We start from the raw sequence: 288,358 nt of genomic DNA on the forward strand, positions 1-288,358 counted from the left end.
TAGATTTTAGAACATAGCTGCAGATGTTCATGTCCATTCAGACATAAGACCATAAGTGAAATTGGGCACTGATATGGGGCACTAAGGCCTGGGTCAGAGTTGGCATTGTAATACATAATAAAGGTTTCCAGTGGGACTTGGGACAGTGCTCTGTGCAGGACAGTCGTGGCTTGTACAATGGGGGTATTTTCATGATCATACAGGAAATGTGGTGGAAGGCCATCAATCTGACCAAAATAAAGCTGGCTGTATATTCTATCCTACCAAAGGTATTTTGACATCTGACAAGAACTGTGATGGCTTTCTCATGGATGCCTTATGTACAGCTGCATCACTGGTGTATCCAATAGCAGCCAGTCCCTGTCGGACAATGCTGACACTAACTTGGTTTCTACTTGCTTGCATATTCTCAGTAGATAAGGGATTTCTGTGACCGGACCCTCTCAGGTGTCGTTTGTCCTTTTTGGTTAATATTTTGGGTTGTATGGGGTTCTTTGTTTAGGCATGGTACATCCCTCTTTCCTCCACCTTGTGACCACGTAATTCCCATTTGAGCTGGTGTCTGGGTGGTAGTGGAATTGTCACAAACCAATAGTCCACTAATATGACAATCAAGAATGACACCACGTGTAAACTCTGTAAGTTCCTTAGATTGAAGCATGTTCAGCAAAACAAACTATGGCTGACATAAGACACGATCCAAATACTTTTGGTAAAATAGCATAGATAAGAGAGCTGTTGGCCGAATACTCATTTGGCCTACAGGTGTCTCTTGTGGCTCCCACATACGTACGCATGCCAAAATCAGACAATTGTACAAGGTTTTTTTCAGCAAGCAGAATGGGAAAATCCATTCCTAAACAACATCCCTGGCAATGGCTTATCTCCTGGGAGCCAACGGCCGGGCATATTGAAATCCAACAAGCTCAATTCCTTATTACCTGAAGTGCTGATGTTTGGGGACAGGCTGTCCATTAGCATGTAATGCAGATAAAAATCTGCTGTTCTACATCTTCAGACCTCCTCCATATCTTGCATTCCCTGTAAAATAACAAATCTGGAGTTTTTCTTCCTAGAACTTTGTTCTGTTCCTTTGATTCTGTGGGAAAAGTAAGAAGAAATGAAGACAATGGCTGTTACCATTCACTTTGTCAAAGGGGCGTATCCCTACAAAGTGACACTTGTCCAATCAGTGATGAAAGTTGTATATGTGGACACACCCCATTGACAAAAGGAATAGTAACAACCAGTCGACAATTTATTCAGACATGTCCAGGAGGCCTAGCAGAGAATCGCTACAATGTAGAGCTATAAGAAAATATGCTCCAGAATTGTTTTTCCATGGAAAGTGTAATTATTTACTGAAGCAAAAATAATAGTAGTGGTGGTAGGTCCTCTTAAAGGGAACCTGTCACCTTCCTAAAGCACCATAAAGTAACTTATGGTGCTGCTAGGTGAGGTGACAGGAAGCCAGGTCCTGTAAGGTTTTTATATTTAACCATTTCCTGGTTCCCGTCACTAAAGTCTGAGTGGCGGCTGAAAATTTGACTCTTTTCAGAGTCGTGTGGGTGCCCATAGATTTTATAACAGAGCAAGCGCACAGAACTCTAAAAAGCCGGAGTGTAGCCTTCAGCGGCGGGCACCACGGGAACCAGGAAACAAGACCAGTAGAGTATAATAAATACAGCACCGCCCTAACATCACCATAAGTTAGTTTATAGTGCTGAAGGTGGCAGGTTCCCTTTAAAAGTGTAACTTTCTTGTGTAGGGAAATAGTAGTTGTCACAAAGACATGCTGTCGTGGACTACCTCAAGAAGTATAGCTGTATAACTCCATATCAGCACAGTTTTATGAGAGACGGCTTCTGTCCAACCAACCTGATGAGCTTCTATGAGGAGGTAAGTTCTAGACTGGACCCGGGAGTCATTGGATCTTGTGTATCTGGACTTCTCTAAAGAGTTTGATACTGTGCCGCATAAAAGGTTGGTATATAAAGTGAGAATGTTTGGTCTGGGCGAGAATGTGTGTAAGTAAGGGTAGGTAACTGGTCAGTGATAGAGAGCAGAGGCTGGTTATTGATGGTACATTTGGGTCATTGTTGCTAGTGGGGTACCACAGGGGGCAGTATTGGACCCTATTCTTTTCAATAAATGTATTAATGACCTAGTAGAGGATTGCACAGTAAAATAGCAATATTTGCAGATGATACAAAACTATATAAAGGAATTAACACAAGAGAGGATAGAATGTGGTTGCAAATGGATCTGGACAAGGGCAACTAAAGTAATAAACAGAATGGGCAAACTACAATACCCAGCAAGGTCATCAAAATTTGAAGTATTCACTTTAGATAAAAGATGGCTGAGGGGTGACTTAAAAATTATGTATAACTATATCAGGGGACAATACAGAGATCTCTCTCATCATCTACTTATACCCAGGACTGTGACTGTAACAAGGGGGCGCCCTCTACGTCTAGAGGAAAGAAGTTTTTTGCACCAACATAGAAGGGGGTTCTTTGCCTGAGGACGTGGCAATGGCAAATTCATTAAAGGAGTTTAAGAGGGGCCTGGATGCCTTTTTTGAGTGTTACAACATTATATGTTATAGTCACTAATTACATCAGAAGGGCCGGTGATCCAGCGATTATTTTGATTGCCAAACTTGGAGTTTGGAAGGAATTTTTTTCCCCTTAAATAAGAAAAATTGGCTTTTACCTCATTGATGTTTCTTTGCCTTCCTCTGGATCAACAATGGGAAGGGTGGGGGGTAATGGGGTGAATTAGATGGACACAAGCCATTTTTGGGCCTAGCATACTATGTTACCTAATGGTAGACAGCTAATTACTCCAAAGCAAGACTATATTTTCATCATGCTAGTAATGCGCGCTTAGTGTGCATGCTGGGAAAAGCTTTTCAGGCTTATTCAAAGGCTCCATTCACCCAACGAGAATTAGAAGTATTAATTAGAAGTATTATTTTGCTCTCCACTGGGTGCTTAGTATACCACAAAAAATGTAGTAAACTTCACTAACGCATAGAGAGGTATACAGAAAAAAACAAATACTGTGCTGTATACGTGTTATTTTTACAATAGGACCCTATGGGCAAAATATCCAATATGCAAACTTCTACAGTGGGATACGGTGCAATCCTCCTCCAGGGGGGAACGGCCGTAGTGTGATGAGAGTGCCCTTAGTTGTACACATATACACCAGCTAATACTTTCTGCTTTACACTTGGACAATTGATATAAATGCTGTGATATTACGTTTCTGTTTATAATAAATCAGAATTCATCATGTAACCTCTTTTCAGGAATATCCGTTGGAGACATTGGGCCCAAGATGGCTTTTAAGAACCTTGACAACGGATACCTCCTGATGAGCAATATTCAAATCCCAAAGGAAAACGTGCTAAGCAGATACTCTCAGGTACCCCTGTACATGTGATATATATGAGACAGCATATTTAGAAGACCCCTTTTATAATACAGGGGGTTTAGATACAGTGGCTCAGCTCTAGCATGCCAGATCTATACAGTGCAGTTACCTCCATTGATCACAAGTGATGTCTTCTTCAATTGGTCTCCTCTGTAGTTCCTTTTCTTCTCTATCTGGGCCTAGACCACCATTAGCATTCATTCAGCCACAACTAGTTTCTGCACACTATTAATCCTTCCAGGGGCCTCACTAAGTAATAGTGCCCCACAGATTAATAGCACCCATTCTGTGGACTCACAAATTAATAATGTGCCCTCTGAGCCCCTCAAATTTATAAAATGCTTTCTGTGTCCCCCTCCCTACTGGCCACAGCAGCAGAACAACTTTATCACTACTGCCAGACATCATTCAACTCCAGAAGTCCGTAGCCCCACACTGCCTACATGTCTTGCTCTAAGTATGGACGGGGAAAAGACTCAGGCTAAACACTGCACGGAGGCATGCATTGTCCAGCAGCAGTGTGACTTAAGGGGGCCGGTATGTCATCGGGTGGCACAGGGGGCCAGGCCATTTATCCCCATACCCCAATCATAAGGGGTCGTACAGTAACTGCGTGGTATGCTGGCATTATTGGTATGCCATTAGTCATGTGGTTCTTTGTATCAGAAATATGGATGAATAATCAACAACAGTTTTATCTGCAACAGGTACAAAGCAAAATGTGAAGTAAATAACAAGTATGTAATTCCATAATCTCAGAGCACACACTTAAAAACAGGAAATTTTTTTTAGCAATGGGTTAAAAATGGGTCCTACTACCTTTATGGGGTGCGGCGTCTGAACCTGAGGCATGCCGTTGCGGAGGAGAACACGGGTATGTTCTCAAGATGGTTATCACAGGTGGCTCTATGCTCTCCCCCTGGCAATGGTGACAAGGGCCTAGCTCGGTCGCATGCAGGTGCAAAAAACAGAACAGGCAAAAAATGTATAAATGATGGTAATCAATTTTAACAGTGTTGTCACGTGATGCCAGTACCTCTTTTCCCATAGAAAGTTACTCGTCAGCAAATAACAGAGTCCACAAAGTTAATCTTCAAAACCAGAGGTAAATGTTTCCTTTACACACGGAATCCAACCTTGATTTTCCAAGAGTACAGCAAGATGACAGTTCAGACACAACACTTTTAGCAGGCTTCCTTTGTACTTATCTTCTTGGTTCCTAGGTGTTTTTAATCCAAGTTATCTGATTAGACGATCCTCAGGGATACTTTCCCGATGCAGTGAGGTCCTCAACACTGCTGTTTCTTTCTCTTGATGTTCAGCTACACTTCTCAGCTGACACTTCTACATGCTATTGCTTAAAGATTTAGTCCCATTTTTGTATGTCTCAAGGAGTTTGAGAGAAGCCCACGGTTCTGTGGAGGCAGAAGCATACGTCAGCTTCAGCTTCACACTGACACGTCCTCCTCCACCGACTACATCTCGACTTTGTTCTGTCCTTTTCTCTTACTCTGCCTCCTCCTAACTCCTCCCTCCTTGCAAGACTAACTGCAACTCACAGATTAAGGAAGGGGGGAAAGGGTCAACAGCTTATTAGCACACGCATAAGACGCATATACACAAAACAGTTTACGCAAGACAGACATACATCTACACTAAAAACACCCCAACTCTGGGCCCCCACAGCTCCCCCTACTTAAAAGAAGCCAACCCCGATGTCCTCTGAAAATAGAGCGAATGCAGGTCCGGAGCAGGGATTCACAAGTGTACTACCCCATTACCTTAGACTTCTAGCTACCTAGTAAAATGAGTGTCTACTAACTCCTATGAAGACTAAGCTGAAGACTAGAGACAACTCTAACCTAGACATGATGTCAGCATGGCAGAAGAACAATGAACTTCCCCCTCCAGCTAACCCGGTAACCCTTCCTGGTTTGATTTCCCAGGATCCCACTTCCAGTGTCAGACGTTATCTATGACAGCACATATTGAAATGAGGACTGGCCAGTCTTTTTTTTCTTTTTTTGTGCTGAACCGAGATACCGGGATACTTCAGCATTCGCTATGGGGCCCATACATTGTTCTTCTCCCCAAAGCCCAAAACATTATTCCACACTGGCTCTAACACTAAGACAGAAAAGGGTGCAAAATTTTATCTTTACATGAAATTAAATTTCTAGAGTCCCAGCAAAGAACAAGTGAAATATATATTTCTATACTAGGATTATTTATTTCTTATTAGTTTAAGAAGAAAAAAAAATCCCTTTTCTACCCAAATGTTTTGTAGCAGTGCCAACCAAAAAGAAACAAAATGTCCACAAGTTCTCTTTCCTTTTTAGTACTCTACTCCTTGAGGTCTCCATGGCAGTGTAGGCTCCTCCACTTTCGAGTCAGTAGAAAGTCCAGTGAGAGTCTGGTTACTTCCCCATGACCCTATTTCTAGAACACACAGACGGCCCAGGACTCCACCAACCTCCACCGACTGCATCTCGACTCTCTTCTCTCCCTCTCCCCCCCCCTGCTTTCCTCTAACTCCTCCCTCCTTGCAAGACTAACTACAACTCACAGATTAAGGGGGGGAATGGGGCGACAAGACATAAGACAGTTTATTAGCACGTGCATAAGACACATGTACACAAAACAGTTTATGCAAGACAGACATACACCTACCCCAACTCTGGGCCACTACATGGGGCATAAAGGGATCACTATTACCTTATGGGTCAAAAAAGGGAGCACTATTACATTATGGGGGCACAAAGGAACACTTTTACTTTGTAGGGGAACTATTACATTATAAGGACACAAGGAGGCATTATTGCTTTATGGTTGCACTGTTACATTATGGGGGGCACAAAGGTGGCGATATTACCTACTAGTATACAATGGTGTCACCAATACCTTATGGGGGTACTATTAGCTTTGTTGGGGCGAAAGGGAGGTACTATTGCTATGTAGATGTCATTGAGAGGAGCAGGAGGAGTAGCAGGATGGTTAGAGGGTGTAGAAATGAATTACAGCTAGAAAAAAATTGCCATGGCAGTCTTGGGCCCAAATAGAGAAGAAAGGCAAAAGTGAACACCACTAGTCAGAGGAATATGAGTCACTGGAGGTAACTGCACGGTACTCACTATGACTGTATAGAACTGGTATCTATTATTTTGTGACCACATTATTTAGATGTGTGCTAGTGTTGATACACTGTATCTAAGCCTACCATGTTATAAAGACTTATGTAAATGCTCCCCGCTGTCTCCAAGCTGAAAATCTGCCACAGGGCCAATGAGCCTTTAACTACACCAGCCAGGATAATGTCTGTGTACCTCTTTTGACATTTCTTGACTGCATTGAAGTCCACTCCAGTCCCTTTGTGTTGATGAGCCTCAGTCTATGTAGCACCATTATGGATTTTCTGTGGGTGCCTCCCACTACTCATTGCCTAGCCCACGAAGCTGCTCATTCAGCCTCCTCCAGAATCATGTGTTCACTCAGGTAATGGGCGCGTTACCTGATCTTTTTTCCTCAGCATTCTTGAGTCCCGATGACGCGCTCGACCACGTTAGGTCCTCTTGACTCAGAAGGACCAGGGTTACCAAACGCATCATTGCTGAGCTACCAGTAGCTCAGCTTTCTGATTGACAAAGGAAGAACTATATGTTTATAGGCTGACTTGGTTCTACTATAGGAGGGCATATTTTAGCACAGAGTTGAACACATCTGCCAGCGTTAACAAGATTGTAAGTGACGTTAAGACTGATAAGGGGAATTTCCGGCGCAGACGATGTGACACCAGCCCACGTGGTGTATGTGCTGTTCCAAATCTTGCATTATTGATGAATGTGGCACACTGTACAACAGGGGGAGTATATGATCTAATGTGTGATATTTTCATAAATACTGTATATTTGATGTTGATTTCCTCCTTGGTACAAGGTTCTTCCTGATGGCTTCTATGCTAAAAGGAGATCTGACAAGATAACCTATTTCTCCATGATTGCTGTGAGAGTCAGCATGCTCCGTGATGAGGTACTGGAGGCACTGATGAAGGCCTGCACCATCTCTGTCCCATACTCGGCTGTGAGACGACAATCAGAGTTAAAACCGGGGTATGTTTGCCAATGTTGGCTTACCATATAGACCTCAAAGAACCTTTGTGCTTCAGAATAAGTTTTAGTTGATCTTTTGTGTCATTATGAAATGGCTGAATAGAACTTTAAAAACAAATTTGACACCTACTTTTGTAAGATTAGAAGATACGAGTGACAACTAATATGGCTTCCATAATACCTACAATAATGTTTGTCACCCACCTTCCTCAAAGACCTAAAATGTACCTACTTATGAAAGAGAAGTACAGCATACATTGATCAACCATAACACTAAAACCACTGACAGTGAATAACATTGATGATCACCTGACAATGGCCACTGTGAACAGCTGAGAAATGCATTTGGAAAGCATTCAGACCCTTTCACCATTATTACATTTTGTTATGTTGTTGCCTTGCGCAAAGTAAAAGACACCCCCTGTCTATATAAGGTCTCACAGCTCATGATGCATATCAGAGCCAATACGAGGCTCTGATATGCATCGTATAAGCCATGAGTAGAAAATAACTGCTTGTAGAACTCAGAGACAGGATTGTGTGGACACAGGTCTGGAGAAGGCCACTAAAAAAAAATCTGCACTGAACGTTCCCAATAGCACAGCGGCTGCCATAATTCTTAAATGGAAAACGTTTGGAACAACCAGGACTCTTCTTAGAGCTGCCAATTCACCAAACTAAGTAATCGGGGGAGAAGGGTCCTGGTAAGAGGTGATCAAGAATCCTATGCTCACTTTGGCTGAGCTCCAAAGATCCGATGTGCAAATGGGGAAAACTTCCAGAAAGTCAACCATCACTGCAGCACTCCACCAATCTGGGCTTTATGGCAGAGTAGACAGAAAGAAATCTCTCCTCATTAAAAGACAAATGAAAGCCACCTGGAGTTTACCAAAAAGCATCTGAAGGACTCTTGGACTGTGAGAAACAAGATTCCCTGGTCTGATGAAACCAAGATGGAATTTTTTTCCTCAATTCTAAGGGTTCCCACCCACCGACGTTTTTTTCTCCACTGTGCTACGAGAGTAAGTGAAAACTCTCACAGAGCAGTGCGAGAGACAGTCTTTTTAATGGTAAGATGAAAAAAGTTGAAAAAAGTCTTTTTAATGGGGCCAGTGGCAGCAGCGGTAGCCCCATTGAAAAGATATGGAGAATGTCGCGGACTTCTGCCACAGCTGTGACAGCTGCGGCAGAAGTCCGCGGCATGCTATCCCAATGCTATCGGCACTGCTGCCGATCCCATTGAAAGCAGTGGTTTCTGACAAGCCCTGCAGAATGATTATCGGAGAAGGGCTTGAAATATAAGCCCTTCCCCGATAATCATAAAAAAGTGGTTAAAAAAATAATAAGAAAGTTACTCACCTCTCCTGCTGTCAGCCGCGTCCTCCGGCTGGCTCCCCGGCACTGCTACTGAACTCTTTCAGCAGACAGGGATTTAAAAATCCCCGCCTCCTGAAAGGGCTGTGCAGATTGGCTGAGGGCTTCAGCCAATAGCAGCTACTGCTTAGATATTGGCGGAGCGCTCAGCCAATGGCAGATAGCTCTTAGCTATTCATTCATGAATAGAATGTCCCAGAATGTCACAGAATGTCCAAAATGGCAGGCCCAGTGGGGTGTTCCCAGTATGTAATGCCTAGTACCTATCAAAAATGGTCTAAAGAAGGACAGCTAATGAATCTCCAACAGGATCATGAATGGCAAAGGCCTCCTGATGCAGGTTGCGAGTGAAGGCTTGCCTATATAGTCTGATCTACAGAGCAGCTACTGTAGGTAAAATTGCTGAAAAATATTGGGTCTGATAGAAAGGTGTCAGAGAACACAGGACATTGCAGCTTGCTGTTTATTGGCTGTGCAGCCATAGGTTTATTTATTTATAAATCTAGAGGAAGGAGGGCTGTACCCGGGAGCTTTGGGATACTAGTTTCTGAAAATGTATTTATCGTGGAGAATAAAAGATGAAGATGAAATTAGCGGGCATGACCAGAATATATGCAAAAGGTATCCCTCTTGTCCACAGCCTCTCCAACATAGGGCGTCTGGAATGAAGCGTCTATTTCTTACTCGTAAGGGTGTAAAATACCATCTTGTTAAAACTATTAAGTGAGTTTCTAATATTTTAGCACAATTAGTAGCTTGTTTTGCTTGTCTGAAAGAGAACAAGCATCTTTCTATTGGAACAGTTATTCTCAGATCCTTTTCCCTATTTAGGAGGTGACATTTTTTACCCGGTCTCAAGTCTCCTACTATGTTGTCATAGAAAAACTTGGTGTTTGAATTATTTAATTATTATTATTATTAAATTTAAATACCGGATTTTGTTTTTCCATATTGTTTATCTCTATATATTTTATTTAGCATTTATTCGTTCTTTTTATCATATTCAATTCATTCCAGTCTATTTCATCACATGACCAGCTCTAGCTGCAATGAATTTCATGGGTCTTTCAAAGAATATTTAATTTCATGTAAAAATTGGACGAATTTAAAAAATATACCATATATACCGGCGTATAAGGCGACGGGGCGTATAAGACGACCCCCCAACTGTCACCTTATACGCCGGTATACAGTGGAGAAAAAAAAATAAATTCATTACTCACCTCCCACGGCGTTCTGTCGCGCTCCGGCAGGATGTCGCTCGCTCCGGCAGGCTGTCGCTCGCTCCTCGTCCCCGACGCAGCATAGCTTTCTGAATGCGGGGCTTGAAATCCCCGCTTCCAGAAAGCTAATACACACGCCGGCAGCCATGACAGCATTGAATGGCTGTGATTGGCTGAAGGCGCACGTGTTAGCAATCACACCCATTCAATGATGTCATTGAATAGTGTGATTGGCTGAAGCCACGTGTGCTTTAGCCAATCACAGCCATTCAATGATGTCATGGCTGCCGGCGTGTGTATTAGCTTTCTGGAAGCGGGGATTTCAAGCCCCGCATTCAGAAAGCTATGCTGCGGCGGGGACGAGGAGCGAGCGACAGCCTGCCGGAGCGAGCGACATCCTGCCGGAGCGCGACAGAACGCCGTGGGAGGTGAGTAAGAAATTTTTTTTTTTTACACTTTTTTTTTTTTTGTATTACCGGCGCATAAGACGACCCCCGACTGCAGAGCAGATTTTTCGGGGTTCAAAAGTCGTCTTATACGCCGGTATATACGGTATATGAAATCTGTCTTTGTATTCATTCCTGCTGGGAATCTGGTGCTCAGTGTTAGAATCCAATAGGCTTCTCTATTAGGGACCATCTCTTTACTTATTCTGCACTTTCTGGGACTATTAACCTTTTCAATGCCAAAAAAAATGCCAAACTCTCCATGTTACCTGAGTGTACCTCCAAGAAATGTCCGGCCGCTCCTGAGCCACTCGGGTTGGAATTTTTCATCTGTCTCCCATGTTTTGCAATGCGTGTCCTGATCTTTCTCGTAATGCATCCCACATAGTATATCCCACACGTAGTACATGTAATGACAAATACTATATTTTCACAACTACAGTTTATGAAGCTATTAATTTTAGACTCTTTATCCCTTCACTATTGGGAAATCTCTCCTTTCTCAAACCCAAATGCCACACACTGCAACAAGAGTTCCCACATCTAAACAAACCCTTAAATGTCAACCAGTGAGATGTTTTCTATATTTGATACATATAACCTGGGTGATAGAATGTTACCTACATTTTGATTTCTCTTCGCCACAAACATTGATTATCATTTATAATCTCATCTTGTTTTAAGATTAGCAAGAACCTATATAAAAAAAGCTTTTTTGATGTTATAAAATCACGGTTGTATGTAGGCTGTTGGGAACACTGAGCCCTTTCTCTTTTTCCAAGACAGAATTCCTTTCTTATTCTCCAGTAGTTGTTCCCTTTCCATCATATCTACTTTTTTTACCAGTTCTGTTAAAGATAGATTATTTGTATCCTCGGTCTTGCAACCTACGGTATATTTCTTTTTTTTCTTCTGCGTCATAACTTACTGGGTCACTACAAGCTCTTTTTGCCCTTATAAATTCCCTTGTGGGTATCACTTTAAGGGCGACTTCAGGGGTGGGGGCGGAGCTAAGTTCCAGGTCTCAGCTCTGCCTGCGTCCTGCCCCCTCCCATTGCAAATAGCGTCAAGAAGCAGAGAAGGGGCGTGAGCTCAGTGCACTGCTCCCGGCTCTTCTAGCCTCCTTCCCCTGCAGAGAGGGACACCGTATATCGGCCGGGCATGAAAACCTGGCCGATATACCGTAGTCTGAATAAGCCCTTACTGTGTTATTAGGATGCCCACTAGTGGCATGTAGAATCGTGTTACCAGACGTTGGTTTTCTATATAATTCCATTTCAATTCTCTCTGTTTCATTATTACCTTTCAACATCAGATCTAAGAATGGAACCATCATTTTATAATTCCATGTAATTTAAGGTATGCACTGTGTACAGTGTTTCCATATTTTTGTCCAACCCCTTGGATATTGCAAATGTGAATCTTCATATCCAAGCTACAGGGGGTACAGAGTTTGCACTTGGACTTGGAAACATGAGGGGAACCAAATGATCCCTTTATGCCACATGAGACCACTGTCATAAATGACATAGCTGGGAGCCTTGTCACAGAGTTTGCATTGGGGCTTAAGAAGCTTCACAGTAGGCATGTAGGGTGACCAGATTTTCTCAGGGTCAAAGGGGTGTGATCAGGGGCGTGGCTTATCACAACGTATGATTTTTTTCTTTTTTTTTTTACCTCCTTTGTTGTAAAAAGTACAAAGCCATTTAAAAAAAGATGGGGAGCAAATTCTGCAGCATTTCTTCATGCAAAAGGCAGTCAAAATCTAGAAATTAGCCTCGTACTTGCAGCTGATTTTTCACTATGCGGCACTCCCCCTTATCTGCTCCCAAGGCTTCCAGTGTTAGCACTCCCTGGAAGTTAGGGGAGTAGCGGAAGAGGATCCCAGATGCACACACTGCCATCAGTGTTTATATCTGGCAGCGGTGCCAGTCAGTGATTACCAGCTGTGTAGCTGCAGCACCCTGGCTGCTAATCACTTTAATGGGGATCCCACGTCTTGAAATGGTGACCCCATGTCCCGACCCTGGGAAAGCTGAACAAAAGGTCACAAAGCGGGACTGTCTGACCTAAATGAAGATGTATGGTCTCCTTATATAAGGGCTTAAACAGATGAGTGTGATACGTGGAGAATGGAACCCATTGATTTCAATGGGCTTTTTACCCCCTTTCTTTTCTTTTTTTGCTCCTGTTTTTCTGTGGGTGCAAAATAATAGGACCTGCCTTATCTTGTGCATGTTTGCGAACCAAAAAGCCCCACAGAGGTCTATGGGAGGTGTGGAAGCACGCATATCTGCCCGCACGGAAATGCACTTAGTGCAGCGCATACCTGCAATCACAGCCACCATGTTAGGCAATGTATCCTTTTATATCAGGTGCGGTGATTCCTCCGGCTTGTGCGAACGAGTTGTGCCTGCGCAAATACGCTCCATTTCTGAACAGGCGCAAGTGTTAAATACACTCATTCACTGTGCAGAAGTGAGCGTATTACGCTACACGCTCTTCTTTCGAGGCCCAAAACCTGGCGATATCTTGTACACAACCTCTCCTTCTCCCAGACTTCAGATTGGACTCACAAACTTGTCTAATATAGTAGTCTTTATTGGCTCAATCTAAATAAAGTCTTATAATGCCGTATGCACATTACTGTGCCAATTTACAGCCCCCAACAGTAATTCTCACCACCTCTGCTTGTTTATAAGACCCTCCTAACATTTCTATATGACCCCTTTCTAACATTTCATACCTCACTATAAACCCCCATTGTGGATGAATCCCTCTGTGACCTCCATAGAAGCATCTCCACTCGCTACACCCAGATCTGCGCTGGCGAGGGCGCTGCCCATTGTAACCTATGGAAATACACATCATGTATCTGGATGATGAACACTTATTGAATAGAGCAGAAAATGACCCTCACAGGCATTATTATCCCTCTCAGTAGTACAATTTATGGGTTATTTCTCCACCCTGTTCATTTAAATTTCCACACAACTACAAGTTTTCTAAAACTCCAGAAGTTCTGATGAACTATGGGCACCGCTGCCAACCCTGAAATGAAGTGCCATCCCTACCCCATCTATTAATAATGTGGCACTAGAAGAACCAGCTATGAATTTCCCTGTTTCATTGGGCACTAGACCATCACTCATGGTGCCCACATCACTGTGTATATGGCAGAGCAGGGTACTGGCAAGCAAAGTACTGGCAGCTTCCCTGACCTTTGACCTTCACTCGGCCAACTGCCATTTCCTTTCAACTGACGACGGCAGTGGTTGGATTGAAGAGTATAAGACTGTGAATAATGGCGTCCAATGGACACGGAGGAGTTGGAGAAAAGAGAGAAGATGACAGCGTGAGTGGACTCACGGAAATAAAGAAGAGGAGGAGCGGAGAGGATGAGCCTGAGGATGAGGGGCCAAGACCGGGCACCAGCCAGGACCTCGTACCACCACACCACAGCTATGATATCAGTCGCTTCACCGCCCTACAGATCTTGGGCAGAGGAAGCTTCAGCAAGGTAAGTTCCAGAACTTTGTATTTTCGGGTTGGGGCGCAGCGAGGGCTCCTTCACACGGGGGGATTTTACATTAGTATTTTTAAGCCAAAATGTAAATCTTCCCATTCTACTTCCTTTGGACTTTCCATTTTTGCCTCACAAAATACTGATGAAAGACTCTGATGTGTGAACGACGGTCACCCATAATCGCTGCTTTAACCCCTTAAGGATACGGCCAATTTTGGGCATAAGAACGCAATGATTTGGGGGGACTTTTATCTCCACTTTTCAAAAGCCATAACTTTTTATTGTTCTGTCGACATGGCCGCTTGAGGGGTTGTTTTTTGCAAAGCGAACTGTAGTTTTCATTGGTGCCATTTTTGGGTAAATATACTATATTGTACAACTTTAGAAATGTTTTTTGATAGCAGGGAGAGAAAACCCATCAATTCTGTCATTGCTCGTTTTATGTGTTTTTTACAGCGCTAATCATGCAGCATAAATAACATGATACATTTTCTCTGCAGGTCGGTACGATTACAATTATACCAAAAGTCTTATGATTGTTTTGGGTTTTTCTACTTTTCCACAGTAAAAACTCTTTTTTGGAAATTTTTTTCCCACATCGCTGCATTGAAAGTCCTATAACTTTTTTATTTTTCTGTGGACGGAGCTCTGTGAGGGTTTTTTGTGTGACAAGCTGTAGTCTTTATTGGTACCATTTTGGGGTACATACGGCTTTTTTGATCACTTTTATTGTGATTTTTGGGAGGCAAAATGTTGAAAATAAGCATTATGCCTCTGTTTTGTAGTTTTTTTTATTGTTTTTTGCTGTGCAGGATAAATAATGTGTTCAAATTAATTGTACGGGTTGTTACAGATATGATGATAACAAATATGTGGGGTTTTACGTTTTTTTAAAATTTATACAAATAAGGTAAAGAACACAAAAAAGAGGGTTTTTTTTGTTTTACATGATTTGTTAGTTTTTCACATTATTTTTATATTTTCTTTTTTACACTTTTTATATCCCTGTAGGGGTCTTGTACTATAGCAGCTATGATAATAAAGCCTTGCAGGACTTGTTTGTATTTCACATGCCGTCGTTTAGCAATGACCCATATATCCGCAGCTCATATGGTGACCCTAGGTTACCGATCTGGCATCTTCTCTTTCGCTGCCAATGTCCCCGGTGGCACATCCGCAGTACATGGAACACTGCGCCATCGCTAGGGCAATGACGCGGCCTTCTCTGCTGCGAATGTACCGCCCGGAGCATGCGCAGTTGAGAGGATGCCACACTGTCGCTATGGCGATGACACGGCTCCTGTGGCCATTCCGCAATGATGATTGCGGAATGGCTCGCATGATGGATGACTTTTTTCATTAACTTCAATGGAAGCCGGCCGTGCGTAGCCTGCAGCAATTCGCAGAAAGCTGTGATTTCTTTCCTGCGAAAATCGCAATTAATTTCCTCTCATGGGCAGGAAATCGCGTTTTGCCATAACATGCTATGGGCTGGATTTGCTGTGAAATCCGTAGGTGGAATCCCGCTCTGGATTTCGCAATGTAAGTCGGCCCGCTGCAGGAGGCCTTATGCTCACGGAAAAAACTCTATTGTGTAAATTGACTTATGGTGCGGATTGTAACTCTGCTTCATGTCAACTTATGTTGTTTCAGCATGATTTTCATCTCTTTTCATGTAGATGCTGCTATGTGTGGAACTAGCCTTAGGCTACCTACACATAACCAAGCGCGATATCGGAATGTGAAACGTGGCCCAATATCATGCTCGCTAATGTGCGATTTACCCATTTTTTCTTTAAAAACACACAAATCTTGCACAATTTGAAAGCGGCCTATTGATAAATCCCTCATGCAATAAATGTATATGATTTTCCCCTCTGGTCGCTGTCAGTGATTATTTCCTATTTGTTTTCTTGAGGTGGTCCTGGCATCATTCCCCGAAAGAAACACTTTCATGGCCATCAAGGTTGTCAACAAAACAAGGAGCGAACCACACATCTTAATGAGAGAGCAGCGGATACTACTGAAGGCCCAAGACTGCCCTTTCATCTGTCACCTGTATGCCGCACAGCAGTCTGCAGACCGAGTCTACTTTATCACAGAGTATCTGCTTGGAGGAAGCCTAGGAGCGCTGATCAAAATGTGCGGCAGCTTGGACATCAACCATGTGAGGTGAGTAAATGACTAACCAGGGGTTGGGGGGACTGAGGGTGACATGACAAATATAGAAGAGTGGAGGGCATACAGGCTGCCTCTTCTCTTCTGGTGGTGACGGACACTTTGATGGTGACATGATGTCAGCGGACTGATTTCATGTCATTGATACTACACTCTTCTCTCAGATTCTACACAGCGGAGATAGCATGCGGCCTCCAGTTCCTGCATCAACGCAGCATCGTCCATCGGTAAGCAGAACTTTTCCACATTTCTCTTTTTCCTTGCAATGGGTTCCAGACTTTCCCAGAATCCTCAATTAGGACTTTTTTCTGTGGTACATACCTAAGACCTCTGTATCAATGAACAGATTAACATGTCTCTTTTTTTCATTGCAGTGACATAAAGCCAGACAACATCATGCTGGACAGATCTGGACACATCCGCCTGATTGACCTGGGGCTGGCCCAAGACGGTGTCACCTCGTCTAACAAGATCAGTGGAGTGACGGGCACACTTCAATTCATGGCCCCAGAAGTGCTTCTTGAAGAAGACTACGACACAGCAGTCGACTGGTGGAGCCTGGGAATTGTCGTATCCTGGATGGCGGCAGGACAGTCCCCTTTCTATTACGGCTCCATCAGGAGAAAGGTCATCAAAGCCATCACCAGAAAGGAGCCAAAATTCCCACCTTGGCTTGATGCTGATGTGAAGCATCTTCTGGAGAGACTGCTACGTAAGAAGCCTGAGGAGAGGCTGGGTGTCTACAGGAACATCCGAGGTCACCAGTTCTTCGACACCATAGATTGGGAGGTGCTGGAACTTAAAAGAGCACGGCCACCATTCAAACCATTCAGGGAAGTTTTGGAGAATCGGGACCTGCTGTGGCTGGAGGATAAGACACCCCTTCACCCGATAGACGGATTCTCGTACACTTCACCAAGTTGGACCCGGTAAGATCTTCCTCCTCTAGGGATAATGTTCTTCATTTTGACCTCTGTGTTCATCATTATTGTTCCTCTTGTGTCAGACAGCACAGGTGGTCATATAATAACCCTGCTTCGTGTCACCATGCCTGGTCCGCAGTCTTTTCCCTCCTCAGCTACATTTTTATTTCTTTTCCAATAATTATGTTTCTGCTTCTTCCTAGGATGATGAGAAGAATCCGATTGTGAAGGAAGCCACAACCATCTGGTAAGTTATATCTGTACACCTACACATACCTATCTGTACAACAATACATTCCTATACACAAAGGACACCTACCATTAATACACTGCAACAGAACAGACGGGCTTCTGCCAAATGATTTGACCTTTTATGCCAGAATCTGGCATAAAATGCCCTGTAATTTTCCCCCTTTGAGTCATTCCCTTCTGAGATTTTGATATATCTGGTTGGCAAGCAATATGGCCTCCATTATGGCTTCCACAATCACAAAACTGCTAATAACTCATAGTAGAGTCACAGTTGCAGAAAATAACTTTTTTTGTATATCAAATATAAATCAGCTCCTGATACAAATTGTCATATTGCAGTAGTTCACTTGTTTGTATCCACAACTGGTAAAACTAACAATTTTCTCTCTTATTTCTTATAGACTAAGCCCGCGTCAACTGTCTCCTGAACCTGCGACTCTGCTGCTGTAGAAGAGCTCCGCTTACCAACAACATCCTCTCTCCACCATCTGTATCCTGCATGCTAACATCAGCTACCTTGACCTCCTCCGGCTGACTTGAACATCATCCTCTCCTGAAGACCTTCTACACCACCAGGAGCGGCCTGTGCTTGATTTGTAGCTGGCGAGTTCAGGAAAAATAGCCCGAGTGACTATTATCCCTGAACTCCTGGTTACTAGTAAGACCTCGGCACAGGCCGGGTAAGTAGCCTACACCACACCAGATTAAACACAAGTATAAATACAAACACATACATAGACACGAGTACGCACACACAGATAGGTGTAGTTGTCGGCTTTGATCTTGGGACTTGCTCTGATCGCCATATTTGGGATCAGGAAGGAATTTTTCCAACTTGAGGACAATTGGCTCATACCTCAAGGTGGTTTTTGCCTTCCTCTGGATCAACTCACAGCCTTAAATAGGGTTAGGTTTTATTTATAAGGAAACAGCCACATAAATAATATAATACAAACATAAAAATGAAACACAAACTTTAGCTGACATCACATACATTAGGGAGGTGAGCTGCTGGCGTTTGATTCTGAGATTTATTCTGGTTGCCATATTTGGGATCAGGAAGGAATTTTCCCCCCTTGAAACAGGATGATTGGCTCTTTCCTAAAGGGGGTTTTCGCCTTCCTCTGGATCAACACAGTCTATAAATAGGTTTAGTTCTACACTTTATATTTCACACTAACAGATGGTAATAGATTTATGAAAACAATAACACATTTTAAAAAGTCAGATAGATCAGATGTCGGCTTCGATCCTGGGATTTGTTCCGATCGCCATATTTGGGGTCAGGAAGGAATTTTTTCCCTTTATACAAGGATAATTGGCTTTTTCCTTAAAGGGTTTTCGCCTTCCTCTGGATCAACTCAGCCTCCAAATTCCCCATAATAAAATTTATTATCTCCTATAACTAGAAATAAAATGTTCTTTCTCCATAAATCTTTGTGTCTGTGTCTTTATTTCCATTGAATGTCTTACATAATGTTCTTCCAATGCCACTGGGGATTGTATTTGCAAGAACCATAGTGATGAGTGGGGGCCCATGTAGTTACGCCCCTGCCTTTAACCTTCCTTCACAGAAATTCCAGAGACAATATTGAGAACTTATTAGTCTGCCTGTCCTTGGGCGTTGCGGTAACCCGCTGCAGAGAGCTTTCACTGCGTTCCCCGTGGCTGGATTATCACCGCAGGGAATGCAATTCAAACCTGCCCATGGACAGACAGCCTTACCGTCAGAGACCCAAAGGGTCTCAACTAACTTATCAGATCAAATCTGAGAGACTAGCTGCAAAGGATCCAATATCGCAAAAGTATAGACGTAGGAGATTGCTCAATCGTCTAGTTCCTCAGATGTAATACACTGGACCCAGACGGTTAAGGATAGAAGCTCTATCTGTAATTTCTGAAGCCATAGCAATTTTCGGGCTCACTGCATAGAACCTTTCTGCCTAAGGCTAGGGTCATAGACAGGAGCAGCATTCAGCCAGAGGACCTAACATATAGTGTAGTGGCCTGATTTACTCAAACCCTATGCTGGAGTGCTTTGGAGGATGAGGTTAATTAATGCCCATTAACTCATTATTATCTTGTTTTGCATGTAAAAGGACCCCCGGAGTTGTTTGCCGAGCAATTTTCTCTGCATTAGAGTTTTTAGAAAGACCTGTAAAAGGCCTCTGTTACTGGAGTTAGGGCCCTTTTACACAGGACAACTGTCATCCCAGTGATGATCATTCCTGTTCTCTTACATAGGAACGATCATCACTTATAAATATCTAATAAGTTAGTATATACGAGGTATAGGGTTGTATTTTGGCCAGAATATGTAAGCCCACAAACCCATGTCATCTTTCGAGTCCCTACTCTAACAAGACAACTAAAACCCCAAAAAGGGAACCCCGCCTACAAGTGGGGTGATCAATGATCATCCTAATAGGGATGCCCCAACACTGTAACCTAAGGGGTTGGCTAGCCCAAGATGGAAACAGGCAGGAACATTAGACAAGGGAAAAACAACGGGACAGTTCACACTTAATGTCTGAACACATCACTGTTCACACTAACAAACAGACAAGGGAATCCCACCCAGAACCTCATGCATGCAGCTTACACCGAAGCAGAACATGAATGACTCCAAGCACCAGCGCTCTTAGAGGCAATGAGATAAATGACAAATGGATAAATGACCAGAACCCTTCAGCAAGAGGGGCTGTTATCTATTTGCAGCAGACCGACGGGGATTGGTTGGCTGGAGAACTCTACACCAAGCCAGCTCAATCATCCCACACCTGTGGCAGTGTGCTGCTGTAAACCCATAGAACTACAGGTCCCAGGAGCACAACATTTCACACGCATGTTGGTGTCAGTGTATGTAATTCCTGGACTTCAGTATAGTAGTACATTAGAAAGCCTATGAGGTCAGCCAGAGGCTGTGCCTCATCGGCCACCATGGCCAGCATACCCGAAGGGTATATCCAAGCTTCTGGGTGCCATAGCAACTGATTGGGACCCCGCAATCACATTGCAAGGATGTGATAGGTGACAGAAGTAGCCCCTTCCTTTGTCTGCCTCTTAATTTGGAACAACAAGAATATACATATAGCGCTATGTTGTGCTAACACTGGTACTTAAAGCAGAGGCATGGTGGCTCAGTAGTTAGCACTGCTGCTGTTGTAGGTTCAAATCTGACCAAGGGTGATGGCTGTATGGAGTTTTTAAAAGTTGATGTCTTTGATGAGATTTAAACCTAGGACCCCAGCACTGCAAGCCAACAGTGCTAACCACTGAGCCACCACCACAAGAAAAAAGCCAAAGCGGGAAATGGAAAACAGGTTGTCATCAAGTTCCATCCGCCTCCCATTGAGTACAATGCAATAAAAAAAAGGACCCTTCTGTATTCCGTTTCAGAAAATGGAAACAAAAGTGTAGCAGTCTGCGCTTGTGATCCAGTATAAAAACCGGAATGGAGATGGATTGAAAATGAAATCCTTCCCCTCCAATACATTTCTGTGGACTTGAAAACGGAAGCCTTTTCTTTCCATTTTGCTGTTCGCACGACAAAATAGCAAAAAACAGGACTGAAAGCACTAGTGTGAATGAGCCCTTATTCCTGCATCCATTTATAACACAACAAAGCAATGCCTTTGAGTTCGTTCAGACAAATGTGTTTTTTCCGCGCAAAATTTTCATCCGTGACAAGACAGGTCTTGCTCCATCTTTGTCCGTGTTATGCAGGAAGCTACCATAGACTGTATGGCAGCTGAAAAAAGGGAGGGGAGGGTGAGGAAGTTACTCTGCATATAACGCTGGGGAAAGAAGACAGCTGGCACTAATTTGGCATTTACTTGCCATTCTATTCCACAGGAAGGTGTTACATGCAAGCGGGTGAAGTAACGGTGACGTATCAGCCTGTTGCTTGCCCTCTCCCAGCCTCGTGCATATTAAAATACGTTCTGTACGCGAACGCTTGCTGGTATCCGCCCATATAAATGCAGTAAAAAAACTGCATATTTCAAGTACTGAAATTTCATACACCCATATGAATGAGCCCCAAGGCTGCACATTGATTGGAGTTAGCTGTAAGCCCAGAGCTTGATCACCCTATAGCTGTATCGCTCATCATCACCCCTCATACACAGGCACATACGTAGGGGGACTACCCACTAAAGTTTTTTTTCACTGCGAAATTCGCAGCGTTTTTTTTCTGCAGGGGTCTATGGGAATTGTAATGTTAAAATCGCAATTTCGTGGTAAATTGCGATTTTGCGCGATCGCAATTTTAACATTACAAGTCCCATAGACCCCTGCAGCAAAAAAAAAAGGCTGTGAATTTCACAGTGAAAAAGAACTGTAGTGGGTAGTCACCCTAAGTGTGCATTCAGACGACCATATATCGGCCGGGTATTCCCGCTGCCCGATATACGGCGTCTCTCTCTCTCTACAGGGAGAGGAGGCTGGAAGAGCCGGGAGCAGTGCTCTGAGCTCTTGAACCCTCTCTGCCTTCTCTCCACCCCTCTGCACTATTTGCAATGAGAGGAGGCAAGACGGGGCGGGGCTAAGTTTCGGGAATTTGCTCCGCCTCCGTCCCACCTCTCCTCATTGAAAATAGTGCAGGTGGGTGGAGAGGAGGCGAGAGCTCAGCGCACTGCTCCCAGCTCTTCCAGCCTTCTCCCCCTGCAGAGAGAGACGCCGTATATTGGCCGGCGTGAAAACATGGCCGAAATACGGTCGTCTGAATAAGCCCTAAGGATGTTTTGTGCCTGTACAGTTTGCATCTGTTCATGTAAAGGGCTCTTTAAACAAGCACCATTCGACATGTTACAGTATAGCGATAATCAGCGCTCATTTGGGCAACAAATCTGCCCTCGACAAAGGACCTTTACTGTGGAGGACATATGTTTCAGGGCTTATTCAGACGACTGTATATCGGCTGGGTATTCACGCCCGGCTGCAGGGGGAGGAGGCTGGAAGGGACGGGAGCAGTGGTCTGAGCTCCCACCCCCTCTCCGCCTCTCTGCATTATTTGCAATGAGAGGAGGTGGGGTGGGGCGGAGCTAAGTCCAGAGACTGAGACACTGACACGGCACATCAGCTCCCACGAGGCCACAATGATCCTGCCTACAGAATTGTGAATTACTCCCAGCCTGATGCACTGACACACTGACAAGTCACACAAGGCCACAATGATCCTGCCTACCGTATTGTGGAATACTCTCAGTCTGATGAGACCATTTTCTTCCTTCTTGAGTCTGGGGAATACAGTTCTCCTTGAGGAGAGCAACAAGTTGGGGTAGGGAGTCTTATATGGACCATACCATGCACCCTGGGAAAAAAGTATGCAAATAGGAAATGGAAAAGTACCTCCACAGCATCACCTATCCTTATAAGTCAACGTTTGACCATTCAACAGGCCTTGTAACATGATTAAAGGCACATTCACATGGGCATATTTTCTATCTATTGCAATCTTACAGATGTAATACTAACAATATAAACCCCATTGTAAACCCCACATATTTTTTTTTTCTCTTATTCTAAAGACCTCCAAACGTCTTTTGGTCACTACACTTTTATTTAAAGCCGCAATGTTAATTCTACCATCATTATTTATATCATTGTGAAACATCAGCGGCTGTAATATAGATACTTACACACATAACAAGCTCAAAAGGGAGACATCAGTCCTTTATGTTGTTTTAATTAGGAGTTTTATACTCTAGAATTGTGCTTAGTTGACTATCAGTCACGCCTCCTGTGTGACCTCATTTATCTGGCACCACTCCCTCCGTTACGACGGGATTGTCCGTTCGGCCCGGCATCCGTCTAGTCCCTCCTACCCGCCCCGCGGTAAGTCTTCGGTCCTTGACACTCCCCTTTCTTGTTTATGCATGTGCGGGCGTATCCTTCAGGATGCCGCAGTACAGGCAACGACATCAAGTAGTGGGTCTATCCCCACAGAAGAAGCTGTACGTGCGCGCTACGTGCGCAGTGATGTCAGCTACGTGTTGACGTCTGTTCCGTATTCCGTTACCTAGGTAACGGCTTGCGTCCCGGATACCCACAGCTACATTGTCCTTCCGCATAGGCAATCGGTGGATGGATCCAGAAGCTAAAGGCCTGCACCCCAGGATCAGAATCTATCCCTGGGCTGTTCAGGTACAGATTCCTGGATTGGGACTGCTACACCGGATTTTCTTTGCTTCTTAGCCGCAGATAGCCTCTGTTTATGGACTGACATGCCACGATAGGCTGTATCGATTAAGCCGGCCCCCTTGGAGGCGTGTCTATGGATATATAAGCAGCTCCAAATGGGGCATTTTTCATTCCCTAGCCTACCATCAAGGCGATGGGTCATACCTTTTTCTTTGCTCTCTCTTGAGCCCTATATCTGGGGGGTTTGCTGAGGTTGCTTGCCTGAAATCTAACTACTAGGAAACTAGCTTTATGGCTTGTCTATCTTGAGAGCATGCACAGCGTCTAAAAGTGCTTCTACAACTAGGTCAGGAGAGTTTGACTCATACTAATGTCATACCTCCATACTAATGACCTCTATGCGAGCAATTTGGACATCCAAAAGTGCTTCTACAATTAGGTCAGGAGAGTTTGACTTATATTAATGTCATACCTCCACACCAATGACCTCTAATGCGAGCACTTTGGGTTGGAATCTAGCACTTTAGCTATTCTTGTTTGCTTAAGTGCAATTAATTGGGTCAGGAGATCAGGACATAATTTTATGCCTTATCCCCATATTGATGACCTAAATTCTAACTCGATACGCTAACTACTTTGAGTATCCTACTTGTGCATGACAAGCATTATACCATCTCTCTAGCGCTCAGATATTTGAGAGCAGTGCCCCCCCCCATATTTTCGGGGACGCTCTACTCTACCTCTGTGCGTGTATTGACGGGCATACTTTGAAATAAACACCTCTCGTTATGTACCTACATATATCATCCAGCTATTAACCGCTAGCACACAAGACAAGCTTCCTTGCTTAGAGGTACCTTTTGGCAGGCCCCCAACCCTAAGAGTTACCTTAATGCCCTAATTGAGAGTATAGAACTCTCCTATAATAAGGATATTTATTCTGATCACTACACAAGTTTTGCTGTATTCATATTAGATACAGCTTTTTATATATCAGTTTGATGTTCTCTCGGGGATTTCTCATTCCCTCTACCTCTGAACCTATGACTCAAGTACTGTATCTCCTGATGATCCAACAAATTAATGGTGAAACGCGTAGAGTATAAGTACTGACCAACTCTAGTACTGATCTGAGTATTTGTACTGGCTTACTCAAGTACTGATCATCATAAGTGAATACCTAGATGGTGATCCTGTCTTGTCGACACCCATAACAATTCAGGACGCTCAATTGTTGGAGCCTGAGTCCTGATCACTGATAGTGATAGTGTTCCATCACAAGTGAAAGTCCAAATGGTAACCCTGCCTTGTTTACACATAGAATAAACCAGCTCTTTTGGCTCCTATATTGAATTATCCTTTGCTTTTTTGAATCCATCTTGGGTAGAGTGTTTTTGGTTGTTATCATAAAACATTTTTTTTATCGCTTATCAAGTATCAAATAACTCCAGGTCCTTATCCTCCTATAACGAATCTGTGTCTGGAGGTACCTGGTTGCTGTGTGTTGTCTTTGTAGTGCCCAGTTTATGTCTTTTAATCTATTTAATAAAATACGTTTTTAGTGGTAGTCACGTCTGTGAATTCCACATATATTGTACGTGCATAAAAAAACAAATTGCTGCATGTCCTATTTTGGTCCGTATCAGGGATTGAAATCACCCATTATATTCTATGGGATTGAGTAAAAGCACAGCAAATACGCCGTTGCGTGCGTATTCACTTCATGTTGGCAGGAGACAGTGGGTAAAAAAAAGACATCAATTGGATCTTCTTATTCTTTTTTGCACATGTAGAAAACGCAGTGAATATGAATACAATGTAAAAAATATAGAAAAACAAAGGATCTCAACAGCACACCTTCAGCCACAGAGGCTTATAAATAGGGAGAAAAATGATAGAAGACAGCGTCAAGCTGGTAGATGCACGCTCACCGTGGGATCCGGACTTCAAGGGTCCCAGTCAGGCACAGAGAGAGGATTTGAGGAAAGCAGCATCAATTGAAGCTATTTCAAAAGAACATCCTGGATTCTTCAGGGGATGCAATTCCAATTTCCATCTTTATTTAGCAAAGGACTCCATAAGCAAAAACAAAACTTGCAACGTTTCGTCCTACGCAGAGGACTTTGTCAAGCATGTTCACATAGAGACAGAGACAAGCATATAAATGAACCCCCACCAATCACAAAAGACTCAAAAGACACATCCCCCACCAAAGTGTCAGCACAGGATTGGACAAAAAGAAGGAGGTTCCCACCGCATCAGGTGTGGCAAATTGTAATCTATTGAAGTTGTAATTACCTTAATCTGGAATAGCCAGTGTGCTTCAGGAACGCTATGTCGCATCCGGTGACCAAATAAGTCCGCAAGGTGTCAGCGCTGGAGAGTACTAAAGCATCCGGGTAAAATTGTAAGTAGATGCATGGGGGACCCGTTAGTTTGCGGAACAAGCATGGTAGCCTATAGTTCCGGCATACCATGCCGCGATACGTCACGTCCGGTAGAGACCGGAAGTGACGAGACAGAAATGTGCGCCCGTCCGCATAATGCCACCGGCACCACATAAAGGCCCGGGGGCAACGTGAGGCACTCGGATAGTTAGAGTCAGTACTCAGAGGGCACACAAATCATAGTGGTACCAGGCCGGATGTAAACCAGTTATCGCTGCGGTCCGTCACTTCCGGTGGAAAATGTCTGTGTTATCTCTATACAAGTGTCACCTTTAATTGTAATCCTGCCTGTGATGATAATGAGATGACTACTGAAAAGTTTTCTCTGGAATTGGAAGTGTCAGACTATTATTAGGCTCAGTGGTCAGTGTGAAAACTTCCGGACATTAGGATTTTTTCATTTTTTAACATAGATCGTGAGAAGGACAATTATAAAATAATATGAAATAATAACATAATTTATCACAGATGGGCTTCAATCAAGATGCCGAAAAATCTCAAAGATGATCAAGAGAAATGGGAGGCCTTTAAAATCATATCTTTTGGTGCAGGAAAAAAGATGGATGGCCGAGGCTAGGATGCGGAGGTTGGGGGGCAATCCACTACTAGTGGGAGTATTTTATACTTTGCAGGTTCGCTGTTTGGCACTGCATAGAATGAAGAGGAAATGTGTGAAATATTAATCATTTCATACTTTGCCGTCCCATTTTGGGCATTCTATATAATGACTCATTTCACACATTGCCTACAACATATACATCACTGGGCTCCAAACTGTCATGAAATATGAACGGCCAATATGGCCAAAATAGCTAATTTTCCTATCATCGCACAAAAAAAGAAATAGAAAGTAATCAAAACGATCAACAAAGTACAACTCATCCCACAAAAAATACCCCTTAGGGCTGAGTCACATCGGGTGGCACGGTGTACGGGTGCCGATGCGCCCGTGTGACTGAGCCCTAAGGCTAGCTTCACACTGGCGAGTGCGATAACCGGCTGGGAATCACGGCCGGATATCGCACTTGCTACCATGTGAAAGCCCATGGATGCTCATATGAAAACAGCCTCGCATCGCCACAGAGGATCGCAGAGTTCTCACATTTCTTTCAAAGCCGCGCTGCCCCCTTAAAAACAATGGGTGCGTCTTGCAATGCCCAAATCTTACATGATTTTCACCCTAGTGTGAAGGCAGCCCTACACAGCACTGCTTGCAAAAAAAAACAAAACTGTAAGGGGTCTTTGAATGCAGCGATTAACAAGCGCCAACCATTTATACTTAGCTACCTCGTTTCCCTGAAAATAAGACATTGCCTGAAAATAAGCCCTAGCATGATTTTTTAGGATTTTTGAGGATGCAGCATGATTTTTCAGGATTTTTCAGGATGCTTGAAATATAAGTGCTACTGCAAAAATAATCCCTAGTTATAGAAAGAACAACACTTTTATTTTGGCTCCATCTGTTTTTTTCAGGACAACCATATGGCCAATTATTGAGTATGATGGCCCATAATATTGCTAGATTTAAAAAAGCGGAATGGGGCCAATAGGAAATGATGTGCTGCATTCTGTTCTAGTGATTGGCTGGGATCACACGGGTTGGACTCCACTAATCCACATGTGCAACCAATGTCTATGATGAGACAACCCTTTTATACGGTACTGAGCCATCATGAAAGATATTTTCAGTTAACTCTCATAGAGAACAGTAGTGTGTCTATCACCTACTCCCCTTCCTGGCTTCCATTGGCTGTTTGGAGTAATAATAATAATCTTTATTTATATAGTGCTAATATACTTTTCTGCACTTACACTTTGGGGATAACTTTAAAAAAAATGTCATAACGTCCAGTAATAAACCCATGAACGTCTTGAACTACCGGGGTGAGGGCCCTGCTTACAAGAGCTTGCAGACTATAAGGAAGTATACACATAGACTACTATACATACATAAAGCTGTGTGAGTGGATCCCCAGCTGTGTTTATGAATAATGGATGGATGTGGTGTGTGGGGGATGCAATGGGAAGAAGGGTCAGAGGTTGTCAAGGGAGATTGTAGAGACAGCGTAAAGGCAGAAGAGTTTAGCTTAGGAAATATGGTAGGTGTGTTTTTAGGGCACGCGTAAAGCTGTGGGCATTGGGAATTAGCCTGATTGTCTGGGATAGTGGGTTCCGGAAAACTGGTGCGGCTTGTGAAACATCTTGGAGGCGGGAGTAGGAGGTTTGAATTAGAGAGAAATTTACTCTAAGTTCTTAGCAGAGTGGAGAGCATGGATAGGGTAGTAGACCGAGATGAGGGAGGAGATTTAGGGTGATGCGTCATTGGGAAGGGCTTTATGGTTGAGAGTGATGAGTTTCAATTGTATTCTATATTGGACAGGCAATCAGTACAGTGACCGACACAGGGTGGAGGCGTCAGTATAGCGATGCCTCCAAAATGATACGTCTGGCTACTGCATTCCGGTCGAATTTAGTTTAGTGAATGGAAGACCGATCTTGCAGTAATCAGACCAAGAGTGAATGAGGGCAATAGGAAGAGGTTCTGCAGTGAGGAAACGACGGATTCGGGAGATGTTTCCTTTTTTCCAATCAATTTTTATTGAACATTTTCAAGCCTTACATTCAAAATCTATGAGATGTAGAAAGGTTACAAAACCATTTTAGATTCACAGATAGTGGCTGGTACGATATAACAGTGAACCATACAATTCTATATGTAACACAAAAGACTTAAAAAAGATACTTTAAGAGAGAACAGAGGAGAAGAAAAAATTAGAAACAAAGTTTAAGCAATAAGTCAAATAAAAAACAAAGGCAAATGTATCAGGGAAATAATTGAAACCAAGGATTCCACATTAAAAAAAAGTGTTTATATATTGTATATTATTTCGAAGGGCAAAAAAGTCTCTCAAAGAGTTGACTACATTAATTCTTAGTATTTGTGGTTTATTCAAATGACCATAAATGAGCGATAATTAAGCATCGGGCACTTTTTATCTGAACAATGATTTTCAGGTGAGATTAACATCCACTATTCAGCCAAGAGAGATAAAGTATCTCTTAACAGACCGCATGCTGTGTTTTCCACTGGAGGCAGGAGATTCCATTGTATTCTGCTGACAGCCCAAGGAGAACAATGCAGCTGTATGCAGAGCCCAGCCCGAGCTCTTGCAGGCTCTTTTACATGCAAATAAAGATAATAAAGTGTTAATGGACATTAGTGTCCATTACCACTTTATGCAAAATGATCGCTCAAACTTTCAATCTTTTAATCGTTATGATATCTTTGCCTGTAAATGAGCCTTAAACTCGAGTAGGATATCATACACAGCTGTTAACGATGGTTTGATTATGCTAAAAGCACATCATCTGCAAAATGGCCAATTTTATGATTTCTTAAACCTGTCAGGATGTCCCTCACGCCCTCTTCTGTTCTAATTAGTTCAGCAAGAGGCTCCATTACTAGGGTAAATAATAACAGAGACAAAGGGCACCCTTGACAAGTTCCCATTAGTAATTCGAAGAGGTTTTGAAGATTGACCAATCCGCTAGATCCCTGGCCGAAAAATAACTGTATAGAGCTTGTATTGCTCTGAACATATTGCCTTGTATGCTAAATTTATGTAGTGTTACAAAAGCAAAATGTAGTCCAATATAGTCTGTCAAGTGCCTTCTCTATATCCAAAGCAAGGAGCAGAGAAGACATTCCACTGAGTTCAGCCCTTACAATTAGATTGATCACCCTCCTGGTACCATCCAGGGTCTTTCTCCCTTTCTTAAAGGCTCCTTGGTTATTATGAATTATGTTAGGAAGAACTGAAAGAAGTCTCTGAGCTCGGAGTTTTGAATATATCTTGGTGTCAAATTTAGTAACGAAATTGGCCTGAAATTGGCAGATGTATCTGAAGCTTTTCCTGGTTTGGGAATTGTGACAATAATGGCTTGTAGCATTCCTACTGGGAGACGTCCACAGGAAACTGTTCTATTAAAAGTATAAATTAAGTGTGGGGATAATATGGATGAAAAAAAGTTTCCATTGATTGGTGAAGCCATCAGGGCCTGGGGATTTATTGGGATTAAGATATAATTACATCAGCTTCTTCTGATGGGAGAATAGGAGCAATAAGGCTGTTGAGTTGTACCTCAGATAGTGATGGAAGGTTGATTCTCTGAAGGAAGTTATCAATTACAGTAATAGTTGGTTGTTGTGTCATCTTTTAAGTAATATAACCCTCAAAGTTGATGGATACTTAGGTAGCCATCAACTTTGAGGGTTTATTTTAAGAAGAGACAGCACTCTTGAGATCGCCGCCTTCTGCTAGGACAGGAACACACAGAGAGCTTTAAAGCTCCCCTTCCTTTCCCAACCTCCCTAGTGTTTTTTCTGTCCTGTTGGGAGGCAGGTATCCAGAGAGGTGCTGGGAGCTCTCAGGAGTTCCTAACATGAAGAATACAAGTATACTTATGAAATTAGAGGCAGCAGGCGCTGTTCTCCCTTCTTGAGAATTGTCTCCCGGGTCGCTGTAGGGGCAGTTATCTCAGGCCGGATTACAGGTGAGGGCTGTGTGGCATCTTCTCTTCCTCCTCCAGCGCTGCTGGTCTATGGGGCTTATGGGTCTTGCCATAGGAGCAGACGTGGTGCTGATGTGGCAGAGGGGGCGTAGCTATGGTGGCAAATTTTTAAGAAAAAGCAATCTGAAAGAAGACCAGAAGAGGATATATATAGACCCTATTCTCAGTACAGGATATTGTCCCATGCTAACTGTAGTACTAACAGACATGAGCACTCCAGTGTTGGATGTCTCTGAATCGGCTGCTACTGCTGATGTTTTAAGTAGCCCGTTGGGTACTTCATACAAGCACATAATAATGTAGATTACAAACAAATAATAATACAGATTACGACAGATGCCAGTGTAGTGGCCCAGAGTTAGCGGGGTCTCTCCATAATGTTAAATGTTTGTCTCATGCAATAGTATTATCAGTGTCTTCTATGTGGTATGCATTTGATGTGTATTACACCTCTGCAGCACTGAATGGGTTAACATCTGGGTTATGTCTGGAAAATGTATCACTTTATGTGTCATGTGATTGTGCTAGGTGTTTGCAAAGTGTATGCAAGTCAGTCTATCAGAAGTCTGAGAGTTAGCAGGAGTTCTTGCAAAAGTAGAAGAGAGTTAGAGACTGGGTCTTCTTCTATTCTGTTTGCAAGAGATGACAAGTCTGCAAGTCTGTGCGAGAGCTACACAGACACAGGTCAGTCCATGTGTGGAGAGAATGGAGGAAGCTGAGCGATTCCCTTCTGCTTGGCTTGGGCCTACTCTACCCAGGATGTGCCGGTGCTACCAGAAGTGTGAGTGTTGGCCGGTAGAGAGTTACATAGTAACAAAGTAATATAGTATGTTAGGCTGAATGAAGAAAATGTCCATCTAGTTCAGCCGATTTCCACCCCCTTGTTGGTCCGGAGGATTGCAAAAAATAAATAAAAAAACAACGAGCCACTTTAGCTCATTTGGAGAAAAACATCCCTTCCCAACTACATAATGGCAGTCAGTGTAATCCCTGGATCAAGATTTGAGATAAAAAAAAAAAAACCCACTGTTCACCTTATGTCAATATCCAGTAATATTGTAGTGCTCTAAAAAGATGTCCCCCCTTAAACTCCTCTATCGATTTTGCCATTATCACATACTCAGGCAGAGAGTTCCACGGTCTCACTGCTCTTACAGTAAAGAACCCCTCTATGTGTTCGTGATAAAACCTGCTTTCTTTTAGATGTAGAGGATGCCCTTCTGTTACCGTCGCAGTCCTGGGTATAAACAGATCATGGGAGAGATCCTTGAAGTTATCCGATCCGCAGCCTGTCCGCAGGATGGGCTGCGGCTCGGATTTTATGATATGCGGCATATGATATGCTGTATTTACTTTGCTGTGACATGAAATAAAACTGGCAGGTGCCAAATTTAAAGAGATTTCAAGTCTCGTGAGCCATTTTGTACACGTGTGGTGCCTATTTACTAACAGAGAGGTTGGCGATCCAGTGGCGAGTGAACCCCACTTGCCACACCACATACAAATAAAGTCTTGTCAAAAACCCTGGTTTATGGTAGATGATGACCACTCAAACTCCTGGGAATGTAAAGTCAGGCTATGCAGACTGTTGCATGATGGACTTATTCCTCCCATGGATAGAAGTGTTAATTACTGGTACATACCATGCCTGAGCATGGTAAAAATACTGCTTTGTGAAGGGTACCATTCTTGGCCTGAAGAAGGTCCTCTTATCATTGCGTATATAACTATGATGTCAGATACGGAAAGGCCAAATGCCCTGTCAGACACGGGGTCTATCAGCAGGATATTTGCACCTCAGAAAGAGGGGAGCAAATACGCCGCCTCATACTATGATTCAATGTATGAAGGCAGATTAGCTATAATGCGTCTCCCGCTTTACAGATGACAGCAGATTGTCCACATGGCGGTTAGAACCCTGATGGGTTTCTATATTCCTCCCCCCTCCATTGCAGCCTAAACAGGCCTGGAAGGTTGGGGGGGGGGGGGGGAGAGGCTGGATTTTTGGTGCTGTAAGTGAAACACGCATGGAGAGAAGAAGGTTCCACCCCCTCCCTGCACACCATCCAGAGCCCCAGCTGCATCACTGTCTACCAGGCCTAGAATCCATGGACTCAATCTGAGCCCCATCCAGAGGCAGCACCGCTGTTGGGTCGCGCAGCATCCGGAGCCCCGCCTATGGCACGGCCTAAACAGGCCTAGGAGCCAAGGGTTTGATTTGAGCCCACCCTGCCTGTCTGCCTGGAGGCAAGGCCAGTAGCACTCACAGCTGGGAGCAAGGGCCAGGCCGGATATCTAGAGGATTCACGCAGGGAGGGGGGCAATTTTCACCCAAACACCATTAGTTGGCAGTCCTGCCCCCAGTTGCTGCCTATACCAGCCTACAGCCGGAGGCTCAAGTTAAGCTTAGGCTGGAGGCGGCTCCATCTTCAAGTAGCAGCTTGGGCAGAGGGAGGTCCCTGGTTGCATCCTCTAGGGTTCTAGAGGCCAGGGGCTTGCTAGAGCATAACCCGACTGGAATGAGAGAGTATTGTGAAGGATAGTGCAGGGATGAGGGGTAATTGCACCCCTTCCCTGCATACTAATGGGACCCCAGATATTGCCCCCTGCCCCGAAGGTACATCATCGCTGCACTGATGGGGGAGGGAAGAGCGTGCCAGCAACTACAGTCATCTGCGCAGTGGTGGATGGATCCAAGGGGGAAGGTGAGAAGCGGAAAAGAAGTGGAGGTACGCTGGTGCAATATTCACCTACTCTCGTCTACTCATGTATCGTAATCCTCTTCCCTTCAGCTCCCCCAGCCACCAGCAGGATCACTGCTTCAGTGACATCGCATTGACAGGTAACTGGAATTGGGGGTAGGAGTCCGGAACATTCAGATGACCCCATTATTGCTGGCGGGAAGCAGAGTCATTAGTGATGCTCTGGTCCATTTTGTATTCTTAGAGGAGTGGGTAACAGTGTGTTTGGCAGCACTTTTTGACCCTTCCCCACTTGTTAGCCAATCCCCGATGCCTAGCTAGAAAAAAAATTTAAAAAAAGAAGACCTGCAGAGCAAGAGGTCTGCCTCCTTCAGACACTAAGCTAAAACTGATTTAGCCAATGGATAATGGCGATGGCATAAAAGTAAACAAAAAGGGAAATAAACCACTCACCTCAATCCTCCATGATGTCCCACAATGTTGGGCACATGCGCAGAAGGCCGGAGAGCCAGGGAGAATTAAAATCTCCCTGCTCCCAGCTAGCATGAGTAGCAGAGAGCAAAAATATGTCACTGAGCGCCGTGGTATGCAGTCCCTGGTCACATGATCACTGTTATCCATTAGATATCCATCATGTAAAGTAAAAAAAAAAAAAAAGTTTGTTTCATCTCCCCTCAAGATCATATCCATGAGTGGAGATGAAATTATGTACCTAAGGCCCCCCGATTTATCCACGGACCTTACCGCAGCTTCTGCACATGCGCCTGTCGTCAAACTGTCGGACAGATGTATTAAAGCTGCAGATTGCTGCAGTAGTTTAAAGACTCCTTGCTCTTGGCTACTAAAGGTGACCAAGAACCTGCTGCAGTGACTGATTGCCATGGTGAGTGATCCCTGATCACATTGGATAACGGCGATCACATAAAAGTTTAAAAAAGTTGAAGTTTAAAGGGGTTGTCTCGAGGAAGCAGTGATTTTTTTTTTTTTGCCCAGTCCCCCTAATTAAGCATACATTACTAAGCCTCCCTGTAAATGACTTTTCTAGCTGGTTTCTACTTACAGTTCCAGCGTTTCAGCAACTTATAAAAAGTTTCCCAAGATGGCCGCCGGCTCTTTTCCCATCGCTTGCTGTAGCCCGACGTGCGCGCTCCCGAGACGCTACCAGCTGTGTCTCCCTGACAACCAGACGCCCCGCAGCCGCCGACCGGACCCCTGGATTGAACGCGGCCGACCCATCACAGCGGCAGCCCCCCCGGCACAGCGGCGGCCCCCCCATCACAGCGGCGGCCCCCCCCCTGGCACAGCGGTAGCCCCCCCCTGGCACAGCGGTAGCCCCCCCATCACAGCGGTGGCCCCCCCATCACAGCGGCAGCCCCCCCGGCCCATCATTTACCTGGGCGGCGGGACAGCTGGGCGGCTTCTCGGGACAGCTGGGCGGCTCTGCACCTTCCTCTAACAGAGGATGGTACAGAATGGCCGCTCCAGCGCGCTCCCGAGCAGTGACAGCTCGTCTGAGCATGCGCAGAAGAGCTGTAGCGGGGAGCACACTGAAGCGGCTCGTGCTGAAAGGAGAAGACCGGACTGTGCAAGCGCGTCTAAGAAAGCAAGCTGCCAGCGAATTTAGACGGAACCATGGAGACGAGGACGCTAGCAACGGAGCAGGTAAGTGAATAACTTTTGTATGGCTCATATTTAATGCACGATGTATATTACAAAGTGCATTAATATGGCCATACAGAAGTGTATAACCCCACTTGATTTCACGAGACAACCCCTTTAATTTTTCCTGAATGGTGAGGAGATGAAACGCTTTACCAGAGCCCTCCGCATTTGAACCCTGACGTGATAATCCTTCACGGACCTTTCCCGACTTCTGTGCATGCGCCTGCCAGCAGAATGACTGAAACATGCGCAGGAGCCAACGAGGCTTAGGAAATTTAAAATTCCCGTGCTTCCGACTATCAAAGACAGACCATAGCCTGGAGCAGTGACCGGTGGCCTCGTTGAGCGGTCCCCTGTCACATGATAAAAACTTAGCGATCTACCTTAGACTGGTCTCACACGACCAGATAGAAATTGCGGATTCTGTATGTCTTTGATCTGCGGCAATACGCAGATGAATCAAATGCATTGGCCGGTCGATACTATGTAAAACAGAACGGATATTTGCAACATAGAACCCGTTGTGCTCTATGGTCGTGGATATACCTGCAGCCCATTCGTAATTACATTGTGTACGGGCTGCAGGTACCTATGTGATCGCTAAGTGAGGGCCTGGGAAATATAAACAAAAAAAGGTGTACTGTGCATGGGTTCTGTGTACTGTGAGTATGCAGTTATGTGCAGTATATTACGCTGCCGTACGCAGGGACACAGCTGGCCTCACAACCGGCATCCGCTGCGGACCTCCACAAGCGGATTCCACATACGGCCGTGTGAGCCCGGCATTATTCAGATCACTACCTGTAATGCGTAATCTATAGAGATGAGCGAGCACCAAAATGCTCGGGTGCTCGTTACTCGGGACGAAGTTATCGCGATGCTCGAGGGTTCGTTTCGAGTAACGAACCCCATTGAAGTCAATGGGCGACTCGAGCATTTTTGTATATCGCCGATGCTCGCTAAGGTTTCCATTTGTGAAAATCGGGGCAATTCAAGAAAGTGATGGGAACGACACAGCAACGGATAGGGCAGCAAGGGGCTACATGTTGGGCTGCATCTCAAGTTCACAGGTCCCACTATTAAGCCACAATAGCGGCAAGAGTGCCCCCCCCCCTCCCAACAACTTTTACATCTGAAAAGCCCTCATTAGCAATGCATACCTTAGCTAAGAACCACACTACCTCCAACAAAGCACAATCACTGCCTGCATGACACTCCGCTGCCACTTCTCCTGGGTTACATGCTGCCCAACCCCCCCCCCCCCCCCCCTGCACGACCCAGTGTCCACAGCGCACACGAAATTGTCCCTACGCAGCCTTCAGCTGCCCTCATGCCACGCCACACTCATGTCTATTTATAAGTGCGTCTGCCATAAGGAGGAACCGCAGGCACACACTGCAGAGGGTTGGCACGGCTAGGCAGCGACCCTCTTTAAAAGGGGCGGGGCGATAGCCCACAATGCGGTACAGAAGCAATGAGAAATATAATCCTGTGCCACCGCCATCAGGAGCTGCACACGTGGGCATAGCAATGGGGAACCTATGTACCACACACTATTCATTCTGTCAAGGTGTCTGCATGCCCCAGTCAGACCGCGTTTTTTTATAAATAGTCACAGGCAGGTACAACTCCGCAATGGGAATTCCGTGTGCACCCACAGCATGGGTGGCACCCTGGAACCCACCGGCTGTACATTAATGTATCCCATTGCAGTGCCCAGCACAGCTGAGGTAAGGTCCGATTAAATGCAGGTGGGCTTCGGCCCACACTGCATGCCCCAGTCAGACTGGGGTTCTTTAGAAGTGGACACATGTAGTTACAACTCCGTGTGGACCGAAAGCATGGGTGGGTGCCAGGAAGCCACCGGCGGTACATAAATATATCCCATTGCATTGCCCATCACAGCTGAGGTAATGTCATGTTTAATGCAAATGGGCTTCGGCCCACACTGCATGCCCCAGTCAGACTGGGGCTCTTTAGAAGTGGACACATGTAGTTACAACTCCGTGTGGACCCATGGCATGGGTGGCTCCCTGGAACCCACCGGCGGTACATAAATATATCCCATTGCAGTGCCCAACACAGCTGATGTAACGTCAGCTGTAATGCAGGTGGGCAAAAAATTAATTGGATTACACTGTAGGCGAGGGCCCCCAAAAATTGGTGTACCAACAGTACTAATGTACCTCAGAAAAATTGCCCAACCAAGAGGGCAGGTGAAACCCATTAATCGCTTTGGTTAATGGGGCTTAATTGGTAACTAGGCCTGGAGGCAACCCAGTTAAAATAAAAATTGGTTCTGGTGCAAGTTTCAACGCTTTAATGAGCATTGAAACGTATAAAAATTGTTTAGAAATATTATATGACTGAGCCTTGTGGGCCTAAGAAAAATTGCCTGTTCGGCGTGTTTATGTGAGGTTTCAGGAGGAGGAGGAGGAATATTGTACACAGATTGATGAAGCAAAAATGTCCCCGTTTTTCATGGTGATAGGGAACGATGCTTCCATCCGCGGGTGCAGCCTACGTATTGCTTAGGTATCGCTGCTGTCCGCTGGTGAAGAAGAGAAGTCTGGGGAAATCCAGGCTTTGTTCATCTTGATGAGTGTAAGCCTGTCGGCACTGTCGGTTGACAGGCGGGTACGCTTATCTGTGATGATTCCCCCAGCCGCACTAAACACCCTCTCTGACAAGACGCTAGCTGCAGGACAAGCAAGCACCTCCAGGGCATACAGCGCGCGTTCAGGCCACGTGTCCAGCTTCGACACCCAGTAGTTGTAGGGGGCAGAGGCGTCACCAAGGACGGTCGTGCGATCGGCTACATACTCCCTCACCATCCTTTTACAGTGCTCCCGCCAACTCAGCCTTGACTGGGGAGCCATAAAGCTGGCAAAGGCCTTGGAGAATGTTCCCCTGCCTGCGCTGTACATGCTGCCTGATCTCTGCGCCTCCCCTGCTACCTGGCCCTCGGAACTGCGCCTTCTGCCACTAGCGCTGTTGGATGGGAAGTTTACCATCAGTTTGTCCACCAGCGCCCGGTGGAATAGCATCATTCTGGAACCCCTTTCCTCTTCGGGAATGAGAGTGGAAAGGTTCTCCTTATACCGTGGGTCGAGCAGTGTGTACACCCAGTAATCCGTAGTGGCCAGAATGCGTGTAACGCGAGGGTCACGAGAAAGGCATCCTAACATGAAGTCAGCCATGTGTGCCAGGGTACCTGTACGCAACACATGGCTGTCCTCACTAGGAAGATCACTTTCTGGATCCTCCTCCTCCGGCCATACACGCTGAAAGGATGACAGACAAGCAGCATGTGTACCCTCAGCAGTGGCCCAAGCTGTCTCTTCCCCCTCCTTCTCATGCTCCTCCCCCTCCTCCTCCTCCTCAACGCGCTGAGATATAGACATGAGGGTGCTCTGACTATCCAGCGACATATTGTCTTCCCACGCCTCAGTTTCCGAGTGCAAAGCATCTGCCTTTATGCTTTGCAGGGAACTTCTCAAGAGGCATAGCAGAGGAATGGTGACGCTAATGATTGCAGCATCCCCGCTCACCATCTGGGTAGACTCCTCAAAGTTTCCAAGGACCTGGCAGATGTCTGCCAACCAGGCCCACTCTTCTGTAAAGAATTGAGGAGGCTGACTCCCACTGCGCCGCCCATGTTGGAGTTGGTATTTCACTATAGCTCTACGCTGCTCATAGAGCCTGGCCAACATGTGGAGCGTAGAGTTCCACCATGTGGGCATGTTGCACAGCAGTCAGTGCACTGGCAGATTAAACCGATGTTGCAGGGTCCGCAGGGTGGCAGCGTCCGTCTTGGAGTTGCGGAAATATGCGCTGACCCGGCGCACCTTTCCGAGCAGGTATGAGAAGTGTGGGTAGCTTTTCAGAAAGCGCTGAACCACCAAATTAAAGACATGGGCCAGGCATGGCACGTGCGTGAGGCTGCCGAGCTGCAGAGCCTCCACCAGGTTACGGCCGTTGTCACACACGACCATGCCCGGTTGGAGGCTCAGCGGCGCAAGCCAGCGGTCGGTCTGCTCTGTCAGACCCTGCACCAGTTCGTGGGCCGTGTGCCTCTTCTCTCCTAAGCTGAGTAGTTTCAGCACGGCCTGCTGACGCTTGCCCACCGCTGTGCTGCCACGCCGCGCGACACCGACTACTGGCGACGTCCTGCTGCTGCTGACACATCTTGATTGCGAGACAGAGGTTGCATTGGAGGAGGAGGCTGGTTTAGTGGAGGAAGCATACACCGCCGCAGATACCAGCATGGAGCTGGGGCCCGCAATTCTGGGGGTGGGTAGGACGTGAGCGGTCCCAGACTCTGACTCTGTCCCAGCCTCCACTAAATTCACCCAATGTGCCGTCAGGGAGATATAGTGGCCCTGCCCGCTTGTGCTTGTCCACGTGTCCGTTGTTAATTGGACCTTGGCAGTAACCGCGTTGGTGAGGGTGCGTACAATGTTGCGGGAGCCGTGGTCGTGCAGGGCTGGGACGGCACATCGGGAAAAGTAGTGGCAACTGGGAACCGAGTAGCGTGGGGCCGCCGCCGCCATCATGCTTTTGAAAGCCTCCGTTTCCACAAGCCTATACGGCAGCATCTCCAGGCTGATCACTTTGGCAATGTGCACGTTTAACGCTTGAGCGTGCGGGTGCGTGGTTTGCGCTCAAACAGTGGCGCTAGCGACGTCTGGACGCTGCGCTGAGAGACATTGCTGGATGGGGCCGAGGACAGCGGAGGTGAGGGTGTGGGTGCAGGCCAGGAGACGGTAGTGCCTGTGTCCTCAGAGGGGGGTTGGATCTCAGTGGCAGGTTGGGGCACAGGGTGAGAGGCAGTGGTGCAAACCGGAGGCGGTGAAAGGCCTTTGTCCCACCTTGTGGGGTGCTTGGCCATCATATGCCTGTGCATGCTGGTGGTGGTGGCTCCCCAGCTGATCTTGGCGCGACAAAGGTTGCACACCACTGTTCGTCAGTCGTCAGGCGTCTCTGTAAAATACTGCCACACCGTAGAGCACCTTGACCTCTGCAGGGTGGCATGGCGCGAGGGGGCATTTGGGAAACAGTTGGTGGATTATTCGGTCTGGCCCTGCCTCTACCCCTGGCCACCGCACTGGCTCGGCCTGTGCCCACACCCTGACTTGGGCCTCCGCGTCCTCGCCCGCGTCCACGTCCTCTAGGCCTACCCCTATCCCTCAACATGGTGTATTACCAGTAGTGCAGAAACAGAACGCTGTAATTAAATGTGCCGCTTATTGGCCTGTGGTTGGAGGCTGACTTTGCTTACCGAACGCACAGCAGAGCCAGGAAATAATTTTGTGCAAGCCTGCTGTAACACTTAGCTGGCTGCGTATGAATTAGGAGGACAACTACACCCAGCACAGACCCAGTACACTGAGGACAGTCACAGGCAGCCCAAATAGATTTTTTTCCCCAAATGTTTTTGGAAAGGCCCACTGCCTATATTCAATAAATATATGTCTTCTGTCCCTGCCTCACCACCACTACTGGCCCTGGAGTATGTATAATTACTGCAGGGCGCAATGCTCTGCACGGCCGATATACAAAAAAAAAAAATGTGCAACACTGCAAAAAGCAGCCTCCACACTACTGCACACGGTTAGATGTGGCCCTAAGAAGGACCGTTGGGGTTCTTGAAGCCTAAAATACTCCTAACACTCTCCCTATAGCAGCTCCGGCACCAACAGCACTTTCCCTCCTCTATGTCAGAATAAATCTGTGCCGAGCCGCGGGAGGGGCCGAGTTTTATACTCGGGTGACACCTGATCTCGCCAGCCACTCACTGCAGGGGGGTGGTATAGGGCTTGAACGTGGCAGGGGGAAGTTGTAATGCCTTCCCTGTCTTTCTATTGGCCAGAAAAGCGCGCTAACGTCTCAGAGATGAAAGTGAAAGTAACTCGAACATCGCGTGGTACTCGTCACGAGTAACGAGCATCTCGAACACGCTAATACTCGAACGAGTATTAAGCTCGGACGAGTACGTTCGCTCATCTATAGTAATCTACAAGAAGCCCCGAGAATGCTCGCCTTCCTGCAGTTCCAGGAGCAGCTTGTTGTGCGCCTTCTCTGTGAGACCGCTGCTCCTCAGCAAGCTTACGAAGCCTCACATGGCGCTACTTTTTACATTCTGTCCATGCCACTGAGGTCTAGAGATACACCCCCAAAAGTGTCGGGGTTGCAGCAGGCATGGGAGGAGGCATACCTGGTTTTATTACCCCATGTGCCCATCCCAACTAGGCCTCTATAATTACCCCTGTTTTCAGACATACCACACAGTTATTAATCTGGAACAGTTGCTGTGATCTCGGTGACGGGGCGCTGCCGAATAATCCTAAAACTGCTTTGTTTTTAAATTGGTGTCTTTGTAATTCCAGGTATTTATGTACTGTCTTTATTTTTCAGCTTTGCCCTCCTCCTATTCCTTACCTGACGCTTTCTGTAGAAAATGAAGGAACTAGAGAAGATTCTGAAAAAGGAGGAAGAAGTGAAAGAAGATGTTGATCTCCTCAGACTCCTCTATAGAGATAGAGCGCAAACCTCAGACTAAAATGGAAGATGAAGATGGTGTCAAATTTTACTGGACTCCGACCCTATCATGTTAGTTTATCAGAGACCCCGCCCAAGAGGTGAGGATGGAGTACTTCTACTTTAAGAAATTTGAATTTCTTTTCCATGTTAAATTACATTTTTAACCTTTTAATGACTAGGCTGTTTTCGGATACGGCGACTGTTTAGGTTAACGTGGGCGATGAGTTCTTTTTACATACCGTTCTTGAGAATAAAGAGAATGCAGTGCTGGTTTAGTGCTGCGTCCCCATCTCTGATTTTTTTCTGCCAAAGTACTGTTTTGTACTTTGCCCTGTATACAGTCTTTGAATGAGGAGTGCGTCTGCAAAACTAAGAATTGCATCTCTGCATGATTGAAAGGGTTAGGCCTCCTTCCCACAAACGGATTTACGCCGCGTAAATTCGCGGCAAAAATCCGCTGCGTTGCCCCCTGCTATTAGGTTCTATTAAACCTAATAGCACAATGCTCACGATGCGTAATTCCACCGCGGAATTACGCACCGTGAAATCTCCCGTCCTCACCTGCAGCATGCTCTATTTGCCGCGGGTGTACGCACTGACGGCTTCCATTGCAGTCAATGGAAGCCGTCCGTTCACGCTATCTCCCGATGTAACCAGCGGGAGATAGCGTGCAAAAACGCTTCCCCACCTACCGCCGCCGCGTCATATGACGCGGCAGGCGCGTCACGTGACACGGCCGGCCGCGTCATGTGACGCGGTGGGCGTGTCACATGACGCGACGGCGGTGGGCGGGGAAGCGTCTTCACGCTATCTTCCGCTGGTAAGTATGGGGTCTCTGGGGGGGCGCCGTGACGGGCTTCACTGCGGAATATTCTGCAGCGGAGCCCCTCACGCTCGTGTGAAGCCGGCCTTACTGTCTGGTATGTCCCGTCCTGTCTGAAAATGTATCGTTTTGTGTTGTGAGTTTGGAAGTCATGTGACCATGCTTCATATTAATGTTTGCGGTTTGCAAAAGAGAGTCAGTGTTGGAGATTGCAAGAGGAGCTGGCAGGACCTAGTGTTATTTGAACCCCCATGGTCTGTGAATGGAACAATCATAGAATCAAAGAATGGTAGAGTTGGAAGGGACCGCCAGGGTCATCAAATCCAACCCCATGCTCAGTGCAGGATTTACTGAATCATCCTAGACAGATATTTGTCCAGCCTTTGTTTGAACACTTCCATTGAAGAATATTTCACCACCTCCCGTGGTAACCTGTTCCACTCATTGATCACCCTCACTGTCAGAAAGTTTTTTCTAATATCTAATTTGTGTCTCCTCCCTTTCAGTTTCATCCCATTGCGTCTAGTGGAGAAGGCTGAACCATGGCCTTGACGTTACCCTGGGACTCCTACTGTCAGGAGCTCTACAGAATGAGTGGATGAGAGGAGATCGCCATGCAGCGTTGAGTGCTGCCTTTGAGAGTGAGTGCTGGATAGAGAGTTGGAAGAGAGAGAAAAGGAGTTTGGGCCAGGAGCGGAGTCACACAGATAACTGAGACTTTGGGCCCGATATTCATCCTGTGATTTCCTCCCTGTCGCACCATCAACTGTGTCTGCACCAGTGACTTGTTTTGGCCTATGTACCTGTTGAACTGCTCTGTTTGGATTTATAAGTAAAGTAACACTGCTGTCCATTCCCGACTTTGTTTCAAGCTACTGCCTGTGTGTTTGGACTGTTATTCCATCATCTGGATTCACCAAATAGAAAGGAATGGTGGCGTCACCCGTGACAATTATCTATAAGTTAAAACCACACTGCGGTTTTCTGTTACCTCCCCATAGTAGTAACGTGGACGGGTCCTGTGCTACCCTTACAGGGGAGGAGATGGTAGAACCACTTTGACAAGTGACAACTCTATCCCCACCATTTCCTTGGCTTTGGGCTCTCTCCTCGCACATTGCATCAGTACTCTCCATTAAGTAACCTGAGATGGATCTATGGAGGAATTAGCTTGCACTAAATAGACTGGAACTTGGCAAATTATGACAAGATAAATTCTGTTCCCCCAGACTATTATATATGCAGTATATTCCTATCTGTGTCCATTTGCAGCTGTACATGTCCTTCTTTGTATTAATCACTTTGTATAATTTTGTATAGTATGCAAATATTGATATTTTACTGTGCAGCCCCTCTATCAGGTCGTTGATAAATATATTGAACAGAATGGGTCCTAATACTGAATCCTGTGGCACCCCACTAGCAATGGTGGCCCAATTAGAGTATGATCCATTTATTATCACCCTCTGCTTTCTATCTCAGAGCCAGTTCTTTACCCAACTACACACATTTTTGCCCAGTGTGAGCTGCTTCATTTTATATATCAGTCTTTTATTCAGCAAGGTGTCAAATGCTTTAGAAAGATGCAGATATATGTACAAGATCAATAGAGTCTCCCAGGTCCAGCCTAGAACTTACTTCATTGTAGAAGCTAATCAAATTGGTCTGACATGATCAACTCCTCATGAACCCATGATGATGAGGAGTTATTCTGTTGTTTTCCTTGAGGTGTTCCAGGATGACATCTCTCAGAAATCCCTTGAATATTTTTCCAATTATTGAAGTGAGACTTACTGGCCTGTAGTTACCAGGCTACCTTCTTGACCCCTTTTTGTATATTGGAATCACATTGGCAATACGCCAATCCAGTGGTACAACCATGGTTTCAATAGTGTCCCCAAATATAAGAAATAGCGGTCTGTCTATCATGTTACTTAGTACCCTTAGAACCTTTGGGTGTATTCCATCTGGGCCTGCCGATTTGTCGATTTTAATCTTTTTTAACCATCTCTATTTTGTGGGAGGTTCATTTTATGCCCCTGCATCTCATGTGACATTTCTTTTTCCTTCGTGAATACACTTGAGAAAAACTATTTAATAGCTTTGCCTTTCCCTTCATCTTCTATGATTTCTCCTGCATTATTTGTAAAAGGGCCACTGCTTTCAGTGCAAATCCTTTTCCCATTCATATAATTGAAAAATAGTTTGGAGTTATTTTTGCTCTCTTTGGCAATCAGTCTTTCTGCCTCCTTCATTGCAGTTTTCACCTTTTCCTTACACAATTTGTTTTCTTCCTGTATGTTTTCTCACTGCCTTCTTGTTTTAATAATTTAAATGCTTTCTTTTTTCTGCTTATTTCCTCTCTTACAGTCTTGTCGCACCACATTGGTTTCCTTTTATTTGTATTTTTTTTATTTTTAAAGGGGATGAACTGCTCACATGAGGTATTTAGGATGTTTTTAAACTTCTCCCATTTGTTATCCGTACTATTACTTTTAAGGACAAAGTCCCAATTAATGTTACCGATAGTAGTTCTGAGCTGATCAAATTTTGCTTTACTAAAGTTTAGTTTTTTTGTCGCTCCATAATAAGGCTTCCTATTGAATGAAAACTGGAAATTAACTATATTATGGTCACTATTTCCAAGGGGTCCTTTAACTTGCACCGCCGTGATTCTGTCCGGTTTGTTAGTTAATAATAAATCCAGAGTGTCCCTCCATCTAGCAGGCTCCCATACAAGTTGGGTAAGGTAGTTAGGTTTAATTGTTCTCAAGAACTTATATCACCCTTGTGAGATTCGCAGGTTTTGTCTTTCCATATCATATCTGGCTAATTAACCCCTTAATGACGGAGCCCCTTTTTCTTTTTCCATTTTCGTTCCCCCTCCCCCTTCAAAAAAATCGTAACTCCTTTATTTATCCATCGACGTCGCTTGTTTTTTGCGGGATAAGTTGTATTTTTCAATGGTGATATTTAAAGTACCATATAATGTACTGGAAAACATTTAAAAAATTCTAAGTGGAGTAAAATGAAAAAAGCGACATTTCGCTTTTTTAAGTATGTTTTGTTTCTTTGGTGCACAAACAGCAACGAAAGTGACATGATAACTTTATTCTATGGGTCGGTACGATTACTACGATATCAAACTTGTATAGTTTTTTTTTTTACTATACTCTTTTTTTTTTTTTCAAAGACATTTAATTTTTTTCAATTATTTTCTGCGGTCATTTTGTGCGCGCAATAACTTTTTTATTTTTCCGTCGACGTAGTTGAGCAAGGGCTCATTTTTTTGCGGGATGTTCTGTAGTTTCTGAGAGTACCAATTTGGAATACATCTGACTTTTTGATCCCTTTTTATTGCGTTTATTCTGGGAGATAGAGTAACGAAAAAAGTGCATTTCTGACATTTTTTATTTTTTATTTTTTGGACGATGTTCACCGTGCCGGAAAAATAATGTGCTACTTTGATAGTTTGGACTTCTACGGACGCGGCGATACCAAATACATATTTTTATTGTATGATTTAGATTTTTTAATAATATATATGGCAAAAGGGGGGTGATTTAAACTTTTACAACTTTTTTTTTTTTTTTTTAATTAAAAAAAACCTTATTGATTTTTTTTTACATTACTTTAAAGTCCCCCTGGGAAGCTTTAACATGCGATGCTTTGATCGCTCCTGCAGTATGACGTAATGCTATAGCTAGGCCCTGGCTGCCATTACACCTGCATGGCTCCCCCGATCTCACCGCTTCGGGGAATTTAAATGCCGCTGTCAGAATTGACAGCGGCATTTAAATGGTTAATAGCGCCGATTCGGCCGCGCGGCCGATCGCAGTTATTGCCCGCTGATGTCAGCTGTTATAAACAGCTGACACCCGCACTGTATGAAGAGAGGTTGCCATGCAACCTCTCTTCATACATATCCCGCCGCTCCATGACGTACCGGTACGTCATGTAGCAGGAAGGGGTTAAAGTCTGACCAACCATCAAATGGAAAAACCCACAGAGCAGTACTGTGGTAGCAGGAATGACTTCCTATTTAAAAGGAGCCATTTGCACTGCGCTTTTCCATGCTCGTGAACATTGTGGGTGTTAGTAGTACTCCACAAATTAGATACTTACCTTCAGTTCTGTGGACCGGTGATACATTATTATTTTAATGGGACTGCTCCTGTAATGTTACAAAAGCACTTGTTTTCTGCTGCATAACATAATGGTATAAATTCCCATTTACGTATTTATATATCTGAGCGCGTCTATTCAAGAAGTAAAATAATGAATAAACCAATACGCTCTGGTATTGAGAAGGATACATATATATCCTTGTAGGTAGAAAACACTGGAATATATACATTTATATAGATATAGTTATGTGCCTTTCTTTTTATATATATACTAACTTTATTCTTATATGTACTAACTCTATGAAAAACTTAATACTTCGCCTTATATCAGATATGCCAAGAGGCCTTGCAAGGCGAAGACAAAATGTATCTTGAACACAAGGAATAACCAGACACGAAGGCCGCGTGTACTTGGCTGTTTTTCCAGAGGCGCCGTAGCAAGATAACGACTGTTCAACTACGTACATAACTTTCACTGTCTCAGGCTGGAAATCCGGACTTCCCATATATGGTTATGCTGTGAATTTTAGCCAATGAGCCCATCACCCATTCCTGGTGATGAGACCAAAGGGTATAAGATCTCATGTAATCTGTAATAAAGAGGCGCAGCGCAGTCATGTCCCCGTGTGAGGAACTATACCAGACCTCTGTGTGGTGTTTTCTTCTTTACCGCCGGCAGCAGGGCAAGTGGGGTGGGCCTGATTGGTGATGTACGCAGAAATTACCCTGACAGTATATTATTCATGACTGTCGTCCATACTGGTTGGTGTTAGGCATAACTGTTGTGGATGCGAATAAGTGTCCCTCTCACCTGTGATCACCTCATTACACCATCAGCCCTTGTTCATACACTTCTTGCTGAAGCCAGCGGAAGTAGCAACTCTGAAACTGGCTTTTATTCTGCATCTGGAATATCCAAGAATTTTATTAAAGAAGGATTATAAATAGAGATGAGCGAACGTGTTCTTCCGAGCTTGATATTCGTGCGAATATTAGGGTGTTCGGGATGTTCGTTATTCGTAACGAACACCATGCGGTGTTCTGGTTACTTTCACTTCCTTCCCTGAGACGTTAGCGCGCTTTTCTGGCCAATTGAAAGACAGGGAAGGCATTACAACTTCCCCCTGTGACGTTCAAGCCCTATACCACCCCCCTGCTGTGAGTGGCTGGGAAGATCAGGTGTCACCCGAACATAAAAGTCGGCCCCTCCCGCGGTTCGCCTCAGATGCCGTGTGAGTTAGATGAGGGACAGTGCTGTTTGTACCGGAGCTGCTGTAGGGAAAGAATTGGTAGTTAGTGTAGGCTTCAAGACCCCCCAAAGGTCCTTATTAGGGCCACTGATAGCTGTGTGTTGGCTGCTGTTAGCAGTGGCAATTTTTTTTTTCTCAAAATCGTCTCTGCAGAGCGTTGCACCCGGCATTAGGGACAGAAGTGCTGCATAGGCAGGGAGAGTGTTAGGAGTGAGTGTAGCCTTCAAGAACCTCAACGGTCCTTTCTAGGGCCATATTTAACCGTGTGCAGTACTGTCCAGGCTGCTGTTAGCTGTGCTGCATTTTTTTTTGCTTCTCAAAATCGCCTCTGCAGAGCATTGCACCCTCCATTGATACTGCAGGGAAAGAATTGTATAGGCAGGGCCACAGCACAGTTATTAAACTTCTCATGTTCATTGAATATACGCAGTGCTGCCTTTTGCTTGTAAAACAAGTGAAAATAATTCTATTTGTCCTGCCTCTGTCCGTCCTAAGGGCGGTGGACACGTGTCGGCTGCGTGTGCAACCTTTAAAAATCAGACGCACCCAGCTACGTTTTACTCCTGGCTTTGCCATTTGCTTTCCTTAATTGGGAAAAAAAATACCTGCTCTGCCGCAGTTAATAACTCTGCTACCCTCACGTTCTGTGACACATTAGCAGGGACACAGCACAGTTATTAAACTTCTCATGTTCATTCAATATACGCAGTGCTGCCTTTTGGTGGAAAAAAACGGAAAATAATTCTATTTGTCCTGCCTCTGTCCGTCCTAAGGGCGGTGGACACGTGTCGGCTGCGTGTGCAACCTTTAAAAATCAGACGCACCCAGCTACGTTTTACTCCTGGCTTTGCCATTTGCTTTCCTTAATTGGGAAAAAAAATACCTGCTCTGCCACAGTTAATAACTCTGCTACCCTCACGTTCTGTGACACATTAGCAGGGACACTGCACAGTTATTAAAGGAGATGTCCCGCGCCGAAACGTTTTTTTTTTTTTTTAAACCCCCCCCCCCGTTCGGCGCGAGACAACCCCGATGCAGGGGTTAAAAAACCCACCCGCACAGCGCTTACCTGAATCCCGGCGGTCCGGCGTCTTCATACTCACCTGCTGAAGATGGCCGCCGGGATCCTCTGTCTTCGTGGACCGCAGCTCTTCTGTGCGGTCCACTGCCGATTCCAGCCTCCTGATTGGCTGGAATCGGCACGTGACGGGGCGGAGCTACACGGAGCCGCTCTCTGGCACGAGCGGCTCCATAGAAGACTACAGAAGACCCGGACTGCGCAAGCGCGGCTAATTTGGCCATCGGAGGCCGAAAATTAGTCGGCACCATGGAGACGAGGACGCTAGCAACGGAGCAGGTAAGTATAAAACTTTTTATAACTTCTGTATGGCTCATAATTAATGCACAATGTATATTACAAAGTGCATTATTATGGCCATACAGAAGTGTATAACCCCACTTGCTGCCTCGGGACATCTCCTTTAAACTTAGATAATACATTCACTAGAGGCAGTGGGGCCTTTCGTTTTCAAAAAAGGGAAAAAAATTTATTTGGCCTGCAGTCTTGCGCCAATTTCTTTCCTGCCTGTGAAATCAAATCACTGGTAATACAGCATGCTGAGGGGTAGGGGTAGGCCTAGAGGACGTGGACGCGGCCGAGGACGCGGAGGGCCAAGTCAGGGTGTGGGCACAGGCCGAGCTCCTGATCCAGGTGTGTCGCAGCCGACTGCGACTGAGAGAGGCACGTTTCTGGCGTCCCCACATTCATCGCCCAATTAATGGGTCCACGCGGGAGACGGTTATTAGAAAATGAGCAGTATGAGCAGGTCCTGTCCTGGATGGCAGAAAGTGCTTCGAGCAACCTATCGTCAACACGCAGTTCTGCGCCGTCCACTGCTGCAAATCCGAATCCTCTGTCTGCTGCTCCTCCTTCCTCCCAGCCTCCTCACTCCACTACAATGACACCTGCTCAGGAGCGGGAACACTCCCAGGAACTGTTCTCGGGCCCCTGCTTAGATTGGGCAGCAGCGGTTCCTCTCCCACCAGAGGAGTTTATCGTCACTGATGCCCAACCATTCGAAAGTTCCCGGGGTCCGGGGGAAGAGGCTGGGGACTTCCGCCAACTGTCTCAACAACTTTCTGTGGGTGAGGAGGACGATGACGATCAGACACAGTTGTCTTGCAGTGAGGTAGTAGTAAGGGCAGTAAGTCCGAGGGAGCAGCGCACGGAGGATTCGGAGGAAGAGCAGCAGGACGATGAGGTGACTGACCCCACCTGGTGTGCAACGCTTACTCAGGAGGACAGGTCTTCAGAGGGGGAGTCAAGGGCATCAGCAGGGCAGGTTGCAAGAGGCAGTGCGGTGGCCAGGGGTAGAGGCAGGGCCAGACCGAATAATCCACCAACTGTTTCCCAAAGCGCCCCCTCGCGCCATGCCACCCTGCAGAGGCCGAGGTGCTCTAAGGTCTGGCAGTTTTTCACAGAGACGCCTGACGACCGACGAACAGTGGTGTGCAACCTTTGTCGCGCAAAGCTCAGCCGGGGAGCCAACACCAACAGCCTCACCACCACCACCATGCGCAGACATATGATGGCCAAGCACCCCACAAGGTGGAACGAAGGCCGTTCAGCGCCTCCGGTTTGCACCCCTGCCTCTCCCCCTGTGCCCCAACCTGCCCCTGAGATGCAACCCCCCTCTCAGGACACAGGCACTACCGCCTCCTGGCCTGCACCCACACCCTCACCTCCGCTGTCCTCGGCCCCATCCAGCAGTGTAGTTCAGCGCACCGTCCAGCCGTCGCTTGCGCAACTGTTGGAGCGCAAGCGCAAGTACGCCGCCACGCACCCGCACGCTCAAACGTTAACCGTCCGCATAGCAAAATTCATCAGCCTTGAGATGCTGCCGTATAGGGTTGTGGAAACGGAGTCCTTCAAAAGTATCATGGAGGCGGCGGCCCCGCGCTACTCAGTTCCCAGTCGCCACTACTTTTCCCGATATGCCGTCCCAGCCCTGCACGACCACGTCTCCCGCAACATTGTATGCGCCCTCACCAACGCGGTTACTGCCACGGTCCACTTAACTACGGACACGTGGACAAGCACAGGCGGGCAGGGCCACTACATCTCCCTGACGGCACATTGGGTGAATTTAGTGGAGGCTGGGACAGAGTCAGAGCACGGGACCGCTCACGTCCTACCCACCCCCAGAATTGCGGGCCCCAGCTCGGTGGTGGTATCTGCGGAGGTGTATGCTTCCTCCACTAAAGCACCCTCCTCCTCCTCCTCCTCTGTCTCGCAATCAAGATGTGTTAGCAGCAGCATGTCGCCAGCAGTCGGTGTCGCGCGGTGTGGCAGCACAGCGGTGGGCAAGCGTCAGCAGGCCGTGCTGAAACTACTCAGCTTAGGCGATAAGAGGCACACGGCCCACGAACTGCTGCAGGGTCTGACACAGCAGACCGACCGCTGGCTTGCGCCGCTGAGCCTCCAACCGGGCATGGTCGTGTGTGACAACGGCCGTAACCTGGTGGCGGCTCTGCAGCTCAGCAGCCTCACACACGTGCCATGCCTGGCACACGTCTTTAATTTGGTGGTTCAGCGCTTTCTGAAAAGCTACCCACGCTTGTCAGACCTGCTCGTAAAGGCGCGCCGGCTCTGCGCACATTTCCGCAAGTCCCACACGGACGCTGCCACCCTGCGCACCCTGCAATATCACTTTAAGCTGCCAGTGCACCGACTGCTGTGCGACGTGCCCACACGGTGGAACTCTACGCTCCACATGTTGGCCAGGCTCTATGAACAGCGTAGAGCTATAGTCGAATACCAACTCCAACATGGGCGGCGCAGTGGGAGTCAGCCTCCTCAATTCCTTTCAGAAGAGTGGGCCTGGTTGGCAGACATCTGCCATGTCCTTGGTAATTTTGAGGAGTCTACCCAGGTGGTGAGCGGCGATGCTACAATCATTAGCGTCACCATTCCTCTGCTATGCATCTTGAGAAATTCCCTGCAAACCATAAAGGCAGCTGCTTTGCGCTCGGAAACGGGGGCAGGGGAAGACAGTATGCCGCTGGATAGTCAGGGCACCCTCCTGTCTATTTCTCAGCGCGTACAGGAGGAGGAGGAGCATGAGGAGGATGAGGAGGAGGGGGAAGAGACAGCTTGGCCCGCTGCTGACGGTACACCGGCTGATTGCCTGTCATCCTTTCAGCGTGTATGGCCTGAGGAGGAGGAGGAGGAGGAGGAGGAGGAGGAGGATCCTGAAAGTGATCTTCCTAGTGAAGACAGCCATGTGTTGCGTACAGGTACCCTGGCACACATAGCTGACTTCATGTTAGTATGCCTTTCTCGTGACCCTCGCGTTGCACGCATTCTGGCCACGACGGATTACTGGGTGTACACACTGCTCGATCCACGGTATAAGGAGAACCTGCCCACTCTCATTCCCGAAGAGGAAAGGGGTTCGCGAGTGTTGCTATACCACAGGACCCTTGCGGACAAGCTGATGGTAAAATTCCCAGCCGACAGCGCTAGTGGCAGAAGGCGCAGTACCGAGGGCAAGGTAGCAGGGGATGTGCGTAGATCGAGCAGCATGTACATTCCAGGCAGTGCAACAGTCTTTAAGGGCCTGGACAGCTTTATGGCTCCCCACCAAGACTGTGTCACCGCTCCCCAGTCAAGGCTGAGTCGGCGGGAGCACTGTAAAAGGATGGTGAGGGAGTACGTAGCGGATCGCACGACCGTCCTCCGTGACGCCTCTGCCACCTACAACTACTGGGTGTCGAAGCTGGACACGTGGCCTGAACTAGCGCTGTATGCCCTGGAGGTGCTTGCTTGTCCTGCGGCTAGCGTCTTGTCGGAGAGGGTGTTTAGTGCGGCTGGGGGAATCATCACAGATAAGCGTAGCCGCTTGTCAACCGACAGTGCCGACAGGCTAACACTCATCAAGATGAACAAAGCCTGGATTTCCCCAGACTTCTGTTCTCCACCAGCGGACAGCAGCGATACGTAAGCAATACGTAGGCTGCACCCGCGGATGGAAGCTACGTTCTCTCTCACCATCCAAAACGGGGACATTTCTGCTTCATCAATCTGTGTCTAATATTCCTCCTCCTCCTCCTGCTCCTCCTCCTGAAACCTCACGTAATCACGCTGAACGGGCAATTTTTCTTAGGGCCACAAGGCTCGCTCAAATAATTTTTCTGAACAATTTTTATAAGTTTCAATGCGCTTAAAAGCGTTGGAACTTTAACTTGAACCAATTTTTCGTTACACTGGGCTGCCTCCAGGCCTAGTTACCACTTAAGCCACATTAACCAAAGCGATTCACCTGCCATCTTGGTTGGGCATGGCCAATTTTTACTGAGGTACATTAGTACTGTTGGTACACCAAATTTTTGGGGCCCTCACCTACAGTGTAATCATAGCAATTTGTATGTTCTTCGCCTGCACTCATGGTACAGAAAGGTGTGTGGGGTTGGCCTACACTTTAGCTACATAAATGTAACTTGGGCCTTGGCTATACTAAGGCTACTGACATGGAACGAAGACTGCGCTCCCGCTATACTGCTGCTTCGGAATTGTTACTGGGGCCTGTCTTGAGTGCTACTATTGCTGACATGGAACGAAGACTGCGCTCCCGCTATACTGCTGCTTCGGAATTGTTACTGGGGCCTGTCTTGAGTGCTACTATTGCTGACATGGAACGAAGACTGCGCTCCTCCTATAATGCTGCTAGTGATATGTTAGTGGGGCCTGTCCTAATGCTACGGCTGAAATGTTACGAATTCTGGGCTTGGCCTATACCGCTGCTAATGGTATGTCTCTGGGGTGTGGAAACAGAGGCTTCCCAAAGACATGATGGCGGCGAGGCCATTTCCCACCAACGCGGTTACTGTAAAGGTGCATATAACCACGGACACGTGGAGAGGACACGTAGTGCCTCAAAAACATCCCCCTCCTCCTCCAACAGGGAAAACATTCTTGGCAAATGTCTTTGCATTGGTTCGTCTGGTGGCAGTCCAAGAATTTCACCTTTACCGACACAACAAGAGAGCCCCCACACCATCCCCCCGCCACGGCCCACTTAATCCTGGCCGCATTCCGAAAACCAACAAAATACAACCGTGCTACTAGGTCCGCAGTCACCACCACATTACCACCAACGCGGTTACTGTAAAGGTGCATATTACCAGTCTGACTGGGGCATGCAGAGACACCTTGACAGAATGAATAGTGTGTGGCACATAGGTTCCCCATTGCTATGCCTACGTGTGCAGCTCCTGATGGCGGTGGCACAGGATTCTATTTCTCATTGCTTCTGTACAGCATTGTGGGCTATCGCCCCGTCCCTTTTAAAGAGGGTCGCTGCCTAGCCATGCCAACCCTCTGCAGTGTGTGCCTGCGGTTCCTCCTCATGGCAGACGCACTTCTAAATAGACATGAGTGTGGCGTGGCATGAGGGCAGCTGAAGGCTGCGCAGGGACACTTTGGTGTGCGCTGTGGGGGGGAGGGGGGGCAGTTGGTCAGCATGTAACCCAGGAGAAGTGGCAGCGGAGTGTCATCCAGGCAGTGATTGTGCTTTGTTGTAGGTAGTGTGGTGCTTAGCAAAGGTATGCCATGCTAATGAGGGCTTTTCAGAAGTAAAAGTTGTTGGGAGGGGGGGGGGGCACTCTTGCCGGTATTGTGGCTTAATAGTGGGACCTGTGAACTTGAGATGCAGCCCAACATGTAGCCCCTCGCCTGCCCTATCCGTTTCTGTGTCATTCCCATCACTTTCTTGAATTGCCCAGATTTTCACACATGAAAACCTTAGCGAGCATCGGCGAAATACAAAAATGCTCTGGTCGCCCATTGACTTCAATGGGGTTCGTTGTTCGAAACGAACCCTCGAACATCGCGGGAAGTTCGTTCCGAATAACGAACACCCGAACATTTTGGTGTTCGCTCATCTCTATTTATAAACAATGCAAATGGCTAGCAAACCCAGGTCCATGCATGTGCACTCACGAACCTGGGGTCTACTAGCCATTTTCATTGTTTTTAACCCAACTTGAACAAATATCTTGAACTTTATCCTGGAGTATCCAGTTTCTAACTTGTGTTAAAGGTATACTTTTGGAGTCTTACTGATATGCCAAAAGTCATAGGATAGGAACTATTATTATATAGGACACCCTCTGTCCCGACAAAGTGCAGCGACTTAACGTGGCATTGATTCCACAAGTGGACAGCCGATGTCTAGAAGGATCTTGAGCAATGCCATCTGGATAGCCACCTACAGCTCCACGATATTTGTATGTGCATGATCTCAGGTGTGAATGGATTTATACTTCACATACATGCTCCATTGGGCTCATGATGGGTAAACATGCAGGCCTTTCCATTCATAGGAACTCTCACGAGTGCTCCTCAAACCAATTCTGGACAACTTAAGCCTCATGGCATGATGCATTATCCTGCTGAAATATCCTATCATCGCGGGGCTTCATGAGATCCATAAAGACCTGCAAATAGTCACCAAGCAGTGAAACGTAGCGGGAACTGTTCAATGGATCAGTGGACCCAACCCATGCCATGAGACTACACCCCACACCAGTATGCAACCACTTCTTTTTTTATAAATTCTTTTATTTTTAAGTTTTCTATTTTTCAAAAACAAAGTCAAATCACTGTTAAGTAATACAAAGAAATTGACAACCTGCAACCCAGGAAGTGCTACAAAATTCCCCAAATAAATTCAGACAAAGTGCTAAACCTTGAAGCACATACAATAAACCCCTGGAGGTGGGCCCATTCAGGTACTACCTATGGTATTGCAAGTGCGAACTGCAATTATGCTCGGTCCCGAATTTGGCAACCCCCATAAAGAGGGAAGAAGACCCTCACTAAAGGTCAATCTCCGACCCATCCCACCCTCCATGTACCCTCTCTATTTCTCTAATCTCTTGATAGTGAATGGTAACCCCCTAATATTGCAGCCCTGACTGTGGCGTAACATTAGAACATCATAAGATGGAAAAAACAAGCAATAAAAATTTTTTAAAAAACACAATCTAAAAAGGAAAGGAAAAGAAATGAGGAAGAGTACATCATAATGCATAGTCTTGCATTTGTATTATTTGGCAAGACCTTGGCGTACCGTGGCATCACTTTCTGAACTATTATAAAGGCCTATTTCCACTGTGTAGTGGTCTTATGAGCTGTATATGTTACGGAATTCCAAATATCCTGAAATTTGATTAATAAAATCATGTTTTCTGATATTTATCTTGTGCGCCTTTTACTGAAGCTGTCAAATCCTCCATCTCCATTATCTCTCTAACCATTCTAAACCACATCTTAATTGAGGGAGACATATTCTGCCGCAATAGTCTAGGAATACATGTGCAACCACTTCTTGACAACTGAGGTCCATTGCTTCCAGGGGTCTGTGCCACATACGAACCAGACCATCAGCCTGAAACAAGTGGTAGAGAGAAAATGGTTGAGGAAGTACGAGTGGCTGGGACTTTAGGAGGCAATGATTATGCTATTCTTCAATTTTAGATAAAAAGGGGATGATAATGAAGAAACTTAATCCTTCGCTCTTTTTAGGAACACCCCAATATCTCCTTCAAATGAAGTAAGTCTTCAAAGAAGGGAGGAAGGTCGATCCAGTAAACTACATGCCTGTGAGCCTGACTTCTATACTGGGTAAGATGTTTGAGGAAATTATTAAACAGCATATGTGCAAGTACTTAGATGAGAATGGAGTAATTAAACAAAGCCAGTATGGATTTGTAACAAACAAGTCATGCCAGACAAATCTAATTTCCTTCTATGACAGAATCACCGACTGGGTTGATTGGGGAAATGCGGTGGATATAGTATATCTTGACTTTAGTGATGCATTTGACAAAGTATCTTATATCATCTTTATTGATAACATGACCAAATATATGATTGACAAGGCAACTGTTAGGTGGATTCACCACTGGCTGAGTGATCATACTAAGAGAGTGGTCATAAATAGCTGCACATCCAATTAGATGAATGTGTCAAGTGGGGTACCACTTGGGTACCATAGATTGGAAACATCAAATTTGCAGATGACGCAAAGCTAGGAGGGATAGAAAAGAGTAAGGATTCGAAAAGATCTAGAAAAGCTTGAACAGTGGGAAACTACTAACAGAATGGTATTTAATGAGTAGGAATGCAAGGTCCTACATCTGGGCAAAAAATGAATAAAAGCACCTACAGTTTGGGAGTTAAGAGGGCCCCTCCATGATGCATGCATGCATTTGTCTTGTGCCTATGTGTTGTAAGTGTCTTATATGTTGCATAAATATGATGTGTATTGCATAGCTGCAGCACTGAGTGGGTTGACTATCTGGTATGTGAGATGCCTGGAAAATGTATCTCATTGTTTGGCATGTGATTGTGCTATGTATATATGTTTGCAAGGTGTTTTGCAAGGAGTCTCTTCTAGTCTTGCAAGAGAGAGGAGCGTATGGAGTTCTGCAAGTGAGCCACACAGACACCATCTGTTCTGTGTGGGCCGGAATGGAAGATATCCACCAGCCTTCCCTGGGCCTACTTTACCCGGGAGATGCCAGTGTTACCCCTAATACACTATGAGTGAAGAGAGACAGTGGAACCACCAAGCAGCACTGAGTGAATTTTGTGTCCACTTGTGAGTGCTGACAGGTAGAGAGCTAGAGAGTGAAGAAGAGTGACTGTGATAGACATGAATGACTAGGAACAGAATCCCACAGATAACTTTGGACTGTGGATTTTTCTGTGATCCTGTGATTTCCTCTCTTGTGTTATACACCATTCTCTGCGGGCGTGTGTATCTACTGTTTTTGGACGGTGAATAATGTCTCAAGTAAACGAGCACTGCCGACCATTCCCGAATTTGCTCCTTAAACGTTTCCCTGTATGTAGATCACTTATTTCATCATCTGATATCACCGCGGAGGAAGGAACGGTGGCGTCACAAATGACAGGACTCTTAAAATAATCTACATTTTGGGTTACCCCCATGAAACTTTCCCCAGCGGTAACTTGAACGGGTCTCATGCAACCCCCAAGGGAGGAGATGGTAGAGCTCCTTGACACGGCCTAACTCTACCCCCCCATCTCCTCGCCTGTGGACCGGCTCCTTGAACGCTGCAGGAGGAATTGGACTAAGCAGCACATGTGAAAAAGACTTGGGTATACTAATAGACCATAGTCTGAACATGAGTCAATAGCATAATGCAGCAGCAAAAAAAAGCCAAATACAATTCTGGGATGTATTAAGAGAAGCATAGAGTCTAGATCACGTGAGCTTATTATCCCCCTCTACTCTTCCTTAGTCAGACCTCATCTGGAATACTGTGCCCATTGTGGGCACCCAGAATTTTAAAAAAAAGAAAAACAGGAGCAAGTTCAGAGAAGAGTAACCAAAATGGTGAGTGGTCTGAAAATCATGTCCTATGAGGAACAGTTAAAGGATCTGGGAATGTTTAGCTTGCAAAACAAAAAGCTAAGAGGAGACGTAATAGCTGTCTACAAATATCTGAAGGGCTGTCACAGTGCAGAGGGATCAGCCCTATTCTCATTTGCACAAGGAAAGACTAGAAGCAATGGGATGAAACCGAAAGGGAGGAGACTAGAGATGAGCGAACGTACTCGTCCGAGCTTGATGCTCGGGCGAATATTAGCGTGTTCGGGATGCTCGTTACTCGTAACGAGCACCACGCGGTGTTCTGGTTACTTTCAGTTTCCTCTCTGAGACGTTAGCGCGCTTTTCTGGCCAATTGAAAGACAGGGAAGGCATTACAACTTCCCCCTGTGACGTTCAAGCCCTATACCACCCCCCTGCTGTGAGTGGCTGGGGCGATCAGATGTCACCCGAGTATAAAAGTCGGCCCCTCCCGCGGCTCGCCACACATGCCTTGTGAGTTAGCTGAGGGACAGTGCTGTTCTATTGGAGTTGCTGTAGGGAGAGTGTTTGTAGTGAGTGTAGGCTTCAACAACCCCAACGGTCCTTCTTAGGGCCACATCTACGTGTGTGCAGGCTGCTGTTAGCAGAGGAGAAAAAATTTTTTTTTCTCAAAATCGGCAGTGCAGAGCATTGCACCCAGCATTAGGGACAGAAGTGGTGCTTAGGCGGGGAGAGTGTTAGGAGTGAGTGTAGCCTTCAAGAACCTCAACGGTCCTTTCTAGGGCCACATTTAACCGTCTGCAGTACTATGCTGGCTGCTGTTAGTTGTGTTCCTTTTTTTTTTTTTCTCAAAATCGGCGGTGCAGAGCATTGCACCCTGCATTGATACTACAGGCACAGAATTGTGTAGGCAGGGCCACAACACAGTTATTAGTCATTGAATAGGCACAGTGGGCCTTTCCTTTTAAACAAAAGGGAAAAAATTATATTTGCCCTGCCTCTGTCAGTCCTAAGGGCTCTGTGTACGTGTGTGCTGCGTGGAGAACGTAAAAAAATCAGACGCAACCAGCTACGGTTGAGTGCAGCCTTGCACCAATTTCTTTCCTGCCTGGGAAATACCTGCTTTGCCACAGTTAATAACTCTGCAACAGTAAAGTTCTGTGACACTTTTGCAGGGCCGCAACACAGTTATATTAGTCATTGAATAAGCACAGTGGGCCTTTCCTTTTAAAAAAAAGGGAAAAAATTATATTTGCCCTGCCTCTGACAGCCGTCAGGGCTCTGGATACGTGTGTGCTGCGTGGAGAACGTAAAAAAATCAGACGCAACCAGCTACGGTTGAGTGCAGCCTTGCGCCAATTTCTTTCCGGCCTGGGAAATACCTGCTCTGCCACAGTTAATAACTCTGCAACAGTAAAGTTCTGTGACACTTTTGCAGGGCCGCAACACAGTTATATTAGTCATTGAATAGGCACAGTGGGCCTTTCCTTTTAAAAAAAAGGGAAAAAATTATATTTGCCCTGCCTCTGACAGCCGTCAGGGCTCTGGGTACGTGTGTGCTGCGTGGAGAACGTAAAAAAATCAGACGCAACCAGCTACGGTTGAGTGCAGCCTTGCGCCAATTTCTTTCCTGCCTGGGAAATACCTGCTCTGCCACAGTTAATAACTCTGCAACAGTAAAGTTCTGTGACACTTTTGCAGGGCCGCAACACAGTTATTAAACTTATTATTATTCATTCACTAGAGGCAGTGGGCCTTTCCTTTTAAACAAAAGGGAAAAAATTATATTTGGCCTGTAGGCTTGCGCCAATTTATTTCCTGCCTGTGAAATCAAATCACTGGTAATACAGCATGCTGAGGGGTAGGGGTAGGCCTAGAGGACGTGGACGTGGCCGAGGACGCGGAGGGCCAAGTGAGGGTGTGGGCACAGGCCGAGCTCCTGATCCAGGTGTGTCGCAGCCGACTGCTGCGCGATTAGGAGAGAGGCACGTTTCTGGCGTCCCCACATTCATCGCCCAATTAATGGGTTCACGCGGGAGACGTTTATTAGAAAATGAGCAGTGTGAGCAGGTCCTGTCCTGGATGGCAGAAAGTGCTTCGAGCAACCTATCGTCCAGCCACAGTTCTGCGCCGTCCACTGCTGCAAATCCGAATCCTCTGTCTGCTGCTCCTTCTTCCTCCCAGCCTCCTCACTCCACTACAATGACACATGCTCAGGAGCGGGAAGACTCCCAGGAACTGTTCTCGGGCCCCTGCTCAGATTGGGCAGCAGTGGTTCCTCTCCCACCAGAGGAGTTTATCGTCACTGATGCCCAACCATTCGAAAGTTCCCGGGGTCCAGGGGATGAGGCTGGGGACTTCCGCCAACTGTCTCAAGAACTTTCTGTGGGTGAGGAGGACGATGACGATGAGACACAGTTGTCTTGCAGTGAGGTAGTAGTAAGGGCAGTAAGTCCGAGGGAGGAGCGCACAGAGGATTCGGAGGAAGAGCAGCAGGACGATGAGGTGACTGACCCCACCTGGTGTGCAACGCCTACACAGGACAGGTCTTCAGAGGGGGAGACACGGGCAGCAGCAGGGCAGGTTGCAAGAGGCAGTGCGGTGGCCAGGGGTAGAGGCAGGGCCAGACCGAATAATCCACCAAGTGTTTCCCAAAGCACACCCTCGTGCCATGCCACCCTGCAGAGGTCGAGGTGCTCTAAGGTCTGGCAGTTTTTCACAGAGACGCCTGACGACCGACGAACAGTGGTGTGCAACCTTTGTCGAGCCAAGATCAGCCGGGGAGCCACCACCAACAGCCTCACCACCACCAGCATGCGCAGACATATGATGGCCAAGCAAAGCACCCCACAAGGTGGGACGAAGGCCGTTCACCACCTCCGGTTTGCACCGCTGCCTCTCCCCCTGTGCCCCAACCTGCCACTGAGATCCAACCCCCCTCTCAGGACACAGGCACTACCGTCTCCTGGCCTGCACCCACACCCTCACCTCCGCTGTCCTCGGCCCCATCCAGCAAAGTCTCGCACCGCACAGTCCAGCCGTCGCTAGCGCAAGTGTTGGAGCGCAAGCGCAAGTACGCCGCCACGCAACCGCATGCTCAATCGTTAACCGTCCACATAGCCAAATTTATCAGCCTTGAGATGCTGCCGTATAGGGTTGTGGAAACGGAGGCTTTCAAAGCTATGATGGCGGCGGCGGCCCCGCGCTACTCAGTTCCCAGTCGCCACTACTTTTCTCGATGTGTCGTCCCAGCCCTGCACGACCACGTCTCCCGCAACATTGTACGCGCCCTCACCAATGCGGTTAGTGGCAAGGTCCACTTAACTACGGACACGTGGACAAGCACAGGCGGGCAGGGCCACTACATCTCCCTGACGGCACATTGGGTGAATTTAGTGGAGGCTGGGACAGAGTCAGAGCCTGGGACCGCTCATGTCCTACCCACCCCCAGAATTGCGGGCCCCAGCTCGGTGGTGGTATGTTCGGCGGTGTATGCTTCCTCCACTACAGCACCCTCCTCCTCCTCCTCCTCCTCAACCTCTGTCTCGCAATCTAGATGTGTCAGCAGCAGCAGGACGTCGCCAGCAGTCGGTGTCGCGCGGTGTGGCAGCACAGCGGTGGGCAAGCGTCAGCAGGCCGTGCTGAAACTACTCAGCTTAGGAGATAGGAGGCACACGGCCCACGAACTGCTGCAGGGTCTGACACAGCAGACCGACCGTTGGCTTGCGCCGCTGAGCCTCCAACCGGGCATGGTCGTGTGTGACAACGGCCGTAACCTGGTGGCGGCTCTGCAGCTCGGCAGCCTCACGCACGTGCCATGCCTGGCCCACGTCTTTAATTTGGTGGTTCAGCGCTTTCTGAAAAGCTACCCACGCTTGTCAGACCTGCTCGTAAAGGTGCGCCGGCTCTGCGCACATTTCCGCAAGTCCCACACGGACGCTGCCACCCTGCGCACCCTGCAACATCGCTTTAATCTGCCAGTGCACCGACTGCTGTGCGACGTTGCCACACGGTGGAACTCTACGCTCCACATGTTGGCCAGGCTCTATGAGCAGCGTAGAGCTATAGTGGAATACCAACTCCAACATGGGCGGCGCAGTGGGAGTCAGCCTCCTCAATTCTTTTCAGAAGAGTGGGCCTGGTTGGCAGACATCTGCAAGGTCCTTGGAAACTTTGAGCAGTCGACCCAGGTGGTGAGCGGCGATGCCGCAATCATTAGCGTCACCATTCCTCTGCTCTGCATCTTGAGAAGTTCCCTGCAAAGCATAAAGGCAGATGCTTTGCGCTCGGAAACGGAGGCGGGGGAAGACAGTATGTCGCTGGATAGTCAGAGCACCCTCCTTTCTATATCTCAGCGCGTTCAGGAGGAGGAGGATGAGGAGGATGAGGAGGAGGGGGAAGAGACAGCTTGGCCCACTGCTGACGGTACCCATGCTGCTTGCCTGTCATCCTTTCAGCGTGTATGGCCTGAGGAGGGGGAGGAGGAGGAGGAGGAGGATCCTGAAAGTGATCTTCCTAGTGAAGACAGCCATGTGTTGCATACAGGTACCCTGGCACACATGGCTGACTTCATGTTAGGATGCCTTTCTCGTGACCCTCGCGTTACACGCATTCTGGCCACTACGGATTACTGGGTGTACACACTGCTCGACCCACGCTATAAGGAGAACCTTCCCACTCTCATTCCCGAAGAGGAAAGGGGTTCGAGAGTGATGCTATACCACAGGACCCTGGCGGACAAGCTGATGGTAAAATTCCCATCCGACAGCGCTAGTGGCAGAAGGCGCAGTTCCGAGGGCCAGGTAGCAGGGGAGGTGCGGAGATCGAGCAGCATGTACAGCCCAGGCAGTGCAACAGTCTTTAAGGGCCTGGACAGCTATTTGACTCCCCAGCAAGACTGTGTCACCGCTCCCCAGTCAAGGCTGAGTCGGCGGGAGCACTGTAAAAGGATGGTGAGGGAGTACGTAGCCGATCGCACGACCGTCCTTGGTGACGCCTCTGCCACCTACAACTACTGGGTGTCGAAGCTGGACACGTGGCCTGAACTAGCGCTGTATGCCCTGGAGGTGCTTGCTTGTCCTGCGGCTAGCGTCTTGTCGGAGAGGGTGTTTAGTGCGGCTGGGGGAATCATCACAGATAGGCGTACCCGCCTGTCAACCGACAGTGCCGACAGGCTAACACTGATGAAGATGAACAAAGCCTGGATTTCCCCAGACTTCTCTTCTCCACCAGCGGACAGCAGCGATACCTAAGCAATACGTAGACTGCACCCGCGGATGGAAGCTACGTTCTCTCTCACCATCCAAAACGGGGACATTTCTGCTTCATCAATCTGTGTCTAATATTCCTCCTCCTCCTCCTCCTGCTCCTCCTCCTGAAACCTCACGTAATCACGCTGAACGGGCAATTTTTCTTAGGGCCACAAGGCTCACTCATCTAATTTTTCTAAACAATTTTTATATGTTTCAATGCTCTTAAAAGCGTTGAAACTTTAACTTGAACCAATTTTTCGTTAAACTGGGCTGCCTCCAGGCCTAATTACCACCTAAGCCACATTAACCAAAGCGATTAATGGGTTTCACCTGCCCTCTTGGTTGGGCATGGGCAATTTTTCTGATGTACATTAGTACTGTTGATGCAGCAATTTTTGTGGGCCCTCGCCTACAGTGTAATCAAATAAATTTTTAGCCCACCTGCATTACAGCTGACGTGACGTTACATCAGCTGTGTTGGGCACTGCAATGGGATATTTTTATGTACCACCGGTGGGTTCCAGGGAGCCACCCATGCTGTAGGTGCACACGGAGTTTAACCTACATGTGTCTACTTATAAAGAACCCCAGTCTGACTGGGGCATGCAGTGTGGGCCGAAGCCCACCTGCAATAAACCTGACGTTACCTCAGCTGTGTTGGGCAATGCAATGGGATATTTTTGTGTACCGCCGGTGGGTTCCAAGGAGCCACCCATGCTGTCGGTCGACAGGGACTTCACAATAGGGAGTTGTACCTGCCTGTGTCTATGAATTAAAAAGCCCGGTCTGACTGGGGCATGCAGAGACACCTTGACAGAATGAATAGTGTGTGGCACATAGGTTCCCCATTGCTATGCCCACGTGTGCAGCTCCTGATGGCGGTGGCACAGGATTCTATTTCTCATTGCTTCTGTACGGCATTGTGCGCTATCGCCCCGCCCCTTTTAAAGAGGGTCGCTGCCTAGCCGTGCCAACCTCTGCAGTGTGTGCCTGCGGTTCCTCCTCATGGCAGACGCACTTCTAAATAGACATGAGGGTGGTGTGGCATTAGGGCAGCTGAAGGCTGCGCAGGGACACTTTGGTGTGCGCTGTGGGGGGGAGGGGGGGCGGTTGGGCAGCATGTAACACAGGAGAAGTGGCAGCGGAGTGTCATGCAGGCAGTGATTGTGCTTTGTTGGAGGTAGTGTGGTGCTTAGCTAAGGTATGCCATGCTAATGAGGGCTTTTCAGAAGTAAAAGTTTTTGGGAGGGGGGGGGCCCCACTCTTGCCGCTATTGTGGCTTAATAGTGGGACCTGTGAACTTGAGATGCAGCCCAACATGTTGCCCCTCGCCTGCCCTATCCGTTGCTGTGTCGTTCCCATCACTTTCTTGAATTGCCCAGATTTTCACACAAGGAAACCTTAGCGAGCATCGGCGAAATACAAAAATGCTCGGGTCGCCCATTGACTTCAATGGGGTTCGTTACTCGAAACGAACCCTCGAGCATCGCGATAATTTCGTCCCGAGCACCCGAGCATTTTGGTGCTCGCTCATCTCTAGAGGAGACACATATTAGATATTAGTAAAAGCTTTCTAACAGTGAGGGTGATCAATAAGTGAAACAGGTTACCACGGGAGGTGGTGAGTTCTCCTTCAATGGAAATCTTCAAACAGAGGCTGGACAAATATCTGTCTGGGATGATTTAGTGATCCTGCATTGAGCAGGGGGTTGGATCCAATGACCCTGGAGGTCCTTTCCAACTCTACCATTCCATAATTCTATGACTCATCGGGCCATGACACGTTGCCAGTCTTCTAAGGTTCAGTTAGCAAACTCACAAGCCCAGGTGAGGTGCTGTGTCCAGTGCTTTGTTAAAACAGGCACTCTGATGGGTTTTCGACTTTAGTATTTCTTGGAAGCCAAAGAACACAGCAGTAACCCCCCGCTACCCAGTCAGTGGGTGAAATTTAACAAAAAGAAACTAAGGCCTAGTGCCCAAGGTCGTGACAGGCTCCGCAAAAGGAAATCCGCAGCGGAGTCCGTCACGGCGCCCCCCAGAGACCCCATACTCACCTCCGGATCCCCTGCCCGATGTCCCGCATCCCTTGCCGGCACGCATGCGCAGTGCAGAACATGATGCGCCGGCATTGTCATATGACACGCCCGCAGTGTCACATGATGCGCCTGCAGCGTCACATGACGCGCTGGCCGTGTCATATGACGCAGGCGTCAGTGGGTGGGGAAGCATTTTCAGGCGCTACAGAGGAAGATAGCGTGACGGACAGATTCCATTGACTGCAATGGAAGCAGTCCGCATGTACACCTGTGGCAAATAGAACATGCCGCGGGTGATTACGGGTGATTTCACGGGGCAAAATTCCACGATGAAATTCCGCACCGTGAGCATTGCACTATTAGGGTCAATAGAACCTAATAGCTGCAGGGCAACGTCGCAGATTTCCACCACATGATACGGGGTGGAAATCCACCAGTGGGAATTAGGCCTAATTTGTCAACATATTCTCAAGACTCATTATTCTGTTATCAATGGAGCTGAGTGAGAGATTTTGTTTAAGGGTGGATGAGTTGCTGTTTCCATTGATACCATTTTGGGGTACATACAACTTTTTTGGTCACACATTTTTCCATATTCAGGAAACAAAGTGTCTAAAAAACATCAATTCTGGTATTGTTTTTTTTTTCCCCCCCGCTTCTATGGTATTCACTATGTGGAACAAATAGCCTGAAAATGTTAAAGGGGTTGTCCCGCGAAACAAAGTGGGGGTATACACTTCTGTATGGCCATATTAACGCACTTTGTAATGTACATTGTGCATTAATTATGAGCCATACAGAAGTTATCAGAAGTTATTCACTTACCTGTTCAGTTGCTAGCGTCCTCGTCTCCATGGTGCCGTCTAATTTTCAGCGTCTAATCGCCGGATTAGACGAGCTTGCGCAGTCCGGTCTTCTTCTTTTCTGAATGGGGCCGCTCGTGCCGGAGAGCGGCTCCTTGTAGCTCCGCCCCGTCACGTGCCGATTCCAGCCAATCAGGAGGCTGGAATCGGCAATGGACCGCACAGAAGCCCTGCGGTCCACCGAGGGTGAAGATCCCGGCGGCCATCTTCACCAGGTAAGTAAGAAGTCACCGGAGTGCGGGGATTCAGGTAAACACTCTCCGGTTTTCTTTTTTAACCCCTGCATCGGGTTTGTCTCGCGCCGAATGGGGGGGCTATTGAAAAAAAAAAAAAAACTCGTTTCGGCGCGGGACAACTCCTTTAATGTTTAGGTCATTATAGATGCAGAGTCCAATTCTGTACTTTTTTTTAGTGTATGTTTTAATTGTTTCCACTAATAAACAACTTGATAACGTAAAAAAGATTTTTTTCATCTTGATTTTATTTTTCCTAAAATCTTTGTGTCTTTGCTACTAATAAAGGTTATGGTATTAATTGGAGTTGAGTGTTTTTCTATTCAGTGCCCACCTTTTTTTTTGAAGTGGTTGCGTAGTCCAGGGCTTTAAGGCCATTTAGACTTGATTATCTCTCAAAATACGCTCAAAACACATCTTTTGAGCGATAATCATTGCATGTAAATGTGCCCATCTTTCAGTTTTCTGCCGAAAATCCGTAGTTCAGCAGAACAGCTGATAAGACAGACCGCACGCTGTGCTCTGCAGGTGAGCGCTGATAACAGCTGATTACATTGTCTCAGCTGTTCTCAGCCATTAGCCCCACTGGCAGAACAAAGAGAATTAATTCAGAGAATAAATTCATTTCCCAGAGGTTCACATGTTACTAATTGATACTAATAGGCATTAGTACCAATTAGTAGATTATGCAAAATGATTTCTGAAAAGCCATTTTTTGAGCGGTTGTCTTCATGTCTAAATGCACCTTTACAAAGTAGGTACCTCAGGACATGGCACAAGCTACTGGACCTTGGAAATATTCTTTACATGTAACCACATATTCTCACTAAGGGCTCAGTCACACGGGCACCAATGTGCCCGTGTTCCTCTACGATAAGACAGCTACACTGCAGGTGCGGACGACTCTCCACACCACCGGAAGAAAGAACACATGACTGGCTCCATTGCCGGTCATATGTTCTTTCTTCCGGCGGTGCAGAGAGTCGTCCGCACTTGCAGTGTGGCCGTCTTCTTCATGCAGTAACACTGGCGCATCGGCACCCATGTGACTGAGCCCTAAGGGTAAATGCAGACGGGCGGAAATTCCGCGGTGAGATTTCCCGCAGAATTTCGGCCACTACTCGCTATCATAGTATTGCATGCATGCGCACAATCCTATGCAGACAGCTGTGATTTGACTGCGTTAAAAATCTCACACAGTAAACAAATCGCAGCATTTCCTATTTCTGTGCGAGCCTCACAGAGGCCCGCACAGAAATGTCGCTGGTGATGCGCCGGCTCTGCTCAGAAAACCTTTTTAATGTGTTTTAACACTTATCTTTTATGTTTTGCACTAAAGATTAAAGGGGTTTTCAGGGACTTTGTTATTTGTGCCTTTTACTTAAAATTAGCTAACAATATCAGATTGGTGGAGGTCCGACTCCTGGCATCGATCAGCTGACTCAAGGGGCCATGGCACGCCTCCCCTTCATTGTTTACCAGGCAGAGTGCCTGGTGCATTGTAACACATCTTAGTCCTATTCACTTGAATGGCAGAAGGCCGCAGAGAGCTGCAGTACCTGGCACAGCCAGTACCAGATCTACAGAGCTCTGTCTGTTAAACAATGATGAGGCCATAGAAAACCCCTTTGAACTCTTAATGACCATCCATGTGCATTTTACAGCGAGTATCCCATGCCAGGGAGAGCAGATGTTCAATTGTCACTTGACAGTCTGGCACTTGCTCAAACAGCAGGAACCAGAGAAACCTCCGATCGTCACTGACTAATCCTTTACAAGCGGCGGTCAATATGACTGCAGCATGTTAAAGGCTGAGAGAGGGAGGGGGTTCCCTCTATTACCCACTGGACCCCCAAGATGCGATCAATTGGTTGGATTTGGTTGTCAACCATCCAACTGCTTGAAGATGGCCTCCAGGTCTGCCATGTACGGTGACCTATGAGGTTCAGCCTGTGGCTGAGCTTCATAGACAATTTAATTTAATATACGCCTATACTAAAAGTATAGCGGTGTATTATAAGCAACATAAAAGGTAGAGATATTGATGTCTGATGGTGGAACAAAGATTAAAAAGTAAAAAAAAATGTAAAAAAATATTAAAGAAAGAATGAAAATAAAAGTGTTAAAACTTCACCTTTCCCCCTTCATTATGTACAAAAAATATATATCTATATCATTACGAATATTTTGTTACCGCGTTTGTAATTAGTTGGTAAATTATTTTACCCACACAAAAAACATGGCAAAAAATAGCTAATTTTGTAAATCTCACCTCACAATAAATTAAATAGAAAGCGATCAAAAAGTCATATGGGTCACCTAATGGTACGGATGAAAATTTGAATTTGTCTCGAAAAAATAAGAAACCTCAAACTACACAGTTGACCAAGAAAAATAAATGTTGGGGGTCTATGAATGCAATGATAAAAAAAACAAACATTCTTTAAAAAAAAAAAACGGTGAGAAAAAAAATCAAAATATTTTTTTAAACTTTATAAGTTTGGTATTGCTGGAATCGTACCGACCCGCAGAATTAATTTACATATTGTTTATACTGCATGGTGAACACCGTAAAACAAAAAAAAAAAAGTGTTTTCAGTTTACAAAAGTAGCAAATTATAAAAAAACTGTATAAACTTTGTATCACCAGAATCGTGTTGACCCAAAGAATAATGTCATCACATCATTTATTCTGCACGCTGAATGCCGTGAAAATGAAATTAAAGAAACAATAGTGATTTTTTTTTCTCAACCCCCCCAACATATTATATCTACTCCAAAATGATGTAATAAAACATACAACTTGTCCCGCAAAAAAACAAGCCCTTTGAAAAATTTTAAAGTAATGGCTCTAGGAATGTCTCAATGAAAAAACTGATAAATTGGTTCGTCCTTGGGACATAAAATGGGTCCGTGCGTAAGGGGTTAAGTTACATGACAGCCATGGTGGACGTCTCATGGCTTCTGCACCAATACACTGGAACAGACTCCAGTATAATACATGTGAATGGGGTTTTAGAGCCGCACTTAGATATTGTACAAAAATAAAACAACACAATTTCCGGGTATTGGGGGTTCTGTCAGCAGGTTTTAATATTTGCCTGCAATGAAGGCGCTGCACACAGGTATATTATGTCACCAAACAATGGAAACATTGCAGAAACCTGAAGGGCCGCCATTATAAAACAATGGTGTCTTTGGGTGACTATAAATGAATGCCATGATGGTAAAGGCAGCCTAAGCAGTACATGTATCAGTGCTGTATACGCAGTATGCCCCGATCTGCATGACATCCCTACCATGATGATGTCACAATCCAGACAGCGGTTAACATTCTAGCAGCTGCTTGGCTGGCCACACAGTGTTGTTGGTGGGACGCAGTCGCATCCTGGTGACACTGTGCTCGTACTTTTCAGAGTTTCTCTATAGGATTGAAAACTTTTATTGTGATAAAAGCTCATCTGTTGAAAACTTTCTGAAAGCTCATCAGGTAAGAAGTTTTATTTTTAAGGACCTCAAGCAAAAGGTGGTGTAATTGCTGATACCAAGCTATCAGGTCATTTGTATCATAGTCCAAATATGGGGCGCTGGTAAATGCATTATTTAGGGGGTGGGAATGTACAAGCCAATGTTATAATTGTACCCCTTTCTATAAGGTAACACCATGGTGTCCGTGTAATGAGATAGTTGATTTTGTTCAATTCCTCTGTCAGTGGTTGTAATATGATAGCAGATCGCTGTATGTAATTCACCTCATATTATTAGGTAGCTCAGTGACCGGATATGTACAGATGCAGCAAAGTTCAACTTGACGCTTAGGCCGGGTTTACACGGTCATATTTGCATTATGTATAATGTGTGAAAACCAGCACACATGACAAGCAGTGAACAGAATGCGTTGATTTCAATGGGTTTGTTCACATGTGTGTATTTTGCACACACATGTTGGTCGCACAAACAAATATGTGACATGTCCTATTTTCTGCGCAGTGCAAGAGCGCACTGAAATCAATGGGCTTGCATAAATGCGCCAAACACACTCAGGTAACCTGCAAGTTTGAGGCACATATCCGCACATCAATGTTATGGAGCCTCGCCTTCCGATCATGCGTCATATTGACCCAACACACACGTAGGACATAAATGTACCTCCTGGGGCGCGAAGGGGATAAGGAGCACTGGGGCTACTGGGGCTGATACTGGGGGCTACTGGATGTGTCCGGGGGTCTGTGTTCAGTAAGTGATCCACTTTCTCTCTTCTCTTTCCAGAGCTTTCTTTACCTCCGCTCCCCCTTAGGGGGCGAGGGGACGGATTGTCCTCCTCCTGCTTGGAAGAGACCTAACTGTTCTGCATACTGAGGTAAGACCACCATCATCTTCTATACAATCTGCACTGCTTGCTTGGAAAATTCCCATTTTTTCTATCTTGTAATTAATACCAGTTCCTGAGTGGGCTAGTAATATTTTCATTTGCTGCCACATCAACATTAGCCGGGGACCAGATTTCAGCTCTCTTTTTGTCCATAAGAGACTTATAAGGCCATGCATGCTCCTCTGGGAAATATGCAAATATGCAAGATGGAACAATACCTCTGCATCGCCCCCTATTGAAAGGCAGCATTCCTGCAAGTCAATGTAGACTTTTTAGACAAGCCTTATAATAATGACTGGGAATTGTAAACTAAGCCAGAATACCATACACAGACAGCTGCTTCTGGGTTTTTGACCTACTGCACACTAATTAGGGGCAAAAACTATGAAACAGCTGTCTGGGTGATGGTGAAATCACTGAAGAGTACAAGAGGGTCCGGGGGCCTTTTTTAAAGCAATACAATATTAGATGTTATAGCCACTAATTACTCCAGAAGGGTCAGTGATCCAGGGATTATTCCGATTGCCAGACTAGAGTCAGCAAGAAATTTTTCCACTTAAATGGGGAAAATTGTTTTTTATCTCATTTTTTTACCTTTCTTTGGACAAACCTTAGTGATGTAATGTAATAAGTGGTCAACGTATAGCTGTTATTTGTGCACCAGCCCGTATGCTATAGTTAATTAGGCACTGAATGATATGGTTATATGGACATATTTATATGCCCTATAAGCCAGGACGGGGATTATTGCCTCATTAAAACCCTATGTTTTTTGGGACTAACATGGAAAGAAATCTTTTCTTCTTTAGCAGAAACATGCCTGCCAAGGACGGCAGAAGAAGTGAGCAGCCCGGTCTGCCATACTACCCCCATAAACTGCGTGTGGGCGAGTACTATATTGGCAGAACCATAAACCAAGGTTCTTTTGGAAAGGTTGCTGAAGGCCTGCATTTTCCAACCGGCCACAAGGTAGAGTTTTCATTTATTATAAGGAGAATATTGTAGCATCATTCATCACCTACATTACATTACAACCAACGACACAGACCAATACCCACACCGGTATAGCAGAGCTGAATTGTTTTAATGTAGAAGAGCTGTTAATCATGCGCCAGTGTGCCAGCATGTGCCATCATATTGCTAGATGGTATCTCTGAGGTTCATAGGACGGCATGTAAACCCTCTCAGTTACCTGAGGGATCAAGGTGAAGAACAGAATTGCTATAATGATGAATTCACCTCTGCTATATCTTAGTATAGTGAATATTCAAGGTTTGGGGTCATTTCCGTTTGCTAACTGCACATCATGTATCCTGTCTGTAATATAGGTCGCCGTAAAAATCATAAACAAGGCCAAATCCCTAAAGACTCCCACCTCAATAAAGAACCTGCAGAGGGAAATAAGACTCCAAAAGATGATCAAGCACCAAAACATTGTGCCCTTGTATGAAGCGTATGAGACCGGAAGTTCATACTATCTAGTGATGGAGCTCTGCGAGGGCGGTGACCTATTTGACCAACTTATTGCAAAAAAGAAGATCGAAGAACATCAAGCCAAACCGTACATCAGGCAAATTATAACAGCAGTAGAACATCTACATAAAAAGGGGATTGTGCACAGGTAAACAATCTTCATGCACTGTATATTCCATATATTCACATTCTATATACATTGCATTACTTATTGTGCTCTGATCCTGAATTCTACGATTCTAGCATTACATTTCTGGAGGCTTCAGAGCTGAAACCTCCTGTCATTTTTCACTAAGTCAATGTTCTTACAAAGCTTCTTCCAGTGATTGACATTTTGGAAAGTGGCGTTACTGCAATAATCTGGTGTGTGAGGCATAACCGCCTCACTGCATTATACAGGGGCTCAGCTAAGCTGTTATGGAGGAGTCCGCCACCAAGCTTCTTGGCGGTTTCCAACAAAAACCAGAAGAACTGTGACTGCAGCTCTGGGTTGTAACATTCAGGACCGGGGCCGGATACATAATGCAATGCAGTTACTTCATGGCGGCTCAGAAATGCCATACATATAATAAAGTAATGGTTTCTCCACACGACCATATTTGCGCACGCAAAAACAGAGAATAGAAACCAATGATTTTATTAGGTATGTTCTCAGGAGTGCGTTTTTCACACTTGTTAAAAAGTAGGACCTGCTACTATTTCTATTTTCCTGCGTTTTGCACAACAAAGGTCCTATAGAGGTCTACATGAGGTGCGCAAATACACAAAGGGAAGGGCGAAACACTGCATAAAAGGAAAAGAACACATCTGGAGCTCATTAGGCTAATTAGCCATTTAATCCACAGATAGGGTGTGTCGTGGGTGAAATGGCTCTGCATGCCCAAAAAGTTCAGCACTTGCCTCGTTCATGTGCTGCAGTGAGCGGTTTTGCATACACTCATGTGAAGCCGCCCTAAACATGATTTCCATTACCTTCTACTTAGCTTGTAATTTATTATTACTGAACTGATTGATCATTTCCTTTGTTATTTATAGAGATATCAAATTAGAAAACATCCTACTGGATGAAGATAACAACATAAAACTCGTGGGTAAGTAACTTTCCTGCTGATGCCCCGCACAGCGCCTTCCATGAATGCTTCAGTGATGACTCCTCAGCATAGAAAGAGCAGAAGTGTAAATAAATGAGATACAATTCCTACTAGACTTGTGTAGGATATGAATCCATATAGAAATATGAGTCACTTCTTAGGACTATTTTTTATGATTTTACAGATTTTGGCCTTAGCAACACCATCGGCTATTATGGATCATGCCCCCAGCCATTGAGAACGCAGTGTGGCACAAGAGCCTATGCGGCACCTGAGTTACTTGCGGGCAAGCCGTATGATTCAAAAGTTGACGTCTGGTCAATGTAAGTAGACTTAGCTGGTTTTATAAGGAGTCCTCAGGCCCCGCTGGCTTCTCCCCGCCCAGATCACCCAGACGGACATGTCTCTTTCTATATACAAACAAGGAGAGACCTGTCAGAGTAGACAATCTGGGCAAGAAGAAGCCAGTGCCGTTCGCCGGCAGGAGAAACCAGATGATGGATTCTAGTAAAAGCTTCCATTTAGCACAATTGTACAAATACAACAATATGGATAATTTCTAACTCACCTCTTTGATTTGTACTCTCTATTTCAGTGGAGTCACCATTTATGCTATGCTGACCGGCAACTTCCCTTATACATCAGAGCTGGACAACGGAAGCAACATACTGAACCAACTGAAAGAAAAACCAATAGCATTTCCATCAGACCTTTCTAAAGGTAACACTCAGTGTATGACGGGGGGCTGTTACCATCACACATGGGACATAAAGCATTGCCTCCAGAACTTGTCTCTGTAGTGTCTAGAACAAGAATATATACACAGATTTATTTTGTAAATGTCATTTTAAATTAGGAGCCGTAAACTTCATGAAAAAACTCCTGCAGCCGGACCCCAGAAAAAGACCATCTCTGAAGACGCTCCTCAAAAACAAGTGGTTAAATGATAAGAGCGCCATCTAGCTAAAGGTAATCATTTGTTTCTGTTGCTTTTATATCTTTACCATATTTTGCAGCTATGCAGATATTGTCATCGCTCCCATCTCTCCCTTTCTCTTTTCTCCATCTCAGCGCTTACTCACGCAAACGTATATCGGACGCTTTCCTTGACTGGCCAATACATGCGACCATCTGATGCATTGAATTCCAAGGAATCAGTTCAGATGGACGATTTTCCAGTGCATAAAACGGCCGTCCCGAAAAGATAGCGCAAATGGTGCGCATTCCGGCCGGCCATTTTTATGCCAGGCAAAAAAGATGGTTCTGGAACTATCTTCCAGCCGGAATAAAGCAGCTAGTCCCATAGACTTCTATGGGAGCCTAGGGGAGCTGTCGAAAAAAGGGAGGTGAGAGGGATTTTATCAGAGGCTCTGCTGAATTCCCTCCCCCTTCCCTCCCCCTCTCCGTCCCATGGCGGCATCCAGCAAGGGGAGGGGAAAGGAGATTAGCACACTAGCGCCCGCCCCATCACACCCCCTCCCTTTGCAACAGCCGGCGAGGGGCGGAGAGGGGGCAGGAGTTTAACATACTTGTACAAACTTGAACTTGTGGTTTTCTGTTTTCATTTGGATAACGACTGATAAAATTTTTAAAGTCTTTTAGCAAAAGCAAATCTACTCATGTGCCACATGATTAATTGTGAAGAGCTCTGAATTCACATGGGCGATAGCGTGTTCCACCCTACATTCTCGGACACGAGTCGCATCGCACAACACCCGGACACCCGCGTTGTCTGTGTGCCGAGCAGGAGACGCACATCTGCATGAGAGTAGAACATGCTGTGATTTTTCCGTCTTACACCATCGCTGCGAGAGAAAAGTCGCCCATCTAAATTCACCGCTCACGAATTACGGGTTGTATTTTCAAGGAAGTTTTGTGCATATCACAATGCACAAAACTCGCACGATTTTCTCACTCTGGGAGTACTTTCACGCGGGTATGTCGTTTATAAGGGTGGCTCATTATAATGTTATTGTGATGATATAACAGATCGCTTTGTTACTCGCATCCACTCCGGTATTCTCATGTTTCATTATTCTTCTAGGGCCCAGTCTACACCTGAAACCAGCCTGATGCCCCTGAGAGAAAAACCGAGTCTTCATGAAAAAGAAAACACCTTAAAATTTCATTCTAATTCCTACCTTCCCCTTACCCTTCTTCCTTTTCTTACCCTTTCCCCCTTTTACCATTGATATCAGAGGCATAATTTGAAGCTTCTGGGCCCCAATACAAAATCTGTACCAGGGCCCCCAAATATAATGCTTAATTTATAGTATGGGGCTCCCTATATGGAAAAGAGTGGCCTTATGGGACCCCTAAGGCTCCTGGGCCCAGGAGCAAGCACATCCCCTGCATCCTCTATGGTTACGCCACTGATTGATATCCCTCCATCTCTTTGCTTTTTTACCCCAGCCTTCTTTGTCCTATTGTACTCCTCCTTCCCTATATTTAATTTAAAAAATTGAAAAAGTTATAAAAGAATTTCTCTACTTAAAACAAATCCTTAGTTTGTGTTTCTTCCAATCTTTCTGTTCTCCGTCTGATGAGTTTAGGGTGTCTTTACACAGGACAACTGTCTTTCAAAAAATTTCTCGAAAGAGCGAATGTAAGCGATGATTGCTCCGTGTAAACATGGCCACCAGCAGGATGATGAGAATTGGTTCACTAGTCACTTGGTTTAAGCTCACCTAAAAGTAGTCCCCGATTGGTTAATTATCATCTGGTATAAACAGGTAATCATTTGTCTTCGAACAACGAGCCAATAATTTTGCAGAGACGCGCTTCAGCGCCCGCAAAAATGAACAAATCAAGAACATTGGTTCTGTGTAAAACGCTAAAACAATATTTATTCATATGCTAACAACTCACTCAAGCGACTATTCCAAGTGACTATTAGAATGGCAGTTGACCCATTTAAAGGCATCCTTGGAGTATGATCATTAGCAGGTTGCAGAGCAGGCTAGGGTGGTAGATATGGAGAAGATATAGGGAAGTGCAGCACTGTGGAGAGCATTATGGTTGAGAATGAGGAGTGTATATTGTAATCTACAGTGGACAGCAACCAGTACAATGACTGGCACAGGGTGGAGGAGTCCATACAGTGATTGGCACAGAGTGGAGACATCAGTACAGTGCGTGGCACAGGGTGGAAGCGTCATTACAGTGACTGGCACAGGATGGAGGCATCAGTACATTGACTGGCACAGGTTGAAGCACATTAAATGGGTTTTGGTATTTAAGAAAAAAAAAAAATCAATACTTACCTATTCCTCCCCAGACCATCTTCTTACAGCATCTTCTACAGTCCCCGGGTCACCCCACCGCAAACCATCCAGATTTTCTTCTTCTTGTTATGATGTGTCCATTGCCAGCATTCTTCTTCCTGCCGGCTAATGTTCGCTACATGAGTAGTGACGTAACGTTAACTACCTAGCAGGGAATGCTGAGCTATTGCAGAGACTGTGCATGTGCTCTGTCTCTCTGCAATAGTATATAAACTCTCGCGGCGAGACAGCGAAGAATCGGTTAGACAAGTAGAGAGCAAGCAACACTTAAGCTTGATAAAGACCACGCAAGTTGGTTGAAACGTTGTTTTAGTGGACCGAATAAAGATACATCTACAGATGTGATTTTTTACCAAGAAGTGTCCTGAGTAGTGCTTGCTCTCTACTTGTCTTGACGATTACTTGTGAATTCCTTGGAGTCAGAGCCCGGATGACAAGCATACATCTATCCAGCTTCCTCTCTGACTGTGGATGGATGGTCATGCTGTCGATAATTACATTCATTTAAAAAGAATCGGCTGGCTGGAGGTGAGGTGACCTGGAGGACTGCAAGAGCCAGGAAAAGATCAACAAGGAGAATATGCAGTAAGTAGGCTGCCTGGGGAGGAATGGGTAAGGATTGATTTTTTTCTAGTGACAGATCCTCTTTAACTAAATATTCACAGTGCAGGCAGAAAAAGCAAAGGCCCGTTTACACGCAATACTATCGCTCAAAATTCGTTCAAACAAGTGATAATCGTTACATGTAAGTGCTGCCATCATGCACTTTTTGTCTGAACAATGATTTTAAGTTGAGAGAGATATTGAATCTCTCAACAGACTGCATGCTGTGTTGTCCACAGGAGCCAGGGATTACATTGTATTCTGCTGGCAGCCCTGGAGAGAGCGGTACAGCTCTGTCTACAGCTGGGAGTGTGAGTAATCACATGCTGGGCTTTGCAAACAGCTCCTGGAGGCCCCTTTACATGCAAATGAATATGATAAAGTGTTAATGGACATAAATATCCATTAACACTTTGTGCAAAAAGATCACCAAAACTTCCAATCGTTTGAAAAACTATCTTGCCCTGTAAATGGGCCGTAAGTGAGCCTCTGTGACTTTTTCAAGACCTAATTGGCAAAAAGAGTTTTAATAAAAAGGTTTTCTGTCATTAAAAAGAAAAAATATTTATACTTACCTATTTCTTCTCTGTCAGTCTACTTATAAGATCTTCATCTCCTTGATCTCCTGTCTCCTGCAGTCCAGGGGGGTCATCTCACCTTCAGCTGCCTGATTCCTCTGCTTCCTGTGATGATGCGTACATTCACAGGCAGTCTGGTTCCTGCCAGCCAATGTACGCTACATCACAGGTGGAGTGCCAAGCTTCTGCATAGACTGCTCATGCATGTAATCTCGGCAATAGATCAGGAATCCTTCCTAGCCAGTGAAGCCTATGTCACAGTCACGTGACCTTCACTGAAGAATGTGAGGAATACCGGCTTTATAACAAACCGATCTGGCTGGAGGAGACATGAGCCTGGTGACTGCAGAAGGTAAGCAAGGAGAAGATGCTGTAAAAAGACTGCCTGTGGAGGAATAGGTGAGTATAGATTTTTTAAAATGAGAAAACCCCTTTAAGGAAAGGAGATGGAAGTGTGAGTTAAACAGGTGCCTTGCCCATTAATTAAAAGTGCACAAAGCCTTTTCAAGAAAGACTGGTTAATGCAAACAACTTTCAGAAGATCTCACAATACATAACATAGAGACACAAAAGGTTGGAAAAAGCTGCAAAAATTGTTAAGTAACTTGTTGTACAGCAATCCATGGTTAGAGAAATTATGTACAAAAGAAGAAAATTCATTTCAGTGGGTACAAAAAATGAGACTTCAATGACAGCAATGGAGCATTTTGGATTTGACACAGATTTGATGCAATTTCAATGCCAAATCCACTGCAAATATCTGCAGTGTGAACAGGTTAGAGGTGGGTGTCCTGCTAAGATCTCTCCAAGAGCATAATGGGTAATCCTAAAAGTGGTGACAAAGAAGCCACGGGTAACAGCAAAAGGCGTACAGAAGATTCTAGAAAATGCTAAATAAACTCTGTCCATGTGTCCACTAATAGAAAACCAAGTGAACAAAATTAATATTAATGGAGGGACACCACGAGGGAAGGCGCTGTTATCCAAATAAACACTGTGACCTATCTAGTTTTCCTGAGACACCTGGATGCTCCACAATGGTTCTGGGGAAATGTTCTATGGAAAGAGAAGACAAAACTGGAACTTTGTAATATACATTGTGCATTGTAAATTAGGCAAACAGAAGTTATTCACTTACCTTTAGGGATGCCCCCCCTGTGTTGCTTCTCCTGTTGTCCATGGATACGACAAGTCTTCTCCTCTTCTTGTCGAGCTGGCTCCAGGTCTTGACTGGACTGGGACGCGCTTCTTCTGCTCCACGCATGCTCAGTAGAAGTTCTTCTGCCGGGATCGCGCGCTGCTTCAAAAAGCTCTGGTCTGCCTGTAAGGGATGCACAGCCGCTGGATTATCAGCTGAGGTAAGAATCTGAGGGGAGGAGGGGGAGTGGTCGCAGGGGGTGCGAGCTATCAGTAGTCGTGAAGGGGGGGGGTGCATGGGTGCGAGCTGTTAGTAGTCGCTGGGAGTGTGTGTGTGGGTGCAAGCTGTCAGTAGTCGCTTGGGGGGTGTGCGGGTGCGAGCTGTCAGTAGTCGCTGCGCGGAGAGGGGGTGCGGGTGCAAGCTGTGAGCAGTTGCGCACGGGGGTGGTGCAGGTGCGAGCAGTCAGTAGTCGCAACGGGGCGGGAGTGCGAGCTGCAGTAGCCGTGGGGGAAGGGGGGGGGTGAGTTGCCAGTAGTTGCAGGTGTGACCTGTAAGTAGCTGCCGTGGGGGGGGGGGGGGGGAGGGGTTCGAGCTGTCAGCAGTCGGGGGGCGGGTGCGAGTGCTGAGCTGTCAGTCGGAGGGTGTGGGCGCCGAGCTGTCACTAGTCGGGGCTTGCGGGCGCCAAGCTATCACTAGCCAGGTGGTGCGGGCGCCAAGCTGTCACTAGTTGGGGGGGGGGGGGGCGGGTGCTGTCGCATAGACTTGTCGTGATGGGGTGTGCTGTCACATAGACTTGTCGCGGTGGAGTGTGCTGTCACTTAGACTTGTTGCGGTGGGGTGTGCTGTGACATAGACTTGTCGCTGTGGAGTGTGCTCTCACATAGACTTGTCGCGGCGGGGTGTGCTGTCACATAGACTTGTCGCGGTGGGGTGTGCTGTCACATAGACTTGTCGCGGTGGGGTGTGCTGTCACATAGACTTGTCGCGGTGGGGTGTGCTGTCACATAGACTTTTCGCGGTGGGGTGTACTCTCACATAGATTTTTCATGGTGGGTTGTGCTGTTACATAGACTTGTCGCTGTGGAGTGTGCTGTCACATAGACTTGTCGCGATGTAGTGTGCTGTCACATAGACTTGTCGCGATGTAGTGTGCTGTGACATAGACTTGTCGCGATGGGGTGTGCTGTCACATAGACTTGTCTTGGTGGGGTGCGCTGTCACATTGACTTATCGCGGTGAAGTGTGCTGTCCCATAGAGTAGTCGCGATGTAGTGTGTTGTCACATAGATTTGTCGCTGTGGGATGTGCTGTCACATAGACTTGTCGCTGTGGGATGTGCTGTCACATAGACTTGTCGCTGTGGGATGTGCTGTCACATAGACTTGTCATTGTGGGGTGTGATGTTACATAGACTTGTCGCTGTGGAATGTTCTGTCACAGAGAATTATCGCAGTGGGGTGTTCTTTCACATAGACTTGTCGCGTTGGAGTGTGCTTTCACATAGACTTGTCGCGGTGGGGTGTGCTGTCAGATAGATTTGTCACCGGGGGTCGGGGTGCTGTCACATAGGCTTGTCATAGTGGGGTGTGCTGTTCCATAGACTAGTCGCTGTGGAGTGTCCTGTTGCATAGACTTGTCGCGGGGGTGTCTGCTGCACATAGAATTTTTGCCGGGGGTTGGGGTGCTGTCACATAGACTTTTTATGGTGCGGTGTGCTGTTACATAGACTTGTCGCCGTGGGGGTGTTATGTTACGTAGACTTGTCGCGGTGGGGTGCGCTGTCACATAGACTTGTGGCGGTAAAGTGTGCTGTCACATAGAGTTGTTGCGGTGGGGTGTGCTGTCAGATAAACTGGTCGCTATGGGGTGTGCTGTCAGATAGACTTGTCACCGGGATTCGGGGTGCTGTCACATAGGCTCGTCATAGTGGGGTGTGCTGTTACATAGACTAGTCGCTGGGGAGTGTCCTGTCGCATAGACTTGTTGCGGTGGGGTGTGCTGTGACATAGACTTGTGAGTAAAAGAAATGAAAAAGGAGGGTGGAGCAAGACCCAGTGAGGGTAGTGGAATATTTATGGAGTACAAAGAGTTTTCAATGATTGAGTATTTTGAATGGTGGAGGTGCTGCCAACCAGATGACGCTCCACCAGTGTGGGCGTAAGTGTAGCGAAAAGGATGTGAAAAGAACTGGTATGGAGGCGCAACACTCTAAGCTACTGGAAGATGTAGATCAAAGTCCAATGTGTGATGGTGAAAGCACTTCTTTTTTATTATTTTTTCAGAAATTAAAAACTGCTGGTTTTTAATTTCTGAAAAAATAATAAAAAAGAAGTGCTTTCACCATCACACATTGGACTTTGATCTTCATCTTCCAGTAGCTTAGAGTGTTGCGCCTCCATACCAGTTCTTTTCACATCCTTTTCGTGACATAGACTTGTCGCTGTGGAGTGTGCTCTCACATAGACTTGTCGCGGCGGGGTGTGCTGTCAGATAGACTTGTCACCAGGGGTCGGGGTGCTGTCACATAGGCTTGTCATGGTGGGGTGTGCTTTTTTTACATAGACTTGTCTCTGTGGAGTGTCCTGTCACATAGACTTGTCGTGGTTGGGTATGCTGTCACATAGACTTGTCGCATTGGGGTGTGCGGTAACATGGACTTCTTGGCGGGGTCGGGGTGCTGTTACATAGACTTGTGATGGTGGGGTGTGCTGTTACATAGACTAGTCACTGTGGAGTGTCCTGTCACAGAGATTTGTCGTGGTGGGGTGTGTTGTCACATAGACTTGTCGCGGTGGGGTGTGCTGTCACATAGACTTGTCGCGGTGGGGTGTGCTGTCACATAGACTTGTCGCGGTGGGGTGTGCTGTCACATAGACTTGTCGCGGTGGGGTGTGCTGTCACATAGACTTGTCGCGGTTGGGTGTGCTGTCACATAGACTTTTCGTGGTGGAGTGTGCTGTTACATAGACTTGTCGCCGTGGGGGTGTTATGTTACGTAGACTTGTCGCGGTGGGGTGCGCTGTCACATAGACTTGTGGCGGTAAAGTGTGCTGTCACATAGAGTTGTTGCGGTGGGGTATGCTGTCACATAGACTTGTCGCGGTGGGGTGTGCTGTCAGATAGACTTGTCACCAGGGGTCGGGGTGCTGTCACATAGGCTTGTCATGGTGGAGTGTGCTTTTTTTACATAGACTTGTCGCTGTGGAGTGTCCTGTCACATAGACTTGTCGTGGTGGGGTATGCTGTCACATAAACTTGTCATGGTGGGGTGTGCTGTCAAATAGACTTTTCGCAGTGGGGATTGCTGTCACATAGACTTGTCATGGTGGGGTGTGCTGTCACATAGACTTGTCGCGGTGGGGTGTGCTGTCACATAGACTTGTCGCGGTGGGGTCTGCTGTCACATAGACTTGTCGCGGTGGGGTGTGCTGTCACATAGACTTGTCGCGGTGGGGTGTGCTGTCACATAGACTTGTCGTGGTGGGAGTGTGCTGTCACATAGACTTGCCTTTGTGGGAGTGTGCTGTCACATAGACTTTTCGCAGTGCAGTTTACTGTCACACAGACTCGTCATGGTGCAGTGTGCTGTCACATAGACTTTTCGTGGTGGAATGTGCTGTCACATAGACTTGTCGCGATGGAGTGTGCTGTCACATAGACTTGTCGCGGTGGAGTGTCATGTCGCATAGACTTGTCATGTTGGGGTGTGTTGTTACATAGACTTGTCGCGGTGCATTGTCCCATCACATAGACTTGTCACTGTGGAGTGTGCTGTCACATAGACTTGTCGCGGTGGGGTGTGCTGTCACATAGACTTTTTGCCGGGGTCAGGGTGCTGTCACATAGACTTGTCATGGTGGGGTGTGCTGTTACATAGACTTGTCGTGTTTGAGTGTGCTGTTACATAGACTTGTCGCTGTGGAGTGCGCTGTCACATAGACTTGTCCCGGTGGGTCGTGCTGTCACATAGACTTCTTGGCAGGGGTCGGGGTGCTGTTACATAGGCTTGTCATGGTGGGGTGTGCTGTTACATAGACTTGTTTCTGTGGAGTGTCCCGTCACATATACTTGTTGCGGTGGGGTGTGCTGTCACATAGACTTGTCGCGGTGGGGTGTGCTGTCACATAGACTTGTCGCGGTGGGGTGTGCTGTCACATAGACTTGTCGCGATGGGGTGTGCTGTCACATAGACTTGTCGCGATGGGGTGTGCTGTCACATAGACTTGTCGCGGTGGGGTGTGCTGTCACATAGACTTGTCGCGGTGGGGTATGCTGTCACATAGACTTGTCATGGTGGGGTGTGCTGTTACATAGACTTGTTTCTGTGAAGTGTCCCGTCACATATACTTGTTGCGGTGGGGTGTGCTGTCACATAGACTTGTCACGGTGGGGTGTGCTGTCACATAGACTTGTCGCGGTCGGGTCTGCGGTCACATAGGCTTGTCATGGTGGGGTGTGCTGTTACATAGACTTGTTTCTGTGGAGTGTCCCGTCACATATACTTGTTGCGGTGGGGTGTGCTGTCACATAGACTTGTCGCGGTGGGGTCTGCTGTCACATAGACTTGTCATGGTGTGGTGTGCTGTCACATAGACTTGTCGCGGTGGAATTTGTTGTCACATAGACTTGTCGCGATGGAGTGTGCTGTCACATAGACTTGTCGCGGTGGAGTGTCATGTCACATAGACTTGTCATGGTGGGGTGTGTTGTAATATAGACTTGTCGCGATGGGGTGTGCTGTCAAATAGACTTGTCTTGGTGGGGTGCGCTGTCACATTGACTTGTCGCGGTGGAGTGTGCTGTCACATAGACTTATCGCGGTGAAGTGTGCTGTCCCATAGAGTAGTCACGATGTAGTGTGTTGTCACATAGATTTGTCGCTGTGGGATGTGCTGTCACATAGACTTGTCGCTGTGGAATGTTCTGTCACAGAGAATTATCGCAGTGGGGTGTTCTTTCACATAGACTTGTCGCGTTGGAGTGTGCTTTCACATAGACTTGTTGCGGTGGGGTGTGCTGTCAGATAGATTTGTCACTGGGGGTCGGGGTGCTGTCACATAGGCTTGTCATAGTGGGGTGTGCTGTTCCATAGACTAGTCGCTGTGGAGTGTCCTGTTGCATAGACTTGTCGCGGGGGTGTGTGCTGCACATAGAATTTTTGCCGGGGCTTGGGGTGCTGTCACATAGACTTTTTATGGTGCGGTGTGCTGTTACATAGACTTGTCGCCGTGGGGGTGTTATGTTACGTAGACTTGTCGCAGTGGGGTGCGCTGTCACATAGACTTGTGGCGGTAAAGTGTGCTGTCACATAGAGTTGTTGCGGTGGGGTGTGCTGTCAGATAAACTGGTCGCTATGGGGTGTGCTGTCAGATAGACTTGTCACCGGGATTCGGGGTGCTGTCACATAGGCTCGTCATAGTGGGGTGTGCTGTTACATAGACTAGTCGCTGGGGAGTGTCCTGTCGCATAGACTTGTTGCGGTGGAGTGTGCTGTGACATAGACTTGTCGCTGTGGAGTGTGCTCTCACATAGACTTGTCGCGGCGGGGTGTGCTGTCAGATAGACTTGTCACCAGGGGTCGGGGTGCTGTCACATAGGCTTGTCATGGTGGGGTGTGCTTTTTTTACATAGACTTGTCTCTGTGGAGTGTCCTGTCACATAGACTTGTCGTGGTTGGGTATGCTGTCACATAGACTTGTCGCATTGGGGTGTGCGGTAACATGGACTTCTTGGCGGGGTCGGGGTGCTGTTACATAGACTTGTGATGGTGGGGTGTTCTGTTACATAGACTAGTCAGTGTGGAGTGTCCTGTCACAGAGACTTGTCGCGGTGGGGTGTGTTGTCACATAGACTTGTCGCCCTGGAGTGTGCTTTCACCTAGACTTGGCACGTGGGGTGTGCTGTTACATTGACTTGTCATGGTGGGGTGTGCTGTCACATAGACTTGTCGCGGTGGGGTGTGCTGTCACATAGACTTGTCGCGATGGGGTGTGCTGTCACATAGACTTGTCGCGATGGGGTGTGCTGTCACATAGACTTGTCGCGGTGGGGTGTGCTGTCACATAGACTTGTCGCGGTGGGGTATGCTGTCACATAGACTTGTCATGGTGGGGTGTGCTGTTACATAGACTTGTTTCTGTGAAGTGTCCCGTCACATATACTTGTTGCGGTGGGGTGTGCTGTCACATAGACTTGTCACGGTGGGGTGTGCTGTCACATAGACTTGTCGCGGTCGGGTCTGCGGTCACATAGGCTTGTCATGGTGGGGTGTGCTGTTACATAGACTTGTTTCTGTGGAGTGTCCCGTCACATATACTTGTTGCGGTGGGGTGTGCTGTCACATAGACTTGTCGCGGTGGGGTCTGCTGTAACATAGACTTGTCATGGTGTGGTGTGCTGTCACATAGACTTGTCGCAGTGGAATGTGTTGTCACATAGACTTGTCGCGATGGAGTGTGCTGTCACATAGACTTGTCGCGGTGGAGTGTCATGTCACATAGACTTGTCATGGTGGGGTGTGTTGTAATATAGACTTGTCGCGATGGGGTGTGCTGTCAAATAGACTTGTCTTGGTGGGGTGCGCTGTCACATTGACTTGTCGCGGTGGAGTGTGCTGTCACATAGACTTATCGCGGTGAAGTGTGCTGTCCCATAGAGTAGTCACGATGTAGTGTGTTGTCACATAGATTTGTCGCTGTGGGATGTGCTGTCACATAGACTTGTCGCTGTGGAATGTTCTGTCACCGAGAATTATCGCAGTGGGGTGTTCTTTCACATAGACTTGTCGCGTTGGAGTGTGCTTTCACATAGACTTGTTGCGGTGGGGTGTGCTGTCAGATAGATTTGTCACCGGGGGTCGGGGTGCTGTCACATAGGCTTGTCATAGTGGGGTGTGCTGTTCCATAGACTAGTCGCTGTGGAGTGTCCTGTTGCATAGACTTGTCGCGGGGGTGTCTGCTGCACATAGAATTTTTGCCGGGGGTTGGGGTGCTGTCACATAGACTTTTTATGGTGCGGTGTGCTGTTACATAGACTTGTCGCCGTGGGGGTGTTATGTTACGTAGACTTGTCGCAGTGGGGTGCGCTGTCACATAGACTTGTGGCGGTAAAGTGTGCTGTCACATAGAGTTGTTGCGGTGGGGTGTGCTGTCAGATAAACTGGTCGCTATGGGGTGTGCTGTCAGATAGACTTGTCACCGGGATTCGGGGTGCTGTCACATAGGCTCGTCATAGTGGGGTGTGCTGTTACATAGACTAGTCGCTGGGGAGTGTCCTGTCGCATAGACTTGTTGCGGTGGAGTGTGCTGTGACATAGACTTGTCGCTGTGGAGTGTGCTCTCACATAGACTTGTCGCGGCGGGGTGTGCTGTCAGATAGACTTGTCACCAGGGGTCGGGGTGCTGTCACATAGGCTTGTCATGGTGGGGTGTGCTTTTTTTACATAGACTTGTCTCTGTGGAGTGTCCTGTCACATAGACTTGTCGTGGTTGGGTATGCTGTCACATAGACTTGTCGCATTGGGGTGTGCGGTAACATGGACTTCTTGGCGGGGTCGGGGTGCTGTTACATAGACTTGTGATGGTGGGGTGTTCTGTTACATAGACTAGTCAGTGTGGAGTGTCCTGTCACAGAGACTTGCCGCGGTGGGGTGTGTTGTCACATAGACTTGTCGCCCTGGAGTGTGCTTTCACCTAGACTTGGCACGTGGGGTGTGCTGTTACATTGACTTGTCATGGTGGGGTGTGCCGTTACATAGACTTGTCGCTGTGGGGTGTGCCGTCACATAGACTTGTCGCGGTGGGGTGTGCTGTCACATAGACTTGTCGCGGTGGGGTGTGCTGTCACATAGACTTGTCGCGGTGGGGTGTGCTGTCACATAGACTTGTCGCGGTGGGGTGTACTACTAGTGGATTGTAGATATAACTGGAGCAACCAATGCCAGTCAGCTGCTGCAAAAGCTAATAGAGTCTTGGGGTGCATTAAAAGAGGTGGAGGGGTGAAGGACGAGAACACTATTCTCCCACTATATAAGGCACTTGTCAGGCCACACATGGAGTACTGTGTACAGTTCTGTACACCAGTGCTCAGAAAAAATGTTGCAGTGCTTGAGGGCTTCAAAAAATGGCAAAAAATAATAAATGGAATGAGAGGACTGGAATACCCAGAGAGACTATCAAAATTAGGACTTTTCACCCTGGAAAAAAAAAACAGCTAAGGGGCGATCAAATAACTATGTATAAATATATTAGGGGACAATACAAGGATCTCTCCCATGAGCTGTTTATACAAAGGACTGCGTCGGTAACAAGAAGGCATCCTCTACGTCTAGAGGAAAGCAGGTTTCATCAACAACACAGAAGGGGGCTCTTTACTGTAAGAGCAGTGAGACTGTAGAACTCTCTGCCTGAGGACATTGTGATGGCAAAATCCATTGAGGAGTTTAAGAGGGGACTAGACGTCTTTCTCGAGCGGAAGGATATTACAGGATATAGACATTAGATGACCAGCGGGTTTGTAGTTCCGGGTCTTATATTTAGGTGAGAACTATCAAAGGTTGATCCATGGATTATTCTGACTGCCATTACGGAGTCGGGAAGCAATTGTCCCCCAAATGGGCTAATTGGCTTCTGCCTTTTGGGGTTTTTGCCTTTGTCTGGATCAACTAGGGGTTGAAACAGGCCGAACTAGATGGACATTGCCTTCATTCAGCCTAACATCCTATGTAGAAGGAGTTGTAGATATAACTATAATCTGCGGTGTGAACATGTTAGGGGTGGGTGTCCTGTTAAGATCTCTCCAAAAGCACAATGGGTAATCCTAAAAGTGGTGACAACGAAGCCAAAAGGAACAGCAAAAGGCCTACAGAAGATTCTAGAAAATGCTAAATAAACTCTGTCCATGTGTCCACTAAAAGAAAACCAAGTGAACACAATTTGTATTCATGGAGGGACACCATGAGGGAAGCCGCTGTTATCCAAAAAAACATTGTGACCCATCTAGTTTTCCCGAGACACCTGGATGCTCCACAATGGGTCTGGGAAAATGTTCTATGAAAAGAGAAGACAAAACTGGAACTTTGTAGCAAAAATACACAATGCTATGTCTGGAGGAAAAATAAACCTCATCCCAGCTGGGACACATGGTGCAGAGGGCATCATGGTTTGGGGCTGCTTTACTGCCTCGGGGCCTGAACTCTTAAGCACACATGCACGAAAATAGGTCCTGCTCTATTTTCCTGCATTTTGCTCAGCAAAAGTGCTATAGATGTCTATGGCAGGTGCGAAAATACACAAGGGAAGGGTGTGACACTGAGCAAAACACAGGAAAAAAGACAGCCAGACCTTATTAGGCTTAAATGGCCATTAAATTCACTCGTGTGTGAATTGGCCTTGTGTGTAAAAATTACAGTTATGGCCGCCTGCAGACGAGCGGAAATCCCGCCGCGGGATTTCCGCCGCTGAAAGTCTGCATAGGAGTGCATTACAATACGCACTCCTATGCAGACGGCCGCGGTTTGGCCGCGCGAAATCTCGCGCGGCAAACAAACCGCGGCATGTTCTAATTTTGTGCGGAGCACGCACTCACCTGGCCGCCGGCTCCGGTCTGCGCATGCGCCGGCTGCGCGGCAGCCGGCACATCAAAGAGCCGGGGCCGCCAGGCGCGGGTGAGTACGCGCTCGCCCCTGCAGGCTCTGGGGTCGGATCGCGCGGCGAGATTTCTCGCTGCCGGATCCGACCCGCTCGTCTGCAGGCGGCCTTTATGTGCAGAAGCACAAGCAACACGCCGATTATGATTCTCCTCAAACCTCGTTGATGCACAAATACACAGCACAAACTTTCGTGTGACGCCGCCATTACCGAAAGAATCTGGGCTGTGAAGTCATAGAGGGGTCTGTTCTGGGGTTTGCATTTCTTCAGGGGGTCTGGTCCCTAAATACCATTTACTGACATCAAACTGTGACCAATGACTCTGCCGCTCCTCCGTTGTATATGATTTGTGCTTAACTAAGCTATTATTAACTAAGCTATTAATATGAGCAAAATGACAAAAACCATTTTACAGCTGTCAAAGGAATTTGGAATGATATAGAATTCTATAACAGACTTCATGTATCGAAAGGGCTTAAATAAAGAGAAGTGACGATGCAGGCTGTGATGACCAAAGTTCTGATTTTGTATCTAGTGCTAGGGATATAAGTTGTGAGATCTGATTGTGTAGTGGCCCAGAACTAATAGGGCCCCTCCAAAATGTCTGCTATATGTTGTCTGTATTGTCTTGTACATTGTCTTGGATTGGGGAATAAATCAGCAGAATGTGTATTAGAGTTTGCAGGAATGAAAGGGTTAATGTCTGCAAATGAGCTGTCTCTGTCTGCTGTAAATGTATCATTTTATGATGTGAGTTTGAAAGTCATGTGACCATGCTTCATATAGGTGTTTGCAAAGATTATGTGCAAGTCAGTCTGCAAAGAGTGAGTTTAGGAAAGTCAGTGTTGGAGTTTGCAAGAGAAGTTGGCAGGAGCCAGAGTTATTTGGACCCCCACAGACACTGAATGGTCTGCGTGTGTTATAATGGAGGAGGCTGAGCGATGGCCTAAAAGTTACCTTGGGACTACTACCCCTAGAAGTTCTACAGAATGAGCGGATGAGAGGAGATCGCCATGCAGCGCTGAGTGCTGCCTTTGAGAGTGAGTATTGACCGGTAGAGAGGTGGAAGAGAGAAGAAAGCCTTTACAGCTAAAAAATTTAAGCCTAATAGGAAAACTAACCGCTAACCCTCCACGGCAGGCAAAAAGCATTTAAGAGGCTGCAGCTGTTCCTGGCCTCCGTCAGTGCAGCGTGCGTCTATTGATTTGTACCCGCTATGGGCGGCTGTGAGCTGCGTCCCCGTCTGCAATAGCCCCGGTGACTCACCGAGCGTCCTGCGCTTTGCCCCAGCGGTGCTTCAGTCTCTTCTGCAGCACAGCATGAGCCGCCCCACCGGCGCTCATCAGCCCTCACATCGACTGTTGGTTCTGTCTGCAGCCTTCCCCACCTCCTCCCCCCCACTGCATCAGGTGGCCCAGTGGCGCTGAGATGTACCAGCTGGTCTGTCCGTTGCCTTCTTTCCCCACTGCATCAGGTGGCCCTGCAGCGCTCCCATCAGCAGATCAACGCGTCTGTCGGCTGCCTTCTCCCGCACAGCATGAGGAGCCTAACGGCAGACAGTGGGGCGCAAGTTTCTCCCCAACAGCATCAGCTGCCGATCGACTAACAGCGGGGCACGAGGGCCGGTAAAGGGGACTGCAGGTGGCACTGTACAGGCCCCGGGAACACTCACAGTGGGGCCGTAAAGGGGACATGGGCAGCCACAGACAGCAGTGCTGGCCGCCCATAGGAGCAATTACTGCAGGAGACCTCAGTGCCAGGACCTGTGAGGCTTAGGGAGGGGAGCATGCCGTGCAGCCAATCACTACAAGGGGGTGTCACCAACCTGTCAAGCAGCCACAATCTTGTCTCCACCCCTACTTCCTGGTGGTAACAAGATACAATAATACCGGAGTATATTGCATAGCTGCAGCACTGAATGGTTTACTGTCTGGACTATGTCTGGAAATGTATCTTTTGTTTGTTATATGACCTTGTCCCATAAATGTGTTTTCAAGGTGTATGATTGAGGGAGAAGGAGTGAAGTTCTGAGTCTGGAGAGAGCTCTGAGTTGTTTTGTGGAGTTCTTTGGTGGTTGTTGGAGTTCTGGTCTGCAAGAGAGGGAAGTCTGGCTGCATGCAGATACTTTCAACCTGCATGTGGTGAAGATGGAAAAGGCTGAGATTTGGCCTTTTCCCTGGGACTAATATCCCCAGGAGTTCCACTGAATGACTGAAATGAGTCCGCCATGCAGAGTTAAAGTCTTCAGGAGTGAGTGAGTGACCGTTAGAGAGTTTGTGCCTTTCTAAGGAGTATTTTTCCAGGAGCGGTGCTGCACAGATAACATGGACTGTGGGCGCGGTGTCATCCTGAGTTTGCCTCCCTGTCCTTACCACTCACCGGCAGCTGTATCAGAAGCTTGGTGCTGGGCTCTTGTGCCAGGGGGATTGTATGCTCGGATAACAGCCTGGTACTTATTGTAACACCAGGTACCGAAGAAACCTCAGATTTCCAGTGCTTAACCCCTTTGCAAGTCACGGTCAGTGTGATTGCGGCATCTAAACGTCTGACAGAGGGAGGGGGCTCCCTCTGTCACTTATCGGACCCCTGTGATGTGAACGTGAGGTCCTGATGGGTTGGTGAATACAGCCTCTGGGTCTGCCAGCTGCCAGGTGGCCTATGAAGTTCAGTCTCTTGGCTGAGCTTTATACTGTGTTTCTCCGATAATAAAAAATATAAGACCTCCCCCCAAAATAAGCCATAGCTAAGCTACATGAAAAAAAACTGTGTATCGGTCCCTTGCATTGGGCTGTGGTGCTGCTGCAGGCTTCTGTGTACTCCTGAACGCCGACAGAGCATTCGCTTTCTGGTAGTGGTGCATGAGTACCCCGCCTTCAGCAAACGATTGCTCTGATTGGTTGATCGAGCGCCATGTCAGCCAATCAGAAGCAGCACTCAATTAACCAATCACAGCCATTCAATTATGTCATTGAATGGTTATTCGAGTGCTGGCTCTGACTGGCTGACGCGGTGTTCGATGAACCAATCAGAGCAATGGTTTGCTGGAGGCGGGGTATTCATGCCCCGCCACCAGGAAGAGAATGTTCTGTCGGCGTTCAGGAGTACACAGAGGCCTGCTACAGTTCAGCGCGAGGGACCCAAATGCTGTCTACTAGCTAAGTATTATAAGCCTTCCCCCAAAATTAAGACACTGTGCCTCTTTTGGGGCAAAAATTATATAAGACGGTGTCTTTTTTTCAGGAAAACACGGTAGCTTTCTAATACACTACTATACTGATGTATTGCAGCTTATTAGAAAAATTTATAAAAGATGCTGATAATTAAGTTCCCTTACGATCCACAGTTCAGTCAGCCCATAGACAATCATTAGGCATCCGCAGGTAATTGAATACCTGAAAATGTCATTTTTCTGATTTGCGGATTGCATGAGCTCGAAAAAAAATCGCAGCATGCTCCATTTTCTGCGGATTCCCACAGCGCTCAGCCAATCACAGTCAGCGCTCACCTGTCAATCATTGATGGCTGAGTGCTGCCCCTGATTGGTTATGGCGCTCAGTCAATCAGGGCAGCGCTTTCTGGAGGTGGGGATTTTTCAATCCCTGGCCTCCAGAAGACAGACAGATGGCTCTTCTAGATGAGTTAATTTTTTTTAAACTTATTTTTACAGCTAGAGAGGATTTTCAGGAAAGGGCTTATATTTCAAGCCCTGCCCCGAAAATCATTGCTGCGGTGCTTGGCTGCAACCCATTGCTTTCAATGGGGCTGCAGCAGCGCTAGCCCCATTGAAAGCAATGGATAGCATTGCGGACCTCTATCACAGCTACGGCAGAGGATTCCTTCCTCCCCGCCAGCCCCACTCAAAACAACGGGCGATAATGCTGCTTTTTCTTAGCGCTGTGAGTATGCAGTGAAAGCATCACAAATGAGAATAAAACCATTGGAAATCATTGGTTTCATTTTCATGCGTTTTCACTCACTCTCGCAACGCAAAATAGCCTATCACCTGTGTGAAGCTGGCCTGAGTTGTATGAAATCATGTGGGCTGCAGCTGTCATTCAATACCTACAAATCACTCAGTAGTGCTACAAGACCTTTCAGTGTAGCTGTAGGACCCATTCGGACATTTGCAAGCCATATGCTGTCCGTCTACACAGTCCCATAATAGGCAATGAGGATCTTAAAACAACTGATTCTTCACATGGACCGCAAACAGTTGAGGGTGACAGCTAAGGACAGTTCTGATAATCATGCAATTCCTTTATGTAAAAAATGTGTCTTGGCATTCCCTTAGTTTGTTTTTGCTAAAAAATGAAAATCGAGATTAAAATCAAAAATTGTCCTTAAGTTTGAAAAAAATGAAATTGTCATTAGTGTGGGGATATGCGTGTTAGGATTACAAAAAACGTTTCAGCCCCAATCAGGAGCTTTTATCAAGCCTCTATATGCATCTTAACTCCCGTGCCTAACGAAACACCGCAGCCCAGCGGGAGGGACCGGGACCCACGAAAATAAGACACTGTGCCTCTTTTGGGGCAAAAATTAATATAAGACAGTGTCTTATTTTTGGGGAAACACGGTATTAGACTGCCTGGTTTACTCTCACCTTATAAGCTTTTTATCAGAACACTCTTCTTGACCCCTTACAGTCCAGCTTCTGCCCTTGATGCTTGACTGAAACCGTCCTGACTAAAGTGTCAAACAACCTCCTGATGGCCAAACGAGGAGTGACTACTTCCTACTGATCCTCCTCAATCTCTCCACAGCATTTGAAACTGTTGATTAAAAACTCCTCCTCAATATGCTTTGCTCCATCGGCCTAAAGGACACTGCTCTCTCTTGGTTCTCCTCCTACCTATCTAACCACTCCTTCAGTGTCTGCTTTGCTGGCTCCACCTCCCCTCCACTTCCCCTTGCTGTTGGGGTCGCCCAGCGCTCAGTTATACACCTCCTCCCGTGACATCACAGCAACATTCCTTCAAAATGCCAACACTGTCTGTCTACTGTCTCTAACACTATGTCCTCTCTCTTTTTAAAACTGAACCTCTCAAAAACTAACCTACTGCACCCATTTCAGGGAAGTCAGAAACTAGATTTTTCTATGATACCTTGACAGGAAACAACAAACTGACAAAAAAAAAACATACGATAAGTTGGGAAAAAGAACTAGGGATTGTCTTTCCTATCGAGGCATGGCAAAAGTCTTGGAGGTTAGCAGGAAGATCTACTAAAGGTTTGGGTATTCTAGAAGTGCAAATGAAAATAAACATGAGATGGTACTTTACCCCAACACTGTTAGCTAGCAGATTTAAAAATGGAGATGCTTTGTTTTGGAGAAATTGTGGTCAGAGGGGCTCTCTCTCACACATATTTTGGACATGTCCGAAACTAAAAGAATATTGGATGAATATACTAAATTTGTTAGATGACATGCTACGGATCCGAATTAGGAGAGAAGCAAAAATAATTATGCTGTTGGTGGAATTAGATAGCTATCCACCAAATTGCAGATACCTGATAGGACATGCTCTAATGACAGCAAAGACAATTATTGCTAAATACTGGAGAGGGCCCATCGTCCCAACATTTGGAGAGTTCAAGGACCGTATGGCAGAGCAGTGTGTATTTGAAAAATGGCTAGCGTTCAGAAATAATACATTGAAAAAATATGGGGAGTCTTGGGATGTCTGGAGAAAATTCTTAAAGTCTTGACATGAGAAAAATATGTGATGCCAAAATTGTATTTTTTTTCTTTTTTTTTCTTTACTGGTTGAGTTGGTTACTGTTTGAAATCTGTCTGAACCGCTGACAAGTCAATGAGATTGCCTCTTTCTATCATTACTATTTTGACAAAGATAAATATACCGATTTGTTTGTTAAATGCTATACCGAAAAAAAAAGGGGGAATATATTAATAAGATAACTGTACCCATTAGAACATTGTTAAACAAAATTTGTTGTGTATGATCTGTACTACATATGCGGAAATGTTATGTATGTCTATTATATCCTCAATTTAAAAAAACCTAATGTTTAAAAAAAAAAAAAAACTAACCTACTGGTGTTTCTGCTCTCTGCTAACCAACCTCATCCTGGCATCTCCACGTCAGTGTGTGGCACAACCACAACTCCCAGCACGCCTGCTGTCTCTGGGTCATTTTCGACTCTGATCTCTCCTTTACCCCGTATATCTAATCTCTCACCCGAACGTATCACCTGCACCTCAAGAACATCACAAGAATCCACTCCTGTCTCATCATGGACACTTTAAAAATGCTCACTGTTGCCCTCATCCATTCCTGGCTTCATTATTGCAACTCGTTGCTTATCGGCCTCCCCTGCACCTGACTCTCCCCACTCCAATCCATCCTGAGTGTGGCAGCAAGGCTCATCTTCCTTTACAGCCGCTTCTTGGACGCCTCTGCCCTGTGCCAGTCACTGCACTGGCTACCCATCAAATACAGAATACAATTCAAACTCACTACCTTCATCCAGAAAACTCTACATAGCACCGCGCCGCCCTTTATTGCTCCCCTCATCTCAATCCACCACCCAGCCTGCGTCCTCTGCTCCACTAATGAAATCAGATTAAGTGCCCCTTTAATTCGAACCTCTCATTCCCACCTCCAGGACTTCTTCAAAGCAGCACCAGTCCTCTGGAACGCTCTACCCCAAACTATCCGGGGAATTCCTGACACATAAAACTTCTAGCGTGCTCTAAAAACGCACCTCTTCAGGTAGGCATACCACATTCCCTAAATGAAACCCTTCTTTACTCCACCTAATAACATGCTTCGTGTCCTATTGACTGCAATCCCTGCAGTAATACCGATTCAACCACCACACGGCTTAAGTTTGACCATCATCTATGTGTATAGCATCCCTCACTCTCCACCTCACCATACCGAGCCCTTCACCTTCTGTATCACCCCATTATCTGTAGTATGTAAGCTCGTTGGAGTGGGACCCTTACCCCAACTGTTTCCATCGATCGCTTACTTCATGTAACAGTGTTTTTTGTATGTTTGTTTCTTGTATTTGTTCTCCCCTGTTTGCACATTATATAAATGATAACAGATGTACCTACCTGCTCTAATTTCCTCAGTGAGCCTCGTTATCAAGGACACCGTCTTCGCCCAGAATACATGTACTTCAAGACCCTCTTGGAGAGTTATGAAGGAGCCGTCAGGAACACTTTACACATGCGGAGGAAAATCGAGGAAATGGGATGGGATGAAAATGGACGGGAGGTTAAATATATTTCCAGGTTATTTATCCATATCTATTAGAGATGAGTGAACGTACTCGTAATGAGTACTTACGCACCCGAGTACCGCCATTTTCGAGTACTTCAGTACTCGGGTGAAAAGATTCGGGGGGCGCCGGGGGGCGGGGAGAGGCGCGGCGGTGCGGGGGGGAGCAGCGGGGAACAGGGGGGAGCCCTCTCTCTCTCCCTCTCCCCCCCACTCCCCACTGCTACCCCCCGTGCCGCCACGGCGCCCCCCGAATCTTTACGCGCGAGTACTGCAGTACTCGAAAATGGCGGTACTCGGGTGCGTAAGTACTTGTAACGAGTACGTTCGCTCATCTCTAATATCTATGTATATATGATGTTAAAGGGATGGCTGATGCAGTAATTAAAAGGGAATATGTAGATTTCCATTGTAATTATTATGGTTCAAATAAATTTTATTGAATACAAATTTGCCTTTGTTTGTTTACAGCTTAAATTGTCACACAAAGATGTAAAGAAAAAAAACAACTTTAAAAGAAGATTATCTGTTTGTGACGGTTTCCTAGGCAGTTATACCTATGGGGGTTGGAAAGGAGATAGCGAGGGGAGTGTTTGAGTGGGAATGCGCCTGACTTAAGTAGGTTGATCAGGAGTTGTGTGGCTAGAGCACACGCTATGGTGTTTCCCCACTCTGTTCCTCCTCTTGGCTGTACCTGAGAATCGCGAATAAGCATACCATTCCGGTTCTAAAATGGAATCTCGAGGTGACTGTTCCTTTCCTACCAAACTCTATTTAACTTACACTAAGACGTACGCGGGAGTGAGGAAAATGGGGGAGGGGGTAGACAGGGAGGGGGACAAGTGCAGGTAGGGGGGGAGAGGGTATCGGGTTAGGTGGGTGGAGACTATTGAAGTTGTGGCGAATGTTGTCCAGAAGCTCGACGGGTATGCGATCAATCAATTGATCCTTGGTCTAACCATTGTTTAAAGGCATCTGTTTCCCTAAACGCAACCCAAGACTGCCATGTCTTGTGGTAGGCTTCCCACAGTTTAGGCTCGTCTGCCCCCAGCTCGTCCAGTCTCATGAGAGTATGGAGCTCCTCTACCCACATGCCTCTGGTAGGTGCGGTTGTGGAACGCCAGAGTCTTGGAATAATTCTTCTCACTGCGATTATAAAGTGTTTTAGAAGACTTGACTTCACTACTCTCAAAGAGCCTGGGAACAGGGAGTCCATTGTAATTATTAAGCAGAGAGTACTCCAATCTAATCAAGTACCGAGCTTCGTAGGCTACAGTCAGTGGAGTTTGGCCCACTGCCAGCAATGAAGTGACCTTGCTGGGTCTACAGATTGTTGGGTCAAGCAAGGCGAGATGTGAAGATTTTGAGTTTCATATCAGATGCAGAAGACAGAAAGTATCTACCATGTCTGACCTTCTGATTCTAGTATAAAATTTTGGCAACTTCTTCATGGGAATTTTCCCCTTGATTATGTTCAAACTTGCTGCATTTTTCACACTTTGCATTGAAAAACTGCAAACCTTTCCACAACACATTTGTTTGAACTTTTTTTACACAAGGTTCATGCCCAGTGGATCAGAAGATCCCTCTTATATAGACAGTGAGCAAGTTCTCACTTGTAAACAGGCAGTCGTTCATCTTTGAGTGACTGCCTGATCACAGTGAATGGAGGTAAGAAATCTATGGTGCGCTCAACCTCCATTCATTGAACGACTATCACTCCAGTGTGAATGCACAAAAGCGATAGTCATACTGACAACTGTCAGGCGCTTAAGCTCCCAGCAGTTGTCCCATCTAAAAGTACCCTTAGACTTGTGGTTGTCACCAGGGGCGTAACTATAGGGGATGCAGGGGATGCGGTTGCACCCGGGCCCATAAGGCCTCTCTTCTCCACATAGGGAGCCCAGTACTATGAATAAAGCATTATAGTTGGGGGCCCTGTTACAGATTTTGCATTGGGGCCCAGAAGATTCAAGTTACGCCTCTGGTTGCCACGTTTTTTTAACCCAACAACAGTAGCCAATGAATAAACTCACAGCTGGCTGTTACCATTCTTATATTATAGCACTATGCTCTAAGAATCCAAAGCCTCTTGAATTGTGTGAAAACTGATGATGGCCCCATAATGAGGCACCAGCCACAGACATCTCCCATATTGCAGGCGTGGCAGTGGAGGACACTTGGCCATAGCAACCTAATCATTATTTAAAGGCAACTATCATTGCTGGAAAAAAATTATTACCAGCACCGACCTTCAGATATATTTAGTGGCTAGACCAGTCGTTAACTAGCTGGGTGCCAACCCTACTTAGGCTGGCTTCACACGGGCAAGAAAATTGTGCAAGATTTGTGCGTTGATAGACGCTTAAATCTCACACAAATGTGAACCGCTTTTTTTTAATGCCATCATACCCATGAGTGATTTTTTTCCCCCACATTGCATTGTTATGTGATGCTGGAAACAAATTGCGACATGTACTATCTTGCGCGTGCTCTTGCATCGCACCGCCCATTATTTTCAATGGGACCAGCGGCAGCATCGCACCATTTGCAATGCAAGGTTTCCCATTGAAAACAATTGGAGAAACTCTGCAAACAGCCGCCGCGGCGGGGGGGGGGTGCCCTTCACCCCCATAGTGATGCGAGGCTGTTTTGACATGCAAACACCTCACATCCTCTGGAAAATCATATGGATGGCGAGCGTGATATAGGAGCGGGATTCTCTCCATTATGAAGTTAGCCTAAGACTGCGTTGTCCATATACAGTGGTGTGTAGAAGTTGCAGGTCAGGAAGTGTCAGTGTAGTGAGGAAGGCTTGTGCGCCCCATAGGCTGAGGGGTCTAGTCTCAGCCATGTCACTGAGTCCCAGATGTAGGTTCCCTAATAATCAGGCTCTTGAAAGGCCGAACTTTATACCCTTATCTTATTAATCCAAGTAATGCCAAAAAAATAGAGAAAAGCCAACAATTTGTCAATAGTAATAGAAGTGTTTTTGTAAACCGCAAAGCTGCTTAGGGCAAATTAGATGCATTTTTGTTATGCTCTGTATCTGCAGGAACATATCTGCGGGGTTTAGGGACCACAGCCACCTTTGATCCTATCACCCAGGAATTTATAATAGATACTCCACAGATACCAGCAACAAAGTGGTGGCCAGGAGGGTGTAAGTCATTTCTTTTTTTTGCACTCCAGTTCTTGATGTCTGTAATATAAAATGTTCCACACATGCCCAGATGGTAATTTCTGCATTTTTGATCTGAACAGTAGGAAAAACCAGCACACATGCTGTGGTCCTAGCCCAGCTATACAACAATGGACACAAGTACGACATACATCCATTTATAGTCCAGATGCGAAGTCTGAAGGACCACTCTCCACTGCCAGGTAACAATCTCAGTTCACTAGACCTTATGTATACGGACAACTAAACCCGATTCATAGATATCCTTATTCAATATCTCATTCCGAAATCATGAGTACTAATGTGGACTTGATTCCCTTTTGCTGCTATAATCTTCCTTTCTATGGATGATTTCCATTAGATTTTAGAACATAGCTGCAGATGTTCATGTCCATTCAGACATAAGACCATAAGTGAAATTGGGCACTGATATGGGGCACTAAGGCCTGGGTCAGAGTTGGCATTGTAATACATAATAAAGGTTTCCAGTGGGACTTGGCACAGTGCTCTGTGCAGGACAGTCGTGGCTTGTACAATGGGGGTATTTTCATGATCATACAGGAAATGTGGTGGAAGGCCATGATTTCTGACCAAAATAAAGCTGGCTGTATATTCTATCCTACCAAAGGTATTTTGACATCTGACAAGAACTGTGATGGCTTTCTCATGGATGCCTTATGTACAGCTGCATCACTGGTGTATCCAATAGCAGCCAGTCCCTGTCGGACAATGCTGACACTAACTTGGTTTCTACTTGCTTGCATATTCTCAGTAGATAAGGGATTTCTGTGACCGGACCCTCTCAGGTGTCGTTTGTCCTTTTTGGTTAATATTTTGGGTTGTCTGGGGTTCTTTGTTTAGGCATGGTACATCCCTCTTTCCTCCACCTTGTGACCACGTAATTCCCATTTGAGCTGGTGTCTGGGTGGTAGTGGAATTGTCACAAACCAATAGTCCACTAATATGACAATCAAGAATGACACCACGTGTAAACTCTGTAAGTTCCTTAGATTGAAGCATGTTCAGCAAAACAAACTATGGCTGACATAAGACACGATCCAAATACTTTTGGTAAAATAGCATAGATAAGAGAGCTGTTGGCCGAATACTCATTTGGCCTACAGGTGTCTCTTGTGGCTCCCACATACGTACGCATGCCAAAATCAGACAATTGTACAAGGTTTTTTTCAGCAAGCAGAATGGGAAAAACCATTCCTAAACAACATCCCTGGCAATGGCTTATCTCCTGGGAGCCAACGGCCGGGCATATTGAAATCCAACAAGCTCAATTCCTTATTACCTGAAGTGCTGATGTTTGGGGACAGGCTGTCCATTAGCATATAATGCAGATAAAAATCTGCTGTTCTACATCTTCAGACCTCCTCCATATCTTGCATTCCCTGTAAAATAACAAATCTGGAGTTTTTCTTCCTAGAACTTTGTTCTGTTCCTTTGATTCTGTGGGAAAAGTAAGAAGAAATGAAGACAATGGCTGTTACCATTCACTTTGTCAAAGGGGCGTATCCCTGCAAAGTGACACTTGTCCAATCAGTGATGAAAGTTGTATATGTGGACACACCCCATTGACAAAAGGAATAGTAACAACCAGTCGACAATTTATTCAGACATGTCCAGGAGGCCTAGCAGAGAATCGCTACAATGTAGAGCTATAAGAAAATATGCTCCAGAATTGTTTTTCCATGGAAAATGTAATTATTTACTGAAGCAAAAATAATAGTAGTGGTGGTAGGTCCTCTTAAAGGGAACCTGTCACCTTCCTAAAGCACCATAAAGTAACTTATGGTGCTGCTAGGTGAGGTGACAGGAAGCCAGGTCCTGTAAGGTTTTTATATTTAACCATTTCCTGGTTCCCGTCACTAAAGTCTGAGTGGCGGCTGAAAATTTGACTCTTTTCAGAGTCGTGTGGGTGCCCATAGATTTTATAACAGAGCAAGCTCACAGAACTCTAAAAAGCCGGAGTGTAGCCTTCAGCGGCGGGCACCACGGGAACCAGGAAACAAGACCAGTAGAGTATAATAAATACAGCACCGCCCTAACATCACCATAAGTTAGTTTATAGTGCTGAAGGTGGCAGGTTCCCTTTAAAAGTGTAACTTTCTTGTGTAGGGAAATAGTAGTTGTCACAAAGACATGCTGTCGTGGACTACCTCAAGAAGTATAGCTGTATAACTCCATATCAGCACAGTTTTATGAGAGACGGCTTCTGTCCAACCAACCTGATGAGCTTCTATGAGGAGGTAAGTTCTAGACTGGACCCGGGAGTCATTGGATCTTGTGTATCTGGACTTCTCTAAAGAGTTTGATACTGTGCCGCATAAAAGGTTGGTATATAAAGTGAGAATGTTTGGTCTGGGCGAGAATGTGTGTAAGTAAGGGTAGGTAACTGGTCAGTGATAGAGAGCAGAGGCTGGTTATTGATGGTACATTTGGGTCATTGTTGCTAGTCGGGTACCACAGGGGGCAGTATTGGACCCTATTCTTTTCAATAAATGTATTAATGACCTAGTAGAGGATTGCACAGTAAAATAGGAATATTTGCAGATGATACAAAACTATATAAAGGAATTAACACAAGAGAGGATAGAATGTGGTTGCAAATGGATCTGGACAAGGGCAACTAAAGTAATAAACAGAATGGGCAAACTACAATACCCAGCAAGGTCATCAAAATTTGAAGTATTCACTTTAGATAAAAGATGGCTGAGGGGTGACTTAAAAATTATGTATAACTATATCAGGGGACAATACAGAGATCTCTCTCATCATCTAGTTATACCCAGGACTGTGACTGTAACAAGGGGGCGCCCTCTACGTCTAGAGGAAAGAAGTTTTCTGCACCAACATAGAAGGGGGTTCTTTGCCTGAGGACGTGGCAATGGCAAATTCAATAAAGGAGTTTAAGAGGGGCCTGGATGCCTTTTTTGAGTGTTACAACATTATATGTTATAGTCACTAATTACATCAGAAGGGCCGGTGATCCAGCGATTATTTTGATTGCCAAACTTGGAGTTTGGAAGGAATTTTTTTCCCCTTAAATAAGAAAAATTGGCTTTTACCTCATTGATGTTTCTTTGCCTTCCTCTGGATCAACAATGGGAAGGGTGGGGGGTAATGGGGTGAATTAGATGGACACAAGCCATTTTTGGGCCTAGCATACTATGTTACCTAATGGTAGACAGCTAATTACTCCAAAGCAAGACTATATTTTCATCATGCTAGTAATGCGCGCTTAGTGTGCATGCTGGGAAAAGCTTTTCAGGCTTATTCAAAGGCTCCATTCACCCAACGAGAATTAGAAGTATTAATTAGAAGTATTATTTTGCTCTCCACTGGATGCTTAGTATACCACAAAAAATGTAGTAAACTTCACTAACGCATAGAGAGGTATACAGAAAAAAACAAATACTGTGCTGTATACGTGTTATTTTTACAATAGGACCCAATATGCAAACTTCTACAGTGGGATACGGTGCAATCCTCCTCCAGAGGGGTACGGCCGTAGTGTGATGAGAGTGCCCTTAGTTGTACACATATACACCAGCTAATACTTTCTGCTTTACACTTGGACAATTGATATAAATGCTGTGATATTACGTTTCTGTTTATAATAAATCAGAATTCATCATGTAACCTCTTTTCAGGAATATCCGTTGGAGACATTGGGCCCAAGATGGCTTTTAAGAACCTTGACAACGGATACCTCCTGATGAGCAATATTCAAATCCCAAAGGAAAACGTGCTAAGCAGATACTCTCAGGTACCCCTGTACATGTGATATATATGAGACAGCATATTTAGAAGACCCCTTTTATAATACAGGGGGTTTAGATACAGTGGCTCAGCTCTAGCATGCCAGATCTATACAGTGATAGTGATTGCAGTGCAGTTACCTCCATTGATCACAAGTGATGTCTTCTTCAATTGGTCTCCTCTGTAGTTCCTTTTCTTCTCTATCTGGGCCTAGACCACCATTAGCATTCATTCAGCCACAACTAGTTTCTGCACACTATTAATCCTTCCAGGGGCCTCACTAAGTAATAGTGCCAAACAGATTAATAGCACCCATTCTGTGGACTCACAAATTAATAATGTGCCCTCTGAGCCCCTCAAATTTATAAAATGCTTTCTGTGTCCCCCTCCCTACTGGCCACAGCAGCAGAACAACTTTATCACTACTGCCAAACATCATTCAACTCCAGAAGTCCGTAGCCCCACACTGCCTACATGTCTTGCTCTAAGTATGGACGGGGAAAAGACTCAGGCTAAACACTGCACGGAGGCATGCATTGTCCAGCAGCAGTGTGACTTAAGGGGGCCGGTATGTCATCGGGTGGCACAGGGGGCCAGGCCATTTATCCCCATACCCCAATCATAAGGGGTCCTACAGTAACTGCGTGGTATGCTGGCATTATTGGTATGCCATTAGTCATGTGGTTCTTTGTATCAGAAATATGGATGAATAATCAACAACAGTTTTATCTGCAACAGGTACAAAGCAAAATGTGAAGTAAATAACAAGTATGTAATTCCATAATCTCAGAGCACACACTTAAAAACAGGAAATTTTTTTTAGCAATGGGTTAAAAATGGGTCCTACTACCTTTTATGGGGTGCGGCGTCTGAACCTGAGGCATGCCGTTGCGGAGGAGAACACGGGTATGTTCTCAAGATGGTTATCACAGGTGGCTCTATGCTCTCCCCCTGGCAATGGTGACAAGGGCCTAGCTCGGTCGCATGCAGGTGCAAAAAACAGAACAGGCAAAAAATGTATAAATGATGGCAATCAATTTTAACAGTGTTGTCACGTGATGCCAGTACCTCTTTTCCCATAGAAAGTTACTCGTCAGCAAATAACAGAGTCCACAAAGTTAATCTTCAAAACCAGAGGTAAATGTTTCCTTTACACACGGAATCCAACCTTGATTTTCCAAGAGTACAGCAAGATGACAGTTCAGACACAACACTTTTAGCAGGCTTCCTTTGTACTTATCTTCTTGGTTCCTAGGTGTTTTTAATCCAAGTTATCTGATTAGACGATCCTCAGGGATACTTTCCCGATGCAGTGAGGTCCTCAACACTGCTGTTTCTTTCTCTTGATGTTCAGCTACACTTCTCAGCTGACACTTCTACATGCTATTGCTTAAAGATTTAGTCCCATTTTTGTATGTCTCAAGGAGTTTGAGAGAAGCCCACTGTTCTGTGGAGGCAGAAGCATACGTCAGCTTCAGCTTCACACTGACACGTCCTCCTCCACCGACTACATCTCGACTTTGTTCTGTCCTTTTCTCTTACTCTGCCTCCTCCTAACTCCTCCCTCCTTGCAAGACTAACTGCAACTCACAGATTAAGGAAGGGGGGAAAGGGTCAACAAAACATAAGACAGCTTATTAGCACACGCATAAGACGCATATACACAAAACAGTTTACGCAAGACAGACATACATCTACACTAAAAACACCCCAACTCTGGGCCCCCACAGCTCCCCCCTACTTAAAAGAAGCCAACCCCGATGTCCTCTGAAAATAGAGCGAATGCAGGTCCGGAGCAGGGATTCACAAGTGTACTACCCCATTACCTTAGACTTCTAGCTACCTAGTAAAATGAGTGTCTACTAACTCCTATGAAGACTAAGCTGAAGACTAGAAACAACTCTAACCTAGACATGATGTCAGCATGGCAGAACAACAATGAACTTCCCCCTCCAGCTAACCCGGTAACCCTTCCTGGTTTGATTTCCCAGGATCCCACTTCCAGTGTCAGACGTTATCTATGACAGCACGTATTGAAATGAGGACTGGCCAGTCTTTTTTTTCTTTTTTTGTGCTGAACCGAGATACCGGGATACTTCAGCATTCGCTATGGGGCCCATACATTGTTCTTCTCCCCAAAGCCCAAAACATTATTCCACACTGGCTCTAACACTAAGACAGAAAAGGGTGCAAAATTTTATCTTTACATGAAATTAAATTTCTAGAGTCCCAGCAAAGAACAAGTGAAATATATATTTCTATACTAGGATTATTTATTTCTTATTAGTTTTAGAAGAAAAAAAAATCCCTTTTCTACCTAAACGTTTTGTAGCAGTGCCAACCAAAAAGAAACAAAATGTCCACAAGTTCTCTTTCCTTTTTAGTACTCTACTCCTTGAGGTCTCCATGGCAGTGTAGGCTCCTCCACTTTCGAGTCAGTAGAAAGTCCAGTGAGAGTCTGGTTACTTCCCCATGACCCTATTTCTAGAACACACAGATGGCCCAGGACTCCACCAACCTCCACCGACTGCATCTCGACTCTCTTCTCTCCCTCTCCCCCCCCCTGCTTTCCTCTAACTCCTCCCTCCTTGCAAGACTAACTACAACTCACAGATTAAGGGGGGGAATGGGGCGACAAGACATAAGACAGTTTATTAGCACGTGCATAAGACACATGTACACAAAACAGTTTATGCAAGACAGACATACACCTACCCCAACTCTGGGCCACTACATGGGGCATAAAGGGATCACTATTACCTTATGGGGCATAAAGGGATCACTATTACCTTATGGGTCAAAAAAGGGAGCACTATTACATTATGGGAGCACAAAGGAACACTTTTACTTTGTAGGGGAACTATTACATTATAAGGACACAAGGAGGCATTATTGCTTTATGGTTGCACTGTTACATTATGGGGGGCACAAAGGTGGCGATATTACCTACTAGTATACAATGGTGTCACCAATACCTTATGGGGGTACTATTAGCTTTGTTGGGGCGAAAGGGAGGTACTATTGCTATGTAGATGTCATTGAGAGGAGCAGGAGGAGCAGCAGGATGGTTAGAGGGTGTAGAAATGAATTACAGCTAGAAAAAAATTGCCATGGCAGTCTTGGGCCCAAATAGAGAAGAAAGGCAAAAGTGAACACCACTAGTCAGAGGAATATGAGTCACTGGAGGTAACTGCACGGTACTCACTATGACTGTATAGAACTGGTATCTATTATTTTGTGACCACATTATTTAGATGTGTGCTAGTGTTGATACACTGTATCTAAGCCCACCATGTTATAAAGACTTATGTAAATGCTCCCCGCTGTCTCCAAGCTGAAAATCTGCCACAGGGCCAATGAGCCTTTAACTACACCAGCCAGGATAATGTCTGTGTACCTCTTTTGACATTTCTTGACTGCATTGACGTCCACTCCAGTCCCTTTGTGTTGATGAGCCTCAGTCTATGTAGCACCATTATGGATTTTCTGTGGGTGCCTCCCACTACTCATTGCCTAGCCCACGAAGCTGCTCATTCAGCCTCCTCCAGAATCATGTGTTCACTCAGGTAATGGGCGCGTTACCTGATCTTTTTTCCTCAGCATTCTTGAGTCCCGATGACGCGCTCGACCACGTTAGGTCCTCTTGACTCAGAAGGACCAGGGTTACCAAACGCATCATTGCTGAGCTACCAGTAGCTCAGCTTTCTGATTGACAAAGGAAGAACTATATGTTTATAGGCTGACTTGGTTCTACTATAGGAGGGCATATTTTAGCACAGAGTTGAACACATCTGCCAGCGTTAACAAGATTGTAAGTGACGTTAAGACTGATAAGGGGAATTTCCGGCGCAGACGATGTGACACCAGCCCACGTGGTGTATGTGCTGTTCCAAATCTTGCATTATTGATGAATGTGGCACACTGTAGAACAGGGGGAGTATATGATAATCTAATGTGTGATATTTTCATAAATACAGTATATTTGATGTTGATTTCCTCCTTGGTACAAGGTTCTTCCTGATGGCTTCTATGCTAAAAGGAGATCTGACAAGATAACCTATTTCTCCATGATTGCTGTGAGAGTCAGCATGCTCCATGATGAGGTACTGGAGGCACTGATGAAGGCCTGCACCATCTCTGTCCCATACTCGGCTGTGAGACGACAATCAGAGTTAAAACCGGGGTATGTTTGCCAATGTTGGCTTACCATATAGACCTCAAAGAACCTTTGTGCTTCAGAATAAGTTTTAGTTGATCTTTTGTGTCATTATGAAATGGCTGAATAGAACTTTAAAAACAAATTTGACACCTACTTTTGTAAGATTAGAAGATACGAGTGACAACTAATATGGCTTCCATAATACCTACAATAATGTTGGTCACCCACCTTCCTCAAAGACCTAAAATGTACCTACTTATGAAAGAGAAGTACAGCATACATTGATCAGCTATAACACTAAAACCACTGACAGTGAATAACATTGATGATCACCTGACAATGGCCACTGTGAACAGCTGAGAAATGCATTTGGAAAGCATTCAGACCCTTTCACCATTATTACATTTTGTTATGTTGTTGCCTTGCGCAAAGTAAAAGACACCCCCTGTCTATATAAGGTCTCACAGCTCATGATGCATATCAGAGCCAATATGAGGCTCTGATATGCATCGTATAAGCCATGAGTAGAAAATAACTGCTTGTAGAACTCAGAGACAGGATTGTGTGGACACAGGTCTGGAGAAGGCCACTAAAAAAAAATCTGCACTGAACGTTCCCAATAGCACAGCGGCTGCCATAATTCTTAAATGGAAAACGTTTGGAACAACCAGGACTCTTCTTAGAGCTGCCAATTCACCAAACTAAGTAATCGGGGGAGAAGGGTCCTGGTAAGAGGTGATCAAGAATCCTATGCTCACTTTGGCTGAGCTCCAAAGATCCGATGTGCAAATGGGGAAAACTTCCAGAAGGTCAACCATCACTGCAGCACTCCACCACTCTGGGCTTTATGGCAGAGTAGACAGAAAGAAATCTCTCCTCATTAAAAGACAAATGAAAGCCACCTGGAGTTTACCAAAAAGCATCTGAAGGACTCTTGGACTGTGAGAAACAAGATTCCCTGGTCTGATGAAACCAAGATGGAATTTTTTTCCTCAATTCTAAGGGTTCCCACCCACCGGTGTTTTTTTCTCCACTGTGCTACGAGAGTAAGTGAAAACTCTCACAGAGCAGTGCGAGAGACAGTCTTTTTAATGGGGCCAGTGGCAGCAGCGCTAGCCCCATTGAAAAGATATGGAGAATGTCGCAGACTTCTGCCACAGCTGTGACAGCTGTGACAGCTGCGGCAGAAGTCCGCGGCATGCTATCCCAATGCTTTCAATGGTATCGGCACTGCTGCCGATCCCATTGAAAGCAGTGGTTTCTGACAAGCCCTGCAGAATGATTATCGGAGAAGGGCTTGAAATATAAGCCCTTCCCCGATAATCATAAAAAAGTGGTTAAAAAAATAATAAGAAAGTTACTCACCTCTCCTGCTGTCAGCCGCGTCCTCCGGATGGCTCCCCGGCACTGCTACTGAACTCTTTCAGCAGACGGGGATTTAAAAATCCCCGCCTCCTGAAAGGGCTGTGCAGATTGGCTGAGGGCTTCAGCCAATAGCAGCTACTGCTTAGATATTGGCGGAGCGCTCAGCCAATGGCAGATAGCTCTTAGCTATTCATTCATGAATAGAATGTCCCAGAATTTCCAAAATGGCAGGCCCAGTGGGGTGTTCCCAGTATGTAATGCCTAGTACCTATCAAAAATGGTCTAAAGAAGGACAGCTAATGAATCTCCAACAGGATCATGAATGGCAAAGGCCTCCTGATGCAGGTTGCGAGTGAAGGCTTGCCTATATAGTCTGATCTACAGAGCAGCTACTGTAGGTAAAATTGCTGAAAAATATTGGGTCTGATAGAAAGGTGTCAGAGAACACAGGACATTGCAGCTTGCTGTTTATTGGCTGTGCAGCCATAGGTTTATTTATTTATAAATCTAGAGGAAGGAGGGCTGTACCCGGGAGCTTTGGGATACTAGTTTCTGAAAATGTATTTATCGTGGAGAATAAAAGATGAAGATGAAATTAGCGGGCATGACCAGAATATATGCAAAAGGGATCCCTCTTGTCCACAGCCTCTCCAACATAGGGCGTCTGGAATGAAGCGTCTATTTCTTACTCGTAAGGGTGTAAAATACCATCTTGTTAAAACTATTAAGTGAGTTTCTAATATTTTAGCACAATTAGTAGCTTGTTTTGCTTGTCTGAAAGAGAACAAGCATCTTTCTATTGGAACAGTTATTCTCAGATCCTTTTCCCTATTTAGGAGGTGACATTTTTTACCCGGTCTCAAGTCTCCTACTATGTTGTCATAGAAAAACTTGGTTTTTGAATTATTTAATTATTATTATTATTAATAAATTTAAATACCGGATTTTGTTTTTCCATATTGTTTATCTCTATATATTTTATTTATCATTTATTCGTTCTTTTTATCATATTCAATTCATTCCAGTCTATTTCATCACATGACCAGCTCTAGCTGCAATGAATTTCATGGGTCTTTCAAAGAATATTTAATTTCATGTAAAAATTGGACGAATTTAAAAAATATATATGAAATCTGTCTTTGTATTCATTCCTGCTGGGAATCTGGTGCTCAGTGTTAGAATCCAATAGGCTTCTCTATTAGGGACCATCTCTTTACTTATTCTGCACTTTCTGGGACTATTAACCTTTTCAATGCCAAAAAAAATGCCAAACTCTCCATGTTACCTGAGTGTACCTCCAAGAAATGTCCGGCCGCTCCTGAGCCACTCGGGTTGGAATTTTTCATCTGTCTCCCATGTTTTGCAATGCGTGTCCTGATCTTTCTCGTAATGCATCCCACATAGTATATCCCACACGTAGTACATGTAATGACAAATACTATATTTTCACAACTACAGTTTATGAAGCTATTAATTTTAGACTCTTTATCCCTTCACTATTGGGAAATCTCTCCTTTCTCAAACCCAAATGCCACACACTGCAACAAGAGTTCCCACATCTAAACAAACCCTTAAATGTCAACCAGTGAGATGTTTTCTATATTTGATACATATAAACTGGGTGATAGAATGTTACCTACATTTTGATTTCTCTTCGCCACAAACATTGATTATCATTTATAATCTCATCTTGTTTTAAGATTAGCAAGAACCTATATAAAAAAAGCTTTTTTGATGTTATAAAATCACGGTTGTATGTAGGCTGTTGGGAACACTGAGCCCTTTCTCTTTTTCCAAGACAGAATTCCTTTCTTATTCTCCAGTAGTTGTTCCCTTTCCATCATATCTACTTTTTTACCAGTTCTGTTAAAGATAGATTATTTGTATCCTTGGTCTTGCAACCTACGGTATATTTCTTTTTTTTTTCTGCGTCATAACTTACTGGGTCACTACAAAGTCTTTTTGCCCTTATAAATTCCCTTGTGGGTATCACTTTAAGGGCGACTTCAGGGGTGGGGGCGGAGCTAAGTTCCAGGTCTCAGCTCTGCCTGCGTCCTGCCCCCTCCCATTGCAAATAGCGTCAAGAGGCAGAGAAGGGGCGTGAGCTCAGTGCACTGCTCCCGGCTCTTCTAGCCTCCTTCCCCTGCAGAGAGGGACACCGTATATCGGCCGGGCATGAAAACCTGGCCGATATACCGTAGTCTGAATAAGCCCTTACTGTGTTATTAGGATGCCCACTAGTGGCATGTAGAATCGTGTTACCAGACGTTGGTTTTCTATATAATTCCATTTCAATTCTCTCTGTTTCATTATTACCTTTCAACATCAGATCTAAGAATGGAACCATCATTTTATAATTCCATGTAATTTAAGGTATGCACTGTGTACAGTGTTTCCATATTTTTGTCCAACCCCTTGGATATTGCAAATGTGAATCTTCATATCCAAGCTACAGGGGGTACAGAGTTTGCACTTGGACTTGGAAACATGAGGGGAACCAAATGATCCCTTTATGCCACATGGGACCACTGTCATAAATGACATAGCTGGGAGCCTTGTCACAGAGTTTGCATTGGGGCTTAAGAAGCTTCACAGTAGGCATGTAGGGTGACCAGATTTTCTCAGGGTCAAAGGGGTGTGATCAGGGGCGTGGCTTATCACAACGTATGATTTTTTTCTTTTTTTTTTTACCTCCTTTGTTGTAAAAAGTACAAAGCCATTTAAAAAAAGATGGGGAGCAAATTCTGCAGCATTTCTTCATGCAAAAGGCAGTCAAAATCTAGAAATTAGCCTCGTACTTGCAGCTGATTTTTCACTATGCGGCACTCCCCCTTATCTGCTCCCAAGGCTTCCAGTGTTAGCACACCCTGGAAGTTAGGGGAGTAGCGGAAGAGGATCCCAGATGCACACACTGCCATCAGTGTTTGTATCTGGCAGCGGTGCCAGTCAGTGATTACCAGCTGTGTAGCTGCAGCACCCTGGCTGCTAATCACTTTAATGGGGATCCCACGTCTTGAAATGGTGACCCCATGTCCCGACCCTGGGAAAGCTGGACAAAAGGTCACAAAGCGGGACTGTCTGACCTAAATGAAGATGTATGGTCTCCTTATATAAGGGCTTAAACAGATGAGTGTGATACGTGGAGAATGGAACCCATTGATTTCAATGGGCTTTTTACCCCCTTTCTTTTCTTTTTTTGCTCCTGTTTTTCTGTGGGTGCAAAATAATAGGACCTGCCTTATCTTGTGCATGTTTGCGAACCAAAAAGCCCCACAGAGGTCTATGGGAGGTGTGGAAGCACGCATATCTGCCCGCACGGAAATGCACTTAGTGCAGCGCATACCTGCAATCACAGCCACCATGTTAGGCAATGTATCCTTTTATATCAGGTGCGGTGATTCCTCCGGCTTGTGCGAACGAGTGGTGCCTGCGCAAATACGCTCCATTTCTGAACAGGCACAAGTGTTAAATACACTCATTCTCTGTGCAGAAGTGAGCGTATTACGCTACACGCTCTTCTTTCGAGGCCCAAAACCTGGCGATATCTTGTACACAACCTCTCCTTCTCCCAGACTTCAGATTGGACTCACAAACTTGTCTAATATAGTAGTCTTTATTGGCTCAATCTAAATAAAGTCTTATAATGCCGTATGCACATTACTGCGCCAATTTACAGCCCCCAACAGTAATTCTCACCACCACTGCTTGTTTAGAAGACCCTCCTAACATTTCTATATGACCCCTTTCTAACATTTCATACCTCACTATAAACCCCCATTGTGGATGAATCCCTCTGTGACCTCCATAGAAGCATCTCCACTCGCTACACCCAGATCTGCGCTGGCGAGGGCGCTGCCCATTGTAACCTATGGAAATACACATCATGTATCTGGATGATGAACACTTATTGAATAGAGCAGAAAATGACCCTCACAGGCATTATTATCCCTCTCAGTAGTACAATTTATGGGTTATTTCTCCACCCTGTTCATTTAAATTTCCACACAACTACAAGTTTTCTAAAACTCCAGAAGTTCTGATGAACTATGGGCACCGCTGCCAACCCTGAAATGAAGTGCCATCCCTACCCCATCTATTAATAATGTGGCACTAGAAGAACCAGCTATGAATTTCCCTGTTTCATTGGGCACTAGACCATCACTCATGGTGCCCACATCACTGTGTATATGGCAGAGCAGGGTACTGGCAAGCAAAGTACTGGCAGCTTCCCTGACCTTTGACCTTCACTCGGCCAACTGCCATTTCCTTTCAACTGACGACGGCAGTGGTTGGATTGAAGAGTACAAGACTGTGAATAATGGCGTCCAATGGACACGGAGGAGTTGGAGAAAAGAGAAAGAGAGAAGATGACAGCGTGAGTGGACTCACGGAAATAAAGAAGAGGAGGAGCGGAGAGGATGAGCCTAAGGATGAGGGGCCAAGACCGGGCACCAGCCAGGACCTCGTACCACCACACCACAGCTATGATATCAGTCGCTTCACCGCCCTACAGATCTTGGGCAGAGGAAGCTTCAGCAAGGTAAGTTCCAGAACTTTGTATTTTCGGGTTGGGGCGCAGCGAGGGCTCCTTCACACGGGGGGATTTTACATTAGTATTTTTAAGCCAAAATGTAAATCTTCCCATTCTACTTCCTTTGGACTTTCCATTTTTGCCTCACAAAATACTGATGAAAGACTCTGATGTGTGAACGACGGTCACCCATAATCGCTGCTTTAACCCCTTAAGGATACGGCCAATTTTGGGCATAAGAACGCAATGATTTGGGGGGACTTTTATCTCCACTTTTCAAAAGCCATAACTTTTTATTGTTCTGTCGACATGGCCGCTTGAGGGGTTGTTTTTTGCAAAGCGAACTGTAGTTTTCATTGGTGCCATTTTTGGGTAAATATACTATATTGTACAACTTTAGAAATGTTTTTTGATAGCAGGGAGAGAAAACCCATCAATTCTGTCATTGCTCGTTTTATGTGTTTTTTACAGCGCTAATCATGCAGCATAAATAACATGATACATTTTCTCTGCAGGTCGGTACGATTACAATTATACCAAAATTCTTATGATTGTTTTGGGTTTTTCTACTTTTCCACAGTAAAAACTCTTTTTTGGAAATTTTTTTCCCACATCGCTGCATTGAAAATCCTATAACTTTTTTATTTTTCTGTGGATGGAGCTCTGTGAGGGTTTTTCGTGTGACAAGCTGTAGTCTTTATTGGTACCATTTTGGGGTACATACGGCTTTTTTGATCACTTTTATTGTGATTTTTGGGAGGCAAAATGTTGAAAATAAGCATTATGCCTCTGTTTTGTAGTTTTTTTTATTGTTTTTTGCTGTGCAGGATAAATAATGTGTTCAAATTAATTGTACGGGTTGTTACAGATATGATGATACCAAATATGTGGGGTTTTACGTTTTTTTAAATTTATACAAATAAGGTAAAGAACACAAAAAAGAGGTTTTTTTTTGTTTTACATGATTTGTTAGTTTTTCACAATATTTTTATATTTTCTTTTTTACACTTTTTATATCCCTGTAGGGGTCTTGTACTATAGCAGCTATGATAATAAAGCCTTGCAGGACTTGTTTGTATTTCCCATGCCGTCGTTTAGCAATGACCCATATATCCGCAGCTCATATGGTGACCCTAGGTTACCGATCTGGCATCTTCTCTTTCGCTGCCAATGTCCCCGGTGGCACATCCGCAGTACATGGAACACTGCGCCATCGCTAGGGCAATGACGCGGCCTTCTCTGCTGCGAATGTACCGCCCGGAGCATGCGCAGTTGAGAGGATGCCACACTGTCGCTATGGCGATGACACGGCTCCTGTGGCCATTCCGCAATGATGATTGCGGAATGGCTTGCATGATGGATGACTTTTTTCATTAACTTCAATGGAAGCCGGCCGTGCGTAGCCTGCAGCAAATCGCAGAAAGCTGTGATTTCTTTCCTGCGAAAATCGCAATTAATTTCCTCTCATGGGCAGGAAATCGCGTTTTGCCATAACATGCTATGGGCTGGATTTGCTGTGAAATCCGTAGGTGGAATCCCGCTCTGGATTTCGCAATGTAAGTCGGCCCGCTGCAGGAGGCCTTATGCTCACGGAAAAAACTCTATTGTGTAAATTGACTTATGGTGCAGATTGTAACTCTGCTTCATGTCAACTTATGTTGTTTCAGCATGATTTTCATCTCTTTTCATGTAGATGCTGCTATGTGTGGAACTAGCCTTAGGCTACCTACACATAACCAAGCGCGATATCGGAATGTGAAACGTGGCCCAATATCATGCTCGCTAATGTGCGATTTACCCATTTTTTCTTTAAAAACACACAAATCTTGCACAATTTGAAAGCGGCCTATTGATAAATCCCTCATGCAATAAATGTATATGATTTTCCCCTCTGGTCGCTGTCAGTGATTATTTCCTATTTGTTTTCTTGAGGTGGTCCTGGCATCATTCCCCGAAAGAAACACTTTCATGGCCATCAAGGTTGTCAACAAAACAAGGAGCGAACCACACATCTTAATGAGAGAGCAGCGGATACTACTGAAGGCCCAAGACTGCCCTTTCATCTGTCACCTGTATGCCGCACAGCAGTCTGCAGACCGAGTCTACTTTATCACAGAGTATCTGCTTGGAGGAAGCCTAGGAGCGCTGATCAAAATGTGCGGCAGCTTGGACATCAACCATGTGAGGTGAGTAAATGACTAACCAGGGGTTGGGGGGACTGAGGGTGACATGACAAATATAGAAGAGTGGAGGGCATACAGGCTGCCTCTTCTCTTCTGGTGGTGACGGACACTTTGATGGTGACATGATGTCAGCGGACTGATTTCATGTCATTGATACTACACTCTTCTCTCAGATTCTACACAGCGGAGATAGCATGCGGCCTCCAGTTCCTGCATCAACGCAGCATCGTCCATCGGTAAGCAGAACTTTTCCACATTTCTCTTTTTCCTTGCAATGGGTTCCAGACTTTCCCAGAATCCTCAATTAGGACTTTTTTCTGTGGTACATACCTAAGACCTCTGTATCAATGAACAGATTAACATGTCTCTTTTTTTCATTGCAGTGACATAAAGCCAGACAACATCATGCTGGACAGATCTGGACACATCCGCCTGATTGACCTGGGGCTGGCCCAAGACGGTGTCACCTCGTCTAACAAGATCAGTGGAGTGACGGGCACACTTCAATTCATGGCCCCAGAAGTGCTTCTTGAAGAAGACTACGACACAGCAGTCGACTGGTGGAGCCTGGGAATTGTCGTATCCTGGATGGCGGCAGGACAGTCCCCTTTCTATTACGGCTCCATCAGGAGAAAGGTCATCAAAGCCATCACCAGAAAGGAGCCAAAATTCCCACCTTGGCTTGATGCTGATGTGAAGCATCTTCTGGAGAGACTGCTACGTAAGAAGCCTGAGCAGAGGCTGGGTGTCTACAGGAACATCCGAGGTCACCAGTTCTTCGACACCATAGATTGGGAGGTGTTGGAACTTAAAAGAGCACGGCCACCATTCAAACCATTCAGGGAAGTTTTGGAGAATCGGGACCTGCTGTGGCTGGAGGATAAGACACCCATTCACCCGATAGACGGATTCTCGTACACTTCACCAAGTTGGACCCGGTAAGATCTTCCTCCTCTAGGGATAATGTTCTTCATTTTGACCTCTGTGTTCATCATTATTGTTCCTCTTGTGTCAGACAGCACAGGTGGTCATATAATAACCCTGCTTCGTGTCACCATGCCTGGTCCGCAGTCCTTTCCCTCCTCAGCTACATTTTTATTTCTTTTCCAATAATTATGTTTCTGCTTCTTCCTAGGATGATGAGAAGAATCCGATTGTGAAGGAAGCCACAACCATCTGGTAAGTTATATCTGTACACCTACACATACCTATCTGTACAACAATACATTCCTATACACAAAGGACACCTACCATTAATACACTGCAACAGAACAGCCAGGCTTCTGCCAAATGATTTGACCTTTTATGCCAGAATCTGGCATAAAATGCCCTGTAATTTTCCCCCTTTGAGTCATTCCCTTCTGAGATTTTGATATATCTGGTTGGCAAGCAATATGGCCTCCATTATGGCTTCCACAATCACAAAACTGCTAATAACTCATAGTAGAGTCACAGTTGCAGAAAATAACTTTTTTTGTATATCAAATATAAATCAGCTCCTGATACAAATCGTCAGATTACAGTAGTTCACTTGTTTGTATCCACAACTGGTAAAACTAACAATTTTCTCTCTTATTTCTTATAGACTAAGCCTGCGTCAACTGTCTCCTGAACCTGCGACTCTGCTGCTGTAGAAGAGCTCCGCTTACCAACAACATCCTCTCTCCACCATCTGTATCCTGCATGCTAACATCAGCTACCTTGACCTCCTCCGGCTGACTTGAACATCATCCTCTCCTGAAGACCTTCTACACCACCAGGAGCGGCCTGTGCTTGATTTGTAGCTGGCGAGTTCAGGAAAAATAGCCCGAGTGGCTATTATCCCTGAACTCCTGGTTACTAGTAAGACCTCGGCACAGGCCGGGTAAGTAGCCTACACCACACCAGATTAAACACAAGTATAAATACAAACACATACATAGACACGAGTATGCACACACAGATAGGTGTAGTTGTCGGCTTTGATCTTGGGACTTGCTCTGATCGCCATATTTGGGATCAGGAAGGAATTTTTCCAACTTGAGGACAATTGGCTCATACCTCAAGGTGGTTTTTGCCTTCCTCTGGATCAACTCACAGCCTTAAATAGGGTTAGGTTTTATTTATAAGGAAACAGCCACATAAATAATATAATACAAACATAAAAATGAAACACAAACTTTAGCTGACATCACATACATTAGGGAGGTGAGCTGCTGGCGTTTGATTCTGAGATTTATTCTGGTTGCCATATTTGGGATCAGGAAGGAATTTTCCCCCCTTGAAACAGGATGATTGGCTCTTTCCTAAAGGGGGTTTTCGCCTTCCTCTGGATCAACACAGTCTATAAATAGGTTTAGTTCAATACACTTTATATTTCACACTAACAGATGGTAATAGATTTATGAAAACAATAACACATTTTAAAAAGTCAGATAGATCAGATGTCGGCTTCGATCCTGGGATTTGTTCCGATCGCCATATTTGGGGTCAGGAAGGAATTTTTTCCCTTTATACAAGGATAATTGGCTTTTTCCTTAAAGGGTTTTCGCCTTCCTCTGGATCAACTCAGCCTCCAAATTCCCCATAATAAAATGTATTATCTCCTATAACTAGAAATAAAATGTTCTTTCTCCATAAATCTTTGTGTCTGTGTCTTTATTTCCATTGAATGTCTTACATAATGTTCTTCCAATGCCACTGGGGATTGTATTTGCAAGAACCATAGTGATGAGTGGGGGCCCATGTAGTTACGCCCCTGCCTTTAACCTTCCTTCACAGAAATTCCAGAGACAATATTGAGAACTTATTAGTCTGCCTGTCCTTGGGCGTTGCGGTAACCCGCTGCAGAGAGCTTTCACTGCGTTCCCCGTGGCTGGATTATCACCACGGGGAATGCAATTCAAACCTGCCCATGGACAGACAGCCTTACCGTCAGAGACCCAAAGGGTCTCAACTAACTTATCAGATCAAATCTGAGAGCTTAGCTGCAAAGGATCCAATATCGCAAAAGTATAGACGTAGGAGATTGCTCAATCGTCTAGTTCCTCAGATGTAATACACTGGACCCAGACGGTTAAGGATAGAAGATCTATCTGTAATTTCTGAAGCCATAGCAATTTTCGGGCTCACTGCATAGAACCTTTCTGCCTAAGGCTAGGGTCAGACAGGAGCAGCTTTCAGCCAGAGGACCTAACATATAGTGTAGTGGCCTGATTTACTCAAACCCTATGCTGGAGTGCTTTGGAGGATAAGGTTAATTAATGCCCATTAACTCATTATTATCTTGTTTTGCATGTAAAAGGACCCCCGGAGTTGTTTGCCGAGCCCAGTGTGTGTTTTAAACATATGCCTAGCTGTGTAAACAGCTGCACACATTCCATTGTTCTCCTTGAGGCTGCCAACACATTCCATTGCTCTCCTCAAGGGTAGTGTAAAGATGCTCATCTATTGCAAGATGAGCGAAATACATTCAAACGGAATGTATTTGTACAGTCTTTCAGTGGCTAAACAATGGATTTTAAGTGAACTAAAATCCATTGTTCAAACGAAAAGTGCACGATACCCGCGGTTACATGTAATGGTCATTGCTCATTTTTGGCCGTTGGGACAAATTTTAAGTGATAATCATTGTGCGTAAAAGGGCCTTTAGTTTCCTTAGTACAAAGGTTTATAGCCCCTGTATACTACTGTGCACATCCATCAGGTATGGTATATATGGAAACATCCTTCCTACATGCTGTAACCTGGTCATGTGCATGAGCCCTAAGGCAACCAGGGAATTGATGTTGGCAAAAAATGTTTTCTCTGCATTAGAGTTTTTAGAAAGACCTGTAAAAGGCCTCGGTTACTGGAGTTAGGGCCCTTTTACACAGGACAACTGTCATCCCAGTGATGATCATTCCTGTTCTCTTACATAGGAACGATCATCACTTATAAATATCTAATAAGTTAGTATCTTTCGAGTCCCTACTCTAACAAGACAACTAAAACCCCAAAAAGGGAACCCCGCCTACAAGTGGGGTGATCAATGATCATCCAATAGGGATGCCCCAACACTGTAACCTAAGGGGTTGGCTAGCCCAAGATGGAAACAGGCAGGAACATTAGACAAGGGAAAAACAACGGGACAGTTCACACTTAATGTCTGAACACATCACTGTTCACACTAACAAACAGACAAGGGAATCCCACCCAGAACCTCATGCATGCAGCTTACACCGAAGCAGAACATGAATGACTCCAAGCACCAGCGCTCTTAGAGGCAATGAGATAAATGACAAATGGATAAATGACCAGAACCCTTCAGCAAGAGGGGCTGTTATCTATTTGCAGCAGACCGACGGGGATTGGTTGGCTGGAGAACTCTACACCAAGCCAGCTCAATCATCCCACACCTGTGGCAGTGTGCTGCTGTAAACCCATAGAACTACAGGTCCCAGGAGCACAACATTTCACACGCATGTTGGTGTCAGTGTATGTAATTCCTGGACTTCAGTATAGTAGTACATTAGAAAGCCTATGAGGTCAGCCAGAGGCTGTGCCTCATCGGCCACCATGGCCAGCATACCCGAAGGGTATATCCAAGCTTCTGGGTGCCATAGCAACTGATTGGGACCCCGCAATCACATTGCAAGGATGTGATAGGTGATAGAAGTAGCCCCTTCCTTTGTCTGCCTCTTAATTTGGAACAACAAGAATATACATATAGCGCTATGTTGTGCTAACACTGGTACTTAAAGCAGAGGCATGGTGGCTCAGTGGTTAGCACTGCTGCTGTTGTAGGTTCAAATCTGACCAAGGGTGATGGCTATATGGAGTTTTTAAAAGTTGATGTCTTTGATGAGATTTAAACCTAGGACCCCAGCACTGCACGCCAACAGTGCTAACCACTGAGCCACCACCACAAGAAAAAAGCCAAAGCGGGAAATGGAAAACAGGTTGTCATCAAGTTCCATCCGCCTCCCATTGAGTACAATGCAATAAAAAAAAGGACCCATCTGTATTCCGTTTCAGAAAATGGAAACAAAAGTGTAGCAGTCTGCGCTTGTGATCCAGTATAAAAACCGGAACGGAGATGGATTGAAAATGAAATCCTTCCCCTCCAATACATTTCTGTGGACTTGAAAACGGAAGCCTTTTCTTTCCATTTTGCTGTTCGCACGACAAAATAGCAAAAAACAGGACTGAAAGCACTAGTGTGAATGAGCCCTTATTCCTGCATTCATTTATAACACAACAAAGCAATGCCTTTGAGTTCGTTCAGACAAATGTGTTTTTTCCGCGCAAAATTTTCATCCGTGACAAGACAGGTCTTGCTCTATCTTTGTCCGTGTTATGCAGGAAGCTACCATAGACTGTATGGCAGCTGAAAAAAGGGAGGGGAGGGTGAGGAAGTTACTCTGCATATAACGCTGGGGAAAGAAGACAGCTGGCACTAATTTGGCATTTACTTGCCATTCTATTCCACAGGAAGGTGTTACATGCAAGCGGGTGAAGTAACGGTGACGTATCAGCCTGTTGCTTGCCCTCTCCCAGCCTCGTGCATATTAAAATACGTTCTGTACGCGAACGCTTGCTGGTATCCGCCCATATAAATGCAGTAAAAAAACTGCATATTTCAAGTACTGAAATTTCATACACCCATATGAATGAGCCCCAAGGCTGCACATTGATTGGAGTTAGCTGTAAGCCCAGAGCTCGATCACCCTATAGCTGTATCGCTCATCATCACCCCTCATACACAGGCACATACGTAGGGGGACTACCCACTAAAGTTTTTTTTCACTGCGAAATTCGCAGCGTTTTTTTTCTGCAGGGGTCTATGGGAATTGTAATGTTAAAATCGCAATTTCGTGGTAAATTGCGATTTTGCGCGATCGCAATTTTAACATTACAAGTCCCATAGACCCCTGCAGCAAAAAAAAAAAGGCTGTGAATTTCACAGTGAAAAAGAACTGTAGTGGGTAGTCACCCTAAGTGTGCATTCAGACGACCATATATCGGCCGGGTATTCACGCTGCCCGATATACGGCGTCTCTCTCTCTCTACAGGGAGAGGAGGCTGGAAGAGCCGGGAGCAGTGCTCTGAGCTCTTGAACCCTCTCTGCCTTCTCTCCACCCCTCTGCACTATTTGCAATGAGAGGAGGCAAGACGGGGCGGGGCTAAATTTCGGGAATTTGCTCGGCCTCCGTCCCACCTCTCCTCATTGAAAATAGTGCAGGTGGGTGGAGAGGAGGCGAGAGCTCAGCGCACTGCTCCCAGCTCTTCCAGCCTTCTTCCCCTGCAGAGAGAGACGCCGTATATTGGCCGGCGTGAAAACATGGCCGAAATACGGTCGTCTGAATAAGCCCTAAGGATGTTTTGTGCCTGTACAGTTTGCATCTGTTCATGTAAAGGGCTCTTTAAACAAGCACCATTCGACATGTTACAGTATAGCGATAATCAGCGCTCATTTGGGCAACAAATCTGCCCTCGACAAAGGACCTTTACTGTGGAGGACATATGTTTCAGGGCTTATTCAGACGACTGTATATCGGCTGGGTATTCACGCCCGGCTGCAGGGGGAGGAGGCTGGTAGGGCCGGGAGCAGTGGTCTGAGCTCCCACCCCCTCTCCGCATTATTTGCAATGAGAGGAGGTGGGGTGGGGCGGAGCTAAGTCCAGAGACTGAGACACTGACACGGCACATCAGCTCCCACGAGGCCACAATGATCCTGCCTACAGAATTGTGAATTACTCCCAGCCTGATGCACTGACACACTGACAAGTCACACAAGGCCACAATGATCCTGCCTACCGTATTGTGGAATACTCTCAGTCTGATGAGACCATTTTCTTCCTTCTTGAGTCTGGGGAATACAGTTCTCCTTGAGGAGAGCAACAAGTTGGGGTAGGGAGTCTTATATGGACCATACCATGCACCCTGGGAAAAAAGTATGCAAATAGGAAATGGAAAAGTACCTCCACAGCATCACCTATCCTTATAAGTCAACGTTTGACCATTCAACAGGCCTTGTAACATGATTAAAGGCACATTCACATGGGCATATTTTCTATCTATTGCAATCTTACAGATGTAATACTAACAATATAAACCCCATTGTAAACCCCACATATTTTTTTTTTTCCTCTTATTCTAAAGACCTTCTCCAAACGTCTTTTGGTCACTACACTTTTATTTAAAGCCGCAATGTTAATTCTACCATCATTATTTATATCGTTGTGAAACATCAGCGGCTGTAATATAGATACTTACACACATAACAAGCTCAAAAGGGAGACATCAGTCCTTTATGTTGTTTTAATTAGGAGTTTTATACTCTAGAATTGTGCTTAGTTGACTATCAGTCACGCCTCCTGTGTGACCTCATTTATCTGGCACCACTCCCTCCGTTACGACGGGATTGTCCGTTCGGCCCGACATCCGTCTAGTCCCTCCTACCCGCCCCGCGGTAAGTCTTCGGTCCTTGACACTCCCCTTTCTTGTTTATGCATGTGCGGGCGTATCCTTCAGGACGCCGCAGTACAGGCAACGACATCAAGTAGTGGGTCTATCCCCACAGAAGAAGCTGTACGTGCGCGCTACGTGCGCAGTGACGTCAGGTACGTGTTGACGTCTGTTCCGTATTCCGTTACCTAGGTAACGGCTTGCGTCCCGGATACCCACAGCTACATTGTCCTTCCGCATAGGCAATCGGTGGATGGATCCAGAAGCTAAAGGCCTGCACCCCAGGATCAGAATCTATCCCTGGGCTGTTCAGGTACAGATTCCTGGATTGGGACTGCTACACCGGATTTTCTTTGCTTCTTAGCCGCAGATAGCCTCTGTTTATGGACTGACATGCCACGATAGGCTGTATCGATTAAGCCGGCCCCCTTGGAGGCGTGTCTATGGATATATAAGCAGCTCCAAATGGGGCATTTTTCATTCCCTAGCCTACCATCAAGGCGATGGGTCATACCTTTTTCTTTACTCTCTCTTGAGCCCTATATCTGGGGGGTTTGCTGAGGTTGCTTGCCTGAAATCTAACTACTAGGAAACTAGCTTTATGGCTTGTCTATCTTGAGAGCATGCACAGCGTCTAAAAGTGCTTCTACAACTAGGTCAGGAGAGTTTGACTCATACTAATGTCATACCTCCATACTAATGACCTCTATGCGAGCAATTTGGACATCTAAAAGTGCTTCTACAATTAGGTCAGGAGAGTTTGACTTATATTAATGTCATACCTCCACACCAATGACCTCTAATGCGAGCACTTTGGGTTGGAATCTAGCACTTTAGCTATTCTTGTTTGCTTAAGTGCAATTAATTGGGTCAGGAGATCAGGACATAATTTTATGCCTTATCCCCATATTGATGACCTAAATTCTAACTCGATACGCTAACTACTTTGAGTATCCTACTTGTGCATGACAAGCATTATACCATCTCTCTAGCGCTCAGATATTTGAGAGCAGTGCCCCCCCCATATTTTCGGGGACGCTCTACTCTACCTCTGTGCGTGTATTGACGGGCATACTTTGAAATAAACACCTCTCGTTATGTACCTACATATATCATCCAGCTATTAACCGCTAGCACACAAGACAAGCTTCCTTGCTTAGAGGTACCTTTTGGCAGGCCCCCAACCCTAAGAGTTACCTTAATGCCCTAATTGAGAGTATAGAACTCTCCTATAATAAGGATATTTATTCTGATCACTACACAAGTTTTGCTGTATTCATATTAGATACAGCTTTTTATATATCAGTTTGATGTTCTCTCGGGGATTTCTCATTCCCTCTACCTCTGAACCTATGACTCAAGTACTGTATCTCCTGATGATCCAACAAATTAATGGTGAAACGCGTAGAGTATAAGTACTGACCAACTCTAGTACTGATCTGAGTATTTGTACTGGCTTACTCAAGTACTGATCATCATAAGTGAATACCTAGATGGTGATCCTGTCTTGTCGACACCCATAACAATTCAGGACGCTCAATTGTTGGAGCCTGAGTCCTGATCACTGATAGTGATAGTGTTCCATCACAAGTGAAAGTCCAAATGGTAACCCTGCCTTGTTTACACATAGAATAAACCAGCTCTTTTGGCTCCTATATTGAATTATCCTTTGCTTTTTTGAATCCATCTTGGGTAGAGTGTTTTTGGTTGTTATCATAAAACATTTTTTTTATCGCTTATCAAGTATCAAATAACTCCAGGTCCTTATCCTCCTATAACGAATCTGTGTCTGGAGGTACCTGGTTGCTGTGTGTTGTCTTTGTAGTGCCCAGTTTATGTCTTTTAATCTATTTAATAAAATACGTTTTTAGTGGTAGTCACGTCTGTGAATTCCACATATATTGTACGTGCATAAAAAAACAAATTGCTGCATGTCCTATTTTGGTCCGTATCAGGGATTGAAATCACCCATTATATTCTATGGGATTGAGTAAAAGCACAGCAAATACGCCGTTGCGTGCGTATTCACTTCATGTTGGCAGGAGACAGTGGGTAAAAAAAAGACATCAATTGGATCTTCTTATTCTTTTTTGCACATGTAGAAAACGCAGTGAATATGAATACAATGTAAAAAATATAGAAAAACAAAGGATCTCAACAGCACACCTTCAGCCACAGAGGCTTATAAATAGGGAGAAAAATGATAGAAGACAGCGTCAAGCTGGTAGATGCATGCTCACCGTGGGATCCGGACTTCAAGGGTCCCAGTCAGGCACAGAGAGAGTATTTGAGGAAAGCAGCATCAATTGAAGCTATTTCAAAAGAACATCCTGGATTCTTCAGGGGATGCAATTCCAATTTCCATCTTTATTTAGCAAAGGACTCCATAAGCAAAAACAAAACTTGCAACGTTTCGTCCTACGCAGAGGACTTTGTCAAGCATGTTCACATAGAGACAGAGACAAGCATATAAATGAACCCCCACCAATCACAAAAGACTCAAAAGACACATCCCCCACCAAAGTGTCAGCACAGGATTGGACAAAAAGAAGGAGGTTCCCACCGCATCAGGTGTGGCAAATTGTAATCTATTGAAGTTGTAATTACCTTAATCTGGAATAGCCAGTGTGGTTCAGGAACGCTATGTCGCATCCGGTGACCAAATAAGTCCGCAAGGTGTCAGCGCTGGAGAGTACTAAAGCATCCGGGTAAAATTGTAAGTAGATGCATGGGGGACCCGTTAGTTTGCGGAACAAGCATGGTAGCCTATAGTTCCGGCATACCATGCCGCGATACGTCACGTCCGGTAGAGACCGGAAGTGACGAGACAGAAATGTGCGCCCGTCCGCATAATGCCACCGGCACCACATAAAGGCCCGGGGGCAACGTGAGGCACTCGGATAGTTAGAGTCAGTACTCAGAGGGCACACAAATCATAGTGGTACCAGGCCGGATGTAAACCAGTTATCGCTGCGGTCCGTCACTTCCGGTGGAAAACGTCTGTGTTATCTCTATACAAGTGTCACCTTTAATTGTAATCCTGCCTGTGATGATAATGAGATGACTACTGAAAAGTTTTCTCTGGAATTGGAAGTGTCAGACTATTATTAGGCTCAGTGGTCAGTGTGAAAACTTCCGGACATTAGGATTTTTTCATTTTTTTAACATAGATCGTGAGAAGGACAATTATAAAATAATATGAAATAATAACATAATTTATCACAGATGGGCTTCAATCAAGATGCCGAAAAATCTCAAAGATGATCAAGAGAAATGGGAGGCCTTTGGAATCATATCTTTTGGTGCAGGAAAAAAGATGGATGGCCGAGGCTAGGATGCGGAGGTTGGGGGGCAATCCACTACTAGTGGGAGTATTTTATACTTTGCAGGTTCGCTGTTTGGCACTGCATAGAATGAAGAGGAAATGTGTGAAATATTAATCATTTCATACTTTGCCGTCCCATTTTGGGCATTCTATATAATGACTCATTTCACACATTGCCTACAACATATACATCACTGGGCTCCAAACTGTCATGAAATATGAACGGCCAATATGGCCAAAATAGCTAATTTTCCTATCATCGTACAAAAAACGAAATAGAAAGTAATCAAAACGATCAACAAAGTACAACTCATCCCACAAAAAATACCCCTTAGGGCTGAGTCACATGGGCACATCAGCGCCCGTGTTACTGCGGGTAGCAGATGGCTGTACCTCAAGACGGTCTCTCTGCAGCGCCGGAGGAAAGAACATGTGACCGGCTTCATTGCCAGTCATGTGTTCTTTTATCAGCGCTGCAGAGAGACGTCCGTCTTCAGGTACAGCCGACTTCTTTCTGCAGTAACGACTCAGTCACACTGGCGCATCGGCGACGGTGTACGGGTGCCGATGCGCCCGTGTGACTGAGCCCTAAGGCTAGGTTCACACTGGCGAGTGCGATAACCGGCTGGGAATCACGGCCGGATATCGCACTTGCTACCATGTGAAAGCCCATGGATGCTCATATGAAAACAGCCTCGCATCGCCACAGAGGATCGCAGAGTTCTCACATTTCTTTCAAAGCCACGCTGCCCCCTTAAAAACAATGGGTGCGTCTTGCAATGCCCAAATCTTACATGATTTTCACCCTAGTGTGAAGGCAGCCCTACACAGCACTGCTTGCAAAAAAAACCAAAACTGTAAGGGGTCTTTGAATGCAGCGATTAACAAACGCCAAGCATTTATACTTAGCTACCCCGTTTCCCTAAAAATAAGACATTGCCTGAAAATAAGCCCTAGCATGATGTTTTAGGATTTTTGAGGATGCAGCATGATTTTTCAGGATTTTTCAGGATGCTTGAAATATAAGTGCTACTGCAAAAATAATCCCTAGTTATAGAAAGAACAACACTTTTATTTTGGCTCCATCTGTTTTTTTCAGGACAACCATATGGCCAATTATTGAGTATGATGGCCCATAATATTGCTAGATTTAAAAAAGCGGAATGGGGCCAATAGGAAATGATGTGCTGCATTCTGTTCTAGTGATTGGCTGGGATCACACGGGTTGGACTCCACTAATCCAGATGTGCAACCAATGTCTATGATGAGACAACCCTTTTATATGGTACTGAGCCATCATGAAAGATATTTTCAGTTAACTCTCATAGAGAACAGTAGTGTGTCTATCACCTACTCCCCTTCCTGGCTTCCATTGGCTGTTTGGAGTAATAATAATCTTTATTTATATAGTGCTAATATACTTTTCTGCACTTACACTTTGGGGATAACTTTAAAAAAAATGTCATAACGTCCAGTAATAAACCCATGAACGTCTTGAACTACCGGGGTGAGGGCCCTGCTTACAAGAGCTTGCAGACTATAAGGAAGTATACACATAGACTACTATACATACATAAAGCTGTGTGAGTGGATCCCCAGCTGTGTTTATGAATAATGGATGGATGTGGTGTGTGGGGGATGCAATGGGAAGAAGGGTCAGAGGTTGTCAAGGGAGATTGTAGAGACAGCGTAAAGGCAGAAGAGTTTAGCTTAGGAAATATGGTAGGTGTGTTTTTAGGGCATGCGTAAAGCTGTGGGCATTGGGAATTAGCCTGATTGTCTGGGATAGTGGGTTCCGGAAAACTGGTGCGGCTTGTGAAACATCTTGGAGGCGGGAGTAGGAGGTTTGAATTAGAGAGAAATTTACTCTAAGTAAATTAGTTCTTAGCAGAGTGGAGAGCATGGATAGGGTAGTAGACCGAGATGAGGGAGGAGATTTAGGGTGATGCGTCATTGGGAAGGGCTTTATGGTTGAGAGTGATGAGTTTCAATTGTATTCTATATTGGACAGGCAATCAGTACAGTGACCGACACAGGGTGGAGGCGTCAGTATAGCGATGCCTCCAAAATGATAAGTCTGGCTACTGCATTCCGGTCGAATTTAGTTTAGTGAATGGAAGACCGATCTTGCAGTAATCAGACCAAGAGTGAATGAGGGCAATAGGAAGAGGTTCTGCAGTGAGGAAAGGACGGATTCGGGAGATGTTTCCTTTTTTCCAATCAATTTTTATTGAACATTTTCAAGCCTTACATTCAAAATCTATGAGATGTAGAAAGGTTACAAAACCATTTTAGATTCACAGATAGTGGCTGGTACGATATGACAGTGAACCATACAATTCTATATGTAACACAAAAGACTTAAAAAAGATACTTTAAGAGAGAACAGAGGAGAAGAAAAAATTAGAAACAAAGTTTAAGCAATAAGTCAAATAAAAAACAAAGGCAAATGTATCAGGGAAATAATTGAAACCAAGGATTCCACATTAAAAAAAAGTGTTTATATATTGTATATTATTTCGAAGGGCAAAAAAGTCTCTCAAAGAGTTGACTACATTAATTCTTAGTATTTGTGGTTTATTCAAATGACCATAAATGAGCGATAATTAAGCATCGGGCACTTTTTATCTGAACAATGATTTTCAGGTGAGATTAACATCCACTATTCAGCCAAGAGAGATAAAGTATCTCTTAACAGACCGCATGCTGTGTTTTCCACTGGAGGCAGGAGATTCCATTGTATTCTGCTGACAGCCCAAGGAGAACAATGCAGCTGTATGCAGAGCCCAGCCCGAGCTCTTGCAGGCTCTTTTACATGCAAATAAAGATAATAAAGTGTTAATGGACATTAGTGTCCATTACCACTTTATGCAAAATGATCGCTAAAACTTTCAATCTTTTAATCGTTATGATATCTTTGCCTGTAAATGAGCCTTAAACTCGAGTAGGATGTCATACACAGCCGTTAACGATGGTTTGATTATGCTAAAAGCACATAATCTGCAAAATGGCCAATTTTATGATTTCTTAAACCTGTCAGGATGTCCCTCACGCCCTCTTCTGTTCTAATTAGTTCAGCAAGAGGCTCCATTACTAGGGTAAATAATAACAGAGACAAAGGGCACCCTTGACAAGTTCCCATTAGTAATTCGAAGAGGTTTTGAAGATTGACCAATCCGCTAGATCCCTGGCCGAAAAATAACTGTATAGAGCTTGTATTGCTCTGAACATATTGCCTTGTATGCTAAATTTATGTAGTGTTACAAAAGCAAAATGTAGTCCAATATAGTCTGTCAAGTGCCTTCTCTATATCCAAAGCAAGGAGCAGAGAAGACATTCCACTGAGTTCAGCCCTTACAATTAGATTGATCACCCTCCTGGTACCATCCAGGGTCTTTCTCCCTTTCTTAAAGGCTCCTTGGTTATTATGAATTATGTTAGGAAGAACTGAAAGAAGTCTCTGAGCTCGGAGTTTTGAATATATCTTGGTGTCAAATTTAGTAAAGAAATTGGCCTGAAATTGGCAGATGTATCTGAAGCTTTTCCTGGTTTGGGAATTGTGACAATAATGGCTTGTAGCATTCCTACTGGGAGACGTCCACAGGAAACTGTTCTATTAAAAGTATAAATTAAATGTGGGGATAATATGGATGAAAAAAAGTTTGCATTGATTGGTGAAGCCATCAGGGCCCGGAGATTTATTGGGTTTAAGATATAATTACATCAGCTTCTTCTGATGGGAGAATAGGAGCAATAAGGCTGTTGAGTTGTACCTCAGATAGTGATGGAAGGTTGATTCTCTGAAGGAAGTTATCAATTACAGTAATAGTTGGTTGTTGTGTCATCTTTTAAGTAATATAACCCTCAAAGTTGATGGATACTTAGGTAGCCATCAACTTTGAGGGTTTATTTTAAGAAGAGACAGCACTCCTGAGATCGCCGCCTTCTGCTAGGACAGGAACACACAGAGAGCTTTAAAGCTCCCCTTCCTTTCCCAACCTCCCTAGTGTTTTTTCTGTCCTGTTGGGAGGCAGGTATCCAGAGAGGTGCTGGGAGCTCTCAGGAGTTCCTAACATGAAGAATACAAGTATACTTATGAAATTAGAGGCAGCAGGCGCTGTTCTCCCTTCTTGAGAATTGTCTCCCGGGTCGCTGTAGGGGCAGTTATCTCAGGCCGGATTACAGGTGAAGGCTGTGTGGCATCTTCTCTTCCTCCTCCAGCGCTGCTGGTCTATGGGGCTTATGGGTCTTGCCATAGGAGCAGACGTGGTGCTGATGTGGCAGAGGGGGCGTAGCTATGGTGGCAAATTTTTAAGAAAAAGCAATCTGAAAGAAGACCAGAAGAGGCTATATATAGACCCTATTCTCAGTACAGGATATTGTCCCATGCAACTGTAGTACTAACAGACATGAGCACTCCAGTGTTGGATGTCTCTGAATCGGCTGCTACTGCTGATGTTTTAAGTAGCCCGTTGGGTACTTCATACAAGCACATAATAATGTAGATTACAAACAAATAATAATACAGATTACGACAGATGCCAGTGTAGTGGCCCAGAGTTAGCGGGGTCTCTCCATAATGTTAAATGTTTGTCTCATGCAATAGTATTATCAGTGTCTTCTATGTGGTATGCATTTGATGTGTATTACACCTCTGCAGCACTGAATGGGTTAACATCTGGGTTATGTCTGGAAAATGTATCACTTTATGTGTCATGTGATTGTGCTAGGTGTTTGCAAAGTGTATGCAAGTCAGTCTATCAGAAGTCTGAGAGTTAGCAGGAGTTCTTGCAAAAGTAGAAGAGAGTTAGAGACTGGGTCTTCTTCTATTCTGTTTGGAAGAGATGACAAGTCTGCAAGTCTGTGCGAGAGCTACACAGACACAGGTCAGTCCATGTGTGGAGAGAATGGAGGAAGCTGAGCGATTCCCTTCTGCTTGGCTTGGGCCTACTCTACCCAGGATGTGCCGGTGCTACCAGAAGTGTGAGTGTTGGCCGGTAGAGAGTTACATAGTAACAAAGTAATATAGTATGTTAGGCTGAATGAAGAAAATGTCCATCTAGTTCAGCCGATTTCCACCCCCTTGTTGGTCCGGAGGATTGCAAAAAATAAATAAAAAACCAACGAGCCACTTTAGCTCATTTGGAGAAAAACATCCCTTCCCAACTACATAATGGCAGTCAGTGTAATCCCTGGATCAAGATTTGAGATAAAAAAACAAACAAACAAACCACTGTTCACCTTATGTCAATATCCAGTAATATTGTAGTGCTCTAAAAAGATGTCCCCCCTTAAACTCCTCTATCGATTTTGCCATTATCACATACTCAGGCAGAGAGTTCCACGGTCTCACTGCTCTTACAGTAAAGAACCCCTCTATGTGTTCGTGATAAAACCTGCTTTCTTTTAGATGTAGAGGATGCCCTTCTGTTACCGTCGCAGTCCTGGGTATAAACAGATCATGGGGGAGAACCTTGAAGTTATCCGATCCGCAGCCTGTCCGCAGGATGGGCTGCGGCTCGGATTTTATGATATGCGGCATATGATATGCTGTATTTACTTTGCTGTAACATGAAATAAAACTGGCAGGTGCCAAATTTAAAGAGATTTCAAGTCTCGTGAGCCATTTTGTACACGTGTGGTGCCTATTTACTAACAGAGAGGTTGGCAATCCAGTGGCGAGTGAACCCCACTTGCCACACCACATACAAATAAAGTCTTGTCAAAAACCCTGGTTTATGGTAGATGATGACCACTCAAACTCCTGGGAATGTAAAGTCAGGCTATGCAGACTGTTGCATGATGGACTTATTCCTCCCATGGATAGAAGTGTTAATTACTGCTACATACCATGCCTAAGCATGGTAAAAATACTGCTTTGTGAAGGGTACCATTCTTGGCCTAAAGAAGGTCCTCTTATCACTGCGTATATAACTATGATGTCAGATACGGAAAGGCCAAATGCCCTGTCAGACACGGGGTCTATCAGCAGGATATTTGCACCTCAGAAAGAGGGGAGCAAATACGCCGCCTCATACTATGATTCAATGTATGAAGGCAGATTAGCTATAATGCGTCTCTCGCTTTACAGATGACAGCAGATTGTCCACATGGCGGTTAGAACCCTGATGGGTTTCTATACTCCTCCCCCCTCCATTGCAGCCTAAACAGGCCTGGAAGGTTGGGGGGGGGGGGCAGAGGCTGGATTTTTGGTGCTGTAAGTGAAACACGCACGGAGAGAAGAAGGTTCCACCCCCTCCCTGCACACCATCCAGAGCCCCAGCTGCATCACTGTCTACCAGGCCTAGAATCCATGGACTCAATCTGAGCCCCATCCAGAGGCAGCACCGCTGTTGGGTCGCGCAGCATCCGGAGCCCCGCCTATGGCACGGCCTAAACAGGCCTAGGAGCCAAGGGTTTGATTTGAGCCCACCCTGCCTGTCTGCCTGGAGGCAAGGCCAGTAGCACTCACAGCTGGGAGCAAGGGCCAGGCCGGATACCTAGAGGATTCACGCAGGGAGGGGGGCAATTTTCACCCAAACACCATTAGTTGGCAGTCCTGCCCCCAGTTGCTGCCTATACCAGCCTACAGCCGGAGGCTCAAGTTAAGCTTAGGCTGGAGGCGGCTCCATCTTCAAGTAGCAGCATGGGCAGAGGGAGGTCCCTGGTTGCATCCTCTAGGGTTCTAGAGGCCAGGGGCTTGCTAGAGCATAACCCGACTGGAATGAGAGAGTATTGTGAAGGATAGTGCAGGGATGAGGGGTAATTGCACCCCTTCCCTGCATACTAATGGGACCCCAGATATTGCCCCCTGCCCCGAAGGTACATCATCGCTGCACTGATGGGGGAGGGAAGAGCGTGCCAGCAACTACAGTCATCTGCGCAGTGGTGGATGGATCCAAGGGGGAAGGTGAGAAGCGGAAAAGAAGTGGAGGTACGCTGGTGCAATATTCACCTACTCTCGTCTACTCATGTATCGTAATCCTCTTCCCTTCAGCTCCCCCAGCCACCAGCAGGATCACTGCTTCAGTGACATCGCATTGACAGGTAACTGGAATTGGGGGTAGGAGTCCGGAACATTCAGATGACCCCATTATTGCTGGCGGGAAGCCAGTCATTAGTGATGCTCTGGTCCATTTTGTATTCTTAGAGGAGTGGGTAACAGTGTGTTTGGCAGCACTTTTTGACCCTTCCCCACTTGTTAGCCAATCCCCGATGCCTAGCTAGAAGAGAAGAAGAAAAAAAATTTAAAAAAAGAAGACCTGCAGAGCAAGAGGTCTGCCTCCTTCAGACACTAAGCTAAAACTGATTTAGCCAATGGATAATGGCGATCGCATAAAAGTAAACAAAAAGGGAAATAAACCACTCACCTCAATCCTCCATGATGTCCCACAATGTTGGGCACATGCGCAGAAGGCCGGAGAGATTAAAATCTCCCTGCTCCCAGCTAGCATAAGTAGCAGAGAGCAAGGAGATGTCACTGAGCGCCGTGGTATGCAGTCCCTGGTCACATGATCACTGGTATCCATTAGATATCCATCATGTAAAGTAAAAAAAAAAAAAAAGTTTGCTTCATCTCCCCTCAAGATCATATCCATGAGTGGAGATGAAATTATGTACCTAAGGCCCCCCGATTTAACCACGGACCTTACCGCAGCTTCTGCACATGCGCCTGTCGTCAAACTGTCGGACAGATGTATTAAAGCTGCAGATTGCTGCAGTAATTTAAAGTCTCCTTGCTCTTGGCTACTAAAGGTGACCAAGAACCTGCTGCAGTGACTGAGAGCCATGGTGAGTGATCCCTGATCACATTGGATAACGGCGATCACATAAAAGTTTAAAAAAGTTGAAGTTTAATTTTTCCTGAATGGTGAGGAGATGAAACGCTTTACCAGAGCCCTCCGCATTTGAACCCTGACGTGATAATCCTTCACAGACCTTTCCCGACTTCTGTGCATGCGCCTGCCAGCAGAATGACTGAAACATGCGCAGGAGCCAGCGAGGCTTAGAAAATTTAAAATTCCCGTGCTTCCGACTATCAAAGACAGACCATAGCCTGGAGCAGTGACCGGTGGCCTCGTTGAGTGGTCCCCTGTCACATGATAAAAACTTAGCGATCTACCTTAGACTGGTCTCAGACGACCAGATAGAAATTGCGGATTCTGTATGTCTTTGATCCGCGGCAATACGCAGATGAATCAAATGCATTGGCCGGTCGATACTATGTAAAACAGAACGGATATTTGCAACATAGAACCTATTGTGCTCTATGGTCGTGGATATACCTGCAGCCCATTCGTAATTACATTGTGTACGGGCTGCAGGTACCTATGTGATCGCTAAGTGAGGGCCTGGGAAATATAAACAAAAAAAGGTGTACTGTGCATGGGTACTGTGTACTGTGAGTATGCAGTTATGTGCAGTATATTACGCGGCCGTACGCAGGGACACAGCTGGCCTCACAACCGGCATCCGCTGCGGGCCTCCACAAGCGGATTCCACATACGGCCGTGTGAGCCCGGCATTATTCAGATCGCTACCTGTAATGCGTAATCTATAGAGATGAGCGAGCACCAAAATGCTCGGGTGCTCGTTACTCGGGACGAAGTTATCGCGATGCTCGAGGGTTCGTTTCGAGTAACGAACCCCATTGAAGTCAATGGGCGACTCGAGCATTTTTGTATATCGCCGATGCTCGCTAAGGTTTCCATTTGTGAAAATCGGGGCAATTCAAGAAAGTGATGGGAACGACACAGCAACGGATAGGGCAGGCGAGGGGCTACATGTTGGGCTGCATCTCAAGTTCCCAGGTCCCACTATTAAGCCACAATAGCGGCAAGAGTGCCCCCCCCCCAACAACTTTTACTTCTGAAAAGCCCTCATTAGCAATGCATACCTTAGCTAAGCACCACACTACCTCCAACAAAGCACAATCACTGCCTGCATGACACTCCGCTGCCACTTCTCCTGGGTTACATGCTGCCCAACCCCCCCCCCCCTGCACGACCCTGTGTCCACAGCGCACACCAAATTGTCCCTGCGCAGCCTTCAGCTGCCCTCATGCCACGCCACACTCATGTATATTTATAAGTGCGTCTGCCATGAGGAGGAACCGCAGGCACACACTGCAGAGGGTTGGCACGGCTAGGCAGCGACCCTCTTTAAAAGGGGTGGGGTGATAGCCCACAATTCTGTACAGAAGCAATGAGAAATATAATCCTGTGCCACCGCCATCATGAGCTGCACATGTGGGCATAGCAATGGGGAACCTATGTACCACACACTATTCATTCTGTCAAGGTGTCTGCATGCCCCAGTCAGACAGGCGGGTACGCTTATCCGTGATGATTTCCCCAGCCGCACTAAACACCCTCTCTGACAAGACGCTAGCCGCAGGACAAGCAAGCACCTCCAGGGCATACAGCGCGAGTTCAGGCCACGTGTCCAGCTTCGACACCCAGTAGTTGTAGGGGGCAGAGGAGTCACCGAGGACGGTCGTGCGATCGGCTACATACTCCCTCACCATCCTTTTACAGTGCTCCCGCCAACTCAGCCTTGACTGGGGAGCGGTGACACAGTCTTGCTGGGGAGCCATAAAGCTGGCAAAGGCCTTGGAGAATGTTCCCCTGCCTGCGCTGTACATGCTGCCTGATCTCTGTGCCTCCCCTGCTACCTGGCCCTCGGAACTGCGCCTTCTGCCACTAGCGCTGTTGGATGGGAAGTTTACCATCAGTTTGTCCACCAGCGCCCTGAGGTATAGCATCATTCTGGAACCCCTTTCCTTTTCGGGAATGAGAGTGGAAAGGTTCTCCTTATACCGTGGGTCGAGCAGTGTGTACACCCAGTAATCCGTAGTGGCCAGAATGTGTGCAACACGAGGGTCACGAGAAAGGCATCCTAACATGAAGTCAGCCATGTGTGCCAGGGTACCTGTACGCAACACATGGCTGTCCTCACTAGGAAGATCACTTACTGGATCCTCCTCCTCCGGCCATACACGCTGAAAGGATGACAGGCAAGCAGCATGTGTACCCTCAGCAGTGGCCCAAACTGTCTCTTCCCCCTCCTTCTCATGCTCCTCCCCCTCCTCCTCCTCAATACGCTGAGATATAGACATGAGGGTGCTCTGACTATCCAGCGACATACTGTCTTCCCACGCCTCAGTTTCCGAGTGCAAAGCGTCTGCCTTTATGCTTTCCAGGGAACTTCTCAAGAGGCATAGCAGAGGAATGGTGACGCTAATGATTGCAGCATCCCCGCTCACCATCTGGGTAGACTCCTCAAAGTTTCCAAGGACCTGGCAGATGTCTGCCAACCAGGCCCACTCTTCTGTAAAGAATTGAGGAGGCTGACTCCCACTGCGCCGCCCAAGTTGGAGTTGGTATTTCACTATAGCTCTACGCTGCTCATAGAGCCTGGCCAACATGTGGAGCGTAGAGTTCCACCATGTGGGCATGTTGCACAGCAGTCAGTGCACTGGCAGATTAAACCGATGTTGCAGGGTCCGCAGGGTGGCAGCGTCCGTCTTGGAGTTGCGGAAATATGCGCTGACCCGGCGCACCTTTCCGAGCAGGTATGAGAAGTGTGGGTAGCTTTTCAGAAAGCGCTGAACCACCAAATTAAAGACATGGGCCAGGCATGGCACGTGTGTGAGGCTGCCGAGCTGCAGAGCCTCCACCAGGTTACGGCCGTTGTCACACACAACCATGCCCGGTTGGAGGCTCAGCGGCGCAAGCCAGCGGTCGGTCTGCTCTGTCAGACCCTGCACCAGTTCGTGGGCCGTGTGCCTCTTCTCTCCTAAGCTGAGTAGTTTCAGCACGGCCTGCTGACGCTTGCCCACCGCTGTGCTGCCACGCCGCGCGACACCGACTACTGGCGACGTCCTGCTGCTGCTGACACATCTTGATTGCGAGACAGAGGTTGCATTGGAGGAGGAGGCTGGTTTAGTGGAGGAAGCATACACCGCCACAGATACCAGCATGGAGCTGGGGCCCGCAATTCTGGGGGTGGGTAGGACGTGAGCGGTCCCAGGCTCTGACTCTGTCCCAGCCTCCACTAAATTCACCCAATGTGCCGTCAGGGAGATATAGTGGCCCTGCCCGCCTGTGCTTGTCCACGTGTCCGTTGTTAATTGGACCTTGGCAGTAACCGCGTTGGTGAGGGTGCGTACAATGTTGCGGGAGCCGTGGTCGTGCAGGGCTGGGACGGCACATCGGGAAAAGTAGTGGCAACTGGGAACCGAGTAGCGTGGGGCCGCCGCCGCCATCATGCTTTTGAAAGCCTCCGTTTCCACAAGCCTATACGGCAGCATCTCCAGGCTGATCACTTTGGCAATGTGCACGTTTAACGCTTGAGCGTGCGGGTGCGTGGCGGCGTACTTGCGCTTGCGCTCAAACAGTGGCGCTAGCGACGTCTGGACGCTGCGCTGAGAGACATTGCTGGATGGGGCCGAGGACAGCGGAGGTGAGGGTGTGGGTGCAGGCCAGGAGACGGTAGTGCCTGTGTCCTCAGAGGGGGGTTGGATCTCAGTGGCAGGTTGGGGCACAGGGGGATAGGCAGTGGTGCAAACCGGAGGCGGTGAACGGCCTTTGTCCCACCTTGTGGGGTGCTTGGCCATCATATGCCTGTGCATGCTGGTGGTGGTGGCTCCCCAGCTGATCTTGGCGCGACAAAGGTTGCACACCACTGTTCGTCAGTCGTCAGGCGTCTCTGTGAAATACTGCCACACCGTAGAGCACCTTGACCTCTGCAGGGTGGCATGGCGCGAGGGGGCATTTGGGAAACAGTTGGTGGATTATTCGGTCTGGCCCTGCCTCTACCCCTGGCCACCGCACTGGCTCGGCCTGTGCCCACACCCTGACTTGGGCCTCCGCGTCCTCGCCCGCGTCCACGTCCTCTAGGCCTACCCCTATCCCTCAACATGGTGTATTACCAGTAGTGCAGAAACAGAACGCTGTAATTAAATGTGCCGCTTATTGGCCTGTGGTTGGAGGCTGACTTTGCTTACCGAACGCACAGCAGAGCCAGGAAATAATTTTGTGCAAGCCTGCTGTAACACTTAGCTGGCTGCGTATGAATTAGGAGGACAACTACACCCAACACAGACCCAGTACACTGAGGACAGTCACAGGCAGCCCAAATAGATTTTTTTCCCCAAATGTTTTTGGAAAGGCCCACTGCCTATATTCAATAAATATATGTCTTCTGTCCCTGCCTCACCACCACTACTGGCCCTGGAGTATGTATAATTACTGCAGGGCGCAATGCTCTGCACGGCCGATATACAAAAAAAAAAAAAAGTGCAACACTGCAAAAAGCAGCCTCCACACTACTGCACACGGTTAGATGTGGCCCTAAGAAGGACCGTTGGGGTTCTTGAAGCCTAAAATACTCCTAACACTCTCCCTATAGCAGCTCCGGCACCAACAGCACTTTCCCTCCTCTATGTCAGAATAAATCTGTGCCGAGCCGCGGGAGGGGCCGATTTTTATACTCGGGTGACACCTGATCTCGCCAGTCACTCACTGCAGGGGGGTGGTATAGGGCTTGAACGTGGCAGGGGGAAGTTGTAATGCCTTCCCTGTCTTTCTATTGGCCAGAAAGGCGCGCTAACGTCTCAGAGATGAAAGTGAAAGTAACTCGAACATCGCGTGGTACTCGTCACGAGTAACGAGCATCTCGAACACGCTAATACTCGAACGAGTATCAAGCTCGGACGAGTACGTTCGCTCATCTCTAGTAATCTACAAGAAGCCCCAAGAACGCTCGCCTTCCTGCAGTTCCAGGAGCAGCTTGTTGTGCGCCTTCTCTGTGAGACCGCTGCTCCTCAGCAAGCTTACGAAGCCTCACATAGCGCTACTTTTTACATTCTGTCCATGCCACTGAGGTCTAGAGATACACCCCCAAAAGTGTCGGGGTTGCAGCAGGCATGGGAGGAGGCATACCTGGTTTTATTACCCCATGTGCCCATCCCAACTAGGCCTCTATAATTACCCCTGTTTCAGACATACCACACAGTTATTAATCTGGAACAGTTGCTGTGATCTCGGTGACGGGGCGCTGCCGAATAATCCTAAAACTGCTTTGTTTTTAAATTGGTGTCTTTGTAATTCCAGGTATTTATGTACTGTCTTTATTTTTCAGCTTTGCCCTCCTCCTATTCCTTACCTGACGCTTTCTGTAGAAAATGAAGGAACTAGAGAAGATTCTGAAAAAGGAGGAAGAAGTGAATGAAGATGTTGATCTCCTCAGACTCCTCTATAGAGATAGAGCGCAAACCTCAGACTAAAATGGAAGATGAAGATGGTGTCAAATTTTACTTGACTCCGACCCTATCATGTTAGTTTATCAGAGACCCCGCCCAAGAGGTGAGGATGGAGTACTTCTACTTTAAGAAATTTGAATTTCTTTTCCATGTTAAATGACATTTTTAACCTTTTAATGACTAGGCTGTTTTCGGATACGGCGACTGTTTAGGTTAACGTGGGTGATGAGTTCTTTTTACATACCGTTCTTGAGAATAAAGAGAATGCAGTGCTGGTTTAGTGTTGCGTCCCCATCTCTGATTTTTTTCTGCCAAAGTACTGTTTTGTACTTTGCCCTGTATACAGTCTTTGAATGAGGAGTGCGTCTGCAAAACTAAGAATTGCATCTCTGCATGATTGAAAGGGTTAGGCCTCCTTCCCACGAACGGATTTACGCCGCGTAAATTCGCGGCAAAAATCCGCTGCGTTGCCCCCTGCTATTAGGTTCTATTAAACCTAATAGCACAATGCTCACGATGCGTAATTCCACCGCGGAATTACGCACCGTGAAATCTCCCGTCCTCACCTGCAGCATGCTCTATTTGCCGCGGGTGTACGCACTGACGGCTTCCATTGCAGTCAATGAAAGCCGTCCGTTCACGCTATCTCCCGATGTAACCAGCGGGAGATAGCGTGCAAAAACGCTTCCCCACCTACCGCCGCCGCGTCATATGACGCGGCAGGCGCGTCACGTGACACGGCCGGCCGCGTCATGTGACGCGGTGGGCGTGTCACATGACGCGACGGCGGTGGGCGGGGAAGCGTCTTCACGCTATCTTCCGCTGGTAAGTATGGGGTCTCTGGGGGGCGCCGTGACGGGCTTCACTGCGGAATATTCTGCAGCAGAGCCCCTCACGCTCGTGTGAAGCCGGCCTTACTGTCTGGTATGTCCCGTCCTGTCTGAAAATGTATCATTTTGTGTTGTGAGTTTGGAAGTCATGTGACCATGCTTCATATTAATGTTTGCGGTTTGCAAAAGAGAGTCAGTGTTGGAGATTGCAAGAGGAGCTGGCAGGACCTAGTGTTATTTGAACCCCCATGGTCTGTGAATGGAACAATCATAGAATCAAAGAATGGTAGAGTTGGAAGGGACCGCCAGGGTCATCAAGTCCAACCCCATGCTCAGTGCAGGATTTACTGAATCATCCTAGACAGATATTTGTCCAGCCTTTGTTTGAACACTTCCATTGAAGAATATTTCACCACCTCCCGTGGTAACCTGTTCCACTCATTGATCACCCTCACTGTCAGAAAGTTTTTTCTAATATCTAATTTGTGTCTCCTCCCTTTCAGTTTCATCCCATTGCGTCTAGTGGAGAAGGCTGAACCATGGCCTTGACGTTACCCTGGGACTCCTACTGTCAGGAGCTCTACAGAATGAGTGGATGAGAGGAGATCGCCATGCAGCGCTGAGTGCTGCCTTTGAGAGTGAGTGCTGGATAGAGAGTTGGAAGAGAGAGAAAAGGAGTTTGGGCCAGGAGCGGAGTCACACAGATAACTGAGACTTTGGGCCCGATATTCATCCTGTGATTTCCTCCCTGTCGCACCATCAACTGTGTCTGCACCAGTGACTTGTTTTGGCCTATGTACCTGTTGAACTGCTCTGTTTGGATTTATAAGTAAAGTAACACTGCTGTCCATTCCCGACTTTGTTTCAAGCTACTGCCTGTGTGTTTGGACTGTTATTCCATCATCTGGATTCACCAAATAGAAAGGAATGGTGGCGTCACCCGTGACAATTATCTATAAGTTAAAACCACACTGCGGTTTTCTGTTACCTCCCCATAGTAGTAACGTGGACGGGTCCTGTGCTACCCTTACAGGGGAGGAGATGGTAGAACCACTTTGACAAGTGACAACTCTATCCCCACCATTTCCTTGGCTTTGGGCTCTCTCCTCGCACATTGCATCAGTACTCTCCATTAAGTAACCTGAGATGGATCTATGGAGGAATTAGCTTGCACTAAATAGACTGGAACTTGGCAAATTATGACAAGATAAATTCTGTTCCCCCAGACTATTATATATGCAGTATATTCCTATCTGTGTCCATTTGCAGCTGTACATGTCCTTCTTTGTATTAATCACTTTGTATAATTTTGTATAGTATGCAAATATTGATATTTTACTGTGCAGCCCCTCTATCAGGTCGTTGATAAATATATTGAACAGAATGGGTCCTAATACTGAATCCTGTGGCACCCCACTAGCAATGGTGGCCCAATTAGAGTATGATCCATTTATTATCACCCTCTGCTTTCTATCTCAGAGCCAGTTCTTTACCCAACTACACACATTTTTGCCCAGTGTGAGCTGCTTCATTTTATATATCAGTCTTTTATTCAGCAAGGTGTCAAATGCTTTAGAAAGATGCAGATATATGTACAAGATCAATAGAGTCTCCCAGGTCCAGCCTAGAACTTACTTCATTGTAGAAGCTAATCAAATTGGTCTGACATGATCAACTCCTCATGAACCCATGATGATGAGGAGTTATTCTGTTGTTTTCCTTGAGGTGTTCCAGGATGACATCTCTCAGAAATCCCTTGAATATTCTTCCAATTATTGAAGTGAGACTTACTGGCCTGTAGTTACCAGGCTACCTTCTTGACCCCTTTTTGTATATTGGAATCACATTGGCAATACGCCAATCCAGTGGTACAACCATGGTTTCAATAGTGTCCCCAAATATAAGAAATAGCGGTCTGTCTATCATGTTACTTAGTACCCTTAGAACCTTTGGGTGTATTCCATCTGGGCCTGCCGATTTGTCGATTTTAATCTTTTTTAACCATCTCTATTTTGTGGGAGGTTCATTTTATGCCCCTGCATCTCATGTGACATTTCTTTTTCCTTCGTGAATACACTTGAGAAAAACTATTTAATAGCTTTGCCTTTCCCTTCATCTTCTATGATTTCTCCTGCATTATTTGTAAAAGGGCCACTGCTTTCAGTGCAAATCCTTTTCCCATTCATATAATTGAAAAATAGTTTGGAGTTATTTTTGCTCTCTTTGGCAATCAGTCTTTCTGCCTCCTTCATTGCAGTTTTCATCTTTTCCTTACACAATTTGTTTTCTTCCTGTATGTTTTCTCACTGCCTTCTTGTTTTAATAATTTAAATGCTTTCTTTTTTCTGCTTATTTCCTCTCTTACAGTCTTGTCGCACCACATTGGTTTCCTTTTATTTGTATTTCTTTTATTTTTAAAGGGGATGAACTGCTCACATGAGGTATTTAGGATGTTTTTAAACTTCTCCCATTTGTTATCCGTACTATTATTTTTAAGGACAAAGTCCCAATTAATGTTACCGATAGTAGTTCTGAGCTGATCAAATTTTGCTTTACTAAAGTTTAGGTTTTTTGTCGCTCCATAATAAGGCTTCCTATTGAATGAAAACTGGAAATTAACTATATTGTGGTCACTATTTCCAAGGGGTCCTTTAACTTGCACCGCCGTGATTCTGTCCGGTTTGTTAGTTAATAATAAATCCAGAGTGTCCCTCCATCTAGCAGGCTCCCATACAAGTTGGGTAAGGTAGTTAGGTTTAATTGTTCTCAAGAACTTATATCACCCTTGTGAGATTCGCAGGTTTTGTCTTTCCATATCATATCTGGCTAATTAACCCCTTAATGACGGAGCCCCTTTTTCTTTTTCCATTTTCGTTCCCCCCCCCCTTCAAAAAAATCGTAACTCCTTTATTTATCCATCGACGTCGCTTGTTTTTTGCGGGATAAGTTGTATTTTTCAATGGTGATATTTAAAGTACCATATAATGTATTGGAAAACATTTAAAAAATTCTAAGTGGAGTAAAATGAAAAAAACGACATTTCGCTTTTTTAAGTGTGTTTTGTTTCTTTGGTGCACAAACAGCAACGAAAGTGACATGATAACTTTATTCTATGGGTCGGTACGATTACTACAATATCAAACTTGTATAGTTTTTTTTTTTACTATACTCTTTTTTTTTTTTTTCAAAGACATTTAATTTTTTTCAATTATTTTCTGCGGTCATTTTGTGCGCGCAATAACTTTTTTATTTTTCCGTCGACGTAGTTGAGCAAGGGCTCATTTTTTTGCGGGATGTTCTGTAGTTTCTGAGAGTACCAATTTGGAATACATCTGACTTTTTGATCCGTTTTTATTGCGTTTATTCTGGGAGATAGAGTAACGAAAAAAGTGCATTTTTGACATTTTTTATTTTTTATTTTTTGGACGATGTTCACCGTGCCGGAAAAATAATGTGCTACTTTGATAGTTTGGACTTTTACGGACGCGGCGATACCAAATACATATTTTTATTGTATGATTTAGATTTTTTAATAATATATATGGCAAAAGGGGGGTGATTTAAACTTTTACAACTTTTTTTTTTTTTTTTAATTAAAAAAAACCTTATTGATTTTTTTTTACATTACTTTAAAGTCCCCCTGGGAAGCTTTAACATGCGATGCTTTGATCGCTCCTGCAGTATGACGTAATGCTATAGCTAGGCCCTGGCTGCCATTACACCTGCATGGCTCCCCCGATCTCACCGCTTCGGGGAATTTAAATGCCGCTGTCAGAATTGACAGCGGCATTTAAATGGTTAATAGCGCCGATTCGGCCGCGCAGCCGATCGCAGTTATTGCCCGCTGATGTCAGCTGTTATAAACAGCTGACACCCGCACTGTATGAAGAGAGGTTGCCATGCAACCTCTCTTCATACATATCCCGCCGCACCATGACGTACCGGTACGTCATGTAGCAGGAAGGGGTTAAATTCTGACCAACCATCAAATGGAAAAACCCACAGAGCAGTACTGTGGTAGCAGGAATGACTTCCTATTTAAAAGGAGCCATTTGCACTGCGCTTTTCCATGCTCGTGAACATTGTGGGTGTTAGTAGTACTCCACAAATTAGATACTTACCTTCAGTCCTGTGGACCGGTGATACATTATTATTTTAATGGGACTGCTCCTGTAATGTTACAAAAGCACTTGTTTTCTGCTGCATAACATAATGGTATAAATTCCCATTTACGTATTTATATATTTGAGCGCGTCTATTCAAGAAGTAAAATAATGAATAAACCAATACGCTCTGGTATTGAGAAGGATACATATATATCCTTGTAGGTAGAAAACACTGGAATATATACATTTATATAGATATAGTTATGTGCCTTTCTTTTTATATATATACTAACTTTATTCTTATATGTACTAACTCTATGAAAAACTTAATACTTCGCCTTATATCAGATATGCCAAGAGGCCTTGCAAGGCGAAGACAAAATGTATCTTGAACACAAGGAATAACCAGACACGAAGGCCGCGTGTACTTGGCTGTTTTTCCAGAGGCGCCGTAGCAAGATAACGACTGTTCAACTACGTACATAACTTTCACTGTCTCAGGCTGGAAATCCGGACTTCCCATATATGGTTATGCTGTGAATTTTAGCCAATGAGCCCATCACCCATTCCTGGTGATGAGACCAAAGGGTATAAGATCTCATGTAATCTGTAATAAAGAGGCGCAGCGCAGTCATGTCCCCGTGTGAGGAACTATACCAGACCTCTGTGTGGTGTTTTCTTCTTTACCGCCGGCAGCAGGGCAAGTGGGGTGGGCCTGATTGGTGATGTACGCAGAAATTACCCTGACAGTATATTATTCATGACTGTCGTCCATACTGGTTGGTGTTAGGCATAACTGTTGTGGATGCGAATAAGTGTCCCTCTCACCTGTGATCACCTCATTACACCATCAGCCCTTGTTCATACACTTCTTGCTGAAGCGAGCGGAAGTAGCAACTCTGAAACTGGCTTTTATTCTGCATCTGGAATATCCAAGAATTTTATTAAAGAAGGATTATAAATAGAGATGAGCGAACGTGTTCTTCCGAGCTTGATATTCGTGCGAATATTAGGGTGTTCGGGATGTTCGTTATTCGTATCGAACACCATGCGGTGTTCTGGTTACTTTCACTTCCTTCCCTGAGACGTTAGCGCGCTTTTCTGGCCAATTGAAAGACAGGGAAGGCATTACAACTTCCCCCTGTGACGTTCAAGCCCTATACCACCCCCCTGCTGTGAGTGGCTGGGAAGATCAGGTGTCACCCGAACATAAAAGTCGGCCCCTCCCGCGGTTCGCCTCAGATGCCGTGTGAGTTAGATGAGGGACAGTGCTGTTTGTACCGGAGCTGCTGTAGGGAAAGAATTGGTAGTTAGTGTAGGCTTCAAGACCCCCCAAAGGTCCTTATTAGGGCCACTGATAGCTGTGTGTTGGCTGCTGTTAGCAGTGGCAATTTTTTTTTTCTTAAAATCGTCTCTGCAGAGCGTTGCACCCGGCATTAGGGACAGAAGTGCTGCATAGGCAGGGAGAGTGTTAGGAGTGAGTGTAGCCTTCAAGAACCTCAACGGTCCTTTCTAGGGCCATATTTAACCGTGTGCAGTACTGTCCAGGCTGCTGTTAGCTGTGCTGCATTTTTTTTTGCTTCTCAAAATCGCCTCTGCAGAGCATTGCACCCTCCATTGATACTGCAGGGAAAGAATTGTATAGGCAGGGCCACAGCACAGTTATTAAACTTCTCATGTTCATTGAATATACGCAGTGCTGCCTTTTGCTTGTAATACAAGCGAAAATAATTCTATTTGTCCTGCCTCTGTCCGTCCTAAGGGCGGTGGACACGTGTCGGCTGCGTGTGCAACCTTTAAAAATCAGACGCACCCAGCTACGTTTTACTCCTGGCTTTGCCATTTGCTTTCCTTAATTGGGAAAAAAAATACCTGCTCTGCCACAGTTAATAACTCTGCTACCCTCACGTTCTGTGACACATTAGCAGGGACACAGCACAGTTATTAAACTTCTCATGTTCATTCAATATACGCAGTGCTGCCTTTTGGTGGAAAAAAACGGAAAATAATTCTATTTGTCCTGCCTCTGTCCGTCCTAAGGGCGGTGGACACGTGTCGGCTGCGTGTGCAACCTTTAAAAATCAGACGCACCCAGCTACGTTTTACTCCTGGCTTTGCCATTTGCTTTCCTTAATTGGGAAAAAAATACCTGCTCTGCCACAGTTAATAACTCTGCTACCCTCACGTTCTGTGACACATTAGCAGGGACACAGCACAGTTATTAAACTTCTCATGTTCATTCAATATACGCAGTGCTGCCTTTTGGTGGAAAAAAACGGAAAATAATTCTATTTGTCCTGCCTCTGTCCGTCCTAAGGGCGGTGGACACGTGTCGGCTGCGTGTGCAACCTTTAAAAATCAGACGCACCCAGCTACGTTTTACTCCTGGCTTTGCCATTTGCTTTCCTTAATTGGGAAAAAAAATACCTGCTCTGCCACAGTTAATAACTCTGCTACCCTCACGTTCTGTGACACATTAGCAAGGACACAGCACAGTTATTAAACTTCTCATGTTCATTCAATATACGCAGTGCTGCCTTTTGGTGGAAAAAAACGGAAAATAATTCTATTTGTCCTGCCTCTGTCCGTCCTAAGGGCGGTGGACACGTGTCGGCTGCGTGTGCAACCTTTAAAAATCAGACGCACCCAGCTACGTTTTACTCCTGGCTTTGCCATTTGCTTTCCTTAATTGGGGAAAAAAATACCTGCTCTGCCACAGTTAATAACTCTGCTACCCTCACGTTCTGTGACACATTAGCAGGGACACTGCACAGTTATTAAACTTAGATAATACATTCACTAGAGGCAGTGGGGCCTTTCGTTTTCAAAAAAGGGAAAAAAATTTATTTGGCCTGCAGTCTTGCGCCAATTTCTTTCCTGCCTGTGAAATCAAATCACTGGTAATACAGCATGCTGAGGGGTAGGGGTAGGCCTAGAGGACGTGGACGCGGCCGAGGACGCGGAGGGCCAAGTCAGGGTGTGGGCACAGGCCGAGCTCCTGATCCAGGTGTGTCGCAGCCGACTGCTGCGCGATTAGGAGAGAGGCACATTTCTGGCGTCCCCACATTCATCGCCCAATTAATGGGTCCACGCGGGAGACGGTTATTAGAAAATGAGCAGTGTGAGCAGGTCCTGTCCTGGATGGCAGAAAGTGCTTCGAGCAACCTATCGTCAACACGCAGTTCTGCGCCGTCCACTGCTGCAAATCCGAATCCTCTGTCTGCTGCTCCTCCTTCCTCCCAGCCTCCTCACTCCACTACAATGACACCTGCTCAGGAGCGGGAACACTCCCAGGAACTGTTCTCGGGCCCCTGCTTAGATTGGGCAGCAGCGGTTCCTCTCCCACCAGAGGAGTTTATCGTCACTGATGCCCAACCATTCGAAAGTTCCCGGGGTCCGGGGGAAGAGGCTGGGGACTTCCGCCAACTGTCTCAACAACTTTCTGTGGGTGAGGAGGACGATGACGATCAGACACAGTTGTCTTGCAGTGAGGTAGTAGTAAGGGCAGTAAGTCCGAGGGAGCAGCGCACAGAGGATTCGGAGGAAGAGCAGCAGGACGATGAGGTGACTGACCCCACCTGGTGTGCAACGCTTACTCAGGAGGACAGGTCTTCAGAGGGGGAGTCAAGGGCATCAGCAGGGCAGGTTGCAAGAGGCAGTGCGGTGGCCAGGGGTAGAGGTAAGGCCAGACCGAATAATCCACCAACTGTTTCCCAAAGCGCCCCCTCGCGCCATGTCACCCTGCAGAGGCCGAGGTGCTCTAAGGTCTGGCAGTTTTTCACAGAGACGCCTGACGACCGACGAACAGTGGTGTGCAACCTTTGTCGCGCAAAGCTCAGCCGGGGAGCCAACACCAACAGCCTCACCACCACCACCATGCGCAGACATATGATGGCCAAGCACCCCACAAGGTGGAACGAAGGCCGTTCAGCGCCTCCGGTTTGCACCCCTGCCTCTCCCCCTGTGCCCCAACCTGCCCCTGAGATGCAACCCCCCTCTCAGGACACAGGCACTACCGCCTCCTGGCCTGCACCCACACCCTCACCTCCGCTGTCCTCGGCCCCATCCAGCAGTGTAGTTCAGCGCACCGTCCAGCCGTCGCTTGCGCAACTGTTGGAGCGCAAGCGCAAGTACGCCGCCACGCACCCGCACGCTCAAACGTTAACCGTCCGCATAGCAAAATTCATCAGCCTTGAGATGCTGCCGTATAGGCTTGTGGAAACGGAGTCCTTCAAAAGTATCATGGAGGCGGCGGCCCCGCGCTACTCAGTTCCCAGTCGCCACTACTTTTCCCGATGTGCCGTCCCAGCCCTGCACGACCACGTCTCCCGCAACATTGTACGCGCCCTCACCAACGCGGTTACTGCCACGGTCCACTTAACTACGGACACGTGGACAAGCACAGGCGGGCAGGGCCACTACATCTCCCTGACGGCACATTGGGTGAATTTAGTGGAGGCTGGGACAGAGTCAGAGCCCGGGACCGCTCACATCCTACCCACCCCCAGAATTGCGGGCCCCAGCTCGGTGGTGGTATCTGCGGAGGTGTATGCTTCCTCCACTAAAGCACCCTCCTCCTCCTCCTCCTCCTCCTCTGTTTCGCAATCAAGATGTGTTAGCAGCAGCATGTCGCCAGCAGTCGGTGTCGCGCGGTGTGGCAGCACAGCGGTGGGCAAGCGTCAGCAGGCCGTGCTGAAACTACTCAGCTTAGGCGATAAGAGGCACACGGCCCACGAACTGCTGCAGGGTCTGACACAGCAGACGACCGCTGGCTTGCGCCGCTGAGCCTCCAACCGGGCATGGTCGTGTGTGACAACGGCCGTAACCTGGTGGCGGCTCTGCAGCTCGGCAGCCTCACACACGTGCCATGCCTGGCCCACGTCTTTAATTTGGTGGTTCAGCGCTTTCTGAAAAGCTACCCACGCTTGTCAGACCTGCTCGTAAAGGCGCGCCGGCTCTGCGCACATTTCCGCAAGTCCCACACGGACGCTGCCACCCTGCGCACCCTGCAATATCACTTTAAGCTGCCAGTGCACCGACTGCTGTGCGACGTGCCCACACGGTGGAACTCTACGCTCCACATGTTGGCCAGGCTCTATGAACAGCGTAGAGCTATAGTCGAATACCAACTCCAACATGGGCGGCGCAGTGGGAGTCAGCCTCCTCAATTCCTTTCAGAAGAGTGGGCCTGGTTGGCAATTTTGGCAATTTTTCTTAGGGCCACAAGGCTCACTCATCTAATTTTTCTAAACAATTTTTATATGTTTCAATGCTCTTAAAAGCGTTGAAACTTTAACTTGAACCAATTTTTCGTTAAACTGGGCTGCCTCCAGGCCTAATTACCACCTAAGCCACATTAACCAAAGCGATTAATGGGTTTCACCTGCCCTCTTGGTTGGGCATGGGCAATTTTTCTAATGTACATTAGTACTGTTGATACAGCAATTTTTGTGGGCCCTCGCCTACAGTGTAATCAAATAAATTTTTAGCCCACCTGCATTACAGCTGACGTGACGTTACATCAGCTGTGTTGGGCACTGCAATGGGATATTTTTATGTACCACCGGTGGGTTCCAGGGAGCCACCCATGCTGTAGGTGCACACGGAGTTTAACCTACATGTGTCTACTTATAAAGAACCCCAGTCTGACTGGGGCATGCAGTGTGGGCCGAAGCCCACCTGCAATAAACCTGACGTTACCTCAGCTGTGTTGGGCAATGCAATGGGATATTTTTGTGTACCGCCGGTGGGTTCCAGGGAGCCACCCATGCTGTTGGTCGACAGGGACTTCACAATAGGGAGTTGTACCTGCCTGTGTCTATGAATTAAAAAGCCCGGTCTGACTGGGGCATGCAGAGACACCTTGACAGAATGAATAGTGTGTGGCACATAGGTTCCCCATTGCTATGCCCACGTGTGCAGCTCCTGATGGCGGTGGCACAGGATTCTATTTCTCATTGCTTCTGTACAGCATTGTGGGCTATCGCCCCGCCCCTTTTAAAGAGGGTCGCTGCCTAGCCGTGCCAACCTCTGCAGTGTGTGCCTGCGGTTCCTCCTCATGGCAGACGCACTTCTAAATAGACATGAGGGTGGTGTGGCATTAGGGCAGCTGAAGGCTGCGCAGGGACACTTTGGTGTGCGCTGTGGGGGGGAGGGGGGGCGGTTGGGCAGCATGTAACACAGGAGAAGTGGCAGCGGAGTGTCATGCAGGCAGTGATTGTGTTTTTTTGGAGGTAGTGTGGTGCTTAGCTAAGGTATGCCATGCTAATGAGGGCTTTTCAGAAGTAAAAGTTTTTGGGAGGGGGGGGGCCCCACTCTTGCCGCTATTGTGGCTTAATAGTGGGACCTGTGAACTTGAGATGCAGCCCAACATGTTGCCCCTCGCCTGCCCTATCTGTTGCTGTGTCGTTCCCATCACTTTCTTGAATTGCCCAGATTTTCACACAAGGAAACCTTAGCGAGCATCGGCGAAATACAAAAATGCTCGGGTCGCCCATTGACTTCAATGGGGTTCGTTACTCGAAACGAACCCTCGAGCATCGCGATAATTTCGTCCCGAGTACCGAGCACCCGAGCATTTTGGTGCTCGCTCATCTCTAGAGGAGACACATATTAGATATTAGTAAAAGCTTTCTAACAGTGAGGGTGATCAATAAGTGAAACAGGTTACCACGGGAGGTGGTGAGTTCTCCTTCAATGGAAATCTTCAAACAGAGGCTGGACAAATATCTGTCTGGGATGATTTAGTGATCCTGCATTGAGCAGGGGGTTGGATCCAATGACCCTGGAGGTCCTTTCCAACTCTACCATTCCATAATTCTATGACTCATCAGGCCATGACATGTTGCCAGTCTTCTAAGGTTCAGTTAGCAAACTCACAAGCCCAGGTGAGGTGCTGTGTCCAGTGCTTTGTTAAAACAGGCACTCTGATGGGTTTTCGACTTTAGTATTTCTTGGAAGCCAAAGAACACAGCAGTAACCCCCCGCTACCCAGTCAGTGGGTGAAATTTAACAAAAAGAAAAACTAAGGCCTAGTGCCCAAGGTCGTGACAGGCTCCGCAAAAGGAAATCCGCAGCGGAGTCCGTCACGGCGCCCCCCAGAGACCCCATACTCACCTCCGGATCCCCTGCCCGATGTCCCGCATCCCTTGCCGGCATGCATGCGCAGTGCAGAACATGATGCGCCAGCATTGTCATATGACACGCCCGCAGTGTCACATGATGCGCCTGCAGCGTCACATGACGCGCTGGCCGTGTCATATGACGCAGGCGTCAGTGGGTGGGGAAGCATTTTCAGGCGCTACAGAGGAAGATAGCGTGACGGACAGATTCCATTGACTGCAATGGAAGCAGTCCGCATGTACACCTGTGGCAAATAGAACATGCCGCGGGTGATTACGGGTGATTTCACGGGGCAAAATTCCACGATGAAATTCCGCACCGTGAGCATTGCACTATTAGGGTCAATAGAACCTAATAGCTGCAGGGCAACGTCGCGGATTTCCACCACATGATACGGGGTGGAAATCCACCAGTGGGAATTAGGCCTAATTTGTCAACATATTCTCAAGACTCATTATTCTGTTATCAATGGAGCTGAGTGAGAGATTTTGTTTAAGGGCGGATGAGTTGCTGTTTCCATTGATACCATTTTGGGGTACATACAACTTTTTTGGTCACACATTTTTCCATATTCAGGAAACAAAGTGTCTAAAAAGCATCAATTCTGGTATTGTTTTTTTTTTTTCCCCCCGCTTCTATGGTATTCACTATGTGGAACAAATAGCCTGAAAATGTTAATGTTTAGGTCATTATAGATGCAGAGTCCAATTCTGTACTTTTTTTTAGTGTATGTTTTAATTGTTTCCACTAATAAACAACTTGATAACGTAAAAAAGATTTTTTTCATCTTGATTTTATTTTTCCTAAAATCTTTGTGTCTTTGCTACTAATAAAGGTTATGGTATTAATTGGAGTTGAGTGTTTTTCTATTCAGTGCCCACCTTTTTTTTTGAAGTGGTTGCGTAGTCCAGGGTTTTAAGGCCATTTAGACTTGATTATCTCTCAAAATACGCTCAAAACACATCTTTTGAGCGATAATCATTGCATGTAAATGTGCCCATCTTTCAGTTTTCTGCCGAAAATCCGTAGTTCAGCAGAACAGCTGATAAGACAGACCGCACGCTGTGCTCTGCAGGTGAGCGCTGATAACAGCTGATTACATTGTCTCAGCTGTTCTCAGCCATTAGCCCCACTGGCAGAACAAAGAGAATTAATTCAGAGAATAAATTCATTTCCCAGAGGTTCACATGTTACTAATTGATACTAATAGGCATTAGTACCAATTAGTAGATTATGCAAAATGATTTCTGAAAAGCCATTTTTTGAGCGGTTGTCTTCATGTCTAAATGCACCTTTACAAAGTAGGTACCTCAGGACATGGCACAAGCTACTGGACCTTGGAAATATTCTTTACATGTAACCACATATTCTCACTAAGGGCTCAGTCACACGGGCACCAATGTGCCCGTGTTCCTCTACGATAAGACGGCTACACTGCAGGTGCGGACGACTCTCCACACCACCGGAAGAAAGAACACATGACTGGCTCCATTGCCGGTCATATGTTCTTTCTTCCGGCGGTGCAGAGAGTCGTCCGCACTTGCAGTGTGGCCGTCTTCTTCATGCAGTAACACTGGCGCATCGGCACCCATGTGACTGAGCCCTAAGGGTAAATGCAGACGGGCGGAAATTCCGCGGTGAGATTTCCCGCAGAATTTCGGCCACTACTCGCTATCATAGTATTGCATGCATGCGCACAATCCTATGCAGACAGCTGTGATTTGACTGCGTTAAAAATCTCACACAGTAAACAAATCGCAGCATTTCCTATTTCTGTGCGAGCCTCACAGAGGCCCGCACAGAAATGTCGCTGGTGATGCGCCGGCTCTGCTCAGAAAACCTTTCTAATGTGTTTTAACACTTATCTTTTATGTTTTGCACTAAAGATTAAAGGGGTTTTCAGGGACTTTGTTATTTGTGCCTTTTACTTAAAATTAGCTAACAATATCAGATTGGTGGAGGTCCGACTCCTGGCATCGATCAGCTGACTCAAGGGGCCATGGCACGCGTCCCCTTCATTGTTTACCAGGCAGAGTGCCTGGTGCATTGTAACACATCTTAGTCCTATTCACTTGAATGGCAGAAGGCCGCAGAGAGCTGCAGTACCTGGCACAGCCAGTACCAGATCTACAGAGCTCTGCCTGTTAAACAATGATGAGGCCATAGAAAACCCCTTTGAACTCTTAATGACCATCCATGTGCATTTTACAGCGAGTATCCCATGCCAGGGAGAGCAGATGTTCAATTGTCACTTGACAGTCTGGCACTTGCTCAAACAGCAGGAACCAGAGAAACCTCCGATCGTCACTGACTAATCCTTTACAAGCGGCGGTCAATATGACTGCAGCATGTTAAAGGCTGAGAGAGGGAGGGGGTTCCCTCTATTACCCACTGGACCCCCAAGATGCCATCAATTGGTTGCATTTGGTTGTCATACCATCCAACTGCTTGAAGATGGCCTCCAGGTCTGCCATGTACGGTGACCTATGAGGTTCAGCCTGTGGCTGAGCTTCATAGACAATTTAATTTAATATACGGCTATACTAAAAGTATAGCGGTGTATTATAAGCAACATAAAAGGTAGAGATATTGATGTCTGATTGTGGAACAAAGATTAAAAAGTAAAAAAAAATGTAAAAAAATATTAAAGAAAGAATGAAAATAAAAGTGTTAAAACTTCACCTTTCCCCCTTCATTATGTACAAAAAATATATATCTATATCATTACGAATATTTTGTTACCGCGTTTGTAATTAGTTGGTAAATTATTTTACCCACACAAAAAACATGGCAAAAAATAGCTAATTTTGTAAATCTCACCTCACAATAAATTAAATAGAAAGCGATCAAAAAGTCATATGGGTCACCTAATGGTACGGATGAAAATTTGAATTTGTCTCGAAAAAATAAGAAACCTCAAACTACACAGTTGACCAAGAAAAATAAATGTTGGGGGTCTATGAATGCGATGATAAAAAAAACAAAACATTCTTTAAAAAAAAAAAAAAACGGTGAGAAAAAAATCTAAATATTTTTTTAAAACTATATAAGTTTGGTATTGCTGGAATCGTACCGACCCGCAGAATTAATTTACATATTGTTTATACTGCATGGTGAACACCGTAAAACAAAACAAAAAAAGTGTTTTCAGTTTACAAAAGTAGCAAATTATAAAAAAACTGTATAAACTTTGTATCACCAGAATCGTGTTGACCCAAAGAATAATGTCATCACATCATTTATTCTGCACGCTGAATGCCGTGAAAATGAAATTAAAGAAACAATAGTGATTTTTTTTTCTCAACCCCCCCAACATATTATATCTACTCCAAAATGATGTAATAAAACATACAACTTGTCCCGCAAAAAAACAAGCCCTTTGAAAAATTTTAAAGTAATGGCTCTAGGAATGTCTCAATGAAAAAACTGATAAATTGGTTCGTCCTTGGGACATAAAATGGGTCCGTGCGTAAGGGGTTAAGTTACATGACAGCCATGGTGGACGTCTCATGGCTTCTGCACCAATACGCTGGAACAGACTCCAGTATAATACATGTGAATGGGGTTTTAGAGCCGCACTTAGATATTGTACAAAAATAAAACAACACAAATTTCCGGGTATCGGGGGTTCTGTCAGCAGGTTTTAATATTTGCCTGCAATGAAGGCGCTGCACACAGGTATATTATGTCACCAAACAATGGAAACATTGCAGAAACCTGAAGGGCCGCCATTATAAAACAATGGTGTCTTTGGGTGACTATAAATGAATGCCATGATGGTAAAGGCAGCCTAAGCAGTACATGTATCAGTGCTGTATACGCAGTATGCCCCGATCTGCATGACATCCCTACCATGATGATGTCACAATCCAGACAGCGGTTAACATTCTAGCAGCTGCTTGGCTGGCCACACAGTGTTGTTGGTGGGACGCAGTCGCATCCTGGTGACACTGTGCTCGTACTTTTCAGAGTTTCTCTATAGGATTGAAAACTTTTATTGTAATAAAAGCTCATCTGTTGAAAACTTTTTGAAAGCTCATCAGGTAAGAAGTTTTATTTTTAAGGACCTCAAGCAAAAGGTGGTGTAATTGCTGATACCAAGCTATCAGGTCATTTGTATCATAGTCCAAATATGGGGCGCTGGTAAATGCATTATTTAGGGGGTGGGAATGTACAAGCCAATGTTATAATTGTACCCCCTTCTATAAGGTAACACCATGGTGTCCGTGTAATGAGATAGTTGATTTTGTTCAATTCCTCTGTCAGTGGTTGTAATATGATAGCAGATCGCTGTATGTAATTCACCTCATATTATTAGGTAGCTCAGTGACCGGATATGTACAGATGCAGCAAAGTTCAACTTGACGCTTAGGCTGGGTTTACACGGTCATATTTGCATTATGTATAATGCGTGAAAACCAGCACACATGACAAGCAGTGAACAGAATGCGTTGATTTCAATGGGTTTGTTCACATGTGTGTATTTTGCACACACATGTTGGTCGCACAAACAAATATGTGACATGTCCTATTTTCTGCGCAGTGCAAGAGCGCACTGAAATCAATGGGCTTGCATAAATGCGCCAAACACACTCAGGTAACCTGCAAGTTTGAGGCACATATCCGCACATCAATGTTATGGAGCCTCGCCTTCCGATCATGCGTCATATTGACCCAACACACACGTAGGACATAAATGTACCTCCTGGGGCGCGAAGGGGATAAGGAGCACTGGGGCTACTGGGGCTGATACTGGGGGCTACTGGATGTGTCCGGGGGTCTGTGTTCAGTAAGTGATCCACTTTCTCTCTTCTCTTTCCAGAGCTTTCTTTACCTCCGCTCCCCCTTAGGGGGCGAGGGGACGGATTGTCCTCCTCCAGTTTGGAAGAGACCTAACTGTTCTGCATACTGAGGTAAGACCACCATCATCTTCTATACAATCTGCACTGCTTGCTTGGAAAATTCCCATTTTTTCTATCTTGTAATTAATACCAGTTCCTGAGTGGGCTAGTAATATTTTCATTTGCTGCCACATAAACATTAGCCGGGGACCAGATTTCAGCTCTCTTTTTGTCCATAAGAGACTTATAAGGCCATGCATGCTCCTCTGGGAAATATGCAAATATGGAAGATGGAACAATACCTCTGCATCGCCCCCTATTGAAAGGCAGCATTCCTGCAAGTCAATGTAGACTTTTTAGACAAGCCTTATAATAATGACTGGGAATTGTAAACTAAGCCAGAATACCATACACAGACAGCTGCTTCTGGGTTTTTGACCTACTGCACACTAATTAGGGGCAAAAACTATGAAACAGCTGTCTGGGTGATGGTGAAATCACTGAAGAGTACAAGAGGGTCCGGGGGCCTTTTTTAAAGCAATACAATATTAGATGTTATAGCCACTAATTACTCCAGAAGGGTCAGTGATCCAGGGATTATTCCGATTGCCAGACTAGAGTCAGCAAGAAATTTTTCCACTTAAATGGGGAAAATTGTTTTTTATCTCATTTTTTTGCCTTTCTTTGGACAAACCTTAGTGATGTAATGTAATAAGTGGTCAACGTATAGCTGTTATTTGTGCACCAGCCCGTATGCTATAGTTAATTAGGCACTGAATGATATGGTTATATGGACATATTTATATGCCCTATAAGCCAGGACGGGGATTATTGCCTCATTAAAACCCTATGTTTTTTGGGACTAACATGGAAAGAAATCTTTTCTTCTTTAGCAGAAACATGCCTGCCAAGGACGGCAGAAGAAGTGAGCAGCCCGGTCTGCCATACTACCCCCATAAACTGCGTGTGGGCGAGTACTATATTGGCAGAACCATAAACCAAGGTTCTTTTGGAAAGGTTGCTGAAGGCCTGCATTTTCCAACCGGCCACAAGGTAGAGTTTTCATTTATTATAAGGAGAATATTGTAGCATCATTCATCACCTACATTACATTACAACCAACGACACAGACCAATACCCACATCGGTATAGCAGAGCTGAATTGTTTTAATGTAGAAGAGCTGTTAATCATGCGCCAGTGTGCCAGCATGTGCCATCATATTGCTAGATGGTATCTCTGAGGTTCATAGGACGGCATGTAAACCCTCTCAGTTACCTGAGGGATCAAGGTGAAGAACAGAATTGCTATAATGATGAATTCACCTCTGCTATATCTTAGTATAGTGAATATTCAAGGTTTGGGGTAATTTCCGTTTGCTAACTGCACATCATGTATCCTGTCTGTAATATAGGTCGCCGTAAAAATCATAAACAAGGCCAAATCCCTAAAGACTCCCACCTCAATAAAGAACCTGCAGAGGGAAATAAGACTCCAAAAGATGATCAAGCACCAAAACATTGTGCCCTTGTATGAAGCCTATGAGACCGGCAGTTCATACTACCTAGTGATGGAGCTCTGCGAGGGCGGTGACCTATTGGACCAACTTATTGCAAAAAAGAAGATCGAAGAACATCAAGCCAAACCGTACATCAGGCAAATTATAACAGCAGTAGAACATCTACATAAAAAGGGGATTGTGCACAGGTAAACAATCTTCATGCACTGTATATTCCATATATTCACATTCTATATACATTGCATTACTTATTGTGCTCTGATCCTGAATTCTACGATTCTAGCATTACATTTCTGGAGGCTTCAGAGCTGAAACCTCCTGTCATTTTTCACTAAGTCAATGTTCTTACAAAGCTTCCTCCAGTGATTGACATTTTGGAAAGTGGCGTTACTGCAATAATCTGGTGTGTGAGGCATAACCGCCTCACTGCATTATACAGGGGCTCAGCTAAGCTGTTATGGAGGAGTCCGCCACCAAGCTTCTTGGCGGTTTCCAACAAAAACCAGCAGAATTGTGACTGCGGCTCTGGGTTGTAACATTCAGGACCGGGGCCGGATACATAATGCAATGCAGTTACTTCATGGCGGCTCAGAAATGCCATACATATAATAAAGTAATGGTTTCTCCACACGACCATATTTGTGCACGCAAAAACAGAGAATAGAAACCATTGATTTTATTGGGTATGTTCTCAGGAGTGCGTTTTTCACACTTGTTAAAAAGTAGGACCTGCTACTATTTCTATTTTCCTGCGTTTTGCACAACAAAGGTCCTATAGAGGTCTACATGAGGTGCGCAAATACACAAGGGGAAGGGCGAAACACTGCATAAAAGGGAAAAAACACATCTGAAGCTCATTAGGCTAATTAGCCATTTAATCCACAGATAGGGTGTGTCGTGGGTGAAATGGCTCTGCATGCCCAAAAAGTTCAGCACTCGCCTCGTTCATGTGCTGCAGTGAGCGGTTTTGCATACACTCATGTGAAGCCGCCCTAAACATGATTTCCATTACCTTCTACTTAGCTTGTAATTTATTATTACTGAACTGATTGATCATTTCCTTTGTTATTTATAGAGATATCAAATTAGAAAACATCCTACTGGATGAAGATAACAACATAAAACTCGTGGGTAAGTAACTTTCCTGCTGATGCCCCGCACAGCGCCTTCCATGAATGCTTCAGTGATGACTCCTCAGCATAGAAAGAGCAGAAGTGTAAATAAATGAGATACAATTCCTACTAGACTTGTGTAGGATATGAATCCATATAGAAATATGCGTCACTTCTTAGGACTATTTTTTATGATTTTACAGATTTTGGCCTTAGCAACACCATCGGCTATTATGGATCATGCCCCCAGCCATTGAGAACGCAGTGTGGCACAAGAGCCTATGCGGCACCTGAGTTACTTGCGGGCAAGCCGTATGATTCAAAAGTTGACGTCTGGTCAATGTAAGTAGACTTAGCTGGTTTTATAAGGAGTCCTCAGGCCCCGCTGGCTTCTCCCCGCCCAGATCACCGAGACGGACATGTCTCTTTCTATATACAAACAAGGAGAGACCTGTCAGAGTAGACAATCTGGGCAAGAAGAAGCCAGTGCCGTTCGCCGGCAGGAGAAACCAGATGATGGATTCTAGTAAAAGCTTCCATTTAGCACAATTGTACAAATACAACAATATGGATAATTTCTAACTCACCTCTTTGATTTGTATTCTCTATTTCAGTGGAGTCACCATTTATGCTATGCTGACCGGCAACTTCCCTTATACATCAGAGCTGGACAATGGAAGCAACATACTGAACCAACTGAAAGAAAAACCAATAGCATTTCCATCAGACCTTTCTAAAGGTAACACTCAGTGTATGACGGGGGGCTGTTACAATCACACATGGGACATAAAGCATTGCCTCCAGAACTTGTCTCTGTAGTGTCTAGAACAAGAATATATACACGGATTTATTTTGTAAATGTCATTTTAAATTAGGAGCCGTAAACTTCATGAAAAAACTCCTGCAGCCGGACCCCAGAAAAAGACCATCTCTGAAGACGCTCCTCAAAAACAAGTGGTTAAATGATAAGAGCGCCATCTAGCTAAAGGTAATCATTTGTTTCTGTTGCTTTTATATCTTTACCATATTTTGCAGCTATGCAGATATTGTCATCGCTCCCATCTCTCCCTTTCTCTTTTCTCCATCTCAGCGCTTACTCACGCAAACGTATATCGGACGCTTTCCTTGACTGGCCAATACATGCGACCATCTGATGCATTGAATTCCAAGGAATCAGTTCAGATGGACGATTTTCCAGTGCATAAAACGGCCGTCCCGAAAAGATAGCGCAAATGGTGCGCATTCCGGCCGGCCATTTTTATGCCAGGCAAAAAAGATGGTTCTGGAACTATCTTCCAGCCGGAATAAAGCAGCTAGTCCCATAGACTTCTATGGGAGCCTACAGGAGCTGTCGAAAAAAGGGAGGTGAGAGGGATTTTATCAGAGGCTCTGCTGAATTCCCTCCCCCTTCCCTCCCCCTCTCCGTCCCATGGCGGCATCCAGCAAGGGGAGGGGACAGGAGATTAGCACACTAGCGCCCGCCCCATCACACCCCCTCCCTTTGCAACAGCTGGCGAGGGGCGGAGAGGGGGCAGGAGTTTAACATACTTGTACAAACTTGAACTTGTGGTTTTCTGTTTTCATTTGGATAACGACTGATAAAATTTTTAAAGTTTTTTAGCAAAAGCAAATCTACTCATGTGCCACATGATTAATTGTGAAGAGCTCTGAATTCACATGGGCGAGAGCGTGTTCCACCCTACATTCTCGGACACGAGTCGCATCGCACAACACCCGGACACCCGCGTTGTCTGTGTGCCGAGCAGGAGACGCACATCTGCATGAGAGTAGAACATGCTGTGATTTTTCCGTCTTACACCATCGCTGCGAGAGAAAAGTCGCCCATCTAAATTCACCGCTCACGAATAACGGGTTGTATTTTCAAGGAAGTTTTGTGCATATCACAATGCACAAAACTCGCACGATTTTCTCACTCTGGGAGTACTTTCACGCGGGTATGTCGTTTATAAGGGTGGCTCATTATAATGTTATTGTGATGATATAACAGATCACTTTGTTACTCGCATCCACTCCGGTATTCTCATGTTTCATTATTCTTCTAGGGCCCAGTCTACACCTGAAACCAGCCTGATGCCCCTGAGAGAAAAACCGAGTCTTCATGAAAAAGAAAACACCTTAAAATTTCATTCTAATTCCTACCTTCCCCTTACCCTTCTTCCTTTTCTTACCCTTTCCCCCTTTTACCATTGATATCAGAGGCATAATTTGAAGCTTCTGGGCCCCAATACAAAATCTGTACCAGGGCCCCCAAATATAATGCTTAATTTATAGTACGGGGCTCCCCATATGGAAAAGAGTGGCCTTATGGGACCCCTAAGGCTCCTGGGCCCAGGAGCAAGCACATCCCCTGCATCCTCTATGGTTACGCCACTGATTGATATCCCTCCATCTCTTTGCTTTTTTACCCCAGCCTTCTTTGTCCTATTGTACTCCTCCTTCCCTATATTTAATTTAAAAAATTGAAAAAGTTATAAAAGAATTTCTCTACTTAAAACAAATCCTTAGTTTGTGTTTCTTCCAATCTTTCTGTTCTCCGTCTGATGAGTTTAGGGTGTCTTTACACAGGACAACTGTCTTTCAAAAAATTTCTCGAAAGAGCGAATGTAAGCGATGATTGCTCCGTGTAAACATGGCCACCAGCAGGATGATGAGAATTGGTTCACTAGTCACTTGGTTTAAGCTCACCTAAAAGTAGTCCCCGATTGGTTAATTATCATCTGGTATAAACAGGTAATCATTTGTCTTCGAACAACGAGCCAATAATTTTGCAGAGAAGCGCTTCAGCGCCCCCAAAAATGAACAAATCAAGAACATTGGTTCTGTGTAAAACGCTAAAACAATATTTATTCATATGCTAACAACTCACTCAAGCGACTATTCCAAGTGACTATTAGAATGGCAGTTGACCCATTTAAAGGCATCCTTGGAGTATGATCATTAGCAGGTTGCAGAGCAGGCTAGGGTGGTAGATATGGAGAAGATATAGGGAAGTGCAGCACTGTGGAGAGCATTATGGTTGAGAATGAGGAGTGTATATTGTAATCTACAGTGGACAGCAACCAGTACAATGACTGGCACAGGGTGGAGGAGTCCATACAGTGATTGGCACAGAGTGGAGACATCAGTACAGTGCGTGGCACAGGGTGGAAGCGTCATTACAGTGACTGGCACAGGATGGAGGCATCAGTACATTGACTGGCACAGGTTGAAGCACATTAAATGGGTTTTGGTATTTAAGAAAAAAAAAAAAATCAATACTTACCTATTCCTCCCCAGACCATCTTCTTACAGCATCTTCTACAGTCCCCGGGTCACCCCACCGCAAACCATCCAGATTTTCTTCTTCTTGTTATGATGTGTCCATTGCCAGCATTTTTCTTCCTGCCGGCTAATGTTCGCTACATGAGTAGTGACGTAACGTTAACTACCTAGCAGGGAATGCTGAGCTATTGCAGAGACTGTGCATGTGCTCTGTCTCTCTGCAATAGTATATAAACTCTCGCGGCGAGACAGCGAAGAATCGGTTAGACAAGTAGAGAGCAAGCAACACTTAAGCTTGATAAAGACCACGCAAGTTGGTTGAAACGTTGTTTTAGTGGACCGAATAAAGATACATCTACAGATGTGATTTTTTACCAAGAAGTGTCCTGAGTAGTGCTTGCTCTCTACTTGTCTTGACGATTACTTGTGAATTCCTTGGAGTCAGAGCCCGGATGACAAGCATACATCTATCCAGCTTCCTCTCTGACTGTGGATGGATGGTCATGCTGTCGATAATTACATTCATTTAAAAAGAATCGGCTGGCTGGAGGTGAGGTGACCTGGAGGACTGCAAGAGCCAGGAAAAGATCAACAAGGAGAATATGCAGTAAGTAGGCTGCCTGGGGAGGAATGGGTAAGGATTGATTTTTTTCTAGTGACAGATCCTCTTTAACTAAATATTCACAGTGCAGGCAGAAAAAGCAAAGGCCCGTTTACACGCAATACTATCGCTCAAAATTCGTTCAAACAAGTGATAATCGTTACATGTAAGTGCTGCCATCATGCACTTTTTGTCTGAACAATGATTTTAAGTTGAGAGAGATATTGAATCTCTCAACAGACTGCATGCTGTGTTGTCCACAGGAGCCAGGGATTACATTGTATTCTGCTGGCAGCCCTGGAGAGAGCGGTACAGCTCTGTCTACAGCTGGGAGTGTGAGTAATCACATGCTGGGCTTTGCAAACAGCTCCTGGAGGCCCCTTTACATGCAAATGAATATGATAAAGTGTTAATGGACATAAATATCCATTAACACTTTGTGCAAAAAGATCACCAAAACTTCCAATCGTTTGAAAAACTATCTTGCCCTGTAAATGGGCCGTAAGTGAGCCTCTGTGACTTTTTCAAGACCTAATTGGCAAAAAGAGTTTTAATAAAAAGGTTTTCTGTCATTAAAAAGAAAAAATATTTATACTTACCTATTTCTTCTCTGTCAGTCTACTTATAAGATCTTCATCTCCTTGATCTCCTGTCTCCTGCAGTCCAGGGGGGTCATCTCACCTTCAGCTGCCTGATTCCTCTGCTTCCTGTGATGATGCGTACATTCACAGGCAGTCTGGTTCCTGCCAGCCAATGTACGCTACATCACAGGTGGAGTGCCAAGCTTCTGCATAGACTGCTCATGCATGTAATCTCGGCAATAGATCAGGAATCCTTCCTAGCCAGTGAAGCCTATGTCACAGTCACGTGACCTTCACTGAAGAATGTGAGGAATACCGGCTTTATAACAAACCGATCTGGCTGGAGGAGACATGACCCTGGTGACTGCAGAAGGTGAGCAAGGAGAAGATGCTGTAAAAAAACTGCCTGTGGAGGAATAGGCGAGTATAGATTTTTTAAAATGAGAAAACCCCTTTAAGGAAAGGAGATGGAAGTGTGAGTTAAACAGGTGCCTTGCCCATTAATTAAAAGTGCACAAAGCCTTTTCAAGAAAGACTGGTTAATGCAAACAACTTTCAGAAGATCTCACAATACATAACATAGAGACACAAAAGGTTGGAAAAAGCTGCAAAAATTGTTAAGTAACTTGTTGTACAGCAATCCATGGTTAGAGAAATTATGTACAAAAGAAGAAAATTCATTTCAGTGGGTACAAAAAATGAGACTTCAATGACAGCAATGGAGCATTTTGGATTTGACACAGATTTGATGCAATTTCAATGCCAAATCCACTGCAAATATCTGCAGTGTGAACAGGTTAGAGGTGGGTGTCCTGCTAAGATCTCTCCAAGAGCATAATGGGTAATCCTAAAAGTGGTGACAAAGAAGCCATGGGTAACAGCAAAAGGCGTACAGAAGATTCTAGAAAATGCTAAATAAACTCTGTCCATGTGTCCACTAATAGAAAACCAAGTGAACAAAATTAATATTAATGGAGGGACACCACGAGGGAAGGCGCTGTTATCCAAATAAACACTGTGACCTATCTAGTTTTCCTGAGACACCTGGATGCTCCACAATGGTTCTGGGGAAATGTTCTATGGAAAGAGAAGACAAAACTGGAACTTTGTAATATACATTGTGCATTGTAAATTAGGCAAACAGAAGTTATTCACTTACCTTTAGGGATGCCCCCCCTGTGTTGCTTCTCCTGTTGTCTATGGATACGACAAGTCTTCTCCTCTTCTTGTCGAGCTGGCTCCAGGTCTTGACTGGACTGGGACGCGCTTTTTCTGCTCCACGCATGCTCAGTAGAAGTTCTTCTGCCGGGATCGCGCGCTGCTTCAAAATGCTCTGGTCTGCCTGTAGGGGATGCACAGCCGCTGGATTATCAGCTGAGGTAAGAATCTGAGGGGAGGAGGGGGAGTGGTCGCAGGGGGTGCGAGCTATCAGTAGTCGTGAAGGGGGGGCTGCATGGGTGCGAGCTGTTAGTAGTCGCTGGGAGTGTGTGTGTGGGTGCAAGCTGTCAGTAGTCGCTTGGGGGGTGTGCGGGTGCGAGCTGTCAGTAGTCGCTGCGCGGAGAGGGGGTGCGGGTGCAAGCTGTGAGCAGTCGCGCGCGGGGGTGGTGCAGGTGCGAGCAGTCAGTAGTCGCAACGGGGCGGGAGTGCGAGCTGCAGTAGCCGTGGGGGAAGGGGGGGGGGGGGTGAGTTGCCAGTAGTTGCAGGTGTGACCTGTAAGTAGCTGCCGTTGGGGGGGGGAGGGGTTCGAGCTGTCAGCAGTCGGGGGGCGGGTGCGAGTGCTGAGCTGTCAGTCGGAGGGTGTGGGCGCCGAGCTGTCACTAGTCGGGGCTTGCGGGCGCCAAGCTATCACTAGCCAGGTGGTGCGGGCGCCAAGCTGTCACTAGTTGGGGGGGGGCGGGTGCTGTCGCATAGATTTGTCGTGATGGGGTGTGCTGTCACATAGACTTGTCGCGGTGGAGTGTGCTGTCACTTAGACTTGTTGCGGTGGGGTGTGCTGTGACATAGACTTGTCGCTGTGGAGTGTGCTCTCACATAGACTTGTCGCGGCGGGGTGTGCTGTCAGATAGACTTGTCATGGTGGAGTGTGCTTTTTTTACATAGACTTGTCGCTGTGGAGTGTCCTGTCACATAGACTTGTCGTGGTGGGGTATGCTGTCACATAGACTTGTCGCATTGGGGTGTGCGGTAACATGGACTTCTTGGCGGGGTCGGGGTGCTGTTACATAGACTTGTGATGGTGGGGTGTGCTGTTACATAGACTAGTCACTGTGGAGTGTCCTGTCACAGAGACTTGTCGCGGTGGGGTGTGTTGTCACATAGACTTGTCGTCCTGGAGTGTGCTTTCACCTAGACTTGGCACGTGGGGTGTGCTGTTACATTGACTTGTCATGGTGGGGTGTGCCGTTACATAGACTTGTCGCTGTGGGGTGTGCTGTCACATAGACTTGTCGCGGTGGGGTGTGCTGTCACATAGACTTGTCGCGGTGGGGTGTGCTGTCACATAGACTTGTCGCGGTGGGGTGTGCTGTCACATAGACTTGTCGTGGTGGAGTGTGCTGTCACATAGACTTTTCGCGGTGGGGTGTACTCTCACATAGATTTTTCATGGTGGGTTGTGCTGTTACATAGACTTGTCGCTGTGGAGTGTGCTGTCACATAGACTTGTCGCGATGTAGTGTGCTGTGACATAGACTTATCGCGATGGGGTGTGCTGTCACATAGACTTGTCTTGGTGGGGTGCGCTGTCACATTGACTTGTCGCGGTGGAGTGTGCTGTCACATAGACTTATCGCAGTGAAGTGTGCTGTCCCATAGAGTAGTCGCAATGTAGTGTGTTGTCACATAGATTTGTCGCTGTGGGATGTGCTGTCACATAGACTTGTCGCTGTGGGATGTGCTGTCACATAGACTTGTCGCTGTGGGATGTGCTGTCACATAGACTTGTCATTGTGGGGTGTGATGTTACATAGACTTGTCGCTGTGGGATGTGCTGTCACATAGACTTGTCATTGTGGGATGTGCTGTCACATAGACTTGTCGCTGTGGGATGTGCTGTCACATAGACTTGTCATTGTGGGGTGTGATGTTACATAGACTTGTCGCTGTGGAATGATCTGTCATAGAGAATTATCGCAGTGGGGTGTTCTTTCACATAGACTTGTCGCGTTGGAGTGTGCTGTCACATAGACTTGTCGCGGTGGGGTGTGCTGTCAGATAGATTTGTCACCGGGGGTCGGGGTGCTGTCACATAGGCTTGTCATAGTGGGGTGTGCTGTTCCATAGACTAGTCGCTGTGGAGTGTCCTGTTGCATAGACTTGTCGTGGGGGTGTCTACTGCACATAGAATTTTTGCCGGGGGTTGGGGTGCTGTCACATAGACTTTTTATGGTGCGGTGTGCTGTTACATAGACTTGTCGCCGTGGGGGTGTTATGTTACGTAGACTTGTCGCGGTGGGGTGCGCTGTCACATAGACTTGTGGCGGTAAAGTGTGCTGTCACATAGAGTTGTTGCGGTGGGGTGTGCTGTCAGATAAACTGGTCGCTATGGGGTGTGCTGTCAGATAGACTTGTCACCGGGATTCGGGGTGCTGTCACATAGGCTCGTCATAGTGGGGTGTGCTGTTACATAGACTAGTCGCTGGGGAGTGTCCTGTCGCATAGACTTGTCGCGGTGGAGTGTGCTGTCACTTAGACTTGTTGCGGTGGGGTGTGCTGTGACATAGACTTGTCGCTGTGGAGTGTGCTCTCACATAGACTTGTCGCGGCGGGGTGTGCTGTCAGATAGACTTGTCACCAGGGGTCGGGGTGCTGTCACATAGGCTTGTCATGGTGGGGTGTGCTTTTTTTACACAGACTTGTCTCTGTGGAGTGTCCTGTCACATAGACTTGTCGTGGTTGGGTATGCTGTCACATAGACTTGTCGCATTGGGGTGTGCGGTAACATGGACTTCTTGGCGGGGTCGGGGTGCTGTTACATAGACTTGTGATGGTGGGGTGTGCTGTTACATAGACTAGTCACTGTGGAGTGTCCTGTCACAGAGACTTGTCGTGGTGGGGTGTGTTGTCACATTGACTTGTCGCCCTGGAGTGTGCTTTCAACTAGACTTGACACGTGGGGTGTGCTGTTACATAGACTTGTCGCCGTGGGGGTGTTATGTTACGTAGACTTGTCGCGGTGGGGTGCGCTGTCACATAGACTTGTGGCGGTAAAGTGTGCTGTCACATAGAGTTGTTGCGGTGGGGTGTGCTGTCAGATAAACTGGTCGCTGTGGGGTGTGCTGTCAGATAGACTTGTCACCGGGATTCGGGGTGCAGTCACATAGGCTCGTCATAGTGGGGTGTGCTGTTACATAGACTAGTCGCTGGGGAGTGTCCTGTCGCATAGACTTGTCGTGATGGGGTGTGCTGTCACATAGACTTGTCGCGGTGGAGTGTGCTGTCACTTAGACTTGTTGCGGTGGGGTGTGCTGTGACATAGACTTGTCGCTGTGGAGTGTGCTCTCACATAGACTTGTCGCGGCGGGGTGTGCTGTCAGATAGACTTGTCACCAGGGGTCGGGGTGCTGTCACATAGGCTTGTCATGGTGGAGTGTGCTTTTTTTATATAGACTTGTCGCTGTGGAGTGTCCTGTCACATAGACTTGTCGTGGTGGGGTATGGTGTCATTGGGGTGTGCGGTAACATGGACTTCTTGGCGGGGTCGGGGTGCTGTTACATAGACTTGTGATGGTGGGGTGTGCTGTTACATAGACTAGTCACTGTGGAGTGTCCTGTAACAGAGACTTGTCGCGGTGGGGTGTGTAGTCACACAGACTTGTCGCGGTGGGGTGTGCTGTCACATAGACTTGTCGCGGTTGGGTGTGCTGTCACATAGACTTTTCGTGGTGGAGTGTGCTGTCACATGAACTTTTCGCGGTGGGGTGTACTCTCACATAGACTTTTCATGGTGGGTTGTGCTTTTACATAGACTTGTCGCTGTGGAGTGTGCTGCCACATAGACTTGTCGCGGTGGGGTGTGCTGTCAGATAGACTTGTCACCAGGGGTCGGGGTGCTGTCACATAGGCTTGTCATGGTGGAGTGTGCTTTTTTTACATAGACTTGTCGCTGTGGAGTGTCCTGTCACATAGACTTGTCGTGGTGGGGTATGCTGTCACATAAACTTGTCATGGTGGGGTGTGCTGTCAAATAGACTTTTCGCAGTGGGGATTGCTGTAACATAGACTTGTCATGGTGGGGTGTGCTGTCACATAGACTTGTCGCGGTGGGGTGTGCTGTCGCATAGACTTGTCGCGGTGGGGTCTGCTGTCACATAGACTTGTCGCGGTGGGGTGTGCTGTCACATAGGCTTGTCGCGGTGGGGTGTGCTGTCACATAGACTTGTCGTGGTGGGAGTGTGCTGTCACATAGACTTGCCTTTGTGGGAGTGTGCTGTCACATAGACTTTTCGCAGTGCAGTTTACTGTCACATAGACTCGTCATGGTGCAGTGTGCTGTCACATAGACTTGTCGTGGTGGAATGTGCTGTCACATAGACTTGTCGCGATGGAGTGTGCTGTCACATAGACTTGTCGCGGTGGAGTGTCATGTCACATAGACTTGTCATGTTGGGGTGTGTTGTTACATAGACTTGTCGCGGTGCATTGTCCCATCACATAGACTTGTCACTGTGGAGTGTGCTGTCACATAGACTTGTCGCGGTGGGGTGTGCTGTCACATAGACTTTTTCCCGGGGTCAGGGTGCTGTCACATAGACTTGTCATGGTGGGGTGTGCTGTTACATAGACTTGTCGTGTTTGAGTGTGCTGTTACATAGACTTGTCGCTGTGGAGTGCGCTGTCACATAGACTTGTCCCGGTGGGTCGTGCTGTCACATACACTTCTTGGCAGGGGTCGGGGTGCTGTTACATAGGCTTGTCATGGTGGGGTGTGCTGTTACATAGACTTGTTTCTGTGGAGTGTCCCGTCACATACACTTGTTGCGGTGGGGTGTGCTGTCACATAGACTTGTCGCGGTGGGGTGTGCTGTCACATAGACTTGTCGCGGTGGGGTGTGCTGTCACATAGACTAGTCGCGGTGGGGTGTGCTGTCACATAGACTTTTCGTGGTGGAGTGTGCTGTCACATAGACTTGTCGCGATGTAGTGTGCTGTGACATAGACTTATCGCGATGGGGTGTGCTGTCACATAGACTTGTCTTGGTGGGGTGCGCTGTCACATTGACTTGTCGCGGTGGAGTGTGCTGTCACATAGACTTATCGCAGTGAAGTGTGCTGTCCCATAGAGTAGTCGCAATGTAGTGTGTTGTCACATAGATTTGTCGCTGTGGGATGTGCTGTCACATAGACTTGTCGCTGTGGGATGTGCTGTCACATAGACTTGTCGCTGTGGGATGTGCTGTCACATAGACTTGTCATTGTGGGGTGTGATGTTACATAGACTTGTCGCTGTGGGATGTGCTGTCACATAGACTTGTCATTGTGGGATGTGCTGTCACATAGACTTGTCGCTGTGGGATGTGCTGTCACATAGACTTGTCATTGTGGGGTGTGATGTTACATAGACTTGTCGCTGTGGAATGATCTGTCATAGAGAATTATCGCAGTGGGGTGTTCTTTCACATAGACTTGTCGCGTTGGAGTGTGCTGTCACATAGACTTGTCGCGGTGGGGTGTGCTGTCAGATAGATTTGTCACCGGGGGTCGGGGTGCTGTCACATAGGCTTGTCATAGTGGGGTGTGCTGTTCCATAGACTAGTCGCTGTGGAGTGTCCTGTTGCATAGACTTGTCGTGGGGGTGTCTACTGCACATAGAATTTTTGCCGGGGGTTGGGGTGCTGTCACATAGACTTTTTATGGTGCGGTGTGCTGTTACATAGACTTGTCGCCGTGGGGGTGTTATGTTACGTAGACTTGTCGCGGTGGGGTGCGCTGTCACATAGACTTGTGGCGGTAAAGTGTGCTGTCACATAGAGTTGTTGCGGTGGGGTGTGCTGTCAGATAAACTGGTCGCTGTGGGGTGTGCTGTCAGATAGACTTGTCACCGGGATTCGGGGTGCAGTCACATAGGCTCGTCATAGTGGGGTGTGCTGTTACATAGACTAGTCGCTGGGGAGTGTCCTGTCGCATAGACTTGTCGTGATGGGGTGTGCTGTCACATAGACTTGTCGCGGTGGGGTGTGCTGTGACATAGACTTGTCGCTGTGGAGTGTGCTCTGACATAGACTTGTCGCGGTGGGGTGTGCTGTCACATAGACTTTTCCCCGGGGTCAGGGTGCTGTCACATAGACTTGTCATGGTGGGGTGTGCTGTTACATAGACTTGTCGCGGTGGGATGTGCTGTCACATAGACTTGTCATGGTGGGGTGTGCTGTTACATAGACTTGTCGTGTTTGAGTGTGCTGTTACATAGACTTGTCGCTGTGGAGTGCGCTGTCACATAGACTTGTCCCGGTGGGTCGTGCTGTCACATAGACTTCTTGGCAGGGGTCGGGGTGCTGTTACATAGGCTTGTCATGGTGGGGTGTGCTGTTACATAGACTTATTTCTGTGGAGTGTCTCGTCACATATACTTGTTGCGGTGGGGTGTGCTGTCACATAGACTTGTCGCGGTGGGGTGTGCTGTCACATAGATTTGTCGCGGTGGGGTGTGCTGTCACATAGGCTTGTCATGGTGGGGTGTGCTGTTACATAGACTTGTTTCTGTGAAGTGTCCTGTCACATAAACTTGTTGCGGTGGGGTGTGCTGTCACATAGACTTGTCGCGGTGGGGTGTGTGCTGTCACATAGACTTGTCGCGGTGGGGTCTGCTGTCACATAGACTTGTCATGGTGCGGTGTGCTGTCACATAGACTTGTCGCGGTGGAATGTGCTGTCACATAGACTTGTCGCGGTGGAGTGTCATGTCACATAGACTTGTCATGGTGGGGTGTGTTGTAACATAGACTTGTCGCGGTGGATTGTCCCATCACATAGACTTGTCGCTGTGGAGTGTGCTGTCACATAGATTTGTAGCTGTGGGGGAATGGTCTGTCACATAGACTTGTCGCCGGGGAAAAAGGAAGGGGGGGGATTTGTCCCAGTAATTTGTTGCGTGGGGTGAGAGGGGGGCTGTGACAGTAATTTGCAGCGCTAGGGGGGTTGGCCGGGAGGCGGCCACAGTAATTTATCACACGGTGTTATCCTGCCTCTGCAGGGAGGGGAGGAGGTGAGCTGTGTCTGTTGTGAAAGGTGGGTCCTGTGTTATCTATATATAGGAGTTACTGTACATGTAGGGGAAAGTGCAGGGGGTATACTTAGTATACTTGTGTGTGGGCACTGTTGGGGGGCACATGTAGGGGCGTACTGTGGAGGGCACTGTGGGGGTACTGTGGGGCAGGGTCACTGTTGAGTGGGGACTGTGGAGGGACGCTGTGGATGGGGGGACTCTAGGGCATGTGGAGGGACGCTAGTTTGGAGGGCACTGTAGGGGTGACACTGGGGGGGACACTGTGGGGTGGAACTGGGGGGCGCATGTGTAGGGGGTACTGTGGAGGGCACTTGTGTGGGCACTGTAGGGGGGACTGTGGGGGGATCATTGGGGGGGCCACTGTGGGAGAGCGCACTGTGGGGGGGGGGGTCATGTGTAGGGGGCACTGTGAGGGCATGTGTGTGTGGGGAAATAATGTTTTACTTTAGTTTAGCAGGGTGGGGGGTCAGGGGGTGCTGTCACATAGTTGCGGGGGAGTGTGTGTGTGTGCTGTTACATTATAGTAGCTGGGGGGGCTGTAACATTACACTAGCGGGGGGGGGGTTGCTGTCACATCATAGTAGGGTTAGGGTGCTGAGAACTAGTCGCCGCTGGGGTGCTGACAACTAGTTGCCACCGGGGATCACGGTGCTGAAAACCAGTCGGGGTCAGGGTGCTGATAACCAGTCGCCGACGGGGGAGGGGTGCTGACAACCAGTCGGGGTCGGGGTGCTGACAACCGGTCGCCGCCGAGGGAGGGGTGCTGACAACCGGTCGCCGCCGAGGGAGGGGTGCTGACAACCGGTCGCCGCCGAGGGAGGGGTGCTGACAACCAGTCACCGCTGGGGGAGGGGTGCTGACAACCAGTCGCCGCCGGAGAGGGGTACTGACAACCAGTCGCCGCCGGGGGAGGGGTGCTGACAACCAGTCGCCGCCAGGGAAGGGGTGCTAACAACTAGTTGCCGCCGAGGAAGGAGTGCTGACAACCAGTCGCCGCCTGGGAAGGGTTGCCGACAACCAGTCGGGGTCAAGGTGCAGACAACGGTCGGGGTGCTGACAACCAGTCGGGGTTGGGGTGCTGACAACCGGTTGCCTCCGGAGGAGGGGTGCTGACAACAAGTCGCCGCTGGGGTGCTGACAACTAGTCTCCGCCGGGGAAGGGGTGCTGACAACTAGTCGCCGCCGGGCGAGGGGTACTGACAACCAGTCACCGCAGAGGGAGGGGTGCTGACAATCAGTCGTGGTCAGGGTGCTGACAACCAGTCGGGGTCGGGGTGCTGTCAACCAGTCGCCGCCGGGGGAGTGGTGCTGACAACCAGTCGCCGCTGGGGAAGGGGTGCTCTCAAACAGTCGCCGCCAGGGAAGGGGTGCTTACAACTAGTCGCCGTCGGGGGTGGGTTGCTGACAACCAGTCGGGGTCAGGGTGCTGACAACCGGTCACCGTGCTGACAACCGGTCACCGCTGGCGGAGGGGTGCTGACAACCGGTCGCCGCCGGGGGAGGGGTGCTGACAACCAGTCGCCACTGGGGTGCTGACAACCAGTCGCCGCCGGGGTGCTGACAACTAGTCGCCGTCAGGGGAGGGGTGCTGACAACCATTTAGGGGCCAGGGTGCTGACAACCAGTCAGGGTGCTGACAACCAGTCGGAGTTGGGGTGCTGACAACCGGTCACTGCAGTGGAGGGGTGCTGACAACCGGTCGCCGCCGGGGGAGGGGAAGGGGTGCTGACAACCAGTCGCCGCCAGGGGAAGGGTGCTGACGACCGGTCGCCGCTGGCGGAGGGTTGCTGACAACTGGTCGCCGCCGGGGGAGGGGTGCTGACAACCAGTCGCCGCTGGGGTGCTGACAAGCAGTCGCCGCCGGGGTGCTGACAACTAGTCGCTGTCGGGGGAGGGGTGCTGACAACCATTTAGGGGCCAGGGTGCTGACAACCAGTCGGGGTGCTGACAACCGGTCGCTGCCGGTGGAAGGGTGCTGACAACCAGTCGCCGCTGGCAAGGGGTGCTGACAACCGGTCGCCGCCGGGGGAGGTGAAGGGGTGCTGACAACCAGTCGCCGCCGGGGGAGGGGTGCTGACAACAAGTCGCCACCAGGGATGGGTGCTGAAACTAGTCGCCGTCGGGGGAGGGGTGCTGACAATCAGTCGGGGTCAGGGTGCTGACAACCGGTTGGGGTGCTGACAACCAGTCGGGGTCGGGGTGCTGACAACCAGTCGGAGTCGGGGTGCTGACAATCGGTCGCTGCCGGTGGAGGGGTGCTGACAACCAGTCGCCGCTGGCAAGGGGTGCTGACAACCAGTCGCCGCCGGGGTGCTGACAACTAGTCGGGGTTCTGACAACCAGCCGGAGTCGGGGTGCTGACAACCGGTCGCTGCTGGTGGAAGGGTGCTGACAACCAGTCGCCGCTGGCAAGGGGTGCTGAAAACCGGTCGCCGCCGGGGAAGGTGAAGGGGTGCTGACAACCAGTCGCCGCCGGGGGAGGGGTGCTGACAACCAGTCGCCGCCGGGGTGGGGTGCTGAAACTAGTCGCCGTCGGGGGAGGGGTGCTGACAACCAGTCGGGGTCAGGGTGCTGACAACCGGTTGGGGTGCTGACAACCAGTCGCCGCCGGGGAGGTGTGCTGACAACCAGTCGGGGTCAGGGTGCTGACAACCAGTCGGGGTGCTGACAACCAATCGGAGTCGGGGTGCTGACAACTGGTCGCTGCCGGTGGAGGGGTGCTGACAACCAGTCGCCGCTGGCAAGGGGTGCTGACAACCAGTCGCTGCCGGGGTGCTGACAACTAGCCGCCGTCGGGGGAGGGGTGCTGACAACCATTTAGGGGCCAGGGTGCTGACAACCGGTCGGGGTGCTGACAACCGGTCGCTGCCGGTGGAAGGGTGCTGACAACCAGTCGCCGCTGGCAAGGGGTGCTGACAACCGGTCGCCGCCGGGGGAGGTGAAGGGGTGCTGACAACCAGTCGCCGCCGGGGGAGGGGTGCTGACAACAAGTCGCCACCAGGGATGGGTGCTGAAACTAGTCGCCGTCGGGGGAGGGGTGCTGACAATCAGTCGGGGTCAGGGTGCTGACAACCGGTTGGGGTGCTGACAACCAGTCGGGGTCGGGGTGCTGACAACCAGTCGGAGTCGGGGTGCTGACAACCGGTCGCTGCCGGTGGAGGGGTGCTGACAACCAGTCGCCGCTGGCAAGGGGTGCTGACAACCAGTCGCCGCCGGGGTGCTGACAACTAGTCGCCATCGGGGGAGGGGTGCTGACAACCATTTAGGGGCCAGGGTGCTGACAACCAGTCGGAGTGCTGACAACCAGCCGGAGTCGGGGTGCTGACAACTGGTCGCTGCCGGTGGAAGGGTGCTGACAACCAGTCGCCGCTGGCAAGGGGTGCTGACAACCGGTCGCCGCCAGGGAAGGTGAAGGGGTGCTGACAACCAGTCACCGCCGGGGGAGGGGTGCTGACAACTAGTTGCCGTCGGGGGAGGGGTGCTGACAATCAGTCGGGGTCAGGGTGCTGACAACCGGTTGGGGTGCTGACAACCAGTCGGAGTCGGGGTGCTGACAACCGGTCGCTGCCGGTGGAGGGGTGCTGACAACCAGTCGCCGCAGGCAAGGGGTGCTGACAACCAGTCGCTGCCGGGGTGCTAAAAACTAGTCGCCGTCGGGGGAGGGGTGCTGACAACCATTTAGGGGCCAGGGTGCTGACAACCAGTCGGGGTGCTGACAACCGGTCGCTGCCGGGGTGGGGTGCTGAAACTAGTCGCCGTCGGGGGAGGGGTGCTGACAATCAGTCGGGGTCAGGGTGCTGACAACCGGTTGGGGTGCTAACAACCAGTCGGGGTCGGGGTGCTGACAACCGGTCGCCGCCGGGGAGGGGTGCTGACAACCAGTCGGGGTCAGGGTGCTGACAACCAGTCGGGGTGCTGACAACCAGTCGAAGTCGGGGTGCTGACAACCGGTCGCTGCCGGTGGAGGGGTGCTGACAACCAGTAGCCGCTGGCAAGGGGTGCTGACAACCAGTCGCTGCCGGGGTGCTGACAACTAGTCGCCGTCGGGGGAGGGGTGCTGACAACCATTTAGGGGCCAGGGTGCTGACAACCAGTCGGGGTGCTGACAACCGGTCGCTGCTGGTGGAAGGGTGCTGACAACCAGTCGCCGCTGGCAAGGGGTGCTGACAACCGGTCGCCGCCGGGGGAGGTGAAGGGGTACTGACAACCAGTCACCGCCGGGGGAGGGGTTCTGAAACTAGTCGCCGTTGGGGGAGGGGTGCTGACAATCAGTCGGGGTCAGGGTGCTGACAACCGGTTGGGGTGCTGACAACCAGTCGCCGCCGGGGGAGGGGTGCTGACAACAAGTCGCCGCCAGGGATGGGTGCTGAAACTAGTCGCCGTCGGGGGAGGGGTGCTGACAATCAGTCGGGGTCAGGGTGCTGACAACCGGTTGGGGTGCTGACAACCAGTCGGGGCCGGGGTGCTGACAACCAGTCGCCGCCAGGGAGGGGTGCTGACAACCGGTCGCCGCCGGGGTGCTGACAACCAGTCGCCGCCGGGGTGCTGAGAACCAGTCGGGGTCAGGATGCTGACAACCAGTCGATGTGCTGACAACCAGTCGGAGTCGGGGTGCTGACAACCGGTCCCTGCCGGTAGAGGGGTGCTGACAACCAGTCACCGCTGGCAAGGGGTGCTGACAACTAGTCGCCGCCGGGGGAGGTGAACAGGTGCTGACAACCAGTCGCCGCCGGGGGAGGGGTGCTGACAACCGGTCGCCGCCGGGGTGCTGACAACCAGTCGGGGTCAGGGTGCTGACAACCAGTCGAGGTGCTGACAAGCAGTCGGAGTCGGGGTGCTGACAACCGGTCGCTGCCGGTGGAGGGGTGCTGACAACCAGTCGCCGCTGGCAAGGGGTGCTGACAACTAGTCGCCGCCGGGGGAGGTGAAGGGGTGCTGACAACCAGTCGCCGCCGGGGGAGGGGTGCTGACAACAAGTCGCCGACAGGGTTGGGTGCTGAAACTAGTCGCCGTTGAAGGAGGGGTGCTGACAATCAGTCGGGGTCAGGGTGCTGACAACCGGTTGGGGTGCTGACAACCAGTCGCCGCCGGGGTGCTGACAACCAGTCGATGTGCTGACAACCAGTCGGAGTCGGGGTGCTGACAACCGGTCCCTGCCGGTGGAGGGGTGCTGACAACCAGTCGCCGTTAGGGGAGGTGAAGGGGTACTGACAACCAGTCGCCGCGGGGGTGGGGTGCTGAAACTAGTCGCCGTCGGGGGAGGGGTGCTGACAATCAGTCGGGGTGCTGACAACCGGTCGCTGCCGGTGGAGGGGTGCTGACTACCAGTCGGGGTCGGGGTGCTGACAACCAGTCGGGGTCGGGGTGCTGACAACCGGTCGCCGCCGGGGTGCTGACAACCAGTCGCCGCCGGGGTGCTGACAACCAGTCGGGGTCAGGGTGCTGAAAACCAGTCGGGGTGCTGACAACTGGTCGCTGCCGGTGGAGGGGTGCTGACAACCAGTCGCCGCTGGGGAGGGGTGCTGACAACCAGTCGCCGCTGGGAAAGGGTGCTGACAACCGGTCGCCGCCGGGGGAGTGGTGCTGCCGACCAGTCGCCGCCGGGAAAGGAGTGCTGAAAACCAGTTGCAGCGAGGTAAGGGGTGCTGACAACCAGTCGCCGCCAGGGAAGGGGTGCTGACCACCAGTCGCCGCCGGGGGAGGGGTGCTGACAACTGGTCGCCGCCAGTGGAGGGGTGCTGCCAACCGGTCGGGGTGCTGCCAAACGGTCGGGGTCAGGGTGCCGACAACTCGTCGCTGTCGGTGGGGGGTGTTCCGAGACGGGGGAGGGGGGGGTTAGTGTTACTTGCGGTGACGGAAGGGTGGCTGTAAGTGTTACGTGTGTGTGTAGGGGGGGGGGGGGGGGCGCCTGTGAGTTGGTAGCCTTGTTTCACAGTGGGGGGGCTGCAGTAGAGTTCTCTCTCGGCTCTCCTCCGCGCCTCTTCATTCATGTTACACACTAATGCTGTTTACTCTCATGGTAGGATTTTATCCTGAACCATGAGTGTATAACAGACAGTCTCCCCTGGCCACGCCCCCTCTAAGTATAGCGTGCAGCAGGGGGCGGGGCCTGCGCGGGGAGAGACTGTAGATCGGCTCAATAGATGTGGGCGTGTCGTGGGCGGGACTAGGACTGGAGCTGAGCGAGGCCATGAAATCCTGCCTTTTCATGCCTCTTACTGCCATCGGGAGCGCGCACACAGAAGAGGGTGAGCGCAGAGCATTGTGGGAAGGCAGCACAGAGGCGCCATCTTTGAAAGCTGCATTGAACATCAGATTCTAAAGTAAGAAACTGACATTCCAGCTGATCTGCCTGCCGGTTGGAGCCCCTGTATGCAGTGTGTTACCATGCTTATGTGATAGACATGATGATTATTTATAAAATGTCTATCGATTAATATAACCCAAATGTATTTTGCTGTTGTAATGACTCTAAGCTCTGAGGAGTTTAAAGGACACACACACAATCTAATCATAGTATTTGCTAGACAATGGATGTCTGATGTAATGTTAGTTAAGTACATAGAAGTTGCACAACCAGCCTCTAAGAGTTAAAGGGCCATAGTGTCGTGTATATCCTGTGTTTAACACTGAGTGTTTACCTAGCCCCCTTCCACTCCCTTCACACAAGCTAGTTAAACAATGATTCATCACTACACGGAGCTGACTTCAGCTAGGACAAAAGTCCATACTACCTCACCACTTGGAAGGGGGTGGGCAGAGAGGTGGGGGATTCTATATGATCCGACAAATGAGAATCTTATATGTTACTGATGTAATCTGTTGCACGCCCATTGAAGGGCGGTTGTCATGTGTTATAATAAAAAGCCTGAGCCTCTACACATTGTAGAGACTCTCCCGGTTTTAGACCAGCATTTGTGTCTGATTCTGGTCGACGATGTGTGCACACGACATAATTCGGAAGCGGCAAAATACCCCAAAGCCTGCTGGAGAAATCATAATCCAGATCAGTGGAGTCCCTGGGTGAGCGAGTGGATCTGTGAGGTCACAGCCTGGAACGTACAGAGATCGGCAGATGGCACGCAGAACTCAGGGGCCCGAAAATCTACAGAACACGGTAAGATTGCTTTATGTAAATCTACCGATGTGAGCTGGGTTCTGACTGCTTTTCTGCCTGTATCTGATCCAGACTGGACCTTCACTGAAAGACAGGTAATAACTCTAGTTCTGTCCACTCGGAAAAATCACCATGTTACCTGTCTAGGGGTATTTTGTACGCTGTGTCTGCTATGTCTGAGACGGTTAAAAATTGTGTATGCAAGACCAAGAGATAAATTCTGTGAGGGTTAATGTGTCAGGAGGGCGGACTCGGCTGTTTAAGTCTGAGGGAACACGCCAGTGACACGTGCTCCTAGGTAAAACTAGTGTGAGGTTAGGAAGATTTATGATACGTATACTTACCTTTATGATTGAGCGTGTTATGTTCTCATATGTGGAAAGGTATAGCCGTGCTTTGTGACGGCTGATTTCTCCAGAATATTGTTGAGGTTTTGGTCATTGAAAATAATCGTCAGTCTCTGTGTATAGCTAAATGTCCTGTCTAGATCGTGTACAAGAAGTGCTCTTGGGGATTACTAGACGGTGGGTTGTTAAAAAAGGTAGATGAGATATATATATATATACCTTGAGCCGTTGTGGGTATTCTCCAGTAATCCCGTCTGTTTGGTACTATAGAAAGAATGTGCAGTGTTTATTGTTGGGGGGAGGGCTGCTGATAAGAGTGAACTGAAAGTTTTTTCCAATTAACCCTTTCTGTTTACTTTGTCGTTCCCTGTGTTTTGTAGAATTAATGTGCATTATAATTCTGAGTGGGAAAAAGAGGTTATATGGGAAGAATTTTAAGAAAGCAGATTTTACAAGAGAAACACTACTGTGTCTTCGAATAGAATGAATAGGAACTTCGAATAGAATAGAGTTGAGCAAAGTGAGCAAGGACAAAGGTCATAGAGCTTGTGATTTGGTTGCTGATGGGAAAGGACCAGGAAAAGTTGCAGAAAGAAATGTCAGGTCATGGACAGATAAGATAGGCTGTAGAAAGTTTTCAGAAGATGAGCAGGAAGCCTAGCAGAAAGAAAGGTGTTTTTAGATTGCTAGGAGGAGGTATAACGTAGTTAAGAGATTGAAGAGGAGAAAGCATGTAGGGGGGGTATGTGTATTGCTAATGAACAATGTAATGCCTTTGTGTTCACTACAGCCCCTCCCTGTAATGGCGGCCGTGCTTGCAATGTTTACAGTCCAACATAGTGTGACTCTGCAGAAAATGTAGTGAGGCCTGCCCCCACCCTGAAGTTACTTCCCCCCATGTGCTCACTTTCAGGGTGTGTGATGTTACTTCCGGTCCCTCCCCATCCGGGACAGGACCTGGCCCCGCCCCTTCCTACTCCAGCGGCCATCTTGCCTCACCTGGAAGTGCTGCTGCCCCTGGCCCCGCCCGTTCCTCCGGCAGCCATTTTGCCTCACCTGGGAGATCTGTAGCCCCGCCCCCTTCTGCCTCTGGCGGCCATTTTGCTGCATTTGGGAGGCCTATATTCCCCAATGCCACTGTATCCAGTGCTAACATCATGATTGTCTGAAGTAAGGTTTTGTTTGACCAGACTTTGTTATGCTCCACGATGTGGCCACTTTGGATGTGTGATAAGTTCAGCGAAACAAACCTTTGTGAAGATGCAGCTTGGGACATAGTAGATGACTAAGCTGGTTTATAGTGCATGGAAGATTGGAGTTGATGCATGGGGGGCAGAGACCAGGAATACATGACAGGGGACGCTCTCTCATGTTCCCAGGGGCTCTGTTTTCCACTGCCCGCTTCTCCAATGGATACTCAGACAGATGATGTTACGGAAGGCTCCTACAGATGAAATAATTTCCCTATAGTCACCCAGCAGACTTTTTTCACGCAATTTGCTGAAGTAATTTAACTTTTTATGTGAAGAAAGAGGGATTGAATTGCCCAGAGTAGGATGTTAAGTCATCCGTATTCTTTAGTTTTTCTTTAAGTCTTTTGTATATTCTAGTGTCAGTCTACACTGAAGCTATAATTATATTTCGACAGGAGAGTAAAAGCTAAACGCTGGCCATACCCTGAAATACTATTACACTGGGTGACGTAAAATTTGAATTGTGTGGCGCCCCCTTGTGTTAAAAAATACTAACTGCGACCTGAAAGGAAAAAAAAACAACATTTTTTTTGTAAGGAGATTTTCGCTCAGACTTTGCTGCATACAATGTCACCTTGACCTACAAAGTGTTTGTTTTTGTGCCTCTTGGTTTACTAGTTTGAACGCAATGACTCTTTTTCCATTGAGTATTCCGCTTCAAAAGGGGGGAGGCAGAGGTGATCTGGGCCATAGATGATCTAGGTGTTGTAGATCAGCTATTGGGTTTGAAAAAAAATAAAAAAATAAATGGAATAAGATAACAAGATTCCGAGCCATGTGAAATAGAACATCAACACGATTATTTAGTACTAATTCGGTAAGAAACTGCAGGTATGCAAACAGTTACCAGAACCCCTGTTGATAATGCATATGTTGAGCTTTTTGCAGATGGTACCAGGGTGAGGATTGATGACTCCACATCGGATATGCAGTGGTCACACAACAAGATGTCCTAGAAGCAGAAGCTCTGCCTCCGCATGTCACAGTACAAGAAGCGGAATTGAAGGCCCTCACTGAGGCGAGTAGAGTGGTGAGAGGTAAGACGGCAACCCTTTACACTGACTCCTGGTATGTATTTGGCACAGCTCATGATTACGGCCCAATATGGAAGGCCAGACAGTTTTTTTACCTTAGCAGGACAACCAATTGAGAATGGTGCAGCGGTACAGAGTCGCATGGAGGCCCTGCTTCTACCTGACAAAGGTGAGAGTTCGCACCGATTCCTACACTGGAGAGGCGAGAGACGACACCCTCGCTGACAGCGCAGCAAAGGCAGCGGCCCTCAAGCCGTGGAAGAAAGAAGAAAGATACTGACAGCATGAGTCAGTGGTAAAAAACTTTGGACATTGACAAAAATTTGGACTTTGATATGCTAAAAGACTTTTACAGTTACAAGCCAGCAAGGAAGAAAAGAATAAATGGACTAATATGGGAGCAGCAGAAACAGGACAGCGTGTGGTGAACGGTCAACAGCACTTGCCCACCACAGTTCCTGTATCCCATGATGGCCCAGCTGATGGACGCAAAGACCCACCTAGTAAAGCAGCACTGACGACGACGCTTGAAAGAGGTTGGGCGACTTCTGGGTTCTCTGTAGCTGCTGCATCATTTGTCCGGTTTAGCATGATCTATGCCATAGGTGAGTCAGGGCAGAAGTAAATTTGCCACATGACACTTGCCTGGACCACTCTACCCATTTCAGGGATTGCAAATTGACTACGTTCAGCTCCCACTTGTTGGGAGGTATGAATACGTGCTTGTTGTTGTTGATGTCTTTGCAGGTTGGAGGCTGACCCTGTTACCAAGGCAAACAAGTAGGTAACCGCAAAGAAGCTCATGAACGAGGTAAACTGTGAATATGGGGTACCAGAAGTGATTCAGAGTCAGACAGAGGTATAAACTTCGCAGGTGAATGTAACATGTCATGTCTGCTCTGGGTGTATCCCAGGCCTTTTACATACTGTACCACCTTTAGAGTAGTGGAAAGGTGGAGAGACGTAGTGGCACGCTAAAAAGTAAGATACTTAAAAATGACGCCACTTTGGAAAGACTGTCATCCAATAGCCTTATACAGTGTAAGATATGAACCCAGGGGGGATTATACATTATCTCCCTACGAGATTGTTTGGGCTAGCCCCAAGGCTAGGTCTTTACTATCCTCAGTGGTTACAATTACAATCTGATGTGTTGACTGAGTATGTGATTTCCGTTGTTAAAGAACTAACCAAAGCCTATGCACAGGTGTTCTCTTCCAGACTCAGAGGCAGACACTGGGGCACATATCTTGCAGCCTGCGGATTGGGTGTGCGTCAAGAAGTTCCTCAGGAAGCACCCTCTTGAGCCACGATTTGATGGCCCCTACCAGGTGCTTCTGACTATTGCCACAGCTGTGAAACTAGCCGAAAGACTTACATGGATCCATGCTTTATACTGTAAGAAAGCTTCAGATCCGGGAGACCAGTCTTAATTGTGCCAAAGACATTACTCTGGTTAGGGCTAGTGAGAGAGGAGGGTGGCAACTGGAATCCTTAGTCGGAAGAATATGAGGGTATGGTTACCTTCTAGTATAACTCGTCCAATGCTCAAGTAGCCGCATATTCCTTCGACTATTGTACTGTGGTCCCGTGTCTAGGCGCAAGATCCCACCGCAGGCCAGATTTAGCCCAGTCCGGCTGGTTATATGACTTATATACCCGGGGAATACAATATGTTCGCGCCACTGATAACGTCTGGGGAGAAGACTGCCGTTATTGGGGATTAGTGGGATGGAACGCAGGAACAGACTAGTCCTATAAACCGCGAAGTGCCTTAAATAAGAAAGACAAGAGCGGGAAATCCCTAATTAGTCGTATAACCCTCCTTGAGAATAATAAGGACAGCAGGTATTGGAAGGCTGAACTTAGTATGCTGCTTGGTTTTAATGCGGTTGTTACACTAACCATGGGAGATCCAAGCCCGGGGGACGGGGGAGACTTATAGTCTGGGGACATACCGGTACGGGAGGACAGATCCCTTAGGGAAGTTTAAAATAAGGGATATGGTAGATGCAGCCGAATGGAAGCCTTCACTTAGTCCCGTGCCCATAATTAACCCCCTCCGCCGTAAGATAAAGACCTTGACGAACATGACGATCATAGCCAACCCTACCTTTTGTAGACACCTTGACAGTAGCGACTGGCTACTCTGACCAGAATCTCTGGTTGGAGTTGATGAGGTACAATGCTAACAGGAGCAACAAGTCTAACTGTTGTGTGCGCGGTAGTGCCCGACTACACTCGGGGATGGTCCCCCTAAATCTCCCTGTAGATGCTGAAGAGTGGTTTATTAGGCTCTTCATGAACATTTCCGCTAATTACACTGTCCGTGAGAAATGGAAGAAGGAATACTCTATAACTACTTAAGTGTTTTGCACCGGAGAGAGTATTACTGACTGCCCTGGAAACTACACCTGCCAGGCAATTAGGCAGGGTGGAGGGAGATTTTTGGGGAACTCAGCAATATTTCCCTTGTTTAAAAAAGATGAAGAGCCAGTTCCGATAATGCCAACCACATACGCTACCAAAGAAAAGGAGAAATGTACTAGTACTGTGCCTGCCCCGATCTCCTAAGATGGATTGTCAGTGGAATTCCCATTTGCCAAGGGATAGTGCAGAAGACCTTAGGTTCCGGCGAGGGCACACCCTGTGGGGTGTTAACTTGTACAGATAGAGGGTATGGATGCCCGGAAATGAGCCCAGGGAATCCATGGCCTCCCTCTGAGGTAAGGTAGGGATCCCCCCCCCCCCCTCCTAGGAGTAGGGACTTACGGGCAGTGGGAAAACCCTGACGCAAGGGTGAGGCGACTTGGACGTGTTCACCATTAGGACTATCTCCAGGAGGGACATTGGTGTGGGTGAAGATTAGGGAGTACCACGCCGTGCGTACCTGTGCACGCTACTAGTATTGTAACATTATGCTAGAGCGAGAAGAGAGACCCCTGGTGGTAGTTTTGATCTACACGTATACATTGACATCATAGGATAGCCAAGGGGGGTACCTGACAAGTTTTAAAAATTAGAGACCAAGTTAAAACTAGATTCGAGTCCATTTTCCTGATCATTATGGTAAATAAACGTTGACTGGATTAATTATGTTTATTATAATTAGCAGTGGTTTATAAATTATACTAGAGACGCCTTATAGGGACTAGTCGACCAATAGGACCTACCTCGACTATGACTTTTTTAAATAGAATGGCCTTAGATATGACTTTAGCTAAAAAGGGGAGTGTCTGTAAGATGATAGGGGAGACTTGTTGTACCTACATCCTGGACGACACGTGACCTGCGGGTAAAAACGCAGTTGCCATTAAGAAGCTGACCGCACTGACTAAAAAGAGCTAACTTTTGGGACCAGCTCTCGCCATGGATGAGCTGGTGGTAAAGGATCCTGGCACAGACGGGCGTCGCTGTTGTATGTGAACTGATGGTTACCTTTTCTGTTCTAGTCTGCTGTGTTATCCCCTGTGTCAGAGAGACCTGTGAAACTGATGCTGGAAAAGCCGCCCCCACCATGAGTTTGCTGGATGCATCCCCAGAAGGAGTGGACAAGTCCTACACCCCCTTGAAGACTCTAAAACAAACCTTCAACGCGCTCCAGTTATAGGCTCATGCGCAGAAAACTGTGAAAATTAGATAGAGAATTAGAGGATAGACATTTTAAGGGGGGATTGTGATAGACATGATGATTATTTATAAAATGTCTATCGATTAATATAACCCAAATGTATTTTGCTGTTGTAATGACTCTAAGCTCTGAGGAGTTTAAAGGACACACACACAATCTAATCATAGTATTTGCTAGACAATGGATGTCTGATGTAATGTTAGTTAAGTACATAGAAGTTGCACAACCAGCCTCTAAGAGTTAAAGGGCCATAGTGTTGTGTATATCCTGTGTTTAACACTGAGTGTTTACCTAGCCCCCTTCCACTCCCTTCACACAAGCTAGTTAAACAATGATTCATCACTACACGGAGCTGACTTCAGCTAGGACAAAAGTCCATACTACCTCACCACTTGGAGGGGGTGGGCAGAGAGATGGGGGATTCTATATGATCCGACAAATGAGAATCTTATATGTTACTGATGTAATCTGTTGCACGCCCATTGAAGGGCGGTTGTCATGTGTTATAATAAAAGGCTTGAGCCTCTACACATTGTAGAGACTCTCCCGGTTTTAGACCAGCATTTGTGTCTGATTCTGGTCGACGATGTGTGCACACGACATAATTCGGAAGCGGCAAAATACCCCAAAGCCTGCTGGAGAAATCATAATCCAGATCACTTACTGATAGGGAAGCAGCATTTATCTAAAAAAATGTTACCCTGTGTGGCCGGACAACCCCTTTAAGCGCACATGAACGAAAATAGGTCCTGCTCTATTTTCCTGAATTTTGCTTACGTGTGTGAATTGGCCTTGTGTGTAAAAATTACAGTTATATGTGCAGAAGCACAAGCAACACGCTGTTTATGATCCTCCTCAAACCTCGCTGATGCACAAATACACAGCACAAACTTTCGTGTGACGCCGCCATTACCGAAAGAATCTGGGCTGTGAAGTCATAGAGGGGTCTGTTCTGGGGTTTGCATTTCTTCAGGGGGTCTGGTCCCTAAATACCATTTACTAACATCAAACTGTGACCAATGACTCTGCCGCTCCTCTGTTGTATATGATTTGTGCTTAACTAAGTTATCATTAACTAAGCTATTAATATGAGCAAAATGACAAAAACCATTTTACAGCTGTCAAAGGTATTTGGAATGATATAGGAACAGAAGCCCCCTCCTTGAAGTGTAGACTCCAATCACAGAAGATGGTACACGCCGGTGTACTGGATAAATCCAAGATTTTTATTGATATTCAATCCACCGATTGTGGATGACGAGGTATACAGGCAACGCGTTTCGGTGTCCAAATGACACCTTTCTCAAGCCATATAATACATAAAAAGCATTAAACATGTACTCACTTTTATGGTAAAATCAAAAATGAAACTGCACGCTAATCCAACGTGCTGACATCACACTTCAGTCCCTCCTGTAGTACGACGCGACGTGCGGACTAACTAACTTCCCCACTTGTGATGACGCGGCACGCTAATCCAACGTGCTGACGTCACACGTCAGCCCCTTCCGTAGTACGACGTGACGTGCGGGCATCACGTGACCACAGCACTCTGCCAGACACGCCCCCTACGGCGTACCTCCGCACTAATCTATAAAATTCCCATCACCCACTGCTCGTTTTGTTTGCAGGGCAAAAATTCAGCTCTAAACCCCTTTTATATACACTTTCATTTTTTTGTCCCATCTTCCATCTGTTTTCTTCCGGTTTCCCTCTCCCCTCACTATCACGTCATGCGTCATCACGGCAAGCCTCGCCCACAAAATGGCGCTACCCACAGACGCTATGCACAGTTTCATTTTCGATTTTACCATAAAAGTGAGTACATGTTTAATGCTTTTTATGTATTATATGGCTTGAGAAAGGTGTCATTTGGACACCGAAACGCGTTGCCTGTATACCTCGTCATCCACAATCGGTGGATTGAATATCAATAAAAATCTTGGATTTATCCAGTACACCGGCGTGTACCATCTTCTGTGATTGGAGTCTACACTTCAAGGAGGGGGCTTCTGTTCCTACACCCCCCCCCCTCCTCCCCAGTAAGTGTCTCTCTTACACCATCACTTGCCTTTACGCTAATTACTAAAGGAAAAGTGTTCTGTTCTTTATACTAAGTACCTTGTAGCGCGGTGACATTTATTTTTCTAACATTGTGGTATTATACATTTCTTTATGAGGGTTACCCTGCACTAGGGAACCCTTATTAATGTCCTGCAGCTCTTCGGTTAATACGCGGATTTGGTACTCTTGGAACCCTTGTGAAGTGGAGTTTTCTGAAATACCTTGTGGCGCATTCCTATCTTACACCACCATTTGGAATGATATAGAATTCTATAACAGACTTCATGTATCAAAAGGGTTTAGATAAAGAGACGTGATGATGCAGGCTGTGATGATCAAAGTTCTGATTTTGTATCTAGTGCTAGGGATATAAGTTGTGAGATCTGATTGTGTAGTGGCCCAGAACTAATAGGGCCCCTCCAAAATGTCTGCTATATGTTGTCTGTATTGTCTTGTACATTGTCTTGGAATGGGGAATAAATCATCAGAATCTGTATTAGAGTTTGCAGGAATGAAAGGGTTAATGTCTGCAAATGAGCTGTCTCTGTCTGCTGTAAATGTATCATTTTATGATGTGAGTTTGGAAGTCATGTGACCATGCTTCATATAGGTGTTTGCAAAGATTATGTGCAAGTCAGTCTGCAAAGAGTGAGTTTAGGAAAGTCAGTGTTGGAGTTTGCAAGAGAAGTTGGCAGGAGCCAGAGTTATTTGGACCCCCACAGACACTGAATGGTCTGCGTGTGTTATAATGGAGGAGGCTGAGCGATGGCCTAAAAGTTACCCTGGGACTACTACCCCTAGAAGTTCTACAGAATGAGCGGATGAGAGGAGATCGCCATGCAGCGCTGAGTGCTGCCTTTGAGAGTGAGTGTTGACCGGTAGAGAGGTGGAAGAGAGATGGAAGGAGTTTTGGCCAGGAGTCACACAGATAACTGAGACTGTGGAACGGATATTCATCCTGTGATTTCCTGCCTGTCGCACCATCAACTGCATCTGCACCGATGACTTGTTTTGGCCCATGTACCTGTTGAACTATTCTGTTTGGATTTACAAGTTCAGTAACACTGCCATCCATTCTTGACTTTGTTTCAAACTACCCCCTGTGCGTTTGGACTATTATTCCATCATCCGGATTCACAGCAGAGGAAGGAATGTAGGCGTATTCCCATGACAACGAGTTGTAAGTTAAAACCGCACCGCAGTTTCCAGTGACTCCCCCCCCCCCCCAATAGTAACTTGGACAGGTCCCGTGCTAGCCTTACAGGGGAGGAGATGGTAGGGCCACCATGACAAGTGACAACTCTATCCCTGCCACCTCCTCGGCTGTGGGCTCACTCCTCGCATGCTGCAATTCCTCTGGATACCTTGAACACTTTCTCTCCAGCAGTTTTTTTACAAGACCTCTTGTATCTCAATTGGTTTAGTTGTCTTTGTGCAAGAGCGCCCTATAGAAACATACAGCTGCTGCACACTACGTATGCTCCTACCCACAAAGTACATCCGTGTTTCTAAAGGCCCATTTATACTGGGCAACTGTTGGCTACGTTCTGCAGTAGTGGGTGACGTCACCGCTAGTTGTTTGTGCTCCTGCTAAACGTTTAGACAGGTAGATCATCATTGAGAATCGTTCTTTTGTCATTAACTCCTCGTTTAGCGCTTACCATTCTATGTGTAATAGAATGTGATTGGTGACTTCTGTAAGGTCCTTGAAGGTAATATAACTGCAGCCTCTGAACTACATTTTGGCTGCCCTGGAAGTTTATTGTTTGGGCTTAGTTATCCGGTTAAGCGTACATTATTAGCTGTGAATGCAAAAGCCTTTACAGCTATAAATGTAAGCCTAATAGGAAAACTAACCCCTAACCCTCCACGGCAGGCAAAAAGCATTTGAGAGGCTGCAGCTATTCCTGGCCTCCGTCAGTGCAGCGTGTGTCTATTGATTTGTACCTGCTATGGCGGCTGTGAGCTGCAATAGCCTCGGTGACTCACTGAGTGTCCTGCGGTTTGCCCCACCGGTGCTTCAGTCTCTTCTGCAGCACAGCATGAGCCGCCCCACCGGCGCTCATCAGCCCTCACATCGACTGCTGGTTCTGTCTGCAGCCTTCCCCACCTCCTCCCCCCACTGCATCAGGTGGCCCAGTGGCGCTGAGATGTACCGGCTGGTCTGTCCGCTGTCTTCTTCCCCCACTGCATCAGGTGGCCCTGCGCCGCTCTGCAGCCCTCCCATCAGCAGAGCAACGCGCCTGTCGGCTGCCTTCTCCCTCACAGCATAAGGAGCCTAACGGCAGACAGTGGAGCGCAAGTTTCTCCCCAACAGCATCAGCTGCCAATCGACTAACAGCGGGGCACGAGGGCCGGTAAAGGGGACTGCAGGTGGCGCTGTACAGGCCCCGGGAACACTCGCAGTGGGGCCGCAAAGGGGACATGATAGAGGGAGATGGGCGGCCACAGACAGCAGTGCTGGCCGCCCATAGGAGCAATTACTGCAGGAGACCTCAGTGCCAAGACCTGTGAGGCTCAGGGAGGGGAGCATGCCGTGCAGCCAATCACTACGAGGGGGCGTCACCGACCTGTCAAGCAGCCACAATCTTGTCTCCACCCCTACTTCCTGATGGTTACAAGATACAATAATACCGGAGTATATTGCATAGCTGCAGCACTGAATGGCTTACTGTCTGGGCTATGTCTGGAAATGTATCTTTTGTTTGTTATATGACCTTGTACCATAAATGTGTTTTCAAGGTGTATGATTGAGGGAGAAGGAGTGGAGTTCTGAGTCTGGAGAGAGTTCTGAGTTGTTTTGTGGAGTTCTGTGGTGGTTGTTGGAGTTCTGGTCTGCAAGAGAGGGAAGTCTGGTTGCATGCAGATACTTTCAACCTGCATCTGATGAAGATGAAAAAGGCTGAGATTTGGCCCTTTCCCTGGGACCAATATTCCCAGGAGTTCCACTGAATGACTGAAATGTTGGAGTCCGCTATGCAAAGTTAAAGTCTTCAGGAGTGAGTTACCAGTAGCAAGTTTGTGCCTTTCTAAGGAGTATTTTTCCAGGAGCGGTGCTGCACAGATAACATTGACTGTGGGCCTGGTGTCATCCTGAGTTTGCCTCCCTGTCCTTACCATTCACCGGCAGCTGTATCAGAAGCTTGGTGCTGGGCTCCTGTGCCAGGGAGAGTGTATACTCGGATAACAGCCTGGTACTTGTAACACCAGGTACCGAAGAAACCTCAGATTTCCAGTGCTTAACCCCTTTGCAAGTCACGGTCAGTGTGATTGCGGCATCTAACGGCTGACAGAGGGAGGGGGCTCCCTCTGTCACTTATCGGACCCCTGTGATGTGAACGTGAGGTCCTGATGTGTTGGTGAATACAGCCTCTGGGTCTGCCAGGTGGCCTATCAAGTTCAGTCTCTTGGCTGAGCTTTATACTGTGTTTCTCCGATAATAAAAATATAAGACCTCCGCCCAAAATAAGCCGTAGCTAAACTACATGAAAAAAAAAACTGTGTATTGGTCCCTTGCACTGGGCTGTGGTGCTGCTGCAGGCTTCTGTGTACTCCTGAACGCCGACAGAGCATTCGCTTTCTGGTAGCGGGGCTTGAGTACCCTGCCTTCAGCAAGCGATTGCTCTGATTGGCTGACATGGCGCTCGATCAACCAATCGCAGCCATTCAATGATGTCATTGAATGGTTAATCGAGTGCTGGCTCTGACTGGCTGACACGGCGTTCGATGAACCAATCAGAGCAATGGTTTGCTGGAGGCGGGATATTCATGCCCCGCCACCAGGAAGAGAATGTTCTGTTGGCGTTCAGGAGTACACAGAGACCTGCTGCAGTTCAGCGCGAGGGACCAAAATGCTGTCTACTAGGTGAGTATTATAAGCCTTCCCCCAAAATTAAAACACTTTACCTCTTTTGGGGCAAAAATAATATAAGACAGTGTCTTTTTTTCAGGAAAACACGGTAGCTTTCTAATACACTACTATACTGATGTACTGCAGCTTATTAGAAAAATTTATAAAAGATGCTGATAATTAAGTTCCCTTACGATCCACAGTTCAATCAGCCCATAGACAATCCTTAGGCATCCGCAGGTAATTGAATACCTGAAAATGTCATTTTTCCGATTTGCGGATTGCATGAGCTCGAAAAAAATCACAGCATGCTCCATTTTCTGCGGATTCCCACAGCGCTCAGCCAATCACAGTCAGCGCTCACCTGTCAATCAATGATGGCTGGGTGCTGTCCCTGATTGGTTATGGCGCTCAGTCAATCGGGGCAGCGCTTTCTGGAGGTGGGGATTTTCAATCCCTGGCCTCCAGAAGACAGAAGACGTCTGCCAGGGCCAGAGAAAAGAGCCGGACGGCTCTTCTAGATGAGTTAATATTTTTTTTACTTTTCTTTACAGCTAGAGAGGATTTTCAGGAAAGGGCTTATATTTCATGCCTTTCCCCGAAAATCATTGCTGCGGTGCTTGGTTGCAACCCATGGCTTTCAATGGGGCTGCAGCAGTGCTAGCCCCATTGAAAGCAATGGATAGCATCGCGGACCTCTATCACAGCTGTGACAGCTATGGCAGAGGATTCCTTCATCCCCGCCAGCCCCACTAAAAACAACGGGCGATAATGCTGCTTTTTCTTAGCGCTGTGAGTGTGCAGTGAAGGCATCACAAATGAGAATAAAACCATTGGAAATCATTGGTTTCATTTTCATGCGTTTTCACTCACTCTCGCAACGCAAAATAGCCTATCACCTGTGTGAAGCTGGCCTGAGTTGTATGCAATCATGTGGGCTGCAGCTGTCATTCAATACCTACAAATCACTCAGTAGCGCTACAAGACCTTTCAGTGTAGCTGTAGGACCCATTCGGACATTTTCAAACCATATGCTGTCCGTCTACACAGTCCCATAATAGGCTATGAGGCTCTTAAAACAACTGATTCTTCACATGGACCGCACACAGCCGTGTTAATTCAACCTTCTAATTGATGGTGACAGCTAAGGACAGTTCTGATAATCATGCAATTCCTTTATGTAAAAAATGTGTCTTGGCTTTCTCTTAGCTTGTTTTTGCAAAAAAATGAAAATCGAGATTAAAATCAAAAATTCTCCTTAAGTTTGACAAAAAACGAAATTGTAATTTTTGATCCATCGCCGAGCCCTTGCACAAAGTGTAAAAATTATCATGCTGCACATAGAAGCAGTTTATTATGTTTAGGAAGCAGAAATATTAGATCCCACCTGCTTGCATTAGCCCCACCTTCTGCCAATTTGAACACACCTACAACAGTTTTCCAATTTTTCCAGATTCACTTAAAGGGCGGCTTCATACATGTGCATGTGGTTTTGCAAGTGTAACCTTATTTGGGGGTGGGTATATATAGTGACCCTTCCCAACAGGCTCTGGCGCAAACCCATATCGCACACAGAGACCTGGTACCTTCGATAATTGAAAGAATGGATGTGACAGTGAGCTTTCTCTAGTCAGTGTCTCCATTCAGGATTGAGCTTTAGTGCTCTTGCACACAAATGTAGCGATTTTCGGTTGACTGTATCTATATATCCACAAATGGTCAATCATAGTTGCTAAGGAATTAGCAATCACCAAACAACAATACATAAAGCCTAGACCAGTGGTTCCAAAACTTTTTCAGCAATGGAGCACTTGATGTTTCCTTCACTCAGCTAGAGGAGTTGTGTGATACAGAGTCTTTAGCAAAGAGGATCCTCGCCAGCATAATATACACTCATTGTCAAAAAACAAATGCCTAGAATTGTACCTAATGCTGAGGCTACGAGAAGATATAGCTAAAGGAGATGAACAGGTGGAATCCCCGTGGGTAGAAATACAGGGAGAAAAAAAATAACAAAATCCTGATAGGGGTTTTCTATAGGCCACCAAAAGCAACAGAAGAAACTGAAAACGTATTATTAAGGTGGATAGAAGAGGTGTCAAACCGCAATGAAGATATAGCTAAAGGAGATGAACAGGTGGAATCCCCGTGGGTAGAAATACAGGGAGAAAAAAAATAACAAAATCCTGATCGGGGTTTTCTATAGGCCACCAAAAGCAACAGAATGAACTTAAAGGGGTTGTCCCGAGGCAGAAGTGAATTTTTTTTTTTGCCCAGTCCCCCTTCTAAAGCAAACATTACTATGCACAAGTTTAAATGGCTTTTAATGATGGTTTTTACTCACCGTTCCAGCGTTTCAGCAATTTATAAAATTTCTTCCAAAGATGGCCGCCGGTCCTTTCCCAAGGTGCACCGGGGTTTTCTCCCATGGTGCACCGCGCTTGATGGAGCCCGACGTGCGCGCTCACGAGACACCGGTCACGTGATTCAGTCGATGACATCGCGGGAGGCGGGGAACTCTACTGCTTGCAATGCCTATTCCAGCCACCCCATTGGTTGGACGGCACGACAAGCAGTAGGGAGGTGGAGTGATTTGAGAGGCCGTGCAAGGGAGGATTCAGCCACCACATGTTTCTCACTGACATTTTCCATAAAGAAACCTAGGTAAGAGCACCCGACCCGCTCCCCGCAGCAAATAACCCCCTCCATCGAGCCCTCTATATAGTCCCCGTTGATGCACTGTCTCAGCACCTCCTATATACTGCCTATATACTGACAATAATTGGCCTGCAACCTGCCAACTTACTGCTTGTAATCTGTCTGTAATCCATCCAACAATCTGCATACAATCTGCCTGCAATGTGCCTGTAATCTGCCTGCAATCTGTCTGCAATCTGCCTGCAATGTGCCTGTAATCTGCCTGCAATCTGCCTGCAATGTGCCTGTAATCTGCCTGCAATCTGCCTGTAATCCGTCAAACGATCGGCATACAATCTGCATACAATCTGCCTAATTACTGCTTGTAATCTGTCTGTAATCCATCCTACAATCAGTCTACAATCTGCATACAATCTGCCTACTTACTGTTTGTAATCTGTAATCCATCCTACAATCTGCATACAATCTGCCTATTTACTGCTTGTAATCTGTCTACAATCTGCATACAATCTGCCTACTTACTGCTTGTAATCTGTCTGTAATCCATCCTACAATCTGCATACAATCTGCCTTGCTGCTTGTAATCTGTCTGTAATCCATCCCACAATCTGCCTACAATCTGCATACAATCTTCCTACTTACTGCGTGTAATCTGTCTGTAATCCATCCTACAATCTGCCTACAATCTGCCTACTTACTGCTTGTAATCTGTCTGTAATCTGCCTACAATCTGCATACAATCTGCCTGCTATCTGCCTGCAATCTGCCTACTTACTGCTTGTAATCTGTCTACAATCTGCATACAATCTGCATACAATCTGCATACAATCTGCCTACTTACTGCTTGTTATCTGTCTGTAATCCATCCTACAATCTGCATACAATCTGCCTACTTACTGCTTGTAATCTGTCTGTAATCCATCCTGCAATCTGCATACAATCTCCCTACTTACTGCTTGTAATCTCTCTGTAATCCATCCTACAATATGCCTACAATCTGCATACAATCTGCCTACTTACTGCTTGTAATCTGTCTGTAATCCATCCTACAATCTGCCTACACTCTGCATACAATCTGCCTGCAATCTGCCTACTTACCGCTTGTAATCTGTCTGTAATCCATCCTACAATCTGCATACAATCTGCCTACTTACTGCTTGTAATCTGTCTACAATCTGAATACAATCTGCATACAATCTGCCTGCAATATGCCTGTAATCTGCCTGCAATCTGCCTGTAATCCATCAAACGATCTGCATACAATCTTCATACAATCTGCCTACTTACTGCTTGTAATCTGTCTGTAATCCATCCTACAATCTGCCTACAATCTGCATACAATCTGCCTGCAATCTGCCCGCAATCTGCCTACTTACTGCTTGTAATCTGTCTACAATCTGCCTACTTATTGCTTGTAATCTATCTGTATTCCATCCTACAATCTGCATACAATCTGCCTACTTACTGCTTGTAATCTGTCTGTAATCCATTCTACAATCTGCCTACAATCTGCATACAATCTGCCTGCAATCTGCCTACAATCTGCCTACTTACTGCTTGTAATCTGTCTGTAATCCATCCTACAATCTGCCTACAATCTGCATACAATCTGCCTGCAATGTGCCTTCAATCTGCCTGTAATCCTTCAAACGATCTGCATACAATCTGCCTACTTACTGCCTGTAATCTGTCTGTAATCCATCCTACAATCTGCCTACAATCTGCATACTTACTGCTTGTAATCTGTCTGTAATGCATCCTACAATCTGCCTACAATCTGCATACAATCTGCCTATTTACTGCTTGTAATCTGTCTGTAATTCATCCTACAATTTGCCTACTTACTGCTTGTAATCTGCATACAATCTGCATGCAATCTGCCTAGTTACTGCTTGTAATCTGTCTGTAATCCATCCTGCAATCTGCCTACAATCTGCATACAATCTGCCTACTTACTGCTTGTAATCTGCCTACAATCTGCATACAATCCGCCTGCAATCTGCCTACTTACTGCTTGGAATCTGTCTGTAATCCATCCTACAATCTGCATACAATCTGCCCACTTACTGCTTGTAATCTGCATACAATCTGCCTACTTACTGCTTGTAGTCTGTCTGTAATCCATCCTACAATCTGCCTGCAATCTGCCTACTTACTGCTTGTAATCTGCCTACAATCTGCATACAATCTGCCTGCAATCTGCCTACTTACTGCTTGGAATCTGTCTGTAATCCATCCTACAATCTGCATACAATCTGCCTACTTACTGCTTGTAATCTGCATAAAATCTGCCTTCTTACTGCTTTTAATCTGTCTGTAATCCATCCTACCATCCGCCTGCAATCTGCCTACTTACTGCTTGGAATCTGCCTACAATCTGCATACAATCTGACTGCAATCTGCCTACTTACTGCTTGGAATCTGTCTGTAGTCCATCCTACAATCTGCATACAATCTGCCTACTTACTGCTTGGAATCTGTCTGTTTTACATCCAACAATCTGCCTGCTATTTGCCTACAATATACATTGTAAGATGGGAATGGGAAATAGTTACATTTTCCATAACTGTTATAGCACTGCAATTAATTATTTGTACTTTGATTTTGTTTATTTAGTCAAAATCACACGCCACCATGTCCCACCTGGAGGAAGACCTTGAATTTGAAATTGAATCTTCATCCGATTCTGTTGGAGAGGTAAGACTTTGCTGCAAATAGAATTTGTTTAGTAATAAGGCTTTGCAGCAAACCATGCCAAAAACATAATGAAAGTAATGTTGATCTTTTTTTTCGCAGGAATACATTTCTGATTCCGATGAAAATGAGGATGTTCCAGAAAGGCGGCAGTATACTGAGGTAGGTGGTAAAATTGTAAAAATTCTGATGGGTTTGTAATAGAGATGAGTGAACCTACTCGTTTCGAGTAATTACTCGATCGAGCACCACGATTTTCGAGTACTTCCGTACTCGGGTGAAAAGATTCGGGGGGTGCCGGGTGGTTTGACGGAGCGGGGTGTAGCAGCGGGGAACAGGGGGGAGCCCGAGTGTGTATGTGTATATACAGTCACACGTACTTACGTGTGTGTGCATATATACACACGCACGTGTGTATGTGTTTATGCAAACACACACGTACGCACGTGTGTATGTGTTTATGCAAACACACACGTACGCACGTGTGTATGTGTTTATGCAAACACACACGTACGCACGTGTGTATGTGTTTATGCAAACACACACGTACGCACGTGTGTATGTGTTTATGCAAACACACACGTACGCACGTGTGTATGTGTTTATGCAAACACACACGTACGCACGTGTGTATGTGTTTATACAGTATTCTTCATATGTAATCCCTTCTTAGGTTCAACAACAACTGGCAGACTCCCTATATGCTCAGGCGGACATAAGCAGTGTCCAGTGCTTTCAAAATGATCCACAGGGAGCACCAGAAGAGGGTGCGTCGGAATCCACTCAAGATCCATATGGCAGGCTTGCCAATACAGAGTGGTATCACTGCGGGCAGTGCATTAGGATGCCCACAGTGTCAGAGTGTGTCTGCTGCAGAGAACACAATGTTGTCCTCCAGATGTTACCAGAAGACTGCCTATGTGTAACACAGCATCCACTATTTGCACAGTATGCGCTTGTGTGCGAAAACCTTGAACACGCGATCAGACTATCTGCACTGTTCACCAGGAGACATTATGACACAACAAACAAAGAAAGCAGGTCGCCAGCAGCACAAATTGTATATCCCTCCAGGGTTTGGGCATAGATTATGCAGTAGCCAAAGAGAATGAATAGATCCTTATCACCAAAATCACATGCAGCAATAAAAAAGACTTCAGCAGCATCCAGGGTGCAAATTAATATCCAAAGTTTAATTCCCCCATCACAGAAAAACAGGCTCCGTTTCGGCCATGTTGGCCTTTGTCAAGCTTGTCTGTCTATCTATCTATCTATCTACCTATCTATCTGCTTGTGGATTGCTTTGCAGATCTCCACTCGGAGGAGGGAGCTGTCCAGTGCTGAAGTGTCTCAGCAGGAGGGAGCTGTCCAGTGCTGATCATTTCCCCTGCACACCGAAGCCAGGCTTCGTTATAGCAGGGAGCTGTCCAGTGCTGAATTGTCTCAGCAGAACGTAATGTATTGCCTGCAATTCACTGTCCACAGCGATGCTGTGATAGAAGAAATAAGTTTTTCACCTAAATATATATATGTGTGTATATATGCGTGTACACACACACACACACACGCACACACACATATATATAGTATACGCGTACGAGTACACGCGTGCGTGTATACGTATTCATGTGTATATATATATGTGTGTGTGTGTGTATATATATATATATATGTGTGTGTGTATGTGTATATGTGTGTAATATATATATATGTGTGTGTGTGTGTGTGTATGTGTATATGTGTGTATGTGTATACATATATATATCTGTGTATGTGTATATGTGTGTATGTATGTATATATATATATATATTGTGGGGGACTAGCGTTTAGGGGCAGTAGCAGCGTGGACATCCGCGGCCAGAGACAGTGACACCGCGCAACAACGTTCTTCAGTCCAGGCTTGGCCTGGGTTTATTGCAGCAGAAACACAAATAAACACGTAAATAAACACCTGCTCGTCTGAGCTCTCACTATACATATGCTTGTTCCTGACTACTCACTTCAAAACGTCAGAATACTTCTTGCTTGCTGTCCACAGCCAGTCCGGTCCTCAGACCTGTGGAGGTCTCACCACACCCTCCTGGGTGTTGAGGTTAGGGGCGTCACCCTGTCAACCTCGCCTTTTGGCTCTCTCAGCCCACACGCTGGGCTAGCCGGGCTCCTTGCTCTGCAGAGCCCACTCTCTGGCTCTCAGCCAGACGCTCTCTCTGGCTCTCAGCCAGACGCTCTCTCTGGCTCTCAGCCAGACGCTCTCTCTGGCTCTCAGCCAGACGCTCTCTCTGGCTCTCAGCCAGATGCTCTCTCTGTCCATCTCTAGCCTGCAGGCCCAGGCTTTATAAGGCCTGGTACCAGCGCCACCTGGTACGTGGGAGTGGCCATCCCACCCTTCACTTTGACCACTCCCGGAAAGCCGGCCCGGACTATGCGGCTTGGAGCCACTTACCAAACTACAACGTGTCAGTAACATAGCGTTACTGACACAGAAATGATGGCTTCCTCCACCGAGCCCAGGCCGCTCGGTGGCACGTATCCACCCTCCAGCACTTTGTCAGTCACTGTCTTACATACCCTCCCCCTCTGTTCGAGCCCGTGGGCTCGGACACTTAGCTGTCCTGAAATGCGTCCTCTGACGAGGCCTGGGTGTTGGGCCTTGGTCCCACGCTCAAAGTCTTTTCTTCTTGGCCCTCCCGGGTCAAAGCTCCAGGCTCGGGGGTCTCTTTCTAGTGCAAGAACCTTGTCTCTGTGTTCTTCCAGTTCCTTTAACTCTGACTCTGACTTTTTCTTGGTAGTATTCAGTTCGCTGATGAGTTGGTCCTTGGAGCCAGCATCCCTGTGATAGGCCTCTACCACTTGGACAAACAGTTTCTTCACTTTTGGGGTTTGCTTGTGTACGTCACTATTCTTTTGCTGCAGTTCTTTCAAGACTTTTGCGTCCACTTGTGAGACCTTCTGAGCCTCAGTAGTCTCCTTTTGTAAACATAAATTGGCACTCTTTACTACTTTTTCAGATTCTTTAACAAAATCCCCTTTTTTCTTTTCTGTCTGAACTGGGTTTTACACATGTCTGGTCTCAGAACACTTTTTTCAGCCGCTTGGCTATCTGATTTACAGCATTTCATCTTCATGCACAACTTCTCTGAGAACTACTGAAGCTCTGCTTTGCCTGACACTACTTTCAGGGGGCGCTTCAGGGTTAGCGCTTCAGTCTCTTTCTTAATATTCTCCAGCAGGATCTCCATTTCTGCTACCGGTCGTTGGAAAACTCCTTTGGGCTTTTCCCGTATCCGGGTTCTCTTCTTAGCATTTGTCTTAGCGCTAATCCTGCCTTGCATTTCAGTGTGCACAAGCTTGTTACGCCTTTCTTTTGCAACTTTAGGAAACACTGACTTCTCCTCAGTAAGCCACTCTTCACACATCTTTTGTTTCTTCTCCCAGTTGGATGCCATCTGACATTGGTAACCAAGCTCCACACTAATGTCTTCTACTTCCTGCTGAAGACTCACTGTAAATTTCTGAAGTTCATCATAGACATCAGTTTGAAGACAAAACAGCTGATTTAGCGCTTCCACTTCTAGGATTTCACTGTCTTGCTCTTCAACCGTGACCCAGCATGCAGGGTTCTCATACAGTTTCTCTTCCCTCTCGGACATCATTTTCAGGGTGTGTGTTAAAGTTAACACTTCGGTCTCTTTCATACAGACCCTTTCTTCAGCACGCTCACATTCAGTGACATATCTTGCCGACCTGATTTTCTCTTCTGTGAGCTGCTGTTCACATACTTGCTGTGTCTTTCTTAGTTTGGATACAAGGTCCTTTTGGACAGAAGCACCTTCTATCTCTTGCTGAAGATGTACTTTAACCTTCTCGAGCTCGTCACAAGCAGCTGTCTTCTCTACACTCTGCTGCCTTGTAGTTTCTAATTCTCCTTGTATTTCTCTTTTCTGCTCTTCCACAGAAACCAGACACAAAGCACTCTTCTCCAGTCTATCTTCCAGATCCACCACCTCAGCCTGAAGTGTTGCAATCTGCTCTGATAGGTTTCTTTTAGCTTTTGCATCCTCCCCTACTTGCTTGAGGAGCACATTTTTCTCATCTTCCATAGCCTTCAGGTGTGCACTGAGACCAAGCGTCTGCTGCTTCTGTTCTTGCAGTAATTTCTGAGACTCTTCAGTCTGAGCTTCCAGCTTCTCCTGCAGTCTGATCACCTGCTCAGACAATACGGTCTGCACACGGTCACCTTCGGCTATTTTTATTTGTAGCTCTTGAAGCTGCATCTCTACGGTGTCTTTCTTGCATTCATATGCATACTTGTCTCCCAACAACCCCTTCACCTTTTGGGACAGCTCAAGACACTCACTCTCCAATGCTTCTTTCACTTTTTCAAGTTGCTTCACCAGCTTGGACAGTTTCCCCACAGCTAGAGCATGACTCCGTTCCAGCTCCTGGATTTGGGTTCCATGTGCTTCAGCTTCCTCATCCAAGCTCATCTGTAGCTGGGACACCAGTCTCTCAAGCAGCACTTCCTGGTTTTCCTTGTGACCCAGTAAGTCTTCCAAGAACTCTGCTTGCTTTTTGGTCTTACTGCACGCAGCTTTCTGTATTTCCAGCTCTTCCTTGAGCTGACTTACTTGGCACTCCCAGTCACCATTTTTCTTTGCTAGCTGCATTTTCAACTCTCGGGTTTTCATTTGCAGTTTCTTACAGTCCTGTTCATATTGCGCAGCTTGTGCCTCCAGACATACCCTGCGGTCAGCCTCATCTCTGGCTACATCTCTGAGGTCTTGTATCTCTTCATGGGCTGATGAAAGATATTGCTTAAACTTTTCTTTCTTACTTCTCATCTCTTTTAAGCGCTGTTCATACTGAACATTCATCTGTTGCAGCAACACTCGGCGATCAGCTTCCTCCTTAGCCAACCTCTCAAAATGCTCCTTCTCCTTTAAGAGAGCTGCACTTTTTGTTTTCAGCTGCTCCACCTCTTGAAGGCTAGTTTCTTTCTCAAACTGTGTTTTCAACTTTTCACACTTAGGGGCTTGTTCTCCCAACACAGCCGTGTGATCCGTTTCCGTTTGTCGCATAAGGGGCTCATTCCCTGTAGACTTGAGTGACTCTGTCAGTGTAGCCAACCGCTTTATTAGGCGTTGCCTTTCCTCCTGCTGCAGCCGCATAGCCCCTCCATGGGCATTCAGCTGCTGAGCCATGGCCTCCTCTTGTGCTTTTTGCTGGGTCGCCGTCATTTGTTGCTGCTGAGCCAACGTTTGTTGCTGCTGTATGTTCATTTGCACCAGCTGCTTTATCAGTTCCTCCATACTGGCTGTATCTGGTTGCAGCGCCGTTGCAGAGTCCACCCGGGACATGGGGTTATGGCACACTCAGACAATCTCTCTTTGGGCGGTTGCCCTTAGCAACGGTTCTCCAGTTGCTGCAGCAGAATGTCCATTAATTGGTGTATGTCTCTTTAAGACCGCTGCCCGCATCCAAACACCATATGTGGGGGACTAGCGTTTAGGGGCAGTAGCAGCGTGGACATCCGCGGCCAGAGACAGTGACACCGGGCAACAACGTTCTTTAGTCCAGGCTTGGCCTGGGTTTATTGCAGCAGAAACACAAATAAACATGTAAATAAACACCTGCTCGTCTGAGCTCTCACTATACATATGCTTGTTCCTGACTACTCACTTCAAAACGTCAGAATACTTCTTGCTTGCTGTCCACAGCCAGTCCGGTCCTCAGACCTGTGGAGGTCTCACCACACCCTCCTGGGTGTTGAGGTTAGGGGCGTCACCCTGTCAACCTCGCCTTTTGGCTCTCTCAGCCCACACGCTGGGCTAGCCGGGCTCCTTGCTCTGCAGAGCCCTCTCTCTGGCTCTCAGCCAGACGCTCTCTCTGGCTCTCAGCCAGACGCTCTCTCTGGCTCTCTCTGGCTCTCCCTGGCTTTCAGCCAGATGCGCTCTCTGGCTCTCCCTGGCTTTCAGCCAGATGCGCTCTCTGGCTCTCCCTGGCTCTCAGCCAGATGCTCTCTCTGTCCATCTCTAGCCTGCAGGCCCAGGCTTTATAAGGCCCGGTACCAGCCCCACCTGGTACGTGGGAGTGGCCATCCCACCCTTCACTTTGACCACTCCCGGAAAGCCGGCCCAGACTATGCGGCTTGGAGCCACTTACCAAACTACAACGTGTCAGTAACATAGCGTTACTGACACAGAAATGCTGGCTTCCTCCACCGAGCCCAGGCCGCTCGGTGGCACGTATCCACCCTCCAGCACTTTGTCAGTCACTGTCTTACAATATATATATGTATATGTGTGTATCGTGAAAGTTTGTTTGGATTTTTTTTTTTAATACCCACCCAAATTTTTTCTTTACTACCTTGGAAATCTACTTTGAAATTTGTGAACCAATTCATCTTCACTGGGTTTCACAACAGGTGCAATATTTCGAGGGAATTCTGAGGATTTTGAATGCCAGGAGATGGACATCTCACCTTTAGCGAACATCATAATCTCACGATTGATGTCAAATACAAATTCAATGGACTTCGGCTCATAAAGAGCTTTCAAAATCCACTCCTTTCGTGCTTTTGAGTACTCCACTGGGTAAGACTTCTGGTCCTCGCTCCTGTCTTCTGATCGCGTTCTTCTGAGCTTTTGAATTCTACCTACGTTGTAATTGTGGTCTAGAACAGCAAGTTGAGTTCTAGCCACCATTCCGTCATAAAAAAAATGAATTCGTTTGGGCCTGTATTTCAATACACTGGCGTGATAAATCTCCAAATCGCCAGTGTGTCAAAAATTGGAAAGATGGCGGATGTCTTTCAGTAAGCTTGTTTTCAGAACCACGGTTTTGACTTTGATGTGTGCTGTACTGTCAGGGGCTAACCAAGCGGTGGTTGGTTCCAGAAGTGCGTGACTGCAGCGGTGATATTGGGCATTGTTCTCCCACTCGTGAACGTCGATTATGTGATTTGTTGCCGATTTCCATTTCTCTACCAGTAAATCGGGATTTCTTTTACTGGTATGCGAACACCACCACAGATGATTTTTGAGGCTCGATATCCACGGGGCAATGGTTGCGCAGTGAGTGCTTTTGGATGCCACAAGCAACTGCTTGCCGACTGCTTTGGCCACATGCCAGACATCAAATTCGTGCATTATTTCTGGGAATTCCTGGTGAATTACCTTACGGATTGAGACATGCCGATCAGTTGCCAAAATTTGAACATTTAATTTATCGGCGATCAATTCAAGTAGTGTTTTCCGGAATGCAGTAGTTTCGAGCGAAACAGACGAAGCAGGTGGAACAAGTTGTTCCACCGTGAAGCCCACAATTTTTTTGCTCTTCAACTCCAAAAAAGTGTACACGGTGTACTTTGCAGAAAAACCAGGGCTATCGGATTGCCCATCGCCAGCTAAACACACGGGTGTTGATTTCATTTGTGCAATTAGATTTGCCCTCTGCTGCATCCAATGATTATCTATCACTGGGAATAGTAAGTTATGTTCGTGGTAGAAAGTTGTTTTTGAGATTCCTAGAAGTTTCAGAATCTGTAGCATATTACTAACTTTTGCGAAATTTGATCCGCTCAGAAGGACACTGGAAGCAAGTAAAATGTTCCCCGCCGGACAATTGTGGATGAGGGGTTGGCTTCGCCACAAGTTGCAGGTGTGACCTCTTTGGCAAACAGATTTCACAATTACCATCGATCCCTTTGGGAAAATCCTGACGTGGGTTAGTTTCAGAAAGCATTGCTTTCTGTAAGGGCAAGGGATCATGGAAAATAAAGCCATCAAGGAGCTTTTGAAAACCATGTACTTTTCTTCAGCGGATGGGTCCATCTCTGTTGCAGCTAAGCTTTCAAATTCTGGTAAGGGGGTAATTCACACAGACTTATACATGCATCATCACAGAGACACACATCCGCCCATGTGGCCCCAACCGCCCATGCGGCCCCAACCATCCATGCATCCACACAGACTTATACATGCATCATCACAGAGACACACATCCGCCCATGCGGCCCCAATCATCCATGTGGCCCCAACCATCCATGCATCCAAACAGACTTATACATACATCATCACATAGACACACATCCGCCCATGCGGCCTCATCCATCCGCCCATGTGGCCTCATCCATCCGTCCATCCATGCATCCGCACACACTTATGCACACATGCACACACATCCATGCATGCATCCACACAGACTTATACATGCATCATCTCAGAGACACACATTCGCCCATGCGGCCCCAACCATCCATGCATCCACACAGACTTAAAAATGCATCATCACAGAGACACACATCCGCCCATGCGGCCCCAACCATCCATGCGGCCCTATCCATCCATGCATCCACACAGACTTATACATGCATCATCACATAGACACACATCTGTCCATGCGGCCTCATCCATCCGTCCATGCGGCCTCATCCATCCATGCATCCGCACGCACTTACGCACACACGCACACACATCCATCCATGCATTCATTCATGCAGCCTCATCCATCCCTCCATCCAGCAGGCCCTGGAAAACTGGCCCCTCAGCCCCACAGAACTGGCCCCAGGGGCGCTGCGGTACTGCCCAGGGCACAGTGGTAGGCCAACATAAATACAGCAGGGCACCCCAATTGTAAGTCCGGGGCAAAGAAAGTCCCCCCCAGCGCCGACAGCACCCCCGACCCCTCACTTACCCAGGCGGCTGCACGGCGGCTTTGATTGTGTTCGTCCCGGGTGGCTGGCGGCTGCCGGTCCCGGATCGCTGGCGGCTGCCGGTCCCGGATCGCTGGCGGCTGCTGGTCCCGGCTGGCTGCTGCTGGAGCTGGGTGAAAGCCTTGAATGAGACAGCTCAGACTGGGTGAAAACGTGTGTATCTGGATAAGGAACTGTTCAAGAGATAGAAAGCAGAGGGTGGTAATAAATGGTTAATACTCTGATTGGGCCACCGTCACTAGTGGGGTGCCACAGGGCTCAGTACTAGGCCCCATTCTGTTCAATATATTTATCAACGATCTGATAGAGGGACTGCACAGTAAAATATCAATATTTGCAAATGATACAAAATTATATAAGACAATTAATATAACGGAAGACAATGTGCAGCTACAAAAGGAACTAGATAAGCTGGGAGCTTGGGCAGAAAAATGGCAAATGAAGTTCAATGTGGATAAATGTAAGGTTATGCACATGGACAGGAGAAACGGATGTCACCAATATACACTAAATAGGGTACTGCTAGGGAAAAGTGATATGGAAAAAGGCCTGGGGGTACTAGTGGATTGTAGATATAACTGGAGCAACCAATGCCAGTCAGCTGCTGCAAAAGCTAATAGAGTCTTGGGGTGCATTAAAAGAGGTGTAGGGGTGAAGGACAAGAACACTATTCTCCCACTATATAAGGCACTTGTCAGGCCACACATGGAGTACTGTGTACAGTTCTGTACACCGGTGCTCAGAAAAAATGTTGCAGTGCTTGAGGGGCTTCAAAAAAGGGCAAAAAATAATAAATGGAATTAGAGGACCGGAATACCCAGAGAGACTATCAAAATTAGGACTTTTCACCCTGGAAAAAAAAAAACAGCTAAGGGGCGATCAAATAACTATGTATTAATATATTAGGGGACAATACAAGGATCTCTCCCATGAGCTGTTTATACAAAGGACTGCGTCGGTAACAAGAAGGCATCCTCTACGTCTAGAGGAAAGCAGGTTTCATCAACAACACAGAAGGGGGCTCTTTACTGTAAGAGCAGTGAGACTGTAGAACTCTCTGCCTGAGGACATTGTGATGGCAAAATCCATTGAGGAGTTTAAGAGGGGACTAGACGTCTTTCTCGAGCGGAAGGATATTACAGGATATAGACATTAGATGACCAGCGGGTTTGTAGTTCCGGGTCTTATATTTAGGTGAGAACTATCAAAGGTTGATCCATGGATTATTCTGACTGCCATTACGGAGTCGGGAAGGAATTGTCCCCCAAATGGGCTAATTGGCTTCTGCCTTTTGGGGTTTTTGCCTTTGTCTGGATCAACTAGGGGTTGAAACAGGCCGAACTAGATGGACATTGCCTTCATTCAGCCTAACATCCTATGTAGAAGGAGTTGTAGATATAACTATAATCTGCTGTGTGAACATGTTAGGGGTGGGTGTCCTGTTAAGATCTCTCCAAAAGCACAATGGGTAATCCTAAAAGTGGTGACAACGAAGCCAAAAGGAACAGCAAAAGGCCTACAGAAGATTCTAGAAAATGCTAAATAAACTCTGTCCATGTGTCCACTAAAAGAAAACCAAGTGAACACAATTTGTATTCATGGAGGGACACCATGAGGGAAGCCGCTGTTATCCAAAAAAACATTGTGACCCATCTAGTTTTCCCGAGACACCTGGATGCTCCACAATGGGTCTGGGAAAATGTTCTATGAAAAGAGAAGACAAAACTGGAACTTTGTAGCAAAAATACACAATGCTATGTCTGGAGGAAAAATAAACCTCATCCCAGCTGGGACACATGGTGCAGAGGGCATCATGGTTTGGGGCTGCTTTACTGCCTCAGGGCCTGGACTCTTAAGCACACATGCACGAAAATAGGTCCTGCTCTATTTTCCTGCATTTTGCTCAGCAAAAGTGCTATAGATGTCTATGGCAGGTGCGAAAATACACAAGGGAAGGGTGTGACACTGAGCAAAACACAGGAAAAAAGACAGCCAGACCTTATTAGGCTTAAATAGCCATTAAATTCACTCGTGTGTGAATTGGCCTTGTGTGTAAAAATTACAGTTATATGTGCAGAAGCACAAGCAACACGCCGATCATGATTCTCCTCAAACCTCGTTGATGCACAAATACACAGCACAAACTTTCGTGTGACGCCGCCATTACCGAAAGAATCTGGGCTGTGAAGTCATAGAGGGGTCTGTTCTGGGGTTTGCATTTCTTCAGGGGGTCTGGTCCCTAAATACCATTTACTGACATCAAACTGTGACCAATGACTCTGCCGCTCCTCCGTTGTATATGATTTGTGCTTAACTAAGCTATTATTAACTAAGCTATTAATATGAGCAAAATGACAAAAACCATTTTACAGCTGTCAAAGGAATTTGGAATGATATAGAATTCTATAACAGACTTCATGTATCGAAAGGGCTTAAATAAAGAGAAGTGACGATGCAGGCTGTGATGACCAAAGTTCTGATTTTGTATCTAGTGCTAGGGATATAAGTTGTGAGATCTGATTGTGTAGTGGCCCAGAACTAATAGGGCCCCTCCAAAATGTCTGCTATATGTTGTCTGTATTGTCTTGTACATTGTCTTGGATTGGGGAATAAATCAGCAGAATGTGTATTAGAGTTTGCAGGAATGAAAGGGTTAATGTCTGCAAATGAGCTGTCTCTGTCTGCTGTAAATGTATCATTTTATGATGTGAGTCTGAAAGTCATGTGACCATGCTTCATATAGGTGTTTGCAAAGATTATGTGCAAGTCAGTCTGCAAAGAGTGAGTTTAGGAAAGTCAGTGTTGGAGTTTGCAAGAGAAGTTGGCAGGAGCCAGAGTTATTTGGACCCCCACAGACACTGAATGGTCTGCGTGTGTTATAATGGAGGAGGCTGAGCGATGGCCTAAAAGTTACCTTGGGACTACTACCCCTAGAAGTTCTACAGAATGAGCGGATGAGAGGAGATCGCCATGCAGCGCTGAGTGCTGCCTTTGAGAGTGAGTATTGACCGGTAGAGAGGTGGAAGAGAGAAGAAAGCCTTTACAGCTAAAAAATTTAAGCCTAATAGGAAAACTAACCGCTAACCCTCCACGGCAGGCAAAAAGCATTTAAGAGGCTGCAGCTGTTCCTGGCCTCCGTCAGTGCAGCGTGCGTCTATTGATTTGTACCCGCTATGGGCGGCTGTGAGCTGCGTCCCCGTCTGCAATAGCCCCGGTGACTCACCGAGCGTCCTGTGGTTTGCCCCAGCGGTGCTTCAGTCTCTTCTGCAGCACAGCATAAGCCGCCCCACCGGCGCTCATCAGCCCTCACATCGACTGTTGGTTCTGTCTGCAGCCTTCCCCACCTCCTCCCCCCCACTGCATCAGGTGGCCCAGTGGCGCTGAGATGTACCAGCTGGTCTGTCCGTTGCCTTCTTTCCCCACTGCATCAGGTGGCCCTGCAGCGCTCCCATCAGCAGAGCAACGCGTCTGTCGGCTGCCTTCTCCCGCACAGCATAAGGAGCCTAACGGCAGACAGTGAGGCGCAAGTTTCTCCCCAACAGCATCAGCTGCCGATCGACTAACAGCGGGGCACGAGGGCCGGTAAAGGGGACTGCAGGTGGCACTGTACAGGCCCCGGGAACACTCACAGTGGGGCCGTAAAGGGGACATGGGCAGCCACAGACAGCAGTGCTGGCCGCCCATAGGAGCAATTACTGCAGGAGACCTCAGTGCCAGGACCTGTGAGGCTTAGGGAGGGGAGCATGCCATGCAGCCAATCACTACAAGGGGGTGTCACCGACCTGTCAAGCAGCCACAATCTTGTCTCCACCCCTACTTCCTGGTGGTAACAAGATACAATAATACCGGAGTATATTGCATAGCTGCAGCACTGAATGGTTTACTGTCTGGACTATGTCTGGAAATGTATCTTTTGTTTGTTATATGACCTTGTCCCATAAATGTGTTTTCAAGGTGTATGATTGAGGGAGAAGGAGTGAAGTTCTGAGTCTGGAGAGAGCTCTGAGTTGTTTTGTGGAGTTCTTTGGTGGTTGTTGGAGTTCTGGTCTGCAAGAGAGGGAAGTCTGGCTGCATGCAGATACTTTCAACCTGCATGTGGTGAAGATGGAAAAGGCTGAGATTTGGCCTTTTCCCTGGGACTAATATCCCCAGGAGTTCCACTGAATGACTGAAATGAGTCCGCCATGCAGAGTTAAAGTCTTCAGGAGTGAGTGAGTGACCGTTAGAGAGTTTGTGCCTTTCTAAGGAGTATTTTTCCAGGAGCGGTGCTGCACAGATAACATGGACTGTGGGCGCGGTGTCATCCTGAGTTTGCCTCCCTGTCCTTACCACTCACCGGCAGCTGTATCAGAAGCTTGGTGCTGGGCTCTTGTGCCAGGGGGATTGTATGCTCGGATAACAGCCTGGTACTTATTGTAACACCAGGTACCGAAGAAACCTCCGATTTCCAGTGCTTAACCCCTTTGCAAGTCACGGTCAGTGTGATTGCGGCATCTAAACGTCTGACAGAGGGAGGGGGCTCCCTCTGTCACTTATCGGACCCCTGTGATGTGAACGTGAGGTCCTGATGGGTTGGTGAATACAGCCTCTGGGTCTGCCAGCTGCCAGGTGGCCTATGAAGTTCAGTCTCTTGGCTGAGCTTTATACTGTGTTTCTCCGATAATAAAAAATATAAGACCTCCCCCCAAAATAAGCCATAGCTAAGCTACATGAAAAAAAACTGTGTATCGGTCCCTTGCATTGGGCTGTGGTGCTGCTGCAGGCTTCTGTGTACTCCTGAACGCCGACAGAGCATTCGCTTTCTGGTAGTGGTGCTTGAGTACCCCGCCTTCAGCAAACGATTGCTCTGATTGGTTGATCGAGCGCCATGTCAGCCAATCAGAAGCAGCACTCAATTAACCAATCACAGCCATTCAATTATGTCATTGAATGGTTATTCGAGTGCTGGCTCTGACTGGCTGACGCGGTGTTCGATGAACCAATCAGAGCAATGGTTTGCTGGAGGCGGGGTATTCATGCCCCGCCACCAGGAAGAGAATGTTTTGTCGGCGTTCAGGAGTACACAGAGGCCTGCTACAGTTCAGCGCGAGGGACCCAAATGCTGTCTACTAGGTGAGTATTATAAGCCTTCCCCCAAAATTAAGACACTGTGCCTCTTTTGGGGCAAAAATTATATAAGACGGTGTCTTTTTTTCAGGAAAACACGGTAGCTTTCTAATACACTACTATACTGATGTATTGCAGCTTATTAGAAAAATTTATAAAAGATGCTGATAATTAAGTTCCCTTACGATCCACAGTTCAGTCAGCCCATAGACAATCATTAGGCATCCGCAGGTAATTGAATACCTGAAAATGTCATTTTTCCGATTTGCGGATTGCATGAGCTCGAAAAAAAATCGAAGCATGCTCCATTTTCTGCGGATTCCCACAGCTCTCAGCCAATCACAGTCAGCGCTCACCTGTCAATCATTGATGGCTGGGTGCTGCCCCTGATTGGTTATGGCGCTCAGTCAATCAGGGCAGCGCTTTCTGGAGGTGGGGATTTTTCAATCCCTGGCCTCCAGAAGACAGACAGATGGCTCTTCTAGATGAGTTAATTTTTTTTAAACTTATTTTTACAGCTAGAGAGGATTTTCAGGAAAGGGCTTATATTTCAAGCCCTGCCCCGAAAATCATTGCTGCGGTGCTTGGCTGCAACCCATTGCTTTCAATGGGGCTGCAGCAGCGCTAGCCCCATTGAAAGCAATGGATAGCATTGCGGACCTCTATCACAGCTACGGCAGAGGATTCCTTCCTCCCCGCCAGCCCCACTAAAAACAACGGGCGATAATGCTGCTTTTTCTTAGCGCTGTGAGTATGCAGTGAAAGCATCACAAATGAGAATAAAACCATTGGAAATCATTGGTTTCATTTTCATGCGTTTTCACTCACTCTCGCAACGCAAAATAGCCTATCACCTGTGTGAAGCTGGCCTGAGTTGTATGAAATCATGTGGGCTGCAGCTGTCATTCAATACCTACAAATCACTCAGTAGTGCTACAAGACCTTTCAGTGTAGCTGTAGGACCCATTCGGACATTTGCAAGCCATATGCTGTCCGTCTACACAGTCCCATAATAGGCAATGAGGATCTTAAAACAACTGATTCTTCACATGGACCGCAAACAGTTGAGGGTGACAGCTAAGGACAGTTCTGATAATCATGCAATTCCTTTATGTAAAAAATGTGTCTTGACATTCCCTTAGTTTGTTTTTGCTAAAAAATGAAAATCGAGATTAAAATCAAAAATTGTCCTTAAAGGGGTTGTCCCGCGGCAGCAAGTGGGTCTATACACTTCTGTATGGCCATATTAATGCACTTTGTAATATACATTGTGCATTAATTATGAGCCATACAGAAGTTATAAAAAGTTTTTTACTTACCTGCTCCGTTGCTGGCGTCCTCGTCTCCATGGTGCCGACTAATTTTCGCCCTCCGATGGCCAAATTAGCCGCGCTTGTGCAGTAATGGTCTTCTGTTCTCTTCTATGGAGCCTTTCGTGCAGGATGCCGACTCCGTGTAGCTCCGCCCCGTCACGTGCCGATTCCAGCCAATCAGGAGGCTGGAATCGGCAATGGACCGCACAGAAGAGCTGCGGTCCACGGAAGAAGAGGATTCCGGCGGCCATCTTCACAGGTAAGTATAGAAGTCACCGGAGCGCGGGGATTAAGGTAAGCGCTCCGGTAAGCTTTCTGTACGTCCCTGCATCGGGGTTGTCTCGCGCCGAACGGGGGGGGGGGTTGAAAAAACAAAAAACCCGTTTCGGCGCGGGACAACCCCTTTAAGTTTGAAAAAAATGAAATTGTCATTAGTGTGGGGATATGCGTGTTAGGATTACAAAAAAACGTTTCAGCCCCAATCAGGAGCTTTTATCAAGCCTCTATATGCATCTTAACTCCCGTGCCTAACGAAACACCGCAGCCCAGCAGGAGGGACCGGGACCCACGAAAATAAGACACTGTGCCTCTTTTGGGGCAAAAATTAATATAAGACAGTGTCTTATTTTTGGGGAAACACGGTATTAGACTGCCTGGTTTACTCTCGCCTTATAAGCTTTTTATCAGAACACTCTTCTTGACCCTTTACAGTCCAGCTTCTGCCCTTGATGCTTGACTGAAACCATCCTGACTAAAGTGTCAAACAACCTCCTGATGGCCAAACGAGGAGTGACTACTTCCTACTGATCCTCCTCAATCTCTCCACAGCATTTGAAACTGTTGATTAAAAACTCCTCCTCAATATGCTTTGCTCCATCGGCCTAAAGGACACTGCTCTCTCTTGGTTCTCCTCCTACCTATCTGACCACTCCTTCAGTGTCTGCTTTGCTGGCTCCACCTCCCCTCCACTTCCCCTTGCTGTTGGGGTCGCCCAGCGCTCAGTTATACACCTCCTCCCGTGACATCACAGCAACATTCCTTCAAAATGCCAACACTGTCTGTCTACTGTCTCTAACACTATGTCCTCTCTCTTTTTAAAACTGAACCTCTCAAAAACTAACCTACTGCACCCATTTCAGGGAAGTCAGAAACTAGATTTTTCTATGGTACCTTGACGGGAAACAACAAACTGACAAAAAAAAAACATACGATAAATTGGGAAAAAGAACTAGGGATTGTCTTTCCTATCGAGGCATGGCAAAAGTCTTGGAGGTTAGCAGGAAGATCTACTAAAGGTTTGGGTATTCTAGAAGTGCAAATGAAAATAAACATGAGATGGTACTTTACCCCAACACTGTTAGCTAGCAGATTTAAAAATGGAGATGCTTTGTTTTGGAGAAATTGTGGTCAGAGGGGCTCTCTCTCACACATATTTTGGACATGTCCGAAACTAAAAGAATATTGGATGAATATCCTAAATTTGTTAGATGACATGTTACGGATCCGAATTAGGAGAGAAGCAAAAATAATTATGCTGTTGGTGGAATTAGATAGCTATCCACCAAATTGCAGATACCTGATAGGACATGCTCTAATGACAGCAAAGACAATTATTGCTAAATACTGGAGAGGGCCCATCGTCCCAACATTTGGAGAGTTCAAGGACCGTATGGCAGAGCAGTGTGTATTTGAAAAATGGCTAGCGTTCAGAAATAATATATTGAAAAAATATGGGGAGTCTTGGGATGTCTGGAGAAAATTCTTAAAGTCTTGACATGAGAAAAATATGTGATGCCAAAATTGTATTTTTTTTCTTTTTTTTTCTTTACTGGCTGAGTTGGTTACTGTTTGAAATCTGTCTGAACCGCTGACAAGTCAATGAGATTGCCTCTTTCTATCATTACTATTTTGACAAAGATAAATATACCGATTTGTTTGTTAAATGCTATACCGAAAAAAAAAGGGGGAATATATTAATAAGATAACTGTACCCATTAGAACATTGTTAAACAAAATTTGTTGTGTATGATCTGTACTACATATGCGGAAATGTTATGTATGTCTATTATATCCTCAATTTAAAAAAAACCTAATGTTTAAAAAAAAACAAAAAACTAACCTACTGGTGTTTCTGCTCTCTGCTAACCAACCTCATCCTGGCATCTCCACGTCAGTGTGTGGCACAACCACAACTCCCAGCACGCCTGCTGTCTCTGGGTCATTTTCGACTCTGATCTCTCCTTTACCCCGTATATCTAATCTCTCACCCGAACGTATCACCTGCACCTCAAGAACATCACAAGAATCCACTCCTGTCTCATCATGGACACTTTAAAAATGCTCACTGTTGCCCTCATCCATTCCTGGCTTCATTATTGCAACTCGTTGCTTATCGGCCTCCCCTGCACCTGACTCTCCCCACTCCAATCCATCCTGAGTGTGGCAGCAAGGCTCATCTTCCTTTACAGCCGCTTCTTGGACGCCTCTGCCCTGTGCCAGTCACTGCACTGGCTACCCATCAAATACAGAATACAATTCAAACTCACTACCTTCATCCAGAAAACTCTACATAGCACCGCGCCGCCCTTTATTGCTCCCCTCATCTCAATCCACCACCCAGCCTACGTCCTCTGCTCCACTAATGAAATCAGATTAAGTGCCCCTTTAATTCGAACCTCTCATTCCCACCTCCAGGACTTCTTCAAAGCAGCACCAGTCCTCTGGAACGCTCTACCCCAAACTATCCGGGGAATTCCTGACACATAAAACTTCTAGCGTGCTCTAAAAACGCACCTCTTCAGGTAGGCATACCACATTCCCTAAATGAAACCCTTCTTTACTCCACCTAATAACATGCTTCGTGTCCTATTGACTGCAATCCCTGCAGTAATACCGATTCAACCACCACACGGCTTAAGTTTGACCATCATCTATGTGTATAGCATCCCTCACTCTCCACCTCACCATACCGAGCCCTTCACCTTCTGTATCACCCCATTATCTGTAGTATGTAAGCTCGTTGGAGTGGGACCCTTACCCCAACTGTTTCCATCGATCGCTTACTTCATGTAACAGTGTTTTTTGTATGTTTCTTTCTTGTATTTGTTCTCCCCTGTTTGCACATTATATAAATGATAACAGATGTACCTACCTGCTCTAATTTCCTCAGTGAGCCTCGTTATCAAGGACCCCGTCTTCGCCCAGAATACATGTACTTCAAGACCCTCTTGGAGAGTTATGAAGGAGCCGTCAGGAACACTTTACACATGCGGAGGAAAATCGAGGAAATGGGATGGGATGAAAATGGACGGGAGGTTAAATATATTTCCAGGTTATTTATCCATATCTATGTATATATGATGTTAAAGGGATGGCTGATGCAGTAATTAAAAGGGAATATGCAGATTTCCATTGTAATTATTAAGCAGAGAGTACTCCAATCTAATCAAGTACCGAGCTTCGTAGGCTACAGTCAGTGGAGTTTGGCCCACTGCCAGCAATGAAGTGACCTTGCTGGGTCTACAGATTGTTGGGTCAAGCAAGGCGAGATGTGAAGATTTTGAGTTTCATATCAGATGCAGAAGACAGAAAGTATCTACCATGTCTGACCTTCTGATTCTAGTATAAAATTTTGGCAACTTCTTCATGGGAATTTTCCCCTTGATTATGTTCAAACTTGCTGCATTTTTCACACTTTGCATTGAAAAACTGCAAACCTTTCCACAACACATTTGTTTGAACTTTTTTTACACAAGGTTCATGCTCAGTGGATCAGAAGATCCCTCTTATATAGACAGTGAGCAAGTTCTCACTTGTAAACAGGCAGTCGTTCATCTTTGAGTGACTGCCTGATCACAGTGAATGGAGGTAAGAAATCTATGGTGCGCTCAACCTCCATTCATTGAACGACTATCACTCCAGTGTGAATGCACAAAAGCGATAGTCATACTGACAACTGTCAGGCGCTTAAGCTCCCAGCAGTTGTCCCATCTAAAAGTACCCTTAGACTTGTGGTTGTCACCAGGGGCGTAACTATAGGGGATGCGGTTGCACCCGGGCCCAGGAGCCTTAAGGGGCCCATAAGGCCTCTCTTCTCCACATAGGGAGCCCAGTACTATGAATAAAGCATTATAGTTGGGGGCCCTGTTACAGATTTTGCATTGGGGCCCAGAAGATTCAAGTTACGCCTCTGGTTGCCACGTTTTTTTAACCCAACAACAGTAGCCAATGAATAAACTCACAGCTGGCTGTTACCATTCTTATATTATAGCACTATGCTCTAAGAATCCAAAGCCTCTTGAATTGTGTGAAAACTGATGATGGCCCCATAATGAGGCACCAGCCACAGACATCTCCCATATTGCAGGCGTGGCAGTGGAGGACACTTGGCCATAGCAACCTAATCATTATTTAAAGGCAACTATCATTGCTGGAAAAAAATTATTACCAGCACCGACCTTCAGATATATTTAGTGGCTAGACCAGTCGTTTACTAGCTGGGTGCCAACCCTACTTAGGCTGGCTTCACACGGGCAAGAAAATTGTGCAAGATTTGTGCGTTGATAGACGCTTAAATCTCACACAAATGTGAACCGCTTTTTTTTAATGCCATCATACCCATGAGTGATTTTTTTTCCCCCACATTGCATTGTTATGTGATGCTGGAAACAAATTGCGACATGTACTATCTTGTGCGTGCTCTTGCATCGCACCGCCCATTATTTTCAATGGGACCAGCGGCAGCATCGCACCATTTGCAATGCAAGGTTTCCCATTGAAAACAATTGGAGAAACTCTGCAAACAGCCGCGGGGGGTGGGGGGTGGGGGGGGAGTGCCCTTCACCCCCATAGTGATGCGAGGCTGTTTTGACATGCAAACACCTCACATCCTCTGGAAAATCATATGGATGGCGAGCGTGATATAGGAGCGGGATTCTCTCCATTATGAAGTTAGCCTAAGACTGCGTTGTCCATATACAGTGGTGTGTAGAAGTTGCAGGTCAGGAAGTGTCAGTGTAGTGAGGAAGGCTTGTGCGCCCCATAGGCTGAGGGGTCTAGTCTCAGCCATGTCACTGAGTCCCAGATGTAGGTTCCCTAATAATCAGGCTCTTGAAAGGCCGAACTTTATACCCTTATCTTATTAATCCAAGTAATGCCAAAAAAATAGAGAAAAGCCAACAATTTGTCAATAGTAATAGAAGTGTTTTTGTAAACCGCAAAGCTGCTTAGGGCAAATTAGATGCATTTTTGTTATGCTCTGTATCTGCAGGAACATATCTGCGGGGTTTAGGGACCACAGCCACCTTTGATCCTATCACCCAGGAATTTATAATAGATACTCCACAGATACCAGCAACAAAGTGGTGGCCAGGAGGGTGTAAGTCATTTCTTTTTTTTGCACTCCAGTTCTTGATGTCTGTAATATAAAATGTTCCACACATGCCCAGATGGTAATTTCTGCATTTTTGATCTGAACAGTAGGAAAAACCAGCACACATGCTGTGGTCCTAGCCCAGCTATACAACAATGGACACAAGTACGACATACATCCATTTATAGTCCAGATGCGAAGTCTGAAGGACCACTCTCCACTGCCAGGTAACAATCTCAGTTCACTAGACCTTATGTATACGGACAACTAAACCCGATTCATAGATATCCTTATTCAATATCTCATTCCGAAATCATGAGTACTAATGTGGACTTGATTCCCTTTTGCTGCTATAATCTTCCTTTCTATGGATGATTTCCATTAGATTTTAGAACATAGCTGCAGATGTTCATGTCCATTCAGACATAAGACCATAAGTGAAATTGGGCACTGATATGGGGCACTAAGGCCTGGGTCAGAGTTGGCATTGTAATACATAATAAAGGTTTCCAGTGGGACTTGGGACAGTGCTCTGTGCAGGACAGTCGTGGCTTGTACAATGGGGGTATTTTCATGATCATACAGGAAATGTGGTGGAAGGCCATCAATCTAACCAAAATAAAGCTGGCTGTATATTCTATCCTACCAAAGGTATTTTGACATCTGACAAGAACTGTGATGGCTTTCTCATGGATGCCTTATGTACAGCTGCATCACTGGTGTATCCAATAGCAGCCAGTCCCTGTCGGACAATGCTGACACTAACTTGGTTTCTACTTGCTTGCATATTCTCAGTAGATAAGGGATTTCTGTGACCGGACCCTCTCAGGTGTCGTTTGTCCTTTTTGGTTAATATTTTGGGTTGTCTGGGATTCTTTGTTTAGGCATGGTACATCCCTCTTTCCTCCACCTTGTGACCACGTAATTCCCATTTGAGCTGGTGTCTGGGTGGTAGTGGAATTGTCACAAACCAATAGTCCACTAATATGACAATCAAGAATGACACCACGTGTAAACTCTGTAAGTTCCTTAGATTGAAGCATGTTCAGCAAAACAAACTATGGCTGACATAAGACACGATCCAAATACTTTTGGTAAAATAGCATAGATAAGAGAGCTGTTGGCCGAATACTCAGGTGTCTCTTGTGGCTCCCACATACGTACGCATGCCAAAATCAGACAATTGTACAAGGTTTTTTTCAGCAAGCAGAATGGGAAAAACCATTCCTAAACAACATCCCTGGCAATGGCTTATCTCCTGGGAGCCAACGGCTGGGTATATTGAAATCCAACAAGCTCAATTCCTTATTACCTGAAGTGCTGATGTTTGGGGACAGGCTGTCCATTAGCATGTAATGCAGATAAAAATCTGCTGTTCTACATCTTCAGACCTCCTCCATATCTTGCATTCCCTGTAAAATAACAAATCTGGAGTTTTTCTTCCTAGAACTTTGTTCTGTTCCTTTGATTCTGTGGGAAAAGTAAGAAGAAATGAAGACAATGGCTGTTACCATTCACTTTGTCAAAGGGGCGTATCCCTACAAAGTGACACTTGTCCAATCAGTGATGAAAGTTGTATATGTGGACACACCCCATTGACAAAAGGAATAGTAACAACCAGTCGACAATTTATTCAGACATGTCCAGGAGGCCTAGCAGAGAATCGCTACAATGTAGAGCTATAAGAAAATATGCTCCAGAATTGTTTTTCCATGGAAAGTGTAATTATTTACTGAAGCAAAAATAATAGTAGTGGTAGTAGGTCCTCTTAAAGGGAACCTGTCACCTTCCTAAAGCACCATAAAGTAACTTATGATGCTGCTAGGTGAGGTGACAGGAAGCCAGGTCCTGTAAGGTTTTTATATTTAACCATTTCCTGGTTCCCGTCACTAAAGTCTGAGTGGCGGCTGAAAATTTGACTCTTTTCAGAGTCGTGTGGGTGCCCATAGATTTTATAACAGAGCAAGCGCACAGAACTCTAAAAAGCCGGAGTGTAGCCTTCAGCGGCGGGCACCACGGGAACCAGGAAACAAGACCAGTAGAGTATAATAAATACAGCACCGCCCTAACATCACCATAAGTTAGTTTATAGTGCTGAAGGTGGCAGGTTCCCTTTAAAAGTGTAACTTTCTTGTGTAGGGAAATAGTAGTTGTCACAAAGACATGCTGTCGTGGACTACCTCAAGAAGTATAGCTGTATAACTCCATATCAGCACAGTTTTATGAGAGACGGCTTCTGTCCAACCAACCTGATGAGCTTCTATGAGGAGGTAAGTTCTAGACTGGACCCGGGAGTCATTGGATCTTGTGTATCTGGACTTCTCTAAAGAGTTTGATACTGTGCCGCATAAAAGGTTGGTATATAAAGTGAGAATGTTTGGTCTGGGCGAGAATGTGTGTAAGTAAGGGTAGGTAACTGGTCAGTGATAGAGAGCAGAGGCTGGTTATTGATGGTACATTTGGGTCATTGTTGCTAGTGGGGTACCACAGGGGGCAGTATTGGACCCTATTCTTTTCAATAAATGTATTAATGACCTAGTAGAGGATTGCACAGTAAAATAGCAATATTTGCAGATGATACAAAACTATATAAAGGAATTAACACAAGAGAGGATAGAATGTGGTTGCAAATGGATCTGGACAAGGGCAACTAAAGTAATAAACAGAATGGGCAAACTACAATACCCAGCAAGGTCATCAAAATTTGAAGTATTCACTTTAGATAAAAGATGGCTATGGGGTGACTTAAAAATTATGTATAACTATATCAGGGGACAATACAGAGATCTCTCTCATCATCTACTTATACCCAGGACTGTGACTGTAACAAGGGGGCGCCCTCTACGTCTAGAGGAAAGAAGTTTTCTGCACCAACATAGAAGGGGGTTCTTTGCCTGAGGACGTGGCAATGGCAAATTCAATAAAGGAGTTTAAGAGGGGCCTGGATGCCTTTTTTGAGTGTTACAACATTATATGTTATAGTCACTAATTACATCAGAAGGGCCGGTGATCCAGCGATTATTTTGATTGCCAAACTTGGAGTTTGGAAGGAATTTTTTTCCCCTTAAATAAGAAAAATTGGCTTTTACCTCATTGATGTTTCTTTGCCTTCCTCTGGATCAACAATGGGAAGGGTGGGGGGTAATGGGGTGAATTAGATGGACACAAGCCATTTTTGGGCCTAGCATACTATGTTACCTAATGGTAGACAGCTAATTACTCCAAAGCAAGACTATATTTTCATCATGCTAGTAATGCGCGCTTAGTGTGCATGCTGGGAAAAGCTTTTCAGGCTTATTCAAAGGCTCCATTCACCCAACGAGAATTAGAAGTATTAATTAGAAGTATTATTTTGCTCTCCACTGGATGCTTAGTATACCACAAAAAATGTAGTAAACTTCACTAACGCATAGAGAGGTATACAGAAAAAAACAAATACTGTGCTGTATACGTGTTATTTTTACAATAGGACCCTATGGGCAAAATATCCAATATGCAAACTTCTACAGTGGGATACGGTGCAATCCTCCTCCAGAGGGGTACGGCCGTAGTGTGATGAGAGTGCCCTTAGTTGTACACATATACACCAGCTAATACTTTCTGCTTTACACTTGGACAATTGATATAAATGCTGTGATATTACGTTTCTGTTTATAATAAATCAGAATTCATCATGTAACCTCTTTTCAGGAATATCCGTTGGAGACATTGGGCCCAAGATGGCTTTTAAGAACCTTGACAACGGATACCTCCTGATGAGCAATATTCAAATCCCAAAGGAAAACGTGCTAAGCAGATACTCTCAGGTACCCCTGTACATGTGATATATATGAGACAGCATATTTAGAAGACCCCTTTTATAATACAGGGGGTTTAGATACAGTGGCTCAGCTCTAGCATGCCAGATCTATACAGTGATAGTGATTGCAGTGCAGTTACCTCCATTGATCACAAGTGATGTCTTCTTCAATTGGTCTCCTCTGTAGTTCCTTTTCTTCTCTATCTGGGCCTAGACCACCATTAGCATTCATTCCGCCACAACTAGTTTCTGCACACTATTAATCCTTCCAGGGGCCTCACTAAGTAATAGTGCCCCACAGATTAATAGCACCCATTCTGTGGACTCACAAATTAATAATGTGCCCTCTGAGCCCCTCAAATTTATAAAATGCTTTCTGTGTCCCCCTCCCTACTGGCCACAGCAGCAGAACAACTTTATCACTACTGCCAGACATCATTCAACTCCAGAAGTCCGTAGCCCCACACTGCCTACATGTCTTGCTCTAAGTATGGACGGGGAAAAGACTCAGGCTAAACACTGCACGGAGGCATGCATTGTCCAGCAGCAGTGTGACTTAAGGGGGCCGGTATGTCATCGGGTGGCACAGGGGGCCAGGCCATTTATCCCCATACCCCAATCATAAGGGGTCCTACAGTAACTGCGTGGTATGCTGGCATTATTGGTATGCCATTAGTCATGTGGTTCTTTGTATCAGAAATATGGATGAATAATCAACAACAGTTTTATCTGCAACAGGTACAAAGCAAAATGTGAAGTAAATAACAAGTATGTAATTCCATAATCTCAGAGCACACACTTAAAAACAGGAAATTTTTTTTAGCAATGGGTTAAAAATGGGTCCTACTACCTTTATGGGGTGCGGCGTCTGAACCTGAGGCATGCCGTTGCGGAGGAGAACACGGGTATGTTCTCAAGATGGTTATCACAGGTGGCTCTATGCTCTCCCCCTGGCAATGGTGACAAGGGCCTAGCTCGGTCGCATGCAGGTGCAAAAAACAGAACAGGCAAAAAATGTATAAATGATGGTAATCAATTTTAACAGTGTTGTCACGTGATGCCAGTACCTCTTTTCCCATAGAAAGTTACTCGTCAGCAAATAACAGAGTCCACAAAGTTAATCTTCAAAACCAGAGGTAAATGTTTCCTTTACACACGGAATCCAACCTTGATTTTCCAAGAGTACAGCAAGATGACAGTTCAGACACAACACTTTTAGCAGGCTTCCTTTGTACTTATCTTCTTGGTTCCTAGGTGTTTTTAATCCAAGTTATCTGATTAGACGATCCTCAGGGATACTTTCCCGATGCAGTGAGGTCCTCAACACTGCTGTTTCTTTCTCTTGATGTTCAGCTACACTTCTCAGCTGACACTTCTACATGCTATTGCTTAAAGATTTAGTCCCATTTTTGTATGTCTCAAGGAGTTTGAGAGAAGCCCACGGTTCTGTGGAGGCAGAAGCATACGTCAGCTTCAGCTTCACACTGACACGTCCTCCTCCACCGACTACATCTCGAGTTTGTTCTGTCCTTTTCTCTTACTCTGCCTCCTCCTAACTCCTCCCTCCTTGCAAGACTAACTGCAACTCACAGATTAAGGAAGGGGGGAAAGGGTCAACAAAACATAAGACAGCTTATTAGCACACGCATAAGACGCATATACACAAAACAGATTACGCAAGACAGACATACATCTACACTAAAAACACCCCAACTCTGGGCCCCCACAGCTCCCCCCTACTTAAAAGAAGCCAACCCCGATGTCCTCTGAAAATAGAGCGAATGCAGGTCCGGAGCAGGGATTCACAAGTGTACTACCCCATTACCTTAGACTTCTAGCTACCTAGTAAAATGAGTGTCTACTAACTCCTATGAAGACTAAGCTGAAGACTAGAAACAACTCTAACCTAGACATGATGTCAGCATGGCAGAACAACAATGAACTTCCCCCTCCAGCTAACCCGGTAACCCTTCCTGGTTTGATTTCCCAGGATCCCACTTCCAGTGTCAGACGTTATCTATGACAGCACGTATTGAAATGAGGACTGGCCAGTCTTTTTTTTTCTTTTCTTGTGCTGAACCGAGATACCGGGATACTTCAGCATTCGCTATGGGGCCCATACATTGTTCTTCTCCCCAAAGCCCAAAACATTATTCCACACTGGCTCTAACACTAAGACAGAAAAGGGTGCAAAATTTTATCTTTACATGAAATTACATTTCTAGAGTCCCAGCAAAGAACAAGTGAAATATATATTTCTATACTAGGATTATTTATTTCTTATTAGTTTAAGAAGAAAAAAAAATCCCTTTTCTACCTAAACGTTTTGTAGCAGTGCCAACCAAAAAGAAACAAAATGTCCACAAGTTCTCTTTCCTTTTTAGTACTCTACTCCTTGAGGTCTCCATGGCAGTGTAGGCTCCTCCACTTTCGAGTCAGTAGAAAGTCCAGTGAGAGTCTGGTTACTTCCCCATGACCCTATTTCTAGAACACACAGACGGCCCAGGACTCCACCAACCTCCACCGACTGCATCTCGACTCTCTTCTCTCCCTCCCCCCCCCCTGCTTTCCTCTAACTCCTCCCTCCTTGCAAGACTAACTACAACTCACAGATTAAGGGGGGGAATGGGGCGACAAGACATAAGACAGTTTATTAGCACGTGCATAAGACACATGTACACAAAACAGTTTATGCAAGACAGACATACACCTACCCCAATTCTGGGCCACTACATGGGGCATAAAGGGATCACTATTACCTTATGGGTCAAAAAAGGGAGCACTATTACATTATGGGGGCACAAAGGAACACTTTTACTTTGTAGGGGAACTATTACATTATAAGGACACAAGGAGGCATTATTGCTTTATGGTTGCACTGTTACATTATGGGGGACACAAAGGTGGCGATATTACCTACTAGTATACAATGGTGTCACCAATACCTTATGGGGGTACTATTAGCTTTGTTGGGGCGAAAGGGAGGTACTATTGCTATGTAGATGTCATTGAGAGGAGCAGGAGGAGCAGCAGGATGGTTAGAGGGTGTAGAAATGAATTACAGCTAGAAAAAAATTGCCATGGCAGTCTTGGGCCCAAATAGAGAAGAAAGGCAAAAGTGAACACCACTAGTCAGAGGAATATGAGTCACTGGAGGTAACTGCACGGTACTCACTATGACTGTATAGAACTGGTATCTATTATTTTGTGACCACATTATTTAGATGTGTGCTAGTGTTGATACACTGTATCTAAGCCCACCATGTTATAAAGACTTATGTAAATGCTCCCCGCTGTCTCCAAGCTGAAAATCTGCCACAGGGCCAATGAGTATTTAACTACACCAGCCAGGATAATGTCTGTGTACCTCTTTTGACATTTCTTGACTGCATTGACGTCCACTCCAGTCCCTTTGTGTTGATGAGCCTCAGTCTATGTAGCACCATTATGGATTTTCTGTGGGTGCCTCCCACTACTCATTGCCTAGCCCACGAAGCTGCTCATTCAGCCTCCTCCAGAATCATGTGTTCACTCAGGTAATGGGCGCGTTACCTGATCTTTTTTCCTCAGCATTCTTGAGTCCCGATGACGCGCTCGACCACGTTAGGTCCTCTTGACTCAGAAGGACCAGGGTTACCAAACGCATCATTGCTGAGCTACCAGTAGCTCAGCTTTCTGATTGACAAAGGAAGAACTATATGTTTATAGGCTGACTTGGTTCTACTATAGGAGGGCATATTTTAGCACAGAGTTGAACACATCTGCCAGCGTTAACAAGATTGTAAGTGACGTTAAGACTGATAAGGGGAATTTCCGGCGCAGACGATGTGACACCAGCCCACGTGGTGTATGTGCTGTTCCAGATCTTGCATTATTGATGAATGTGGCACACTGTACAACAGGGGGAGTATATGATAATCTAATGTGTGATATTTTCATAAATACAGTATATTTGATGTTGATTTCCTCCTTGGTACAAGGTTCTTCCTGATGGCTTCTATGCTAAAAGGAGATCTGACAAGATAACCTATTTCTCCATGATTGCTGTGAGAGTCAGCATGCTCCGTGATGAGGTACTGGAGGCACTGATGAAGGCCTGCACCATCTCTGTCCCATACTCGGCTGTGAGACGACAATCAGAGTTAAAACCGGGGTATGTTTGCCAATGTTGGCTTACCATATAGACCTCAAAGAACCTTTGTGCTTCAGAATAAGTTTTAGTTGATCTTTTGTGTCATTATGAAATGGCTGAATAGAACTTTAAAAACAAATTTGACACCTACTTTTGTAAGATTAGAAGATACGAGTGACAACTAATATGGCTTCCATAATACCTACAATAATGTTTGTCACCCACCTTCCTCAAAGACCTAAAATGTACCTACTTATGAAAGAGAAGTCCAGCATACATTGATCAGCTATAACACTAAAACCACTGACAGTGAATAACATTGATGATCACCTGACAATGGCCACTGTGAACAGCTGAGAAATGCATTTGGAAAGCATTCAGACCCTTTCACCATTATTACATTTTGTTATGTTGTTGCCTTGCGCAAAGTAAAAGACACCCCCGGTCTATATAAGGTCTCACAGCTCATGATGCATATCAGAGCCAATACGAGGCTCTGATATGCATCGTATAAGCCATGAGTAGAAAATAACTGCTTGTAGAACTCAGAGACAGGATTGTGTGGACACAGGTCTGGAGAAGGCCACTAAAAAAAAATCTGCACTGAACGTTCCCAATAGCACAGCGGCTGCCATAATTCTTAAATGGAAAACGTTTGGAACAACCAGGACTCTTCTTAGAGCTGCAAATTCACCAAACTAAGTAATCGGGGGAGAAGGGTCCTGGTAAGAGGTGATCAAGAATCCTATGCTCACTTTGGCTGAGCTCCAAAGATCCGATGTGCAAATGGGGAAAACTTCCAGAAGGTCAACCATCACTGCAGCACTCCACCAATCTGGGCTTTATGGCAGAGTAGACAGAAAGAAATCTCTCCTCATTAAAAGACAAATGAAAGCCACCTGGAGTTTACCAAAAAGCATCTGAAGGACTCTTGGACTGTGAGAAACAAGATTCCCTGGTCTGATGAAACCAAGATGGAATTTTTTTCCTCAATTCTAAGGGTTCCCACCCACCGGCGTTTTTTTCTCCACTGTGCTACGAGAGTAAGTGAAAACTCTCACAGAGCAGTGCGAGAGACAGTCTTTTTAATGGGGCCAGTGGCAGCAGCGCTAGCCCCATTGAAAAGATATGGAGAATGTCGCGGACTTCTGCCACAGCTGTGACAGCTGTGACAGCTGCGGCAGAAGTCCACGGCATGCTATCCCAATGCTTTCAATGGGATCGGCACTGCTGCCGATCCCATTGAAAGCAGTGGTTTCTGACAAGCCCTGCAGAATGATTATTGGAGAAGGGCTTGAAATATAAGCCCTTCCCCGATAATCATAAAAAGTGGTTACAAAAATAATAATAAAGTTACTCACCTCTCCTGCTGTCAGCCGCGTCCTCCGGATGGCTCCCCGGCACTGCTACTGAACTCTTTCAGCAGACGGGGATTTAAAAATCCCCGCCTCCTGAAAGGGCTGTGCAGATTGGCTGAGGGCTTCAGCCAATAGCAGCTACTGCTTAGATATTGGCGGAGCGCTCAGCCAATGGCAGATAGCTCTTAGCTATTCATTCATGAATAGAATGTCCCAGAATGTCACAGAATGTCCAAAATGGCAGGCCCAGTGGGGTGTTCCCAGTATGTAATGCCTAGTACCTATCAAAAATGGTCTAAAGAAGGACAGCTAATGAATCTCCAACAGGATCATGAATGGCAAAGGCCTCCTGATGCAGGTTGCGAGTGAAGGCTTGCCTATATAGTCTGATCTACAGAGCAGCTACTGTAGGTAAAATTGCTGAAAAATATTGGGTCTGATAGAAAGGTGTCAGAGAACACAGGACATTGCAGCTTGCTGTTTATTGGCTGTGCAGCCATAGGTTTATTTATTTGTAAATCTAGCGGAAGGAGGGCTGTACCCGGGAGCTTTGGGATACTAGTTTCTGAAAATGTATTTATCGTGGAGAATGAAAGATGAAGATGAAATTAGCGGGCATGACCAGAATATATGCAAAAGGTATCCCTCTTGTCCACAGCCTCTCCAACATAGGGCGTCTGGAATGAAGCGTCTATTTCTTACTCGTAAGGGTGTAAAATACCATCTTGTTAAAACTATTAAGTGAGTTTCTAATATTTTAGCACAATTAGTAGCTTGTTTTGCTTGTCTGAAAGAGAACAAGCATCTTTCTTTTGGAACAGTTATTCTCAGATCCTTTTCCCTATTTAGGAGGTGACATTTTTTACCCGGTCTCAAGTCTCCTACTATGTTGTCATAGAAAAACTTGGTTTTTGAATTATTTAATTATTATTATTATTAAATTTAAATACCGGATTTTGTTTTTCCATATTGTTTATCTCTATATATTTTATTTAGCATTTATTCGTTCTTTTTATCATATTCAATTCATTCCAGTCTATTTCATCACATGACCAGCTCTAGCTGCAATGAATTTCATGGGTCTTTCAAAGAATATTTAATTTCATGTAAAAATTGGACGAATTTAAAAAATATATATGAAATCTGTCTTTGTATTCATTCCTGCTGGGAATCTGGTGCTCAGTGTTAGAATCCAATAGGCTTCTCTATTAGGGACCATCTCTTTACTTATTCTGCACTTTCTGGGACTATTAACCTTTTCAATGCCAAAAAAAATGCCAAACTCTCCATGTTACCTGAGTGTACCTCCAAGAAATGTCCGGCCGCTCCTGAGCCACTCGGGTTGGAATTTTTCATCTGTCTCCCATGTTTTGCAATGCGTGTCCTGATCTTTCTCGTAATGCATCCCACATAGTATATCCCACACGTAGTACATGTAATGACAAATACTATATTTTCACAACTACAGTTTATGAAGCTATTAATTTTAGACTCTTTATCCCTTCACTATTGGTAAATCTCTCCTTTCTCAAACCCAAATGCCACACACTGCAACAAGAGTTCCCACATCTAAACAAACCCTTAAATGTCAACCAGTGAGATGTTTTCTATATTTGATACATATAACCTGGGTGATAGAATGTTACCTACATTTTGATTTCTCTTCGCCACAAACATTGATTATCATTTATAATCTCATCTTGTTTTAAGATTAGCAAGAACCTATATAAAAAAAGCTTTTTTGATGTTATAAAATCACGGTTGTATGTAGGCTGTTGGGAACACTGAGCCCTTTCTCTTTTTCCAAGACAGAATTCCTTTCTTATTCTCCAGTAGTTGTTCCCTTTCCATCATATCTACTTTTTTACCAGTTCTGTTAAAGATAGATTATTTGTATCCTTGGTCTTGCAACCTACGGTATATTTCTTTTTTTTTTCTGCGTCATAACTTACTGGGTCACTACAAGCTCTTTTTGCCCTTATAAATTCCCTTGTGGGTATCACTTTAAGGGCGACTTCAGGGGTGGGGGCGGAGCTAAGTTCCAGGTCTCAGCTCTGCCTGCGTCCTGCCCCCTCCCATTGCAAATAGCGTCAAGAGGCAGAGAAGGGGCGTGAGCTCAGTGCACTGCTCCCGGCTCTTCTAGCCTCCTTCCCCTGCAGAGAGGGACACCGTATATCGGCCGGGCATGAAAACCTGGCCGATATACCGTAGTCTGAATAAGCCCTTACTGTGTTATTAGGATGCCCACTAGTGGCATGTAGAATCGTGTTACCAGACGTTGGTTTTCTATATAATTCCATTTCAATTCTCCCTGTTTCATTATTACCTTTCAACATCAGATCTAAGAATGGAACCATCATTTTATAATTCCATGTAATTTAAGGTATGCACTGTGTACAGTGTTTCCATATTTTTGTCCAACCCCTTGGATATTGCAAATGTGAATCTTCATATCCAAGCTACAGGGGGTACAGAGTTTGCACTTGGACTTGGAGACATGAGGGGAACCAAATGATCCCTTTATGCCACATGAGACCACTGTCATAAATGACATAGCTGGGAGCCTTGTCACAGATTTTGCATTGGGGCTTAAGAAGCTTCACAGTAGGCATGTAGGGTGACCAGATTTTCTCAGGGTCAAAGGGGTGTGATCAGGGGCGTGGCTTATCACAACGTATGATTTTTTTCTTTTTTTTTTTTACCTCCTTTGTTGTAAAAAGTACAAAGCCATTTAAAAAAAGATGGGGAGCAAATTCTGCAGCATTTCTTCATGCAAAAGGCAGTCAAAATCTAGAAATTAGCCTCGTACTTGCAGCTGATTTTTCACTATGCGGCACTCCCCCTTATCTGCTCCCAAGGCTTCCAGTGTTAGCACTCCCTGAAAGTTAGGGGAGTAGCGGAAGAGGATCCCAGATGCACACACTGCCATCAGTGTTTGTATCTGGCAGCGGTGCCAGTCAGTGATTACCAGCTGTGTAGCTGCAGCACCCTGGCTGCTAATCACTTTAATGGGGATCCCACGTCTTGAAATGGTGACCCCATGTCCCGACCCTGGGAAAGCTGGACAAAAGGTCACAAAGCGGGACTGTCTGACCTAAATGAAGATGTATGGTCTCTTTATATAAGGGCTTAAACAGATGAGTGTGATACGTGGAGAATGGAACCCATTGATTTCAATGGGCTTTTTACCCCCTTTCTTTTCTTTTTTTGCTCCTGTTTTTCTGTGGGTGCAAAATAATAGGAGCTGCCTTATCTTGTGCATGTTTGCGAACCAAAAAGCCCCACAGAGGTCTATGGGAGGTGTGGAAGCACGCATATCTGCCCGCACGGAAATGCACTTAGTGCAGCGCATACCTGCAATCACAGCCACCATGTTAGGCAATGTATCCTTTTATATCAGGTGCGGTGATTCCTCCGGCTTGTGCGAACGAGTGGTGCCTGCGCAAATACGCTCCATTTCTGAACAGGCGCAAGTGTTAAATACACTCATTCACTGTGCAGAAGTGAGCGTATTACGCTACACGCTCTTCTTTCGAGGCCCAAAACCTGGCGATATCTTGTACACAACCTCTCCTTCTCCCAGACTTCAGATTGGACTCACAAACTTGTCTAATATAGTAGTCTTTATTGGCTCAATCTAAATAAAGTCTTATAATGCCGTATGCACATTACTGTGCCAATTTACAGCCCCCAACAGTAATTCTCACCACCACTGCTTGTTTATAAGACCCTCCTAACATTTCTATATGACCCCTTTCTAACATTTCATACCTCACTATAAACCCCCATTGTGGATGAATCCCTCTGTGACCTCCATAGAAGCATCTCCACTCGCTACACCCAGATCTGCGCTGGCGAGGGCGCTGCCCATTGTAACCTATGGAAATACACATCATGTATCTGGATGATGAACACTTATTGAATAGAGCAGAAAATGACCCTCACAGGCATTATTATCCCTCTCAGTAGTACAATTTATGGGTTATTTCTCCACCCTGTTCATTTAAATTTCCACACAACTACAAGTTTTCTAAAACTCCAGAAGTTCTGATGAACTATGGGCACCGCTGCCATCCCTACCCCATCTATTAATAATGTGGCACTAGAAGAACCAGCTATGAATTTCCCTGTTTCATTGGGCACTAGACCATCACTCATGGTGCCCACATCACTGTGTATATGGCAGAGCAGGGTACTGGCAAGCAAAGTACTGGCAGCTTCCCTGACCTTTGACCTTCACTCGGCCAACTGCCATTTCCTTTCAACTGACGACGGCAGTGGTTGGATTGAAGAGTACAAGACTGTGAATAATGGCGTCCAATGGACACGGAGGAGTTGGAGAAAAGAGAAAGAGAGAAGATGACAGCGTGAGTGGACTCACGGAAATAAAGAAGAGGAGGAGCGGAGAGGATGAGCCTAAGGATGAGGGGCCAAGACCGGGCACCAGCCAGGACCTCGTACCACCACACCACAGCTTTGATATCAGTCGCTTCACCGCCCTACAGATCTTGGGCAGAGGAAGCTTCAGCAAGGTAAGTTCCAGAACTTTGTATTTTCGGGTTGGGGCGCAGCGAGGGCTCCTTCACACGGGGGGATTTTACATTAGTATTTTTAAGCCAAAATGTAAATCTTCCCATTCTACTTCCTTTGGACTTTCCATTTTTGCCTCACAAAATACTGATGAAAGACTCTGATGTGTGAACGACGCTCACCCATAATCGCTGCTTTAACCCCTTAAGGATACGGCCAATTTTGGGCATAAGAACGCAATGATTTGGGGGGACTTTTATCTCCACTTTTCAAAAGCCATAACTTTTTATTGTTCTGTCGACATGGCCGCTTGAGGGGTTGTTTTTTGCAAAGCGAACTGTAGTTTTCATTGGTGCCATTTTTGGGTAAATATACTATATTGTACAACTTTAGAAATGTTTTTTGATAGCAGGGAGAGAAAACCCATCAATTCTGTCATTGCTCGTTTTATGTGTTTTTTACAGCGCTAATCATGCAGCATAAATAACATGATACATTTTCTCTGCAGGTCGGTACGATTACAATTATACCAAAATTCTTATGATTGTTTTGGGTTTTTCTACTTTTCCACAGTAAAAACTCTTTTTTGGAAATTTTTTTCCCACGTCGCTGCATTGAAAGTCCTATAACTTTTTTATTTTTCTGTGGACGGAGCTCTGTGAGGGTTTTTCGTGTGACAAGCTGTAGTCTTTATTGGTACCATTTTGGGGTACATACGGCTTTTTTGATCACTTTTATTGTGATTTTTGGGAGGCAAAATGTTGAAAATAAGCATTATGCCTCTGTTTTGTAGTTTTTTTTATTGTTTTTTGCTGTGCAGGATAAATAATGTGTTCAAATTAATTGTACGGGTTGTTACAGATATGATGATACCAAATATGTGGGGTTTTACGTTTTTTTAAATTTATACAAATAAGGTAAAGAACACAAAAAAGAGTTTTTTTTTTGTTTTACATGATTTGTTAGTTTTTCACATTATTTTTATATTTTCTTTTTTACACTTTTTATATCCCTGTAGGGGTCTTGTACTATAGCAGCTATGATAATAAAGCCTTGCAGGACTTGTTTGTATTTCCCATGCCGTCGTTTAGCAATGACCCATATATCCGCAGCTCATATGGTGACCCTAGGTTACCGATCTGGCATCTTCTCTTTCGCTGCCAATGTCCCCGGTGGCACATCCGCAGTACATGGAACACTGCGCCATCGCTAGGGCAATGACGCGGCCTTCTCTGCTGCGAATGTACCGCCCGGAGCATGCGCAGTTGAGAGGATGCCACACTGTCGCTATGGCGATGACACGGCTCCTGTGGCCATTCCGCAATGATGATTGCGGAATGGCTTGCATGATGGATGACTTTTTTCATTAACTTCAATGGAAGCCGGCCGTGCGTAGCCTGCAGCAAATCGCAGAAAGCTGTGATTTCTTTCCTGCGAAAATCGCAATTAATTTCCTCTCATGGGCAGGAAATCGCGTTTTGCCATAACATGCTATGGGCTGGATTTGCTGTGAAATCCGTAGGTGGAATCCCGCTCTGGATTTCGCAATGTAAGTCGGCCCGCTGCAGGAGGCCTTATGCTCACGGAAAAAGCTCTATTGTGTAAATTGATTTATGGTGCGGATTGTAACTCTGCTTCATGTCAACTTATGTTGTTTCAGCATGATTTTCATCTCTTTTCATGTAGATGCTGCTATGTGTGGAACTAGCCTTAGGCTACCTACATATATCCAAGCGCGATATCGGAATGTGAAACGTGGCCCAATATCATGCTCGCTAATGTGCGATTTACCCATTTTTTCTTTAAAAACACACAAATCTTGCACAATTTGAAAGCGGCCTATTGATAAATCCCTCATGCAATAAATGTATATGATTTTCCCCTCTGGTCGCTGTCAGTGATTATTTCCTATTTGTTTTCTTGAGGTGGTCCTGGCATCATTCCCCGAAAGAAACACTTTCATGGCCATCAAGGTTGTCAACAAAACAAGGAGCGAACCACACATCTTAATGAGAGAGCAGCGGATACTACTGAAGGCCCAAGACTGCCCTTTCATCTGTCACCTGTATGCCGCACAGCAGTCTGCAGACCGAGTCTACTTTATCACAGAGTATCTGCTTGGAGGAAGCCTAGGAGCGCTGATCAAAATGTGCGGCAGCTTGGACATCAACCATGTGAGGTGAGTAAATGACTAACCAGGGGTTGGGGGGACTGAGGGTGACATGACAAATATAGAAGAGTGGAGGGCATACAGGCTGCCTCTTCTCTTCTGGTGGTGACGGACACTTTGATGGTGACATGATGTCAGCGGACTGATTTCATGTCATTGATACTACACTCTTCTCTCAGATTCTACACAGCGGAGATAGCATGCGGCCTCCAGTTCCTGCATCAACGCAGCATTGTCCATCGGTAAGCAGAACTTTTCCACATTTCTCTTTTTCCTTGCAATGGGTTCCAGACTTTCCCAGAATCCTCAATTAGGACTTTTTTCTGTGGTACATACCTAAGACCTCTGTATCAATGAACAGATTAACATGTCTCTTTTTTTCATTGCAGTGACATAAAGCCAGACAACATCATGCTGGACAGATCTGGACACATCCGCCTGATTGACCTGGGGCTGGCCCAAGACGGTGTCACCTCGTCTAACAAGATCAGTGGAGTGACGGGCACACTTCAATTCATGGCCCCAGAAGTGCTTCTTGAAGAAGACTACGACACAGCAGTCGACTGGTGGAGCCTGGGAATTGTCGTATCCTGGATGGCGGCAGGACAGTCCCCTTTCTATTACGGCTCCATCAGGAGAAAGGTCATCAAAGCCATCACCAGAAAGGAGCCAAAATTCCCACCTTGGCTTGATGCTGATGTGAAGCATCTTCTGGAGAGACTGCTACGTAAGAAGCCTGAGCAGAGGCTGGGTGTCTACAGGAACATCCGAGGTCACCAGTTCTTCGACACCATAGATTGGGAGGTGTTGGAACTTAAAAGAGCACGGCCACCATTCAAACCATTCAGGGAAGCTGTGGAGAATCGGGACCTGCTGTGGCTGGAGGATAAGACACCCATTCACCCGATAGACGGATTCTCGTACACTTCACCAAGTTGGACCCGGTAAGATCTTCCTCCTCTAGGGATAATGTTCTTCATTTTGACCTCTGTGTTTATCATTATTGTTCCTCTTGTGTCAGACAGCACAGGTGGTCATATAATAACCCTGCTTCGTGTCACCATGCCTGGTCCGCAGTCCTTTCCCTCCTCAGCTACATTTTTATTTCTTTTCCAATAATTATGTTTCTGCTTCTTCCTAGGATGATGAGAAGAATCCGATTGTGAAGGAAGCCACAACCATCTGGTAAGTTATATCTGTACACCTACACATACCTATCTGTACAACAATACATTCCTATACACAAAGGACACCTACCATTAATACACTGCAACAGAACAGCCGGGCTTCTGCCAAATGATTTGACCTTTTATGCCAGAATCTGGCATAAAATGCCCTGTAATTTTCCCCCTTTGAGTCATTCCCTTCTGAGATTTTGATATATCTGGTTGGCAAGCAATATGGCCTCCATTATGGCTTCCACAATCACAAAACTGCTAATAACTCATAGTAGAGTCACAGTTGCAGAAAATAACTTTTTTTGTATATCAAATATAAATCAGCTCCTGATACAAATCGTCATATTGCAGTAGTTCACTTGTTTGTATCCACAACTGGTAAAACTAACAATTTTCTCTCTTATTTCTTATAGACTAAGCCCGCGTCAACTGTCTCCTGAACCTGCGACTCTGCTGCTGTAGAAGAGCTCCGCTTACCAACAACATCCTCTCTCCACCATCTGTATCCTGCATGCTAACATCAGCTACCTTGACCTCCTCCGGCTGACTTGAACATCATCCTCTCCTGAAGACCTTCTACACCACCAGGAGCGGCCTGTGCTTGATTTGTAGCTGGCGAGTTCAGGAAAAATAGCCCGAGTGACTATTATCCCTGAACTCCTGGTTACTAGTAAGACCTCGGCACAGGCCGGGTAAGTAGCCTACACCACACCAGATTAAACACAAGTATAAATACAAACACATACATAGACACGAGTATGCACACACAGATAGGTGTAGTTGTCGGCTTTGATCTTGGGACTTGCTCTGATCGCCATATTTGGGATCAGGAAGGAATTTTTCCAACTTGAGGACAATTGGCTCATACCTCAAGGTGGTTTTTGCCTTCCTCTGGATCAACTCACAGCCTTAAATAGGGTTAGGTTTTATTTATAAGGAAACAGCCACATAAATAATATAATACAAACATAAAAATGAAACACAAACTTTAGCTGACATCACATACATTAGGGAGGTGAGCTGCTGGCGTTTGATTCTGAGATTTATTCTGGTTGCCATATTTGGGATCAGGAAGGAATTTTCCCCCCTTGAAACAGGATGATTGGCTCTTTCCTAAAGGGGGTTTTCGCCTTCCTCTGGATCAACACAGTCTATAAATAGGTTTAGTTCAATACACTTTATATTTCACACTAACAGATGGTAATAGATTTATGAAAACAATAACACATTTTAAAAAGTCAGATAGATCAGATGCCGGCTTCGATCCTGGGATTTGTTCCGATCGCCATATTTGGGGTCAGGAAGGAATTTTTTCCCTTTATACAAGGATAATTGGCTTTTTCCTTAAAGGGTTTTCGCCTTCCTCTGGATCAACTCAGCCTCCAAATTCCCCATAATAAAATTTATTATCTCCTATAACTAGAAATAAAATGTTCTTTCTCCATAAATCTTTGTGTCTGTGTCTTTATTTCCATTGAATGTCTTACATAATGTTCTTCCAATGCCACTGGGGATTGTATTTGCAAGAACCATAGTGATGAGTGGGGGCCCATGTAGTTGCGCCCCTGCCTTTAACCTTCCTTCACAGAAATTCCAGAGACAATATTGAGAACTTATTAGTCTGCCTGTCCTTGGGCGTTGCGGTAACCCGCTGCAGAGAGCTTTCACTGCGTTCCCCGTGGCTGGATTATCACCACGGGGAATGCAATTCAAACCTGCCCATGGACAGACAGCCTTACCGTCAGAGACCCAAAGGGTCTCAACTAACTTATCAGATCAAATCTGAGAGCTTAGCTGCAAAGGATCCAATATCGCAAAAGTATAGACGTAGGAGATTGCTCAATCGTCTAGTTCCTCAGATGTAATACACTGGACCCAGACGGTTAAGGATAGAAGATCTATCTGTAATTTCTGAAGCCATAGCAATTTTCGGGCTCACTGCATAGAACCTTTCTGCCTAAGGCTAGGGTAATAGACAGGAGCAGCTTTCAGCCAGAGGACCTAACATATAGTGTAGTGGCCTGATTTACTCAAACCCTATGCTGGAGTGCTTTGGAGGATGAGGTTAATTAATGCCCATTAACTCATTATTATCTTGTTTTGCATGTAAAAGGACCCCCGGAGTTGTTTGCCGAGCCCAGTGTGTGTTTTAAACATATGCCTAGCTGTGTAAACAGCTGCACACATTCCATTGTTCTCCTTGAGGCTGCCAACACATTCCATTGCTCTCCTCAAGGGTAGTGTAAAGATGCTCATCTATTGCAAGATGAGCGAAATACATTCAAACGGAATGTATTTGTACAGTCTTTCAGTGGCTAAACAATGGATTTTAAGTGAACTAAAATCCATTGTTCAAACGAAAAGTGCACGATACCCGCGGTTACATGTAATGGTCATTGCTCATTTTTGGCCGTTGGGACAAATTTTAAGTGATAATCGTTGTGCGTAAAAGGGCCTTTAGTTTCCTTAGTACAAAGGTTTATAGCCCCTGTATACTACTGTGCACATCCATCAGGTATGGTATATATGGAAACATCCTTCCTACATGCTGTAACCTGGTCATGTGCATGAGCCCTAAGGCAACCAGGGAATTGATGTTGGCAAAAAATTTTTTCTCTGCATTAGAGTTTTTAGAAAGACCTGTAAAAGGCCTCGGTTACTGGAGTTAGGGCCCTTTTACACAGGACAACTGTCATCCCAGTGATGATCATTCCTGTTCTCTTCCATAGGAACGATCATCACTTATAAATATCTAATAAGTTAGTATCTTTCGAGTCCCTACTCTAACAAGACAACTAAAACCCCAAAAAGGGAACCCCGCCTACAAGTGGGGTGATCAATGATCATCCTAATAGGGATGCCCCAACACTGTAACCTAAGGGGTTGGCTAGCCCAAGATGGAAACAGGCAGGAACATTAGACAAGGGAAAAACAACGGGACAGTTCACACTTAATGTCTGAACACATCACTGTTCACACTAACAAACAGACAAGGGAATCCCACCCAGAACCTCATGCATGCAGCTTACACCGAAGCAGAACATGAATGACTCCAAGCACCAGCGCTAACACTGGTACTTAAAGCAGAGGCATGGTGGCTCAGTAGTTAGCACTGCTGCTGTTGTAGGTTCAATTCTGACCAAGGGTGATGGCTGTATGGAGTTTTTAAAAGTTGATGTCTTTGATGAGATTTAAACCTAGGACCCCAGCACTGCACGCCAACAGTGCTAACCACTGAGCCACCACCACAAGAAAAAAGCCAAAGCGGGAAATGGAAAACAGGTTGTCATCAAGTTCCATCCGCCTCCCATTGAGTACAATGCAATAAAAAAAAGGACCCATCTGTATTCCGTTTCAGAAAATGGAAACAAAAGTGTAGCAGTCTGCGCTTGTGATCCAGTATAAAAACCGGAATGGAGATGGATTGAAAATGAAATCCTTCCCTTCCAATACATTTCTGTGGACTTGAAACCAGAAGCCTTTTCTTTCAGTGCTCTGAGCTCTTGAACCCTCTCTGCCTTCTCTCCACCCCTCTGCACTATTTGCAATGAGAGGAGGCAAGACGGGGGCGGGGCTAAGTTTCAGGAATTTGCTCCGCCTCCGTCCCACCTCTCCTCATTGAAAATAGTGCAGGTGGGTGGAGAGGAGGCGAGAGCTCAGTGCACTGCTCCCAGCTCTTCCAGCCTTCTCCCCCTGCAGAGAGAGACGCCGTATATTGGCCGGCGTGAACACATGGCCGAAATACGGTCGTCTGAATAAGCCCTAAGGATGTTTTGTGCCTGTACAGTTTGCATCTGTTCATGTAAAGGGCTCTTTAAACAAGCACCATTCGACATGTTACAGTATAGCGATAATCAGCGCTCATTTGGACAACAAATCTGCCCTCGACAAAGGACCTTTACTGTGGAGGACATATGTTTCAGGGCTTATTCAGACGACTGTATATCGGCTGGGTATTCACGCCCGGCTGCAGGGGGAGGAGGCTGGAAGGGCCGGGAGCAGTGGTCTGAGCTCCCTCCGCCTCTCTGCATTATTTGCAATGAGAGGAGGTGGGGTGGGCGGAGCTAAGTCCAGAGACTGAGACACTGACACGGCACATCAGCTCCCACGAGGCCACAATGATCCTGCCTACAGAATTGTGAATTACTCCCAGCCTGATGCACTGACACGTCACACAAGGCCACAATGATCCTGCCTACCGTATTGTGGAATACTCTCAGTCTGATGAGACCATTTTCTTCCTTCTTGAGTCTGGGGAATACAGTTCTCCTTGAGGAGAGCAACAAGTTGGAGTAGGGAGTCTTATATGGACCATACCATGCACCCTGGGAAAAAAGTATGCAAATAGGAAATGGAAAAGTACCTCCACAGCATCACCTATCCTTATAAGTCAACGTTTGACCATTCAACAGGCCTTGTAACATGATTAAAGGCACATTCACATGGGCATATTTTCTATCTATTGCAATCTTACAGATGTAATACTAACAATATAAACCCCATTGTAAACCCCACATATTTTTTTTTTCTCTTATTCTAAAGACCTTCTCCAAACGTCTTTTGGTCACTACACTTTTATTTAAAGCCGCAATGTTAATTCTACCATCATTATTTATATCGTTGTGAAACATCAGCGGGTGTAATATAGATACTTACACACATAACAAGCTCAAAAGGGAGACATCAGTCCTTTATGTTGTTTTAATTAGGAGTTTTTTACTCTAGAATTGTGCTTAGTTGACTATCAGTCACGCCTCCTGTGTGACCTCATTTATCTGGCACCGCTCCCTCCGTTACGACGGGATTGTCCGTTCGGCCCGGCATCCGTCTAGTCCCTCCTACCCGCCCCGAGGTAAGTCTTCGGTCCTTGACACTCCCCTTTCTTGTTTATGCATGTGCGGGCGTATCCTTCAGGACGCCGCAGTACAGGCAACGACATCAAGTAGTGGGTCTATCCCCACAGAAGAAGCTGTACGTGCGCGCTACGTGCGCAGTGACGTCAGCTACGTGTTGACGTCTGTTCCGTATTCCGTTACATAGGTAACGGCTTGCATCCCGGATACCCACAGCTACATTGTCCTTCCGCATAGGCAATCGGTGGATGGATCCAGAAGCTAAAGGCCTGCACCCCAGGATCAGAATCTATCCCTGGGCTGTTCAGGTACAGATTCCTGGATTGGGACTGCTACACCGGATTTTCTTTGCTTCTTAGCCGCAGATAGCCTCTGTTTATGGACTGACATGCCACGATAGGCTGTATCGATTAAGCCGGCCCCCTTGGAGGCGTGTCTATGGATATATAAGCAGCTCCAAATGGGGCATTTTTCATTCCCTAGCCTACCATCAAGGCGATGGGTCATACCTTTTTCTTTGCTCTCTCTTGAGCCCTATATCTGGGGGGTTTGCTGAGGTTGCTTGCCTGAAATCTAACTACTAGGAAACTAGCTTTATGGCTTGTCTATCTTGAGAGCATGCACAGCGTCTAAAAGTGCTTCTACAACTAGGTCAGGAGAGTTTGACTCATACTAATGTCATACCTCCATACTAATCACCTCTATGCGAGCAATTTGGGTTGGAATCTAGCACTTTAGCTATTCTTGTTTGCTTAAGTGCAATTAATTGGGTCAGGAGATCAGGACATAATTTTATGCCTTATCCCCATATTGATGACCTAAATTCTAACTCGATACGCTAACTACTTTGAGTATCCTACTTGTGCATGACAAGCATTATACCATCTCTCTAGCGCTCAGATATTTGAGAGCAGTGCCCCCCCCCCCCCCCATATTTTCGGGGACACTCTACTCTACCTCTGTGCGTGTATTGACGGGCATACTTTGAAATAAACACCTCTCGTTATGTACCGCTAGCACACAAGACAAGCTTCCTTGCTTAGAGGTACCTTTTGGCAGGCCCCCAACCCTAAGAGTTACCTTAATGCCCTAATTGAGAGTATAGAACTCTCCTATAATAAGGATATTTATTCTGATCACTACACAAGTTTTGCTGTATTCATATTAGATACAGCTTTTTATATATCAGTTTGATGTTCTCTCGGGGATTTCTCATTCCCTCTACCTCTGAACCTATGACTCAAGTACTGTATCTCCTGATGATCCAACAAATTAATGGTGAAACGCGTAGAGTATAAGTACTGACCAACTCTAGTACTGATCTGAGTATTTGTACTGGCTTACTCAAGTACTGATCATCATAAGTGAATACCTAGATGGTGATCCTGTCTTGTCGACACCCATAACAATTCAGGACGCTCAATTGTTGGAGCCTGAGTCCTGATCACTGATAGTGATAGTGTTCCATCACAAGTGAAAGTCCAAATGGTAACCCTGCCTTGTTTACACATAGAATAAACCAGCTCTTTTGGCTCCTATATTGAATTATCCTTTGCTTTTTTGAATCCATCTTGGGTAGAGTGTTTTTGGTTGTTATCATAAAACATTTTTTTTATCGCTTATCAAGTATCAAATAACTCCAGGTCCTTATCCTCCTATAACGAATCTGTGTCTGGAGGTACCTGGTTGCTGTGTGTTGTCTTTGTAGTGCCCAGTTTATGTCTTTTAATATATTTAATAAAATACGTTTTTAGTGGTAGTCACGTCTGTGAATTCCACATATATTGTACGTGCATAAAAAAACAAATTGCTGCATGTCCTATTTTGGTCCGTATCAGGGATTGAAATCACCCATTATATTCTATGGGATTGAGTAAAAGCACAGCAAATACGCCGTTGCGTGCGTATTCACTTCATGTTGGCAGGAGACAGTGGGTAAAAAAAAGACATCAATTGGATCTTCTTATTCTTTTTTGCACATGTAGAAAACGCAGTGAATATGAATACAATGTAAAAAATATAGAAAAACAAAGGATCTCAACAGCACACCTTCAGCCACAGAGGCTTATAAATAGGGAGAAAAATGATAGAAGACAGCGTCAAGCTGGTAGATGCACGCTCACCGTGGGATCCGGACTTCAAGGGTCCCAGTCAGGCACAGAGAGAGTATTTGAGGAAAGCAGCATCAATTGAAGCTATTTCAAAAGATCATCCTGGATTCTTCAGGGGATGCAATTCCAATTTCCATCTTTATTTAGCAAAGGACTCCATAAGCAAAAACAAAACTTGCAACGTTTCGTCCTACGCAGAGGACTTTGTCAAGCATGTTCACATAGAGACAGAGACAAGCATATAAATGAACCCCCACCAATCACAAAAGACTCAAAAGACACATCCCCCACCAAAGTGTCAGCACAGGATTGGACAAAAAGAAGGAGGTTCCCACCGCATCAGGTGTGGCAAATTGTAATCTATTGAAGTTGTAATTACCTTAATCTGGAATAGCCAGTGTGGTTCAGGAACGCTATGTCGCATCCGGTGACCAAATAAGTCCGCAAGGTGTCAGCGCTGGAGAGTACTAAAGCATCCGGGTAAAATTGTAAGTAGATGCATGGGGGACCCGTTAGTTTGCGGAACAAGCATGGTAGCCTATAGTTCCGGCATACCATGCCGCGATACGTCACGTCCGGTAGAGACCGGAAATGACGAGACAGAAATGTGCGCCCGTCCGCATAATGCCACCGGCACCACATAAAGGCCCGGGGGCAACGTGAGGCACTCGGATAGTTAGAGTCAGTACTCAGAGGGCACACAAATCATAGTGGTACCAGGCCGGATGTAAACCAGTTATCGCTGCGGTCCGTCACTTCCGGTGGAAAATGTCTGTGTTATCTCTATACAAGTGTCACCTTTAATTGTAATCCTGCCTGTGATGATAATGAGATGACTACTGAAAAGTTTTCTCTGGAATTGGAAGTGTCAGACTATTATTAGGCTCAGTGATCAGTGTGAAAACTTCCGGACATTAGGATTTTTTCATTTTTTAACATAGATCGTGAGAAGGACAATTATAAAATAATATGAAATAATAACATAATTTATCACAGATGGGCTTCAATCAAGATGCCGAAAAATCTCAAAGATGATCAAGAGAAATGGGAGGCCTTTAGAATCATATCTTTTGGTGCAGGAAAAAAGATGGATGGCCGAGGCTAGGATGCGGAGGTTGGGGGGCAATCCACTACTAGTGGGAGTATTTTATACTTTGCAGGTTCGCTGTTTGGCACTGCATAGAATGAAGAGGAAATGTGTGAAATATTAATCATTTCATACTTTGCCGTCCCATTTTGGGCATTCTATATAATGACTCATTTCACACATTGCCTACAACATATACATCACTGGGCTCCAAACTGTCATGAAATATGAACGGCCAATATGGCCAAAATAGCTAATTTTCCTATCATCGTACAAAAAACGAAATAGAAAGTAATCAAAACGATCAACAAAGTACAACTCATCCCACAAAAAATACCCCTTAGGGCTGAGTCACACGGGCGCATCAGCGCTCGTGTTACTGCGGATAGCAGATGGCTGTACCTCAAGACGGTCTCTCTGCAGCGCCGGAGGAAAGAACATGTGACCGGCTTCATTGCCAGTCATGTGTTCTTTTATCAGCGCTGCAGAGAGACGTCCGTCTTCAGGTACAGCCGACTTCTTTCTGCAGTAACGACTCAGTCACACTGGCGCATCGGCGACGGTGTACGGGTGCTGATGCGCCCGTGTGACTGAGCCCTAAGGCTAGCTTCACACTGGCGAGTGCGATAACCGGCTGGGAATCACGGCCGGATATCGCACTTGCTACCATGTGAAAGCCCATGGATGCTCATATGAAAACAGCCTCGCATCGCCACAGAGGATCGCAGAGTTCTCACATTTCTTTCAAAGCCGCGCTGCCCCCTTAAAAACAATGGGGGCGTCTTGCAATGCCCAAATCTTACATGATTTTCACCCTAGTGTGAAGGCAGCCTTACACAGCACTGCTTGCAAAAAAAACCAAAACTGTAAGGGGTCTTTGAATGCAGCGATTAACAAACGCCAAGCATTTATACTTAGCTACCCCGTTTCCCTGAAAATAAGACATTGCCTGAAAATAAGCCCTAGCATGATTTTTTAGGATTTTTGAGGATGCAGCATGATTTTTCAGGATTTTTCAGGATGCTTGAAATATAAGTGCTACTGCAAAAATAATCCCTAGTTATAGAAAGAACAACACTTTTATTTTGGCTCCATCTGTTTTTTTCAGGACAACCATATGGCCAATTATTGAGTATGATGGCCCATAATATTGCTAGATTTAAAAAAGCGGAATGGGGCCAATAGGAAATGATGTGCTGCATTCTGTTCTAGTGATTGGCTGGGATCACACGGGTTGGACTCCACTAATCCAGATGTGCAACCAATGTCTATGATGAGACAACCCTTTTATACGGTACTGAGCCATCATGAAAGATATTTTCAGTTAACTCTCATAGAGAACAGTAGTGTGTCTATCACCTACTCCCCTTCCTGGCTTCCATTGGCTGTTTGGAGTAATAATAATAATCTTTATTTATATAGTGCTAATATACTTTTCTGCACTTACACTTTGGGGATAACTTTAAAAAAAGTGTCATAACGTCCAGTAATAAACCCATGAACGTCTTGAACTACCGGGGTGAGGGCCCTGCTTACAAGAGCTTGCAGACTATAAGGAAGTATACACATAGACTACTATACATACATAAAGCTGTGTGAGTGGATCCCCAGCTGTGTTTATGAATAATGGATGGATGTGGTGTGTGGGGGATGCAATGGGAAGAAGGGTCAGAGGTTGTCAAGGGAGATTGTAGAGACAGCGTAAAGGCAGAAGAGTTTAGCTTAGGAAATATGGTAGGTGTGTTTTTAGGGCACGCGTAAAGCTGTGGGCATTGGGAATTAGCCTGATTGTCTGGGATAGTGGGTTCCGGAAAACTGGTGCGGCTTGTGAAACATCTTGGAGGCGGGAGTAGGAAGTTTGAATTAGAGAGAAATTTACTCTAAGTTCTTAGCAGAGTGGAGAGCATGGATAGGGTAGTAGACCGAGATGAGGGAGGAGATTTAGGGTGATGCGTCATTGGGAAGGGCTTTATGGTTGAGAGTGATGAGTTTCAATTGTATTCTATATTGGACAGGCAATCAGTACAGTGACCGACACAGGGTGGAGGCGTCAGTATAGCGATGCCTCCAAAATGATAAGTCTGGCTACTGCATTCCGGTCGAATTTAGTTTAGTGAATGGAAGACCGATCTTGCAGTAATCAGACCAAGAGTGAATAAGGGCAATAGGAAGAGGTTCTGCAGTGAGGAAAGGACGGATTCGGGAGACGTTTCCTTTTTTCCAATCAATTTTTATTGAACATTTTCAAGCCTTACATTCAAAAGAAAGGTTACAAAACCATTTTAGATTCACAGATAGTGGCTGGTACGATATAACAGTGAACCATACAATTCTATATGTAACACAAAAGACTTAAAAAAGATACTTTAAGAGAGAACAGAGGAGAAGAAAAAATTAGAAACAAAGTTTAAGCAATAACTCAAATAAAAAACAAAGGCAAATGTATCAGGGAAATAATTGAAACCAAGGATTCCACATTAAAAAAAGTGTTTATATATTGTATATTATTTCGAAGGGCAAAAAAGTCTCTCAAAGAGTTGACTACATTAATTCTTAGTATTTGTGGTTTATTCAAATGACCATAAATGAGCGATAATTAAGCATCAGGCACTTTTTATCTGAACAATGATTTTCAGGTGAGATTAACATCCACTATTCAGCCAAGAGAGATAAAGTATCTCTTAACAGACCGCATGCTGTGTTTTCCACTGGAGGCAGGAGATTCCATTGTATTCTGCTGACAGCCCAAGGAGAACAATGCAGCTATATGCAGAGCCCAGCCCGAGCTCTCGCAGGCTCTTTTACATGCAAATAAAGATAATAAAGTGTTAATGGACATTAGTGTCCATTACCACTTTATGCAAAATGATCGCTAAAACTTTCAATCTTTTAATCGTTATGATATCTTTGCCTGTAAATGAGCCTTAAACTCGAGTAGGATATTATACACAGCTGTTAACGAGGGTTTGATTATGCTAAAAGCACATCATCTGCAAAATGGCCAATTTTATGATTTCTTAAACCTGTCAGGATGTCCCTCACGCCCTCTTCTGTTCTAATTAGTTCAGCAAGAGGCTCCATTACTAGGGTAAATAATAACAGAGACAAAGGGCACCCTTGACAAGTTCCCATTAGTAATTCGAAGAGGTTTTGAAGATTGACCAATCCGCTAGATCCCTGGCCGAAAAATAACTGTATAGAGCTTGTATTGCTCTGAACATATTGCCTTGTATGCTAAATTTATGTAGTGTTACAAAAGCAAAATGTAGTCCAATATAGTCTGTCAAGTGCCTTCTCTATATCCAAAGCAAGGAGCAGAGAAGACATTCCACTGAGTTCAGCCCTTACAATTAGATTGATCACCCTCCTGGTACCATCCAGGGTCTTTCTCCCTTTCTTAAAGGCTCCTTGGTTATTATGAATTATGTTAGGAAGAACTGAAAGAAGTCTCTGAGCTCGGAGTTTTGAATATATCTTCGTGTCAAATTTAGTAAAGAAATTGGCCTGAAATTGGCAGATGTATCTGAAGCTTTTCCTGGTTTGGGAATTGTGACAATAATGGCTTGTAGCATTCCTACTGGGAGACGTCCACAGGAAACTGTTCTATTAAAAGTATAAATTAAATGTGGGGATAATATGGATGAAAAAAAGTTTGCATTGATTGGTGAAGCCATCAGGGCCCGGAGATTTATTGGGTTTAAGATATAATTACATCAGCTTCTTCTGATGGGAGAATAGGAGCAATAAGGCTGTTGAGTTGTACCTCAGATAGTGATGGAAGGTTGATTCTCTGAAGGAAGTTATCAATTACAGTAATAGTTGGTTGATGTGTCATCTTTTAAGTAATATAACCCTCAAAGTTGATGGATACTTAGGTAGCCATCAACTTTGAGGGTTTATTTTAAGAAGAGACAGCACTCCTGAGATTGCCGCCTTCTGCTAGGACAGGAACACACAGAGAGCTTTAAAGCTCCCCTTCCTTTCCCAACCTCCCTAGTGTTTTTTCTGTCCTGTTGGGAGGCAGGTATCCAGAGAGGTGCTGGGAGCTCTCAGGAGTTCCTAACATGAAGAATACAAGTATACTTATGAAATTAGAGGCAGCAGGCGCTGTTCTCCCTTCTTGAGAATTGTCTCCCGGGTCGCTGTAGGGGCAGTTATCTCAGGCCGGATTACAGGTGAGGGCTGTGTGGCATCTTCTCTTCCTCCTCCAGCGCTGCTGGTCTATGGGGCTTATGGGTCTTGCCATAGGAGCAGACGTGGTGCTGATGTGGCAGAGGGGGCGTAGCTATGGTGGCAAATTTTTAAGAAAAGCAATCTGAAAGAAGACCAGAAGAGGATATATATAGACCCTATTCTCAGTACAGGATATTGTCCCATGCAACTGTAGTACTAACAGGCATGAGCACTCCAGTGTTGGATGTCTCTGAATCGGCTGCTACTGCTGATGTTTTAAGTAGCCCGTTGGGTACTTCATACAAGCACATAATAATGTAGATTACAAACAAATAATAATACAGATTACGACAGATGCCAGTGTAGTGGCCCAGAGTTAGCGGGGTCTCTCCATAATGTTAATGTAAGAACTGGCGGTTCGCGGGTCCGTCGTGCCCGCACCGCCGGTCCGATCACACGTGCGGCCACAGTGCGGCGCAGGGGAGGCCCGGTCCTCGTCACCTCCCCTGGCCGCCGGGCTCCGCCTCGCCGCCGGGTTGCTAGGCACGTGGTGGGTGTTGTCCCGCGTCGCGTCCCAGGTATCCGGGCAACCAAATGTGTGTCTCCTGTCCTGCCTCCTGCAGTGCTGGGGGCGGGTTCCCCAGTGCTGCTGGGTGCACTCAGCTGCTGTCAGGCTCCCCGCCCCAATCAGCTGCTGGGGCGGGAGCTCTGACAGCATTTAAACCTGCTGGTGTCTCCTGACCAGTGCCAGTGTTAGTTTTGGGTTTCCTGCTACACCAGCGTACTGCGTTCTTCTGAATCCTGACTCCTGTTACTGACCTTCTGCCCTTGGACCTGACGTTGCCTTTGCCTGACCCTCTTGTACCGCGTACCCTCTTGTTGCTGACCCGGATTGCCTGACTCTCCTTGCTGTTGTTTGTTCCAGTGCCTGTCTGTTCGTTAGTCCCCGTGTTCCCCTTCCTTAGTGAGTGTAGGGACCGTCGCCCAGTTGTCGCCCTGGGGCTTAGCCCAGGGGGGCAAGTAGGAAGGGACAGGGGTTGCGGGTATTTTCAGGGACCTCCAGTTTCCCGGACCCCGCGTCCTGACAGTAACACTGGCCGAACGGAAGTCGAATCCCTACATCCGACCAGCAACCTTGAAACCCACTATGGAGGCTGTTGCGGCTTTAGCCAACCAGGTACAGATTCTGACGGACCTGGTCCAGGACCTGACTGCTCGCCTGCAGCATCAGGAGCAGCGAGGGGCTTCTAATATGATGCAGCTCCCTGCCACTCCTGGTACGGTTTCTGAACCCCGAGCTACACCTCCTGACTTCTTTTCCGGGGAGAGAAGTCAGTTTTTTGTGTTCAGAGAAGGCTGCAAGCTTTATTTTGACCTCAGACCCCACACCTCTGGCACAGAATACCAGAAAGTGGGTTTCGTGATAACTCGCCTGAGGGGAGAACCCCAAAATTGGGCCTTCTCCTTACCAGCTGACTCCCCCACCCGACAGTCACTAGACGCCTTTTTTACTGCTTTGGGCCAGCTGTATGACGAGCCTGACCGTGCGGCCTTCGCAGTCTCTAAACTCCTGGCCTTGCGACAGGGGCGGAAGGTGGCTGAGGACTATTGTTCACAATTTCGCCAACACTGCACGGAGTCTGGGTGGAATGACGCGGCCTTAAAGGATCTGTTTTTGACCGGTCTGTCGGAGGGCCTCAAGGACCTCCTGGTGGCACACCCGGAGCCCAGAACCTTGGAGCAAGCCATGTCTCTGGCCATCCGGGCTGACCGACGCTTGAGGGCCAGACGCTCGACTCGGACCAGCCCTGTCCGTACGTCTACTCCTTCGGTGGTTCCGACCTTAACCCCTCCCTCCACAGAACCCATGGAACTGGGAACCATGACCCCGAAGAAACGTCGGGAATATCGTCTCAGAATGAACCTCTGTCTCTACTGTGGGGAGCCGGGTCATCGCATTGTGACCTGTGAGAAAAAGCCGCGGCAGGAAAACTTCCGCTCCTAGGCAGTTGTCGGGAGGACTGTCTAGGAGCTAAGGTACTCCCTGTAAAGTCTAAAATGTTGCTGCCCTGCACCTTAGAATTCCGGTCTTTCTACCGTGCTGGGCAAGCGTTTCTGGATTCTGGAGCTGCTGCTAATTTTGTTAATTTTGAATTTGTTGCTAAACTGTCTGAGTATTTTTTCCGTGTAGACCCCCCTATTCTGGTCTCTGGTGTCGACTCTACTCCCTTGCAGGCTGGTCTTGTAAATCTGGCTACCCCGGAGTTACAATTCACTATTGGGGCCTTACATACGGAGTCCTGTACATTTTTGGTTATGAAGAACCTGTCTGTGGATGTTGTGCTGGGGCTACCCTGGCTAAGGGAACACAACCCAGTAATTAACTGGGATACGTTGGAACTGGTCAAGTGGGGTTCTCGCTGTGACAGCCACGTGCGCCCAGTGGGGGTGGATGTCTCCACCTGTGAAGGAGTTGAACTACCTGACTACCTCTCCGAGTTTTCGGATGTCTTTTCCAAACAGCTATCAGAAGCCTTGCCTCCCCATAGAGAATGGGATTGTAAGATAGAGTTGATCCCGGGGGCCAAACTTCCTAAAGGTCGCATCTATAATGTTACGGTTCCGGAGAGGGAATCTATGAAGGACTATATCCAGGATAGTTTGTCCCGGGGGCACATCCGGCCCTCCGAGTCTCCAGTAGGGGCTGGTTTCTTCTTTGTGGAGAAAAAGGATGGGGGTCTCAGACCCTGTATTGATTACAGGGAGCTAAACAAGATCACTGTCAGGAACCAATACGCCCTCCCGCTCATCCCAGACCTCCTCAACCAGGTCACCGGTGCCCAGTGGTTCTCTAAACTCGACCTAAGGGGAGCTTACAACCTCATTCGTATTCAGGAGGGGGATGAGTGGAAGACTGCATTCAATACGCCCCTCGGTCACTTTGAGTACCTGGTCATGCCTTTTGGGTTGTGTAACGCCCCTGCTGTATTTCAAGGTTTCATGAACTCAGTTTTTCAGGACATCACGGGGGTGTTCGTCGTAGTGTATCTAGATGATATTCTGATTTTTTCCCCCGACTGGGAGACACACCAGGTACATGTTCAAACGGTCCTGACTCGACTCAGGGCTAACCAGCTGTTTGCTAAGCTTGAAAAATGTGTTTTTGGGGTGCAGAAGATATCATTTTTAGGGTATATCATTACTCCATGGGATATCCAGATGGATCCGGGGAAGGTGAAAGCCATCACAGAGTGGGCCCAACCAATCACTCTAAAGGCCCTCCAGCGCTTCTTGGGCTTCGCTAATTATTATCGGAAGTTCATCAAGAACTTTTCTGTAGTGGCTAAACCCTTAACGGATCTCACCCGGAAAGGGGCAGATGTGAGTACCTGGTCTCCAGATGCGCTGGCGGCATTTGCTACCCTGAAAGCTGCCTTTTCCTCCGCACCCGTTCTTGTCCAACCAGACCTGTCGGGCCCGTTTGTGGTGGAGGTGGATGCCTCTGAGTTTGGAGTAGGGGCGGTCCTTTCTCAGGGGCCGTCTACACTCACAAATCTTAGACCATGCGCTTACTTTTCCAGAAAATTTTCCCCTACTGAACAAAATTATGATATAGGCAATCGTGAGTTACTTGCTATAAAATGGGCGTTCGAGGAGTGGAGGCATTTCTTGGAGGGAGCACGCCATCAGATCATGGTGCTCACAGACCATAAGAACCTGATATATTTAGATTCTGCTAAAAGGTTGAATGCTCGACAAGCTCGTTGGGCTCTTTTCTTCTCTCGTTTTAATTTTCTGGTTACTTACCAACCCGGTTCAAAAAATGTTAAGGCTGATGCTCTGTCTAGGAGTTTTGGTATTCCGGAACCTCCCGAGTCGGAGCCTGAGACTATCCTTTCCCCTGGGGTGGTTCTCGCAGCTGTCTCCTCTGACCTCTCACCGCTAATTCAGGCTGCGCAGCAATCAGCTCCTGAAGCACTTCCAGAAGGCAAACTCTTTGTTCCATTACCATTAAGGTTGAAGGTGTTAGAAGAGACGCATGCCTCGGTCCTGGCTGGGCACCCCGGTATCCGAGGAACGCAGGAATTACTTTCCAGAACTTATTGGTGGCCTCATATGAGTAGGGATGCTCGGGCGTTTGTCACTGCTTGTCCGGTGTGCGCCAGGGGGAAGAGTGTCAGGAGACGTCCTGAGGGGCCTCTTCTTCCCTTGCCCATTCCGTCCAGGCCCTGGACACATCTATCAATGGACTTCATCACAGATTTGCCGCCGTCACAGGGGAATACGGTCATTTGGGTCATTGTAGATCGGTTCTCCAAAATGGCACATTTCGTTCCTCTGAGCAAGCTACCAAACGCCAAACTGTTATCTGACATGTTTATTAAGGAGGTGGTGCGGTTGCATGGGGTTCCTGAGGATGTGGTCTCAGATAGAGGTGTACAGTTTGTCGCTCGCTTCTGGCGAGCTTTCTGCAGGAAATTGAATATTGGTCTGTCCTTTTCGTCTGCCTTCCATCCCGAGTCGAATGGGCAAACTGAGAGGATGAATCAAGAATTAATCCAATACCTGCGACTGTTCGTTTCGGACAATCAACATCTGTGGGTTAACTTCCTACCTCTCGCCGAGTTTGCCATTAACAACCATGTAAATTCGTCTTCTCATGTGTCGCCGTTCTTTTGTAATTATGGTTTCCATCCTCTATTTTCTTTTTCTGCGCCCTCAGTTTCTGACACGCCATCTGTGGACTCTGCCATTAATGAACTGTGCACAGTTTGGGCCCAGGTTCGTAAGAACCTTCAGGGTTCCCAGGATAAACTGCTTGGTCAAACTAATAAAAGACGCACGATCTCTGCACCATTCGTGGTTGGGGAGCAGGTATTGCTGGCCTCAAAAAATTTGAGACTCAAGGTTCCATCCCTAAAGCTGGCTCCTCGCTTTGTTGGTCCGTTCACCATCTCCCAGGTGGTCAATCCTGTGGCGTATAGATTATCTCTTCCGCAGTCGTGGAAGATTCATGACGTCTTCCACAAGGGGCTGCTGAAAAAATATGTAACCCCAGTTCTGCCCGCCCACAGCCCGCCCGCTCCGACTCTTGTACAGGGGGAACTGGAGTTTGAGGTAGAGCGTTTGATTGATGCTCGGCGTGTGAGAGGTATTTTGCAATATCTTGTACATTGGAAGGGTTTTGGCCCTGAGGACCGTACTTGGATCCCTGCCCGGGACGTACATGCACCCCTGTTGGTCCGACGGTTCCACAGAGCCTTTCCCCTCAAGCCTGCTCCGGGCCGTGGGGGTCCGGTGTCCCCCCGTAGAAAGGGGGGTACTGTAAGAACTGGCGGTTCGCGGGTCCGTCGTGCCCGCACCGCCGGTCCGATCACACGTGCGGCCACTGTGCGGCGCAGGGAAGCCCCGGTCCTCGTCACCTCCCCTGGCCGCCGGGCTCCGCCTCGCCGCCGGGTTGCTAGGGACGTGGTGGGTGTTGCCCCGCGTCGCGTCCCAGGTATCCGGGCAACCAAATGTGTGTCTCCTGTCCTGCCTCCTGCAGTGCTGGGGGCGGGTTCCCCAGTGCTGCTGGGTGCACTCAGCTGCTGTCAGGCTCCCCGCCCCAATCAGCTGCTGGGGCGGGAGCTCTGACAGCATTTAAACCTGCTGGTGTCTCCTGACCAGTGCCAGTGTTAGTTTTGGGTTTCCTGCTACACCAGCGTACTGCGTTCTTCTGAATCCTGAATCCTGACTCCTGTTACTGACCTTCTGCCCTTGGACCTGACGTTGCCTTTGCCTGACCCTCTTGTACCGCGTACCCTCTTGTTGCTGACCCGGATTGCCTGACTCTCCTTGCTGTTGTTTGTTCCAGTGCCTGTCTGTTCGTTAGTCCCCGTGTTCCCCTTCCTTAGTGAGTGTAGGGACCGTCGCCCAGTTGTCGCCCTGGGGCTTAGCCCAGGGGGGCAAGTAGGAAGGGACAGGGGTTGCGGGTATTTTCAGGGACCTCCAGTTTCCCGGACCCCGCGTCCTGACAGTTAAATGTTTGTCTCATGCAATAGTATTATCAGTGTCTTCTATGTGGTATGCATTTGATGTGTATTACACCTCTGCAGCACTGAATGGGTTAACATCTGGGTTATGTCTGGAAAATGTATCACTTTATGTGTCATGTGATTGTGCTAGGTGTTTGCAAAGTGTATGCAAGTCAGTCTATCAGAAGTCTGAGAGTTAGCAGGAGTTCTTGCAAAAGTAGAAGAGAGTTAGAGACTGGGTCTTCTTCTATTCTGTTTGGAAGAGATGACAAGTCTGCAAGTCTGTGCGAGAGCTACACAGACACAGATCAGTCCATGTGTGGAGAGAATGGAGGAAGCTGAGCGATTCCCTTCTGCTTGGCTTGGGCCTACTCTACCCAGGATGTGCCGGTGCTACCAGAAGTGTGAGTGTTGGCCGGTAGAGAGTTACATAGTAACAAAGTAATATAGTATGTTAGGCTGAATGAAGAAAATGTCCATCTAGTTCAGCCGATTTCCACCCCCTTGTTGGTCCAGAGGATTGCAAAAAATAAATAAAAAAACAACGAGCCACTTTAGCTCATTTGGAGAAAAACATCCCTTCCCAACTACATAATGGCAGTCAGTGTAATCCCTGGATCAAGATTTGAGATAAAAAATAAAAAAAAATGGCAGTCAGTGTAATCCCTGGATCAAGATTTGAGATAAAAAAAAACAAACCACTGTTCACCTTATGTCAATATCCAGTAATATTATAGTGCTCTAAAAAGATGTCCCCCCTTAAACTCCTCTATCGATTTTGCCATTATCACATACTCAGGCAGAGAGTTCCACGGTCTCACTGCTCTTACAGTAAAGAACCCCTCTATGTGTTCGTGATAAAACCTGCTTTCTTTTAGATGTAGAGGATGCCCTTCTGTTACCGTCGCAGTCCTGGGTATAAACAGATCATGGGAGAGATCCTTGAAGTTATCCGATCCGCAGCCTGTCCGCAGGATGGGCTGCGGCTCGGATTTTATGATATGCGGCATATGATATGCTGTATTTACTTTGCTGTAACATGAAATAAAACTGGCAGGTGCCAAATTTAAAGAGATTTCAAGTCTCGTGAGCCATTTTGTACACGTGTGGTGCCTATTTACTAACAGAGAGGTTGGCGATCCAGTGGCGAGTGAACCCCACTTGCCACACCACATACAAATAAAGTCTTGTCAAAAACCCTGGTTTATGGTAGATGATGACCACTCAAACTCCTGGGAATGTAAAGTCAGGCTATGCAGACTGTTGCATGATGGACTTATTCCTCCCATGGATAGAAGTGTTAATTACTGGTACATACCATGCCTGAGCATGGTAAAAATACTGCTTTGTGAAGGGTACCATTCTTGGCCTAAAGAAGGTTCTCTTATCATTGCGTATATAACTATGATGTCAGATACGGAAAGGCCAAATGTCCTGTCAGACACGGGGTCTATCAGCAGGATATTTGCACCTCAGAAAGAGGGGAGCAAATACGCCGCCTCATACTATGATTCAATGTATGAAGGCAGATTAGCTATAATGCGTCTCTCGCTTTACAGATGACAGCAGATTGTCCACATGGCGGTTAGAACCCTGATGGGTTTCTATACTCCTCCCCCCTCCATTGCAGCCTAAACAGGCCTGGAAGGTTGGGGGGGAGAGGCTGGATTTTTGGTGCTGTAAGTGAAACACGCATGGAGAGAAGAAGGTTCCACCCCCTCCCTGCACACCATCCAGAGCCCCAGCTGCATCACTGTCTACCAGGCCTAGAATCCATGGACTCAATCTGAGCCCCATCCAGAGGCAGCACCGCTGCTGGGTCGCGCAGCATCTGGAGCCCCGCCTATGGCACGGCCTAAACAGGCCTAGGAGCCAAGGGTTTGATTTGAGCCCACCCTGCCTGTCTGCCTGGAGGCAAGGCCAGTAGCACTCACAGCTGGGAGCAAGGGCCAGGCCGGATACCTACAGGATTCACGCAGGGAGGGGGGCAATTTTCACCCAAACACCATAAGTTGGCAGTCCTGCCCCCAGTTGCTGCCTATACCAGCCTACAGCCGGAGGCTCAAGTTAAGCTTAGGCTGGAGGCGGCTCCATCTTCAAGTAGCAGCATGGGCAGAGGGAGGTCCCTGGTTGCATCCTCTAGGGTTCTAGAGGCCAGGGGCTCGCTAGAGCATAACCCGACTGGAATGAGAGAGTATTGTGAAGGATAGTGCAGGGATGAGGGGTAATTGCACCCCTTTCCTGCATACTAATGGGACCCCAGATATTGCCCCCTGCCCCGAAGGTACATCATCGCTGCACTGATGGGGGAGAGAAGAGCGTGCCAGCAACTACAGTCATCTGCGCAGTGGTGGATGGATCCAAGGGGGATTTTGAGAAGGGGAAAAGAAGTGGAGGTACGCTGGTGCAATATTGACCTACTCTCGTCTACTCATGTATCGTAATCCTCTTCCCTTCAGCTCCCCCAGCCACCAGCAGGATCACTGCTTCAGTGACATCGCATTGACAGGTCACTGGAATTGGGGGTAGGAGTCCGGAACATTCAGATGACCCCATTATTGCTGGCGGGAAGCAGAGTCATTAGTGATGCTCTGGTCCATTTTGTATTCTTAGAGGAGTGGGTAACAGTGTGTTTGGCAGCACTTTTTGACCCTTCCCCACTTGTTAGCCAATCCCCGATGCCTAGCTAGAAGAGAAGAAGAAAAAAAATTTAAAAAAAGAAGACCTGCAGAGCAAGAGGTCTGCCTCCTTCAGACACTAAGCTAAAACTGATTTAGCCAATGGATAATGGCGATCGCATAAAAGTAAACAAAAAGGGAAATAAACCACTCACCTCAATCCTCCATGATGTCCCACAATGTTGGGCACATGCGCAGAAGGCCGGAGAGATTAAAATCTCCCTGCTCCCAGCTAGCATAAGTAGCAGAGAGCAAGGAGATGTCACTGAGCGCCGTGGTATGCAGTCCCTGGTCACATGATCGCTGTTATCCATTAGATATCCATCATGTAAAGTAAAAAAAAAAAAAAGTTTGCTTCATCTCCCCTCAAGATCATATCCATGAGTGGAGATGAAATTATGTACCTAAGGCCCCCCGACTTATCCACGGACCTTACCGCAGCTTCTGCACATGCGTCTGTCGTCAAACTGTCGGACAGATGTATTAAAGCTGCAGATTGCTGCAGTAATTTAAAGTCTCCTTGCTCTTGGCTACTAAAGGTGACCAAGAACCTGCTGCAGTGACTGAGAGCCATGGTGAGTGATCCCTGATCACATTGAATAACGGCGATCACGTAAAAGTTTAAAAAAGTTGAAGTTTAATTTTTCCTGAATGGTGAGCAGATGAAACGCTTTACCAGAGCCCTCCGCATTTGAACCCTGACGTGATAATCCTTCACAGACCTTTCCCGACTTCTGTGCATGCGCCTGCCAGCAGAATGACTGAAACATGCGCAGGAGCCAGCGAGGCTTAGAAAATTTTAAATTCCCTGTGCTTCCGACTATCAAAGACAGACCATAGCCTGGAGCAGTGACCGGTGGCCTCGTTGAGCGGTCCCCTGTCACATGATAAAAGCTTAGCGATCTACCTTAGACTGGTCTCAGACGACCAGATAGAAATTGCGGATTCTGTATGTCTTTGATCCGCGGCAATACGCAGATGAATCAAATGCATTGGCCGGTCAATACTATGTAAAACAGAACGGATATTTGCAACATAGAACCTATTGTGCTCTATGGTCGTGGATATACCTGCAGCCCATTCGTAATTACATTGTGTACGGGCTGCCGTTACCTATGTGATCGCTAAGTGAGGGCCTGGGAAATATAAACAAAAAAAGGTGTACTGTGCATGAGTACTGTGTACTGTGAGTATGCAGTTATGTGCAGTATATTACGTGGCCGTACGCAGGGACACAGCTGGCCTCACAACCGGCATCCGCTGCGGGCCTCCACAAGCGGATGCCACATACGGCCGTGTGAGCCCGGCATTATTCAGATCGCTACCTGTAATGCATAATCTATAGAGATGAGCGAGCACCAAAATGCTCGGGTCCTCGTTACTCGGGACGAAGTTATCGCGATGCTCGAGGGTTCGTTTCGAGTAACGAACCCCATTGAAGTCAATGGGCGACTCGAGCATTTTTGTATATCGCCAATGCTCGCTAAGGTTTCCATTTGTGAAAATCGGGGCAATTCAAGAAAGTGATGGGAACGACACAGCAACGGATAGGGCAGCGAGGGGCTACATGTTGGGCTCCATCTCAAGTTCCCAGGTCCCACTATTAAGCCACAATAGCGGCAAGAGTGCCCCCCCCCCTCCCAACAACTTTTACATCTTCATTGCCCTCATTAGCAATGCATACCTTAGCTAAGAACCACACTACCTCCAACAAAGCACAATCACTGCCTGCATGACACTCCGCTGCCACTTCTCCTGGGTTACATGCTGCCCAACCCCCCCCCCCCCCTGCACGACCCAGTGTCCACAGCGCACACGAAATTGTCCCTACGCAGCCTTCAGCTGCCCTCATGCCACGCCACACTCATGTCTATTTATAAGTGCGTCTGCCATGAGGAGGAACCGCAGGCACACACTGCAGAGGGTTGGCACGGCTACAATGCGGTACAGAAGCAATGAGAAATATAATCCTGTGCCACCACCATCAGGAGCTGCACACGTGGGCATAGCAATGGGGAACCTATGTGCCACACACTATTCATTCTGTCAAGGTGTCTGCATGCCCCAGTCAGACCGCGGTTTTTTATAAATAGTCACAGGCAGGTACAACTCCGCAATGGGAATTCCGTGTGCACCCACAGCATGGGTGGCTCCCTGGAACCCACCGGCTGTACATTAATGTACCCCATTGCAGTGCCCAGCACAGCTGAGGTAAGGTCCGATTAAATGCAGGTGGCTTCGGCCCACACTGCATGCCCCAGTCAGACTGGGGTTCTTTAGAAGTGGACACATGTAGTTACAACTCCGTGTGGACCGACAGCATGGGTGGGTGGCAGGAAGCCACCGGCGGTACATAAATATATCCCATTGCATTGCCCATCACAGCTGAGGTAATGTCATGTTTAATGCAAATGGGCTTCGGCCCACACTGCATGCCCCAGTCAGACTGGGGCTCTTTAGAAGTGGACACATGTAGTTACAACTCCGTGTGGACCCATGGCATGGGTGGCTCCCTGGAACCCACCGGCGGTACATAAATATATCCCATTGCATTGCCCAACACAGCTGATGTAACGTCAGCTGTAATGCAGGTGGGCAAAAAATTAATTGGATTACACTGTAGGCGAGGGCCCCCAAAAATTGGTGTACCAACAGTACTAATGTACCTCAGAAAAATTGCCCAACCAAGAGGGCAGGTGAAACCCATTAATCGCTTTGGTTAATGGGGCTTAATTGCTAACTAGGCCTGGAGGCAGCCCAGTTAAAATAAAAATTAGTTCAGGTGCAAGTTTCAACGCTTTAATGAGCATTGAAACGTATAAAAATTGTTTAGAAATATTATATGACTGAGCCTTGTGGGCCTAAGAAAAATTGCCTGTTCGGCGTGTTTATGTGAGGTTTCAGGAGGAGGAGCAGGAGGAGGAGGAGGAATATTATACACAGATTGATAAAGCAAAAATGTCCCCGTTTTTGATGGTGATAGAGAACGATGCTTCCATCCGCAGGTGCAGCCTACCTATTGCTTAGGTATCGCTGCTGTCCGCTGGTGAAGAAGAGAAGTCTGGGGAAATCCAGGCTTTGTTCATCTTGATGAGTGTAAGCCTGTCGGCACTGTCGGTTGACAGGCGGGTACGCTTATCTGTGATGATTCCCCCAGCCACACTAAACACCCTCTCTGACAAGACGCTAGCTGCAGGACAAGCAAGCACCTCCAGGGCATACAGCGCGAGTTCAGGCCACGTGTCCAGCTTCGACACCCAGTAGTTGTAGGGGGCAGAGGCGTCACCAAGGACGGTCGTGCGATCGGCTACATACTCCCTCACCATCCTTTTACAGTGCTCCCGCCAACTCAGCCTTGACTGGGGAGCAGTGACACAGTCTTGTTGGGGAGCCAGAAAGCTGGCAAAGGCCTTGGAGAATGTTCCCCTCCCTGCGCTGTACATGCTGCCTGATCTCTGCACCTCCCCTGCTACCTGGCCCTCGGAACTGCGCCTTCTGCCACTAGCGCTGTTGGATGGGAAGTTTACCATCAGTTTGTCCACCAGCGCCCTGTGGTATAGCATCATTCTGGAACCCCTTTCCTCTTCGGGAATGAGAGTGGAAAGGTTCTCCTTATACCGTGGGTCGAGCAGTGTGTACACCCAGTAATCCGTAGTGGCCAGAATGCGTGTAACGCGAGGGTCACGAGAAAGGCATCCTAACATGAAGTCAGCCATGTGTGCCAGGGTACCTGTACACAACACATGGCTGTCCTCACTAGGAAGATCACTTTCTGGATCCTCCTCCTCCAGCCATACACGCTGAAAGGATGACAGACAAGCAGCATGGGTACCCTCAGCAGTGGCCCAAGCTGTCTCTTCCCCCTCCTTCTCATGCTCCTCCCCCTCCTCCTCCTCCTCAACGCGCTGAGATATAGACATGAGGGTGCTCTGACTATCCAGCGACATACTGTCTTCCCAAGCCTCAGTTTCCGAGTGCAAAGCATCTGCCTTTATGCTTTGCAGGGAACTTCTCAAGAGGCATAGCAGAGGAATGGTGACGCTAATGATTGCAGCATCCCCGCTCACCATCTGTGTAGACTCCTCAAAGTTTCCAAGGACCTGGCAGATGTCTGCCAACCAGGCCCATTCTTCTGTAAAGAATTGAGGAGGCTGACTCCCACTACGCCGCCCATGTTGGAGTTGGTATTTCACTATAGCTCTACGCTGCTCATAGAGCCTGGCCAACATGTGGAGCGTAGAGTTCCACCATGTGGGCACGTTGCACAGCAGTCAGTGCACTGGCAGATTAAACCGATGTTGCAGGGTCCGCAGGGTGGCAGCGTCCGTCTTGGAGTTGCGGAAATATGCGCTGACCCGGCGCACCTTTCCGAGCAGGTATGAGAAGTGTGGGTAGCTTTTCAGAAAGCGCTGAACCACCAAATTAAAGACATGGGCCAGGCATGGCACGTGCGTGAGGCTGCCGAGCTGCAGAGCCTCCACCAGGTTACGGCCGTTGTCACACACGACCATGCCCGGTTGGAGGCTCAGCGGCGCAAGCCAGCGGTCGGTCTGCTCTGTCAGACCCTGCACCAGTTCGTGGGCCGTGTGCCTCTTCTCTCCTAAGCTGAGTAGTTTCAGCACGGCCTGCTGACGCTTGCCCACCGCTGTGCTGCCACGCCGCGTGACACCGACTACTGGCGACGTCCTGCTGCTGCTGACACATCTTGATTGCGAGACAGAGGTTGCGTTGGAGGAGGAGGCTGGTTTAGTGGAGGAAGCATACACCGCCGCAGATACCAGCATGGAGCTGGGGCCCGCAATTCTGGGGGTGGGTAGGACGTGAGCGGTCCCAGGCTCTGACTCTGTCCCAGCCTCCACTAAATTCACCCAATGTGCCGTCAGGGAAATATAGTGGCCCTGCCCGCCTGTGCTTGTCCACGTGTCCGTTGTTAAGTGGACCTTGGCAGTAACCGCGTTGGTGAGGGCGCGTACAATGTTGCGGGAGACGTGGTCGTGCAGGGCTGGGACGGCACATCGGGAAAAGTAGTGGCAACTGGGAACCGAGTAGCGCAGGGCCGCCGCCGCCATCATGCTTTTGAAAGCCTCCGTTTCCACAAGCCTATACGGCAGCATCTCCAGGCTGATCACTTTGGCAATGTGCACGTTTAACGCTTGAGCGTGCGGGTGCGTGGCGGCGTACTTGCGCTTGCGCTCAAACAGTGGCGCTAGTGACGTCTGGACGCTGCGCTGAGAGACATTGCTGGATGGGGCCGAGGACAGCGGAGGTGAGGGTGTGGGTGCAGGCCAGGAGACGGTAGTGCCTGTGTCCTCAGAGGGGGGTTGGATCTCAGTGGCAGGTTGGGGCACAGGGGGAGAGGCAGTGGTGCAAACCGGAGGCGGTGAACGGCCTTTGTCCCACCTTGTGGGGTGCTTGGCCATCATATGCCTGTGCATGCTGGTGGTGGTGGCTCCCCAGCTGATCTTGGCGCGACAAAGGTTGCACACCACTGTTCGTCGGTCGTGTGTACTGCCACACCGTAGAGCACCTTGACCTCTGCAGGGTGGCATGGCGAGAGGGGGCATTTGGGAAACAGTTGGTGGATTATTCGGTCTGGCCCTGCCTCTACCCCTGGCCACCGCACTGGCTCGGCCTGTGCCCACACCCTGACTTGGGCCTCCGCGTCCTCGCCCGCGTCCACGTCCTCTAGGCCTACCCCTACCCCTCAACATGGTGTATTACCAGTAGTGCAGAAACAGAACGCTGTAATTAAATGTGCCGCTTATTGGCCTGTGGTTGGAGGCTGACTTTGCTTACCGAACGCACAGCAGAGCCAGGAAATAATTTTGCGCAAGCCTGCTGTAACACTTAGCTGGCTGCGTATGAATTAGGAGGACAACTACACCCAGCACAGACCCAGTACACTGAGGACAGTCACAGGCAGCCCAAATAGATTTTTTTCCCCAAATGTTTTTGGAAAGGCCCACTGCCTATATTCAATAAATATATGTCTTCTGTCGCTGCCTCACCACCACTACTGGCCCTGGAGTATGTATAATTACTGCAGGGCGCAATGCTCTGCACGGCCGATATACAAAAAAAAAAAAAAAAGTGCAACACTGCAAAAAGCAGCCTCCACACTACTGCACACGGTTAGATGTGGCCCTAAGAAGGACCGTTGGGGTTCTTGAAGCCTAAAATACTCCTAACACTCTCCCTATAGCAGCTCCGGCACCAACAGCACTTTCCCTCCTCTATGTCAGAATAAATCTGTGCCGAGCCGCGGGAGGGGCCGATTTTTATACTCGGGTGACACCTGATCTCGCCAGCCACTCACTGCAGGGGGGTGGTATAGGGCTTGAACGTCGCAGGGGGAAGTTGTAATGACTTCCCTGTCTTTCTATTGGCCAGAAAAGCGCGCTAACGTCTCAGAGATGAAAGTGAAAGTAACTCGAACATCGCATCGAGTAACGAGCATCTCGAACACGCTAATACTTGAACAAGTATCAAGCTCGGACGAGTACGTTCGCTCATCTCTAGTAATCTACAAGAAGCCCCAAGAACGCTCGCCTTCCTGCAGTTCCAGGAGCAGCTTGTTGTGCGCCTTCTCTGTGAGACCGCCGCACCTCAGCAAGCTTACGAAGCCTCACATAGCGCTACTTTTTACATTCTGTCCATGCCACTGAGGTCTAGAGATACACCCCCAAAAGTGTCGGGGTTGCAGCAGGCATGGGAGGAGGCATACCTGGTTTTATTACCCCATGTGCCCATCCCAACTAGGCCTCTATAATTACCCCTGTTTTCCGACATACCACACAGTTATTAATCTGGAACAGTTGCTGTGATCTCGGTGACGGGGCGCTGCCGAATAATCCTAAAACTGCTTTGTTTTTAAATTGGTGTCTTTGTAATTCCAGGTATTTATGTACTGTCTTTATTTTTCAGCTTTGCCCTCCTCCTATTCCTTACCTGACGCTCTCTGTAGAAAATGAAGGAACTAGAGAAGATTCTGAAAAAGGAGGAAGAAGTGAAAGAAGATGTTGATCTCCTCAGACTCCTCTATAGAGATAGAGCGCAAACCTCAGACTAAAATGGAAGATGAAGATGGTGTCAAATTTTACTTGACTCTGACCCTATCATGTTAGTTTATCAGAGACCCCGCCCAAGAGGTGAGGATGGAGTACTTCTACTTTAAGAAATTTGAATTTCTTTTCCATGTTAAATTACATTTTTAACCTTTTAATGACTAGGCTGTTTTCAGATACGGCGACTGTTTAGGTTAACGTGGGCGATGAGTTCTTTTTACATACCGTTCTTGAGAATAAAGAGAATGCAGTGCTGGTTTAGTGCTGCGTCCCCATCTCTGATTTTTTTCTGCCAAAGTACTGTTTTGCACTTTGCCCTGTATACAGTCTTTGAATGAGGAGTGCGTCTGCAAAACTAAGAATTGCATCTCTGCATGATTGAAAGGGTTAGGCCTCCTTCCCACGAACGGATTTACGCCGCGTAAATTCGCGGCAAAAATCCGCTGCGTTGCCCCCTGCTATTAGGTTCTATTAAACCTAATAGCACAATGCTCACGATGCGTAATTCCACCGCGGAATTATGCACCGTGAAATCTCCCGTCCTCACCTGCAGCATGCTCTATTTGCCGCGGGTGTACGCGCTGACGGCTTCCATTGCAGTCAATGGAAGCCGTCCGTTCACGCTATCTCCCGCTGTAACCAGCGGGAGATAGCGTGCAAAAACGCTTCCCCACCTACCGCCGCGTCATATGAGGAGCTGGCAGGACCTAGTGTTATTTGAACCCCCATGGTCTGTGAATGGAACAATCATAGAATCAAAGAATGGTAGAGTTGGAAGGGACCTCCAGGGTCATCAAGTCCAACCCCATGCTCAGTGCAGGATTTACTGAATCATCCTAGACAGATATTTGTCCAGCCTTTGTTTGAACACTTCCATTGAAGAATATTTCACCACCTCCCGTGGTAACCTGTTCCACTCATTGATCACCCTCACTGTCAGAAAGTTTTTTCTAATATCTAATTTGTGTCTCCTCCCTTTCAGTTTCATCCCATTGCGTCTAGTGGAGAAGGCTGAACCATGGCCTTGACATTACCCTGGGACTCCTACTGTCAGGAGCTCTACAGAATGAGTGGATGAGAGGAGATCGCCATGCAGCGCTGAGTGCTGCCTTTGAGAGTGAGTGCTGGATAGAGAGTTGGAAGAGAGAGAAAAGGAGTTTGGGCCAGGAGCAGAGTCACACAGATAACTGAGACTTTGGGCCCGATATTCATTCTGTGATTTCCTCCCTGTCGCACCATCAACTGTGTCTGCACCAGTGACTTGTTTTGGCCTATGTACCTGTTGAACTGCTCTGTTTGGATTTATAATAAAGTAACACTGCTGTCCATTCCCGACTTTGTTTCAAGCTACTGCCTGTGTGTTTGGACTGTTATTCCATCATCTGGATTCACCAAATAGAAAGGAATGGTGGCGTCACCCGTGACAATTATCTATAAGTTAAAACCACACTGCGGTTTTCTGTTACCTCCCCATAGTAGTAACGTGGACGGGTCCTGTGCTACCCTTACAGGGGAGGAGATGGTAGAACCACTTTGACAAGTGACAACTCTATCCCCACCATTTCCTTGGCTTTGGGCTCTCTCCTCGCACATTGCATCAGTACTCTCCATTAAGTAACCTGAGATGGATCTATGGAGGAATTAGCTTGCACTAAATAGACTGGAACTTGGCAAATTATGACAAGATAAATTCTGTTCCCCCAGACTATTATATATGCAGTATATTCCTATCTGTGTCCATTTGCAGCTGTACATGTCCTTCTTTGTATTAATCACTTTGTATAATGTTGTATAGTATGCAAATATGGATATTTTACTGTGCAGCCCCTCTATCAGGTCGTTGATAAATATATTGAACAGAATGGGTCCTAATACTGAATCCTGTGGCACCCCACTAGCAATGGTGGCCCAATTAGAGTATGATCCGTTTATTATCACCCTCTGCTTTCTATCTCAGAACCAGTTCTTTACCCAACTACACACATTTTTGCCCAGTGTGAGCTGCTTCATTTTATATATCAGTCTTTTATTCAGCAAGGTGTCAAATGCTTTAGAAAGATGCAGATATATGTACAAGATCAATAGAGTCTCCCAGGTCCAGCCTAGAACTTACTTCATTGTAGAAGCTAATCAAATTGGTCTGACATGATCAACTCCTCATGAACCCATGATGATGAGGAGTTATTCTGTTGTTTTCCTTGAGGTGTTCCAGGATGACATCTCTCAGAAATCCCTTGAATATTTTTCCAATTATTGAAGTGAGACTTACTGGTCTGTAGTTACCAGGCTACCTTCTTGACCCCTTTTTGTATATTGGAACCACATTGGCAATACGCCAATCCAGTGGTACAACCATGGTTTCAATAGTGTCCCCAAATATAAGAAATAGCGGTCTATCATGTTACTTAGTACCCTTAGAACCTTTAGGTGTATTCCATCTGGGCCTGCCGATTTGTCGATTTTAATCTTTTTTAACCATCTCTATTTTGTGGGAGGTTCATTTTATGCCCCTGCATCTCATGTGACATTTCTTTTTCCTTCGTGAATACACTTGAGAAAAACTATTTATTAGCTTTGCCTTTCCCTTCATCTTCTATGATTTCTCCTGCATTATTTGTTAAAGGGCCACTGCTTTCAGTGCAAATCCTTTTCCCATTCATATAATTGAAAAATAGTTTGGAGTTATTTTTGCTCTCTTTGGCAATCAGTCTTTCTGCCTCCTTCATTGCAGTTTTCATCTTTTCCTTACACAATTTGTTTTCTTCCTGTATGTTTTCTCACTGCCTTCTTGTTTTAATAATTTAAATGCTTTCTTTTTTCTGCTTATTTCCTCTCTTACAGTCTTGTCGCACCACATTGGTTTCCTTTTATTTGTATTTCTTTTATTTTTAAAGGGGATGAACTGCTCACATGAGGTATTTAGGATGTTTTTAAACTTCTCCCATTTGTTATCCGTACTATTATTTTTAAGGACAAAGTCCGAATTAATGTTACCGATAGTAGTTCTGAGCTGATCAAATTTTGCTTTACTAAAGTTTAGGTTTTTTGTCGCTCCATAATAAGGCTTCCTATTGAATGAAAACTGGAAATTAACTATATTGTGGTCACTATTTCCAAGGGGTCCTTTAACTTGCACCGCCGTGATTCTGTCCGGTTTGTTAGTTAATAATAAATCCAGAGTGTCCCTCCATCTAGCAGGCTCCCATACAAGTTGGGTAAGGTAGTTAGGTTTAATTGTTCTCAAGAACTTATATCACCCTTGTGAGATTCGCAGGTTTTGTCTTTCCATATTATATCTGGCTAATTAACCCCTTAATGACGGAGCCCCTTTTCCTTTTTCCATTTTCGTTCCCCCCCCCTTCAAAAAAATCGTAACTCCTTTATTTATCCATCGACATCGCTTGTTTTTTGCGGGACAAGTTGTATTTTTCAATGGTGATATTTAAAGTACCATATAATGTACTGGAAAACATTTAAAAAATTCTAAGTGGAGTAAAATGAAAAAAACGACATTTCGCTTTTTTAAGTGTGTTTTGTTTCTTTGGTGCACAAACAGCAATGAAAGTGACATGATAACTTTATTCTATGGGTCGGTACGATTACTACGATATCAAACTTGTATAGTTTTTTTTTTTACTATACTCTTTTTTTTTTTTTTCAAAGACATTTAATTTTTTTCAATTATTTTCTGCGGTCATATTGTGCGCGCAATAACTTTTTTATTTTTCCGTCGACGTAGTTGAGCAAGGACTCATTTTTTTGCGGGATGTTCTGTAGTTTCTGAGAGTACCAATTTGGAATACATCTGACTTTTTGATCACTTTTTATTGCGTTTATTCTGGGAGATAGAGTAACGAAAAAAGTGCATTTCTGACATTTTTTAATTTTATTTTTTGGACGATGTTCACCGTGCCGGAAAAATAATGTGCTACTTTGATAGTTTGGACTTTTACGGACGCGGCGATACCAAATACATATTTTTATTGTATGATTTAGATTTTTTAATAATATATATGGCAAAAGGGGGGTGATTTAAATTTTTACAACTTTTTTTTTTTTTTAAATTAAAAAAAACCTTATTGATTTTTTTTTACATTACTTTAAAGTCCCCCTGGGAAGCTTTAACATGCGATGCTTTTATCGCTCCTGCAGTATGACGTAATGCTATAGCATGACGTCATACTTCTTTTTGACAGGCAGTCTATCAAGCCACCCCATGGGGATGGCTTGATAGGCAGTCTGGTAAGGCAGCCCTGGGGCCTTTCATTAGGCCTTGGCTGCCATTACACCTGCACGGCTCCCCCGATCTCACCGCTTCGGGGAATTTAAATGCCGCTGTCAGAATTGACAGCGGCATTTAAATGGTTAATAGCGCCGATTCGGCCGCGCGGCCGATCGCAGCTATTGCCCGCTGATGTCAGCTGTTATAAACAGCTGACACCCGCACTGTATGAAGAGAGGTTGCCACGCAACCTCTCTTCATACATATCCCGCCGCTCCATGACGTACCGGTATGTCATGTAGCAGGAAGGGGTTAAAGTCTGACCAACCATCCAATGGAAAAACCCACAGAGCAGTACTGTGGTAGCAGGAATGACTTCCTATTTAAAAGGAGCCATTTGCACTGCGCTTTTCCATGCTCGTGAACATTGTGGGTGTTAGTAGTACTCCACAAATTAGATACTTACCTTCAGTCCTGTGGACCGGTGATACATTATTTTCATGGGACTGCTCCTGTAATGTTACAAAAGCACTTGTTTTCTGCTGCATAACATAATGGTATAAATTCCCATTTACGTATTTATATATCTGAGCGCGTCTATTCAAGAAGTAAAATAATGAATAAACTAATACGCTCTGGTATTGAGAAGGATACATATATATCCTTGTAGGTAGAAAACACTGGAATATATACATTTATATAGATATAGTTATGTGCCTTTCTTTTTATATATACTAACTTTATTCTTATATGTACTAACTCTATGAAAAACTTAATACTTCGCCTTATATCAGATATGCCAAGAGGCCTTGCAAGGCGAAGACAAAATGTATCTTGAACACAAGGAATAACCAGACACGAAGGCCGCGTGTACTTGGCTGTTTTTTCAGAGGCGCCGTAGCAAGATAACGACTGTTCAACTACGTACATAACTTTCACTGTCTCAGGCTGGAAATCCGGACTTCCCATATATGGTTATGCTGTGAATTTTAGCCAATGAGCCCATCACCCATTCCTGGTGATGAGACCAAAGGGTATAAGATCTTATGTAATCTGTAATAAAGAGGCGCAGCGCAGTCATGTCCCCGTGTGAGGAACTATACCAGACCTCTGTGTGGTGTTTTCTTCTTTACCGCCGGCAGCGGGGCAAGTGGGGTGGGCCTGATTGGTGATGTACGCAGAAATTACCCTGACAGTATATTATTCATGACTGTCGTCCATACTGGTTGGTGTTAGTCATAACTGTTGTGGATGCGAATAAGTGTCCCTCTCACCTGTGATCACCTCATTACACCATCAGCCCTTGTTCATACACTCCTTGCTGAAGCGAGCGGAAGTAGCAACTCTGAAACTGGCTTTTATTCTGCATCTGGAATATCCAAGAATTTTATTAAAGAAGGATTATAAACAATGCAAATGGCTAGCAAACCCAGGTCCATGCATGTGCACTCACGAACCTGGGGTCTACTAGCCATTTTCATTGTTTTTAACCCAACTTGAACAAATATCTTGAACTTTATCCTGGAGTATCCAGTTTCTCACTTGTGTTAAAGGTATACTTTTGGAGTCTTACTGATATGCCAAAAGTCATAGGATAGGAACTATTATTATATAGGACACCCTCTGTCCCGACAAAGTGCAGCGACTTAACGTGGCATTGATTCCACAAGTGGACAGCCGATGTCTAGAAGGATCTTGAGCAATGCCATCTGGATAGCCACCTACAGCTCCACGATATTTGTATGTGCATGATCTCAGGTGTGAATGGATTTATACTTCACATACATGCTCCATTGGGCTCATGATGCGTAAACATGCAGGCCTTTCCATTCATAGGAACTCTCACGAGTGCTCCTCAAACCAATTCTGGACAACTTAAGCCTCATGGCATGATGCATTATCCTGCTGAAATATCCTATCATCGCGGGGCTTCATGAGATCCATAAAGACCTGCAAATAGTCACCAAGCAGTGAAACGTAGCGGGCACTGTTCAATGGATCAGTGGACCCAACCCATGCCATGAGACTACACCCCACACCAGTATGCAACCACTTCTTTTTTTTATAAATTCTTTTATTTTTAAGTTTTCTATTTTTCAAAAACAAAGTCAAATCACTGTTAAGTAATACAAAGAAATTGACAACCTGCAACCCAGGAAGTGCTACAAAATTCCCCAAATAAATTCAGACAAAGTGCTAAACCTTGAAGCACATACAATAAACCCCTGGAGGTGGGCCCATTCAGGTACTACCTATGGTATTGCAAGTGCGAACTGCAATTATGCTCGGTCCCGAATTTTGCAACCCCCATAAAGAGGGAAGAAGACCCTCACTAAAGGTCAATCTCCGACCCATCCCACCCTCCATGTACCCTCTCTATTTCTCTAATCTCTTGATAGTGAATGGTAACCCCCTAATATTGCAGCCCTGACTGTGGCGTAACATTAGAACATCATAAGATGGAAAAAACAAGCAATAAAAAAATTTAAAAAAACACAATCTAAAAAGGAAAGGAAAAGAAATGAGGAAGAGTACAAACGCAAACAGACGCAAAGCTAGGAGGGATAGAAAAGAGTAAGGATTCGAAAAGATCTAGAAAAGCTTGAACAGTGGGAAACTACTAACAGAATGGTATTTAATGAGTAGGAATGCAAGGTCCTACATCTGGGCAAAAAATGAATAAAAGCACCTACAGTATGGGAGTTAAGAGGGCCCCTCCATGATGCATGCATGCATTTGTCTTGTGCCTATGTGTTGTAAGTGTCTTATATGTTGCATAAATATGATGTGTATTGCATAGCTGCAGCACTGAGTGGGTTGACTATCTGGTATGTGAGATGCCTGGAAAATGTATCTCATTGTTTGGCATGTCATTGTGCTATGTATATATGTTTGCAAGGTGTTTTGCAAGGAGTCTCTTCTAGTCTTGCAAGAGAGAGGAGCGTATGGAGTTCTGCAAGTGAGCCACACAGACACCATCTGTTCTGTGTGGGCCGGAATGGAAGATATCCACCAGCCTTCCCTGGGCCTACTTTACCCGGGAGATGCCAGTGTTACCCCTAATACACTATGAGTGAAGAGAGACAGTGGAACCACCAAGCAGCACTGAGTGAATTTTGTGTCCACTTGTGAGTGCTGACAGGTAGAGAGCTAGAGAGTGAAGAAGAGTGACTAGGAACAGAATCCCACAGATAACTTTGGACTGTGGATTTTTCTGTGATCCTGTGATTTCCTCTCTTGTGTTATACACCATTCTCTGCGGGCGTGTGTATCTACTGTTTTTGGACAGTGAATAATGTCTCAAGTAAACGAGCACTTCCGACCATTCCCGAATTTGCTCCTTAAACGTTTTTCTGTATGTAGATCACTTATTTCATCATCTGATATCACCGCGGAGGAAGGAACGGTGGCGTCACAAATGACAGGACTCTTAAAATAATCTACATTTTGGGTTACCCCCATGAAACTTTCCCCAGCGGTAACTTGAACGGGTCTCATGCAACCCCCAAGGGAGGAGATGGTAGAGCTCCTTGACACGGCCTAACTCTACCCCCTCATCTCCTCGCCTGTGGACTGGCTCCTTGAACGCTGCAGGAGGAATTGGACTAAGCAGCACATGTGAAAAAGACTTGGGTATACTAATAGACCATAGTCTGAACATGAGTCAATAGCATAATGCAGCAGCAAAAAAAAGCCAAATACAATTCTGGGATGTATTAAGAGAAGCATAGAGTCTAGATCACATGAGCTAATTATCCCCCTCTACTCTTCCTTAGTCAGACCTCATCTGGAATACTGTGCCCATTGTGGGCACCCAGAATTTAAAAAAAAAGAAAAACAGGAGCAAGTTCAGAGAAGAGTAACCAAAATGGTGAGTGGTCTGAAAATCATGTCCTATGAGGAACAGTTAAAGGATCTGGGAATGTTTAGCTTGCAAAACAAAAAGCTAAGAGGAGACGTAATAGCTGTCTACAAATATCTCAAGGGCTGTCACAGTGCAGAGGGATCAGCCCTATTCTCATTTGCACAAGGAAAGACTAGAAGCAATGGGATGAAACCGAAAGGGAGGAGACACAGATTAGATATTAGTAAAAGCTTTCTAACAGTGAGGGTGATCAATAAGTGAAACAGGTTACCACGGGAGGTGGTGAGTTCTCCTTCAATGGAAATCTTCAAACAGAGGCTGGACAAATATCTGTCTGGGATGATTTAGTGATCCTGCATTGAGCAGGGGGTTGGATCCAATGACCCTGGAGGTCCTTTCCAACTCTACCATTCCATAATTCTATGACTCATCGGGCCATGACACGTTGCCAGTCTTCTAAGGTTCATTTAGCAAACTCACAAGCCCAGGTGAGGTGCTGTGTCCAGTGCTTTGTTAAAACAGGCACTCTGATGGGTTTTCTACTCTAGTATTTCTTGGAAGCCAAAGAACACAGCAGTAACCCCCCGCCACCCAGTCAGTGGGTGAAATTTAACAAAAAGAAACTAAGGCCTAGTGCCCAAGGTCGTGACAGGCTCCGCAAAAGGAAATCCGCAGCGGAGTCTGTCACGGCGCCCCCCAGAGACCCCATGCTCACCTCCGGATCCCCTGCCCGATGTCCCGTATCCCTTGCCGGCACGCATGCGCAGTGCAGAACATGACGCGCCGGCATTGTCATATGACACGCCCGCAGTGTCACATGATGCGCCCGCAGCGTCACATGACGCGCTGGCCGTGTCATATGACGCAGGCGTCAGTGGGCGGGGAAGCATTTTCAGACGCTACAGAGGAAGATAGCGTGACGGACAGATTCCATTGACTGCAATGGAAGCAGTCCGCACGTACACCTGTGGCAAATAGAACATGCCGCGGGTGATTACGGGCGATTTCACGGGGCAAAATTCGACAATGAAATTCCGCACCGTGAGCATTGCACTATTAGGGTCAATAGAACCTAATAGCTGCAGGGCAACGTCGCGGATTTCCACCACGTGATACGGGGCGGAAATCCACCAGTGGGAATTAGGCCTAATTTGTCAACATATTCTGAAGACTCATTATTCTGTTATCAATGGAGCTGAGTGAGAGATTTTGTTTAAGGGCGGATGAGTTGCTGTTTCCATTGATACCATTTTGGGGTACATACAACTTTTTTGGTCACACATTTTTCCATATTCAGGAAACAAAGTGTCTAAAAAACATCAATTCTGGTATTGTTTTTTTTTTTTTCCCCCGCTTCTATGGTATTCACTATGTGGAACAAATAGCCTGAAAATGTTAAAGGGGTTGTCCCGCGAAACAAAGTGGGGGTATACACTTCTGTATGGCCATATTAACGCACTTTGTAATGTACATTGTGCATTAATTATGAGCCATACAGAAGTTATCAGAAGTTATTCACTTACCTGTTCCGTTGCTAGCGTCCTCGTCTCCATGGTGCCGTCTAATTTTCAGCGTCTAATCGCCGGATTAGACGCGCTTGCGCAGTCCGGTCTTCTTCTTTTCTGAATGCGGCCGCTCGTGCCGGAGAGCGGCTCCTTGTAGCTCGGCCCCGTCACGTGCCGATTCCAGCCAATCAGGAGGCTGGAATCGGCAATGGACCGCACAGAAGCCCTGCGGTCCACCGAGGGTGAAGATCCTGGCGGCCATCTTCACCAGGTAAGTAAGAAGTCACCGGAGCGCGGGGATTCAGGTAAACACTCTAAGGTTTTCTTTTTTAACCCCTGCATCGGGTTTGTCTCGCGCCGAACGGGGGGGCTATTGAAAACAAAAAAAACTCGTTTCGGTGCGGGACAACCCCTTTAATGTTTAGGTCATTATAGATGCAGAGTCCAATTCTGTACTTTTTTTTAGTGTATGTTTTAATTGTTTCCACTAATAAACAACTTGATAACGTAAAAAAGATTTTTTTCATCTTGATTTTATTTTTCCTAAAATCTTTGTGTCTTTGCTACTAATAAAGGTTATGGTATTAATTGCAGTTGAGTGTTTTTCTATGCAGTGCCCACCTTTTTTTTTAAGTGGTTGCGTAGTCCAGGGTTTTAAGGCCATTTAGACATGATTATCTCTCAAAATACGCTCAAAACACATCTTTTGAGCGATAATCATTGCATGTAAATGTGCCCATCTTTCAGTTTTCTGCCGAACAATGGATTTTAGTTCGGCTTAAAATCCGTAGTTCAGCAGAACAGCTGATAAGACAGACCGCACGCTGTGTTCTGCAGGTGAGCGCTGATAACAGCTGATTACATTGTCTCAGCTGTTCTCAGCCATTAGCCCCACTGGCAGAACAAAGAGAATTAATTCAGAGAATAAATTCATTTCCCAGAGGTTCACATGTTACTAATTGATACTAATAGGCATTAGTACCAATTAGTAGATTATGCAAAATGATTTCTGAAAAGCCATTTTTTGAGCGGTTGTCTTCATGTCTAAATGCACCTTTACAAAGTAGGTACCTCAGGACATGGCACAAGCTACTTGACCTTGGAAATATTCTTTACATGTAACCACATATTCTCACTAAGGGCTCAGTCACACGGGCACCAATGTGCCCGTGTTCCTCTACGATAAGACGGCTACACTGAAAGTGCGGACGACTCTCCACACCACCGGAAGAAAGAACACATGACTGGCTCCATTGCCGGTCATATGTTCTTTCTTCCGGCGGTGCAGAGAGTCGTCCGCACTTGCAGTGTGGCCGTCTTCTTCATGCAGTAACACTGGCGCAACGGCACCCATGTGACTGAGCCCTAAGGGTAAATGCAGACGGGCGGAAATTCCGCGGTGAGATTTCCCGCAGAATTTCGGCCACTACTCGCTATCATAGTATTGCATGCATGCGCACAATCCTATGCAGACAGCTGTGATTTGACTGCGTTAAAAATCTCACACAGTAAACAAATCGCAGCATTTCCTATTTCTGTGCGAGCCTCACAGAGGCCCGCACAGAAATGTCGCTGGTGATGCGCCGGCTCTGCTCAGAAAACCTTTTTAATGTGTATTAACACTTATCTTTTATGTTTTGCACTAAAGATTAAAGGGGTTTTCAGGGACTTTGTTATTTGTGCCTTTTACTTAAAATTAGCTAACAATATCAGATTGGTGGAGGTCCGACTCCTGGCATCGATCAGCTGACTCAAGGGGCCATGGCACGCGTCCCCTTCATTGTTTACCAGGCAGAGTGCCTGGTGCATTGTAACACATCTTAGTCCTATTCACTTGAATGGCAGAAGGCCGCAGAGAGCTGCAGTACCTGGCACAGCCAGTACCAGATCTACAGAGCTCTGCCTGTTAAACAATGATGAGGCCATAGAAAACCCATTTGAACTCTTAATGACCATCCATGTGCATTTTACAGCGAGTATCCCATGCCAGGGAGAGCAGATGTTCAATTCTCACTTGACAGTCTGGCACTTGCTCAAACAGCAGGAACCAGAGAAACCTCCGATCGTCACTGACTAATCCTTTACAAGCGGCGGTCAATATGACTGCAGCATGTTAAAGGCTGAGAGAGGGAGGGGGTTCCCTCTATTACCCACTGGACCCCCAAGATGCCATCAATTGGTTGCATTTGGTTGTCATACCATCCAACTGCTTGAAGATGGCCTCCAGGTCTGCCATGTACGGTGACCTATGAGGTTCAGCCTGTGGCTGAGCTTCATAGACAATTTAATTTAATATACGGCTATACTAAAAGTATAGCGGTGTATTATAAGCAACATAAAAGGTAGAGATATTGATGTCTGATTGTGGAACAAAGATTAAAAAGTAAAAAAAAATGTAAAAAAATATTAAAGAAAGAATGAAAATAAAAGTGTTAAAACTTCACCTTTCCCCCTTCATTATGTACAAAAAATATATATCTATATCATTACGAATATTTTGTTACCGTGTTTGTAATTAGTTGGTAAATTATTTTACCCACACAAAAAACATGGCAAAAAATAGCTAATTTTGTAAATCTCACCTCACAATAAATTAAATAGAAAGCGATCAAAAAGTCATATGGGTCACCTAATGGTACGGATGAAAATTTGAATTTGTCTCGAAAAAATAAGAAACCTCAAACTACACAGTTGACCAAGAAAAATAAATGTTGGGGGTCTATGAATGCGATGATAAAAAAAACAAAACATTCTTTAAAAAAAAAACGGTGAGAAAAAAAATCTAAATCTTTTTTAAAACTATATAAGTTTGGTATTGCTGGAATCGTACCGACCCGCAGAATTAATTTACATATTGTTTATACTGCATGGTGAACACCGTAAAACAAAACAAAAAAGTGTTTTCAGTTTACAAAAGTAGCAAATTATAAAAAAACTGTATAAACTTTGTATCACCAGAATCGTGTTGACCCAAAGAATAATGTCATCACATCATTTATTCTGCACGCTGAATGCCGTGAAAATGAAATTAAAGAAACAATAGTGATTTTTTTTTCTCAACCCCCCCAACATATTATATCTACTCCAAAATGATGTAATAAAACATACAACTTGTCCCGCAAAAAAACAAGCCCTTTGAAAAATTTTAAAGTAATGGCTCTAGGAATGTCTCAATGAAAAAACTGATAAATTGGTTCGTCCTTGGGACATAAAATGGGTCCATGCGTAAGGGGTTAAGTTACATGACAGCCATGGTGGACGTCTCATGGCTTCTGCACCAATACACTGGAACAGACTCCAGTATAATACATGTGAATGGGGTTTTAGAGCCGCACTTAGATATTGTACAAAAATAAAACAACACAATTTCCGTGTATCGGGGGTTCTGTCAGCAGGTTTTAATATTTGCCTGCAATGAAGGCGCTGCACACAGGTATATTATGTCACCAAACTATGGAAATATTGCAGAAACCTGAAGGGCCGCCATTATAAAACAATGGTGTCTTTGGGTGACTATAAATGAATGCCATGATGGTAAAGGCAGCCTAAGCAGTACATGTATCAGTGCTGTATACGCAGTATGCCCCGATCTGCATGACATCCCTACCATGATGATGTCACAATCCAGACAGCGGTTAACATTCTAGCAGCTGCTTGGCTGGCCACACAGTGTTGTTGGTGGGACGCAGTCGCATCCTGGTGACACTGTGCTCGTACTTTTCAGAGTTTCTCTATAGGATTGAAAACTTTTATTGTGATAAAAGCTCATCTGTTGAAAACTTTTTGAAAGCTCATCAGGTAAGAAGTTTTATTTTTAAGGACCTCAAGCAAAAGGTGGTGTAATTGCTGATACCAAGCTATCAGGTCATTTGTATCATAGTCCAAATATGGGGCGCTGGTAAATGCATTATTTAGGGGGTGGGAATGTACAAGCCAATGTTATAATTGTACCCCCTTCCATAAGGTAACACCATGGTGTCCGTGTAATGAGATAGTTGATTTTGTTCAATTCCTCTGTCAGTGGTTGTAATATGATAGCAGATCGCTGTATGTAATTCACCTCATATTATTAGGTAGCTCAGTGACCGGATATGTACAGATGCAGCAAAGTTCAACTTGACGCTTAGGCCGGGTTTACATGGTCATATTTGCATTATGTATAATGCGTGAAAACCAGCACACATGACAAGCAGTGAATAGAATGCGTTGATTTCAATGGGTTTGTTCACGTGTGTATTTTGCACACACATGTTGGTCGCACAAACAAATATGTGACATGTCCTATTTTCTGCGCAGTGCAAGAGCTCAATGGGCTTGCATAAATGCGCCAGACATACTCGGGTAACCTGCAAGTTTGAGGCACACATCAATGTTATGGAGCCTCGCCTTCCGATCATGCGTCATATTGACCCAACACACACATAGGACATAAATGTACCTCCTGGGGCGCGAAGGGGATAAGGAGCACTGGGGCTACTGGGGATGATACTGGGGGCTACTAGATGTGTCCGGGGGTCTGTGTTCAGTAAGTGATCCACTTTCTCTCTTCTCTTTCCAGAGCTTTCTTTACCTCCGCTCCCCCTTAGGGGGCGAGGGGACGGATTGTCCTCCTCCAGTTTGGAAGAGACCTAACTGTTCTGCATATTGAGGTAAGACCACCATCATCTTCTATACAATCTGCACTGCTTGCTTGGAAAATTCCCATTTTTTCTATCTTGTAATTAATACCAGTTCCTGAGTGGACAAGTAATATTTTCATTTGCTGCCACATCAACATTAGCCGGGGACCAGATTTCAGCTGTTTTTGTCCATAATACATGGGTCAGGAAGGGTATCATATAGTGAAGAGACTTATAAGGCCATGCATGCTCCTCTGGGAAATATGCAAATATGGAAGATGGAACAATACCTCTGCATCGCCCCCTATTGGAAGGCAGCATTCCTGCAAGTCAATGTAGACCTTTTAGACAAGCCTTATAATAATGACTGGGAATTGTAAACTAAGCCAGAATACCATACACAGACAGCTGCTTCTGGGTTTTTGACCTGCTGCACATTAATGAGGGGCAAAAACTATGAAACAGCTGTCTGGGTGATGGTGAAATCACTGAAGAGTACAAGAGGGTCCGGGGGCCTTTTTTAAAGCAATACAATATTAGATGTTATAGCCACTAATTACTCCAGAAGGGTCAGTGATCCAGGGATTATTCCGATTGCCAGACTAGAGTCAGCAAGAAATTTTTCCACTTGAATGGGGAAAATTGTTTTTTATCTCATTTTTTTGCCTTTCTTTGGACAAACCTTAGTGATGTAATGTAATAAGTGGTCAATGTATAGCTGTTATTTGTGCACCAGCCCGTATGCTATAGTTAATTAGGCACTGAATGATATGGTTATATGGACATATTTATATGCCCTATAAGCCAGGACGGGGATTATTGCCTCATTAAAACCCTATGTTTTTTGGGACTAACATGGAAAGAAATCTTTTCTTCTTTAGCAGAAACATGCCTGCCAAGGACGGCAGAAGAAGTGAGCAGCCCGGTCTGCCATACTACCCCCATAAACTGCGTGTGGGCGAGTACTATATTGGCAGAACCATAAACCAAGGTTCTTTTGGAAAGGTTGCTGAAGGCCTGCATTTTCCAACCGGCCACAAGGTAGAGTTTTCATTTATTATAAGAAGAATATTGTAGGTGATGAATGATGCTACATTACATTACAACCAACGACACAGACCAATACCCACACCGGTATAGCAGAGCTGAACTGTTTTAATGTAGAAAAGCTGTTAATCATGCGCCAGTGTGCCAGCATGTGCCATCATATTGCTAGATGGTATCTCTGAGGTTCATAGGACGGCATGTAAACCCTCTCAGTTACCTGAGGGATCAAGGTGAAGAACAGAATTGCTATAATGATGAATTCACCTCTGCTATATCTTAGTATAGTGAATATTCAAGGTTTGGGGTCATTTCCGTTTGCTAACTGCACATCATGTATCCTGTCTGTAATATAGGTCGCCGTAAAAATCATAAACAAGGCCAAATCCCTAAAGACTCCCACCTCAATAAAGAACCTGCAGAGGGAAATAAGACTCCAAAAGATGATCAAGCACCAAAACATTGTGCCCTTGTATGAAGCCTATGAGACCGGCAGTTCATACTACCTAGTGATGGAGCTCTGCGAGGGCGGTGACCTATTGGACCAACTTATTGCAAAAAAGAAGATCGAAGAACATCAAGCCAAACCGTACATCAGGCAAATTATAACAGCAGTAGAACATCTACATAAAAAGGGGATTGTACACAGGTAAACAATCTTCATACACTGTATATTCCATATATTCACATTCTATATACATTGCATTACTTATTGTGCTCTGATCCTGAATTCTACGATTCTAGCATTACATTTCTGGAGGCTTCAGAGCTGAAACCTCCTGTCATTTTTCACTAAGTCAATGTTCTTACAAAGCTTCCTCCAGTGACATTTTGGAAAGTGGCGTTACTGCAATAATCTGGTGTGTGAGGCATAACCGCCTCACTGCATTATACAGGGGCTCAGCTAAGCTGTTATGGAGGAGTCCGCCACCAAGCTTCTTGACGGTTTCCAACAAAAACCAGCAGAATTGTGACTGCGGCTCTGGGTTGTAACATTCAGGACCGGGGCCGGATACATAATGCAATGCAGTTACTTCATGGCGGCTCAGAAATGCCATACATATAATAAAGTAATGGTTTCTCCACACGACCATATTTGTGCACGCAAAAACAGAGAATAGAACCCATTGATTTTATTGGGTATGTTCTCAGGAGTGCGTTTTTCACACTTGTTAAAAAGTAGGACCTGCTACTATTTCTATTTTCCTGCGTTTTGCACAACAAAGGTCCTATAGAGGTCTACATGAGGTGCGCAAATACACAAGGGGAAGGGCGAAACACTGCATAAAAGGGAAAAAACACATCTGAAGCTCATTAGGCTAATTAGCCATTTAATCCACAGATAGGGTGTGTCGTGGGTGAAATGGCTCTGCATGCCCAAAAAGTTCAGCACTTGCCTCGTTCATGTGCTGCAGTGAGCGGTTTTGCATACACTCATGTGAAGCCACCCTAAACATGATTTCCATTACCTTCTACTTAGCTTGTAATTTATTATTACTGAACTGATTGATCATTTCCTTTGTTATTTATAGAGATATCAAATTAGAAAACATCCTACTGGATGAAGATAACAACATAAAACTCGTGGGTAAGTAACTTTCCTGCTGATGCCCCGCACAGCGCCTTCCATGAATGCTTCAGTGATGACTCCTCAGCATAGAAAGAGCAGAAGTGTAAATAAATGAGATACAATTCCTACTAGACTTGTGTAGGATATGAATCCATATAGAAATATGAGTCACTTCTTAGGACTATTTTTTATGATTTTACAGATTTTGGCCTTAGCAACACCATCGGCTATTATGGATCATGCCCCCAGCCATTGAGAACGCAGTGTGGCACAAGAGCCTATGCGGCACCTGAGTTACTTGCGGGCAAGCCGTATGATTCAAAAGTTGACGTCTGGTCAATGTAAGTAGACTTAGCTGGTTTTATAAGGAGTCCTCAGGCCCCGCTGGCTTCTCCCCGCCCAGATCACCCAGACGGACATGTCTCTTTCTATATACAAACAAGGAGAGACCTGTCAGAGTAGACAATCTGGGCAAGAAGAAGCCAGTGCTGTTCGCCGGCAGGAGAAACCAGATGATGGATTCTAGTAAAAGCTTCCATTTAGCACAATTGTACAAATACAACAATATGGATAATTTCTAACTTACCGCTTTGATTTGTACTCTCTATTTCAGTGGAGTCACCATCTACGCCATGCTGACCGGCAACTTCCCATATACATCAGAGCTGGACAATGGAAGCAACATACTGAACCAACTGAAAGAAAAACCAATAGCATTTCCATCAGACCTTTCTAAAGGTAACACTCAGTGTATGACGGGGGGCTGTTACCATCACACATGGGACATAAAGCATTGCCTCCAGAACTTGTCTCTGTAGTGTCTAGAACAAGAATATATACACAGATTTATTTTGTAAATGTCATTTTAAATTAGGAGCAGTAAACTTCATGAAAAAACTCCTGCAGCCGGACCCCAGAAAAAGACCATCTCTGAAGACGCTCCTCAAACACAAGTGGTTAAATGATAAGAGCTCCATCTAGCTAAAGGTAATCATTTGTTTCTGTTGCTTTTATATCTTTACCATATTTTGCAGCTATGCAGATATTGTCATCGCTCCCATCTCTCCCTTTCTCTTTTCTCCATCTCAGCGCTTACTCACGCAAACGTATATCGGACGCGTTTTCTTGACAGGCCAATACATGCGACCATCTGATGCATTGAATTCCAAGGCATCAGTTCAGATGGACGATTTTCCAGTGCATAAAACGGCCGTCCCGAAAAGATAGCGCAAATGGTGCGAATTCCAGCCGGCCATTTTTATGCCAGGCAAAAAAGATGGTTCTGGAACTATCTTCCAGCCGGAATAAAGCAGCTAGTCCCATAGACTTCTATGGGAGCCTACGGGAGCTGTCGAAAAAAGGGAGGTGAGAGGGATTTTATCAGAGGCTCTGCTAAATTTCCTCCCCCTTCCCTCCCCCTCTCCGTCCCATGGCGGCATCCAGCAAGGGGAGGGGACAGGAGATTAGCACACTAGCACCCGCCCCATTACATCCCCTCCCTTTGCAACAGTCGGCGAGGGACGGAGAGGGGGCAGGAGTTTAACATACTTGTACAAACTTGAACTTGTGGTTTGCTGTTTTCATTTGGATAACGACTGATAAAAATTTTTAAAGTCTTTTAGCAAAAGCAAATCTACTCATGTGCCACATGATTAATTGTGAAGAGCTCTGAATTCACATGGGCGAGAGCGTGTTCCACCCTACATTCTCGGACACGAGTCGCATCGCACAGCACCCGGACACCCGCGTTGTCTGTGTGCCGAGCAGGAGACGCACATCTGCATGAGAGTAGAACATGCTGTGATTTTTCCGTCTTACACCATCGCTGTGAGAGAAAAGTCGCCCATCTAAATTCACCGCTCACGAATTACGGGTTGTATTTTCAAGGAAGTTTTGTGCATATCACAATGCACAAAACTCGCACGATTTTCTCACTCTGGGAGTACTTTCACGCGGGTATGTCGTTTATAAGGGTGGCTCATTATAATGTTATTGTGATGATATAACAGATCGCTTTGTTACTCGCATCCACTCAGGTATTCTCATGTTTCATTATTCTTCTAGGGCCCAGTCTACACCTGAAACCAGCCTGATGCCCCTGAGAGAAAAACCGAGTCTTCATGAAAAAGAAAACACCTTAAAATTTCATTCTAATTCCTACCTTCCCTTTACCCTTCTTCCTTTTCTTACCCTTTCCCCCTTTTACCATTGATATCAGAGGCATATTTTGAAGCTTCTGGGCCCCAATACAAAATCTGTACCAGGGCCCCCAAATATAATGCTTTATTTATAGTACGGGGCTCCCCATATGGAAAAGAGTGGCCTTATGGGACCCCTAAGGCTCCTGGGCCCAGGAGCAAGCACATCCCCTGCATCCTCTATGGTTACGCCACTGATTGATATCCCTCCATCTCTTTGCTTTTTTACCCCAGCCTTCTTTGTCCTATTGTACTCCTCCTTCCCTATATTTAATTAAAAAAATTTAAAAACTAATAAAATAATTCTCCTACTTAAAACAAATTCTTAGTTTGTGTTTCTTCCAATCTTCCTGTTCTCCGTCTGATGAGTTTAGGGTGTCTTTACACAGGACAACTTTCTTTCAAAAAATTTCTCTAAAGAGCGAATGTAAGCGATGATTGCTCCGTGTAAACATGGCCACCAGCAGGATGATGAGAATTGGTTCACTAGTCACTTGGTTTAAGCTCACCTAAAAGTAGTCCCTGATTGGTTAAAGGGGTTGTCCCGCGCCGAAACGTTTTTTGTTTTTTTTTAACCCCCCCCCCCCCCCCCGTTCGGCGCGAGACAACCCCGATGCAGGGGTTAAAAAAACAAACCGGGTAGTACTTACCCGAATCCCGGCGGTCCGGCGTCTTCATACTCACCTGCTGTAGATGGCCGCCGGGATCCTCTCTCTCTGTGGACCGCAGGGCTTCTGTGCGGTCCATTGCCGATTCCAGCCTCCTGATTGGCTGGAATCGGCACGTGACGGGGCGGAGCTACACGGAGCCGACATTCTGCACGAGCGGCCCCATTGAAGACAGCAGAAGACCCGGACTGCGCAAGCGTGGCTAATTTGGCCATTAGACGGCGAAAATTAGTCGGCTCCATGGGAACGAGGACGCTAGCAACGGAGCAGGTAAGTGAAAAACTTCTTATAACTTCTGTATGGCTCATAATTAATGCACAATGTACATTACAAAGTGCATTAATATGGCCATACAGAAGTGTATAGACCCACTTGCTGCCGCGGGACAACCCCTTTAATTATCATCTGGTATAAACAGGTAATCATTTGTCTTCGAACAACGAGCCAATAATTTTGCAGAGAAGCGCTTCAGCACCCGCAAAAATGAACAAATCAAGAACATTGGTTCTGTGTAAAATGCAAAAACAATATTTATTCATATGCTAACAAGTCACTCAAGCGACTATTCCAAGTGACTATTAGAATGACAGTTGACCCATGTAAAGGCATCCTTGGAGCCCAATCAGTAGCAGGTTGCAGAGCAGGGTAGGGTGGTAGATATGGAGAAGATATAGGGAAGTGCAGCACTGTGGAGAGCATTATGGTTGAGAATGAGGAGTTTATATTGTAATCTACAGTGGACGGCAACCAGTACAATGACTGGCACAGGGTGGAGGAGTCCGTACAGTGATTGGTACAGAGTGGAGACATCAGTACAGTGCGTGGCACAGGGTTGAAGTGTCATTACAGTGACTGGCACAGGATGGAGGCATCAGTACATTGACTGGCACAGGTTGAAGCACATTAAATGGGTTTTGGTATTTAAAAAAAAAAAAAAAAAAAAAATCAATACTTACCTATTTCTCCCCAGACCATCTTCTTACAGCATCTTCTACAGTCCCCGGGTCACCCCACCGCAAACCGTCCAGATTTTCTTCTTGTTATGATGTGTCCATTGCCAGCATTCTTCTTCCTGCCGGCTAATGTTCGCTACATGAGTAGTAACGTAACGTTAACTACCTAGCAGGGAATGCCGAGCTATTGCAGAGACTGTGCATGTGCTCTGTCTCTCTGCAATAGTATATAAACTCTGCGGCGAGACAGCAAAGAATCGGTTAGACAAATAGAGAGCAAATACCCAATGCTATTTCTGGAGGAAAAAAACCCTGCACCCCGACACCTGAACCTCATCCCAGCTGCGACACATGGTGGAGAGGGCATCATGGTTTGGGGCTGCTTTGCTGCCTCGGGGCTTGGACTCTTAAAGGGGTTGTCCGGCCATAAAGAAATCATGGCATCCCTTCTGTTTGCCCAATGCAATGCACTTTGTAATATACATTGCGCACTGTAAATTAGGCAAACAGAAGTTATCCACTTACCTTTAGGGGTGCCCCCCCTGTGTTGCTTCTCCTGTTGTCCATGGATACGACAAGTCTTCTCCTCTTCTTGTCGGGCTGGCTCCAGGTCTTGACTGGACTGGGACGAGCTTCTTCTGCTCCACACATGCTCAGTAGAAGTTCTTCTGCCAGGATCGTGCGCTGCTTCAGGAAGCTCTGGGATGCACAGCCGCTAGATTATCAGCTGAGGTAAGAATCTGAGGGGAGGAGGGGGAGTGGTCTCAGGGGGTGTGTGTGGGTGCGAGCTGTCAGTAGTCGCGAAGGGGAAGGGGGTGCGAGCTGTCAGTAGTCGCGGGGGGGGTGCGGGTGCGAGCTGTCAGTAGTCGCCTGGGGGAATGGTGCGAGTGCGAGCTGTCAGGAGTCGCTGCGGGGGGGGGGGGGGGGGAGTGCAGGAGCAAGCTGTCAGTAGTCGCGTGGGGGGGTGAAGATGCGAGCAGTCAGTAGTCGCAACGGGGCGGGGGTGCGAGCTGTCAGTAGTCGTGGGGGAGGTGCGAGTTGTCAGTAGTTGCAGGGGGGTTGCAGGTGCGAGCTGTAAGTAGTTGCTGGGGGGGTGCGAACTGTCAGTAGTCGGGGGGGTGGGTGCGAGTGCTGAACTGTCAGTAGTTGAGGGGTGCGGGCGCCGAGCTGTCACTAGTCGGGGGGTGCGGGCACCCAGCTGTCACTAGTTGGGGGGGGGCGGGTGCTGTCACATAGACTTGTCGCTGTGGAGTGTGCTGTCATATAGACTTGTCGCGCTGGGGTGTGCTGTCACATAGACTTCATGCCGGGGTCGGGGTGCTGTCACATAGACTTGGCATGGTGGGGTGGGCCGTTAGATAGACTTGTCGTGGTGGGATGTGCTGTCACATAGACTTGTCGCGGTGGGATGTGCTGATACATAGACTTGATATGGTGGGGTGTGCTGTTACATAGACTTGTCGCTGTGGAGTGTCCTGTTACATAGACTTGTCACGGTGGGGTGTGCTGTCACATAGACTTGTCGTAATTGAGTGTGCTGTCACATAGACTTGTCGCGGTGGGATGTGCTGTCACATAGACTTGTCGCGGTGGGGTGTGCTGTTACATAGACTAGACATGGTTGGTGTGCTGTTACATAGACTTAAGAAAGAATTGAGATAGGGAACAGCACTTCCGATACAAGTCCAAATTGCACTTGCAGGCCTTATGAGGTGCACGATCCACAGCAATGGTCCGGACCCAAAGACCAGAAATAGCAGGACATCCGTGTGGGTTATGTTGAATCAGCACTCCAAGGTTTTTTTAGAAGGTAAAAAACGGTTTATTCCTCAATGGTAAAACATAGCTGCAATGTTTCGATCCTTGCAAACCCTGGATCTTTGTCAAGCATAAAGCAGCATACCACCCCCCATACTTAAATATCCCAACATGTATAACATAGAACTAATCACAAGTCATGGAGTTGGTATATACCCACCCCTCCAGGGTGGTCATAGGGCCAGAGGTATGCAGCACAGCTGAACAACATGAATCGCATAATGAGCATCTAGCAGTCATAACAGGTGATAGCACATTCAGAGACAAGACCTATTGTGACGCTATGGACGTATGGGTGGTTATGTGCCACTATCGGTCTATGCTGATGCTCGAAGTTCACTTTAGGAAGCTTGGATTGCAGCGGATGAGAGGAGATCACTATTCAGTGCTGAGTGCTGGCTTTGAGAGTGAGGGCTCCCACCCACTGGCGATATTTTCTTTCTTGCGCTGCGAGAGCACAAGAAAAATGTCCCATCGCAGCGCAAGCTCGCATCGCTAAGATATAGCTATTCATGAATGAATAGCCAAGGGCTGTGTGATTGGCTGAGCGCTCAGCCAATAGCTAAGCAGTAGCTGCTATTGGCTGAGCCCTCAGCCAATCTGTACAGCCCTTTCAGGAGGTGGGGATTTTTATATCCCCGTCTGCTGAAAGAGCTAAGTAGCAGTGCCGGGGAGCCAGCAGGAGGACGCGGCTGAGAGCAGGAGAGGTGAGTATAATTTTAAAAAAAAATGTTCACACTTATTAATGATTATTGGGGAAGGGCTTATATTTCAAGCCCTTCCCCGATAATCATTCCACGGGGCATGCCAAAGCAGTGCTTTCAATGGGATTGGCAGCTGTGCCAATCCCATTGAAAGCAATGGAATAGAATACCGGGGTCTTCTGCCACAGCTGTCACAGCTGTGGCAGAAGTCCCCGGCATTCTCCATGTCTTTTCAATGGGGCTAGCGCTGCTGCCGCTGGCCCCATTGAAAGGACTGGCGATATGTTGGCTTGATGCCGATATCCCGGTGTCATGCCGATTTTTTTCTCGCACTGCGATGCGAGATTTTAACTTTAGAATTGCATCGCAGTGGAGAAAATATCACCAGTGGGTGGGAGCCCTGAGTGTTGACTGGTAGAGAGGTGGAAGAGAGAGGAAAGGAGTTTGGGCCAGGAGCGGAGTCACGCAAATAACAGACTGTGGGCCGGATATTCATCCTGTGATTTCCTGTACCTGTTGAACTGTTCTGTTCGGATTTACAAGTAAAGTAACACTGCCATCCATTCTTGGCTTTGTTTCAAACTACCCCCTATGCGTTTGGACTATTATTCCATCATCTGGATTCACAACAGAGGAAGGAATGTTGGTGTATCCCCATGACAACGAGTTGTAAGTTAAAACCGCACCGCAGTTTCCAGTGACTTCCCCCCAGTAGTAACTTGGACAGGTCCTGTGCTAGCCTTACAGGGGAGGAGATGGTAGGGCCACCGTGACAAGTGACAACTCTATCCCTGCCATCTCCTCGTCTGTGGGCTTACTCCTCGCATGCTGCAATTCCTCTGGGCGCCCTGAACACTTTCTCTCCAGCAGTTTTTTACAAGACCTCTTGTATCTCAATTAGTTTAGTTGTCTTTGTGCAAGAGCGCCCTATAGAAACATATAGCTCCTGCACAATACTTATGCTCTTACCCACAAACTACATCCGTGTTTCTAAAGGCCCATTTATACTGGACAACTGTCGGCTACACGTTCTGCAGGAGCGGGTGACGTTACCACTAGTTGTTCGCGCTCCTGCAGAATGTTTAGACAGGTAGATCATCATTGAGAATCGTTCTCTTGTCATTAACTCCTCGCTCAGTGCTTCCCATTCTATGTATAATAGAATGTGATTGGTGACTTCTATAAGGTCCTTGAAGGTCCTATAGCTGCAGCCTCTGAACTACATTTTGGCCGCCCTGGAGGTTTATTGTTTGGGCTTAGTTATCCAGTTAAGTGTAAATTATTAGCTGTGAATGCAAAAGACTTTACAGCTATAAATGTAAGCCTAATAGGAAAACTAACCCCAACCCTCCACGGCAGGCAAAAAGCATTTAAGAGGCTGCAGCTGTTCCTGGCCTCCGTCAGTGCAGCGTGCATCTATTGATTTGTACCCGCTATGGCGGCTGTGAGCTGCGTCCCCGTCTGCAATAGCCCCGGTGACTCACCGAGCGACTTACGGTTTGCCCCACCGGTGCTTCAGTCTCTTCTGCAGCACAGCATGAGTTGCCCCACCGACGCTCATCAGCCCTCACATCGACCGCTGGTTCTGTCTGCAGCCTTCCCCACCTCCTCCCCCCCCCCCCCACTGCATCAGGTGGCCCAGCGGCGCTGAGATGTATCAGCTGGTCTGTCCGCTGCCTTCTTCCCCCACTGCATCAGGCGGCCCTGCGCCGCTCTGCAGCACTCCCATCAGCAGAGCAATGCGTCTGTCGGCTGCCATCTCCCGCACAGCATGAGGAGCCTAACGGCAGGCAGTGGGGCACAAGTTTCTCCCCAACAGCATCAGCTGCCGATCGACTAACGGGGCACGAGGGCCAGTAAAGGGGACTGAAGGTGGCACTGTACAGACCTCGGGAACACTCACAGTGGGGCCGCAAAGGGGACATGGTAAGGGATGGGCGGCCACAGACAGCAGCGCTGGCCGCCCATAGGAGCAATTACTGCAGGACACCTCAGTGCCATGACCTGTGAGGCTCAGGGAGGGGACCATGCCGTGCAGCCAATCACTACGAGGGGGCGTCACCGACCTGTCAAGCAGACACAATCTTGTCTCCACCCCTACTTCCTGGTGGTAACAAGATACAATAATACCGGAGTATATTGCATAGCTGCAGCACTGAATGGCTTACTGTCTGGGCTATGTCTGGAAATGTATCTTTTGTTTGTTATATGACCTTGTACCATAAATGTGTTTTCAAGGTGTATGATTGAGGGAGAAGGAGTGAAGTTCTAAGTCTGGAGAGAGTTTTGAGTTGTTTTGTGGAGTTCTGTGGTGGTTGTTGGAGTTCTGGTCTGCAAGAGAGGGAAGTCTGGCTGCATGCAGATACTTTCAACCTGCATGTGGTGAAGATGGAAAAGCCTGAGATTCGGCCTTTTCCCTGGGACCAATATCCCCAGGAGTTCCACTGAATGACTGAAATGTTGGAGTCCGCCATGCAGAGTTAAAGTCTTCAGGAGTGAGTGACTGTTAGAGAGTTTGTGCCACTCTAAGGGCTCATGTCCACGGGCAAAATATGATTTAAGATCCGCAGCGGATATCCCGCATGCGGATCCGCATCCCATAGGGATGCATTGACCACCCGCGGGTAGATAAATACCCGCGGATCGTCAATAAAAGGGATTTAAAAAAAAATGGAGCATGGAAAAATCCGGACCATGCTCCATTTTCGTGCGGGTCTCCCGCGGGGACGGCTCCCGCGGGCTTCTATTGAAGCCTATGGAAGCCGTCCGGATCCGCGGGAGACCTAAAATAGGAATTTAAAGTATTTACCATCCGGCGCGGGCGGGGAAGGTCAGCTGTTCCTCACGGCCGCATCTTCCTTGCTTCGGCTCGGCGGATGTGCCCGGCGCATGCGCGCGGCACGTCGGCGACGTGCCGCCGACGTGCCGCCGGCGTCAGGAATTCATCCGCCGGCCGAAAATGAAGATCCGGCCGTGAGGAACAGCTGATCTTCTCCGCCCGCGCCGGATGGTAAATACTTTTAAATTCTTATTTTCGGCGCTCATGTCCGCAGGGCAGGAGGGACCCGCTGCAGATTCTACATGTAGAATCTGCAGCGGATCTGATTTTCCCCGTGGACATGAGGCCTAAGGAGTATTTTTCCAGGAACGCTGCTGCACAGATAACATGGACTGTGGGCCCGGTGTCATACTGAGTTTGCCTCCCTGTCCTTACCACTCACCGGCAGCTGTATCAGAAGCTTGGTGCTGGGCTCCTGTGCCAGGGGGAGTGTATGCTCGGATAACAGCCTGGTACTTGTTGTAACACTAGGTACCGAAGAAACCTCAGATTTCCGGTGCTTAACCCCTTTCCAAGTCGCGGTCAGTGTGATTGTGGTATCTAAAAGGCTGACAGAGGGAGGGGGCTCCCTCTGTCACTTATTGGACCCCTGTGATGTCAACGTGAGGTCCTGATGGGTTGGTGAATACAGCCTCTGGGTCTGCCAGCTGCCAGATGGCCTATGAA

Source organism: Eleutherodactylus coqui, chromosome 3 (assembly GCF_035609145.1).
Source record: "Eleutherodactylus coqui strain aEleCoq1 chromosome 3, aEleCoq1.hap1, whole genome shotgun sequence".
Classification (NCBI taxonomy): domain Eukaryota; kingdom Metazoa; phylum Chordata; class Amphibia; order Anura; family Eleutherodactylidae; genus Eleutherodactylus; species Eleutherodactylus coqui.